The sequence below is a fragment of the Accipiter gentilis genome, chromosome 15 (assembly GCF_929443795.1).
Source record: "Accipiter gentilis chromosome 15, bAccGen1.1, whole genome shotgun sequence".
In the NCBI taxonomy this organism is placed as follows: domain Eukaryota; kingdom Metazoa; phylum Chordata; class Aves; order Accipitriformes; family Accipitridae; genus Astur; species Astur gentilis.
The window spans coordinates 31,131,416-31,416,144 of NC_064894.1; the positions used below are offsets into that span (position 1 = coordinate 31,131,416).

Here is a 284,729-nt window from a genome sequence, read left to right on the forward strand (position 1 = left end):
AACGCTTCAAATTTTATTTTTAAGAAAATTTCTCTTTGGATTGAAGGCCAAGCTTTAAGCTGACTTAAGCAGGTAATGCTGCCCAAACTTTGATTCACATCAGCCCTGGTTTTAGGCAACCAGCCTCGCTAGGCCATTGTTAGCACTTCAGTGATGGCTCAAACGAAGCTGCCTTACAAGCTGCCTTACACAGAAAGGATGCACATGGCACCCAGCCCCTCAGAGAAGTCATTTGAACCCACAGTTTAATTCTAAAAAGCCAAGACTGGGAACGCCCAACATGTCTGCCAGAGGGATAGCCTACCCTTTGCCCTCCCCTTCTCAGCTCAGGAGCAGGGTAAGTGAAACAAGTTGTGAGATGACATTTCACTTCACTATTTCCATGTGCCTGCACCTAACAAACACAATAAGACCCAAATGCATGCTTAAGGTCTCCAGGCACAACTGCAATGTAAATAATGAATTAGCATAACAATACCAATTACAGACAGTGCTTGAGGCTCTAGTCAGCTAATATGGCAAATGTGAATTTTTCATAAGATCATAACAATCCTGCCAGTCTATAACATCCTTTTTTCAGTTTTTTGCTGAAAAGGTATGAACATCTACAACTCATTTTCAATCATCATCACATTGTGAAGGAGTTTTTATTACCTCTAGTCAGGACTCATAAGAGTGGGAAACAACACTTACTCCTGCTCCAAGTATAAACAGTAATGACTTAAAATGCCTTCAGTTTCTGTCTTCAGAACTGTCTGATTCTCAATCAATTGGAGGATATCAGAACATATTTACTCTGAAGAATAACAGATGTTTTCATTTAAATTTAAACTCAGCATCAATCTCCCAGAGAGAAATGAGATAACACAGGCACTCTTTCAGTCTTTCAGATATGCCAAACTATCCCTGAACAAAATAGCTCAGAGCTGAGCCCTGGCTATACCCTGCCAGTTTAACTAAATCCATTTCACTGTGGGACTAGCAGCTGTGTGTAGGAAAGCCCTGAAATACCTTTTTTTTCTAAATCAGATGTTCCCAGACAGATGTAGTATTGCTCAATTGAGATCATGAATGAATTAATACGCTTTACCTGAGTGAAGCAACATTTGCTCAAATAACATCCTTCCACTAGCTTTCTCCTCTGTGTTCCGTTGCTCACGTGCCCTGCACCATGTGGGTGCACACACAGAAATCTGTCATCCCAGGCTTTGTCCATCTCCCGCTGTAGGGACAGCAGAAACTCCTCCTGCCATTGTGTACCTCACATTAGAGCTGGTCTGGGGATTTGCCCTATATTTAAGGAAGATGCCCCTGAGTCCTAGAATAGTCCAATTTCATATTCCCAAAGTACTGCAGTTGTGAATTTTGTAGCAAGGGCTATAAGACACAAAACCCTCTGAGTCCAGAAACTGCCAAGAAAGCTTACTTTCTTGGTTCTTATCTAGTAGTTTTCTATTTCACAGCACTTTGTGAAAGCACCCTGTAGTATCCCTACTGCCAGGGCAACAGGGGCATAAACTGCCAAAGACTACCTGGACAAGACTTTCTGCTCTAGGCTAAATTGCTAGCACAGAACAAACAAAAGCAGTGGCAGGCTGGAGGATGGGGAAGGTGTGGAAGCACAGAGACAAGGTCCGGGCATGGCATCACCTTAGCTGGCTGAGGAAGCAGCAAAACTTGGTGTGGAAAGTCAGGTTTTGCAGATCTATTTTCTGGGCTTTGCTCAACACTTGGCCCTGGGCATAACACTTCTTCCTCACTTTTCCTCCAGTTCACCTTGGTTCAACATGCAAACTCTTCGGGTCAGGGACAGTCTCTCCTGAAGGCCCCTACAAGCTAACCCAATGTTCCTCAAGGTGAGGAAAGCTGCTCCCCCCGCCCAGGTACTTGGCCAAGCCTTGGCTGAGTAAGCATCCTGACCAACCCAAGTGTCTTTGTCCAAAATAACAGAATCCAGAAGGTGCACTGGGACACTTCAGGCACTGGATTAATCACAAAACCACACTGTCGTTGTTGAAACCTGACAGGTTTCACCGAGAGCTGTATGAGTTTTGTGACTACTCCTCTTCCGATCGATCCAGTGCTGAGCTTAAGCCAGCATCCAACAAACTTCTCTCTCAGGCAAGGCCTTGCCTGGATTAAAGCTGGCAGCACACTGCTGATGTCCCCAGCCTGTTTCCTTCCTTGGGGGGCTGGCAGGTCCCCCGCAGCCCACTGCTTGGCTGTCCCTGCTCCCTGAGGCCCTTCCCCACAACAGCAGACTCAAAGCAGGCCTTCCGAGCACCGGGAGATACACCCAACCGAAGCAGCCGGACAGACAATGCAGAAAAGCACAAGGAGGACCCGGACACAATGTTTTTATCTTTGGACCCGCAGGAGCAGCAGCAGTGGGCAGCATGGCAGCCACCCAGCAAAAAGCAGTGTCCTCTGCTTCTCCTAAGCTTCTAGCACCTGGTAGAACCAACACAGAGCTCCTGGTCAAGCATGTGACTGCCCGGGCTTCCAGCTGTAGGATGTGCAAAGGGATATTCCCTGGGGTGGAGACAGACAGCAAGCAAGCTTGTGGGAGGCATGACCAGACTGATGAGCTGCTCTGCTTGGCGGCTGAGCCACAGGAGGAGGTGGGCAGACTGAGGAGTATTGGAGAGTCTGAGGGGGAGGTTGATCCATGGAGCTGTACTCTGCCATTGCTGGTGCATGCACACCAACTATGGAGGCAGGTCCAGGATCTGCTTCGTGCCAGGAGGAAGGCAGTGTCACAAGGGCCGAGGAGAGATGGAAGAAGATTACAGCATGGAGCAGTAAAAGAAACCCTTCCTTACCATCCAAGATACCCTTACAGAACAGGCATAAGGCCCTGGGCATGGTAGATGAAGTGCGTAATGAGATAGAGGAGGAACCTGCGCAAGCAGTCTCGCCAAGGTCAGAAAGACTAACCCCTCGTGCCAAGAAGAAACAATGGTGAGTTATGGTCACTGGTGATTCCCTCCTGTGTGGAATGGAAGCACCCATTTGCAGACTGGACCCTCTTTTCAGGGAAGCTTGCTGCCTCCCTGGGGTCTGAATTAGGGATGTCACCACAAGACTGAAGAGCTTAGTGCAACCTTCAGAATACTATCCATTCCTGCTGTTTCACATGGGTATTGATGATGTTGCAACAAAGTCTGAGGTTGATCAAAGGAGATTTCAGAATGCTAAAAAATTCAGAAGCACAGGTAGTGTTTTTCTCAATCCCCCCAGTAATGGGGGAGGCTGGCAGTAACAGGCAAGCCCAGGATATCAATATCTGGCTCAAGGACTGGTGCCTCTGCCAAAACTTTGGGGCTTTAAAACATGGGAGAGCCTTCGAGACACAAGGTATGCTGGAGCCTGAGGGGATCCTCCTGTCCCGACAGGCAAAAAGCATCTTTGGGCATAAGCTGGCAGGCCTGATCAAGGGAGCTTTAAACTAGAATCGATGGGGAAGGGGATACCAGCAGGATTGCAGTAGGTAAGCCGAGGGTTGGCATGGCGTTGCCTGAGGGTGGCAATGCTAGTGGGAACATTTACACTGCTCCTGGGAGCATGGAGGGCTCAGGAGCTTATCTGAAATGCTTATACACCAACGCACACAGTATGAGAAACAAACAGGATGAACTGGAAGCATTGGTCTGTTCCCAGAGCTATGATGTCATTGGTATTAGTGAGACTTGGTGGAATGAGTCCCACAATTGGAGTGCTGCTATGGAGGGCTGCAGGCTGTTCGGGAGCGATAGGCAGGGCAGGCAAGGTGGAGATGTTGCTCCATATGCAAGGGAGAGGTTTAATTGCACAGCCCTTATTTAGTGATGATGTGGTTGAGAGCCTCTGAGTGAGGATTAGGGGGATGGAAAACAAAGGAGATGATGTCGTGGGTGTCTATTACCGATACCCCAGCCAGGATATAAGCAATTAGGAGAAATTTCTGGATCAGTAGCCCTTGTCCTTATGGGAGATTTCAACTTCCCAGACATCAACTGGGAATATCATACTGCTGTGATGAGCAGGTCTTGGAAATCCTTGAAATTTGTGGGAGATGATAGATAACTTCTTGTTATCACACATACTCAGTGAGCCAACCAGAAAAGATGCCCTCCTAGACTTGCTATTTGTGAATAGAAAAGAACACATGGGGAATGTGATGGTAGGTGGCTGTTTTGGCCACAGCAATCATGAAATGGTTGAGTTTAAAGTTTTCACTATAATGAGAAAAAAAGGCCAGCAGAGTTGCTACCCTGGACTTCAGGAGAGTAAACTTTAAGCTATTTGGGGAGCTATTTAGCAGAGTACCCTGGGAATCTGCTTTTGAGGGCTTAGAAGTCCACGAGTGCTGGTCAGCTTTTAAGAACCACCTTTTAGAAGCACAGGAGCAGGCAATTCCACTATGTCATAAGTCAAGCAAGAGGGGCAGAAGACCAGCTTGGCTGAACAGGGAACTCCTTGTGGAGCTCAAGTGGAAAAATAAATTATATGATCTCTGGAAGCGAGGTCAGGCTTCACTGGAAGCTTAGAGCTGTGGTTCATACATGCAGGAAGAAGACACGAAAGGCCAAAGCTCAACTAAGAGTTGAAACTGGCCGGTGTTGTGTCAGATAACAAGAAGGGCTTTTTAAGCACATTAATAGCAAAAGGAGGTCTAAAGAAAACACTGGTCTGACACTTGATGAACATGGTCATCCGACTAAAAGGGTTGAAGAAAAAGTGGAGGCATTCAATGCATTTTTTTCCTCAGTCTGATAGACCTTGGGCTGCCCCGTCCCCTGAGATGGAGGACCATGAGTGTGGGAACAGTGACTTTCCATTTGTGAATGCTGAAATTGTAAGGGACCAGCTGTATCAAATGAATGTTCACAAGTCCATGGGGCCTGATGGGATTCATCCCAGAGTGCTGAAGGAGCAGGCGGGTGTTATGGCAGGACCCCTCTCGATCACCTACCAAAGGTCCTGGGAGTCTGGGGAGGTCCCCACTGACTGGAAGCCAGTGTTATTCCAATTTACAAGGACGACAAGAGGAAAGACCCGGGAGACTACACATCTGTTAGTCTAACCTCAGTTCCTGGAAAAATTACGGAGAAGATCATACTAGGTGCTATTGAAAGGTGTTTAAAGAACAATGCAATCCTCGGGCATGGTCAACACGGCTTCACAAAGGGAAAGTCCTGTCTGACCGATCTGATATCCTTCTGCGATAAGGTCACCTGCCCAGTGGGTGAAGGGAAGGCAGTGGATATAGCTTTTCTAGATTTTAGTAAGGCTTTTAACATTGTCCCTGTGAGGGCCCAAAGGACTTAACGTCTCAAACACTGCGGTGAGCTAAGATCTGCAAAATGGCACCCTCAGCGTGACAACGAACGCTGCCTAGCAATGAACCCAACCACAGGGTGGCAACAGGGGGCCGAGGGCGGGCTGGAGGGGGCGCGGTTCCCTGTTCTGATAGGCTGAGCCGAGCAGTTTGCCATATATGGCCAGAGGTCACGGAACAGTCACACCTGCTGCGAGCGGAGCGACTCCCCAAACAACCCCCAGGGCCACCCCCCCCTTTTCCGGAAGGTTCTGGAAGCACAAACCACACATGGCACCCAATTAGCCTAACGAGTTTGAGTGCCCGCCTGGAGGAGGGGCAAGGAGATGATAGAAGGGCACAAACTGACCGGAACTGGACCCCTTGGCTGACTGGACCAATGCTGGACCCAGGGCTGGTGAAATCTTTCTCTTTTTCTCTCAGTCTGGCTGTTACCTGCCTGTCCCTCATCCTGCATAAAGGGTGGATGTTTCCCTCCACATCAGCCAGCTGAAGGAAGTTTGGAGCCAAAGGCTCTAGGAAGCTGTTGCAGGGAATAAATTCCTGAAGCCATATCCCAGATATGCTTGTGTTTCCATTATTCATAATTTCATGAGACAAGATCGTGTAACTTAACAATGTATAAATAAATAGGACTTGCTCCTGGATTACTTTTATGAATACATATACCCGGCCTGAAATCACATGAGTCGCGGCTTATCCTATGGATCACAATAAGTGTCCATGTATCTAGCAAGAGCTTGTGACTCCTAGTCAGAGGTGTTTACCTGAGGCATACCTCTCCATTTATTCTCTTTGCCACCCTCCAGGCAGTGAGCAGGGATAATGTCACGCAGCTCAGGTGACCGGCAGCCAGGATGTAAACAGCTGGCTGAACGCCCTCACTCACAAAATGACTTGTCCAAACCATTTAGCAAATAAATTCATTCAGCAAACAAACAAGGCAGGTTCACTCCTGCAGGATGAACGTCAGCCCTTGGAAGGGACCACATTTGCCAGTGACACTATTTCTGAAGCCCACCACTCCAAAGCCTAGAGAATAAACTGACAATCTGCTACATGTTTAAGGTTGCCTGAACATTTTATTCCCCACTGTTGTCTCAACATCTCACTTGCTTTCAAAGTTTTGTATATACTTTGGGAAAAGCTGAAGGATATGGCTGGGAACTGCTGTGTCTCGGTTCAGTCGGTTTTTGCAAGTGTTCTCTGTGCAAACACCATTAAGAGCAGGTACTGAGGCCACACAGAGGTCCTACATTAGCAGCTTCCATTTCAGAGCAGGAAACCCAAGCTTACCCCGGTTGGGTGGCCCATACACACTTTTTTTCTTGCAGGAAACAAAACCAAAAACCACAACCACTCCAAAGCAAGCACAAGGAGCATCGGGCAGCTGGCAACCCTGAATCACCAGGGCTTTCTTTGTGCACAACAGGATTTGCAAGGACCACATAAATTTTTATTTCAGAAATACTGTGAGCAAGAGACCAATTTGCAACCTATTCTTCCTTTCATTTCACAAATAATTCCAGCTACTATTCTGCACAGCAACTGTGCAGTAATCTTGTCTTCCTTTTCCACTCTGAAATCCCTTGCAGCCTCTGCCTTTGGTTCCTGGTGCTCTGTAGCTGGGAGTGCTTTTGCATACACACAGTTTAGGCTAGGGATGGTCTCCATCACTAATGTAAATCTTTCTGGTTTCAGCATCTCTTCTTGACTATGCCTAGCTGTTGTTAGGAAGTGAATAGTCAAAATTTGGAGACAAGACTTTTCAGCAAGGTAAGCAAGTTGCTTTGCTACTGTGAGCTACTAGTTAGTTTGGCCCCATACTTCTACATTTCCAGTGGGCTTGGGAAATAACTAGTTTTGCATTCAAGGTGGAGTGCATCAGAGAGATGAGGAAGCACAGTTCCTGTTGCAATATACTGACTGCAGTAGGGGGTTTACTCTCATCAATGACAGCCTGGGTTTCTGTTACCACAGACTCCTCAAAACACTGGTGTGAAGAGGCATGTGAACATCTATGGGTCAGAGCAGAAAGACAGCATGTGCACTTTCAAGGGAAAGGGCACATAACATCTTCAGCGGCTTTGAAAATTTCTGTGACCCTACACATGGTATGAGGATTTGCAAGGAATTTGGGGACTGACATGGTCCTGAAAATCTTGTCAGTTCCACTGAGGGACTGGTTACATAATTCAGATAAATGCCAAGCTCCCTTCTCTGCATTTTCAGGATTAAATGTGTCTGTTCAGTCACAATCATTTTTTCTGTATTTTTCCTGCAAGCTAATTGTTTCAAGTAAAGAAATCACTTGCTATCAAAGCAAAAAATCTCATTTTACTCATGAAAATATTATTTCAATTTTCTATTTGCCAAACTTTTTCCTTTTTTATGGCTTTAGAATCTCCCCTGTTTGGGGAAAAAAAATATAAATAAATTCCCACAGCCCTAGAAGGAACAATGGTGACTTCCTAACTGCACTTAAGCATGCTAGGATAAGATGAAAACATTCATCAACAAAAATCACTCTTCTTGTGAGGTATGCTGGAAATACTCTGGTTTAGATTAAGTATCTGAGAGGACAATAAATGAATAACTGGTACAGCTTTATTGCAGTCACTGTGCAGTTACAGAAAGTATCACAGCTGCTTTTGCAAAACGAGAGTGCAAAGATATCTGTAAATGGCACATTCTGGACCGGTTTCAGCAGGAAAACTAACATTTCTGGTTTGCGGAGTCTCCCTGGGGTGCAACAGTGAAGGAAGGGCCTGTCCCAGATCGCTTTCCCACATGCCCCCTGCAATGTGTTCCCACAGCCATCATTACAGGGATGCACGTATCATGGTCCCGACTTGGAAACCCCTGCACATCGAGGAGCCAGCAATCCTCAGCTGGCCCTGGTGGGCACGGCTTGCGCTGAGCTGCACGCCCAGCGTGGCCTCCAGGATGTGCTGTGCATGGCCCTCAGCCGCGGGACAACCTTCACCAGCTCACGGTGATGGAGGAGCTTGCTGCTAGCTCCCACACAGTACCAGCAGCTGTGCACCTGTGTGGCCTTGCCCTTACCTAAAAGTGCAGCAAGAAGTTTTCATGGCAACATCCTTTCTGTTTGATGATTGAAATGATGCATGGAGTTGTTTTCTTTTAAGAAAATCATATAATAGCTCAAATGACTGAACTAGTAGAACCTCTCCATGGATGGGGTCTGCATGGCACACTATGCCCTCACCAGAGACCCTCTTAGTGCCACACAGCTAGGGGTTCCCAGAATCTGAAGGGACACAGCGTTGTCTCTACTATCTTCTCTTTTACAGTGCTAGCTCTAATAAACAGCATTTAAATTATACTTCACAGCATCTGAATGCCTTTCTTACTGAGATCATAACGAAGCAGCACCTCCTGGTGCATAACAACATGTCAGTCCATGCAGCTTCAGCATGTTCCTTATGGGTACATCAGGCTGCTGCAGTGCTGGCTAACTGCAAACTCAGCCCTGAGACCTCACTGACAAATCAACTCTCCTCCTAGAGAGGTGGTCTTCTACCTCCACACCTTCCATGCTATGGCAAAGCAAACTCCAAATTAATAGATAAAAATGATGTATTAAAAAAAAAGGTATGACTAATGTTTTCATGGATTTAAAAAAAAAAAAGTCTTTGGAAACCATAAGAAAGTTGCCCTGGCAACATTGTTTTCTATTCCTTTTTTCTCACTGTTTTCTTGTGTGCCTATTTCTCTAGCTTACGTTTCTGACAGTACACTGTACACACAACAAATGCAGCTCTTGAAAGGGAAGAAAATCAGCATTCAGCCAAATAAAGGTCTTTCTTCCCTCTCACACCATCAGGGTGGAATAGTCTCATCTATGATTAATACTAGTGAATTACAAAAAGGTACTGCAGAAATTTTCAAGATTGAAAAAACTTATTATTCAGAAAAAATGTTTTGAACAGCTTCTATAGGAAGGATGACCCAGATTATGTGGGAGGGGCAAGCACTGCTCTTTGCCTTTTTTCAACTGAATATGAGCCCCAAAGGAGCTATTACCTCCATGTAAATGCCAATTTTCATTTACCATACAGAAAGTAATGTAGCAGCTAGGAGGTCACTGGGATATAATTTAAGTTGGCAGTTTTGAGATCTCTTCCCTTTGGTCAAATCTCATTGAATTTGGCAAATGGATTCAAGAGCAAGTAGACAGGTGAACAGGAAAAAAATGGCATTATGTCCTCTTGCTCCCCTCACTGGAAACTATGCTAAAAATGTAAACCAGTGTTTAGAAAGGCCAATAACCCCTCCCCCAGATTTCTTGAACTTTCTGCGTATACAAAAGCAAAAATACATCTTAAATATGACTAGAGTACTTCTCAAATTAAAACCCAGTCTCTGCACAGTGCTGTCTTCTCCATGGCACCTCCTGGTGTGCAGTCTTCCATCTAATTCAAGATGAATATTTATGACCACAGCACTATATCATTATATTTACACAGGTGTTTTAGTTAAAAGTTCCATTTTGTCTCCATCTAAACAACTCTCTTAACTGTAGTTTTATAATCCATTCACCCTGTAAGGTGAGGTGCAGAGGAGCTGCAAGAGGACAGATCTCAGCATAACAAATGCTGAGTCCCTTCCACGACTTCAGCCAAACCACCTGGGCTTCACAATATGAAGACAAGCTATTTGCACAAAGCTTAGAGCTTCTTGGATGCGCTGTGCTAATATGTGACCTGGCAGCTGAAGCATCTGCCAGATTCATATCTTTCCAAGTCAGGAGATGGATTACCTTTAACAACTTCAATGCTTTATCCTTCTCCCCTTGATGTAGCCCACATCTATGAGTTCAAAAACATTTATTGCTCTCTGTAATTACCTACCAAGAGGCAACTGACAGTGTGTTGACATCATTTTGCCAGAATTAAATCCTTTAGATTTTCTGCAAAAGCATTTAAAACCTTAGTTATTGCTTAGAGATTAACCAGACTGCCAAATATCCCAGGGTTTCATATATATAAAACTCTATTTTATACAAAGTTTAAGGTGTTGAGTTTCTTTGCCTTGAAATTTTCCAATACCTTCATGTGACCTTGCCTCAGGGAAATAAAAAGAAATAGAAAGTTAATTCAAAACAGTCTCAGTCAGTGCAGATATGTTCATTTCCCTGCTTCCTTTAGCACTGACAGATCTGGCAAAGTTCTCCATAAGAGCAAATAGAGTCATCACAGGATCTCATTTGTAATGTATGGCTCCAGACTTACAGTAGTAGTTATCAGGAGCAGATCATCTGACTTTTTCTGTCCAAAGACAGAAAGCTTATTCTTTTATTGTAATGGACTTGACTATTACAGCAGCAAATTGCAGTCGTGATCTGGAGATGGACTGCTGGAGATCTCTAGCCCAACTCCCACTTGATACTAGCAATACCCTCTTGCATTACTTGGGTCCCACCGACTACTTGATGGGAAATTCCCCTTAAAGACATGCACAGCCCATACCGTCAGGTGAAACTCTTGACAACAATAAGGCCAACAGAAGAGCAATTTGCCTTCAAGAGAGGCAGGATTTTGCATATCATATGGCATATCCGTGACAGGTCAAACTAACAAGACTGTGACAGGACTTTGGTCAGACCAATAAGAAGAAAGAGATGGAGGGGCAATGGCCAGAGGGATGCAGGTCTAGTTGCACAACAGCAGACCTAGGACATGATGAATAGGAGGAAAAAGTGTGAAATGTGAGCTGTTAAGTAAAAAGTGATGCTGGAGAGGAAAAGTACATGGAGCCTGATGCCTGGTTTCACATCAGCATTGCTGTGTCTCACGCTCTGATAACCCCTGAGGGACACGCTTTAACAGCCTGTAACAGAGGACTTGCAACAACATATCACCCCCATTCTCCAGGCGATGCAGATGATAATCATCCTGGGAAATCGCTGTTGATCAGTAGCCCTCCCAGCACTCATTTCTCCTACTGGGGTATGGATGTCCCTTTCCCTGTACTAAGTGCTGTTGGGCTGGTGAGTTGCAAGAAAACTTGTGAACACACTCGAGTTCTCTACCTCACCATCCCTGCTGCTCAGATTAATTGGGACTTTTGGAATTGTTTGTTGTGAGAGTTTTGTTGTCCCTGCTTCACTGTTAGTGCTGCCTTCCTTACATGTTCAAATTACAACTCAAAAATCTTCCAGAATAGAAGGTATAAACACATGATTTGAGTGACAGTGGTGGGTTTGCTTTCAATTGGCATTCCTCACTACCCAAAAGTTGGCTAGGAGTTTACAGAGTGTCTTTGGTCTCCTTGGAGTCCATGTGTTTTATTTGCAAAATATCTGTGGATACTTCTGGTTGGCTTTGCAAAGCTCAGGTAGATGTGAATGACTCAGAAGCTATTCAGCCTGCTGAGGAACCCTGTGGGTCACAAATGAAACAGGCATAGTGGGACATCAGAAGTGCCTAGCTGGGCACAGTCAGGTATTAAGTGATTTGCACTGAAAAAATTGGGTTTCAGTTAAATGGTGTTTTTCAAAAAAAGGTCTGGTTTCCAGCTAAACATATCAAGTCTTCATCCAAAGCCAAAGTCCAGTATCTGAAAGCTAAATGGAGAGCCAAAAATTGGTAATAAAACATTAAGACTTAGTTTGGACAGGTTGTACTCTGACTTCATATTAAACCATCACCTTCTGAACCACAAGAGGAAGGCAATTTGAATGGCTTATGCCACCCAGGGTATAACAAATTGTTATGTTTTATAACTCCTCATCAGGTTTTTCTGCTTGAGCGGGGCATACAGTTCCAGTTGTATCCACTCAACAACCTTATGTGAGAAAGCAGTATCCTATGTGGTGAGGCTTTTCATATATTCAAAGGCATCCACATGATCTACCACGCACTTCTTTCCACCTTCTTCCTCTGAAGCACATTTTTTATGTCTCTGAAGGTATAGACACCTTTTCTGGTCCCATGCAACACAATCATGGCATTGCAAGACTTACTCGTCTTTTCCTCATCAGCAAATCAACTTTATCACCTGCCTTGTGGAGATCCCTTCTCTTTGCACTTTTACCTCAGGGTCTTTGGTGACTGCAATGTCAACAGTCTCAGAGGAATCTGAAAGGTACTGACTGACATGCAAGCACCTGCAGGACTGCCAAACCTGTGTGCTCACAAGCAGAACCAGAGTCTGAGTAGACCTGAGCATCCATCACACTGTCACGGATGTTTCCAGAATTAACAGAGGTGTTGGGAGACTTTCCCATAGAGGTTTCTGATCCTGTTCACCTTCAGGACTCATTAATTCTACTCCTTTAGGAATCAAATTACAACAGTGCCCAAAAGCACTGAAAAATCCCTGTCTATGCAACACCTTTTTTCCATTTCTCCACTGTTCCCAGGAGCAAAATATCAAACAGAGGCTGTGGAAATGGGATTGGGCTACTCACTTGAGGAACCAAAAGCCACAGTCATCTGAAGGCTGCCCTTTACAAATTGGAAGTTGTCATTGTGTGTTTCAAGTCAGCTCAGATCTGCTTCCCCTAAAGTGTGAACACCCATTCCAATTAATTTCCCAGCTTGTGCAGCAGATGAAAACTCTAAATTGAGGCAAATGACTCTTAGCTCTTTGTATTGGATGTCTTTGCAACTTGATGGACCATAGCAAGAACTGGAGTGACTGCAGAATATATATAGAACAAAAAATTAGATTTTACGTGATGGGATTTATTATTCAGTTTAGGTTGAAAATTATTTATTAGTCATGCGGTCATTTAGACACTTGCCCTCAGGAACTGGGATAACTTAGAGCCTCTTAAAAGTCACATTTACCTTTAGCTTAATACCACATGCTCTAATATCAGTGTTGCTCACTTTGCTATAAAAGCACCTTTCGTTATCCTTAACAGACAAGTACTGTTCCTCCTGCTAGGGGGGAGAACAGTCCCAGCATATGCAAGTAACATGTTGACACAAGAGACCTGGCAAGTGGTTCATCCAGCAGCCCATTACTGTAAAGGAGAAGGTGTTTCTTTGCGTCCACTGCCTCTGCAGCAGCATGAATTAGTCACAGCCCCTACCACCTATTAGAACAGTAAAAAACACTAGGACATTAAGGCAAAAGTTCCCATTGGATAGCACAACAGCTGCGGTAGATTAACCTCCAAGACCACATTTTCAACCTTTCTAGCAAAGTAGTTTAAATTTTGTACTTTCAAATACTTACAGCTCATTCTGTGAGAACAGGGCAAAAAGAGGGAAAAGGCCTGAATCAATAAGAAAAAAACTTTATTTTACAAAGTTTGAAACATATCCAGCTTAAATAAAAATCCAGGATCAATCGGTAAGTTTTACATCTGTTTTAAACCAGTATTAATGAAATTACTGACATTTTTCATTCACTGTCACAGAACTGACTTCAAATTTCACCAAGGAGCAACATCTAGTCTAGATCATTGGACCCTAAAACTGTGTTTTGTTAAATTTGAGACTTTGAGCTAAAACTTATTGTCAGTTTGGGGGCTGGCCTTTATGAGTAGGTTGCAGAAAAAGAACAAAAACTTCTGGAGGAGGCAACACTCACCACCCTATCCATAGGGCTGGCCAAGCAGCACATAGTTCAGAAAAGCATTGCAAGCCACACTTCAGCAGTCAGTGAAGAGGCAGAGGAGACTTCTAATAGCTACATGAAGCAATGAGCCACTCTCCTGCAAGATGGTGCAACAGGGAGCAACAATGGAAAGCTGCAGCCTGGCAGGTTCAGGCTGGGCATTCGGAGACACGTCTTCCCCAGCATCTGGGTCACCAGGGAGGTTGGATGGGGAGAATCTCCATCACTGGAGGTTTTGTTGCTGAGTCGTGACAAAGCTGCAGCCACGCTGATCTAGTGTTGGTGATAGGAGGTTAGGTTACTGATCTCCAGCAGTCCTTCCCACCAACACTGCTGGGAGTCTATAAAGCATGGCAAAAATGCCTTTCCTTAGCACCCCACACACCTTCCAGCAACCAGCAATTTCAACACATCCTGAGTCGCAGGATCTCTAGGTATACACTGCATCCTGAACAACATGAGGTAATCAGAGATGGCAAACTCAGGATAAACTGACTTACTCAAAATAACACTATAGAAAAAATCAGTTCAAAGAATAGAGAGGGCTGTTGGGAATTGGGAACAAGTTTCCAAAATTATTTTAAGCAATGAGATTTTGTGCTTCTTAAAGGCTTTTCTAAAAGAAGTCAATGCTTTGTTTAATTGGAAATAGGAAACCTACAAAGTTCACCCTTAAATATTTTTAAAAGCTTTGTAAATGGATTATCTGAGCACAGCAGGCCTCATACTTTTGGTAAGTGCAGGCTGATATAAGCCTCAGGGAACTTTTGAAGATAGTTCATTCAATAATTCATTCACTTCCCTCTAATACTGTCTTGAAGAAAAGTTAAACACTGTCTCTGGTTTAATAAGTGAATGAACACTCCAAATGTAGTTTCCTCAGAGGATTAATTCAATTTGCTATCTTCCTCAAAGTGACCCTTTACAAAGCAATACCAGGAAGAGGGCTCAGGAGCAAAGCACCACACATGCACCACTAGATAACTTATCACCAAACTAGCAATAGTCCTTTCTGAAATACAGATACTGAGTTTGAAATGCAGATATTACAGGTGGTGACACATTTTCATGTTTTGGCACAGTCTTTGAAGCTCTTTTCTAGAGCCAATAATTTGGTACAGGCAGCTTCCTACATAGGAGGGAAGCCTTTCAAAAAACTTTCATCAAGATTTTATTTTGGGAACTGCTTGAGTGATTCTAGGCAAAATTCAAGAGGATGATGTAGGCTGCAGGAACATACCAGTCTGAGGACAGGACACTCCATTGTGTTAAGTTTGCAAGCCCTAGTGGAACCCTGTGAAGAATACAGCAGAGGAAGGGCAAGCAGGAAATCATCCCAGGTCCCTGCACTGGGAAAGGGTGTGGTGTGCACATAGGAGCTGCGGAAGGGTATGTGCAAAGGACCTGCAAACTACCGTAAAAAAATAAGACTAATACTTAGTAGGTAACGTATTTCCACAGTAGTTCCCAAGAAGAGTGAGGAGAAAAGAATCCACAATACAAGCCTACTTCAAGCCCTTTGAAATGGCAGGAGGAAATAAATAAACCAATCCGGATTATTCAATAATTTGAAAGTCCTTTTTCCTTTACAGGGGACAAGCTCCAATTTTCAAGCAAATTAGGGAGGTGCTGATTTTTACACATCATGACTTGGCATCTGAATTTATTTGGGATTAGCTGTTCTGAAAAATTTGAGCTTTTGGTCATTTAATGGCTCTTCTCTTCAACTTCTGGTCATTTAATGATACTTCTCTTCAACTTCCTGAAGCGAGCAGAGAAGCCACACAGGAAAATAGAGGTGGCTGGTTTTCAGAGAAGGAGGAAACAGAGTAAGTGTGAAGGGTCCAAGGATGTGGCAGGAGGAATTTTTCCCTGATGTTTGGAGAATGCTGCTTTCTCATTCTCTGCATGGCTTTGAGGGCTCAGGCATGGCTCATCTTTCACTTCTGCACCCCAAACAGACCATTTCCAACCTCACACCGCTGACCAGACTTCAGCTAGTGCCTTTTACTGCACTGCTGTCCTCTTTTAGTCCCCCAGGCATCATGTTTTGGCTGGGCTCGAGCTGTTTCAAAAGCATGGTCCACTCCAAAGGCATCTGAGCCCTTTCCTGCACTTGAACATATTCAGAAAGAACTGCTGGTGTTTCAGGGTATATCCCGCCTTAAAATGAATTTACACATCTTGATTGTTAAGCTGGTATATGTGTACCCTTAGGCCTGGAAATCTACCCAGCCAGGCTGCACTCTCATGCCTTCACTCTCTACCTCCAAATGCTCTCCTGAGGAACTACTGGTCTCTTACTACTTTCTGCATAGCCCTGTGGCCTATGTAGATGGCCCAACACTGACTTCAGTGAATGCTCACTGCTTTTAATGCTTGGAGCACATCCTCTGTCTTTTGGTCCCACGTGAGACTTCCAATACTGTTGTATTTAGACACCATAATCTTACATTTTGCCCTCTTAAAAATAAGATTGGAAATGCTAAGAAGTAAATTAGACAGGCAAAGGTACTTCAGTGTGCTGGCAAGCTCCTACACCTGCTGAGGTAAGTCCATTAAAGCTCCTGAAGACATCAGTGTCACCAAAAAACTAGAACTTAGCTCAGCTTTCCTTCCTGTAGACAGTCTTCAAAACTATGGAGGCTTTGGGAGGATTTAGAAGGGAAAAGGCTGATAGAATAGTAAAGCAGCATGTTGTATGGCACACATCCTCTGAAATCTGCTCTCAGCATTTTACAGACCCCCTGTGCAACCTCCAACAGATACTAAGAACTGTTAAGAAATATTTGTGGCATGTTTGTGAATGAAGACTTTTGATGTCCAAGTCAAACTTTATGTAAGTGGATGTTTAGGTGTTCATTTCTTTTCCTGTGTTGGAAAGCCCAGAATTAATTCTCTCTTGGGACCAATTTTGATTTAGCTTTGACAACTCCATGATCAGATGTAGCTGATGATGACATGCAGCTGAGTAATGTTTGCTATTAAGGTTGGAATATTCTTTGTTTGCAAGATCTGTGGATCATTTGGAAGCAGGAGTGCTGCTATTTTCATTCCAGCCATGGATTCTGCACAATCCTCATGGCCAGAGGTCCATATTCCCTTTCACTGAAGAAGTGGGATTACAGGCATCATATCCAAGTTTATGATTTCCCCAGCCTAGAACTGAGCTGAACCTGGCTTTCTGAGACAGCTCTTCCCTTCTGCTTCACTCCTTCCACTATCCAAGACAACCAAAGGCATGAAAGTGTTTTTAGAAAAAAAAAGTCAACCCTAGCTTGAGAAGTTATTCAGAAAAATGTGCAGAATCATTGAGTAACTCAGCTTCAAGAGTCCCTAGCCCAACTCTCTGCTCAAAGCAGGGCAACTTCAAACCACATCAGGTTGATCATGCCCTTGTCCAGTCAAGTTTTGAAAATATCCAATGATTACTGTTTTCCTCTCTTCCTGCTTTTCCCTCTTGTTTTGTTTGAATGAAGCAATTTTGCAGGCAATTCCTCACTAATAGAGTGCAAGTAAGCAGAACAGGCAGTTAGTGGGTTCTTGTAATTCACAGCCATCTTACTAAACCTGTAAAAAGTGCTGATTCATTTGTAATTAGTCACATAGTACTCTCATTTCTTATATTATCAAAATGGATGTTTAAGAAAAAAGTGTCCAATCCAGTTTTCAGTAAAGTAATGGCAATATTCCAATATAATTCAACATGTGTCAGATGAGCTTCCAACACCAGAAAGCCAACATGGGTTAAAGAAATTCCTTAATAATTATTTTAATGCCACAGATCTTTTGCAATACACTAAGGAAAGCTCCAGGAAGTCCCAATGTCAGGCTATGGCACATCACTCTGGTGAGATGACACCATTTTCCTATTTGTAGTGTCGGTCCTTTCTAACACCTGAACTCAGAGAGGTGATCCAAGGACAATAGATTCCAGCACAGTTTGCTGGCATACCATTAATGAAAAACGCCATCATTAAAATAAATCAAATGGTTAGAGCTGTACCAACAAAAGCAAGACATCTGTTCATTAAGGCCACCTTCTCCTGACTCAGTCTCCAGTGCCAAATCCCAAATACACTGTCCTGCTGTGACTTTCCCTTTTTATCCCACTGGCAAGAGATAGAGCTTTCTCGTCTGAATCAAAAGAAAGTGAAACTTTAGTGTGAGTGGATACAATTTAGCCTCCTCTCCATTAGTATTAGTCCCTGTGCAGGAATTTCAGCCATGCTCAGACATTCAGTGATCAGCTGTAATCACAGAAAAGGCAGCTGTGGACACAGCGAATAATGAATCAGCAATTGTGATGGATGCTTCTAGAAATCTTGATGCATGGGGAAAGACAGCCTGTGTGAAGTGGTCCCCACCCTTGCTAGCTAGATGTCCCATCACCAGAAGACAGTGGGTACTACTGTGCTCTTTCTTCCAGCAGCCTAAAGATCCTTCTGCCAACAGAAAACTAGAAACTGATGCTGCCTTTTTTTGCAAACTTTTTTTTTCCCCTGGCACTTACAGTGAGTACAGTCAATGGACAAATCTACAGTGCTTGGCACCTTCAAAACTACCTGGCATGTCTTGCTGGAGTCAGGCAGACTTTTTGAGAGCCCAGTGTCTGGTAACAGAGTAAATTTTGGTGGCCCATGTTGCATCACCTTTTCCTGATGTACACATGAGTTTCTTGAGAACTTAAAATGAAAGAAGTACTTCTATTTCCCGAGTATGCCTCTGTCTTCTCTATCACTAATGCATGCTAGTTCAAATTCTGGAGCACTGCAGCTCCAAACACATCCAGATGCACTGAGATGGAAATCATATGAAATCTTCTTTCCATGATTTGGATAAAGGTATAATAATACGTACCAGCAAGAAAAATCTAGTAAGGTTACCAAAGGGCATGGATCTGGGAAATACTGCAGCTAGCTCACTAAAGATGTGTGCTTGTTGTTCAGAGACAGCAGCATGACAAAGCATCAGGTTAAATATAGTATTTGAGAGAGAAAAATCTTACAGTGACAAGAGTAAGAAATCCATGCCAGCAAAATACACTCATTAAACCCTACATGTGCATTGCCAGGGACAGGACACAGCATCTTCTGCCTCACACTGAGCCTTTCACCAGTCAATGGAAAGAAAACCTCCTTCGCTGAAGAAAGAGCATGGTTTTTGTCTTCCACTGGCAACCCAAGGCACCTTGCCCGCCGAGCACCGAGTTTCCTTCCAGCAGAGGGGAGTGCAGCCTCTACAGCCGGAGCTGTCAGAAACTCCAGGAGAAGGGAAGAGCCTGTAACGATGATTTCATCTTGTACAAATATCAGTAAAAAACACCACATTCCTTCTCATGTAACTCAGCACTGGAGGAAAAAGCAGTCTGAAGTTAGCAAACTTTCAGAGGTAGTGAAGTTTGGAAAGAAGCTGGTGATAAATGAGAAAATTGCTACAGATCAGTTCACTGCTTACAAAGATTTACAAAGAACTGGTCACATATTTCTCTTCTGCACTGGTTGTTTATAGCGCCAAGTGAATACTTGGAAAATGTGTTTGCAAACTTGTTTGCTGGGTCAGACCCACTGTTCAGCCTAACTCTGCCTGTTTTGCTTTTCTGTGAAGTATCTGCTCTCTACTCTTTTGCTCACACAAACTTGTAGTGAGAATTTTTTATCCATAATGGATTCACATTTTCCTCTAGATACTGCTAAGAGTGTTCCAGAACATTTTCACTTCCTCTAAAAAGATACTAGACAGCAAAATATACTTTAACTTCCAGCCTTTTGGTAGAAGCAGGTAAGCACATCTGTCACAGTACGGCCTTCTGAGAGAGTAAAAATCCACGTCAGTGTGGTTGAGGTCATTGCTAAAAGTTTTGCAGAACAAAAGCCAGACAAAAATGAGAGTGCCAGGCACAAAGACACACACTTGCACGATTTTTCTTGCAATTCTCATTTCAAAAATTGATTTTCAAAATGCATTTGCTTTAGTATCGAGCTATATTGTCTCGTTACTGCTCTTTCAAGATCACATTTGTCCATATCAATCACCATAATTGCTGTACTGTAAAGAAACTCTGATAGAATTATGTCTGCAAAGATTTCACAATTCAGTGCTAGAAAGAGCCTAGACCATTAACAAAGTGTAAGAGTAGTCTAAAATCCAAATGTGTCTGGGAGTAATTGCCTTTGCCCTTGGGTACATTTCATCTGTTAACTCCAATGGGGAACTGAGGAATCCTTTCCTCTGTGCCAATGAGATTGGGCTGTCATTTAAACAATCCTTTCTACCTACACACAGCATCATGCTTTGGTCCTGCCTTGTCCGTTTCCTGACCTGGGCTCAGCTCCCTGCTTCACAAGACTCTGTAAAGACTGAGTAAATTAGTTTGTTCCCAAGGGAATGCAGTGTCAGCAGATTTAGACACCAGCTGTGGTAACTTTAGTTTCATTTTGCTCTGGAGGACTGGCATCTGATCCAGTGCATAAACATGTTTGCCAGACTTGTTCACTAATGAAGATAAAAGGAATTGACAGCTCTCATAAGAAATATATGTCAGAAAAGCAAGGATGTTATTAATATGGAAAAGGTAGTAAAAGTAATAAGCCATATGGAACAGCTACCAGACAGAAATCAGAGTCCATCAACAGAAAAGCAGAAACAGCACAATTTGTTCCTCTGTCTCCAGGCGCAGGACTTGATAATAAATTATTGTACCATGAAGATAAGAGAAATTTAGATATCCCAAAAGTGTTTAACCTTTCTTATATCTAGAGCATATTTTAAGTTAAATTTCTAACACAGCTTATGGAAAGAGGCGCTATGAGTCTTGGCGTCTCTCCCAGTTCAAAGTACAAATAAAAAAGTCCCCAGAAATTAATCTGCAAGTCTGTCCATCCCTAAGTCACCACCTCCTGTGTGTATTAGATGGGTTTTGAAAGTTTTTAAATAAAACATTTCTTTCGTCCACAGGATTTTTGTCTTGTTCAGACCAGACAGATGAAGGTCTCTCATCTAGTCTAAAATTCAACATTCTGCATCATCCACAATTTTAGAGGCTACTTATCAAACAGCACAAAGCCAACTTTGCAGGCAAATTTGCTCATTTCCCCCAGCTCTAAAGCTTGTCATTACAGTCCTTAACCACACAAATGCAACCTGTTTTCACCACACCACTGCTAACCAAGGTGGTATTATTCCCATTTTATCAAATAGAAGCTATAATATGGATTCCACTCCAGCGAATGAAAGAGGCATTTCCTTTCAGGTTTACAGGGAGAAAAAAACATATTTGAAGTGGTACAGGCTCACCTAACCTCACCTCCACATGACTTGTCTCCTCTTATTTGATCTCTGTTTGTGATACTTTGATTCAGTCTCTTTTCTCAAGCCATCCTAGCCTCCTTCCCAACTAGCCCGGGTAAGCCAGTCTCTTCCTCTACCCATATGCCCTTTACCCAGCTCTCTCTCCTCACCTTCACCTCAAAGCCAGACCCCTCCTTTGCTTCCCACCCAAAATCCTCTCCCCATCCTTTCCCAGCCTATCCCCCTATCTCTCTCCCCAACTTGTGCAGTACAGTTTCCCTTTCTCTGGGGGTCTGCCAGGACTTTGTTACCCCTACCACCAATGCCCATGCTCACGTTCAGTAACAAGACATGCTACCTGCCACCCTAACCAACCGCTGCAGTATCTATCTTAATTATGTATTTGTTTCTCATTAGCCAGTACACAGCATACATGAGGAAAGGGGACGGTAAATAAAGACCCAGTCCACCAGCTGGCTTACCCCTAGCAGTCCTGGTTTTCCTGTTTCTCAGAGAACCAAGTCCACACATCTTCTGTCCTCCCTGGGATTGTCTTCTACATCCTGGGTCACAGGCATATTGCCTTCCCAGCAGCCCTGCTTACAGGAGCCAGGAATGGGGCAGGTGGCTACAGACATGAGGCAGGTGGCTACAGATGGTAGCGGAGCTGCTAAACTGCCCTGCCTGCACTACAAGGAGCAGCTCATTGCCAGGCCAAGGTTGGACAAATCACCACCACTGTCTGCCTTGTTCAAGAAACAGGGCTGAACTCTTCCCTGACAGAGCAATGCTGTGCTGCACAGAGACCAGTGAATATGATTACACATTCAGAATATGACAGGTAGCCTGGAGAAACTGAGACCAAATTCCTTAAACAACAAACAGTCAAGGACAGCCTTACAGCAGAAAGCGCTAAGCGATCTGATTTCACCTGCTGTCCATCCAAGGGATTAAAAGGGCAATTTCCTCCCTCAGAGGTACACAAGCCCCCATCTTTCAAAAGCCCTCCCCCAAACTTGGTGTCTCCCAGGCTGGAGAAGTTGCTGGAGTCCACAGTTGCAAACTCGACCTTCCTTTTGAAGCAGCTGGTGCTGGACAGTGAATGATACAGCAACTCCTATGTGGTTCATTTGTGAGCTCATCAGCCAGCTCCATCCTTCTCCCAATTTCCTCTTTAAACAGTCAACTAACTCACTTGATCTCTGTATGCATTCCTGGCTCATCTGCCACCCACCACAAAGAGCAGGGACACTCTGGGAGGCATCCCCAACGTATTCACCTGATGCTGAGCCATGGGAGTTTAGATTGTACCAAGAAATACCAACTTTTAAAACTTCTTAGGTTGAAGACTAGTAAATATACCAGGCAAAATTGTCCATGTCAGGCAAGGGGATAACATAAAAGCTGTTTTTTCTCTTCTCCACCAAACTGGCAGACAGCAAAAGCTCACCAGGTTTGCTTTGCAAGTGAGGCACTTCATAAAACAGATCAAAGCACTTCCTGAATCTCAGCAATAGTACGGATCATTTCTGAGTAACACATCCCATGGAGAGAGCTCTTTGCAGGGGCTGCACCAGCCAAAACAGGATTAGCAAGTGGTAGAAATAAAAAGAAGTATTCACACTTTCACTCTAGCAGTGAAAGCAATCACTGCTAGAGTAGCTCACAATGTGCAAAGTGCTTTCACTCCAGAAGATACCCAGACTCACGAAAAAATACACATGATGGGATCCCACACCACCAAAATGCCACCACTTTTGAAGACAAGCATTGAAACTGTTAAATCACATTTCACATTCTTGTTCCAAGTCATTCAGGGAAATGACTGCAAGACACCTTGTACTTGGGCTCCTGGGATGATGTAGAACAAAATAGAGTTTCTTGTCTCAAATATACTGCAAATATCTGACCGTCACCTTGTATGCTACATTGTCATTATCCTTTGGAGGAATTAAACTGGAGAGTCCAACGCAAACAAGGTTCCACCATGCTTATTTCTGTAAATCCATATAGTGACACAGCTCCTTTCTGAACAGCCAGAAAACTCAACGGCAGGAAGGAAAATACATAGGGAGAAAAGTTATTCTTCCAGCAGGTGTACAGACTAGGCATAGTCATTATACATCTGTCTGCACTTTGTGTGATCACATACTGTCAGGGACAAATTCGAGGGGAGACACCACACAGACACCTCCTCCTTGCCATATTTGCCCAGCATCTTAGCCCACAGTGTAGGCCATAGTAGCTATTATCGTGTTAAACAGCCTTTGATAGATCAACTCTGGAAGAGTTTTCTAATTTATTTTTTTTAAGCTTTCTCTCATTTAGATTTTTTGTCTGTTCAGCATCTTCTGGTAGGGAGCTCCACAACTTTGTTATGCAACAAAGGATCCATGCAAAAGGATCCTTCCTTCAGCCTGTTTAATATTGCTTTTAAAAAAATCTTTGAACATTTTTCAGTTATGAGAAGCAGCATCTACTGTTTCCCTGCTCTCACTCTTATTCATGAACATGGAGGACTTGATCACAGCCCTTTCAGTTGTTTTCTTTCCAGTCATACTTAAACTCTTCTTAAAGAGCGCTCACCCATACCTCGGTTCCCAGATCCCCTCTTCCTGTCCCTTCATTGCTCCCATGATATTCTCTGAGACTGCGTGCACAAAGCTTCATACCATGTGCAAGTCTGAGGCACATGTGGAGTTCATCCAGCAGGATAACAATGTTGTCTGCTCTTCTCTGGGTATCTTTCCTAATAATCACTCACATCCCATTTGCCTTTTTGACCATGCGGAGCTGTGAATCGATGTTTTCAGAGCACTATACACAATGCCTCACAAATCCTCAGATCCTCTTTGTAAATGGTACATGATAATTTAGAGACAAACAGCACATAAGCATATTGAAGGGGTCCCCCCACGCACAAATATAATTTTGCAATTAAATAACATGAATTTTATTTGCAAGACCATTCTGCAGCTCCTCAGTAAGTTTGATCCATCCAAAACAGGTCTGTATCAGCAGCAAGCTTGGCTATCTTCTCCTAGATCCCTTTCAAAGACATGCATGAGATTCCACAGGCAAGCTTTCCCCATGGAGAAAATAAGCATTTATTCCTCCTCTACCTTTTAAAACATTTATTAATATGCTTTCCTTCTGGCTTCATCACAACTCCATTTCTTATTGCCATGTCCCCACTAATTCTGTTCTTTATTATGATTTCTTAACTAATGTGCCTGCTGGATCTAGTCCTCTACAATACCCAGTGCCACCACCAAGTTTGCAGAACATTTCTGAGCTAAACTGAGGACTCTGCAGTCTTCAGAGATTTATTCACCAGACTAATGTAACTCCATCTAATTTTCCTCGCTCTTTACCAGATAGCAAGGATGCAAATTTAACAACCTGCCAATCGTTAACATCTTTCAGAACATTGCTTGAGTTACTAGTGTCTCTATTCCAATTTCCTTCTTAGGTAGGACATGAAAAATCTCATTAGTTTCATCAATGAAAGCTTCTGTCTCCTAGCATCTGCCCTTCCCCACCCCCACAGATAAGGGAAAATTTAAAAACCTCTCAAAAAGCCAACATTCTTAATTAAGGGGGGGAGGGGGAGGGGAAATCATACCATAAAAGTTAACAAGGGAACAGCAAATGAAGTGGCTGCACTGGAGAACATATGTTCATTCTGTAGAGACACCCCAGCTGACGCCAACAGCACACCGGCTGCTCCCCGTGCTTGTCATAGCACCAGTTGACTCATTTCCAGGCAGATAGGAAGCTTTAGCAGGATCACACTGCAGTTTAGCTCTGCAATGGAGTTGAAATTATTAAGAATCTGTCACTGCTTCCAGATACACTGGAAGCACAGACATAAAATTGCTTGGATGTTTTTAAACCAGAATCCTTATACTTTGGGCAACCTTAAGAGCTTAGACCACTAAGAATAACTATATGGGCTTGAAAAGACAAGTTTAAGCCAGAAGACCTTGCTACACTTTAAGCTAAGGCTAGAGTCTAGCTAAAAGCATAATTCCATTGCAAGAAGTGTAGGGTTTTATGCAGATTTTTTTATTGTCTTGCTAAATCCATGTCTGAAGATATCCCATCTTCTCATCTGCACTGGCAGACCTAATGCTGTAGAATAAAACATGCTATGCGGTCACTCAGGTTTCCAGGCAGACTAACCCATGGTCATAAACATGCTGCGCACCACAGGAGGTTTTTTGGTACCTAGCCTCTAACCCAATCTGAGTACATGGCACTGAATCAGGAGGCGTCCATAGGAGATGGATGGTCATCAGATAGATGTTACAATGGGCTGCAAATGGACCTGCTGCAGTTCTGGCACTGTATAGGTAGCCATAAATGCTAGAAATGGATAGACTCAGGAATCACATGCACTTTGTAGATGTGGTCAAACTCCTCACTAAGGCACCCACTGGACTAGACACACCACGGGTACCTTCCCACCAGCATATCCAGGAGTGTACCTGGACCAACCACCTCATGCTATACAAGAGGGCAGCCAATGGCCTCCACCCAACAGAACATCAAGAATTAAAACAGGCAACTAAACTCTGCAAAAAGGTGGCCTTAAAATGACTGAAGTTATCTAAAAGCCAGCTGTTCCAGCTTCTCTAGACAGGCCTCAGTATGTCACTGTACTTAACAAAGCATAAAAACCAGTTCTTTCCATTTTCCTTCTTTGGCGCACATCCATGCATCCTCAGCTGCTTGTGCTATTTTATGTCTTCCAAGTCAGGAGATGACACCAAGGAGGCTGTGGCACAGCAGCACTGTTAACCAGGGATAATTGTGGGGAGTGGACAGGCAGGGAGACAAATATCAAGCTGCAACTGCTTTTCTAGCAGAGAGCAGGGGTATCAGCAAAGATGTCATCTCTGCCAGCCAGGTTTTTCCAGACTGAACCAGTTTTTTTCAGAGTATAGCACAAAAACAAGGTTAGAAGAAGAAAAAAAAAAATAAATCTAAAACAGTTCTGAAGAAATGAATGCTCTCAGGAGGTATGGTGGGCCATTTCTAAACCAAGAGCTAACTTTTACAAAGAGCTTTTATTAATTGGCATCACCTTCATTAGTGGAAACAACATACTCAGGGGAAGGGAGGGCAGGACACTGGAATAAGAGCTCATCTAGATAAACCTCCAGGCTGCAGCTCTGATCTGTATGCACAGGCAGGCTTGCATACAGCAAGATATATGCCCATTTCTTCCTTCTGTGCTACATCAGCACCTACATTTGCAGCACAAGATCCCTGCCCCATAGCCCCCACCTTCTCTTGCCACACAGCAGACATGTAGTGTGGCAGCAAGCAAATACAGCTTTGGAAAGCACTATGTCTTTCCTTCACACCCCTGTGACATCCATTATAACACGCAGATGACCATGCAGGGATTGACAGGTCTAGAGACAATGCTTCCTCCTTCCAGGAAACTCATTGCTCCAAAAGCCCCAGTTAAAAGGTTTTTCAAGCGCTGTGAACAGGGCATGGATACTCATGGTCTACAGTAAAACAGAAACAGAAAGCCTGTTAGTATCAGGGAGGTCCAGGCATTTCTCTGAGACTTTTAGGCTCTTTTGGTGATGTCCCAGCCCCCTGCTCCATCCTGGGGATGATGCTTGGGGAGTGGAGCAACCCACAAATGAGAATAGGCATTGCCTGTGTAGGGATGGAATCTTGGTCTGGGGCTATACCACACTACTTCCCATGCAACTCCTTTGAGTTCATGCTTGATACACTATTTTTCGTGTGCTTGTGAGCCTGCCTCTGTCAGCTCCTTCCAGCTGTGGGTTATATGCATCTCTTTGGAGAGAAGGAGAACTTCCATGCCACTTAGCAAATGTTATTCCACTGTTCTTGCCATAGGAGGGAGGGGAAAATAATGCCTCTTACTGTCCTCTGCGCTCCTTCCCAAAATACAGCGGTCTAAAGCCCTCCTCAGGCAGAGGCTCAGCATGGAAATTTTAGCCCCAGAGGTGAATGTCTCAGAAAGTTATAGGGAAAAGAAAACAAAAGGGATTGAATAGAAACTGGTTTGTGACCTCAGTGCCAGTGGTTGCTACCAGAGCCCAGAGCAGGGATTGCTTGTGACAGGGTGAGATCAATCTTCCTTACACAACTCACAAAGATTAATCAAAGACCTTGGAAATTTTGATTTATAGATCATATATTCCTAACAAGCATGTATTTATTATTATACATAAGAAAACATCCATACAGAGGAGACATTGCTAAACTAGAGCTGTCAGATATTTATTTTTGCAGTCACTAGAAGTAATGTTATTTAACAATCCAAAGGCAGCCTTCAAAAGCAAGAAAAATAAGTTCCAAATTAGTTTAAATGAATGAATTCATAATAATCACTGCTAAAGTATCAAGTGATCAATCTCTGTCTCCACTGCCTTCCAGTCCTGAATATTAAACTAGCAGAAGACAAAACACAGTGCAAAGATTAGGATATCTGTCAGGGGGGTAAATCTGGGAGCCCACTCCCATGAAAGAAACGCTGGACTCTCTGCCTCTGCCCTGGGCCTGCTGGTGGGTAAGCGACAGTCATCAGTTCCAGAAAACTTTCTCTATCAAACCTTTGGATCTTGGAAATACAGAGGATCACAAAATCATTGAGGTGGGAAGGGACTGTGGTCAGGTTTGGATGAGGTTGCTCAGGGCCATGTCCAGCTGAGGCTTGAATGGCTCCAAGCATGGAGATCCAACAGCTTCCTGGGCTTCCACACCCATGTTTGATCACTCCCATGAGCAAAAAAGATTTCCTAGCATATCTTCTTATTTTCCTCTGGCTGCTGACATCATCCCTTTTTTTATGCCTCAAGAAAAGAGTGGGGATGTTGGGGCCAGTGCTGATATGGTGAAGGCCAGTGCTGAGCCTCACATGGTGAGGGTCTTCTGAGTATCATTACTGATTAGCAGTAGTGTGAAGATGAGAGTTGTCTCTGATGCCTGAGATGCTCCTGAAATGTCCTCTCTTGAACAATATCTTCCCACCCACAAATGCGTGGTTCATGGCAGGTGTGGGGAGCCACTTCTTCACCCAGCGCCAAGCAGGTCTTTCACTTCTGAGGGCCCAGAAGCCACCATTTAATCAACTCACAAAAAAAGAAATGGCTGGGGTAAGTTTCTGACAGTACCAAAGGAAGCAGCAGGCAAAATCAGCCCCCTTCCCCTTTCTGCCCTCCAACTGAGAGTGAAACAAACATTTTGGGCAGATAGTCTTGAGGAAGGGGGAAAAAAAAAAAAGGAAATGTAGCCATTGATAGAACGTGATGTGTAGGACTGCTGCTCTGTCAGGCTGGGGCTTGCTTTCAGACCCCTGAGAACATGCAGGAAATTATTAACAATTACCTAGTAATTATATTAATTACATATTAAATCTGTCCTGTGTTGTATGAACTGTATTAACAATATTAAGTGGCAATATGTGTGAAGTATAAGCAGCAATACCCAGCAGTAAGAAATTCTGCTTTCTCCTCTGCTTTCCTCACTCTTTCCAGAGAGGTGGTAAAGCAGAAACCCACTCATGGAGGCTGAAGCAACTCTCACTTCTCCTGAGTAAGGGTAGGAAAGCAGAGGCTTGGGATGCCCCAGAGCTGTGCACTCGCAGCTTTGTGGCCCCAGCATTGGCAGCGAGAGCCATTTCATGATTTTCAGTGGGAAGTGATACTTTAGGCTTTGCATTTCAGTTTTATAGGCCATGAAATACTTCTGAAATGCTTCACCCTTGACAGGCTTATGGACAAATAGATACCTTCCTTTAATATTGGTCACATTCATGCACAAATTACCTGATTCTAGTCACACTAACACTGATGTTATACCCTTGCATCACTCTCTGGATTTAAATATTTAGCTACTCCAGTTTGTACTATTGCAACAGGCGGGTGCAAAGAACTGCCCTTTTCCAGCCCCAATAGCTGTAGCTGCTGCCTCCAGCAAGGCTTACGCACATCCAGGAGAGATCAGAGTCTGAGGCGCAGAGCTGCCAGAGGGAAAAGAGACAACCCCATCCACTGGGAGACGTTTGCAGCTTCAAAAAGGAAAGCATTAATAGGGGCTATCAGTTTTGCCCTTTTCAAACATGTGCATGGTCTCATTGCGCTCAGTCACATGCCGCAAGTCACAAGCATGCCAAATTGGGACATTTTTTTGACTGAGGTAAAAGGTAGATGAACAAAGCTGGGAGGGTGTCACCTACTACCCATCCCTGAATGGAGTGGGGCATGAGACTGCTGGAGTGTGTGGTGAAGGGTCAGCAGGGCAGTGAGCAGGCCGGAGAGCTCAAGGGGATGAGGAGCAGGACTGTGTGGCATGCCCAACATGGCTGCTTTTCTATAGCAAGACACTCATGCCGACAAAGAGCTGAGAAGCATGGGCACCATGAACGGAGAGGGGCAGGCACTGTCTGAGGGGCTGTCAGAGTTGGAAGAAGGGCTCAGGCTGCCTTAGGAAAAGCCTTTCTTCCACTAAGGAGTCAATAACATGCATCTCTGGTGGTGGTAAGAAATCAGAAGAGCAAGGTCAATGGCGTAAATGCACATGACATCTCTTGTCTCAAGGGCATTCAGGTGTCACCCTGAGACTTCTCTCCCTACCCTGCAGGTGAGATACTGTCACAGAGCACATCTATGGACCATACAAGGTTGACAACACCAGGGAGAAACCCCAAATCTCTTCAACAGGCAGCATGGTCTGGAATGGTCTGGAATGAGGGGCACTGCAGCAAGCAGAGGACAGCTGCCAGTTCCTCCAGCACAAGCATGGGACGGGTTTTCTGTTTCTGGACTGTCTTCCTGCCGGGAGCCAAAGCTGCTTGCTGCAAGTATCTGGCGATATGACAGCATAAGAGGGAGACCACTGACAGACTGAGGAAGGTACCACTGGGAAAACGTAACATGTGAGGAACAGCTTTGCTGGGGCTCCCACCAAGGTGCCACCCCCTCTGACTGCGAGCATGCCTGGCTTTGTCAAGCTAGCATGGAGCTAGTGGATAATGGCGGCTATGCATCCAAATACATTTTCCCAGTGAAAACAATTTTGCTGAATTTAGACTCTTTAATTTTAGCAATACTCATCAGTGTCTCTTCATCCTGATTACAATGTTCGTCTCCAAAAGCACTGTTTCCACAGAAGTGCTGATTAATGTTATCACACCAACAAGCTGATGAACAGAAACGAAAACACTCCAGAGAAAAGTTGTCAAAATCCCATCACCCCAACATGACTGCAGAAGCAAAGGAGCCCCTGAGCCACACACCTCCTCCCACGGGACGGAAAACTCCTTCCTAATCCCAGAAGGCTAAAAAAGACCTCTGGGATTCCCAGAATGACGGACACCTTCAGGTTAAATTCTGTGACCAAGCTTTCTGCAGCTAAAGCATCACTTTTATCCTGGCAGCTCCACTGGCCTGTGTGGATCTGGTCATGGTTTCATGGCAGGAAAGAAACCAAAAGATGGGGTCTCCTGTCTATTCAGGACAAAGGAGTATCAGGCCATAAGAGAAGTGTAGAGCAGAGAAATTTCTGAAATTCGCAATATTCAACCATTCAAGGCTCCAAAATCCCCTCTGGCTGCAGAATGACTGGCAGAGCTGTGCAAGTGACATTCAGTCATGGCTGAACAAAACCTGTCCTTGGGTGCCTGCTCCTAGGTGATTTGCCATGACTGGAAGTGTGCAACTCCATTCTTTCTGCCTCTCTCTTCCCTTCATCCAGCATAAGATCGTGAACATTTTGAAACCTTCAACTGTTGCATTGCTACACTTCTGTCACGTTTGCTCATGTTTTCTGGGACAGATGAGGGGTTTTGCCATAGCAGTTGTTGCATATGCCACCTGCTTCACTGGTGAAAAAAAGAATTGCTTTTCCTAACTGCATTATAGCCATACCTAGGAACCCAGCAAAATAAGACCTTTCTGTTCTAAGAAGTCCCTCTGTACCTCCAGTTACAGACAGAACTTGCCCCCTAAATCCAAAGAGACACAACAGTTGAATTTATCATTTCTGTTTTGTACAGGAAGGAACCAGAACAGAGAAAGGCCGAATGAGACACCCAGTTTCTGCTTGTAAACCAAGCTTCCAGTTGCTAACGCACCTGGCCCAGGCATCTGTGGAGCAATGGGTTGGTTTTCATAGGTAATAGTCAGCACCACCAAAGAGTAATCCTCTCCCTGCACTGCCCTTGTGTGCTGGCTGTATAAAGCAACTGGATGGCAGGATTGGCAAAGACCTGAGGCTAAAAGCAAGGCATGGTTTATAGGCAGAGGCAGTGAGTTGGACTAAGCTAGGAATGCAGTAGGAAAAGCCACGCAAAAGAGAACTTTCCACTTTCACATCAACTGCAGGTTGAGAATGATTATTTTTTTTTTTAATTACCCAGATTCATACATTTTGAGAGAAAAGGGTGGTGTTTGGAAGGCAGGCAGGAGCATCAGAGAGGAAGAAGGTGAAGAAGTGGCTTAGACCCCAGTGGTGGTTAGGGAAGAAAAGAAAGTGTGGTGATTTTCTCTGGACCACCGAGGGGCAGCTGGAGAAAATTCCCATGCACTGTAAAACTAGCACCTCCTGTTTTCCAGCATCTGCTGCAGGTATGAATTTTTCCTCCCAAGCTCATGTTTTGATGGCATGTTTGGAGATCCCCCTTGATGACCAGGATGGGAAAATCAAAAGCAAAGGGGATGTTTGATGCAGAATTTTGCTTCACTGGGAACCAAGTGTGCTGTCCTTTACAGACTGTTTGTCTCTGTGCTATTGTACAGAGGTTTCTTGGCTTCCCTCGCATAGTTTCCATGGTGCGTTGGGTGCATTTAAAGCATATTGTGTTACATAAAGCAGCTCATTTTAACGTTGCATGAATTGTGCCATCGACTCCCTGCCCTCTGCTTCAGGCACACAGCAGCTATATGATATGTATGAGAGATGTGACTGCCACAATGAACTCTGTGCAGACTCATATGGCTTTTATCAAGCAAGTGACAATGCTATCGGTATTGGGCCTGATCCTGATCAGGTGTAAACTGCTGTAGCCACTCACACCAGGATGTTTCCAGGAAAACAAATAAATCAAGAAAAGAAGGCAGGAGGGTTATTTCTTTTCTTGGCAGCCAGCAGTTCCTTTTTTCCCCAGCTGTGGTTTTCAAGTTTTAGATGACAACCCAAATATTTTCACCGAAAACAAAACTTTCAGGGAAACCCTCTGTCTCTTTTACTTTATTTCCAAAGGCAAAACTTTCCCTCAACAAAATTGCAACCAGTGTTAAGACACCGCCTGCATCCTCTGCTTGCATCTACTGGCTGGGAATCTGGCCTGTTGAGACCTGAGGTTTCTAGCAGAGAATTTCAAAATCGTCATCTCTCTGATGTTTTAAATAAATGTCGGCAGCTGTCTGAGCCATACATCTATCCTAGCCAAAATATTGTTCATTCCAAGTGGATTTGCTCCATTATAAATTGTCTACAAATAATTTAAAAAGTGACAGTGTTTCTTAAATTATCTTATCAAGCTCTTTAAATATTGAAATGCATCAAATATTAATGCTTGGCAATTCAGGGTATCCTTAGTCCTGGTTACTGCAATATTCTAATCAGCATTAGAGCCATGTTCTGCCAGCCCCAGGATCTGAAGAGGTGATACTAGCTAAGGGAAGGGTCACGTCCACCGCCGCCATGTATGCACAGCTCCAGAGCTGTTCTTTGCAGGAGGGAAATGTGGCAGTCCAAAGAGCTAGGACAGTTTCAGCAGGAGCGAAGCAAAGGAGTTAGCAGGCACAAGCAGAGCCAGGACCAAACATACAACGATGCATGCACCATCTAAGCATGCTGCTGGTTGCATGCGTGATCTCCAAGTCCTGCAGTGCAGGTCCAAGGTGAGCTGATATCGGCAGACTCCTCCAATCACCACCACAGAAGCCCAGTGCTTGTGGGCTTTTCAGTCCCAGTCTGGCCATAGAGCCCTCAAGTGTCTCAAGTTACACGTAAATTGGAGCCTATGTGGCTGTTTCTGAATTTAGGAATATCACAGGAACTAGGATGCTGCAATCTTCATCTCTTCAGCCTCAGAGGTGGCTCTGTCAGAAGGCAGGAAAGAATGAGATGAAAAAAAGCACTGCATCTGGATTTTACATGTCAGAGATGGAGAAGCTACACCTGTAGAAACTTGAGTCCAAATGAACACAGCTAGTATCAGACCAGATCCTCCTTTGCTTCCAGCAGAAATCCCAGAACAAAATTTAAGTCTTCTCTTTTGGAAGCAAAGGAGAAGGTCTGATTTAGCTGACTGAAATATCTCTTTTGGAAATGTTGATATGCCATTTTGCATGCACATTCCCAGCCTGGTGTCCAGTGAAAGGGAGATGGGGAGATGTGGCAGGCTCCCTGACTTCTGTATTTACCACTCCCATCCAGGAACTAGGAATTTTCAGGACTTGTCCACCAGCATGTTGTCTGCATGGCAGATTGCCCCAAACTGCTTGCAGCCAGGCAGATAAATTGGCAGGGGACCTGAAAGAGGAGTTTGATGGATTCCCTCTTTCCTTACTCCTACCCCAACCCACCTCAGCCTACTGTGTGGTATTGGAGATTCAGTAAAATCAACATGTTCTCCTGGAACATTTCAACTTTGACTAATCAGGAGAGTTTCTGACAGAAAAATTTTCCACTGGAAAATTTCTGACCAGCACTAATTAACATTTTTTCTATTAGCTTTGTCCTGAAGGCACAGCAATTTATACCTTGGTGAAATAAACAATCACTTAATAATCACTAAGACTTGGACACTCCCCAGGTTTGAGATGTATTTGCTTACCCTAAACAGAAAGTCTTATTGACTTGCAAAGCTTTACATACCTAACACAAGTAAAGAATGTCTACCTGACTTTCTTGTGCTTTACCTGGGCACAGGCCCAACTGCATTTTAATCACTTTCCTTTAAAAAAGGGGTGAAATCGTGGATTTTCACTTGCAGTGCAGTAAAGATCAAGCAACATTGGAGACAAGCCATGTATGTGGAATGAGAGATGGACCGCACTCAGAGAGTTTGTAAGATAGTCACAAAAAAACAACAGGCAGACAGAAAATGACCCAGGTGCCCTAGGAGTTCAGATTTCCTTGCTGTTCCTCTGCCATATGACTATATCCTAACCTGAGTTTCTCACTGAATCACAGGATAATTTAGGTTGTAAGGGACCTCTGGAGGTCCAGCCCCTGCTCAAAGCTGGGCTGACTTCCACATTAGGTCAGGTTGCTCAGAGCTGCATCCAGCTTTTGTAGCATGTAATGCTACATAAATGCACCTGAGCAGCACATCTGAACATGTTGAAGACGTCAGCTGCAGTCTGCCCCTCCACCCTTTCTCCCCAGCAAGCCTTTATTTTGGAACCCTGCACAAGCCAAATGCAGAATAACGAGTCCCTGGCGGTCTTTGGGAAACGGCTGCGAATGCTGGGCATATGGTGCAGCTTTTGCTGCAGTGAGAATACAGCTACAGGGTCTCCCAGGAAAGCAGGCAGCTATATTTAAATCACTCTTGCGAAATTCACATTGATATTCATAAAAGACACTTCAGCACCTCTTTGGTGGCTTGGAACTGCAGCACGCAGCATGGGAAAGAGCACTAGCGGCTCTGAAGACCAAGGGCCCATTTTGTGTCGAGGCCACGGCATTTTTTCTTTTGCTTTAGGAAAATGTCTTTCCCCTTATCACCCACATGCCCGGATACAAACTTCACCTCTCCCAGCAGGGATGAATGGAAAAGCTCTCGATGGAAAATATGAGAAGCTCTTTGGCCATCCAGAGGGTGACAGACAGCAGCTGTGTAGAAGGGCAGATCAAAGCCAGAAAACAGCGTACCCTCTTGGCCTTGTGGCTACCAAAACTGCGAGTGCAGCATTATCGTGTTATTTGCAAAGCCACGCGTGGTTTTCTTCGGTTAGACACACCTGTGGTTTGCAGTGGTGTTCAACATTTCCTTCAAGAAAAGGAGGACACTTGCAGTGAATGGAAGCAACAGTCTTGCTTTCCTTAGCAAGACCCTAAGACTTTTTAGGAGCAATACATGGAAGCCAAGGGACCTGTGAAATACAAATACATTCACATGTCAGTGCCAAATCTTGTTTTGTTTTTTATGATGCTTTGTGGCAGCTTCATGTCCATATCTGGACAACCTAGTAAAGCATAGAAATAAAATCACATGAATAACCCCAATGAAGTCGAAAGTATTATTCAATATTTAAAATTAAGCAGGAATTTAATTGCTTTGCTGAATCATGTTCTTACACGTACTAGAGCATAGACCTGAGGTATGCCAGCATATGTCAGTATAGAGACTGACAGGCAACAGCGGCATATATTCCCCTTCAAGTACCCTCCTAGGATGGGCTTGGCTTCTGCTCTGGAAAGGCTGGAGAAACCCCAGGACAGCTTTCCAGAAGGGATTTTTCTCCTCGCATTACTTCCCACCACCCCAAATGACAGACACCCATCATTTGGCTGGCCTGCTAGAAACTGGAGAGTCCCCTTCAATACTTACTTGTCTCTTGCAAGTGATTCCTTTTGCAGCCTGTTTCGTGCTTCCATGGTCCTTCTGCTTGCTCTGGGATGCAGGGGTGTGCTCCCAGGGCAGCTGTCTTTGCTCTGGATGCCAGGTAGATGCTAGAGACCTCCCAGGATCCCCATCCACACACACAGACAACAGCTGGAGTCAAATATGCCATTTGAAGCAGTATCTCTAATTGGGCAATTTGTAACATAATAATGAAATAATGTAGTTTATCATTAATTGTAGAGGTGGAGCTGGTGAGCCCTTACAAAAACTTTTATTCTGCCAAGTGTTCAACAGATGTTTAGGAAAAATCTCAAACAGTCAAGGTCATTTGTGTGTGGGAATATACAAGGAATTTCCTTCTCCCGCAATAAATCCAAACCACCAAGTTTGATGATGACATTTTCAATGCAAGTAGCCTGAGTATGGACACCTACATTCAGCCTTAGATATCTAAGTGCCTGAATATGTCTTTCACCCATTTTCTTTCATCCAGGGAGCCCAGTCTGAAGCAATCGATTAGGTCCCTAATATCTTCTTTACTCCCAGTTGCCACTATAGCATACAATAATAATGACATATACTTAGTCTTGCCCTTTCACTGGAGACCTTAACATTCCCATTTGCACAGCAGAGAGAACAAAGGGCAGAGTTAAGGTTAATTATATGACTACTTTCCTGACCTGTGACACAGGGCTCCCTGTGCACTGTTTTGTTCTTTATCCGCCCCTTCTGAAACTGAAACCAAGGAAGAATGGAAGTTAGGAAGGAGAACAAGTAGTGATTTATTCATAAATACATCTGCAAGGAGCTTCTAAACTGCAGCTTCCACTCTTCAGTGTTTCAGGCATGTCCCACGGTGGCTACTGTAATATCAGAGGAATGCTTACTCCTGCTACTGCTGCTAATCTGGGAGTAGTCACGTGGCTCTTCTATAATCTCCCTCTCTCCAAAAATTTGACTCTTAACCTTCCCTCACTACAGACATGATGTATATTGCCTTGACATGCTTCCAAGTAGCAAACATGCAAAACCCTGACCTATAAGCAAAGCAAAGGAAAGAAAAGAAAAAAAAAAAAAAAGGTATTTCTAAGAATAAAATTATGTGAACCTGCAGGAAGTGGAGAAGAGAAATCTGCCTTGGTTATTTCTGTTTGCCCTCACCTAGGAATTACTTTGCAAAAAATAGCAAATGTTACTCTGTGGAGAAGGAAAAAAAGAAAAGGTGTTCTGAGGTGCAAATCAAAAAAAAGGGAGACAGCAGAAAAGATCATTATTTATTTATTTTCGCTCATTTATGTGTCAGATGAAGCTGAAAGCTGCCAGATAGCTTCTTTTCGACAGCTTGAAGTTACTGTTGGGAACAGATCCATGTATGGAAGCAAAAGCAGAAAAGCATAGATAAGCTGAGATCCAGCTATGCAAACCATCTTTAGAGACACTTAAAGGACAAGCACCCCAGCTCCTTCCTTTCTGGTAAATTTAGAGACACTATCATATGAGGGCTTTTTTCCATTCTGCTTTACCCACAACTGCTGAGACTCGCCTGGGGTAAGTGAAAAGCAATTCAAGCATTTCTTGAGAACACCTAGGTATTCAGTTAGACTGACATCCTGAGAAAAGCCGTAAATCTGGGGCTATGGGATGACTCCAATAGCTGGATAGCAGTTAAGCTCTCTGAGTAAGGAACATGACATATAACAGCTTTGCCGCTGGAGGGACAGAAACTTTCCAAGTGTCTGAAACAGGCAAAAGAAAAATGTTGGAATACAAGCATAAGCATTTTATCACTCATGAACTGGATTTACAGACTGACTGATGTTAGAGCTTCGGCGGACGGAGGGGCAGGAGGGATCAGTGGTGGTTTCCAGTGTCTGTGTCTTTTTGTGTTTCTATTTAGAAAAATTCATAAAAATAGTCAAGGGTTTTTTATTCTCTGGTCTGTCCTACTTTCGGTTTGAGAAACATGTCTCATTTGGGTTGAGCTGACTGGACATTAGGAAGAGTTTGTTGTAAACGACTGTTGTTTTTCTTGGCACTTGAAGGCAGTTTCTCAATGTTTCTCTGTAGATTTGAGGTTGATTACATCCTGTGCAAGGATTTTTGGTACAGTTTTAACTGCCATTACAGTGTTGTGAAAGTCAACCCCAGCGAAAACAGCTGTGTGCTATTGTGAATATTTCCAAAGCACTGAAGTAATAGCTCTCCTTCCAACTTGCACTGAAATGTGTTAGCCCTGTTAGCTGGGCACTGTCAAAAAAAGCAGAGTATACCTTTGGCAGAAAGGCTTTCTCCACAGAAATGTTTTGTTAAAAAGAACACAAAGAAAGCTTTTTGTAGCCTTGGCTTAAAATCTTGTTGGTTTGCAGTGGTACAGTTAAACATGATATTTTTTTTTAAATGCTACAGAATGACATTTGGGTAACAGTTCATGTGCTTTCAGGTGTTATAATACAGTATTCATACTCTCATTGCAAAGTGCTATGTAAAGCTTTCTCATTTTTCAGGTGGTTAATAGACTGGAAAAAATGTTAGAGCAGGTGAAGTGAAATTATACAGAAAGAACTGAAAATAATATCAGGAATATGACTGAAATTGTAGGAGATTTCCAGAGATATGAAGGATGATTGTAAAGGGAAATTACTAGACCACAAATGTCGTAAACATTCCCATTCAAGAATGAAAATGCTTTCCCTTGTCCTTACATAAGAAGAACCTAATGGAAAATGTTTGCTTGTAACTCCATAGTAGAGTCTGCAATCGAGAGGGCCCATAGGTATGGCCCTCATTTCCCCTTGTTTAGCTAGCATTCCCACCGATATTGCCACATTTCTCTTTTTTACACTCACTGAAATATAAATCTTCTCTTTGTCTGGTTTCTTCTCAAGTGCTGAAAAGAAAATACTCAAAATTAAGCTGCAGCTGAAATTTGTCTGTGCTAGGCAAACTTTGATTTTTTTTGACAGGTACCTTTTAAATCCATATAATCTGTCCATAGAAATGCTAGCACAGAAATTAATCTTTGTGTAATTGGGGTCAATAGATAGCTTTTTAATTGCTATTGAGTCATTAACAAATAAACCTTTTTGCTGTTATTGCTATGAAAAACACTTCTGCATTTCACACTCAGATTGCTTCTATTTTCTGTTGGATATGGTTCTGTTTTATAGGTTGCTGTGAGCCTGCTGATAGATAACAGCTTTTGCCCAATTTTTCCCTTTTTTTTCCCCATCTCTTTGAGGCTATGCACTTCCCTTTCTCCAGAGACAAAGACTAGCTGATGTACATGGTCTCTGAGCAAGGCATTACCCAGCTGTTGTCCTGGGCAGGTTGGGAAGAGGATGGAGCAGGATGGAGCTGGGACCTATTTAATCTGATCTTCCCACTTGGCCCAGGGCCTGAGGCAGAGTGGCCCAATAGACAAAGCCCTGGTAGCAGAGTCATCACTGGGTTCCCAGCCCCAGGGCAGACCGTCCTTTGCACCCCCTCCTTGCCTCCCTCTAGCAGAAGCATTTTCAGGCAGGCTGTGTTATCACTAATGTTTATAATTATTACTATCAGTGTACTAGCTATTATTAATATTTACTATTGATTAGTCATGGGTAATGCTAGTGTTTGTTTGGTCCCTTGTGCAAAGCTGACGGATCTCATTCGGAGACCCTAGACATGAATATAAATAGTCATATAAAGCATTAGCAATAGTATCACTAACGTGTCTTTTATAAGTGACTAGTCATTATGAGTGCTGCAGTCTCCGAGCATCCGCCACGAGGTCCTCCCACGCAGCGTTCTTTGCCAGAGTGCAGGGAGGAGAGGGGGAAGGGGGAGCTCTGCTCTTTCTCACAATCAGACAGAGCGAGGCTGCGAGCTGAGTCGGGGCAGCACGAAACCCAGGACTTGAGTAACAAGGGCAAAGCTGAGCTCAGTGCTTGTTCTCGCTAGCTGCGGACAAGGGTAAAGCTGCCCTCGCGCTGGTGGCACTTGGGTGTCTCATGCAAGGAGCCAAAGGCACGCAGGACTTCTAGGTGCACTTTGTGTTCCTAAATCTTAGTGGCTTTCAAAAAAACCCAACACACTTGGTTGTCAGACATCAGGTCTGAAGAAGGCTTTGCACCAGAGATCCACAACTGGTCTCTGAATTCAGATTTTCTTGTGAGAAGGGAAAGCTGTGTTTGTGGTTTGTAGTGTGCCCAAGAAGAGAGCATCCTCAAAACAAATCACACAGGGGAGAGCTACACCATGAATTCGCTCAGCGAGGATTTTGCAGACTGACTCTGGCTTGAAGTAAGCCCTTTGTATCTTCTCCTCCTCCAGACAACTTCAATATTTTTGTGGTGATTCCCAAAGGACGCAGTTTGGACACTATCTCTGTCTTTTCCCTAGTAAGTCAGAAGTTTGGAGCAGATTCTGGGGACACATTGACAGACTGATCCGCTTCTCTGGCCAGATACATTTTATTGCCTACGTTCTAGAGAAATGGGCTTCATGTGATGGCTTTGTCTGTTCCCAGCCTAGAAACCTGCAGATCCATTTGCCAATTCAAATCTGATTTGTCCAAGGAATTGAGGCCTGAAGAATATGATGTTCCAAAAAAATCTGAAAATGGGCAACTTGCTTCTTTAGTTTTCTTGCTCCCCAGACATGATCTTCCTATCCTTGTCTCTCCTCCTTCAAGGTAAGGGACAATGATCTATCTGGGGAGGGTTTCACCAGAGGACTCACAAAGACAGGCAGTTTTCTAGAGGGAATGGCATTTTAGGAAAAGTTTGTGTTTGCAGGCTGCAAGCACCACATGTAAATACTGCAGCACATACCACGGCACTCACTGCTTGCAGTCTCATGCGTAAGCAGCACAAGTATGTCCAGTATCTTCTATGTGCACGTGGCCATAATCCTTTTGAATAAGAGTAGAACTTCAGATGGGAGATGAAAATAGCCTGTGGTTTAGAGAAACTGTGCTGCCATTTTTGTTTCACTGTGTTAGATTCAGCCATCCAGCCTCACAAACTTTTTGCTCTTTATAAAAATGTTGTGTATAATAACTAACTGCAGAGCATGGAGAGATGAGTAAATAACCCTCAATAGCCTCAGCTGGTCTAAATCCAGCTGTCATTTTTTGGTCACTTACTTATAGACATGAACTACTCCTAAATTTCCGTCCCATGATACAAGCTGCCTTTAATGCCAAGCTGGAGTCTAGCTCTTATAAAATAGCTCTGGACGATACTAAGTTTTCAGGTATTCAGCATCTCACTAGCAAACTGCACCATGGTGTTGCTGAATTGTGCTCACATGGGAGGAAACCCAGTGCTGGGGTTTGCAGACAAGGCATTCAGCAAATGGAGAAAGCCTCTATAAATGCAGGAAAAAAATAACCTGAATTCAGAGTTGCATGACCCTGAGCTAAAAGGCTCCGTTTTAGAGGTGGCCAGGTTGTTTTCCCTAAGCGGTCAGCAAGATGTGCCAGCAGGCTGGCTAGGGACATGGCTGCAGAGATCTCCTGCTGTTCCAGTGTGCCTCAGACAGACTCCAGCCGTGAGCCTCGCTCTTCAGACCCACCATCTGCTGATCTGTGCTGCTATGGGAAGAGACAAAAACAGGACAGCTTTAAACAGTGGTGGTGTTTTCTGCCAATTTATAGGTAAAGCAGGCAATTTATGACTTGACATTCATTTTGGAGTTGATCCTTTAAGAAACTCAGCATTATTCTGGCAACACATGAGGGAAAAACATAGCAACGATGCAGTAAATCTGGAGGTCTTCAAAACTCAGTTTATTCTTATCTAGGGCTCCAACCGTCACTGTGATCTAATCATAAATGTATTCTTATTGCATGGGGTCACTGCAAGGCAAAGCTGAAGTTGTTTTGATTTCCATACTTCAACATATTTGGATTTCTTTTATATTTAATGCTGAACTTCCTCCTGAGTTTGGGATGTTTGTTTTTAGGATCTTTCCCAAATCCTTGGAATGCTGAACTCTGACGTTGCTAACATAAAATGCAGGTTTTGGTTTGTGGTATCTCTAGCTGAGCCTTTTCCAGAGGCATGAGGTGAAAAGAGGAGAGGAGAGGAGAGGAGAGGAGAGGAGAGGAGAGGAGAGGAGAGGAGAGGAGAGGAGAGGAGAGGAGAGGAGAGGAGAGGAGAGGAGGCATACATTTCACTCTGGAAAACTCTGCATCAGTTTACTTATGCAGAAAGTTGGGCCTAGGTAGAAGGAAGATACTCACAGAACTGGGATTCTGGAAAATGCCAGGATTTGGGTAAAGGTACAGTGGGAAAACATATGCCCCAGACTAGTCTGGGTTCTACTCAGCTTAACAATGACTAATGACCTGTCTGTAAATACCCAAAGAGGACAAACACTCAGGAACTTCTTCTGCCAAGGAGTGCTGTTTAGGTATAGATTTTCCCCTACCAGGCTGGGAGATTCAGTGCTTGGCTTGTTTTTCTCTCTGTGGGAATATACTATATTGAACAGTGTATAAAGCCTTTTTCCTACCCTCAGTCTGCCAGTGTTTTCAAGGCCCTCATCCCGTGTAGGATGAATTTCACCATAAGTTTTGTCCCTGGGATGTTTCCCAGGTTATCCCAAAGACCATGGCGTGCCCTGGAGGTTCCAGACTAATCCCGCATGAAACCATCACATACCATTTTCTCCTCTTCCAGAGAGTTGTCCTTCCTTTCATCAGAACATCAGATTGGCTTTTCTTTCCCTCTTATGCAAGCAAAAGCAGAAAACTAGAGGAAAATGTGAAAATGGAAGAATAACAAAACATGGAAAGTGCAGGAATGTGGCCTGCAAAACTATTGCTGCTTTTCTATCCCCCCAGCAAGGCTTCCTTGAGTCCCTGTTGGAAACTTCTGCACATGACATGTTCCTTTTTTGCTTTCTTCTCTACCTTGAGGTGTGTTGAACACCCTTCTGTTGCAACATGGCTAGAATGGGGTTGTGGTCTCCTCTTTGTCAGCTAGATGGGTCCCTGCAGACTGCCTGGACAGCAAAGGAGACAAATGGCATGCTGCCATCTGGGGCTACCTGTACAGCTCCAAGCCACTGGGAGATGCAATCTACCTGAAAACACTCCTCCAGGCAGCTAGGTCTCCCAGGCTACAGGGAGATCTCACCAAGATGCTGAGTTTTACCTGTAATGTTCAACAAGCCTAAGAAGCAAGGGACAGGACGTGAACTTAGTGGAGGTGATGGAGGAGCTTGGCCCGCAGTGATTTGGGCAGGGCTTCAGCGTGTCAGGCCTCAGGCAGAAGCCTGAAGAGTCCTGAAGCATCTGAGGGGACGTGCTCATCCACCTGAGGCAGCTCTGACCACTCTCAAGCTTTCTGAAGGGGCCTAGGGCTTGATGGACCAGTCTTACCTCTTGCCCTACAGCCTCTTCACCCTTCCAAAGCAACTTGCTTTGATGCCTGTTTCCACAAGTGGCAACCGTGCATCAAGGTTTAGGCTTTAGTGTGGGAATAGGAAGCCCATCTCTTTGAAACAGCCCCCTCCCATGCTGATTCCCAGCATCAGCAATTGCCATATCCGCACACTGGAACAAGGAAGCAAAACCAAGGTGACATCTGCTTTCCTAGCATCTAATTCTCAGCTCATTGCTTTTGCTGCAGTTTGGCAAGCATGATATTAGAAATGCCCCATGTTACCTTTTTGGCTTACAGAAAGGCTCCAAGCAGAGATCTTGTGCTTCTGCGCTAGATGCGGCAATAAACATTTGGATTTGCTGCTAGCGTGTTGAGACTGCCAACATGTACACAGTAAAAGTAAACCCTTCCTGTGGCCACAGACCACAACATGCTAGTGATCCGTGGTATTATCCTGTTATTTAGTGAGTCATTGTCGCTGCTGAGAAATACACACAGTCGAATAAGCTGCTAACAATAACACTGGATGTGAGAGACAAGTGTTTGTTTTACTCTGGTGTAACTTATTCCATATGGTCCTTTAAAGCATTTAAAATGTTAAGTCATTTTGGCCTGCCAACTATTATTTCAAGATGACCCCCTGGATTTAGCTTGCTTTTCAGAGCGTAGCTATTTGAAGCTGGGCTGTGAAAGCATCTCCTGTCCAGGATAAATGCCCAGTTCAGGAGCAAGACAGATGTTCTGGATTGCCCTATATTTAGCTGGATAAGCAGGTCTCCATTTTTATTGATTGTCCAGAACAGTGATGTTTGATGTTTACTGCTGCTCTGCTGCCTGCTGTGACACCTTTCAGATATAAGCCACACGTTATACCAATGTTCTGGCACAAGGCAGAAGCCATATCCTGACCAAGAAGCTAAAATAGGTTTAACTTCCAGCATTTACCTCCCATGTGTATTTTTCCAAGTTGCTCATCAGCAACTTGGAAAAATGTTTGTCGAAACCTTCTAGCAGGTTTTCCAAATCTTCCTGGTAGCGTTAATTGATGGACAAAATACTGCAAAAAGAGAGATATGCAGCTGTGAAAGGTGTCCTCGTTGCACTCTCTGGCTACAGTACTCAAAAGTTTAACACAAGGAACTCCAGCATCACAGTGGACCCTTATGTGATGTCCTGCACTTCTGTTTCTGCCGTGTTCTGAACTGGGCCTAGTCCACAGCACGGCTTGGAAAACAAATGCATTAAAAAGTTTCTCTCATTTTAAAATACTTTTTGCCACTAGTTGTGGAAAATAAGTGCTCCAAGAAGCATCTTTCTCAATAACTGAGAGATTTGCTTTTTGGCTTGAGTTGATTTGATCTGAAGCAAATTTCTGAGAACAAGAGTAACCGATACTTAGAGCATTTTAGAGCCTTGATGATAACCTCATCCTTCCCCTGAAGTGTGACATATCTCCAACTTAACCTAGACAAAAGTCTTAATCTTGAAGGTTCTGTGCTGTGAGTGTGTATGAGAATCTCTATGATCCTGTGGAGGAGAACAGTGTGTCCAGAACATGCACGTTTTATTATCAGAGAAAAGAAAATTTTGTACTGCCTGCCATTGAAAATCTGCGCAGGGGGCAATGATTTGTCTTTTCAGCTACCAATCATTGGGTAAGATTCAGGACAAATCATGAGTATTTTAAAAAAAATAGTTGGTCCCTTTCTAGGCACTTGAGAATCTCCATTATAAATCACCAAAGACCCACCTGAGGATCCATAATTCAGTGACAGTCCTTGCATTTTCAGAGGCTGGGGCAAGCCTGTCTAGGTGTGTGCCTTGCTTCATGTGTGCCTGGACAGTGTCTTAATGTGTTAAAATGCCTGAAGACGTACCCCCATGATAATGCACTAGAAAACTTTTGGCCCTTGACCCTTATTTCAGTGTTCTTACCTTAAAAATAACCAGGTAGACTATTTTTAAGCATGCTTTGATGCACAGACCTAGAGGAATGCTACAAAACAGGACAAGTTTGTAAGCATTACAAGCTGTGCCACTACTCATGTTTTCTAGACATTTTCTGTCCCTGTTGATAAAAACATACCCAATTTTAACAGTCTTCTCTTTGAAACAGACAGTCTGATTATCTTGAAACATGCCTTGATGTATGCAGCCTACGGAAAATTACAGAACAAGACAAGTATGAAGACTCTAACCTTAATAAAGCTGATGTTTTGCCAGCACAAACTCCCTGCCTTCATCCTGAGTTGCAGCTTCATTTCTTGTCTTCGAAGTGGATTTTATTTGACACGTGTCCTTTCTTTTGTGGCTGTGACTTGTGCAGAGACTTCACTTTAGCTACTCCTTTCCCCCCCAAAACCATCTACAGGAAGGGACTGTGGTGAGTCAGGTCCTTTGAAGAGCTGGAGGTACGCTGAATGTGGCAGATGCGCGTGGCCTGAGTGACTTCAGGTCACGCCACGTCCACACGTACCTCATTTGTCGCGTGGCTTCCTGTGTTAGTCCTCAGCCATTGAACTCTTATGGTGCTGATGTCTACTCTTAAGATCCTCTGTAGAGTCAGTCAGGAGAAATAGGGACTTGAACGACAGAGTCAGGCTCTCAAGGAAGGGAAGGGCGGTGTGGTTAGGTCATACCCTTCAGGGGTTTCCTTGCCAGTGGCAGGGAGACAACTCTCGTTAATCCCAAAGCACACCAAGTCCCTCCTGACCCTGAAGGCAAGCTGGACACAAGAAGGGTGGAAACAGCAGGTTTATTGTCCTGCTTCAAAGTGTCAGAATTAAGCGCAAGCTCACCAACAGCCCCCAATTAGTTCTGAGTATGTCACTTGCTTTACCTTATGTTCTGGTTTTGTCCCCTTTTTTCCTCCCAGGTTCTGCTTCTTTACCAAGTCTCTCTCCTCCCAGACAAGCCATCCATCTGTATTTACTTTTCCCTCGCTGGCCCCAGGTTTCCTGACTTTATACACTTATTTGGTACTCACGATACGGTTGCCTTGGTAATTTCTACCTCAGTCAGCAATTAAGCTAGTACCTTGCTTTTGTTATATGCAAGGTTTCTCTTCTCTACTATTTTTCATGCTGCTGTCTAGTTAGTGTAACTACTGGTCAGGGATGGTCAGCTGCATATACATTACTCCTCTTCTTATGATCTGCAGGTTCGGGTAGCTTCTCATACCCTTACTTCATGTTGTATCTTATATAGCCATAAGCCAGGGTTAACCAAAGACACTATTTTGTCACTGCTATGAGGAGTGCCCAGGTGTGTCCTTGTGCAGTTTCGCATTAGTGTCGCAGTTTGGTCAGGGCAGGCCACTTGTCTGCAAACCTCACCTTGCAGTTCACATTGGGACGGGCTCCGAGAAGGGCTAGGGCAAGGGATGGCCATGGCAGGACCAATGTTTCCAACACACGCCTTCCTGTACAGCCAGCTCCTGAGAGCGTTTGGGTAAGCTTCAAGGTTCCTATGGCTGAGCACGACAAACTAACAGAAGAGGTTGCTAAGTGAATTGAATGGCTATGAGACTGGAACAAACCTTGACAGGACAAAGCCCAGGTGGGATATATCACAGGCTTCAGAGCAGCTCTCTTCCCCAGTGTCCCACTGGCTAAATGGCTCATCTGCCCAGGAAATTGGCAACCAGCCTGGAACTAAGGTTGGTCTGCTCCCAGGTTGTGTGAGCTTGGATAGCATTGCTGCCTAGATCTGCTCTCTCCCAGCATGGCCTCATTTCCAGTGGTCTGACTGTTTTCCTACATCAAATCTTTGACCAAAGCCTGAAGGCAGGTTTTCTTTTCTTTCACCCTACTAACCACAACAGTGGTTTTCTTTTTATGATGTACTGAATGTCTCCTGATTGTTCATCTCTCAGATACATCTTCCTGATGAAATGATGTTGAGAGCTAGGTCACCTACTCCTGATCTGAACTCAGCAGAGGTTTGCTCGTCCTGATCTTAAAGCCTTTCCCATGACACAGACTTCTCCCTCTCTGCAGACAATTCAGCTGTCTATACCATTACTGTCATGGCTACAGAAAGTTTTTCCTCATGTCAAACTTCAGTCTCCCTGCCTGTAGTTTAACCTGCTGCCTGCTTATCTTTATCGACAGTAAGAGTGGGAAACATCTATTCTTTCAGATTTGCGAGGATATATGTCTTCTCTTGACTTGACAGTCTGCATTCCTGCAATGTTTCCTCTTGAATCGTGTCTTCTAGACCTCTCACTTCTCTTTTTTCTCCCTATTGGTGGCTCTGTAGCTGTTGCCTGCCTTCCTGATGCCACTGGTCATGTAAATACAGCTGTTAACTCTGGAGTCTACTGATGGCAAATAAAATGCCAGATACTGTTAACAGCCCTGGCACAAATACCAAAATATCACACTGGTGTCTTGAGGTGCAGGGGCCAGAATCTTTCTTAATGACTTAAGTGTACATGGAAGAGAGCTGAATGAAAGACGAAGGCCTGTATTCCCATCAACCCTGCTAAGACACTGGTCTATTAGACATACAGCTAATATGTCCACAACAGTGGACTGGTTCTACTGCCAGATCTCTGCTCTCTCCCCATACAGTCACGCTTTCCCAGCCCTGCCATTCCCTCCCTACCTGCCACCGCACCGTCTGCACTGCTAGAGCAGGAGGCACAGCAGCAGCCGGGGAACGCTTGAAGCCCGAAGTCCCTGCTCTGCGCCGTCTCCCTGATCTCCAGCCTACACACAGAGAAACACCACAGCAGCCCGTGTTCCCGGGCTGACGGCTACAGTCAGGAAATTGTCTCACCCGCTGAAGACATAGGAACACTTGCAGAAGAGCAGGAGTTCATCTGAATAAGCAGAAACGCAGAGGGAAGAAGTCAGAGCTTGCACAACCTGCATTAGGAAACATCTGCATGCATGCGCACACATGCATCCATGTCCCTCCTGCACATAGAAACACAGGGTTACAGCCTCAGAACCTGAACAGTTTTGCCAGAAGCTTCGCATAAGAGCAGAAGATTATTATAAGAGACTTGTGGATTTCTAACCACAAGGCAGGTGGTGGCAAAGGATGCTCTTCAATTGTTTTAAAGCATCATCACAATCCAGAAAGCTGTGCAAAATCCATTTAGCTCAGAGCAGCTTTTGAACAGACCATGTTTGAAATTCCAGGGGGGGAACAGACTGGCACGTGACAGCACGGGGAATTTGAAAGGAGAATCCGGTCTCACAAACGGTGCAGTTTCATTTCTCCAAAACCTCCAGAAAAAAACCCAAACTTATAACCATTCAGTAATCTGGAAGTTATATCTAGTTTTCTTACGTCTCTCTCTTTTTTCATTAAATTCTCTTCACACGCAGGGCTTCAATTACTATGTTGAGAAGACACAGCATTGGTTACTGCCTCCCTGCTGCTTGAGCGTGCAGCACAGAGAAGACAAGCATTTCTAGTCTATACATCTTCAGAAGTGCAAATAGAGCAAACTGTGCCAAAATAGCAAGATTTGTGTGTGCACCAGTGGGAGTCCCAGTCCATTGGACTCGCATCTAAGCTGTGGGGGGAGAAGTGAACCAGGATAAGAACCGTGCTGCTGCCTCAGCTGTTGCAGGGACAGAGTCAGCCAGGAGCAAGGGCACATGCCTTCTCCAAGGTGCCTTGGGGAAGACTGAGGAGCACAGAAATTCCCAGTGCCACGGGTCCTTGTGGTCTAAAATTGACTGCTGCGTGCTGATAACAGTGGACAGCATGTTCCTTGGCTCCGCTCGATCCCCGGGACTCAGGGGCTAATGTCTGGTGGAGATGGTCAGCACTGGAGGGACACCCAGCCAGGCAAGGACACTTGGAGGTGAAATGAGGCAGAGCTGAGACAGACGGTGGTAAAGTCAAAGCAGCAAGGAGGCAAGATTTCTGACTACTCTGCAAGGACAGCACAGATTAAAGCCCATTATAGGGAAGACAAGTTTCCCTTTAAGGGAATTCATTTCACATCTTCTTGCCTAATGGGCTTGGTTTTTGCAAGGTGTTCCAGCAGCTTTCTTGACCTGTAATATATAAATAAAATATAATTAAGGTGCTTTATGCAGCTGAGGTCAGTCACTTCTCACTTTTAATAAAAAAGTCTATTTTCCCTGGAATATCCAGCCTCACTCAGGGCTGGCAAACAGATGGTACAGAGGAGGCCAAATTACCTTCACAATCAGGGGCTGCAGCCGGAGTCATGCACTACATCCAATTCACCCTGTGTCTCGCGCTGACAGCAATGGGAACCTTGCACACAGATCAAATGAGGGATATGGCCTCATGTGAGACGGGAGCTGCTGAAGAAGGAGCACAGTCCTCAGTTTGCAGGACACGGCTCCCAGATATTGCCACATTATCATGGTATTTGCACTTTTCTCTTAAAGTCCCAGCTCCTGGAGTCATATGATTACATATTACTATTTCATCTCTCTTCTTGTTTTAGCTTACTTCTGATTACCAAGTAAATTGGAAAACGTCAAACCTCTAGGTTTCAAAAGCAGAAGGCAAATCCAGAGAACACATTTGTTACTTTTTAATTCTGGATTTGGGAGGATTTTATGGTTTTTTCCAGCCAAATTTTTTCCAGGCCAGGGCAACCTTGGGATGGTGGCGAAAAGGGCTGGAGCATCAAGTGGAGAGTGCCAGTGCCCGCTCAGTTGTAGTGCTGCCCCGGGGCCGGCACACTGCAGCTCCATGGCCCCTTGCAGGACCTTCATCTTGAGGCAGCGGAGTCCCAAGGCTATTGCTTTCACTGGGAAATGCATTTCAGTTGACATTGCATCTGCATTTTTAGTTCCTGTATTCTGCAGTTTTGTAGCAGGAAAACAAAGCTTCATTTTTTTGGTGGGAAAAGATGCTAAGGGACAGGCAGTTCAGCAAGGGACATCTGGTCCTTCATTTTCCAGTGACTCAGTCTAGGAACTGGTTTTTGCCTGTGAAATGGGGATGGGAGTGAAATGCTAGTATTAGCATGCTCTGCTGTTGAGACAAATGACAGCTGCCGGAAGGCTTTTGAATTTCTACTCCTTCAAGACGAGTAAGGAGACAGTTTGCACCTTGTACATCGCTTACATTAAGCCCAGATGCTGAAGTCATTCTGCGCACACAGTGAATTTTTCCTGTACATCCCTGATGACCAGAAAGCAGTTTTTCAAAAAGAGAAGTGAGATTCTGAAGCAGAATTTGAAGAGAGGAGCGTGTGGCTTGTTTTGCAGACTAGATATTTGCAAAATACATGCAGTTCTCCCCATTTCCAAGCTCCCTAAATTCATGCCCAGCCCCTATAACTGGTTCCTCTTTCAAGCCCCACGTGGCAGGTGGTTTCCAGTGCAAATGCTCTTTTGTGTCTGCCACACGCAAGCAGTGGTCTACAAAATTTGGCCAGTCAATGCTTCTTCCAGGAAAACTCACTCCCAAGCTGTTAAATGCTATGCTCATCAATTAGTGCTCCGGATTTGTTGTTTAAACCTGCATAAAACACAGTATAGAGCAAGTACTTGGGGAAAAGCTCGAAAGCAGCACAAGCATGGTTTCTCCAGTTACCTCTGCGGGCTCCCAAAGCATTGCAGTGAGAGCAAACCATACAATGCCAATTTTTCACGGGCGTGCCAAAACATCCCATTGAGCACTGCCTTCTCCCTGGGGTATAGTCATTACTCTCCGTTTTCCAGGCATAGGAGACACCTTCCACATCCAAGACCTCTGGCTGGCCAATGGACAACTGTCACATGCTCAGACCTCCCTGTGACCCTGGAAACAGCTAAGGACCTACTGCCTGGCGAGCTCAAAAAGAAGTGTACGATGTCCAGCACAGGGAACTGCCCTTCCTATTCCCTGCTGTGACCCACTCCATCTGCCACATTTCTGAATGTCTGATTTCTCCTCCTAACAGCAAAGGCAGATTTGAAGGTGACAGAGAAAGTGAATGCTCAAATTGCTGGAAACTATGTTTCTGAGCATCTTTTTTAGAAACACCACTCTCAGGGATCTCCAGGTCTCTGCCAAGAACATGCAGAGGAGAGCCAGAGAAGTGGGCGCATGCTCAGGTCTGCTGCAGTGAGGAGCAAAGACAGATGGATGGCAAGCCAGAGGTGACATCCCATCTGCTCCTGCAGGATCTCTCTGCCATCTCCTGTGGGACTCAAGGAAAACCATGACCAGAGACAACTAACCAGTGAGGACTCACTGGTTACACTCCAGCATTATCGGAACCCACAAAAGCTGGAGCAGAGACCAAAGCATCCCACTGAGGAGATGTTCCAGACAGGGCCAAGAAAGGGTGGTAGGACAGCTGCTCGGAGGTGAGCATGCTGTGGCTGAGCTGAAGGCTGACCTTGCCCTGACCACTTGTCTCTTTTAGAGCAAATATAAGGCTGGAATTTTTCAACCAAGAAATACTTGAGGGTTTGTGTCCCTCTCCTCTAAAAAGTGCAGGAGCTCATATGTCTGTTTTCCCGAGGCATTGAGCAGATAATTGGCCTGCACCATTCTGTCCTGTGCTCGAGCCTCCACAGTCCACTAACCCCAGCCTTTGCAGGAAGGAATTGTCTTTCTGCTCTGCATACGAAGACAATACCCAGAAACCTCCTCCACCAACTGTGCAAAGAGATGCAGGCTGCTGTTGGAGGGAGCTGTGGGTGTGCATGAATGAATGAATGAATGAACCATTCGTTAGCTTTGGCATGAGAACCTCCATGATTTTTAGACTACCAATTAGTGGTTGTAAGCACATTTGCAATGGTAGGTGTTCACTTGCATGACTGCAAAGAGAGACAAGGAAGGAAAGGTAGCCGGAGCAAGGGACCACCTCTCCCAGCACAGCCCAGGCTGCAATCACGATGAAGCGTGGATGTACCCCACACCATGACAAACTTGTTGTGTCAGGACATGAGCGGTCTTGTTGCATTTTTTTTCTGGAGCACTAGGCAGAACCAGGAGCATTTGCTCAGCTTGTCCAGCAGATTTCACAGCCCAGGTGGAGCTCTAAGCTGTAACAGCTACCACTTCAGCTAGCTTGGCTGAGAAAAAGCAGTGTGAACCGTAGCCACTGCAGTGTGGAGCAGTCCTAGCACACAGCATCTCCTCCCATCATTTGGGCTCACTCTTTCCCCTACTCCTCGCCATCCACTCTTTCTTTCAGAGCCCAACTCCGCCTTTCTCTTGGAGGCTGTAAATGATGAAGGTCTGAATGTGCCTGGAAAGGGGTGTGTGACGGAGTGGGAGACACCTTCTTCCAGCCTCATATCCCTCCTAACCAGTCCCTTTTCAAGCAGATGAAAGCCGCTCTCAGATGCAGGCGGGTTAATGCTGCATCTCTGCCTCACCTCTTCTGTCCCAGTGCCATTAAGGCTGGGTGATACAAAGGGTTCATTTGCATGGACTAATGAGCGGCACCACAAACACTGACAAACTCTCGTTTTCCTCAGCTCCCCTCAAATGTCACAGAAATCCCTCGGCTGAAGCAGCCTTTCCGAGGTCTCCGAAGGAGGCACTGGGAGAGAGGAACACGCGCTGCAAGCTGCAGAGAGAGGTGGGCTGGGAGGAGCTGGGGACGTGCCTGGCTCTACAGAGAGTGGATCCCCATTAGCAGAGTTAATGTCTTGGTGCTCCAGAGGAGTTGTGTACCATATTCAGCGAACGAGCTGGGAAGTAGGTCAGCAACATGACTGAGGGAAATGGGGAGCTTTAGGGAGAACTTCATGGCTGACAGCTAATTAAAATCTGAGTTCCGCTGCTTACTATTGCAATGATTAAATTTCAGTGTGCAGGGTGAAAAGCAACAGCAGGGATTGTGTTTGCTGCAACCATGCCAATTTTTTCTGCTCACACTATCCGTTTGCCATGCCAGCTTGTGCAGCGCCTTGCGTCCTGCAGCCACTGCCAAACCAAACGCCACTGACACACGTCCACTGCTCTGCTCGGGTCCTGGTCATAGCACGGCACTGTGCATGCTGTGCACATTCAGTTGTCCTCATTTTATACCAATGGCACTGCTGGGAGAATTGAGTCCCATCAAAGTACCACACATGGCCAGATGCAACCTTATCCCTCCTCTGAGGAGTTTTAAATGAAAAGAGGTGAGACAGACAATCAGAGTTAGCTACTGGACTTAAACCCATGTTTTTTCCGAAACCAAATTCTTATTTGGAAATACCTTTCATCTCATGTGTAGGCAATTAGCAAGTGAGACCAAATCTAAATAATATCAGTAACAGCTGCAACACTAATAACAAGTAGCTGGTTTGTTGGTTGGTCAGCTCATTACAACATTCTCTACAAAAGAGTTTTGTGACATTGTCTATGTCTTACACCTCATCTTGAACAGAGAAATTCAGTTTTCCATCTCTGCTGAAGGCCACGGTAATGCAAAAATCTTTTTAAAAAAAGGAAAGAAAGGAAGAAAAGCACAAATGAAATCCAAAGGTAAAATTCTGACTTGCTGTCTTGCCAGTGGTGACAACAATTACAGGCACAGCCAACAAGGTAAGAGGGAGAAGGTGTAAGAGGGTGCAGGAGCTGGAATAACGGCTCTGCTTCTGCGCGGTTCTTGTTGCGCCTGAGGATGGGGGTGTAGAGGGCTACTCAAGGTCGCTGGGTACTTGCAACTACCAGCGTGTAAGCTGTTAGCTTTGGTCCTACTTTAAGTTCCCAAAGCCCCAGAGTTTTGCCTGGAGGGGGGGGACAATGGGTTCATCTGCTCCTTGCTGGAGCCAGCACAGGGTGGAGGAGTCGTTCGGGCGTGGTGAAAGGGGAATTGCCCCCGGGAAGGACACTCGGGCAGCCCGAGGTGCAGCGAGTCCTTCTGTGCCGGGCTGCTGGCTCCCCCCAGGACCGCCCCGGCTCCCGTGACCCTCCCGTGGGGACAGGAGGCTCTGTGGGTTCGGGGGGTGACCAGGACAGAGCCAGATGGGGGGGCAGGTCCCAGGAGGGCCCTAGATGACCCCTTTGCCCGACCCCCCACCCCCCGGCCCCCGCTGTCCTCCGCAAACACCGCAACGCTGGTGATGGGAGGGGACCCCACCTGCGCCCAGGGCCCCCCCCGGGATGCTCCCGGCCGGGTTTGCCGTGGCAGGCTGCAGGGCGACCGGGGGGGCATGCGGCGGGCAGGGCTGGGGGCAGGGAGAGGATGGATTGGGGACTGTCCCGGGCAAAGGCAGGGCTCGGCCGGGGGCTGCCCCCGGCGGGGCGGGCAGGGCTGCCGGGGGTGGGTCCGCAACCAGCCCTGCCTTTCAAAGTCCCTCGCTCCGAGGAGGAAATCGGGAAATATTTCCAGCAGCAGCAGCAGGAGGAGGAGGAGGAGGAGGGCTGAAGCTGCCACCGCGGAGGAGGGACGGCGGGTTTCTCCCGGGATGCGGAGGGAGGGCAGGCTGCCTGCGGGGCGGGCCGGCTGAGCGCATCCCCGGGGCGCTGCGTGGAAGTGGAAGTGTGAGTGTGAGTGCGTGTGAGTGAGTGTGCGCGTATGTGTGTGCTCCCTCCCTCCATCCCTCCCTTCCTCCCTCCCTTCTCCCCCCTCCCTCCCGCCCGCCGCCGCCGCCGCGCCGCAGCCGCGCACCGGGGCTCCGCCGCCCGCCCCGCCGCGATGCCCCGCCGCTGCTGAGCCGGCCCCGGCGGCGCCCGCTCCTGCCCCCCCCCCCCCCCCGCCAGGTAGGACCGACAGCCACCGGCCCCCACCCCTGCCCGGCGCGGCGAGTCGTGTGTCCGTCCGTCCCCACCCCGACCGCGGGGGGGGGGGGGGGGGGGTCTGCGCTGGGGTCCCCAGAGCCGGGGGAGGATGGGGGAGGCGGGATGGGGGGCCCGGAGCCGTGCGGGAGCCGATGGGGCGGTGGGGGTAGGATGCTCTTCCCCCCCCCCCACAACCCCCCCACGCCGCGGTAATGCTTTTTTGCAACCCAGCCGCGGCACCTTTAGGCAGGCGATGGGGCTCGCCCCCCTCCCCCGCCGGCCAGTCGCGACATGTCGCGACGGGAGGCGCGGCTGCGGCGACGGGGGGTGGGGTGGGGGGATTGCCTCTCCCCCACCCCGAGGTTCGGGCATTGCCGAGCAGGTGGGGCCGGAGAAAACCGCTTCTCCCCCCCCCCCCCCGGGGGTTACGGGCATCTTCCCCCGTGCGCGGCGGCGGGGGTGCGGTGCCTCCGCCCGGCGGGGGTGGCCGTGCCTCCGGGCAGGGCTGCTTTTCCTCCAGCCCCGGGGATTTGTGCCTTGAAACGGTTCCCGAGGTGAGTGGTCAGAGGCACCTGCAGCCGCGACGAAATTCCCGTTTTTGCCTCGATCGGCGTGTGTTATTAAGGGCTGGCATTAAGCAGCGCTCATCACGTAGGCTTTGTCTAGGTGGAAGCATGGCTGGGGCTTTTCCGTCATCTCGAGTTTAATTCTTTAATCGTAGCCTTGTTGCTTCCCTTCCCACCAAGCCGTGCTAAGCAACCCCGGGCTCAGCTCTGTCTCCAGGGCGAAAGCAAACTGCCGAAACGTTGTAGAAATGCAGCAAGCGCTAGGGAGAACTGGAGTCTAAAAATGAAAGCTGTAGTAAAACCACAAGGTCACAGGCGTGTGGGTGCGAGTGTTTGATTTCAGGGTTCCTCTTTGCTTGTGCTTCGCAGGAAGCTGTTCCTCCAGTCCCAGATGTTGGAAATCCACGAGTCAGGCAATGGAAATGGGGCCCGAGAGAGGCTGGGGTTCTCTGTGTGCTCTCCTGACACCTGCCTAGGCATTCATGTGCTTTTTCTCACCACCACAAAGAGAAGAGGTGTGCTTTTATTTAGAAAAGGGAAGCTGGGACACTTGCATGTTGATGGGGTGAAGGCGGCAGGGAAAAAAAGAGCTGTGCTGTATGGCTTTGGCTGGGGCAGCGGACATCGCCAAAGAAAGGCATTTGCGTTCCCTTGGGTGCATCTGATAAATGTTTCTTTTTCCCCTTTTCCTTCCGATTGGTTTTTCAGTAGCAGCTTTGCCCCTTTTCCAGCAGAGGCATTTAGCCCAAATAGGGAAATAATCTAGCATTCCTAGAGCCATAACCTACCAGCCAAGCCATGAACCCCCACCACCGTCTCCCCAGGGAATTGGATGCATTGCCTGACTCCTCTCATACCCCACCAGCACCATTTCTCTGGAGGCATAAACAACTCCTAAGCCAGTGCTGGGGAGCTGTGTCGCTCAAAAATTCCTCTGTATCGGGGTTTGTGTTCAAGACGTTTGGGGAGATTGGATGTCCTCTTTACGCCTAGCATCCCTGAATGCCAACACCAAGTAGCACAGTTTTAAGCTGATGAAACTTTGCTTGCTTCTCTCTCCCCATCACTTTCACTAAGCTTTTTGCGATCTTTTGTCTGTGAATTGCTCCTGAGGCTTAAATATTCACTGTCCTGCAGCTGCCTAGGCTGCACCTAGTTTGCTCTTCTTGCACTGCTGTACACGGCACGGCATGAATTTGTCTCATGTCCTTGCTCTTGGGAGTCTCCACAGCACCTTGCATGATGCCATATAGGCACAGCCATTTCTCTGCCTTGTTTGGGCCTTTGGTAGGGTCCTGATCTGCTCAGGGCTGTCAGGCTTGCAGTTTTCTGGCAGTGCATCTAGAACAGAATTTAGTTTTCTGCTGTGTTTTTTGGGGGGGATACAGTCCTGCTGGCTTACCAGGGAAAATCCACCGATCTTCAGCATCCTAATGAAGCTCAGATAGTATAAAAAAGCCCAGTGTCCCCCAAGGCACGAGCATCACTGGACAACCAGCCAACAGGTTGGTCATAGACAACACAAATGGCTTGTGATGCTGGCTCTCCTTGCGACTGGTACAGTGAAGAACCTGGAGCTCTGTTCAAGCTCAGGGTGCCGTGATCTGCATGTGCTCCCAGTTCATGGACATCGGTGCCCACAGCTGTGTAAATCCTGGCTGCACTGAGGTCTGTTGCAGGGTGCTCAGGGTCCTGAGGGTGCTGTGCCGTCGGGACTCTGGCATCCAATATGGGCTGAGCTCACTGACCGGTCTTTCCCTTGCTGAGGGCGCGAGTGGTATCTCTCCAGCTATTTTCAGGAAGCTTGTAGGAACTTGGCTTTCTGTGCTATCTCTATCCCTCTGGTGATTTTAGCTGAAATGGGGGGGGGGGCGCAATGTGAACAGACAGACAGACATGGAAACTGTGATTTCATATGCCTGGCTTCCTAAGGAAACCTGGCTACAAATAGAAGTGAGATTTGCTGCTGCAAAGAGCTCCTGGGAAGACAGAGAAGGCGGGGGAGACTGGGGAGGAGGGAGGGGTGGTTAACCTCGCTTTTGAGATAAGCAGCCAAGGCCGGGCACACACCTGGGCTCAGACTCCCTTTCCTGAGATCTGGTGGTCTAAAAACTGGGCATCTGCTCGGCACTAGCGTTCAGCTCCCTCTAGAGTCAGCGGTGTGAGAGCTGTACCTCCGGACAGTAACTCCTCTGGGAGATGCTACCACCCTTTGCCGGTCAGGGCTAGGCACCTAGCTGATGGATGCAGCGTGCCAGGATGGGCCACTGGCCCGAAGGAACCTGCCCAGCTCCTATCTAGGACTGTGTTCAAATCACCTGGCTTCCACAACCTGCATTTGCCTCAGCCTTTCCCCACACACATTCCCAGGGACATCTCCCACCTCTTAGTCCCTGGATGGACACCGGGAGCTGGGCCTGGGGATTTGTCTCTGCTCCCTTGAAGCTTTCTGCTCCTTGACCCCAGGAGAGCATCGCACTGCGCAGGGGACCCACACGCAGCTAGAAACCCAGTGCAAAAATGGGCCAGGAGGGAAGAGCAGACACAGGCAGACAAAGAGGAAAGCAACAAGCCTGCTAATTCCTCTCTCCTGGCCCCTGCGGGGCATCTCTGGGCAGACACTTCCTCCCCAGGCTACCCAGGAGCCTCAGGCTTATTAGCAGTATTTATTCTCCCAGCACTCACGGGAGGTGCTCTTCCCATTTTACAGAGGGACACACAGAGCACATGGAGGTGAAGGGCTGCCCTCAGATCACAGGAGTCTGTCGGCAAGGCAGCTTCAAAGCCGGCTCATGGAGACTGGGCAGAGAGCCCCAGGCTTAAATCGGCGAGGGAGATCCACAGGCAGAGGAAGGCATTGACAGCCCAGGAGGAATAATGGGGAAGAGCCTGATGCTGCTTGATAAAGAAGAGACCAAAAGCAGGAGGTAGGGATAGAGAAACGGTCTGGAGACAGCAGCGAGTAGGAGGGCAGATGTAAAAAAAAAAAAATAAAATTAAAAAAAATACAACCCCAAAAGAAATATAGTATTTCTCCCTTGCTTCTCATTTCCTGGCATTTTCCTCACTGTGATCTTGAATCGTGGGGGAAAGGGATGACTTGCCACTTAGTCTCCATGCGTTAGAACGCAAGGCTGGAATCTCCCTGACAAACACTTCCAAGCTCCATCTCTACAAGCTGCCCCCAAATTCATCCAATCTGGCTGAAATTTTATATCGGGGGTGTTTTATTTTCTCTGTTTATCTGTTTATTTTGGAAAGTTGCTGGGGAGATTGTGGGAGGAGATTGGATGCTTCATTGAAGAGATAGGATACTTGGACAAATCAGTTGCAGACTGATAATTGTTCTAACTTTTTAATGTCCTTTACAGAAAACAGGGTGGCCTGATGTGTATTTTACTTGATTGGCTTCATGGAGGGCTTGTGCCTCTGACTATATTTGGAAAGGTTTTGATGGTTTTTTGTACTGATGCAATCAGGGTGCTGATGGCCTGGAAATCATTTTCCTGATGTGGAGATCTCGAGGTCACGGGCAGGGGATGCCAACAGGCTATGCCTCTTTTGGAGTGGCAGAGCTGGGTGGAAGGGAGAAGGAGCCGGGCAGAGCCAGAGGAGGGCTGTGAGCCAAGGGTTTTCCAAGCTGTGTTTAAAGTGCTGTCACGCTGTGCAGCCCTGAGTGGCAACACGGTATTTGGACGTAGTGGCTTCCCTCCACAGGTCTGGATGTACAGCCAGCGTGGCAGTTAGGGTCCTTCTGCTTTGATGGGTAAAAATCACAGCTGGCAGGAGCTACTTTTTACCAAAGCTGTGCCACGGGTCAACGTCAAGATCAGAAGCGAAGCCAGCGGCGCCTGTGGCTGCCTAGACAAATCTCCAACCACCCTGTACCTTGCAGGGCTGTGGCATCTGTTTTGTGTCCCTCAGCTGTAGGAAGCTGGACCTAGGCTCTTGGCTGATTTACTGATTGATGGTCAGAGACCAGACAATTTGGGCTTTTTTTTTTTTTTTTTCCCCCCCTACAGTCATGTCTTTTCCCACTACAGGCTTTGCTCAAGCTGCCCTGCTGTGAAGCAGATTGCTGCTTTCAATGAGGCACAGGTGTAGAGGTTTCAGCCTGGCCAGGAAGGGTCAGCAGGAGAGAAGAGGTTTGCTAGCCCTCCGGAGCTGGGGCAGTGGGTATGAGGAGTCCCACCCGGGGAGGCGAGGTGCGCAGCGCTTTCCCCCCGGGGAGGCTGGTTATTGCTTGCAGTAGCCTCTGAACTGCTGCTCTTCTGCAAGAGAAACTGGGAGAGGGGCGCTGTGACTTGCGAGACTTCAGGTCTGACCTTGGGGTAGGAGCATAAGGCACGCAACTTGAAACAGCCTTTTTTTCTGAGGAAGGTCAGGGGGATACACTCACTGGCTAGGAGAGCGTGTCCTCTCACTTGGGGCCTTTTTGGGGGTTGCTGTCTTTTCTCCAGGGATGCTGGCAGGGGAGCGAGTAGCTGGCTTGCTTTGAGGCTCTGTTTCTCTAGCTTGCACGCTCACTGTGCCTTGCAGTAGCTCGTAGCTGCTGCTTTGTCAAAGTTTTTGGCCCCTCTGGCTGAAGAGAGACCATCTTTCTCCTGCTGCTGACATCAGGAATTGGATGTTTGAGGGTTTAGAGCTGCCTTCCCTGTCCCCCTGCAGCACTGCACTCCCACTAGGCAAAAGCTCCTCTCTGTCTAGCTCTGACCACGGGATGGGGAAGGGGTGGCTGGGAATCCCCATGGTGTTGCAACATGCTCCTGGTTGTGCCCCCACCACATGCTGAAGAGCAGCTGCTCTGGTGTGAAGAGCAACTTTGTACTGCCACCCACCCAGGACCGGTCGCCCTGTGTGGAAACGGCGCTGCTCCCACCTCTGGCACACCAGTGACACGGTGTGGGGACCCCCTCTCCCATACAAGCTGGCAATAAATTCACAGTAATGATGTTTATTACAAGGCTGATGTCGCAGGGGGGTAGGCACTGTCAGATAGTGTCGGTGGTGGCTGTAACGGTGTGAACGTTGCTGTGTTACAGCTGGTCTGTGCAGATTTTCTGTCAAATGCTGGGGAAAAAAATTCCCCGTGGAAAGTGTCCCTCTCTCTTTGCGTGGCCACTCATTCCTTGTGAGCCCAGGCCATTTCCTTCCTTGCCCAATCCTTTTGCAATGAAAATGCCTGGGCTAGTGGTGTTTTTTTCAGTACTCTGAAAAAAAAAAAAAAAAAAGGTGCTACCAGCTCGTTGCAGATGGTCATAAACCTGCGTGTGATACAAAGGTATAGGAAAATAACAGGAAGGGTCTTAGAGTGGATATTTCAAGGGCGAAGTGCCCAAATGGAGATGGGACTTTGGGGAGGCTGCTGCAAAGGAAAAGCTGTGCTTTGTTGAAACGCAGAGCAGCTTTCGGGCTCGCTTTGCATGCAGCAACCAGCCAGCCTGAAGGAGCGTTGCTGCCAGGGAAAGGTCAGAGCAGAGTCTAAAAGGCTGCGTTCTCCCCATCTGGCAGCTCCTGAGCTGGGGGGCTGGAGCACGAGCTGGCAGCAGGAGCTCTCTCTGACCAGTTTGTAAAACCTAGAGCTCCTGTGTCCAGCGGGGAGGCAAACATCTCTGCAACCCTCCTAGCCCCACTGTGGGCAACAACTGCCCTCCTGGTGTTTCACAACACCAAGGGTTGGAATAAAGGCTGGACCAACGTCCCTTGGCCAGAAGCTGCATCTAAACTGCGCTTGCCTCGAAGGGACCACGCAGCCTCGTGCAGGCTTTCCTCCGTGACTGTGCAAAACCAACTGCTAGCACCCTGGGGGAGCTTGTCCGCAAAGGCGAGGGGCACAGCCGGGAATTCGGGTGATGACTCCTGGCTCTCCGGATGGGGAGCTCCAGCTCTACCTGAAAGCTCTCTGGCAGCCGGTTCCTGGGAGCTGAATCAGCTACCGCATTTGCTTTTATTGTTGATGGCCGGGATGGGAAATGCAATTGAGGCACCTTAATGAAAAGCTAACAAAGTTGGGTTTGGAGGGAAGGTTGGCATTCTGGTAGCCTTGCTTCTTGTTAGAGAATAATATGAATGATTTGTCTGGGAATATTCCTACCTCTGCGCCTACGGCACTGTGCTGACCACGGGCCGAGACCCTATGCAAATGCGGAGTAAGAGTGTCTCTGGGGACCAAGCTGTTTATTTTGGATTGTACAAATAAAGAAATGCTGCTAATTTTATAGCAGCGGCTTCTCAGAGATACTGTGTCAGGCTCTGATGGTGTGTGTGTGTGTGTGTAACCAGCATGTTGTGGCCAAGCATTTTCTAGCCCTCCATAATTCCTGAGTCTGGTGTTAATAACACTCATTGTGAGTTGGTTCAAGTGGGAAAGCTGGTGAGGGTACGTGAATCTTGCTCGATGACCGCACCACAAAATGCAGGAGAAAGTCCAACATAGAATTGGGGGATGCTACTGCTGCTCAAAGCGGGGTCCTGGCACATTGCCAAGGCCGGTGGGTTTTTATCCCAAAGTTCCAGCCTTTCCCCAGAAGTTTCTTATCTCCTGCCATCTGAGGGAAAAATGTTGTTTGTACATGGAGAGCTGGATGGGAAGGCCAGAAAGACGGATTGCTCAGATGCAAACCTCTAGGCCTTTTTTCCTACTGTTTAGCATAATATGGGACTTGATTTTTAAAAAAAACCAACAAACCAAAACCAACTTATATTGGAATGTTTGAAAGGGAAGAACATGGCAAATGAAGTCCAAGTGACTTATTAATCTGATTTAGTGTGTGTCTTTTTTTCTGGCAGAGGCTTCCAGTCTTCGAATCCTTTTAAGACTGTAGAGTTTGTCCAAAGTGTGATGGGACTCTCCCATTCTTTATGACCTAAATCAGTGACCCAAAGCATAATATTTTCTCTAGAACCATCTGTTTCCTCTTCTTGCCAAGGGGATTTCACAATGCCTGGTTGCTCTGAATAATTGTACATGTGCAAGGATATGACTTGCCACAGGGAGAAAATAACTGAACAAGGGCAGGTGGATGCTCTTGAGTTTTCTGTTGAAACTACTGCCCTTTAGAAAGAGAGGGTGAAAAACCGTGCAGCTGAGTAATATTTTATGCCCTGACCAAAATTTTTTTTAAGCCTACGTATTTAAAAAAAACCCCAAAACTACACTTAGGAGCTATCTGGGATAAACAGAGTTGATACCAAGTCAGTCTGTGTTTTGACAGCCCCTTTATCAAATATCTCCGAGACTTGGTTTGGAGCAGTGTGAAACACAGGGGTACAGATGTTGGGTGACTAATTCATGCTTTGGCTAAACTTCAATGACCATGAACACACATCTGTTTCAACTTAGCTGTCCGCCAAATGGCCTGCAACAAGGTACTCTACAAATACCATGTTTTCAATTTTTTACTTCAGGTTTGTAAGCGGTGGCTACAGCCAGCGTTCGGGGAAGCAGAAGGTACCCAGGGACTGTGATCAGGGGAGCAATGTTCAGGGCTTCTGACTCCAGCAGTAAGAGTTTTTTGTAGCATTAGCAGGATTTCCAATGCAAACAAGTCCTTTGTTTTAAATCTGTCTTCATACAGGAGACTTGCTTTTTCTTGTTCATCTTGTCTGTTCTTATCACCCAGCTCTCCGACTTGCTCACTTCCTGCCCTGTGTATCTTTTTTTTTTTTCTTAACTAGAAAATTGGGGGGGGGGGGGGGGGGGGAGGAGGCAGACCAACAGCTCCTGGTGAGGAAATGCCATTTATATAAAACTGTCTTGACAAATTCTCAGTATTATTCTTTCAGCCCAATAATCCTACTACAGCATCCTTAAATAAAAGCAAATGGAGGAGAGGGCTTTGATCCATCATTACAATGTCTTTTTGCGGAACAGATCCCATAATGTGGGTGCAGGATGGTACCCATTGCTTCCTCCAGCTGGTTCTTCGCTTGCGCACAGCCCTGTCCCTGCATGATATGCCCCTGCCCTAATGAGGAGAGGTCATTTCTGTGTCGTGGGGGATAAGGACATGGGTGGTGGTGACCAGGTGCTTTTCCTCAAGGAGGTGTTGGCATGTCCCCGTTTTGGAGGGTCCAGGAACACCTGCCTGGCCCGAGTTTTGCAGTCAGCAATGCAGCATGTGGAGCCTGCTGCGTGGCTGGAGAGTCAGCCTGGTTCCCAGCGGTGCTGTGAAACAAGCCCTCTTTCAGGAGGAAGAGGGAAAGTGTGCTTAGCCATCCTGCGTGGGTCACGCCATGGCTGGCCCCAGGTGGCAGCTGGGATGCTGTCACTGGACGCAGCCTTTAGCACGGACGGGTTGGTCAGTGTGTCCCCACACGTGCAGCCGTGCAGTTGTCAGACCTGGCAAAGTGTTCGCTGGAGACCAGGCAGATGGCAAATGGTAGGGTGAGACCTGCCAGGCGTTGGGGAGGCTGGACTTTGGGAGGCGCTGACTGGATCTCCTTCTTGTGTCCCATCTCTGATACGGGCCTGGGAATGCCATCCTTCTCTTGCAAGTCAAAACCTTTTGTGGCTGGACCCATTGGGGTTTTTTTCTTTCTGGAGTGTTGTTTTCTTATGAACAAAACCAGTTCAGCCTTTTGTATTCTCCAGTGCAGTAAAGGTATTGACGTACTCATTTTCCTCTCTTCATAGAAACATTTTTAAGTACCGTGTGATTAAATTAACTTGGAATGGAGAAGCATAGTATGGCAAAGGCTCTCCTTGAGGAGAAAATATAGCTTTAATAACTAGGAATCTGGCTTTTATTGGCTAGTAAAATTGAGAATGTAACACTGAGCATGCTCAGGTTTTTGCACTAAGCATCTCTATGTACTTAAAGGCATCTGTTCTGTCGGTTTATGCACTGTTAACTAACTGAAAACCTCTTTAACAGCTCCTCTACACTGCTGGAAAATACTGAGGCAGGATAAGGGCAAGTACTGCTGTCATGCCTGATGACTGATGTTGTAAATGGAGTGAGAAAGGCCCTTGAAGGGGAAGCCGTCAAAGCTGACCTAGTGGGAAAAGAGCGCAGGGACAGGTTTCCTCTCGAAGCATGCCAAGAGAGCCAGGCTTGGATGCATATGGGGCGCTTTCCAGTTCTGGGAAGGTGCAAAGGGATGCACTGTGGAAGGAATGGCTCCAAAATCATTAATTAAAGACTGCCCTTCTGGTGCACCTTATGACCAAGTTACTGTTAAGAATAAGGCTTTGCCAGGGCTTGAGCTCACTTCATGCAGATTTCTGATGTGGAGTAGACGCTTGGGAGGACTGTGAGCAAGAAAAGGTTGTGAAATATGTAGTTTACAGTGATTAAAACCAGCAACTATAAAAATATTTTCTAAAAATAATAGGGGAATAGCAGATTTCCCTGTCCTCTCCTGCTCTTACCCTGTGAGTGAGTGAGTGTACTGTAATTTTGAAATGGGAAACACTTCTGCCAGCTGAGAAGTAGATTGATGGACTTAAATTAGATGAGAAACAAGAAAATGCAATTGAACAAATAGGCTTTCAGCGAACAGAAAGTGGCATTAAACACCATAGTAGCTAAAGGGGGGTAGGTGCTAGCCCACTGCTAGCCCACATGAATCTGTCCCTGTTCAGATAACTCAACTAGATGATTTGTACATGGAAAACTGCAGTAATCATAACACAAATGGTCTTATTAGGCAGGTGTTCTTAAGTAATGGAGTAACTTGATTACATGTTTGGGAAAGATGGGAAATAAACAGGGTGTAGAGGAAAATCTGTTATCTCTGGTCAGCCTCACTTAATGCATCTTTCCTTTTGTCTCTGCAGGCTGAGGACGTTTGGGACCTGTTCGGTGGAAGCGGCCATGTCGCAAGCAACTCACCCACCCACCTTCCCAGTGAGCTTCCAACTTCTGAGCATTTTGCTGATGTTGCTCTTCCATGCAGATGGCATACATGGGGAGAGCCCCAGTGAACTGCCTGTGAATGACACCGAGGAGTGCACTGGCTCATATATCTGCAAAAAGGGTGTGATTTTACCAATATGGGAACCCCAAGACCCCTCATTCGGTGACAAAATTGCTCGGGCAACAGTGTATTTTGTAGCGATGGTGTACATGTTCCTGGGAGTATCTATCATAGCTGACCGCTTCATGTCCTCCATTGAAGTCATTACATCCCAAGAGCGGGAAATAACCATCAAGAAGCCCAACGGCGAGACCAGCAAAACCACGGTGAGGATCTGGAATGAGACCGTTTCCAACCTCACACTGATGGCCTTGGGCTCGTCTGCCCCCGAGATCCTCCTGTCTGTTATTGAAGTGTGTGGCCATGGCTTCACGGCAGGGGACTTGGGGCCAAGCACAATTGTGGGGAGTGCTGCATTTAACATGTTTGTCATCATTGCGATCTGTGTTTACGTTGTTCCAGACGGAGAGATAAGGAAGATCAAGCACTTGAGAGTGTTTTTTGTTACAGCGGCATGGAGCATCTTTGCTTACACTTGGCTTTACATTATTTTATCTGTGTCTTCTCCTGGCATTGTGGAGGTTTGGGAAGGCTTGCTCACCTTCTTCTTCTTCCCCATCTGTGTGGTGTTTGCCTGGATAGCTGACAGGAGGCTTTTATTTTACAAGTACGTCTACAAGAAATACCGAGCTGGCAAGCAGAGAGGCATGATCATTGAGCATGAGGGTGACCGGCCCTCCTCCAAAGCTGATATTGAGATGGACGGAAAGGTTGCTAATTCTCATGTGGAGAACTTTTTGGATGGGACACTGGTGTTGGAGGTGGATGAGAAAGACCAGGATGATGAGGAAGCCAGGAGGGAAATGGCTCGGATTCTGAAGGAGCTGAAACAAAAGCACCCCGACAAGGAAATTGAACAGCTTATAGAGCTGGCCAACTACCAGGTCCTGAGCCAGCAGCAGAAGAGCAGGGCCTTTTACCGCATTCAGGCCACTCGGCTCATGACAGGAGCTGGCAACATCTTGAAGAGACATGCTGCAGACCAGGCCCGTAAAGCTGTCAGCATGCATGAGGTCAACAGTGAGGTGGCAGAAAATGATCCCATCAGCAAACTCTACTTTGAGCAGGGTACCTACCAGTGTCTGGAGAACTGTGGCACTGTCGCCCTGACCATCATTCGCCGGGGAGGCGACTTGACCAACACGGTGTACGTTGACTTCCGGACAGAGGATGGGACGGCCAATGCCGGCTCTGACTATGAGTTCACTGAAGGGACAGTGGTCTTCAAGCCTGGAGAGACCCAGAAGGAAATCCGTGTTGGCATAATTGATGATGACATATTTGAGGAGGATGAGAACTTCCTGGTCCATCTCAGCAACATCCGCGTGAGCACTGAGGCCTCAGATGAGGGCATTCTTGAGGCCAGTCGTGTCTCAACACTTGCCTGCCTGGGATCACCATCTACTGCCACCGTCACCATCTTTGACGATGACCACGCTGGCATCTTCACCTTTGAGGAGCCAGTAACACATGTCAGTGAAAGTGTGGGGACCATGGAAGTGAAAGTGTTGCGAACCTCTGGTGCGCGAGGAAATGTTATTGTGCCCTACAAAACCATTGAAGGCTCAGCCAAAGGTGGAGGAGAGGACTTTGAAGACACCTGCGGGGAGCTGGAGTTCCAGAACGATGAGATAGTGTAAGTGAAGGTTTTATTTGTTACTTACAGTCTCTGGTTCTCCTGAAATTAAATGCACGTGGCTCCCAGAGCTGCACCGGAGGTGTTTGGGTGCCAGTGCATCGCCATAAGCCATGAATGGCCTTACGTGCTTTGGGGAGCCTGAAATGCTGTGTTCCTGCCTTGCTAACAGACCAGAGGGTGATGCCTGCTCCGGGGCACTCTACCCTTCCAGCAGCAGGGTAGTGGGACTGGTTTGTGAGCCCAGCCTCCTGCGCCCTACCCATGCACTGAGCAGATCTCTATAGCCTCGGTACTACAGCGGAGCAGAGAACAAAACCGAGCTGGCTGTTACCGCCCAGTCACAAGGACCTGTCATGCGAAGGGCCTAAACTGAGTGTATGAATTGTGGTACCTACTTCCCCTTGCCTGTTGAGGGTCAGGTCATCCAGGATTGGGCCACAGCCTGTTCCACTGATGCTCTGTTCAGGGCTTTGGTGAAGGTCACTTCACCTCCTCCTCTTCTAAAGGCTGCAGGCCTAGGTCATTGTCCAATGCATGGCCTGAAAAAGAACTGTCATGCAGAGAAGCCTCATGGTTAGGATGCAACTGCAGCCACATTTGGCCACTTGCAAATAAAAAAGAGGCTGAAAGCTGTTGGACGCTACTCCTGACTTGCTAGGTGGATGGTGCAAAAACTATTAGCGCCGTAGCCTTGTTTATTACATTATGAAGAATATAAATTAGCCCAGTAAATCATGGTTGAAAACATCTATCCTTGGGTAGGTCATGAAGACATTTCCTTGCCCAGTTGGGGCTCTGGGACGAGCAAGGGTTGGGAGTTGCGTTGTTCCGGCCTCAGGCTCTTGCTGCAGTGAAGTCTGTGTCTGTAGATCAGTCCTGGCCAACAACAGAACCTGTAGCACAAAACCACTGTGTAGAACCTGGAGCAGTCACTGATAAAGGGCACTGCTGTGTCAAGGGAGAGCTAAATGTTGGCTTGAGTGTTGCATACCGTACAAGTGGTCTCTTAGGAGCTGAGAAGGACCCACGATGAGTGCCGAGAGCGGGCCTTATTTTCTGTCTGTTACTTGTATCAGCTCTGTGTGCATAAGGAGAATGAGGCAAATAGGGGAATCATAAAAGTTCTTGAAGTAGGGCGAAAGAAAAAAGTGATTTGTAGTTCTCAGGCATATGAGACCAGTTGGGGTTTTGACTTCTCAGGAATAACTAAGCAAGAACTTCATAGCTCCAGCAGCCTGGAGGCCAGAACATGCATGTTGTTCACACAAGGGTTGAGAGCACGTGATATGCCATTGTTCATGGCTCCTGAATGATAACTGTAGCAGAGAGGAATGCAGTTATTCGATTTTTTTTATTATTATTATTTTTTCTCATTTGGGGGAGAAGCAGGGAGTTGTCTGCAGAGATGCAATGAACTAGGCTATAAGGATATCCCCCGAAGGCTCTTTACTTTTTAACCAGGTCACTCAGCACTAGCAAAACTGGGCTACTGGCAGGAAAACTTTGATGTTTGATCTCAGTTCCCCTGGGATGTGACATGTTTACATGGCAGGCCAAACACGTGGCCACAGGCTCTGTGCTCAGAGGGCCTTCAGCTTCCCCCTTGTCTTGGATCCGTCACTCTGGCCAGGATCTCTGTGCTGTCCTTCATCAAGGACAGGTAGCATCACCCACGTCTGCGCTGTGATGGTCTTGGTGCTCGGTCGGTCTGTGATGTGGGGTTTTGCAGCAGGACAGCAGTGCCTCCTCCCCGCTCTGCTGTGCCCACCGCCTTTCCTCCACCAAGCTGTTGACCGCTGACTTTTGCCAACAGCCCAGTAACCAAGAGGTGTGCTGGAAACGGGCTGACCGCATCCTGTCAGAGCTGCTGCCTGGCCTCCCCGGACCATGCTGGTGTGCTCTCCCCTGGCAGCAAGCATTCTCCTTCCTTCTCTTACTGGCTGTCAGCATGTGCACAGCAAGCAAGAAACGGGGGGAAAACAGATTTCTTCGAAATCCAACTGTGTTTTTTCTGTGCAGATGCCAGGACATTGCTATCATATCTCTATTGCCTTTAAACTATTTCTCCCTGGAATCACAAGGAGGGACTGTACATGGGAAGCACCACTTTAGGAGTTCACAGCCTGGTACAAATGAGGGCTTGGGGAGTGGGGTGGGAGGAGGTGGCAACTGCAGGGCCTTATGTTGACCAAGGGGCTTGCTCCATTCAGGTGGGAGAGGACATGCACGTACCTTATTTTTCTGGGAGAAGGGTGAAACTGATTGTAGAAATTGCAGTCTATTCACGTGTCTGAAAGGCAGTAGGTATTCATCTAAAACTTAGCTGCTACTGTCCACGTTCAGGTGTTGGATGGTATAATCTGACTTGCAGAAAATTTCCTGCAGGTCCATTTTTGCCTGGGCACAAGTTTAGGACCGCCCTATAGCACAAAGGCGGTGTGGTCCTGAAGCTGAGGTGCTGCTTACAGGCATCCTCCCTTGGAAGAATTTGCTCTCTTGGGAATAAAGAAGATGTGCTAGCACATTGTGTGGGTTATAGAGCTAAAGCCTATTTGCCATGTCACTGCTTGTTAGTGCTGTGCTTCAGCTAAATCACAGCTATGTAGAATGGTGCAATTCCCCAGCACGTTTGATTCAATAAAGTTCTAAAACTCCAGGTTTTCCCATGCTCTGGTGGCCAAGAGATGGCTTTGCTGCCCTTTCTAAGGGTCTTTAGTGCCTCTTCAGCTCTACCATTCTAGGCTGTATCAATTAGCTTGGTAAAACTGAGTAAGATGTGTTTTTCTGTGGCACTAACAACAAAGGTAGGGCAGTGCAGGGGGACACAAGGATGAAAGAAAACTGCATACAAGCCTCTATTATTAGAGGGCTGGCTTGCTGGTAAGTCCCAGTAAAATTAGAAAGCACTGGGAGGGCCCTGATCTTCTGGAGACCTTCCTCCAGTTCCCAAAAGGCCCAATTACGTAACATGTTGTTTGTTTGCAGCGTCCAGAGAGACTTTCCCATTTTGCAATCTGTTGATGTCCCCTTTCCCAGAGCACACAAAATATCTGTGTAACTGCTGAAGTCATGCCTCTCCTGTGCATTTAAACAAGGACCTCATTCTGATGCTACCAAAAAAGACGTATAATGGAGAAGAAGCTGGTCCTCCTGTGGAAAATTTTATCCCAGCACTGCCTGGTGGCCTCTTGGAGTGATGCTTTTCTGCTCCCTGCTCCTGAAGCACAGCTTCTGTGTTCAATGGGTGCATGCTGGCAAGTGAAAGAAACAGCATTTGAATGTGTTTTGCAAAGGGTTTAGCTGGGTTTGTATGATAGATTGGTCCAAGCTGTGTGGGAAAGCTAAAGATGCCTGACTTGGGTCTCAGCAAGGTCAGTCTCAGTGATACTGCACAGGTACCCGGGGCTCTGAGACACTGGTGTAGGAGAAGGTGCTATGATTTAAAGTGTAAGAGAGAGCCTTCCCTCTGCGACCATCCTCAACAAGGTGATTCCAGCCTTGTCTTGCATCTCCATTAATGATTAAAGCTTTCTCTCGATGAGAACATGAAGATGATGTGTAGTTGCAGGCTCTTCCTGCCCACCCATCTACCACAGCTATTGTGATCATAGAAGAGGTCACTGGTTCATGTAGCCAGTGTATTTTTATCTCCTGACTGAATGCCAAATAATTCAAAAGAAGTCCAGCCTCCTATCTTAGAGGAGGAAGCAATCCTTCCCCCAGCTGATGCGATCTCTTCTCCTTGCTGTCTTGAAACATCAGCAGGGGCACTGCTTCCAGATGTGACTGCAAAGCTATATGAAAACTGTGTGTTCGTTCATGTTCAAAAACTAGTAGTTTTTCTGGAGGTAACACTGCAACTAGAGATCTATTACAATCTGCATTTCAAATGTCTGCACCCACATCCCCCAAAAGAAAATTTTTTACTGCATTAATAAGTCAGTGAGGAAGATGGTACACACAATTATATGGATAACTGATTAAACTGGTACTTCACCTATGCCATTACACCTGTAAATGCATGGAGAATCTTATGTCAATAGATCTGGCTGTTCATATGTGTAGTTGAGCTGTTTTTATAAAAGGTGTCTACTGCAGGTTTAGGAAGTGGCACTCTTGGCCCATTGGATTTGACTTGTCCAAGCCAGCTTTGGCATTTCTCTGGAAGCATAAATCTAGGAGCCAAATGCTAACAGTGACACAAACATCAGCTAAATCCTCTGATTTTTTAGGGAAAGTGACCCTAGAGACCACATAACCTCCTTTCCAAGAGCCCTTTAAAACTGTCAATGTCAATAAATACAGATTGTGGCAGGGGGGAACAAAGTGGTACTGCTTTTTTAAGTTCCCCTTTTCTTTTCCAAAAGAAGTTGGGTAAGGTATTTCTAAAGAAACAGCAAAAATAAAATCCTGACTCAGCCCTGGGACCTCTCTAGCTCAGTTTTGCATCCATGGCCTGCAGCTTCAGGGAAGAAAATGAAACCTCCAGCGTGTTCAGCCTTGCAGTAGGACGCAGTCGAAGAGCAGAGTTATCTCATAGGGCAGAGATACCGCTGTAAACCAGGCTGAAGGTGAAGCAAACAAACATTCCCCTTTTCATGTTTCATCATTGAACACATTATCTCTCTCTTTGTCCGTCCCACTTGGTTTGTGTGTGTCAGGGTGCCTCTCCTCCCTCACGAGCCCTGGCTTGTGCAGGGTTAATGTCTGGAGGCACAGTGTGAGATATCAAAACAGACCAAACAAAGATTAAACTCTTATTCGGCCTGCTTCCAGCGCCCAGCTTGGGTTTTAGAGCATGTTTTCCCCTTGCCACTGGCAGTCTCGCCTGGCCCAGCAGGACCTGCCAGCAGTTCAAAATACGGCCACCAGGATCTGGGTCTTGAGTCCTTGGCCGGAGCACCCAGTGCCCTGGGTCCATCTCACGGGAGGTGGCCCTGGCCGTGGCCCACAGCAGGGATCTGAGTACATGTGTTGCAGCGGGCTGCGGCATGGCATGGGGGCCTCTTTCCCTTTCCAGGGGAGTTCTGGGGAGGAGAAGTTCCCTGGGCCTGAAAGGTGTCATTGCTTTGGGTCTTGAAAGCCAAAAGCTGGTCGTCCCCTCTTCAGGGAGGGAAGATATAGCTATAACAGGGTGAGCTGTCTTTTCTTTTTCTCCTCTTCATTCACACGATGTGTAGTCTTTCCTGAACGCTCCTAAAAAGTTAGCCTTAATATCTCCTAGCTATGTGCATCTCTTAAACTGCTGTGTTCGTCTCATTTGCACTGGACAACCCCTGTATCTCTGTTAGGGGGCAGCAAGGAAATAAGGCCATGTGGTGTTCACAGACCTTCCCCTTTCTCCTGTGCCCAAATGCCTACAGGTTCTTGCCTTTATCCTGTGCATACAGACTGGGCAGCATACAGATTGACACAGACATGGTGGGTACTGAAAAAATCATTCCCAAGTGCCACGTCAAGTCTCAAGCCGGCAAAGCATGTACTGGCAACTGTGTCTCTAAGTGTCCTATGGCCTGATCTGGTCCTCTCCTCCCCAGAGTAAGACCAGTGGGTGTGCTTCTGTGGCATGTCATCACGGTGGCGTGGGACTAGTCCTGCCCGTCGCTTGCTTGGGAAGAGTCAGCACTGGATGCAGTCTGTGCCCTTTGCCCAAATAAGTCATGAAATCTAGGAACTTGATTTGATGATGTCCCCTGTGGAGCGGATTAGGCGGTGAGGTTGTGTTATTGGACGAAGCAAGTTGTGCCAGCACATCACTGGGGGGAGTGGGGGGAGAAGGGTGAGGACAAGCTCTCACTGAAGAACTGACATGGGTTTTTGTCCTTGAAAAACCAATGTTTCCTTATTTGTAATGAGCTGTTGTTAGCAATTTACTGCTGCCAGCTGCATCTCTGTGGTTGATTAAGGGAGCTTGGTTCTTAAATATGTAATAACTCTCTGAAAGCCATTGAGAGGCAGTTATTAGCTTCATCAGGGCCTGTGTACACATCCGCTGTGCTCCTTTATGAAAAGGCTACCTATTAAATGCATTGTAGTAATTTATAAAACACAGGATCTAGGCTTGTTTTAAGAAATTAAAGCAGCAAACCTAGTGAAGCTTGTTGGCGCAGGAAAGAGTTATCTTGGACTGAAGCGCTGCTCTGCAGCTCCTTGCTGGTGAGACAAGAGTGGGGGTTAGGAGAAGCCCTGTCCCCCTTTGCAGAATCTCTTCTTTCCCTGGCATGTGCTTGAGCACTGCTGGCAGCAGCATTAACACCACCACCATTGAGGATACGCAGGTCTTGTCAAGAGAGCAGGGATCCATCCCTCTCTCTCCTATGCACATGGGATCCTTTACTTGTGGCAAACCCTTGAGCAGGGAGAGGTAAATAGTTGGTACGCAGGACACCAATGCAAGTGCTGAGTTCAAGTTGTGCATCTGCCTTGGGAATAGGCTCCTTTCCTCTGATACTCTGCCCCCAGGTTTGACCTCGGTGGATGGCACTCGGTAGTTTTCTTCTAGCAGCAGGGCTGCATTTGTGGGCTTAAAACGGGAATGACAGAACAAAAAGCAGACAGCTGACCACAGCCAGCATCCAAGCATCTGTGCAGATGGGCAGAGAAACATCTGCTCTCATCCAAAGCCAAACTGAGAGAAGAAGCTGGACCTGGCAGACAACTGGCTGAGTCAGAAACAGACCCTCCCCGGGGGCAGAGGCTGAGCCCAGAGACATCATCCCGCACGCTGCAGGCGGATGGAGTGCTATCAGCCGGCTGTCTGCCGGCAGTGGGGAGATGTGATGTCTCTCTCCCCATGGCAGGCAGGTGTACCAGAGGCGATGCACCGTCTTCCATGTCTGGGTCTGCCTTGTGTGTGTCCCTGCCGGCTTTGCTCACCCCAGGGACAAAAATTGCACGTTCACTAGCAAAGACGTGCATCGCTGCTGTGCAAGGGGGAAGACACTGATGCTACTCCTTGTCTCTGCTCCTTCTTCTGTTCTCCAGCACCGTAGGATAACCGTGTTAGCTGAACCTTCACAGGCTGGTCTTGCTGAACCACCTGTATTTCTACAGTACTCTCAGATCAGGAGCTTTGATTAAAAGTTAGTCTTTCACAGCCACAGCGTTTGTGATGGCCAGGTGCATGGCCTAGCTGCACTGGTGCTAGGGGGCACGTTCTCTGCTTTGCAGTCTCGGGCATGGTTGGAGTTAAGGTCGGCCCTCTCCAAGTCATAAATGCCATTTAGCCTTAGGACATCTCGGGAGATATCAAAAACTCTACTAATAATGTTTCTGACACTGACATCGGAGGCGTTGCGCTGGTTTCCAAGAATGGCAATGCTGGATCCTGGGTGACAACAAATAATAATGGCATTCTCTGTTTTAAAAATATCTTAGCGTAAGAGAGAAAATATTCCCACTGCTGTGCAAGTAAGAGGGTGACCAGCGTGTGCCTCCTCCATCCAGTCCCTATATGGTTCCATTTCCATAGTGTCTGGACTCCTTCCTACACAATCAAAGTAATAATAAAATGTGTCTGGCAATGAGAAACAAAGCAATGATGAAGAACAGGGGCACAGACTGGATCCCCGTGAATGGGGTGCTGGAAAGAGAGAGATGGAGCCAATGGCATACACCTGCCCCATCAGAGCAAAGTCCTTTCCAGGGGAAGGTCCTCTGAGTGCATGTGCTCTCAGATGGCTGAGGACGGGGATGGAGATGGTCTGAGTGGAGTCCTGTGCAGAGATACTACCTTTGGCTTTTTCCGGAGGTGGTATTGGTGTCAGGAAGCTTCTTTGCTCTTTGAAGTGCTTGAGTTATCCCTCTGGTTATTTGCTCTTGTTGCAATGCTGGTGTGCGATAGTAACACACTGCGCTATTTTGGGGCCACGCGACGTGGCTCTAAATTAACCACAGGCCCACTATGCCCTGAGGAGAGCCTTGTCCCAGAGGCCAGATGCACTGCCACCAGGTGACAAGGCTGTTGTCTCGCTGGCTGGGACATAAGAAGGACATGAAGTTTCCTGCTGGGTCCAGAAAAAAACAAAAAACCAGGACTGATTTGCTCTGAGTTCTTTTCCAAACTCTTGCTGGCTTCCAGGAGAACAAAATCACTATGTGCTGGGCCTTTGCAAACAATTTGGAGTGGGAATATATTGAGCCATTAAAGCGCCCATCAGCCCCTCGGGCTGCCCAGGCAGCCCCTCAGCTTTGCAGGGCTGATGGCTCCCGTCCCTGCGCTGCGCTCGCGGCCTTGGCTCTGCCGTCCTTGCACCCAAGACTTTACCCGGGCAGCTGGAACACTCCTCTCGCCCATGTCGTGACAGATGACGTATCCTGGCGTGCCTTTAGATACAGGCAAGAGGCATGCCTGTCCAGAGGCTGCAGCCGTAGTGCTCCGAGTGTCCTCAGCTGCAGCCCTCCTTTCCCTCTCGGCAATGCCATTGCGCAGCCCGGGCTCGGCTGTCCTAATGCTGCACAGCTCTTGCATGAATACGCAGCCCTGTCACAGCCTATGAGGCCGAAAAACAAAGTCTGTTCTTCAGGGAGTCTGGAATAAATGGAGCTGAGAGCTGCGACGAGCAGGGGAGAGATGCACCGGTTTCATTGAGAACAGGCGGCTGGATCTGAGATGAAACCTGTTGCTTTGGCTCAAGCAGGTGAGGAGCAGGTTTTACCTGGCACCAGAGTCTGCACAGGGCTTTGTATTTGCTTAGTTCGGTAGATTTGCATTCACACTTTAGGTTTGGTTATTGAAATTTATGTTCCTCCTTAGCGACTGGATACGTGATGGGACCTAGAGGGATAAGCTGTCACTCCTACATAGGGTAAAAATAAAATAAACAAAGTTAGCATTAATGCCCCAGCCACAAATGATCCTACCACAGGGGAAAGGGAGGGAAGTGTAACAGGAGATTTACCTGACTCACGAGCTCTCCAGTGACCTGGAACTCAGAAAGAATCATGCAAAAACCTGAAAATGCGTCAGTTTAATAGGGAGGATCATAACAGAGCAGCGTGGGAGTGTTGGGTCAGAGTCAGGCCAAGCATGAACTGGACGAGAATTAGAGGGGAAGGAGATGCCCTGTCCATGCCTTAGCAATGCAGAGGGAGAGGGGGAAGAGAGCTGAACAACAGATTCCACCAAGAAGCAGGTCCCTCTGTGGATGTCTGTGTTCATGAGGCCTGCAGGTATAGGACAGAGCTGATGTAACCTACCTGTCTGCAGATTGAAATCTAACCTCGTGTTGTTAGGGGAATGCCTGAGGGGCTCTTCGAGCTGCTAGGTTTTCTGGGCGATGAGTGAGATCTGCAGGCAAGCTCAGGAGCTGCCTTCAAAAGCAGCTCAGCCAGATTAGGTCTGCTTCTGTACCTAAAACAGCCTAGAATAAATCAACACGTTATTGGTAAGTACCTCAAAGATAACAAGGAGATGAATAACAGCCAGCATATATTTGTCAAGAACAAATCTTATCAAGGCAACCTAATTTCCTTTTATGCCATCCTTTTGGGTAAGGGAGAAGCAGTGGCTGTCATATCATTGAGCTTCAGAAGGGCCTTTAATGTCGCCTTGTTCGGTACTGTTGTAAGGAAGCACTGGTTAAATGGGCCACTGGGGTGACGGGGTCAAACCTGTCTGCAAAGAGAAACATGACGCTGGATCGGGTGAAAAGGTGTTCAGCAGGTGCTCGTCCTGAACTGGAGCTTGTTGGGCATGGAAAAGAGAAGTCTGGTGTTTAAACTTGCAGATAGAAAGAGTGGAGAGGCTGGAAGCATTATCAAGGGTAGGATGGGGATTTACAGAGAAATAGCCTGAGCAGAAGCACGACACTGTAAAGTGCTTGTGCAAGAATAGTCACAAGCACAAATTCAAGTGGGAGGGAACAACTGAGTCAGGGGGTGCCATTGTGGTCCAGCAGCCAAATCTGAGCTCACAACGTCATGCTCTTGCAATGAATGAGACAGACGTCATCCTGAAGATATTCACGAGGAGTGCAGCCATCTTTACATGCTCTCTGCCCTGCTGTGCTCACCTCTGAGCGCTTAACTCCAGAAGAAGTTGGGAGGAGTCCAACAGAAAGCGTAGAAAATGACTGGTGGTCTGAGAAATGTGACCCAAGGTGTGAGAGACTGTGAGAATTGGGGCCGTTTAATTTAGGACACAGGCGTAGGGAAGGTCTAAGCCTTGAGCTGTATAAAGGACAATAAGATACTCTCTGTGTCTGCAGGGTCTTGAGGAAGCAACAGGGGCAATTCAGATCAGACAGGAGGGCAAATTTCCTCCTAGTACAGATGGGTCCAGTCAGGAGTAGCTTGGGGGAATGGGTGACCTCTGTCAACAGCAGAGGACAGCTTAGAGATACTGTTAAAAAATTTACTGAAGATTTCAGGTGTACTGTCTCTTTTAGGACAGGATTGGGTCAGGTGAGGTCTTGGGAACTCTTCCTCTCCTGTTGTTATGTGCTACCCAGGCAAAAGCACTCATCATGTGAGTTGCGCTTCAGTCAGGTGGCCTCTGTCCTGCATTGTCTTCTGCCACAAGTGCGTGAAAGGGTAACATGCAAAAGCAACCTACAGATGGAGCAGAAAGACCAAATGCGTGCATACACATGCAACCTTCAGAGCTTCCCTGTGGCCACCCAATCTGGGCTCTTTGCTCCCAACGGATATCTGGGACAGGGCCAGTGCTCGCCTGCCGTCTGTCTCCTTTGCTAATAATTAGATGCAATCCAAGCTTCCCTGCAGGAGTGCCCTGTCCCCATGGGGAAGAAGCAAGGCTGCACAGATTAAGGAAGCTAATTAGAGGGGAAGAGAACATTGGTACTGAAGCCCCAACAGTAAACTTTGAAATCTAGATAAGAGAGCAGTATTTAATTATATACAATTAAAACACTGCATCTCAGCCCCCTGAGAACTGGCAGTCTTGGAAAGCCCTCACAAAGGTGCTAATGAACAGATCTGAAGGCAGCGGTGGGCTAGGGGCTATGCTTATTAAACTTCACCTGGGAAACACATCTGAAGAGAAGAGCCAGGAAAATTCCCGTGGACCACGGGTCCCTTATTTCTGTGTGCTGTCCTTCCTCTTCCAGAGCAGGTAATGGGAACCCAAAGCTCTGGCACTGAAAGGGGGATGCTCTGCTCTCCCATGCAGCTGGGCACAGACCATTGCAGACACCTATGCAAGGAGAGGCTATCCTGAAAACGTAGGGGAAGTTGGAAAGGGTTGTAAATACTTAGCCTGAGAAAGAGAAACAGTCTTCATGCCCTTCTCTCCCAATGCACAGGAGACAAAGCTCCTGCCCCTGTGCCTGCCAGCCAGGGACCTCCTGGTATCTCCAGGGAGCACCATGCTGATGTTCCCCTTTGCTCCACAATCCTGCAAAGTTATCTTAGGTTATTTTCCCACAAGCTTGCTCTAGCTACTAAAGCAGCTACTTGCCCTCCCACCTCCTTTGCCACAGCACATATATAGCCCCTGACTTCTGATCCTTTAGCCTGCCCTCTCCAAGCCAGGAGGGCAGTTTGATTTCCCCGTAAAGTGCCTGCCTTGTGTTCAAGCATTCACTGTTGCACTCTGTGCCAGCTGAGCCAGCAAGCTTTGTGGACTGCAGTGGTAGCTTATATCCCATAGCTGCTTCTGGGTGTTAATGTATTAAAACCACGATGAGGGAAAGCTTGGATGGATTCATATCATCTGGCAGAGTAAAACTGCAGAACCAGCCTGAAGTTTTCCAAAATACCTCTTCCTCAGCAACTTCAAACCCTTAAGGAAGGCTTTAGCTCAGCCTTGGGTGCCAAAGGAGTTGGTGCCTGTTTAATTTTTAAATATAAAGTGCCAGAGGGCTTCTACCTCCTGAAGGCAGTAACTTTGAAAAGTACAAACAACAGGCTAGAGCTCCTTTTAGTGCATCCTTGTCTCCTGGTATTCCTCTTTTGCCTGGTCTTTGCCCCCACTTTCTTTTAGGTCCATACACAGAACCCATGAGTTGCATCTGTGATGTTGTCATGAACAGCTTCCCTGGTGATTCAGCTGCTTAAAGTGTTACAAGACCTGAAAGTGATGCCAATGCCATTGAGGTTCATTTTATTTGTCTGAGCCTTTCTGGTGATGTTTTCCTCTGCCGTGCCAAGAGCTAAAGCCTCAGGGGGTTCTTCACTCATTGTGTTTTAGGCGAAAATTAAATTTCTTGTTGAATCCCAGAGCTCCAAGAGTTGGGGTTTTAAGAAAAATGCTGACTAGTATCTAGAGTGCCCTGTCTGGCCCTTGGTGTGCCAGGGGAGAATTTGCCGTGCTTTGGGAAGAAAATTGCCCTCTTTTGTCAGTCCTGCAGAGTTGGAAGGGAAGGTGGGAGGCTTAAGTTACTTCTCAATTCAAGTCTTCCTAGACCTACTATGAATGAGCATGTTGGTCTCTTGCAAATATACAAACAAACAGATTTCTACAAAGCACTTGCTAATGAACCAAGCCGGCAGCTTGTCCTTTCAGTGATTTGTGGGGAGTCAGTAAAAGACTCAACCTGGGGAGCTCATTAAACTGCTAAAGTAGTGCATTTCTAGTGGAGATGCTGGGAAAGCGTTAGCTGCTGGCTAAGATGCAGGGGGGAGAGGCTTGGCAGCGCTGGAAGGAAACCTGTGAGAGGAGTCGTCTGCCACCTCCGTGGGCGCGAGCACGGGGTTGCCTTGCAATGGGGCCATGTAGGTGGGGCACAAGAGGTGCTGATTTCCACCCCCAGTCGCTGTAATCCCATGGCTGGGCTATAGCACGGTGGTATCGTGCTGGGGTCTTGGGTCTCAGATGTGAAGTGGAGAAGAGGAGAGCAGAGTCCAGCACCAGTGAGAAGGGAGAGCCACAGCAGCCTACTCGGACACTTAGCCATGCGCATGGTGTAAAAAAGAGACCTTCTGGAAAATACAGTCAGACCCTCAGGGTTTAAAAACCAGGCACTTAATCGTATACATCAAAGGGAGCATGGCACCGCTCAGCCACTGCTCTGCTTCATGGACACAGCACGTTTGTTGCCTTCAGCTATTGCACAGCTCAGCTACAAAGCTAATTTGCACCACTGCCCTTTCCCCTTGGTGTGAGTAGATGGACTTACTCATGCAGCAACTATAGCCATCTCCAAAAGGGATGCATATACCTCAAGGTATCTGTATACCTAAGGGTCACATATGCCTATGCCTCAACAATTAGAGTAGGTGAAAGACCAGAGAAGTGTGTGTACGGGGATGAGGCGGGATAAGGTAAAAGAGAGGTGAATGCATGATAAAAATTGGAAAAGGAGGGGTGGAAGGAAAATGAAAGAGGGGCCAAAATTACAATGGTTCATATGAGTGCTTTCTCTTGGCTGCTGGTGAGCACTTCCAGAGCTACAACATGCTCAGGGTCATGTTCAGAGGCCCCTAGTCCCATCAAAGCTTAGAGCAAGGTTGGGCTGCTCAAGTTTGCACCAGCTGGTTGGAAAAAGCTGTTTGGCTCTTGCTACAGCATGAGTTTGACATCCATGTCTTAAATGCATTGAGCTGATAATTGCACAAGTTTCAGCTTCAGTGTGCTTGTAGGGAGAGCCCTGGCTTGGCAGTAGGCAGCCAAGGTAAAAGCAATGAGGAAAAGAGAGTTCTTCTGGCCTTGCCAAAAAAGACCTCTGTGCAAGGCAAAGAAAGAACTAAATTGATCTGAATTTTCTTGCTATTGGTCAGCATTTTGGTGCCAAGGTAGTCACACTCTTTGTGGATGGGTACACACCTGTGAGAGAGGGAAGGAAAAAAGTTAACATGAAGAGCTCCATATTTAATATTGTGTTAATCCCTTCCCTCCCAGCTAGAGTGGCAGTTTAAAATTCCTTTGCTGGACATGAGGGAAAATGTACTAATCTGTGTGAACATTATTTAATTAGGGAAGAAAGCTTTACCTTTAAGGAAAGTTGCAACTGAATAAATTGGTTTGAAGGTCTGAAGAAATTAATTGATGTTTGGGGCTGTGGGGAGGTTTTTTATTTATTGCTTCACAGAAAATTCAAGTCGCATTTTGAACCAAACTTTCCTTCATTAACTCTGGAAACTTAAACGGGATGGATTTCAGGCCAAGTGTTTTGAAAACCCCTGCTAACAGCAACTGTGGCGGAAGGTGAAGCAACAACACGTCATCTCAATTTCTCTGTGAAAGCCAGTACTTTGAAAAGGTATATATCAAGTCAGGCAACTTGTGCAACAGCTCTTTGCAAGTAGGGATTTGCTGCTAGCACCCTAGTTACATGATGGAAAATCCTGCAAGGGAGCAGGTGGGAGTCACAAGGCTACATGTCAGCTTTGGACCTGGAGCTCGGCATGATGGTGATCTCCACCAGCAACCATGGGGAGTGGGGCTTAGTGCCTGCCCTCCAGTCCTTGCTGGGGTACAGCACCCTTTGATTTGTGGCATGAGTTTTATTCATTTATTTCTTTTTGTGCTTAAGCACATGTACTAATTAGAGGAGAACTGGTGAGTTCTGCTAACGCATTTGAACACGGGTAGCTTTAGGCTTGCATTTGGGTCATTAAAAATTAAGTAAAACAATGTTCTCTTTGCACCAGTTATTGTGAGCAGGGGCCTTGATTTGGCAGCAGTTATCTCCCCAACACCACCGCATTAATGACTTCTAGCGCAGAAAGAACAGTGTGTCATTAATGCAATAGGGTGGTGTGAAGCTATGTATGAAAAGGAGAGGCTGAGGCAGACTAGTTTGTGATGAGCTTGTAAGAAACCTGGGACTAACTGGCTGAGTTTAAACCCTCGGGAGGCTGGAAGCCAAAACATTTGCTGACCCATGAGGGGAAGCTCTTCCCACATGGACATCGTCCCGAGGATGGGGGCATGCTGCAGGGTGAGCAAAGTGGGTCTGGAGACGCGCCAGCACAAGCATTGCTCTCTCCTGCTCCTCCCTTGGTTTCTCCATCAGTCCCATTACAAAACAGGTCATGCAGCCCCAGCGCTTACAGGTGAGGGGGAACCAGCAGAAGGAATTCTCTTCAGATTTTGCCAGGAGAGGCTGGTTTGGGTTTGTGTGGTGGGGTTTGGCAGCGGGGAAGGGTCCGCAGGGCCGGCTCCTGGGAGAAGCTGCTGGAAGCTGCCCCGGCTCGGAGCTGGCCCTGCCGCTGGCCCAGGCCGAGCCCCTCAGCGACGGCGGTAGCGCCTCTGGGAGAAGAGATTTCTGAAGGGGAACGCCCCGTGAGGGAGTCGGGGGAGTGGGACGTGAGAGGAACCCCTCTGCGGATCCCGAGGTCAGGGAAGGAGGAGGAGCGGGGGAGGAGGGGATGCCCCCGCAGCCCACGGGGAGGCGGCAGGCTGTCCCCCCAAGCCCGTGGAGGGGAGCGAGGGAGCAGATGTCCACCTGCAGCCCGGGGAGAGAGGAGCCCATGCCGGAGCAGGGGGATGACCCCCAAGATGGCCGCCACTCCGTGGGAGAGCCCGCACTGGAGCAGTCTGTGCCTGAAGGTCTGCAGCCCGTGGAAAGGACCCACGGTGGAGCAGTTCGTGAAGAACTGTCTCACATGGGAGGGACCCCACGGTGGAGCAGGGGAAGAGTGCGGAGTCCTCCTCCCCCTGAGGAGGAAGGAGCGGCAGAGACAAGGTGGGATGAGCGGACCCCAAGCCCCATTCCCCATCCCCCTGCACCACTTGGGGGGAGAAGGTGGAGAAAAACGGGAGTGGAGTTAAGCCCAGGGATAAGAGAGGGGTGGAGGAAGGTGTTTTGATGTTTGGTTTTACTTCTCATTATCTTTGTTTTCTATTTGTTTGGTAGTAAATTAAATTGATTTTGTTTCTTCCCCAAGTTGAGCCTGTTTTTTGCCCACGACCATAACTGGTGAGTTATCCCTCCCTGTCCTTGTCTCAGCCCACAAGCTTTTCATTAAATTTACTCCTCCTCATCCCACCGAGGGGGAGGAGTGGGTGAGCGGTCGCCGGGTGTTTAGTTGCTGGCTGGGCTTAAACCCTGACAGAGGCAAAACCCAGGAGGGTGAGGGTAAAACCTTTCCAGGAAAACCCAGCTCATATCTCCTGAGGATCTTCTCTGCCTACTGGTGTGTCCAAGCAGCCTGGGTGACCTTGACATTCCAGTGAGGTTTTCTTCATTGCTCTGTGGGGTCTCTCTGCTGTCTGTAGGCAGATTTTGGTCAAGATGGAGGCCATCCCTTTTTAAACGTAAATGATAGGCTGTAGAGAAAGGCTTCATCTCAAAGCTGGTCTAAACTACAATGACAACATAGCTATGTATGTCAAAGCTGTGAGAGATGGCCTGTAAAGGTCATTTGGCTTACCTCTCTGTGTGACAGAGGTTGTACAAGGTTGTTGGTTGTCATTCCTACAACAGCTGGAACTGGGAAAATGTTAGATTGAGGGGTTTTTCCCAGAAGTACCTCACTGCATTTTCTCCTCTCAGTGAAAATGAGGAAAATTGGAAGCTCCACAGAAGCGTACCTGTTTTTCATTTAAAAAGCTGGAGGAGGAGAAGGCTTGTTTTTTAGAGAAGACACCTGGGACAAAACAAAATGTCACCCTTGCCTACTTCAGTCCTCAATGACAGAAATCCACATCACGACACTAACACTGAGTGACCTGCAGAGACTTACTGTGCTGGGAAGGCCCTGGGCCATGATCCTGCTGTAGGGGTGCAGTCACATCAGTGAAGGTTCGGTTGTGAGGGAGGTGGAGGTTTGCTTGCATGCTGTGACAGTGGAAATGGCTCATATCTCTTGAGCTGCAGAACAAAATTACCTTCAATTTCTTCTTCTGTTGCTCTGTGCCCTGTAGCAGCACTCTCCAAAGGTGGTTGCGATGCAGGCATAAATAAAATTGAGCACACACTGGGACTACACATACCTGGAGCCATAATGGAAACCTTAATCAGTTAAATCAGAGCTTTTATTATCTAATTTCTCATTGTCAGCCAGTTTCTCACATCTCTGTAGATAACTGATGTGGTGGAGAATAGTTCTTGTCTTCTAGAAGCTGGCTGCCTTTTGAAATGCTCCCATCAGAGATGTGTTTTTCAGGCTTGTACTTCTTCCTTCTCATTATCTTGTCAATGGGAGCTTTCTTTGCACTGACTCCATGGAATGGAGGAGGGAGAATGCATTGGCGGGGAACGCGAGGCCGTTTTGTCTTTGCCCTGTGGATATGGGCACTGAGGCCTCGGGAGCAGCTCCCGCCAGGTGAAGGGAGAATAATTCCCTTTTCTGCCAGAAGAGTTGCAAGGGTGGCTGCAGCCTGGTAGAGGGAAGCCAGCTCAGCCACAGCTGTGGCTGAAAATGCCTTGAAGCAGGAGGGTTAATCATCTGGCCACTGCTTCTTTTGGTAGGCTCCACAGCTGCTCTTTCGGCAAAGGAGCTCTTTTCAAATCTCAAAGCTACCAGCTGCAGACAAAGGCAGCACATTTTTAAAGTCTAGAGGAGTATAAAAGACTGCAGATAAACCTGAAGAGTTTTCCTCAGTAGCTAAACCCCTGGGTTATATCTGTTGAAATTGCTGAGAGAAGATTCAACAAATATTTGTAACAGTCAGATTTCTACCGAGGATGCTGCACGCCCATCTCAAAGAGCGCATACAGCTCTTGCCTGTCAGCTAGGGAGTGTAATTGGGTGGGTTGCAACTGCATGAGTCTCCATGCAAATATTGCTGCTCTGTTTTGGGGTTTGGTCCTTTTCCTTTCCAACCTTGTGGCTGGGCACATCTAGCAGATGTACCTTCCTTTTCAGGTCTGTCCTTCCACATTTCATGTTTGTGAGCACCTCGTGCTGGGTTGTGGCACACAGGCAGGCAGCAATGCAGACCGGTGGTCGGAGGTAACCAGGCTTCTGAGGCACGCAGAATGAAGATTGATAGCAAAGTGGCTCTGGAGCACATAAGGGAGCTGGGAAGGGTCCGCAGGCATCCATCCAGGTCTCTCCTCACCACACCTAGTCCTCCTCTGGGGTTGGAAAACCCCTTCTTCTCCCAGAGAACTCTTGTCTTTCCTCATATTGTCCCTGTTTCCACCACAGCCTCCCCTCTATCCCACCACTCCAGTTTCCTCTGCTTGTCTTCTGAGTGTCATGGGCTCCGTGGAATAAGACTTGTACCCTGCCTCAAACCAGGCGGGCCTGGGTCATCCTGCCCCAAAGCGCGCTGTGGGCACCTACACAGGCATAATTCTGCTCCTGGTTTGGCCTCACAGGCTCCCTGCAGGGACAACTGATGTCCGGTGGGCTTACTCCTCAGGTGTCAAAAATCAATAAATTAGCTGTGTTTTACTGGGATCTAAACCAGGATGCCTCAGTGCCCTTTGGGCACGTGCCCCAGGCTGCACCGGCATGGGTGGTGGTGCATGTGCGTACTGCCTGGCGCTGCCTGCAGGGTCACCTCCTACTGCGAATGCGCCGGCGCCAGTTACATCAGCCGAGTGTGCGCTGTGATGCAGCCCACATAATAACTACCAGCAAAAGCTATTGGGGTTTGTATTTCAAACCGCAGCTCTCAAGCCTGCGTCTTCTTACTTGCCATCACTGCAAAGAGGTTTGTTGGGTCCGATGGTTGTTTTCACCCTGCGAAGTCACCATTTGCAGTGGTGTAGCTAGCTGGCGTTACTGCTGCTTTGGCACTGCCTGAGACCAAAATTTGGTTGGTTGGCGGTTTTGTGACCATGCCCTGCTGAGATACAGCATGAGTTACAGCAAGAGAAACAGAAGAGGGTTTGTAGTTAAATGGCAATGGTTCTCATGTTTTTGTTACCACATATGGCAGGGACATATGCAGAAATTAATTTGCTGCTGTTTGCCTAGTAACAATAAGCAGGTTGAGACAGTATGTTAGATCTCACAAAAGGAAACATTACTTTTCTTTCATAATCTCTATTTTTCTAATTCAGATGTTCACTGTTGTTTTCTTGAAACTGAGTTGCAAGTAATGAATTGAGGGTGGGTGGGAAGGCATTCAACTGCAATGAAAAAGAAACAGGCTACCCCAGAGGCACATGGGCTCATCTGCCTGTCAGACTGCTTTATGAGATGTCCTGTGCAGAGGCTGATCTCCTGATGAGGACCAAGCATTGTGAGCTCCGGCTCAAGGCTTATGTGTGTTGGCGAATTCACTTGACTGGTTTGCGATTAATGTTACGGGTGAGCTGTTCAAAGCCTACATGCAGCAGACTGAGAGCAGGAATGCCAGCTCTTTGCTTTTGAACATGAGACCATCTCCATGATGGAGTGCATGTGCACAGCAGTGTCTTGGAGAGAGAAAGCACATAGTATCACAGGGCCAAAGTCATTGATTCTTCAGGGACTATGAACCCGTTCTTCCCCCCCAAGGGAAACCTGCAATGCCGGTTTTCAAGCCTGTGTGTCTGTGAGCGTACATCCCTGCTCTGTGTCTTACCTAAAAGGCAACATCCCTGCCTTCCCAACCACACAGCAAAGCCAGAAATAGCGACTCTTCCAGCATTACAGTAAACCTGAAAGCTGGGAGGTAGGCAACAGTTTGCAAGCCGAAGGGGAAGGGAGGACAGTGTTGACATCTGCGGTGTTAGGTTAGCAAACACTCAGCTAAAAGCAGAGGAGGGCGACAAGAAAACACCGCTGTCCCAGCCAGGCTCCAGTTTGTTAATCCCTAAGTAGTGAAGGAGGACCTTGTGCCAGGTCGTGTGCCCCGCGCTGGGGGCACAGGCACCCCTGTGCTGTTGCTCGTGGATGGGGGGCCGGGCAGCTGCGGAAACATGGGTGACACATGAAGCACCTCTCTGAGTAAAGTTCTGCAGCTCGGTTCAGGCTGCTGCAGAAGGACACGTGGGGGATTCTTAAAAAAATAGGAAATTTTAGTGGAAAATGTGGACTTTTGTTATCAAAAGAACTTTTTTGCAAAGGCAAAGTCACTACTAGCGTCTGAAGCAAAGCGTTTCAATGCCTTGTTATTTTCTAGATCCATTTGCAGGCAGGAGTTGTTTTTGTCTCATTTCTGCAAGCCTGAATACCAGGAAACACCATTCCCCTGTTCGCCAGTGAGTGTCTCAGGAAGTGCCCTGCCTCTGCTTGGCGGTGCTTTACTTCAAGAGTGCAGTGGGACACCCCATGACTTTGCTATAGTTAATAGCGCTTTATAACTCAGAACTGCGGCCGCAGGCACGCGAGGCCGGCGGACATCTCTGTGCGTTTGCAGCATGTTGCTCCCTGTCATACACGTAGCTGTGAGCGTGGCATGCTGAGACATCCTGGGGAGAGCAGAGCTCTTAATGCAACAGTGTGAAAATCATACTTCAAAGCTGATTGACGATACGGGCTTGTTAGTTTTGTGGAGGGTAATGGATCTCATTGGTGCCGCGTGTACGAGGGTTGCTTGGGACTTTGCATCTTTTTCTCCCCCGTGTAGTTCTTTGACCATATATAGCCAAGGTATCAACTTACAGGCCTGGGGATTTCAGCTTTCTGTTTAGATTTTAGATGAAAGGCTGCAGTTGGAAGTGATTGTTATAAATAATTCCTGCTATCTGCTAGCAGGCTGACTTCAGTCCCTCCTAAAGAGCTCCCCATAATGATCCCTTCTAACAGCAGCCATGAAAACTCTGCTCCCGCCAAAGGCCCCCGAACGGAGCGTGCCCCATGGCGGGGATGAGGCTGCGCCAGGCGTCATCGGGCTCGCTCGGGCCGAAGCCGAAGCCGCAGCCACAGGCGAGGGCAGGGCACCGCCGCAGAGCACACTGCGGTGCTGCCGGCCTCTGCAGCCGGTGCCACAGCCGTCACTTCGCTGGGGGACCGCTGCCTGGGCAATGCAAATGTACCATGTCACGCCCTCCGGCAGTGCGTACGAGCCAAAGAAAGCATGTGCGAAGACCGTCGGGGAGGTTTTCAGGCTCTCTGCGAGCACAGAAAGAGGGGAGGCTGCTGGTGCCTTTGCAGGCTCCAACCTGGGTGGCTGCTTTCCCTGTCCTGGCCAGGGGCTGCTGGCCAGAGTCTGGGTGAGGGGCTGGTGGAGTGGCCGGGGCTGGGCCAGTTTGCAGGAGCAGATTAACCTCCTTTGGCCTGTCCTGAGGCTTGCAAAGGAGATGGAGGGCCGCCTGCATCCCTCTGTGGTATCTCCTGGTGTGGCCACAGGGGGGATGGGAGGTGGGGCTGGGCGCTCTCTGCGCCGCGGGAATCAAGGGATTCACCGGGCTCTGCTCTCCGTTGGCCGCCAGCAAAGAGCTCCCCGTGTCTGGGAGGGAATGGGGACGAAGCACCCTCCCGTCTCACTGCGAGTGCTGCCAGCGGAGGGCACAGGCTGGACATCCTTGGAGGAAACATTCTGCCATTTCCATTTAAGAAAAAGTGATGAATGCAGTGAGTGCTTGGGGGCCATCGTCACTCACCTAGAGAAGCCCTAGGACTGGAGTCTGGGCAGCTGCTTTCAGTCCCGTAGTTGACTGACCAGGTTTTTCCTCCAAACGCTCAGAGTAACAGGGAGGATGAGGGCCGTCACCCTGCCCAGGACTCTTCCTTTTAAATATTCCCTTTTCTCTCTCCCTCTTCTATGTTTTAAAATCTCTTCACATATCAAAAACCCCACATCAAACCAGACAGAGCTGCTGCTCTGTGCAGAAGAGCTAAAAAAAAAATTGCAGCAAGACCAGTTGGAAAACCTGACTCCCAGGGCCTCTGGAAATTTGTGCCACAGAAATGCTGCACTGTTGTGCAATTTAGTGCCTCTGAAGAAGAATAAATCTGCTTTCAAAAAAATCCATCTGCATATTGCATATATTTATAGTTAGCCGCAAGCCTTTCCAGTGAGAACTTTTAGAATTTATTTTAAATTAAAGTGACTAGCGTGACATACCAGTACTTAGCCTTTTAACAAAAACATTTTAGTCGTATAAATACAGTTGCTATTATTAAACTCTAGGGAAAGCCAGCAAGCTGCTCCAAATAACATCCCTCTGGTTTGCCTGTCTGAGCTCTTCTGTTGATACCCAGGACTGAGGCATTTGAACACCTTGTTGGAGGCCAGGTGTTCATTTTATTTTCTGCTTCCTTGATGGCTGTTGAAGCTTGTTTTAAACTTTGTTTCCACTTTCTCTTCTTTTTTCCCTCTCCCCCTCCATTATGTTATTCCTTATACCTTTTTTCTTTTTCCTTTAGGTCTTTTTCACCTTTTTCCTCCCTTTCTCTCATCACCCAAGGAAGCCCACTTCCCAGTGGTACTTTCTGGCCGCCTCTCCAAAGGCAGCCAGAAACCTGTCTGATAAATCAGTTGCTGGTACAAATTGCCCTCTGGGTTAGAAGAGAGTAGGGGTATTTCTGCGCATGGAAAAATGCCTGTAGATGTGATTTTAGGAAATCTCTGTCCTTTTATCCTATCTGTGTCCTGGCACCTTTCATAAGTGCCAAGCAGGAGCGAATTTTGCTGCTCCAGAGTAAATAACACCAAACACAGTGCTGGCAGAGCTGGGGACAGGTTTCAAGCTGCGCTCAGCATGATGCAGGGAGGACCCCCTTTTTGGGGACCTCCCCTCCAAAGAGCTGTCTAGAGGTTAAAAGACAGGCACCCCATGACTGGGGTCAATCCCATCTCCTCCACGTTGGTCTTCACCCCGTTCATTTCCAAACGAGAGCAGAGCAGCTCTTCCTCGTGCAGCCTTTAAGCCTGTGTGGCTGCTAAGAGAAGGAGGAGGCAATAAATCACTTCAGCCAAAAGCATGGGCCCATCCAGTCACTTAATTAACAAGGGGCTTTCTCCTTATTTGTAACCTCCTTTCAAAGCAAATGAGTATGACTGGTAATGAAAGGAAACATATGTAATAGTTTAAAAATAGATGTCTCAGGGCAGCGAGGAAAATCTTTGTCTTGCTGTGTGTGGCTGGAGACAGCATCCAGCATCTCCCATTTGCCTGAGACTCTGTGAATGGGAACCTGCATGTGTGGGGGCTGCTGCCCCGAAAGCGTTTCTTTCGGCTCCTGTTCTCCAGCACAGGCATCGTGCAGGGAAAACCACCCTGCTCCTGCTTGTGTTCCCATGCTCATACAGCAGTGGCCCTTTGGGATTTATCCTGCCCAGCCTCGCTCTCCTAGCTATGTAATCATCCTGCCTGCACTGGGAATCCCACTGCTTGCCAGTCCTCTTGGCACGTGCAGGATGCTTTGTACACAGTGTGTTGTCAGCTGCCCTTGGGTGGTTTAACCACAGTGTGGGTTCCCAAGAACACCCAGGTCGGACGGGTAGCCCCTGCTTTGGCTCTGCTGTCCTTCACCTCCTCTGCAGCCCACAGCTGTGCCTCTACCTGTCACCGTGCAGGCCACATGCTTTTTTCCCCAGTCCCCAACCTCTGTGGCATTCTCCCTCCTGTGCACCACCTCTCCACTCACTCTCCCCTAGCACCCACAGCAGCTTATTGGTTCTCGTGACAGAGCAATATTTCCACATCCAGGGACCAAAAGCCGTGCCCTGCCATGCCAGCACCTGATAACACCACATCCTGCCCAAAGGACTTTGCAGACTTTGTACACGCCTAGAAAAAAAACATAAATCTTGCCCTTGCAGGTGGGAAATGGAGGCACAGGGGGTCTGGGACCAGCCCGTGGGAACCTCCTGGTGTCCGTCATTGCTCCAGCTCCCCTGCCAGCTTGTGGGCTTTGGGGTGAGCTTTCTGCAATTCAGCAACCCACAGGTGGGATGGAGTCTGCTGGGAGGAGAAAACAGCAACCGTGTCTTGCCCACAGCTGTCTCCTGCCAGCTTCAATCGCCAGGCAGCTCTTGAGGGAAACCAATGGACCTTCGCGGGTTTTCTAATATGATCTAGCTATTGCTGGACTGAAAGGCTGGATTCAGCTCTCCACACTGCACTCCAAACCTGAAGTAGAAGCTCATGGGTTTGGGCATGGTTTGTCTGAAATAATTCATTGAGTTTTTTTCATCTTGCTTGTCACCTGCTTCCTAGTCATTCTGTCTCCTAATGTGCATTATAAGGACAAAACCAGGACAGCTGCTCACAGCTTGGAGGTCCTGAGCCATGTACCCAGGAGACACGGGGCTTTCCAAAAACCTGTAAGCATTGATTTGCTGATCCACACAAGGGCACATCTGTATCAGGCAGCATATTGGACAGCAGAAACACTGGGTGTAATTGGCCAAAACAGTGTGGGTCCCTGGTGTCCCCTTGCAAAGCCAGGATTTTCTGTCTATGACACATGCTGGAAGTAGGAAAGTTTAAGATTTTTAGGATTTATCTTTCTCTCCAGCACGGGACGTTGAGAGGTATCAGGAGACTTCTCTGAACATAATTTCTGTTTGCTTTGTCCTTATTCCAGGTTTTCCTTTCTTTTTTTTTCCATCTCTTAATTCAGACAGTTTAAAAGACTGTAAGTATTATGCTTCAGAATTAAAAGCAGACAAACTCACTTGGTTATGCCCTGCAAATAGCCAGAAGTTTGCAATTGTGGGGCAGCGATTCCCTCTGTCCCCGTCTGAGCTGGTCACTCCAGCACCTCTCACCCGTCCTAACCCAAGATGCTGGTTTCCACCAGCTTGGCTGTGCCCACGGCAGGATCTCCCCCCAGGCAGGCGGTTGCACTTCCCTTCTCACCATAAGAAACGGGGCCTGGCAATGCTACTGCCAGGATGATTAGAGCAGTTCTGAATGTAAACCAGAAAAAAAGTAAACACTCAAGCAAGTATGGGGAGAAAAAAAATTAATTTAATCCCTGTGACAGTCACTTTATTGTTGTTTTTTTAGCCCTGGAGGTTTTCTAGCCCTGGAGGTTTTCTGATGGATCAAGAGATAAAAAAAGTCTTTCTGCCGTATCTGTAGATTCTGGTAATCGCCCAAGTAATTGCATTGGTTGTAAACCATGTGGTAATAAGCATGTGTACAGCTGTGATGCAAAAAGCAGAGCTAATCTGGCTGAGGGTGCCAAGCAATATGCAGTGCAGAAGTAATGGTTATTAATAGTATGTGTTGACTTAGGCTGATAATGCCCCAGAGCTTCGTTCTCCCTATCTCACCAGCAATAAATGGAGACTTGGTGCGGAAGACAAATACCTTGTAACTAGGAAACTGCCTGCCCCTGGACTTCAGGGGTAGCATGACCTAAGAGACAGCAGTTCACCGGGATGGAGGCTTTGGGGTGTATCAACTTGGGCGGCGGGAAACCAAAATTTCCCTTCAGGGGATGGTGTCCTGCGTCTTACAGTTTTCTTTGCACAAAGAATTATGGAACTGTGGATGTAATAAATGTAGACACAATGCGCTGTGTGGGCAAGAGCAATGCAGGTTGCGTATGGGGAGGGCTCTTGTCTGAGTTAATTATTCCCAGAACCAAAAATAATTAGTGCTGAGCCCTATTTTTGGAAGCAAATGCAAGATGAGCTAGAGAAATATTAAATAGGAAAAATTATTATATAGTCTGAAGGGTAGAGCTGGTTGAAGAGGGGGGAAAGAAATTTAACTGAAAAAATACAAAACCTCACAGTGTTGAAATAAGAAAATGCTAGATTAATCCAGGAAAAATCCCTAAACCAACGCAAAACCTGGAATCTTCACCTTTTTTGCTTTCTGGCTCTTATTCCGTCTTTCCAAACAGGACTATAGGTGACTGTCAAGTCACAGGGAGGTTTGGGGAAGAAATTCTTTCTTTCTCTCTTAAACTTCTCTCCTTTCCTATACTCCATCTTTTCCAGAATTCCTTGGGTTTATGGGAAGAAATCTCTGATATGGCAAATGAAGAGTAAAACAATGGATGTGGTAACTTTGTAGCATTTCAGAATTTCATCAAGTTTAGAAAGTCTGTTTAGCAAAAAAAAGTGAGAGCGCGGTTTTTCTTTTTTTCCCCTCCATTTTTTGACAGTTTTGAAAAATCAATGGAACACTGAAAGGAAAGTCAAAGAAATGGTTAGGAAACAGCAACAGTGAGGACTTAAAGAAGCAGCAGGGAAATAGGTATTTCCTATTATATAATAATAATTAAAAAATTAGGAATAAAAGAAATGTAATAATAATAATAAAGATAATATTATAAAAAGTACGCAGGGGAAATGTGGTATTCAAACATTTTGTTTGGAGGCTAGAGAGGGCTTGAAATTTTCAGAAAATAATTACAAGATAAGTTTTGTGAGGGAAAAAAAATTCTTAATGAGACATTTTTGGACAGCTGTGAGAGTAAATATTATTCCTCTGAAGAGAATTGTGGACATTTAGAGGAAATAAAGAATTTTGCCTTAAGCCAGAGCAGCAAGTGGCCTCTACTCAAATGCAGTGATTTACTCTGCCTTGTTTAAGGGTCTGAGATCCCTTGTATTCAAAAGGAAAACTGGGAAAAACTCCCACCATAAGGGCAATTAGTACTTCAGAGACGAAATTTAGAGCCAAAACTGTCACAAGCAAAGGTATTTCTGATTGTAGGGCACTACTACTCGTATCATGTGAGCTGGTATTACAGTTGATAAAACAAGCAGCTAAAATGTGAGCTATAGTATTTAGAAAACTGGTCTTATTGCACAAAGTGGTGATTTTAAGAGGTTGTGCCAAACACCAGGATGCAACTTAACATCATCAGAGCTCAGGAAATATCAGCTGCAACTCAGGGCCACTGGCATCTTCTTTAGTGAAAGCTTTCATAAGGATTTCTCTAGCTATCCACCTTGGCCTGCATATGGCCTCTGAGAGGCGCTTTTTTTGCAGCCGAGAGCTGTTTCTCATGAGCTTTCTCTTCTTCTCCAAGAGTGGGAAAGCTGCAAACATGTTGATAGGAGTCAAAATGTCAATGAAGAGCTTTCCCCCGATGGAAGGGGAAATGGGGTCTCCGCACAGCCGTGGGAGACTCCAGCCCCGTCTGCCTTTTTCCAGGTTCATACTTCCTTGCAGCCTCTTTCCTTGCATACTTCCTTGCAGGATTGTCCCTCTCCACCCACCAAATACTTACTTTGATCTAGGTTATATTGCTTAGGAGACTCGGGTCTCCTTTGACCCCAGTATTAGTTTGTTATCAACTGCAATGTCCCACCTTGTCTTGGGACTGGAGCGTGCTCCCCATATTGTAGGGTGGAACTCCTCATAGCCATAACCTGGTTAGGTTGGGATGAAGAGTTTACAAGAAGCTTTCCCCACCTAGGGGAAGCTAGCTATAGCGTAGTCCTTGTACTTTGTTCTGCGTGTTGCCAGGGTAGGGACTGATCCGAACATCTTGTCACCTCCTTTCACTCAGAGAATAACTGCTTAGGATACTTCTGTAGATGCCCCAGGCCAGACTGGCCTCTCCGTCCTCGCTCACTCAGCTGTACCCACGGTGTCCATGGCACGGCAGCAAGTTGTGTAAGTGGCCCTCTGGCTCATGCTGGCCCAGCGCCGCACCACAGCAATGCCTGCAGACACACTGGTTACGCTGGAGAGAACAGCCTTGTCTTCCTCGCTTGGACTTGAGAGAAGAGAAATGTCCTTGCTGAGGCATTTCCAGGGTGGGAAACTAGGAGGGCATCACATTTGCACTCTCCTCCCAGGCTTAGCTCAGAGCACATGGAAGTGCTGACACAGAGTGATACGCAAGAGATAAATGGGACCCTCACCTTCCTCCTGACTCGTCCAGGGTATCTGTGTGTATCTCCCACCACTACAGGAACTGTTTTCATTGCAAGACTGGGGGAACAGAGACCTTGGCAGCTGGGATCTCCCAAACCTTTCCTGTACAAGATGGAGAACACAACCGCAGACCCAGCACAAATGCCATGGGGCCTCTTCCCTTTTGGATAATTAACAAGAACTGACTAAAAACCTGCGCCTGGGAGTGCAGCACTAAGTAGCTAGAACCGCAGTAATAATAGTGGGAGGAAGTGATTTTTTTGTTACTTCGACTTGAGAAGAAGCCTCTCGGATCACAATACACGTGCCCATGGACAATGAAACTAAAGGATCATTTGGGGACCTAGTGAACAAGTGCACTTTTCTGAGAAACTTTCATATCTGAGGATAGGTGATTGGTCAAGTATCCATGGACTTCTGTCATGAGACACCTTAGGAAGAGATATCATTGTTTTCTTAGAGTTGAAAACAACCAAAATTGCTTTTGTTGCCGAGTAAGTGGTTTGGATCTCATTTTCCCACTGCATATTGTACTTTGCAGACTAAAAAAGACATGAGAAATAGAAGTGACTGATTTTTCCATTCCTTACGCTGCCTCCACGTGGGTTGATTGCTCAGGGGATTTCAAGGCAGACTGAAACACAGACAAATGCTGGCTTCATGTACGCTCTTAAATATTGCTGTGTTTTGAATTTTATTAGAAACTTGGCAGACTTTTGCTTGAGCTCTAACTTCCTTTTCTGCCTTCAGTTTATCAGCTGCCATAATTTTAGATGCACAATCACAGTGTGCAACCATATAGCCCAGCACGCATGAGCAAGGGGAACCCTCTAAGAACATGTCTGGTTAAAGTACTTGTCGTATTAGTAGCTGGCAGCCAGGGCAAATTAGACCCAAATTGGTACATTGCACAAGTGAGGAAACCCACCCTCTGGCATGCCTTGTGCTATCAATCCTGCTGTGCTTGGATAGAAAGCTTAACTGCCCACGAAAAGGCCAGGATCTTCTCTCAGTCATATTCTCGGAGTTCTGCCCAAAGACACCTTGGGTGTATATATACTCAAGGGCATATATATTCAAGGGAAAGGATGTGATAAATCTGTACATCTGTCAGAAAGTAAATACAGCCTTGTGATCTTTCTGAGCTGACTGCAGCTCTAAATCCTGCTGATGAGGCAGCCATAATTCCCTGTGCAAGGCACCGAAGACAGATGCGCAAATCCTAGTTTAGCATGGAAAGTAGGTGTTTTTCCATTGCTCCAAAGAAGTCTTTGACTTGTGAAATCAGTGCCCTTTATTTGGGTTTGCTGCAGTATGTCCTGTTCAGGGTCCAAAATGCAGGGTGGTGGATGCTGCTGGATCTGGCCATGAACACCTTTGAATTGGCTGATAGGTCTCACAAACCCTTGGGGATGTGGAAGACACGAGCAAATTGGGGAGAAGAGATGGATGCAAAACCATTGTGGAAGGAAATCAACCCCTTTGGAGAAGCACCAGCCCTCAACACTTTGGTGACCTAAAGGCAGGAGACAAAAAAGCTGATTGATAACTGATGAAGCTATTAATGTGACAGGTTGGTTTCTTGAGCATGGTCCAGACCACAGCATGTTTGAGAGTCATTAGCAGCTTGCCACCTGCAAGGGAGATAGTCGTGGTCTCCATCAGTGCAAGAGGGAGAAACTCCCTGTTTGATTTTTGCTTCCAACACAAACAGATCCCATGCCGGCTGGTGTGCAGACTCTCCACTGGTGAGGGGTTGAGATGAGCCTCTGAAACGACTTGATTCTCTGTGGGAAAGATAGCTTTGAGCACCCTAATTTCTGGTGCTGGAAATTGTCCTTGTCTTGTATTTCCTCCAGCAGAGCAAGCCCTGCTGCCTGTTGAGTATGACTCAAGGAAGTGCTGAAGACGAGGGTATGTCTCTGACCGGTGGGAGATGTTGTACTGAGCATCCCATATCCTATTTTGGAGAGGTCCCGCAAGCTGGAAGGAATGCTGGTTATGGTAGCAAAAGCTCGTTTCTTCTGCAGGAGTGAAATGGGGGTCTTAAGGGGAGCAAAAATCTGTCCTACATCAACCCTCAGCTCGTGAGGGCTGTAATGTCTCAAGCGATCAGCCTGGAGTAACCACCTTGGGACTCGTTTGCATCCATGAGAACAGGGGGTCCTGCTGATCTCAGGTCCATGCCAGCACCAGCCTCTCAGTCAGGGCGAAGCCTTATGGGGGGACAGTGTGGATTTGCTTTGGTTGGGCAGTTTCTGTGTTGGGCAGAAGTCTCTGCTGGAGCCTGATTTATCCATGGGTCCCTGTGCCATACCTGAAGCAGCAAGTCAGAGGGCCCCACCTGTATCCTCCTGTCCCCTGATCCTGATGGCAGGACATCTGGAGAGAAGAGAAATATGTTTGCCTGCTCTTTTCTTAGCCTGTGGATGCCAGTACAAAAGGAGATCACCTCAATGGTGGGGGACAGAGTTGTGCTTCAGGGCTCTGCAGCACAGACCTGCCTCAGGGAAAGCAAGGGCTTTGCCTGGTGTGGCTGCCACGGCTCTCTGGGGCGGTAGTTTTGTCGCACCACAGAGGAAGCACCAGGGAAATTAGCCAGGCTTCCAATTAGTCCATCAAAACACCCATGTTGCCCAGTCTCAAGGCAGGTGGAACAATAACAAAGATGAAGTGGGGAAAGGAAATCTGTACCCAGAGTGGTTTTAATAAGTGAAATTGAAAATAAATCACTGCAGACATGGTGGCTCACGCCAGCTCTCATTCATGCTCATTCCCTCACTCTGCTTTCCTTTCCCCCTGCTAATTGCTCTGCCGCAACGCATTATTATCCTGGTTTATTACCCAGCTGGTGGAAGCTGGGATAGTCTCCGAACCTGCCTTGGAGAGGAGTCACACTGGAACAAACCAGCCAACATCTTAGCCTGGGAGAATAAATTAGGAAATAAAGAGAACTGGAGAGCCTGACATGTTTGATGTTTGACGGTGCAGGATTAGGCGTACCTAACTGAGCAAACAGCAGAGCCCGCAGCGCTCTGACATACTCTCATGCCCCTGCCTCCCTGTGACCGCCTTGAAGCTGAAAGCCCACTGTCATGGTGCCAAGAGGCAGCCCCCCAGAAAGGGGGTCTCTGTGGCCTGCCCCTCCCTCCCTTCATTCCTGAGAAATTAAAGCAAGTTCTGGGAAAGCAGCCGGGCGCTGGAGACCTTGGGAGATGTGGCTCAGAATAGAAACACTCTCCCTCGCCACAGCCCTCTTGGAAGCCATCTTTCAGCCAGAAAGGGTTTGTTCCCCTCGCCGTACTGACAAGCCACCATCTGTAGAGCAGGAGAAAGCAGGGTTTGCACACTTCCCTGGACAGTTTGGGAGTTCTCAGGTGAAGGGGAACTGTTTGCGCTTTGTTGTTCGCCCTTAGAGATGTGGGTCTTTTCATTTTGAAGCAGATGGATAAAGGCAGCAAAGCGCAGATGTCTCGTGGTCATGAGTTCGGAGGGAAGACTGGACTGTGCTGTTATTTTGCCGTGCCTTGGGAAGCCAGACTGGTCCCTAGGTATGGCTCAGTGTGCTCCCAGTCTCACACCCCGCCAGCCTTGCTGACGCAACCATGCTTGGAAATGTCAGCTACGGCACAAGCTCTGCTCGGTCCTCTCCCGCACCCCACGCTCCAGCAGCACCAGACAGCCGGCAGACCTGCAACCAGCCAGGAGCAATGGCAGCCCGGGGTTTAAGAAAATAAAAACCAGCATTAACTATTTGATTGCTGTGGGGTTTTTTAAGTTATCTTTTTACCGCAGGCTCCCAGGCACTTCTGTCCTCCTTCATAACAAACTCTTCTCCTCCAGCAACTAGGTGATTCCTAGGGTGCAGTTATATGGCTTTTTGTGGCACGGTGAAAAGCAACCTTTTGAGGCTTAAAATCAGCTCTGGGTAATTCCAAACCATCTAGAGCAAGAGGTGCAGGAATGGCAGGGCTGCCTTGAAACATCATGGTATGGAGACCTCCACTTTGGGGCTGCTGGTGAAATCTGCAGCCGAAAGCCTGCCGGCTGCTGCCGAGCGTGAGCCAAGCGAGCTTGTGGGGGCTGAAGAAGGTTGTCTGTGCTCTATCACGCAGCATAGTGCTACGTGAGAGACAGATGAGTTTTGGGGAATGGCTCTCCTTTGGGTGAGCTGGGACCTGCCGTCCCCATGCCTGAGGCATACCTGAGATGCCAAAGCCCAGCTGGGGGCTGTCGCAGGCGGTGGCAGCAGTCCCACCGCACAGAGGGACACAGAGCGGAGGGAAGCCGGGGAGATGCAAGGCAGCGATCCAAAGCATTCTGAAGACATTGCCTCCTGATGTCTTTCCATTTGACGTGAACCCATGTCACCTGGGAAGAGCCCAGGAGCGCATTGTCGCTGGATAACAGCTAGCAGGACTCACCTCGTGGGGAGCGCGGGGATGAGCTGGCTTGTGCTCGGCTGCCCCCCCGCCGCAAGCCCCAGGCTCCTCCAGCTGGGCAGCTCAGCTGGCTGGCAGAGCCCACGGCTGGGGACAGGAGCTGCTCGCCCACCCATCATGCAAGGGGGAAAGGAAGGGTGTCCTTGGGCCCCCGCGCAGCACAGCCTGGGCTGCGCTAGGGAGCGAGCCACGCTTGTATCCCAAAGTCAGCACCCTCCAGGAATGCCCCAGCTCCCTTGGCAAGATCGACGCATCTGCATGTTTTGCTGCAAATGCAATTAATTAATTAAGGTTGCTTCGATGAGCAACATTTTGGGGTGGTTACCCTCCAAATGCTTGGAATCTCTGCCTGACTCTGAAATCACAGATGCCATTTCTCGTAGGGGTTCATCTTCCCCCTTGGTTCTCTTGTAGCCAGACTGCAGGAATCTGCTGCTCTCCGGACAGGACCTTCACAATACGCTGTCTCTGTGCCAGCAGAGAAATAGGGCTATCGGCGCTGAGGTCCCAGAGGCCTGTCAGTCCCTGGGGAATGAATGCACACAGCTCACTATTGGTATGACCGTACAAGTGCTCTGCAAGGAGCCAAGTGCCTTTTGGCCACATCAGCCTCGCTGTGCGTTTGCAGATGAATCTGCAAGGAAGCACATGCCTGAGATGTAATGTGTCCCACACACGCATGCTCCATGTGCAGCAGAAGGTTTCCTTGCTGCAAGTAGCGGAAACGCTTCGAAGATGGTGACCCAAATCCCTCAGGAGAATAAGGAAAGTTCTTTATTGGCTTGTCCATGTCTCCGCGTGATTCACACAATTCAAAGCAGAGAGTATGTTACTCTGGGACCCTTCATGAGAAGCCAGAATGGAGACAGCCTGGGGAAAATTCCTGGGAGATTAGGGAAGCTGAAGCAGTAGGATCCCCCTGGGCAGACAGCCAGGGAGGCTCTGCTGAGGAAGCGGGACTGATGCGTTGGAGGTGGTGGCTGGATGGGGTCAGAGAAGTGGGTGCTCGTAGCTTCTGCACCTGACAGTATGCAGGTTCACCATGGGTCCCCCTTGCAGATATTTTGTTCCTGAATTTCAACAGCATTGCACAGGGCAGAAATCAGTGCAGCTTTATAAGGTGTAAGTAAGTCAGTGCCTCTGGCCAAATCTGGTTTTGAATTTGGGAATAGCTATCAGCCAGCACGGCCCACTTCTCGAACTTCTCACAGCTGCGTGTCCATTCAGGGCTTTGCACATCTGTGCATATCAAGTACTCCCCAATTATAGAGATCAGGCATGCAAAATCACTCATCTCTTTCAGGAGTAAGTGAAAAATTTGCCTTGTGTTGCCTGGTTTTAGCAGCTATTCTCACCCTTTTATGTGAAGCCCCTGAGATGTGAGGAGCAGGGATGGTTCCTTGCACACTGCAGATGGGCTGCTGCATAAGGACAGAAATGAAATTATTCGTCTTGTGTGTAATCCAGAGGCTCAGCTGAGTTACTCATCAAGCCCTTTATAAACTACTTTGTAGACTGCTGCTGCTGCTTATTACTTATGATATCTTACATTATCTGATGAGTTACAGTGTTTTGCCTGCTGCTTCTTGGGCACTTTTTAGCATGGTGGGATTTGGATAGGGAATTTTCCCCAGCTATCTGTCTGTGTTTTGGGGCTAAGCACATATGTGTTGGTCATGAGGAGGTGCAGGCTCTGTCTGAGCTGCAGGGTGTTTGGGTGCAATAGGATTGTACATGTATTTTCTGGAGCTGTGATTTCCATTTTCTCATTAACAAATACAAGTCTGTGCAGGAATGAAAAGCACTGAAGTGCTGGAGAAGAGTCTGATGGAAGCTACATGGGAGAAACTTTGATATGAAAGTGTCAAACTTTGGCTCATCACGGTGTGGTGAGGATAAGGGTATCATCTGAAAGTCTCTTACGCTGTGTGCTGGCTGTTGCTGCTAATTTTTTCTCTTTAGAACTTGCCAGAAACTGCTCAGTGCAAGGGGAAAATATCACAGCTGCTTTCTTTAAAACATCATGCCTCCTAAAGTGCTCATGTGTCTGGGAGGCAGACAGCGAGGTACTCTGAATGCATCGACACGAAACCCCCTCGAAGCCATCACGATCATCAATATCACAGCCATCTCAGTGGCACACTGGGAGACAAGCCTTGCTGGTGGCATAATCCAGGAGCCCGCTCATTGCTTCGGAAGATGACTCCTGCTATCAGCATCTCCAAAATAAAGCACTTGGGAGTTTCAAGGGTATGGGGGGTGCAGCCTGCCTGCCTGGCCCTGAGCCGCGGCGTGTTTTTGGACATGGCAGGGCTGGGTTTGGGGACGCCAGGTGCAGCCGGCAGTCCCAGAAGAAAGCTGCTGCAGGAGGAAGGGGCCGTCCCGTGCTCCCCCGAGGATGGCCAGCAGACAACAATGTTAGCTGACCCCCACATTTATTGTAGGCTGCTACAAATTTAGCCAGTCTGAACTATTAACCGGTTAAGAGAAGCACGCTTTCTTCTTTCAAAGAAGCATTGCCTGGGGTTTGGTCTAAGGCTTTTGCAGGTACTTTTAGCTTTACCGTCTCTTGTATTTAACTGGCAACCTGGCTCTATTGTGTAACCACTTGAAATGAGAGGGATTTCCAAAGAGATCCGCAGCTTTTCCCCACTGTCTCCAGCAAGAAACCCTCCAGCCTCACAGTCCCGTCCCCCCGTGCTCATGTCCAGCGCCCCTGGAGAAACCCCCCTGCGCTCACACCCCAGATTGCCGAGCTCCCAGTCTAGCCTCGCTCCTCCCTTTTCTTCTTCGATGTACAGCATTGTCCTGTTTCGAAATGGTTTATTTTTCCCCTTGTGTACTTCGCCTTGCCAGAAATCAGAAAATACCATGGGCAGGACAACTCCCCTGCAGCATAGCTCAGGAGGGAAGGCGCAGAGGGAAACCACGCTGTGAGCAGACCTGGTTTGCAGGACGAGGTTGGGGGAAGACCCCCAGCCACGGCGCTGGCCAGGGACAGCGTGGCCCAGCCTGGCCGCGGCCCCAGGCTCCGCTGCATCGCCATGACCTACATACACCCGTGCTGCCGGTGGATGTATTCCCAGACTTTTAAAGAGTTTGTTCCTCTTGGCCTTGCCGGAAGGAGCAAGGGAGGTTTTTTGGGGCCAGGCTCGGCGTGTCTGCCTTGGAAGAGCTCTTTAGCATGCACTTTTTACTGTGTAAATAATAAATAGTACGTTTAATATTAAACAGCCTGTGCACTTACCAGACCTTACTGCGCATGTGAAACCTGGCAAATGAAGGACATGAAGGTAGTTTGTCTTTAAAGCCATGCAGGATTTCTAATGTGACACCTTCCTTTTTTTGGGGGGGGGGGGGCAAGGTTTTCTCCCTTGCTCTTCCCCTGTTCCTCCAGCTGCATGGCAGTGCATCCCCTCCCATGCTGAGCACGGTCCTTGACCCATCCTGCAGTTCCTCTGCCCCGGCCATCCTGCCCCTTGCACCATGGCCACCCACATCTCCTCATCCCTCTGCAGTGAAACCTCAGCTGCCTACATGGGCACGGCTCGGTGCACATCCCCAGGAGGACCATGGACATGGGGGTGGAGAAAACGTGAGGGATTCACTTGTAGTGAAACAGCAGAAATGTGTGTGCAGAGCTTGGTGGAGCTGCGACAAGATTGCTTTCTGGCAGGGAACTCAGCAGGATGCATAGCAAGGATGATGGAGCAAGTGGAAATTAGGCATTTGGGGAGGAAGGACTGTCAGTACAGTGGGTGACGTCTGCCTGGTTAGCTCACAGACTCCCAGGGAGATGCTGGAAACCCCGTCACAGGAGTAATTTAAAACCCAGCTGTACTCAGCCCTAGGGAGAGATCCTGCATCGGCAGCAGGGAGTTTGTGTGTACATGCATGGATGCATACATAGGTGAGCTGGTGGACAGCAGTACGATGCAGCTGGTTTCTCTGTCTCTGATTTCTATGATTCAATGACCATTGGTCATTTTGGAGAGCTAATCACATTACTCCACAGTTTCATATATGAATAAGGAGCAGGCACGATCTCTGGGGATCTGACACACTGCAAAGCAGGCATCTGTCTGTGAGAGCGTTATTGCATTAGCTAAGCATTCCTGTTTGTATTGATACATGGTCTGCTCTTGCGTTGCCACTGACAAGCAAAGGCTGCGTGGAGTAACACGCAGCAGTGAAGAGGTGAGGTTGGGCAGCCTGATTAGATTTTGTTATTTGTTTGTATAAGATACATGAGAGGCAGAGGGAGGGAAAAAAATCCAGATGAAGATGAAAAATGATGCTGCAGATAAAGGCTAGCGGTGAATATACAGAGCTGGCCTTTAATTCAGTCTTCATAATCTGAAAGCAACACACACGCTCACATACGTAAAGCCAAGGCTGCACATAATGGATTTTGAGAAAATGAGCCCTGGCCTCCCTCCTCCCAGCTTTACTTTTTAGAGAATGCCTTTCCTTCATTTTGGAAATGATTGCATTATCTCAAACTGCTTGTAAATCTTGTTAGCCAAGTAATATAGTTTGGACTAAATGTCTGTTCCTACATGGGCCTCAGGGGAATATGGAAAATAACTAACACAGCCCTGTTGCAAACTCCCACCAGCTCTGCGAAGGAGACTCCTTTCTTCTGATTAACCTCAGTTCCTTTCTCTGGTGAGGCAGAGAGAGAAGCAGCAAGGTTAATGAAAATTAGGTCTATTAAAGCCAGTGTTATTTTCTAGTTGTGTGTACAGCCTTGCCACAATCTGAACTCATCACCAAATGCAGAATTAATCAAACTGGAGTGCAGGCACTTAGGTTCTCCATGTGCATATGTCTGTGTGTGTGCGCGCGCATGCGTGCACGTGTGTATGCACTAAGGTGCCTGCACCGGATACATTTGCAATTGGAAGGAGCAGAGAAACAGGGACAAGATGTTAATTTTCCTATTTATTATTTATGTAGTTGAGACTTTACACCCAGCAAAGCTCGTGGAGCTGTGACTGATGAGTTAATTGGACACCACACTGGCATCTCTGGAAGAAGCTGCAGAAACCTGGGGACAGAAATAGTAGCTGGGGCTGTAGGAGACCATGTCCAATGTGTGTTGATGCACTTAGGGATGCAAAGCCATAGCTCCTGCTCCAAAGGGAAGGGTCTTGTGGTTTTTGGTTTTATTTCCCAAAGGACTCCAGTGTAGGGTTAGAGCTTGTGTAAGGATCAAGATACCTTATTTTTAAATCTGTCTGGTCCCTGGCTTTGGGGGAATTGCTGGGGATGTGCCAGAGACAGGGCCAGCTGCACTTCTGCACATCCCAGCTGAGTGTCTTAGACTCTCAGCTCTGCCACCTTCCTCCTATCCGCCCCCTTCCCCTGCTTTTCTGACAGGGTTTTATGGGATGGGGAGGACCCTGCAGCCTCCAGTCGCTATGATTTCTCTGCCCATTCTTAGATGCGTGACTGTCCAACTCGCCTCCTCTTATCTGTGTCTGCGTGCCTCCTCACCGTCCTTGCAAAACCCAGAGCCCTCTTTCTTCCTCGGCAGTGTTCCAGCTCTGCGTTTCCCTTTTCCATGAACCATGCCCAGTCTCTCTCCTCGGATCCTTCACAGACCATGGGGGGTCCCCAGGCCCCGCTGACTAACATGGGGATGTGTTGCATCTGTTCTCCCTGCCCCGGTGCAGTGGTGAAACCAGGTCTTGGTCAGGCATGATTCCCCTCGCCACTATACCTTGCCGCTATATCTCCCCCCTGCCATACCAGGGGGGCTGTTTGTCTCACAGGGGCAATGAGAGGTGGGTGAAAGGGCTTGGAGGCTTTCTCACTGCCCCTTGGTGAAACAGTCCTGATGGGGGGTGAGGAAGGAAACTACCCAGCCCTTCTTTAGTAGTGTTTGGCAGCTGCTTTGGGGCTGAAGACCTCTAAACATTTTCCATGACATACCTCTGGGAAAAAAATCACAAACTTAAATTGTCTGAAAGCCAGTTTAAGCCTATTGATGGCAACCAGGATGAAGAGAGTCCTCCAGGAAGAAATCAAGGATGTGCAAGTGCTCCCTTCCCTCCAGACATTGCCCACCTGCATTGGGGAGCCTGGGCTTTGGCACTGGAAGAGCAGTGGTTTGCTAGGACCAGGAGCCATTCACCTTCCCCTCCAGCTCCGGCATCCTTAAGTTTATTGTTTTCAGCAACACTGAAAAGCCCTTTGCCAGGGTAAATGGCTGTGAGCACTGTCCCACCTGGCTGCCCCACGCCTGCCCGTGGGAGCTGTGGATGGCGAGGATGAGCAGAAGGAAACACATGCACTGGGGCTTTCAGGCTCAGGCATGGTAAGCTAAGCTATTTGTAAAGGTGAGCAATGTCAGGCAGGTGGTACCCCCTGCACCAGTGCAGGAAGGTACCACACGCTCATGCTATCACCTTTCACGGGTCCCCTGCGAGATGGTCCCTAAACTGGTTGCATGGGACCATGGTGTAACTGTGATGGGTGACTGTGCTGGTTCTCCCACAAACAAACCACCTCGCAGAGAGCCAGGGTGCAAATCTCCTCGATCTGATGAACCATGCTGCCTTCGAAAACAAAACAGCAGCTGAAAACTGTGCATAGATCTTATCACTCCACTCTTCTCTGAGTATAAAGAGGCCAAAGGGAGATCTGCAATGGAGATTTCCTGGGGGCATGTGTGCTCGAACAGTCCCAGGAGAAGGCTGGCTTTTACACGTCACTCATCTTTTTGCATCACACCATAGCAAACAGAAGAACACCACAAATGGTGGCCCACCGGGGTTACCAAGGTCAGGGCAGGGGCTGGGAACAGCATTACGGTCTTTTTCCCCTTGGTGGGACCATTGAAAGGGAGCTAGTAATCAAGTCTAGTGATCTGCAGACCTCTGTGCACCCCTTCTTCTGCTGCAGGCATCGCCCAAGCCCTGGCTGCACTTTTTCAGTACCAGGCAAAACTCAAATTCTGTTTCTGTTGCTGGGAAGTCCCAAGCCAGCTACAGTCACTGTTGTTCTTGCTGCAGAGCACACCTGGGACTTTGCAGCAAGGAGGTAGTGTGGCCTGGTGGCCAGAGCCCACTGAGCACCAACAGACTTAGTCCTGTGCTCAGTCCAGGTGCCGAGCTACAGCAGGACCTTGGCAGAGTCGTTGTTGTTTCTGCAATGCTGCTCCTCGCCTGTCTGCCATCCCAGGCACGCTCCTTATGAAGGCTGTCAATGCTTCTGTGCCACAAGAGAAAAATATCAATGTATCCCAGGGCACGTGAAGCTAAAAAATGAAGCTATTTCACTGTGCAAACATCCCCCCACTATGGCGAGTGGTTTGCTTGGGCTTGGTCTGTGGATCCTGCCTCACAGCAGCCAGGAACTGGAGTTTCATTCCCACCACAAAGCTGAGCCCGCCATGGGGAGATCTCATCTCTTTCTGTATCCCCACCACTGACAAACTGCTTGCGTTTCCCCAAGGAGAGTCACTTTCTGACTCTGAGCAACACCATCAGGGTCCCAGCAAGGAGAGAGGAAAAAGCCTTTTGCTCCCTGCAGCAGAGCGGTCCTTCCAGGGTAACCCCGATGGAGAAAGGCATCACAGGCATTTAACTGGGTGGTCAGCTTCAGGCTCTGAACCTGTCGGAGTAGGGTGTGAGCAGGTTTAGGGAGCATTTTCCCATAGGAAAGGCCAGGAGGACGTGACCTCTGGAAGCGCACCCTGGGCTGCCTACTTGCCCTCTGCATCTTGCAGTAAGTAATTTAATTTCCAAACCCATCTCTTGCAACCAAAGTGCGCAGCTGTGAAGCACAAGGTTGAGAGGAGCCAAGCTAAGGAGGGAGGATGAGAAATAAGGCTGCTGTAGGATAAAAACAGCTGATGGATGAAATCCTATCCACTGGGACCCTGGGGAAACCCTCCTCAGGGGGTTATGCTGAGTGTTATATGGTCCAGAGAAAAGGGAGTTAAATTACTCCCCTTATCCAGTAAATTCAACCCTTTTTTCCATTTGCAGACATAGCAAATTTTTTTTGTTCATCTCACTTACTTGCATGCCTTTACACATGTTTCAATAACCATCTGGATTCCTCAGGCTCCTCTTAGCACAAATTACACTGTTGGCCATTCAGGTTAGATCAGTCTCTCCCAAACAAGCAGAAGGGTGCCTCCCTATCCTGCATCCATTCTGCCAGGTGAGCTTTCCAGTCCTCAGACGGTCTTCAGCCTTTATGAGGCCATCCAACAACCATGCTGAAAAGTGGGCATGGGAGTTGGAAGATATTGCAGTAATGGTCTCACAAGTGCTGGGCTGTCATGTCCCAGACTCCCTGCCATAAGCCAGCATCTCCCTTTCTATGCACCCGGCTCAGGACACACAGCGGCGTGGTGGGAAAGCTGCACCATTTCCAGGGTCACTGCTTTGGGGCTACGAACCTACCTCCAGCACCTTTGGACTGCTGCTTTATTCCTAGCTGTTTGACCTGGACTGAATGAGAAAGCATATTGTTGATAAAAACACGGGGGCTTGCATGCTTTTTTCTAAACCTTCATTTAAAGTAACTGTATTTTCCACCTAAACTGATTCTGTCTTTAATCATACTAATTTTCTGACCTCAAAAACACTTCGTCAGTTAGTGCCACAATTTGGCATGCTCTATGTGAGAATATAAAAATCCTTTTGTTTCTTTTAAATCCATTGCTTTTTAATTTCACCAAGAAATCACTTGTTCTCGTGTCAAGGAAGGATAAATGAGAAGTGTCAGGCAGACCTTTTATATATTGCTTTATCTTTAAGCTAAACAAATCCACTGTGTGCAGCCTGGCTTACTATGGAAATCTCTGCACCCCTTTATCAGTTGTCACCCTGTTACTTGATGTTCTCCCTTTCTGAAGTGGAATGACAGAAACCACGTATGTGCCATCGCAGCAGATTTACTGAATGTCGTCGTGCTGGTTTGATACTATTTTTTTCCAATCTACTGTTTGTGTGTCCAAGGGTTTCTTTTGTTTTCTTGATGTCAGAGCGGAGTTCTTCACCAGGCTGACTGCTGCAAAGTCCTTTTCACAAGCAGTTACAGCTGATTTACAATGTAGGGCATGTAGGAGTAGTTTGGGGGTTTTCCCATCAATGTGTGCGTTGCTTTGCATTAATTTCTTCAGACTTCATTTTCCCACTCCCTCACCCTTCTTGGGTGCTTTGAAGATTCCCACAGTTCTCTCTGAGCTTGAGTCAAATATGCATATACATATATGTATACATATATGGAGGGATGGCGGCGGGAGGGGGTGGCTTTTTTCTCAGACTGTTAAAGAATTTACAAAGCCCTGTACTCCTCTCATGCAACTGTATGGCACCCTGCTGGTGAGCTTGTTCTCTTGAAAATTGACCATTTATTCTTCCTCCTTGTTTTTCACTTCTGAGCTATTTTCAAAGCTGTGACCCCTCTCAGATCTCTTAACTATTGATCACTGGCTTTCATTGCCATCCTTTCGTGAGGCCTGGACCAGGTTGAAGCCATCTGAACTACACATGAGATAGTGCTGTACGGAGTGCTCTTAGATGCTTATCCTCAAATTTCCTGCTCTGACATCAGACGCCTCCGGTTGATAGCTCACTCTCTCTCCAAATTTAATCTGGTTACTGCACAAAGCCACTTCGTACACTGAAAAAAAAAGTTGGACATTTTTATGCCACATGTGAGCTGGGGGCAGGAGAGGAAGCCAAAATGTCGAAGGCCTGTTATTGCTCTGCCAGCAAACTAATGAGGCTGAGCAGATCCAGGGCTCAGAGCTGCACCACCTCACGTGCCCACTCCACAGAGCAGCTGCCCCACTTGATGCACCGAAACCCAAATAAGCAAGCGCGCAATCAGATCTAATTTCCCTCCAGCAACCCACCCAGGAGCAAACAGCCAGCTCCTCCTGGGGTGTAAATCACCACTGCCTGCTGAAGCCGATGAAGCTGTCCATGGAGGGTCTGGGCCAGACTCTCTGTTTTGCAGGTGGGCCATGAAGTGATACCACCCCTGCAGATCCAGACAGCCTCCGTCAGCAGAGGAGGGTGGACAGCATCTTTGGGAATCCTTAAGGAGGCCAGGAACAACACAAGCAAGTTTTATGTAAAGCAGTGGGGATGTCTGGCCACTCTTTGTCCTGAAATAAGATAAATGGTAGCCCCTTTGGTGAACATGGTGAGGGCTGCTGCATCGCTGGCTTTGCATTGTAGCCTTTCAGCTTTAGACCCACCTTGACAGGAGCCAGATTCCTTCAATTTATGAAGTTTAAAAAAAAAAATTATAAGCTAATTTCATGTTCAGTGAGTCCCTTTGTGAAGGATTACCCGATGATAAGCCAAGGGAGGAGTGTTTTGCTCTAGTGAGGTCTGGTGTCTCATTCAGCACAAGGAGCTGCTCTCTTAATAGCTTTATACATAAAATTCTGGTTCATCATGCTGGGAAAAAGGGAGTGTATCACGCATGCTGTTACTGAGCCGTTGTGAAACAATGTTAAATAATATAGAAGGGAAAACACAAAACAGACTATGAGGGTTTTTTTATCCTAGAACAGCATTGCAATGTCATAGAATCACAGAATGGTTTGGGTTGGAAAGGACCTTAAAGACCATCTAGTTCCAACCCCCCTGCCATGGGTAGGGACACCTTCCACCAGACCAGGTTGCTCAAAGCTCCATCCAACTTGGCCTTGGATACTGCCAGGGATGGGACATCCACAACTTCTCTGGGCAACCTGTTCCAGTGCCTCACCACCCTCACAGTGAAGAACTTCTTCCTTACGTCTAATCCAGATCTACTCTCTTTCAGTTTAAAGCCATAACTCTTTGTCCTATCACTACGCGCCCTTGTAAAAAGTCCCTCTCCAGCTTTGCTGTAGGCCCCCTTTAGGTACTGGAAGGCTGCTGTAAGGTCTCCCCAGAGTCTTCTCTTCTCCAGGCTGAACAACCCCAACTCTCTCAGCCTGTCTTCACAGGAGAGGTGTTCCAGCCCTCTGATCATCTTCGTGGCCCTCCTCTGGACTTGCTCCAACAAGTCCATGTCCTTCTTATGTTGGGGACCCCGGAGCTGAACACAGTACTGCAGGTGGTGTCTCATGAGAGCAGAGTAGAGGGAGAGAATCACCTCCCCTGACCTGCTGGTTACGCTTCTTTTGATGCAGCCCAGGATACAGTTGGCTTTCCAGGCTGTAAGCACACATTGCCAAGTCGTGTTGAGCTTCTCATCAACCAACAGTTCCAAGTCCTTCTCCTCAGGGCTGCTCTCAATCCACTCATTGCCCAGTCTGTATTTGTGCTTTGGGATTGCCCCAACCCATGTGCAGGACCTTGCATGTGGCCTTGAACTTCATGAGGTTCACACAACCCCACCTCTCAAGCCTGCCAAGGTCCCTCTGGATGGCATCCCTTCCCTCCAGCATGTTGATCACACCACACAGCTTGGTGTCATCGGCAAACTTGCTGAGGGTGCACTCAATCCCACTGTCCATGTCCCTGAGAAAGACATACAGCGCCAGTCCCAACACCGACCCCTGAGGTACATCACTTGTCACTGGTCTCCACTTGGACATTGAGCTGTTGACTGCAGCTCTTTGTGTATGACCATCCAGCCAATTCCTTATCCACTGAGTGGTCCATCTGTCAATCCATGTCTCTCCAATTTAGAGACGAGGATGTCATGCAGGACAGTGTCAAATGCTCTGCACAAGTGCAGGTAGATGACATCAGTAGCTTTTCCCTTATCCACCAATGCTGTAACCCCATTGTAGAAGGTCACAAAATTTGTCAGACATGATCTGCCCTTAATGAAGCCATGTTGGCTGTCAGCAATCATCTCTCTGTTTTCCATGTGCCTTAGCATAGTTTCCAGGAGGATCTGCTCCATGATCTTGCCAGGCACAGAGGTGAGACTGACTGGCCTGTAGTTCCACAGATCTTCCTTTTTTCCCAAAAAGGGAAAAATGGGGGTTATGTTTCCCCTTTTCCAGTCAGTGGGAACTTCCCTGGACTGCCACGACTTCTCAAATATGATGGATAGTGGCTTAGCCACTTCATCTGCCAGTTCCCTCAGGACTCACAGATGCATCTCATCAGGTCCCATGGACTTGTGTACCTTCAGGTTCCTCAGATGGTCTCGAACCTGATGTTCTCCTATGGAGGGCAATTCTTCATTCTCCCAGTCCTTCCCTTTGCCTTCTGTGTCTTGGGCGGTGTGGCTGGACCACTTGTCAGTGAAGACTGAGGCAAAAAAAGTCGTTGAGTACCTCAGCTTTCTCCATGTCCCAGGTAACCAGGTCTCCCATCTCATTCTGGAGAGAGCCCACATTTTCCCTAGTTTTCCTTTTGTCGCTGACATACCTATAGAAGCTTTTCTTGTTGCCCTTGACATCCCTGGCCAGATTTAATTCTGTCAGGGCTTTAGCTTTCCTAACCTGATCCCTTGCTGCTCAGACAATTTTTCTGTATTCCTCCCAGGCTACCTGTCCTTGCTTCCACCCTCTGTAGGCTTCCTTTTTGTGCCTGAGTTTGTCCAGGAGCTCCTTGTTCATCCACGCAGGCTTACTGGCATTTTTGCCTGATTTCCTCTTTGTTGGGATGCATCACTGCTCCTGAGCTTGGAGGAGGTAACCCTTGAATATTAACCAGCTTTCTTGGGCTCCTCTTCCCTCCAGGGCTGTATCCCATGGTACTTTACCAAGCAGACCCCTGAAGAGGCCAAAGTCTGCTCTCCTGAAGTGCAGGGTAGTGAGATTGCTGTGCACCCTCCTCGCTGCCCTAAGGATCTTCAACTCCACCATTTCATGGTCACTGCAGCCAAGGCTGTCCTTGAGCTTCTCGTTCCCCACCAGCCCCTCCTTGTTGGTGAGGACAAGGTCCAGCATAGCAAGTCTCCTCATTGCTCCTCTATCACTTGGAGAAGGAATTTGTCATCAACGCAGTCCAGGAACCTCCTGGATTGCTTATGCCCTGCTGTGTTGTCCCTCCAACAGATACCAGGGTGGCTGAAGTCCCCCATGAGGACCAGGGCTTGTGAACGTGAGGCTGCTCCTATCTGTTTATAGAGGGCCTCTTCTACTTGGTCTTCCTGGTCAAGTGACCTGTAGCAGACCCCCACTATAATGTCACCTGTCCCTGCCCTCCCTTTAATCCTGACCCATAAGCTCTTGGTCAACTCCTCATCCATCCCCAGGCAGAGCTCCATGAACTCCAGCTGGTCATTGACATAAAGTGTGACACCCCCTCCTCATCTCCCCTGCCTGTCCTTCCTAAAGAGCCTGTCTCCTTCCATTCCAACACTCCAGTCATAGAAGCCATCCCACCGCATCTTCGTGATGCCAATAAGATCATAGCCCTGCAGGCATGCGCACGTCTCTAACTCCTCTTGTTTATTCCCCATGCTACCTGTGTTTGCATAGAGGCATTTAAGTTGGGCCCTCAATGAAGCCAACTTACTGGCTGGAGGGGCTGGAATTCCTTTGTGCTGCTCTTTGGGTGCTCTCCTGCTGACCTGTGATCCCTCTCCAGGCTCTGGGCATCTATTCCTGGCACTGGCATCAAACTGGTAGGAGTGGGATGGATTGAGGTTCCCCTTCCCCAGCATCTTTAGTTTAAAACCCTCTTCACCAGTTTGGCAAGCCTATGACCAAAGATGCTCTTCCCCTTCTCTGACAGATGAACCCCCCTCCTCTGACAGATGGACCCCATCAGCCCCCAGTAGACCAGCATTCTCAAAATGAGTCCCATGGTCTAAGTAGCCGAACCCCTGGCTGTGGGACAAGTCCTGTAACCATTTCTTGATTCGCCAAATTTGACAGGCCCTTTGACCAGGAGGATTGATGAAAAAACTACCTGCACTCTAGAGTCCCTTACCACTGCTCCCAGGGCTCTGTAATCCTTCTGGATACTCCTCAGACTGCTCCCGGCTGTATTACTGGTGCCCATGTTAAACAACAGCAGCGGATAGTAAGTCGGTGGACTGTACGAGGCTTGGTGGTCTCTTGGTGACATCCCTGATACAAGTCCCCGGTAAGCAGCACACCTCTCTAGAAACTGCGTCGGGTGGGCAGATGGGTGCCTCCATACCTCTCAGAAGAGTTGCTGACTACTATCACCCATCGCCTTTTCTTAGTTGTGCTGGTTGTTACACGGGGAGCAGATCGGGCTGCCTCACTCAGCTCCAGCGTGTGTGTTTGGGGGTGGAATTCAGTATTCTCACACATTTCAATAAAGTCATGTTTCCCTTCAAACTGGGAAACCAGTCCCAACAAAAAAGCACTAGGTACTCCACGAACCATTCGCTTTGTGCGCAGAAATGCCAACAGCAACCTAAAGTGAGCCGTCCTAGTCAAGATGCGTATTGAAATAATATAGGACATGGCCAGTGCAGGCTGCAGACGAATGAAGTCTGGGGACAGCTCTGCATGTCATTTGCTCCTGCTCCAAGCACCCTCCAGCCCTGCCTGCCAGAGCTGTATTTGCTTTCGCTATTGGGTGCAGGCGGCTTTCCACTACTCCTACAGGTCCCTGTCTCAGCCAGAAAGCAAAAACCCTCCTGTGGCTCCTGTTCTGCATTTCTCTTATGGGTACCAATGCCATGCTGCTTTGTAGGACCATGGGGATTTTGCCTTTGAGAGGTGACTAAGGACTCCTGGATTAGGTCCAAAGTGTATATAAACCCTCTCTATCAGGGCAAAACCCTGAGGCTGTGTTTTTCAGGGGACAGTGGAGTCAGTGCTGGTTTATAATACTAGTATGTGGTCTGGTTCTTTGTGTTCTTCTTGCTGATTTGGGAGCTGAACTAATTTAAGAGTTTAAATGGCTTTGAAGCCCAGCTTTTCATGGGTTGCCATCAAAATATAGATACATGCATGGATACACATTATTCTAATGGCTGCCTTGAGTGCTTATGGTTGTGTTAGAGTCCTGAGCAGGGGGAATCAATTAAACTTGGCCAACATCACTAGGTGAATTTACCGAGGTCCGTTCATTTTTTCATCATCCTGCCAACTTTTCCAGCTGGGAAAGTGATGAAAGGCCACGTCTGCTCCCACAGTACTAGGAGAATAAGGAGAAATATGGTTGTTCCTAAAGGGGTGTCTCACAAGGCTGCTGTTCCAATGAGGTTTAGGCAAAAGCGAGTCCTGGTAGAGGATGTGATAGCCCTGATATATCGTGTGAAAATCAGGGTGCAAAATCCAACTCACGGTGAAGGGTCCTTCTCCTGCATGATGCTGTGCCTCCTGCATGTCCGCACCTCCATGGGAGAGTTAACACCCCCACCTCTTCGCCGAAGTACTGTTAACAGCTCTGCAAAACTGTTCAGAAACTTCAGCTGTCCTCGGGAGTCCTGGCCTGACCACATCAGGGAGCAAGACCACGTCAGGGAGCAAGACCACGTCCCTGACCCATACTTGACTTTTCTTTTACTGTTAGCGGGGCAGTGGGGTTGCTAATACCAACATTAACACTTGGAAGTCTCCTGTGGTTTAAGATCTGAGACCTGTGGTCTGAATTGTACTAAAATGAATGGCAGATTAAACGGGAGAACTTGGACGAGATCCTGATGCAACTGTGTTTGTGTGTGTGCGCATGCGAAAAACAAGTAAAAAACCCATTTGGGTATGATTCACCCAAATATTGGGTGGAGGAATCATTTTCCACCAGGGAGATAATTGCTAATTACGTAAGTGTGAAGCAATTTGATTTGCAAAGTTTTGTCCTTTGCAGCCTAAGAAACCTAATTTGCAGGAGCTGAGGTTATGGGTATTTAGGCAATGGAGGTATTGTCGTTTCTGTAAGAGCTCTGAGTTTAAGTTTTCAGGAAAGCTGCTGCCCTTTAAAATAACTTCGCTTTATTTATTAGCTCAAAACTTTCCCAGAGCGAATGACAAATAAAGCCTGTGGTATTTTTCCAGGACTTATTTTGAGATAAAAGCTATCTGGTATAAAGGGTTCCTCTGGCAGCTGGACAAGAAGACCATAAATCAGCGTCGAGGAGCAGGGAGAGCTGCCTGACGGATGCGGGATGCGCTAGAGGGTTTCTCCACTCAGGAGGAACCAGGGTGAGAGCTGCTCAGGCCAACATGGTGCAGAGGTGAAGGTAGCTCCCTCCCACCTTTGGTGCCATCAGGAGTGGTGTGGGGCATGCCCTGGCTCCAGCCCTCCACCCACGGGGAATTTCTCCCTGCTGCGCCACCATGACTTGGTGAAGAGAAGAAAATGGAGGGGGCAGCAGTGTGGGGAAAAAACCTCCCTCCTCTGCTCCCCCATCCCCTCTGTGATGGCTACAGCATCAGCAGACCATCAGCCTGGCCACGGGGCCACAGCACGGTGGCACATCCCCGTTCCGTAGTGGTGGCAGGAGGGGGCTGGGGGCTGGTAAAGATGATGCCAGCATGCCATCACAAAACACGGTATGGCTGGACATGGTGGCAGCAGGAGGATCTTGGTTACTCCAGTCCATGGAGCTGCTAATTAAGAATAACGAGCTCAAGAACACAACGGCTTTCTGTGTGCCTCTATAGAGAAAACATCCTCCCCTCTATAGAGAAATCATCCTGCCCTTATGAGTCCTTTAGTCCTCACAGCTGGCATGTAGCCCAAGCCCCTTTAATTTCTCCAGACAGCACTGAGAGGTCCTGGGGTGCCTCCCGGCAGGTTTTGTTCAGGAAGGGAGAGATGGAGAGGGCTTGGGTTGCAAGAGCCGAGGGAAGACAAATGAATCATTAGAAGCGAGGTAAGAACCTAAAAGCCTCCACCAAATGCCCTCATTAATGTTGATTTGATTGTTTATGCCACTTGACAGGGATGAAACCAGAGGCAGATGCAACAACTAAATAGTCGGTCACTGCAGCACCCTGCCTGCAGTGCCTGGCCTTTGCTGGAGACCTCCCTTGCACGTCCAGACACAAGGTTATGTGTTTGGGAGAGCAATTCGGCTTTCCCCTCGGGAGCTGGCTGCTGGAGGCCAGGCAGGGCGTGTGGCCACCCAAAGATCTGGGGTCAGACGCCATGCGTGGTTTCTCGCAGAAAAGGAGAGCTGGGGTAGCACAGCTCAGGGGCAGCCGCGTTCGGCAGAGGAGGCGGCAAGCTCAGCCGCTGCCATCCCACCTAGCTGGGGTCCTCCTGCTGACAGCCAGCAGCTGGGGGAATTGCGGGTGCCCCAAAAAGGCTCCAGGCTGGCACCTGGAGGCACTTGCCTGCTGCCCATCCCGTGCCCTGCAGGCTTTTTGCTGGCAGCTAAAGAGAGGACATTGAAGCGGGAGCTTTTAAAACACTAGGGAGAACATTAGGAGAAGAGGACCGAAAACCAAGCTCCTCATCCTTGCTGCTTACCCCAGGGTGGAGGTGGTCGTGCTCCGGAGCCAGCAGTCGCGGGCAGTGGGGAGCAGGTTTTGGGCAGCCTGGTGGGAAGGGGCTGAGGGGGGACGTCTCCCACACCAAGGACTCAAGCATGCCATCCCCGTGGGGTCCCCACCAGCTCCCAGCAGGTAGCAGCAGCTCCCTGTATCGCAGAGAGCTGGTAAAGATCGCGAGGCATGCAAATACCATGGCAGAGGTGATGAATGCAGACAATTTCAGGCAGATTACGTTTGCTAGATAAGCTGTCAGTACCTAGAAAACACACTGCAGGACAGCCACTGTGCAGCAGGAGAAGACCTTTCCTTCTCCCACTGCTCCCAAGGAGGCAGCTGCGGGTCTTCCAGCCCCACTTAATACAAGCAGCTGATTCAGGTGCAGTTGGGCACCCAGAGCAGTGGTTTTCAGGGCATACTGATCCAAGCCTGGAGCCACTCCAGCGTGGAGCAACGCTCTGCCTTGCTTCGGTGCTTTGTGGTTGAAATCAGAGAATTGAAAGCCAGGCCACCAGCTCAGCCATGGGCAGCTCACCAGAGGGATGTGTCTGAGGGTGCATTAGGAGGGAGCTCTGAGCATGTTGAGGTCTGTCCTGACCCCTGCAGAAGACAAGCATTGGCTGCCTCATGTCTCCTCTCTGTATAAGAGCACTGCTCCACCTCGCAGCAGCATGCGATAAAAACAACAGACAGTTTTTAGCGACAGGCCTGGGTAAGCACCAAGGAGCGATGTGCTGGGCTCTTTCCAGCGGCATACAGGCTTTGCTTGGTGTTCGTGCTGCTCTGAAACCTCACCGGTGCCCGGCACAGCCAGATTGAACACCTTGACAGAGGTCAGGTGCCGGTGCAAGCCTGTGGGTCTGGGTGCTCCCACCCACCCGCTGGCAGCCGGGCAGGGGATCCCTGCCTCCTCCCTCTGTGTTATCCCAGCCCTAGGGTCTGGTTTTCTGCAGAGACCCTGCGGGACAGTCACCACCCTGGCCAAGCCACCGCTGTGACATGCGGCGGGCATCCTCCGCAAAGCCCAGTGTGCAGAGGGCTTGCGAGCATCGCTGCCACCTGCACAGGTACCATTGGCGAGGCCAGAGGGGATCAGGTGCTGAAAGCTGGGGAGGTCTCAGAGGAGCTAAGGGGCCCTTTTTTGGCATAGGTCTTCAGCATGTCCTGCATCTTGTTAGTGGCAGGCTGAACGCTGGCGAACCATATCACCATCCAAGCCAAGCCCATCCCTGGTAGCATTGTGAGTGAGTGAGAGTATAATTTCTGTTAGGTCTTTCCACTTCTTAACAGCCTTGGATGGATGGCCTGGCTGCTGAATTAGCCATTTTCTTGCAGAGCCTCGGGATAACTGCAGTTAGCTGCACGTGGATTTTACCCCCTGCAAGCACTTGCCTGTTTCTTTGGCTTCAAGGACTGAGCTGCTGGCATTTCTGATAGCATTGTTCTCTCCTATGTGCTTCCTCCCGTGTTTGGAGCAGGCCACGTTTCCCAGGGATAAAAGGCCAGAGCTAAACCAGGCTGAACTCAGAGCTGCTGTGTTTGTGAAGTGCAGCCGATCTGGATTTAGATCAGCTCAGCTCACAGCACAAAAATAGACAAAATTTTTCAAGGCATCCTTTAAATGTTAGCAGCTCTTTAAAAGGCAGCTCTTTCAGTCTGTCTTCCTAACTTTGTCCCTAAAACACTGCTTGTCGCACAGAATGGGCCCCATTTTCTCTCAGACCCGCAGCTGAGGTCTGCAGCTTTGCTGGCATTTGGAGCTGTCGCTGTGGTAGGGTCTCGTGTGGTTTTGTCACCTTCCTGCGTGAGCGTAATGGTCTCACTGGGAATGCAGGGCCCGGGGACATTTCTGCTGTTGTTTGAGAAGAGGAGCCCTCTGCTCAGGGAGATCCTTTGCTCCAGCAAGGCAAGGGGGTCGCTTTCTTGTCTTCAGATGCATGGGACTCCAGTCTCATCTGGAGATTTGAGAAAGTGTCATTTGCTTCCCCCAGCAAATATCTTCCTGGGAGCTGGCTATGCGCACTGCTGAGCACATTGTAGCTGCAGCCCGCCATGGCGAGGAGCTGCAGGAGACAGAAACTTTCCCCAGGAGCCGGCTTTCACAGCTTGTTGCAAGAGTATCGACTCAGACAGCCCTGGTGCTGCAAGAAGCCTCCGGGGTCAGCGTACACCTGAATGAGACGGCTGGTTTAGTGGCAATGGAAGGCTCTTCCATTGGCCGTGGGATCTGCTAGTACCCAGTTCACGCTTCCAGTTTTTCCTCTGCAAATGTGTAGGGTGAACCTTGGTTATATTTGAAGAAAAATGTAGCTTTTCCCATAGCCCCCAGGCTGGAGGAGACCAGACCTTTGGGATAGCATCAGCCAGCACAGCACAGATCCCTGCAAACAAACTCTGGCTGCAGCACCGCGCGTTAGAAATGAGGCCCTGGGCATCCTGGACATCATCCCATGCTGAGCACCATTGCTTTTGGCTTGTGAGGGACCATGGATGACCTCTAAGGGGGTCTGTGAAAATCACTCCACAAGGCCAGGAAGTTTGAATCCGTTACCCTCATGGTCAAAAAGTTGTTTGAAGCTTCTTCCTTGGAGGAAAAGAGAAAACGTGCAACCAGCTGCTAATACTGCACGAGAGGCCATCAGCAGGTCCAAGTGCCTTAAAGCTTTGTCATCCTGCACTGGAGGGATCAACATATTTTGTTGACCAGCCCCTGATGCAAATACAGATATAAGATCCCTTATGTTAATGCCATGCCAGCCCTGATCAGTAGATGCCTGGATATCGATGGTGAGAGGTGATCACCATGAATTAACAGCAGCTGCTGTTTAAAGGTCCTTCTCTGCCTGGACTCGGCTGGCCCTGGGCGCACTTGCAGTTACGGTGATGAGAAGCTCCAGGCTCAGCGCCATGGTTTGTGCCTTGTTTCCCTCATTGCTGAGGCATCACCTGCTCCATTTTTCTTTCTTTCCTTTTTTTCTTTCTTTTTTTTCATTCTTGCCCTGTGCATTTTTAATCACAGCTCAGGGCAGCTGCAGCATCCTGGCTTATTGCAGTTACATGCCTGTGTATCGTCCACACTTGCTCTTCTCACAGCTGAAGATTTTCAAAATAAAAAAATCCCTCCCTTGCAAGCACCACACAGATGAAATATGCATTCCTTGGTAAAATATTAAAACAAATCTCTTCCACACAGGCACAGCCCATGAAGATGCCTTTAAAACACACAGGGAGGCACGGATGCAATATTTACAATCTTGAGCAAGGCAATTTATAATCTGCCTGAGCTCCCTGACGCTACTTGAGCAGTTTTTTCTGGAGTGTATCAGAACAAATTAATCAACATTTTCCTTCCTAACTATATGCAAATAGACTTCTAAAATTTCTGGCTGTAGGTTGTAGCACTAATTGCTCACTGGGCTCATCCAAGCGGCTTGGATTTGATAAGCAAGAGAAAGCACCCAACACTTCAGTGAATTCCTAATGCAAACTGACCAGCCCATTTCCCCTTCTGCAATTATTAAAGGTCAGCACAAAGAAAACCAAGGAGGCAGAGGGATCTGGTCGCCTTTTGCTTTGGTGCTGGGTTCTTGTTTCTCTTCCTTGGACTGTGGTGGGGGGAAGGAACAGGAGTGAACTGCCCCATCTTCTGCTTGTACCCTTGTGTGTCCGCCCTGGGCACAGTGCTGGCCAGAGACCAGTCACTGCTGGGAGCCCTGTCCACAGGGGCTGGTGAGGGGTCTCTTACACCACTGCTTTCTGCTCTCTGCTCATTTGTACTGCCACAAATTTTCTTGTTTAAAGAGGTATCCATGCAGTGTCTTAAAGACACCGCTCCACTTGCTCATGAACTCAACTACCACATGCTGAACCGTTTCTCATGTCAAAACACAGCTCCATGCACCTGCCAAAAGAATGACTTTTGTTGTTGTTATTAAAAAGAAAAAAAAAAACACACCAGAAAAACGAACCAAAAAACCACAGGATAATAAAAACTGTCCAAAAAAAAAGTCAAATTCTACTGCCAGGCTGTACCAGAGCTTTGTAGATCCCCTCTTGCCACAGCACTAGCTTGCTGCTTGCCTTAACTCTGACCCCTTGGGTATTTCACCTCTGTGTCCCCTGTAACCACTAGTGCTGAAACTCCAGCGGTGCAGCAGGGACTGGACCAAGGTTGTGGCTTTTCCTGGTGGGGTGGTTTGGAAAGGCTTTCTCCTAGCCCCTGCCACTGCTCGGGTTCATGTGGCTTCCCAGGGATTTCCTGCATGTTTCCTGCTGAAGCCGAGCAACACTTTTACTGTTGCAATGAGTTTCCATGCATGTCTGTGTGACAGCTGCAGTTGGGAGAAATACAGAAGAGGGGTGAGAGAGGAGGAGAAGTCTCCCTGGGGAAGCCAGAAGCATTTCTGTGCATTCCTTGTGCTGCCTCGTGTCACAGGGTACCTGTGACCCATGCTTGTACATGGGCTTTGTATGTTGGTGGCCCGCAGTCTCAAAATACCTTCGCCAACACCAGCTAAGCATTACTGTGGGTGTGCTGAAATGGTTTAGCATTGGGAATTTACTGTTTTCTGCAATCATGTTACAGGAAACCCAAAACTGTTTGCATGTTCTAGGAATCTGGTTGCTAAACTTTAAGATGTGTCGTGTATCCTACTGGCTCGCTCTGACCAGGTGGAGCTGGTGAGCTCTGACATCTCATCTGGAGACCCAGAAATGCACAAAGCTATGGGGAGGCAACTCTCTTACAAACCAAGTCTGAAGCCAGAGCAGACCTGGAGCATGACTGTCACATCAGACCAGCACTTCTGCAGGCAGAGAGGGACTGAGATTGCCCTGGAGCAGGTCACACCACCTGCACACCCCTCTGGGACCAGAGGTTACAGAAGTCCTGGTGTAACTGTAAAGCTTTCGGCACAAAGCAAGCTGCTTTACAGAGGTTCAGAGGCCACTGATCACTGCTGGAGAAAAATCATCTCCTGCACACACAGCGTCCTCCAGCAGGAACTGCTGAGCCCTTTGCACCAAACACGTGGAGTTGATTTTCTGTTTGCCACCATAATTAAGACAGGTCCCAGTGCGGGGCTCAGGAGCAAGGTTGTCCTGAGCAGCTCAGTTGTGTGTCTGGTAGCCAGAAGGAGAAGCTGGACCAGGGCATCTTTGCAGCGCTTCTGGCAGGTCTGCTCTCCCCAGTCTCCTGAGGGACTCTCCCAGCAGAGCTGAGTTTCTCTGGTGGTACACTGGGGAAGTCTGACCAAGGCTAAGGCTAAGATCTCAAAATGGAGGTGGGTGCTGTGCTGATGGTTGAGAGGTGGAGCTGGGCTGCTGCGCTGGCCGTGCCAATGCTGCACAGGGGCAGCGATGTGGCAGCGTCCCCGCTGCGGGAACAGCAGCACCCAGCCAACACGGGCAGGTGGAGCATTTCCAGTCATGGCACTGGGGCTTTGGGGGTTTTGCGGCTCTCCTTTTGGCCACTGGCATCTTGTAGGACCTGGTTGGGTGGCCCAGCCCTGGGCTTAGGTTGTGAGCGTTCATCACCAGAGTTCAAGATGCTCCAGCCCAATGGTAGAAGACCTGTGTGCAGCTGAGCATTGGGAGAGGTTATTGCTGTGTGGATGAGACAGCGTGGAAGCAGATGAAGGTCTCATGAATGGCGTCAGTGTGACTGGGGCAAACTGGTGAGGATGAATGTCTGGTCCCCAGAGAAGCTTGACAGAAAAGCTGCATGTGGTAAATCCCTGCTCCACAGCCTCTCCCACGCCTATCATGCTCTTACCATCCAGTTACACATTTGGTAGCATTTCTTGCAGATAAGGCTTCTGGGTGCTCCAGCAAATGATCCTGCAGCATGTGAACTGGGCCTACACAGCCTGCAGACCTCAGTGCCGATTCTGGAAAGTGAAGGGTGAGCAGAGAGCTGCGTTAGAGCAGAAGAGACCTGCCAGACCTTGGGCAGCAGCCCGGTACACAGAAGGGACAGGAGGAATAAATGTGTGATGGCTGAGGAGTGGGGTGCAGCCAGCTTGTAGCCTCACAAGAGGGTGTAGGAAGGGCTTCCCAGCATCGTTGCATTTTAGGTTTCATTGCCTTTCCCAGAGCCGTCACTGGCAGCATTCTCCCTTTTACCCTCGACTCAGGAAGCCCCACTTTGGAAGGTGCTGATGAGGGCTGTGAAGTACAGTGTCCAAGGACCTTGTGCCAAACAACCCAGGGGGGGTAACAAAAGCCCGTCCTCCCCATCCAGCAGTGGCAGCAGAGGCTGACATTTCTGCTTGCCTGGCCAGCAGTTTCAGCGCTGGCTTCAGGAGGACTGGGATTTCTCTGGCTGCCCCTGGAGCATGAAGATGGTACAGCAAAAAGTCCTAAGCACTTGCCCATGATGCTGCTGGCACACTGGGAATAGCAGGGATAGGTGTCTGGCACTCCCTGCATGGGCAGAACGAGCAGAGACACGGCTTGGGGGATGCTGAGACTCCTGAGAGCTCCTGAGCGGTGTTGGGAGGACAAGAGGCATTGCCGTGCCTCTGTAGAGCCAGCTGTGGCATTACAGCTGTTAGCAGAGGGATTTCAGAAACATTGAGTAATGCATCAATGTGATACTACCCGCCGAAACCCATCTCCCTGCACTTGGTACTTCCAGGATCGCTGTGCCAGGCACCCAGGCTCCGTGATGATTGGGAAAACCAAGAGGGTGAGAGATTCAGTGAATTATTTATCCATTATTCATTTTCCTGATGTGCATATAATGCTGTGAAGCAAGTGAGCAAGCGCAAAATTAAAAACCAAAATGATGGATGCTGCCTTATGAAGGGCTCTTCATCCCACTCTTGAGATTCATTCAGCTTTAAATATTGATGGTGGATCGCCTGTTGGCAAACAAATATTGTGTAAATCTATCCGTCTCAGCTCACTGCCACAGTTCAGGAGGTAGAGGGTTTGTGCAGTTGCAGCCACATGGGCTGAGACCTGTGGTCTGTGCTGCCAGGGGTAGAAGGGGGGCTCAGAGTCCCTCTAATTACCTCCTGAAGCGAGCAATTAATCTGTGCTTGAGTACTTTCCTACCTGGCAATACAGCATCAGCTAGCTGCAGTCTTTAATATGCTGATCCTTACGACATCCCTAAGAAGCATGGCAATCTCAGCAGGGACTGCAGCAGGTCCTGTAATCACAGGGCTGTTGTTACGTCTGTGTTACTGCTTGGGTAACTGGTGGCTCCAGTTGCTATTACTTTACTTCAAAACCTGCCAGGCGCATATTAGTATGGAGGATTAGTTTAAAAAAAATGCAAATCAACAGATCCCTGCTGAGAAAGACGATGTGATGCCAGAGGAGCCTGGGGAGTCGCTGGGTTGAGGGTCTAGTGCAGTAAGAAGCAGCTTCCCAAGTCCAGGCTGGGCTGCACGCAACCAGCACGGTCTCTCCCCTACTGCACTCAGTCTTTCCAAACACACAGATCTGTAAGACCCCAAATTTCCCAGGCGGATCCCACCTCTGGCCCCCCAAGCCACCTCACACCTGCAACAGGAACTGGATCCCCAAAACCAGCTGCAAGCCCAGCAGACCAAGAGGGGTTGCCTGCACGAGGATAGATTTGGGGCTGTCCCAGGTGAACCCCAAAGCTATGGATCTGCATTTTTTCTCCCCCAGCTTCCTCCTGGCCTTTTGCTGGGCCAGCCCAAGGTCCTCACAGGGGTCATTCCTGAAATGAGATGGGTGGGTGCTCGGCTCAGCAGGCAGCGGGGTCCATTGCATGTGCCAGCCCAAACTTTTAATCCACAGCACGGAGTCAAGAAGCAGAGGTGTTTACAGGCTCGCTTCTCCCTGTGCAGACCTGGCAGTGTGTGAGCTGGCTCGTTGTCCCCAGCTCCTTTAGAACCAGCTGTGGTCTTCTTATCCCCTGATGCACAGTGGTAGCTCTGGCCACAGTCTTTCTACTGTGTCAGTCTTACCACCGTGTTTCACACCATCTTCTTCCCTCCCTTTCCCAGCCATCAGGAATTTGGGGAGGGACGGGGGGTTGTGCACGAAGGGCTGGGGTTTGCCTGCTCCTCGGCAGTCTGGAGGCACCCTCAGGACCAAGGTGGCAGATGGACGGCCTGGGGGAGCAGCCAGCAAAAGGCATGCTGAAAACATCTCTGTTGGCTCTCCTGAGCCATAGGCATGTGGCGAGGTGCCTCTCTGGAGACACTGTCCTTGCACGACTCCAGAGCTAATTTCACTGTGTGCTGCAACGTGACTCCCACGTGGCGTGCTCCCACGTGGGCATGCTTCTGCCCCCTTTTGCCTGCTCCTGCCCGCTCCGGGAACACTGTGCAGGTGGCTTGGTGTGTTGCAGGGTTTTCAGGACGGCAATAAATAGCAGGTTTTCATTCTGGCAGCATTCGGAGGGACAAAGCAGCATGGCTTTAGGGTAAAGGCTTAAAGGATATGTGAGCCTGAGAAACAAATGCCATCAATCACTCTATTCCTTGCTCTGTGGAAGAAAGACCTGATATTCTTTTCACATTTGAAAGGCCCAAGACAAGTATCTTAAACATGGAGCATGGCCAGTCCAATTACTTCTCTTGGTCCCATGCCCAGGGTTTATTCCATGAAACATCTCGGTGACAAATGTTCTCACTGCGAGAAACTTTCTAGTACTTTTTTTTCCATTTCTTGATGCTGTACAAACTTTTGCCAGAGGCTGCCCAGAACCAAGGTGTAATTCTGATCCATCCAGACCTCTGCAAAGTGCAGCTGGAAAATATCTCAGCAAGGTGATAATCGCTACAGCCTTGAGAAACAGCTTTGTATAAATGAACCCAGTGGTTTCTTTTTTGGGAATAAACTTCCCTTGGAGATATTATGTCCTTTTCCTCCTTTAATCTTTTCCCTGGGATTTCCATATCAGTGCCCTAAAACCCAAGCAGACTGTAACGCTCATTTTCAGTCTGTTTCAGGCACGGATTAGTTGCAGATACTCAGCTGTCTTGCTCTAACTAGCCATATCATACTGTTAAACTAAACAACTGCCAACCTGAGGACATGAAAGCATGGCTGGATAATGATTCTACCAAAAAGAAAAAGAAAAGAAAAGGCAATTCAGGTCTAGACCTTCGCCTTGCAGAAATCGGTGTCTCTCCGTTGAGCGTGACAGACTTGGCCATTTTATGCCAGCAGAGAGCTGCTGTGTGTTATTGCTTGCATGCATAATGCTTACATGAATGTTGCAAGAGGATCAGAGAAAGATGTGAGCTGCAATCTGGGGAAGTTAAACTCTGGTCTGTACTGTGCTTCTAGGCTGAGAGCAGGTACATGGGCATCTGGATCACAGCTTGTAAACGGGGAAGAAACTGGGAGACAGCGATGCATTTTGAAGGGGCAAGAAGCATGGTAGTGCCAGACCCCCAGGCATGGTGAGCAGCGCCAGACTGAGAGGAGCAGCTCACAGAGCTTGCTGGCGGCTCAGTCCAGGCTCTACCTTGTGTCTCGACGTCGGGGCTTATTATTCAATGCAGGACTCCATGCAGACCAGTTGCCAGCTCTGACTGCTTAGCCAAATTAATAGTGCCGAGCAGGAACACGACGTACTGGCAAGCTTCCCTGGGACCAGGCAGATGGTGGCTGCCCCCCATGGGAGCCAGCGAAGGGGTGGGTTCCCCTCTCGCAGGCAGAGCTCAGCCCCGATGCTCTTGCTCTCTCACATCTCTGGGAGCCCCAGCGTCCCTTAAACTCCACTCAGGGGTCTTTTTGATTTGGGAGGAATTAGGGAGAGGCAGGCTGCACAGATGTGCACCCCCCTGTTCCCCCACCGCCGGTGCTGGGTGGCCCGAGCCCCCCGACCGTGGCTGTCCCCTGCACGTATCTTGGGGCTTTCTCACCCCCATCAGTGCCCTCCAGATATTTCCAAGCGCTGATGGCACAGCAAGCAGCAAAGCACCCTTTTTTTGTAATTCCTGCAGTAGTTACTCTCTGTGCCTAGTCCAGCGCAAACCCAGAGTTTGCAGCCAGTGGCTCAACCACATACCGCTTCCCTTTGGAATGGGCGCTGGGGCCTGGGCAGCATGCAGCAAAGAAATGGCACTGCATGCAGAAAATCAGCAATATCTGGGACAAAGCAAGCACTTGAAGAGGCCTATGCAGCGTGCAGACCGGCTGCTGCGTAACGGTGTTACATACCAGCAGGCTATTTGTCACTCCTTTCTCTTTTATTTCCCCAGTGAAACCCCATGTGTTACCTGCACAGTTTTTCCTGCTGTAGCTGCTGGATCTTGACAAATCCATCACTCGCCATGCCTCTCTTGAGATCTTACTACAAAGTCTGGTGTCTTGGCCATCCAAAGGCGCAGACAAAATGGGAATTAGCATTTTGAAGCAGCCTAAAAGCCCCAGGGTTTGCATACAGACAAGGGTTCGCGAGCTGCGCCTGCCACACTCGAGGCACCGCTGGCAGGTACCAAAGCTGAGCCCTGGCTTCCCTGCTCTGCTCAGCCTGGCTGCCCACTCCCGTGTTTTTCCCCACGTGCAGCCAAGGGCCAGCAGGACTTGTGAGTACCCCTCTGACACCACACTTTGGCATGCTTGTCTTTACAAGCCACAAACTTGCAGTTATTTCTTTGCTTGCTGGGGGGAAAGGCTGCCTACGGCTCTGGTCCCCAGTGTTTCACAAAGACTTGATTCACAGAAAGTTCATTCTGGGATCCCACAAAGCTTCAGACTTGCGGGAGACTGCTGGGAGCTCTGTTTGGTCGTTAAAACATTTGTGGTGTCACCGCGGCTTCCACTACCACCACCATAGAAAAGAGAAGGTGAACAGTATCCTCTACAGCCCATGGTGCAGCATGGAAATCTCCTCAAACTGCACTCAATAACTGAAATTCAAAGCATGATGTTAAATTTTTTTAACAAAACACTGTCATTATCCTAAATATAAGAATGTTTGATTCCAAACCATTTTTCATAGTAATATTAGACAAAAGCAGCTTGTTCTAAACATGTCACTTTCAACAAAACCAGCATCGTTATGGCTGAAAAGAAATACTTTGAGAATAAATCTCTATGCCAGCACTAGTGATAAGTCTTTCATTTCATGCTCTAATTGAACATTGGTTTTACAACTTAAAAGCAATCATCCTAAATTGCCTTCTGCTAATGTTAATGCTTCAGACAAAGGGTAACAGCCAGATTATAGGTTCGTATATTATTCAGGCAAATCTGGGTTCTTCATACATCACTTTTTAAAAGAAAATTAATTTTTCCATGTGTCAAGAATGAAAATAGTAATAATGGATGATGTACTTACATCATCCTGTATTGCTGAGATTGGCAAGAACATCGTCTCTGAACAAAGTGAGTCGTAGCCAGCGTGCACACCCTCGTGCCAAGCCAGGCGGGTAGATGGGCAACCTCAAAAATTCCGCTGCCTGTGACTCAAACCTGTGCTTCTTCCAGGGGAGAGACTAGATCTCACCCCCTGCACTGATAAGCAACAACCCCTTCACCTGTCCAATAGATGTCATCTATTTAAATTCCTCACCTGGTAGGTGGCTTTGTGGATTGGCAACAACTCGCGCCCCCCCCCCCCCCCCCCCCCCCAAACTGAGCTGAGTTTTGCTGGGTGCTCTTCCCTGGGAGCACTGAGCTGAGCAGTCCCCAAGGCTCCCCTCTCCCCCTGCCCACCTCCCATCTCATGCACACTGCGTCTCCCAGGCCCTATAGAAAACACGCTGGCTTCCTATAGGCAGCAACTGCCCACCTGCCTGCATGCCCCCATCTGTGGTGGCCTCGGGTGGGCAGCAGAGCTGAGTGGGAAGGCTGCAAGGGGCTGCTCCATCACACCAGCAGTGCGGTGCCAGATGTCTGTGTCGGTGCTTTGCTTGAGCCAAGTCACCCAGCAGGGTCCATGCGGGGCTGACGCTGACCCCGGACAGATGTCGGCCACGGTAGTAAAAGTTTGGCGTTGGAGGCAGGGTCTTCCTATGGGAAGTAGGAAAAAGCTCAAACCGTAGGCATCAACTGAAGCTGCAGTGTCAGGGCTGGACCTGCCTTTGATGCATCTGGATTGTCCCCTGGATGGGAATCACGGATGACTTTCACATTTTCCTCCTGCTTCCTCCCAGAACCTCTCATTTCCCAGCCTGGCTCCCTCCCAGGGACAATGGTGGGTTTGCACGGCAGCCCTGGTGCCGCTGCAACCCCCTGCACGCTCCCTGCTTTTTTGGCTGTGCCATGGGAATCCCGCTCTTTCCCAGACGTCATGCTGGGAGCAGAGTATTTTTAGCTCTGGGTGCCGGGGCCGGGTGCGGTGGCGGGGCCCTCGGCTCCCCGAGCGCTGCCTGTTCCCACCACGTCTGCTGCTCTCCATTTGCGAGCTGCCTCCACAGTACTTGGCATGAACAGTGCCATCGTCTGCTCGCTCAGCGGCTTCATTAATTCACACCTTGTTCCCTCTTTCAGGAGAAAATAACCTTCTTCGAGGTTATGTCTGCCTGTCTCGCTTGCCCCTGCCATGCTGACCCTCTGGTCCAGCCTAGCAGTTTCAGGGTTTCACTGGCACCTAAATTGTTGGGGGATGTCTTTTGCATCAGCTGGAGCAAGTCTGTGCTTGTCGTGAGCTCGGGTGGCGAGGTGGGATCACACCTGGATCCAGCCATCACATCAGCGGTGCCGAATTGCCCCTCGGCTTTCCTCATGCCCTGGAGGGGCTCCCACGCTTTACACGCTGCTCTGGATCTCATGCGGGAGGCGGGTGGCCCTGGTAACGCTGGTGAGAAATAAAGGTCCCCCCAAGCTGCTGAGGGAATGGATGTAGCAGGCGATGGAGGGCACCACATTCAAACTGTGCTGTCCCAGCACTGCTTCAGCCCAAGGGCTCCTTCCTTTCTTCCTTCCCAGATGTGGAAACAGCTGCCCAACAGATTGATGTCTCCTCGGGCAGAGGCAGAGTGGAAGGTCCTGTGATCTGCAGAAGCATTACCCAGTAAAAATAGCAACCCAGTTAAAAAATAGCTGCAGCTGGGAGCTGTGCGTGGCATTGGGGAGCACAGCCCCAACAGGGGAGGCGTCCCCCTGGGCAGAGGCTGTGACGTGATGAGCAGGCTCTTGCAGGACGGAGCGGTCCTTGCCCTTGGTGGGAGCAAAGGGCACACGCAGCTCTCCCGTCCTTTCATTGCAGGAGCTGAGGCTCCAGAGAGAGCTGAGAGGGAATGCGTCACAGCTCAGCGCTTGCTTCTTGACATGAAGATGGTTGGACAAGCGGAGAGTGAAGAGCAGCTGCAGCCCCGGGGAGCGCACTGTACACAAGGATGAGCTTGGCAAAAGATTTCACCTTGCTTACAGAGGGGCAGCTGATACCAACAGGGCTGAAGTGGTCAAGCAAGAAATCCAGAGCCCGTTTAGGCTCCGAAAGCCAAATTGCAACTGGTCATGCTGCTATCCACATCCCATACTTAATCCAAGGAAGCTGTCAGCATAAAATTTGCAGCAACATCTAGAGTCTTATGCAGCACTTCTGGCTCAGAGGTCCCCAGGTGTTTCACTAAGCCCAACCAGTATCATGCTGTCATAGAGGCAGGGGAAACTGAGGCACCGAAAGATTGAGACAGAGGTGATGTGCGCTCAATCAGACCACATGGCTGAGTTTTCCGGCACGTGGCTCGCAGCCTGAATGCTGCCGTGTGGCCCTGAGCAGCACTTTGTACAGACAGCGAAACACTCAGGTTTTATCTGCTTTATGTTATTTACTCTGCAGTGTCAGTCTCCTGTTAAAAGTGGTACAGTCTGAAAACGCCTCTTGTTAATAGCTTGTTATCAGGACTGGTGCCGCTATGTACAAGCGTTATCTCCTTGATCCCATCTGTCTCAGGAAATGTGGTTGAGAGGAGAGCGAGGATGGAGCTCGGTGGCTGCAGGAGCCCGGGAGAGAGACCTGGACACCCCACAGTTACACCATGACCGTCTCTAATTCATCTCTGCTCAGCAGAGCACTTAGAAATGTCACCGGGGAGCTGCAGTGGCCATGATTGATCGCGTCTGTGCTGCACGCCGACGGAGGAGAGCAACTTCAGCAAGAGGAGACCTTGGCTCCTGAGCTTCCCCTTGAAGTGCGGGAATGAATTATGCAAACTAATCCGTCCCTTGGCTCCTCTGACAGCCGCTGCCATCCTGACACCTCCTGCCTTTATCTCTTTCTTTATCTCCGAGCAGTTTTAGAGCCGCTGAGGCAACGCGGTCCTTTTGTCTGGAGTCCACGTGTGTCTCGGGATGCCTGTGGAGGTCGGGGCGACTCATCACCTGCTGTAGGATATTGTCTCAGACATGAAGAGAAATTGCTAAGCCAGCCTTGGCCAGAGCCTGGTGGACCGCTGGGCTGCCCCTGAGCTCTTAAAAGAGAGGAGAGAATCATAACCCATGTTAAAATAGAATCGATTTCTTCTGGCAGATGGCAGAGTTTCAAACGTTGCTGTGCACCGATGGCATAGCCAGCCTCACCGTGCTTCTCCAGCCGGCCGCAGACACGAAGCTGCGGTGGGGCCGGGGTTAGGGGTGCCAGCCCCCGCCAGTGCTGCCCGTGGCACGGTCAGCTCCCACCCAGGGCAGCAGCTCGTTGCTCCCCAGTACAATCCCCACACTGGCTGTCTGGGAGGCTGGTGAGAACTGCCACTCTTCTTTTGGCTCAACTGGTAGTTATTTAAGGGCTTCTATGCTTAGTGGAGGCTGGGGACAGGTTATTAAGCTCCTTGCCTGGACTGATCGTGTCTTCAGCGGATAGGGAGAAAGAAGCAGGGCAATGGAGAAAGGCATCTGCACGAAGGTGTTTGGACAGGCTACAGTGTCCATGCCCCGCTGTTGAGGGGATTTGATCCTTGCTTGTCCAAGCTAAGCACATATCCCCTCCCACCGATGGCTGCTGCTGTGCTGCATGCCGTGATGACTTGCTGGGATTCTGGTCCTTCAGAGAGCTGGAAGCTGAGGCAGACAGAAACGAGGGCCGAGATGAGCCAAACGGGAGCGGGAGGGAGAGGTGGAAGGAGAAGGTGGGCACAGGACCCCCGCCGGCACTGGTACCTCGGTCGGCCCTTTGCTGCATCCCTGCTGCTGTGCCCCTCGCCCTGGCGCGATGTGCCCAAGCCACCAGCTGCCAGCACGGCGCGGGAGGCAGGGGAGGCTGCCATTTCCCCCGCTGCCCTCCTGCCCTGCTGAAAACCACATTTTAGTTAAAAGTGAATTGGCAAATAGCCTGTCTCATTCTGATTCAAAAAGCTCCCAGACTGGAGAACCGCAGTGAAGGTGGCTGTTTTAATCTGTCACTTGCTGGCAGGTGGCGAGGGTGCTGACCCCGAGACAGGGAGGTCATAAGCTTTGGGGGATTAAAATAGGAAACATTTTTTTGTTCCAGGTGTTGGGGAAAACAAAACCAAAATAAAACCCGACCTTCTAAAATCTCACAGAAATGGCTCCTTTTGCTGCCTGTAGGGCAGAAGGAATATCTCCTTTCTCCTGCTCTTTGTCTGCCTTGGAGGGGAGAACAGGGGCAGGCAGGGCCTGGCTTTTATGCCAGGATTGTCTGTCAGCCAGAAAATGGGTTTTAGTTAGGGCTACATCTTAAAAGTGCTGCTGAGGTCCCAGTGATGGCAGCTGAGTGTGGAAATGATTTAAAATGAATGTTTCACACATGCTCTCTCAGGAGCCGTCAAGGTGCATGCGTTGGCCCTGTTCCTGTGTGGTCAAAATGATTTATGCAGGCTGTGCCATTACATTTGGCTGCTGGAGATGTAGTACGTGAACACTGAACTTCAGATGTATGATCACATGCGTTTCTGCAGAGTTACAGTTATATGAACAATCTTTGCTTTCCTGCCCATAGGCACTTCTGTGCACATGTAGCGCTCTGCACACACGTCTCCTCGGTGCAATGCAGCTACTGCCAAGCCAGGGAGAATATGGTGTGAAATTATAAGGGCACTCGCTTGAGGCAAGACAGCACTTGAGAAGGCCGTGGGGTCAGGGGCGATGCTGAGTCTCTGTACGGTCACACCACCCTACTGCCGGGTGCCTCTTTTGCAATCAAAGCATTAAATACCCACAAACCGCTCGTGCTGGGAATTTGCCAGCAAGTCGATGTTAACAAGTTGATCCTGCAGAAGAGCTGCTGAGGTGGGTTTGGGTCGTCATTCTTCAGAGCAGCTCATTTAGGTCTTGCATTTTTGAGATGCAGAGTTTTAATTTCTCCCTGCACATCAGCTCTCCGGAGTGCCAAGTCTTCGGCACATGAGATAATGAAATCCCATATGATTAGCATTTGTGGTTTGCCACTGTTTGCAGAAGAAAATAATAGCTAGCTTAAATACCTATTAGTCAGCCATAGCTCTGCATGTCTGCACTGTACATTTAGAAAGTAGATGCAATTTAGCAGGCCAGGGGATTTTTTTGAAAGAATCTTTTAAAAGGATGGGAAATTTGATATGGCTCGGCAGTTCTCACCGATTAAAAAGCCAGTGTTCAAACCCATTTCTAAAGTGCTAGTAGGAAGCAGAAATGTTTCCTGGGGGAGTTTAGAGCCCAGCTGAACACAGGCTTCAGGAAACAGATGCAAAATGCTGTGTGTGGTTTTGTAGTACGTTTTTTTCTAAGGCTACTTTTGTGTCACTGTCCTGGGCAGGTTGGTTAAAAACTCACCCTGTTTGCGAGGATCTCTTTCCTTCTCAGCATTGTTTCATGCTACTTTACAGATGAAAGCATCTCCCCCTGAGCTAGGGAGCCCTGCAGCTATTCTATTCCCTGTGCCCACTGGATTTCTGGCAGTTGCTTTTTGAAGGCTTTGGGGAGGAGGCATGAAATAACCGCAGGGAGCTGGGGACCCTCGTCCCTGGCTTTGCCAAGGGCGAAATCCCAGCAAGGTGGGCCAGACACCGGTGCTGTGTCCATCAGAGCAGCCGGTGCTGTGTCCATCAGAGCAGCCGTGTCCCACAGCCTGCCTGGCCCATGAGCCCAAAATCCCCAGCCAAGTGTAAGCTGGGGGTGGGTAGGTTGGTGGGGAAGGTGAATCCAGAGAAGAGGGAAGAACATGTTTATTGGCATTGTCTCATTTCACACTGTTAAGCTGCTTCCTCCACCATTTCACTGTCTGCAAGGGCCTTCCGAGGGATTTCTGGGTGCTGGTCCCAAACCCTTGTGGAGGGAAGGCTGGGGAGACGCAGCTGTTTTTTCCAGACTTGTGCTTGTGTTATAGCCAGACAGGAAAATAGGAAAGCAGCATATGAGAGTGGATCAGAGATGTCAGCATGGGACCAGGGTCCAGCCAGGGCTCGCGGGTTTCCTTGCTCAGGCCATACCGCAAAGGCAGGGCTCAGAGGGGCCGGATTCAGCCGGGGATGCCAGCAGGTTCGGGTAGAGAGCACTGGCTGCAACAGGCTGAACAAGCGCTGCTGCCTTTGCACAGGGAGCATCCTCAATGGGTCGCCACCCTGGACCACGTGCGGGGCTCACAGCACAGCTTTTGCCACCAGGATTTTTCATTTCTTTGCAGCAGCAGAGCAGGGAAAGACTTATTCTGTTGCAAACCAGGGCGTTCAACCCACCGTCCACTGCAAGCACACTGGAGTGCCTGCATCAGCCCAGAAATATCCTAGAGAAGTGAGACCCTGCTCCTTAAGCCCTTTCTTGCAGGAAGAGATGGTGTGGGTTGCTTCGCTGCTGATAAAATTCCACCCTAAGAGGCAGAAGGGAGCTGGGCAGATATTCCGGCTGCAGGAGCTGAAGCCCCCTCACAGCCTTTCCTGCTGTCCGGGGGAGCTGGCAGAGATGGACAAGCACCTCCTTGTGCTCCTCATCCTTGCCCAAAGCAGCAGCGCAGCATACAGGGCTCTGGGGCTGGGCTGGGTTGCAAACTGGGGTGAATCTGCTTTCAGATTGCTTATCCCATCTAGCACTGGTCTGGATAGGAATGGATGCCCTTGCTACTCAGATCTAGGAAAAGTTGTGATTAATGGGTACTGATCAGAGGAGAAGGCAGATCTGTGGGCACAAATCTATGCGTGAGTTTTAAAGAAGTATGTTCCCTAAAAGGGGAACAGTGTGAATAATCAGGCTTTGAGACAAATGCTACTCAGCATCACATTTTGCCCCTGAGTCTCCAGACAGAGTGTTTAATCTCTGGAATTAAATATTTCCCTGGTGAGAAGTTAGACAACTTCAAGAGGCTCCTGTTTGAAAAATTAAGCTTGGTGTACATTGGTTTTAGATCTCTCTGACTGTGTGGAGTTCAGTCTGTCCAGAAGCTGGCCAGCCTCCGGACCTTTGAGCAAAACAAAAACATTAATTTCTTCCCTGCTTTATTAAGAGACGAACAGAGAAGCATGTATTAATCAAAGGCTACCAAAGATAGCTTTCAATCAGATATAAAGGCACAGAGTTTTCCGTATGAGAGCCACGAGACAAATATTTTCTCACTGTGAAATATTTTATCAAAGATTAGATCTCAGATGTTCATTATCTGGAAAAGTATCTCCTACAAGCTGCATCTTCTTTTTGGTAGTCCCTGGGGTTACATAGCATTGAATACAGGAGCTAAGCCATAGAAGAATGGATTTATGGAGATGCGAGTTGGACGTTTGACAACTGTAGGTTCAGGCAGTTGATTAATCAATAACTGGTATCCATCCCAGTTTTTCATTGCACTAGTGATATCTAGTTTAAAGCAGTCTCAGATGGATTAACCTTTTATTCTGTGCCTGGGCTTGCTTCTGAGAGTCTGGAAAGTGTGCCAGATGATGTGTGTGCACATGCACACATCTATACAGAGATATCCTACAACTGTGAATTTCTGACCAGACTTCAGGAGAGTGTATCTGTGCTTTCCCAAATGCTGTGTGCCCTTATACGCATAGAAATGTGTGTGATACTCACTGCAGCAAAATAAGCTGAATCAGGTCACAAAGAAGCTTCACAAAGAAGCAAAAAGAAAAACTGTACTTTGCTAATAAAAAAAATAAATTCTTTTAAAACAACAAAAAAAGAGATATTAGGAAGGAAGAGATTTATTTCTTCCTCTTAGGAATAAGAGTTCTGGTATTACAGTACTTATTTTGGAAATTTCATGACAGTGATTTCATCCTTTGTAGCCACTTGTGGCTCAGTACATTTTTACCATGGTTGCCAAGTAACAATCACTAAGCATTTTTGTCTAGATCAGTAAAGGGGAGTGGAGGGAATGGATAAAATCTATTTTCAGAGGCATAATCATTGGTGGCTCTTTGTAGGTTAACGGTTAAGTTCACTCAGCAGCGACACTGTTTTGTTGAAGGCCTTGGGATTTACAAACAGGAAAATAGAAAGCAAAGAGACTAAAGAGGGGGGGTTTTATTATTATTATTATTATTATTATTATTACTCTTTCAGAGTGGAGTGGCTTATGAGTGATTAAGGAGGCATTAACTATGTGGGACGTCAAGTCCCGCATGCAACAGGCGCATTATAATCCCCTCCTCGGGGCCGGGCTGTGGCATGCTCATTTCCCCCCGGTTTCACTGTGCCAAAACCCCCCAGCTCCACAGACCCTACTCTAGCCTCATTTCGCTCATGGGGCAGCTGACAGCTGATGCAGGCAGAGAAAAGGTTTCCCTTGCTGCAAAAAAGGATGGAGCAATGGGGCGAAAATAGGAAGGAAAGACAGGTGATCTGGAGCAGCAGAGGCTGCGGCGTGGTCTCCGCTGCACGGCAGCATGTCTCTAGCCTACACTGCTGTGGATTTTGGATTTTCCCTGCCAGCCAGCCTGGCCTGCCCCTGTGCCACCAGCACCGCCGCCTCCCCTGCCCAACAGACAGGGCGTTTTCGCACTGATAACCTGAGTTTTTCTCAGGAAAGCCAACACATCTCGAGGTCCTCCAACTCTTCCGCCAGCACATCTCAAGGTCACTTTCATCTTTCCAAAGATACCACGCCACGGATGCAGAATGCAGGCGCGCTTGGAGAAAACAAGTTGCATGCATCTTCCAGAGAGCAGTCCTCTACATGTCCCCATGCACTGTCCCTTGTTCCCAGAGAAATAACTCCCACTGATTCCCAACAGCTCCTCTACCCTTGGTATCCTTGCCTGAAGATGTTTCCACTGCCACGGTGACGTTGCGCATTCCCCAAAGCCAGGGCTGTGCCTCAGGGGAGGGCTGGGGCAGAGCGTGGGGGCAACCGCATCTCCCAGCGTGTGTTTTTGGGCATTCCCCGATATTGCAGCCTAGCGGGAGATGAGGGCTAGGGATGAGTACTGCCTCTGCCCGAGGCTGGACTCCAGGAACGTCCCCGGGCTCGGCTGCACTGTGGCACTTTCATCGCACTGGTGGGACTGGCGCGACCGCACAACTCCCTTTCCCTTCCCTCCCAAGAAGGAAAAGATGACCCTGGGAAGTGGGCCAGGCATTAATTACAGTTGATAATCCTTGCCGTGGCAGGTCGGCACGTGGGAAGTACCTGGCTCCTTGAGAGAGGGAAGGGGCAGCAATGGTTCCCACTAGGCATGCACTCAGAGCAAATGCACTTAAGCAAGAGGAGCAGCCGGGCGCACTGCCAGGAGCCCTCTGCGACCGGCCGGGGTTTGTCTTGGCGGATCAAGACTCGGGGATGAGCCAAGGAGGCGGCTCTCGCTGCTGACTCCAGTGTAATTCAGCATCTCTCCCGGGACGGGTGTCAGGGCTGCCCCATGGCCCGCGCTGCTGGGGAGGGAAGGATGGAGGCAGCGGGAGGAGAAGTGCCAGGGAGCAGGGGTAGGTGAGACCCCCAGCTCCTGGGGCTCGAGGGTGAACACGCTGGGGAAGGGTGCGCGTCCAACGGGGCTACTCTGCCTTTGGGGCTTTCTGTTGAACGATACCTGGCAAGTGGCACTGCTCCCTGCGTGGATTGTGGGGAATCAGAAAGGGGAAATAAACAGATGTCCTAATTGAAGGGATGGGTGTAAGATGACTGATCCTGCACGCTCAGGGGGGGAAAATGCACACCCACGGGTGCAGCAGACTGCCCACGGGTCTGGCAGGAGAGAGGCAGCACCCTTGGGGCAGGATCGCGGTGCCAGGACAGGGACGGCAGCCTCAGCGCGGCCGCTTGTGAGGTTAAACAAAGAGCCGGCCGGCACGAGTGCGTTTCACAGGGAGAAGGTGCGAGGAGGGACTTGGGAACAACAGGCAAGGGACAGAGCACTGCTGTGCCTGCCACCAGCAGCACATTTCCCACCGGTTTCACAGGGGCACGGCAATTTCTGCCTGGTCTCCCCAAACCTCCTGCGTACAGTTCGCTATCCTCCCACAGAAAAGCCGGGTTGTTAGCAGAAAGCAGGCAGAGATGGCTACTCGGGGAGGAAAAAGGGATTTGCAACGTCTTTTTGCAGGTTCCTTGGAGATGGCGAGTGTGGAGGGGATCCATCTCACACACGTTCTCCCCACGACAGATGACCCCACGCAGGAAGGAGAGGGTTCTGTTTAATTGTGCAATGTGAGATTGCTGTTTCGTAATGCTGAACAGGCTGAAAGCCGAGCAGGGCCAGACTAAAATGTGCCAGAGCAGAAATGCTGGCGCTTTCCCACCCAAGCCCTCCCCCTCATAAAACAGCAGTATTTTTAGAGGGTTGGTCATCTCATGGAGTTCGTTTCGTGATGTCTGCCGGATGGGGTTTCTGAGTCCATCTGCGGTTAGCTGGAGTGATGGAAGGGGGATGGAGTCGGGCCTCGTCTGCACGGAAACCGCGAGGAGTGGGGCAACGCCAGTGGGAATCTCACAGTTTGCCTTTGACGTGGGGAAAGGCATTTGAGTTTTGTTATTTGAGCCAGAAGGCCAAACAGCTTTTGTGATCTGCTGGTCCGTTGGACAGGTGTGTGTTCAAATGGGGAGGTAAAGATATCTTGGTTTAGGACAGTGAGGTTGCTTTTATACAACCAGCGAGAGCTTCAGCCGTGTCGGCAAGGATCTGATAAGGGTGTTTGTAGGGGCACTGTGACCTTCGTGTTACGAACAGAGGAAGTAAGATTTGAAATGAATTGGCATTTAACCAATAGCATAAGGTACACTAAATGGATCCTAGGCCATAAAGCAATGCATAATTTTAAATAAAAATGGAAACTACGTATTTTGGGTCATAAAGAGCATATTTGAGAAACAGGTCTGTGGTGATCTCCCCTCCTTCAGCGTCTTGTTCCTCCAGGGGAAGGAGGTTTTGAGGATGGGAGAGGTAACAGAGCCAGTCCGGCCTCGAGCATCAGCGGCGGCATTCTCACTTGGGCTACCAAACCCCACCAGAGCTGGCGGCAGGCAATGCCACCGCTGCCAGGCTGAGCCGGAGCCAGAGCTGAGCTTCTCTGCTTGCAGCTGCCCTCCCCGCTGTTGCTTGTGGACGGCCTGCTGGTGATCACAGTCCTCAGCAAGGCAAGACCAGATGTGTCCACGGGTGAGGTGTGGGCTGTGTGTTACTGCGGACTGGGGAATTAAAGCAAGCAGCTTCCTGGAAACTGTGATGCAGATAAGGCTTAACGCTCACATCTGCACCACAGGGCCCCATCTGTGTTCCAGGAAATATTTACCTTTAATAATTTTTCATCTTATACCTTCTGACCAAAAAAAAAAAAAAAAAAAAAAAAAAAAGGAGAAAAAATAAATCCCCGCTGAATTGTAATGGAAAAAAAACTTTCTCATTCCACTTATAAAGTCCAGCAGTTAGAAAGGAGAGCTCCCAGTCCAGCAGGATTTGTAGCTCACATTGAAGAGGTTTGGGGTGGGGTTGGGTGTGTTTTTTTCAAGTAGATTTTGACTTCCAGATCCAAACTTCATTGTCCTCTTCTGGTGGTCTGAGATTTGGGAAACAATAGAGCCAGACCACTAATAATTGCCTACACTTTTAAAGGCCCCGTCTTCCTCTGAGAATCACAAGTGGGGGGGAAAAAACATGTGACTTGTTTTTCAGAGCTTTGTCTGAGTGCATTTCGTGGAGCAGGAGAGATAAGGAGTCCTGCAGGACCTCCATTTTTAAGCCTGAGCTCAGTGCTGGGTTTCACACCTCCATATCAGCAAGTTTCTGCCTGTGTAGTGCCTCACCTATCTAGGAAAAGACACATGGCATTTCTGCACAGAGTGCCGGCACTCAGCCCTGGAAGTGTTGAGAGAAAGGCAGCTGGGGCCATATCTGTTTGGCTTTGACCCAGCAGGACATCACTTTTCCACCATGCTCCAAGCAGATCTGAACATCCTGATGCACAAGCAGCCCTCCCCGTGCCACCAGCCAGCTGGGACATTTCAGCTGGCACCTACCAAGGCTGCTTGATCATATCCAACACGGCTAAGCCGTTTCTGCCTCACGACCAGTTTGGCCCCATCTGGTCTCCCTTCCCTAAAGCTGCTGAGTGATTTTGGTGCATGAGCCCAAACAGGTATTGCTTCCAGAGATGTGTTTTGTCAGTGGCAAAACGAACCTGCGAGGCAGCGCATGTACCTGTTTGTTAGATTAGCAAAGCACCCGAGGCTCAGAGGAGATAACCGTGTGCATGTTCAGGTGGTTTTGCTGGGAAGCATCCCACTGAGCCTGGTAGCCGGATTGCTCTGAGACAGCTTCTGGGGAACATGGTCCACCAGTGTTTGGAGACACCCACTCATTCACGTGGATTGAAATAAAGCCCGAAGCGGGCATGACGTGGAAAGAGGTGGAAGATCAGTACCACGGGGATGTTGGAGATGAGTAACGGATACAGGGATGCTTGTGTCAAATCAGTTTCTGAGTCGAATCATGCTGAAAGTGTTCACAGGCAGAGGGTGTAGGGCAGCACATGGTCAGACTGGTTTTGGAAGCTAAAAATAGCAGCAGAGCGGAGTCAGTCCTTGGTTAATCTGGGTTTGTTAAGGCCAGACATCCAGATCCAGTTCAGTACTTTCATTAAAAAGGCTGTATTTACAGAGCTGCTGAACTGGCCTGTTGCCCACTGGGGTGACACTGGCCACTGGGCACTGGGCCAGTTTGACTGGGTTACTTCAGTATCCTCCTCCAAACGCTGCGCTGAAATGTTGGCCTGGTTCATTCTCCTGAGACCTCATACAGTGGGTCATGAGCAGAGCTGGGATTTCTCTGCTGAATATCTCAGCCCCAGGCTCATGAACATCCACTTCTGTCCTCAGGAAACCCAGTCACACCAGAGTTGCCCAGAAATTTCCTTTCGGTCAGAACTTCCCATCTTCTGTCTTGACCCATCAACAAACCTTTAAAAGGTGAATTGAACAGGTCTGCCTGGTTTTGAGAGATTCAGGAAGGAAAACCAGCCATTCTGCATGTGCTGGCATGAATGAGGCTCGGTTTGTGATTTGGCTGATTGATGAGACTTGGTTTGCCCATGGCTGACTGATGTCTCAAGTGAATCAGGTGGACACTGGAGTAGCTCAACCCTGTATTAGACACCCGAAAACTCACACAGGAGTGAGACATCAGGCATGACCCTGCTGCGGAAAAAGCTGCATGTGGAGTTTGCACGTGGTTAGCAGCAGAAAGCCTGCTGGCAGGCCATAACTTTCTAATGTCTATTAAGCACACTATGCCAAAATGCATTTTTGAACATGGCTAAAAATGTCCAAACGGTCATGAACTTTCCAAGGAGAGGGAGGGGACGGAGGCAGGGCAGGGAACTGAGTGTGCATTGGTGATCCTGTAAGCCTCACCCTCCCAGCAAGCAGACTACAGTCTCCCCTGGGACACCCCGCGGTCCCCCTCGGCAGCAGTGCCGTTCCTGGAGCATCGTCTCCTCTGAGGGTGCAGGGGCAGAGCCGTGCTGGTGAGAGGGGCTGCGTGTCTGAGATCACCCGGCATCGGTGAAAGCCATCTCTCCCGACTGTGCCCCAACTCCCACTACCATAGCAGAAAGGAGATTTTTCCCACAGTGCCAAGCAACAGGAAGAGAGGTAAGAAGTTCTTTCTGGTAAGAAAACTTTTAAAATGCTTATCCGAAAAGTAGCTGGCTTTGTAAGGGGCAGGTGCGTCACTCTGGCAGCCTCTGCAGTTTGACAGGCAGGCCCAGCTACCCCCTGGAATCGCTGCATTTCACCGCCCATTTGGTGACGGGCACCTGCCTTTCTCCTCCTCAAGTAGCTCTCTATGGCCGTGGTTCCGTTTTCCATGTCTGTCCAAGGGCACAGCACTTTGTGAGCTGCTCAGGTTTTCATATGGCATCTTTTGAAAGCCACATGAAGATTTTGGAAAGATCTTGAAGGGCAACGCGAAGACGGGAAAACCGATGGGTCAGGAGGAGAAGCTGCTGGTGCTCCTGCAGAGCCCACTGCTGGTCAACTGCCCAGCCCCAGGTGTGAAAGCAGGTTTCTCCACAATGTTTGGCTTCCCAATAGCCTGAAAATATCTGTCCCCTGGAGATACGTTTCTGTCCAGTGATGGAAGGTGTTGCTGAGAGCAAGTCGATCAGTTTTGGCAGGGCTGAGATGAGTCCTGTGCCTCAGTGCCTCCAGCCTCTGCTTGCGGGCGTGAGCTTTGGGCTGCTGGTATATAATTGACAGTAACAACTGCGTGAGTAGCTCAGGGCGTCACACCGCTTTCCTAGAAGAAATCATTGCTGCCAGGGAGAGGGAACCAGAGGAGAGCAGACGGGCAGGACAGGGCAGGGTGTCCTGATGGCCGCGGGCTGGCGGCTTGGCTTGCCTGGGAAAAGCCCAGGACATCTGAGCAGCCATTTACATCACTTCTGATGCCGTGACAGGAGGTCACCGGCTCCAAACTGCAAGGGAGATTACTTTGTTTGCCCACAGTCAGCTGATTAAAACGGTATTTTCCGCACATTTGTGCAGTGATTAGTGATGAAATGCAAATCATATGCAAATTGGTGCAAATGGCTGGTGTGCACAGCCAGCTCCAAAGTCAGGCACTTTCATTTCCTCTGAGGCATTTGGGTCTTTTAGTATCCACATGGAGGAACAGGACGAATCCACTTGTGATCTGAGCACACAGCTGAAGCAAACGGCGCGGAGAGAGTGGGAAAAATCAACCGTCGCCTGGATGCACTTACGGAGCGGCATCTGTTTTGGTTGCATCGATACATGGAATCCAGCTTATGTGAAGATCTTTATTAAATAAACAGCTACAAACCACACAAACAAGCCTTCCACATACCTCAGTTCGCAGCCTTGTTTCTCTTGTTTACCAGGGCCTGGCTGGAGTCCTCTTTGTGGAGTAGCCTGTCACATTGCAAATCAAAATGCCATAATGGTTGCTGGATATAGTAACAAAATATGTGTCTCTAAGTGTCAGATTTGGAACAAGGATCTAAAAACACAATGAAAGCAACAAAAGAAATTCCCAAACCCTTGCCACAAAGAATAATGGCAAATATTTATACATATATATGCATGCATATTTCTAACTTGGCTTCTGTTCTTCTTTGGCTTGCAGACCCAGAGCATTGCTTCAGCCTGAAATTCAGTGAGGCCGCGTTTCCTCACTTCCAGGCAGCTTTGTGGGGGTGGCAGGGCCAAGATAAATAAATAAATAAGGACTCGCAGAGTGAAATATTATATTTAATAAGGCTGACGAGTCCTCCTGAAACCCAGTTGTGAAAACTTTAAAAAGTGTCTGTTTCCTGTAGCTATCAACATCCTAGAAAAAGGGAAGCCCGACGGGCTGGTCAAATTTTTCCCAATGGCTGCAGTAACTTTTGCAGCTGGTCTTGATTTGCCTGGATATTGCTCATTTTCCTAGTGCTCTTAACAGCCTTGGAATGGAAATCCTGGCTCCCCTGGCACTGGGTGCATCCCCATGGGGTGCTAGCAGGTGAAGGGTGCCAGCCCAAAAATTATTCATCTCGATTAGCTCTTGGCTTCCCCTGCAGTTTGAGGAAATGAGACTGAATTCATGAATAATAGAGTGAATACAGGAGGTCTAATAAAGGACAAAATTCACGCGAATACAACTCCTCTCACGTCAGCAAACAGGTTTGTGCTGCTTGCGGCACTACCCTCCCTCCTTGACACACTACATTTACACGGTTTGTGTGTGCCCACTGGCTGGAAAACAAATCCTTACCTGTGGCTGACTGATGATGGCAAACAGGCGCAGCAGAAGGGAAGCAGCGGTGCTCTGGACTTTAGAAGGCAAAACCAACACAAGCCAGCATCGAGGCTGTGAGTGTCTGAGGCTGCAGCAGCACTGGCTGCGTGCCTCCAGGCTGTGCATGTGTGTGTGTGCATGCCAGTGCCTATTAAATATACATGGCCCTGCTATTTGTGGGACACCATATGTGTACCAGGGAAGCAACCGGGCTGATGTGTGACTTGCTGTGCCTCTTAGGAAACGCAGAGGAATCGGTGCCGGTACCTAGATCTTGCATGAATTGGACATAAATCTGTATTATCTTCAGCTTTCAAACCAGCTTCCCTCTGATGTTTTTTGTGGCACAGCTGTTTCAGTTGGGAAACAACAGCGTTTTCTGGCCCCAGGAAAAGCTGTGGTGTTCCCTCATGCCAGACCATGCTGTCTAGCCCACAGACATGGTACAGGGTCCTTTTTGCTCTTGAGCTGGAGATCATTTTTGTTCGCTGCTTTTCTGGCAGGGTCCATCGCACGTAAATTGTCATCCACTTGGAATACACCTAGGGCGTTTTTATCTGGGTTTCTGGGAGCTTGGAAGCACACTTTTCTGCCTGTTTGCTAGGATTTTGACATGAAGCTGTTTATTGAAGGTGTAGAAATGGAAATCTCATCTTCACAAGTCACCCTGGAATTTTCCTCCTCCGAAGATCAGTGAAAGCAATCATTAATGTGGGGCATCATTTATAGCTCTGTGCAGAATAATCCTACAGGCCCTCTGGCAGCAATGAATTGGAAATAATAAAGACCATTACTAGAGGGTTCTTTTTTTAAAAAAAAAAAAGTGTGTTCTTTGATACATTGTGTAGCTCTCAGAAAAGGAGGCAGCAAATTAAAAATCTCTCAGCAAATGCATGCAGCACCGTTCCAAATTCCTAAGACTTTTTTGTTTTGTTTTTTTCTTTTTCCATGCCCTGACATCTTCCCTGACTAGTGCCAATAAAATTAGAGACTTTTGCTAATGTGCTCTGCAAAGGTCCCTTTTGGGAAACGGCAACCGTAAACAAATGTTCACCTCTGCAGACAGCTCCTGAGTACAAGGCTGCAGCAGCTGCTCCCGGGCACCTCGGCTCGGCCAAAATCACAGCCCCGTGCCCATTGAGTTGGGACTCACCCTGGCTGCCATCCTGTGAGCGCTTCTGGAGGCTCATTCACTGCTTGCTGCCTAGATTTTCCCCATTCATTTTGCAATGCAGTCAAAACATGCTGAAAACTGCAGAGGGGGCAGATGTGACTTTATTGCATGGCCTCACAGCCCTTCGTTCCAGATTTGGTCTGGATCCCCACACGTTTTGCTGCTCATGGTGGTACCATCAGCTGAGTCTTTGGGACTGTGCTGCCATGGATGTTCTTTGTTCTTCTTACAGCTTCTGGCCGGGCAGGCTCAGGCTGAAGCCTGCAGGCACGTGGCCAGAAACCCTGACCATGCTTAAGACCTGCTACAGCTATTGTGGTTAGGGTTTGAATTAATCTTAAACACCTAAATAGCTTTAAAAGTGTGAGCTCTGCTGAGAAAATAGGACTGCAATTATGTGTGGCTACTAGAGGATCCCTACCTGGCTGTAATAAATAAACATGCTTACAGTCAGTTTGGCATCCAGATATTCGGTCAGAAATTAGGTATCACGATGAGATGGTGTGAATTGGTGCGATGAATGACAGCAGTGGGGGCTGCATCACGGAGTGTTTGGAAGGGTACCTCAGCCTGCTGGAAACAGGCTCTTTGAATGGAGTCTCCTGCTGAGATTTCATTCTCTTCTTCGAAAGCACTAACATCCCCGCGACAGCACCTATTCCCATGCTTGAACGAAAAGCTGATGAGTTTCAGAGGGGAAGAGGGGCAGGACACAAAAGGCAGCCTTTATTTCCTGGCTGGTTGTTTTGGTCAATTTGTTTTCCTCTTACTACACTTTGCTACAGTTTCCTTGAATCCTGACAGACAGTGTCTTTGGAACACTTCTTAAAAGCACCTTTTTTTTCTTCACGCTGTAATTACCATCACCAGCATGGCATCCTGGAGCCAAAGGCACTTAATGCTAGCTTTGTTTCTCTCTGTCTTTCTTCCCCTCCCGAGCTCTGTCCTGGGTGGGCTCTCCGGGCAGCCTTGTTCCCTCGGCCTCCCTCCTGCCCTCCTTGCACTCAACAGCTCCTAAACCCTCCCTGGGGTTCCCACCAGGCCCATCCGAGCACGGTACGGAGGAGTGTTTCTATCTCTTTGTGCTTTAAATGCTTCTAAGTCTTCTGGTTTTAAATTGCCCTTCCCAGGAGGAGCAGGTTTTTTCCATAGCGTCACTCCATCTGCAGCCAGCCAACGCAATGAGCAGGTTGGAGCGTGGTCCTACCAAGCCAAGCGCTTTGGCCCAGAGTTAAACTCCAGCCATGTGCCTCTGGCTTTCCCCAGCAGCCCTGGCTCACTATGTCGAGCTCAGGATCAAGACAGCTGAAAAAGGAGAATCGTCCCTTGCAGATCCCAGGCGGAGTACAAGGGAGCAGGTGTAGGTGCCCCAGCAAGCTTCATCGCTTTCCTAGCGCAAGCTGATGAAGGAGGGCTACCAAAATTACTGCGGGGAGTCATCCTCGCAGCAAGCAGGAGTCCATGTGCTCGGAGATATTCATAGCTGAGAGGCCAACAGTAAGGGGGAGCCGGGGGGGGGGGGGGGGGGGGGGGGGTGGGCACGGATTTGGGGTTTCCCCAGGCTCTGCGGCTGTGCCCCTGCCGCGGGCACCCAGGCCAGCCAGCTTCCCCGTCACGGCCAGAGCTCCCAGCTCCCAAGCGGCTCCCAGGCACAGGGAAAGCCCTGCTGAGGGCACAGCCTGTGCAAAGGCAGGTTTGGCACTGGGAGAGGATGGAGCGTTTCCAGAGCAGATGAAATCTTCCAAGACCTTGAGCTGCCAGTTCGAAGAAAGCCTACGCATTTTGCAAGTCTTTAGAGTCTTAGAACTTGGTCTAATTTAAGCAAATTTTTATGGGATTGGCACATCCTAAGCACTGGAGAGATCCTTCTGCTAAGTTTCATCCTCTGCAGCAAAGCATAAGGAAAAAAGAATTGCTCAATATCGTGTTTGGGAAAAAAATGTTTTGCATGGGCAAAGCAGCACAATTTTTTTCCCTAAGCTGAGTCTTCAGTGGCAAAGATGGTGGGGCTTTTCATAACTCCCTCAGCAGTGGCCACTCCACATGGAAAGTTTCAGACTGAATGGCTGAAGTCTGGCAAAGTATCAAGCAACTGAAAGAGACTCTAAACCAGTGCAAAGTCATGGGCAAGTTTAACGACAGACGCTTTGACATGCTTTGCCTTTAACTCAAAGTCCTGAGGGCATCAGGCATCCGGATGAACATGCGTAAGATATGAGAATCAGCTGGAGAAACAGCGTCTGGGAACTTTTCCCTCTTGTTGTCTTAACTAAGGATTGCAGAGAGATGGAAACCAGCTCCTGGGCTCTGGGGTTTGTGTGGGAATCACTGCTTCCATGTAACATCAGCAGTTTCCAGCATAACAGCAATGCACAGCTGGACCTGGGGCAGCCCCTGATGTGGGGTGTGCAACCTGTGGGGCTTAAGAGGGCCCTATCTTTGGAAACCATCTGGTGGGCTTTGGCTTCTGACCTTTGACTGTCACAGGAGCAAATCCAGCATGTGTGTGTCCACAGAGCTCTGCAGTAGGATTTTCCATCTGGCACTGGAGCTGCTGGGCTGGCTACAAAAGGGAGTCATTTTTAGCCCCACATATAGCTGGATTTAGTTTGCGCCCACAGGGAGGTCTCCTCGGATGGCCTGAACACACAAAGACAGGTCTAGACTGAGGGCACCAAATTCTGCGTCCTGCTGCCACAATTGCCATAAATGGGGCTGACACATGGCGGAGGCCTCTGTGGGCAAGGACTTTTCTGTATTGCCATTTTTAAATGCTCCTTGCCATTTTCACCCGGGTGCATGTTAACTGAAATGTGGACTTTTTCCCCCAAGAAGAGGGGAAGAGCTGCTGCCCAAGATCGAGCCCATCGCAGGGACCCTGCCCAGCTTGTAAGGCAGCAAGCTGTCACAAAGCACTCGAGTGCTCTTCCACATTCCCGTTTCCCTGGGCCACTCAGTTCCTCTTATTTTAGCTTTGTTTAAACAATCTCCTTGGTAACTGGAGACAGAAGCAGAATTTTTTCATCCTCCTCGTAGGGTTGGTTTCCTGCCTATCTCAGCACTGGGAGGGATACTTAGCAAATATGCATTTGCTTTTGTGCTCTCACCACAACCCCATGTATCACTGGGGATTTCAGGAGACCTGGTATCTCTTTCAACGAGTTTTTATACACAGAGTTTCAGTTGAGAGGGCCATATTTCACAGTTTAATTTATTTGGCAGTAAACAGACGGTGTGTCAGTCATGCAGTGAGAACGGTGGCTCTTGAAATTGCCCACGTGCTCCCAACCTCCAGTGTGTCCAGCAGCAGGGAAACCCCACTGGAGCGGCCCTTGTCAGGATGCTCCAGCTGCCAGAGTGGCAAAACCCTTCAGCAGGGATGGGGAATGGCTCCTTGCTGCAGCAGCACCCTCCACCCGGGTACCACAGCCCTGCACATCTTCGAGCGCCTGCTTCTGCCAGGACACAGCAGCCTGAGGACATTAGCATCCTCTGGTCTTCTCAGGGCTGTTTCAGAAAGGTCCTTGCAAGGCGATGGGCATTAATCACTGGCAGCAACTAAAGACCTGGAGGTGTTTGAAAAGGCAGGGAAAAAATCCCATCTCAGCTGACATGCTTTTTTCCTTTGCTCTGGAGAGGCAACTCATTGGAAAGGAAGGGGGAAAGAAAAAAATAAAATGAAAACAACTCCCAAACTTTCTGAAGGCTTGGCTGTGTTTCCAGCCAGGGGAGGTAAAATCAGCTCCTGCGTTTACTTCCTCTTTCTGAAAACAAGTGGTGTCCAGAGACACAAATTTCAGAGGCAGACCAGCTTTCCCCATTGCTCTGCCGTGTTCGGAGCCAAGCCGTGGGGCCAAGTTTGTCCCCTCCCTGCAGAATCTTGCTGGGCTCAGGGCGGAGAGGAACCCGCTGTTGGCACTCAACCCCAGCACACACTCTTTCTTGGCCAGAGCCGTCCCCAAAAGATGGAAACAGCAGTGTGAAAACACCGAGCAGCACCTTTAGCGCAGAACTTAGAGCGGACATTCTGGGTCATTTGTTAACTTGATGCTCCAGACATTGTCACTGTTTAAGGCAGCATTGCCACAGCAGCAGCCCCTCTCTGGGGGTGGCTGGGGAGTACTTTGCGGAGCCCGTTCAGAGTTTGCTGGCCTCATCCCTGGGTAGCTCTGGATCGCCTCCCTTGCAGGGCTTGCCTTGTGGCACAGCGACGGCATTGCATGGCACTGGGGTGTAGCTCACAGCTTGGAATATGGTCTTCAGAAATGAGCATCCCTGATGCTTCAAGCTTGTATAATGACAGTATTTCATATGCTGGTACCCAAAGGCTTCATGTCTTTTATACAGTTAGGTAACCCCCAATACTGGTCCAGCATGGGTGACTTTCCAAAGGGAGTCTGGACAGGAGTGAGCTCTGCAGCCAGCCATTTAAATTGCTAAAATGTGAGCATTGCACTTGAACTTCCCTTGACAGAAGATTACTTACAACTTCTTCTAATAAAAGTTCGGTGTGACACTTAGCGACAAGCTCATAAAAGATCAAAAGGTTTTTCCGGAGTCCATTAGCATCAGCAGGGCCCCCGCAGGGAGAGCAGGTAGGATGTTTGCTGTGTGCTGCGCCTGCAAAGGCAGATGTCATTTTGTTCAGCACTTTGACTGCAACGTGTGTGCATGTGTGTGTGCATGCACACGTGTTTTGCTAAGTCGGCACAGAAGCTGTTGAGAGCAGCAGGGCACGGCCGGTGTGAGCAGCACAGCTCAAAATGGTTCAGTCACAGGTACTTTCCGAGTCTTGAAGTCAGTCGCTTGCATCATTAGGCAAAGGATGATAAACGTGCTTATTTCTGCAACACCATCAGGAGGCCTTGGTCCTACATTTGGGTCACCACTCCAAGAGTTTTGGGGCAGTGCCTTGAGAAGAGGGGGCTGATTTTTGGGGCCAGCCAGCAAATAACAGGAGTCAGATGCGTCCCTGACGGAGCATGAAGTTAAAATGAAACTGGATACTGCTCCTGAAAGGGAACCTGCACATTCGATATTGATGTTTGCCCTTTGAATTTCTGCGGCATGCCCTCTGCTGTCACTGAACATCCCCTCATCCTCTCCTGCTTTTCCCACGTACAGCTGCTTTTCCACCAGCAAAGCAACCTGTCAGCAGCCCTGGCACAGTGGCAGGGCACAATCAAGACGCCTTGGCCAGTGTCTTCCCAAACAACATTCTCCCTTGCCCTGAAACCCCAGCAAGTGAGATTTGAAATGTACCTTCCCTGGGAGGGAAGCGCTGGTATGAGTGATACAAAATCTTGCCGCAGTGGCGGTGTTGGAGCAGCTGATGCACAACAGAATTATTTTGAACTTCCTTGAATCCCGATTTCTGATGCTGAAGCCATGCTATTAGACAAGGACCTGTTATTTTGCATGGTCCCCACTGCTTTGTTTAGTCAGCTTTAACTTAGCTTTGCTAAATGATTAACAGGGCTGCAGAAATGTACTCTCTGCTGGCAGTTGCTTGTGGAAATTAATTTTGGGGAGTGCCAAAGCCATTTCAATAAGAGCGATATCTCTGGTTTGAGGAGCATTGTCATGGCAACTATGCCAGGTGCACACAGGGAAGAGGAACTTGTATTTATTTGAAAGGCTAGAGCAATTATTGTCATAAGGGAGGACCTGGCTGTAAAGAAAAGCCGCATGCGTATTTGGGCACGTAGAGAAGCAAGAAGCTCTTGTATGAGTTTCCAGTTGCTTTCCTTGGGGGAAACGTGTATGAGGACAATGGGGGAGAGGGATGGGGGGTTGACCCAGAGTTCCTCTCCCACCCGAACTCCTTCGCGATTTTATTCCTCACCATGTTTGTTTTCCATTTCAAGTTTTCCAGCGGGGATTTCAAATCCAGCCTTGACCCCTTCTCAGCTCAGCATACGCCTCTTCCCTGCCACGCGCCACCCCCACATCACCCAGGTCCCAGGTGAACCAGGGCAAATCTTGCCAACGGAGCACGATGAAACATTGGAGCCGAGTGTCTGTCCCCTTCGTTACCCACCCGCATTACCCACAGACCTGACTGACCAGCCAGGCACAAGGAGAAAAATCCCAGAAAGGCAGAATGGGGGGAAATGCCAGGTTTTGACTCTGAACCCTGGAGGCTTAGAAATGGGATTTGCAGGATTTTTTTACTGAGCAAGGATGTTGGGCTGGGCTCAGCCCTGGGCAGTCAACCCTTTGCCTGCAGCACAGGCTGAATTTTTAGGGACTAATGGCAGTTTTTAGCTGGCATGGGCAGGGTTGTGCAAAGCTAGGGGAGGTTATTTCTGCTCTGTCAGCTTTCCCAGATGCCTTAAGCAATTGATGTTGGGGGTGGTTTTGATCAAATTCACATCAAATGTGTTTTCCCTCCTAGCCATTGTCACTTGTATTGCACCATTAGTGCATGCTGTCCTTGGTGATCCAGATACTGATCTAGATGGAGTCTCTCCTGTTTGGTCCCCCAGTGATTCTGCCTCCAGCAGGCACTCTGGGAGCTATAAGGACTGTGGATGACCATTACTAGACAAGCATGGCAGTGGGATTGGGGAAGAACAGTAAAACACTGTTTGACCTGGTGTTACTGCATCCAGAGCCACAGGAAGGGGGAGGTCACACCTTCAGCTGTCCTGGGACAGTGAAACATTTAAGCATGACCATGGGCTCAGGCCCTGTTTTGGGGCAGATCAAGAGAGTGCCATGTATCTTTGAGTAGCTGGCCCCTTGCAAGATGTGACATTGGCAGTTGAATGAAGAATTGCATTAGACAGAGTGCAAAATTCACAGTCAGATCAGAGCAAACCTCAAGGATTCCCCAGGAAAGCATTTCTGGTCTGACAAATCCTGCCCAATATGGTCTTCCCAATAGGAGAGTCAAGCAGCATTCAGTTTAGCATGTGAAGTCATCTTACCTGGCAATCGTCGCTCCTGAAAAGTGTTTTCTGAGGCACTGAGCATCAGCTGTGCCTCAGAAGCTATTTGAGCAGCAACAGCTCTCAGTCCTCCTGTCTCTGCAAACCACCTCTCACATCTTGTATCTCCACAAGGCCAGGGAAGAGCAGGCTGACGCCTTTTCCAGGATTTTCCTGGTAGTGATGCTCTGGAGCAGGCCAGTGTTATGTATTTGAGCTGTATGTTGCCATTTAAATTCAATGCATCCTGAGGCCAGGGGAGCAGTTGGTTTATGCAGCCGTGGAAATGACAACACAGCCCTGTGGTCTTACAAAGATTGATTCAGCAAGCCTGGGAGAAAGACGTGGAGGGCAACCAAGAAAATAAGAGCAGCCAGATGAATTTTGGCTCCAGAGGTGGGGGGAGGATAGAGGGACCGGTTCCCCCTCCCTTTGTTTGCAGGGCCCAGGCTGGTGTGCTCAGTCATGGGTTTGGTAGGCATTGGATGGGGCAGCCCCACGCAGACCTGGGCTCCTGGACCAGCAAAGCAAGCTGACACATCAGATCAGCTCACATCCACACTTCCCAAAGCATGCGTCAGGCTTAGCTTCAGGCAGGTTTTCCTTTGCCCTCCATGTCATGTTTGCAGCATGATGCAGGCAAAATTGTCATTAAGTACAGACATTTCATGTCAGCAAGGCTTGGTTCAGCAAAGGACCCGCATGGGTGATTCATGGGACATCTTACAAAGACGGGATCCCATCAGCAGGGACAGAAACCCTAATGAACCCTCTCCTCTGTCAGAGACCACTGTGTAACAGCTAAAATCATGTGTGACACAAGGTCGTTCACATAATCTGGCCCATTTCTGTGCATCTTCTGTCCCTCAGGAAGGTGTGTTCCTGCACTGGCTGAGCCAGCATTGCATTGACCTCTCGTGTGTCCCCTGCCAGACACGTCCCCTGTGGCTGGGACGAACACCTCCACCGCAGACCCGGGTGTCTTTCTGCACGTGAGGCTGTCACCTCCTCACCATCACGTGCAATTTTGTTGTCAACTGGTGGAAGAAAAGCCTGATCTGCTCCTTTTCCATCCAGCAGCAAGACAACTTCCCTCCTCAAGTAGCTGTCAGAAATTTGAGCAATGAAGCTGCTAATTACATAAAAGCACTCACTGGTGCCCTGGTCGGAGGAGTTGTGTGCTGCAGGGAGCGGCTACATGTCTTTGCATCTCGAACAGCACAGACAGGGCCTCGAGCCCCTGCAGCCTCCAGGGAGGCTCGCCAAGCAGATAAGGACAGCTAGGGAGATGGAGAGCAAAGCGTAGTGAAGGCAGGGACGGGGAGAGAAGGAGCTGCCTTGGTCTTGGCGGTTGGCTCCAGCCCCCCGTGCTCTGGGGTCTGGTTCAGACTCCTCGCTGTGGCCACAGATGTTAGCCATCTCAAAGACATCAAACTTTCACCTTCCTTTTCTCTAAAACCCTCTGCTGAAAACCAAGCCCTTCTAAACCAACTCTGGTGTCCTTTGGGAACTTCCTTAGCTCCTAAGTAAAAGGGTGGAAAGAATGTTAAATCCACAAGAGATCTTCACTATTAACTCTTTGAGACAAGCACATACTAGTAAGGCCGCTGGTTCTGGTGGTGCCCAGCCCCGATGATAATTTGGGAGCTTTCTCCCCTCCAGCACCTGATCCCCTACAGCAGCCCACTTGCCCCTCTGCACAGGCACTGCCCAGCGCTTACATGAGCTGCGCAGGACAGGGAGTCTCCCAAACCACATGCCTGTCTCTCGTGGCAAGCTTTAACTTCAGCTAATTAAGTCACTGGCTGACAAGCAGATGTATGAGAAATCAAAGTGACAGCTTTCTGCGGGAGTCTGAGAACACGTACTGGAATGGGCAGCACCAACGGATGTGGCTTTGAAAGGTCACTTCCAGAATGTGCGTCCCTTGCGGCTATTCTCTCGCCGGGATCGCTGACCCTCTGGGTGGGGAGTGCTTGGCTGTTGGGGGGTCAGGGCTGAGGCAACAGGACTCCACTCCCCACTGCCTACCCTGGATGTTGCAACTATGCATCTGCAGTTGAAAGTCCTCCAAGCTATTCATGTCATTCTCCTGGGTGATCAGTGGAAGCTGGATGGGTGACAAGCTGCATAAGCGCATTGTTCCCTCTGTTCATTCAGGAATAAGTGTCTGGCTGTCCAGGCAATAACAGCATGCCATGTTCTCATGGGCAAGCTAGTTACTGATGGCTACAGCAGTTGGTTGGTTGTGTGTTTAGAGATGATCATTTTCCTGGCCCACTGGAGACACCATTACTGGCTACGTGCACTACTTCTTAGCTATTCCAGCCCCAGATCATTGGTAATCTGGGCACAATGATGCTTTCTTAGTTGCGAGATCTCTGATCTAGGTGCACAGCAGTGTTGAGGTGGGCAACATCTCTAGATTGGAAGGTTTCTGGATTAGAAGGTCTCTGGTCCAACCTCTTCTTAGAGGGCCAATATCAAAGCTAAAGCAAGTTGCTCAGGCAAGCTTTGAACATCTCCAAGGATGGAGGTAGCTGACCTCATTCTCTCACTCGGAAAAAAAAAAAAAAAGAAAAAGAAAAGAAAGCAGGTTTTAAAAGGCATGACTACAGTTCTGAAGGAGAGCTAAGAGATACGTTGTGCAGCAATGAAAACCACTTTTCACCATGCTGAATCTGAGCAGCAGCTCTGCTCCTGGAGATATGGCCCTATTGCGAAGCACCGTGCAGGATGTCCCATCCCTCACCATGTCCTGCCTGGATCTCTCTGGAGCTGATTGCTGATACCCTGGGAACAAGCTCCCTTGGTCCTTGCAGTTCTGGTCACTTGTCTGAGTCATGAGAGGGTTTTCTGCCGTTTCACGTAACTAAGCAGTACAGTGTAGATTAGGAATGGCAGGATTTTTGCGAGTATATTGAGGATTTCCACTGATGCACCGTGACTGTGCAGATATTCAGGTTTGAAATGAATGCAAAGGTCCAAGTAGGTTGTCACCAGTCATTCCTGGTGCCATCCGATCCCACAAGAGAGAAAAGGCTAGTGGACGTAGGAGAGCCGGGAGTCCCAGCTCCTTACACCTCTGCCCAGCACTGCGCCCATCTTCTCATGTGGCCTTGGTCAGAAAAATACTTGTAGACAAATATTCCCCTGCTTGTCTCTGTTCTGCTCCTGTCACCCTGTGCTAGACTCTGCTAGCTCATTACATATGTACCTGCCCCTGCACATGCATGAGATTGCTCACGGGGTGCCTTCCCCAGCTGGCATTTTTCTCTAAGCATTAGCTCTCTTCTTGCCCTGTCTTTGCCATTGTACAAAGCCAGTTTGGTTGCCCATTGACAGGGGACATTCGACCCTGTCCTGCCAGTGCCATGTCCCTGCCAGGGTCACCTGCAGGCAGGTGTCTGGGTGCTCTCTCTTGCCCGTGCCAGAGATGTGCCCAGAACATGCAGGTGGGCTGCCACACTTGTGCCAAGTACATATCACCTCCTAAGAGCAGCTGTTTGCTGTCCGTGACACTGAGCTGGTATTAGCAATCACATAGCTCTCCCTGGCACATGGGATACCACTAATGCCAAAAGCTTACTCAGGCTCAAAGGGAAACGGGAGAAATCTGCAGAGCATAGCTAAATACATAGAAAGCTGGTCTGGTTAGGAAACTCCTGAGACACAAATACCTGGGGCCTGGGAGAGTATCAGTTGGAAATACTGTCCATATGCCCGTCCTGCTCTGGTATCCTCCTACTCCAAGGTGCTCTTGGCAGTTGTCAGGAGAAGAGGCTGTGCTGGATGGCCATTGGGTCCGATCAGGTATAGCAGTTTCTCCCTTGGGGCACCATCCTTAGAGCATCACCAGCCAAGAGGACTTTTCCATGGGCTATTGTAACTAAGGTTTGTGTGGGAATGCTCTGTTAAAAGACTTTTACAGTTTGAATGAAATAGCATGGTTTGAAATGAAAACTAAATCCTGATGGAGACCATTGGGCTTGGAGCAAGGGCAGAGATTTGTACGCTGTGGTCACAAACATACCATCCTTCTTTTTTTGCTGCTGGGTGTCAGCAAGAGGAGAAGAGCTGGAGCTGCAATTCTGCAAGACTTGTTTTATTCTTTGACTTCTGGTACATAGAAATGAAACTCATTCCCTCAGCAATTGCCTTGGGTACAGACTCCGGGAAGAGCAATTTCTGGCACAGAAATGCAGGCTGTTGGATGCACCATGGATACCATCAGCCGTCAGGCTAGAGCAGGGCTCTTTAGCTCAACACCAATGGAATGAAAACCCCAGCAGCAGCAGTGCTTTCCTCCAAACTTGCCCTGTGGTGGCACTGGGGCTCCCTGCAGCAGGTAGGGAGGAAGGCAGGAGATGTGCCAAGCCTGATGGTTTAGGGCAACACAGAGCCCCGTTCAGCAGAAGGACCTCTAGCCCCAGGCACCCAAATGTGTTGGAGAGATGCTCCAGAAATTGCTCTTTCCCACCTGCAGTGTGACCGAGGGACAAGGCAGGAAAAAAATATATTCCAGTTTTTTCAAGGGCTGTGGTGTTGCACAGTCATGGGATCTTGAGTGTTTGGCTTAAATACTCAGCTTCTGGGAATGTTAGATTGTGGCAGAAACACCACTTCCATCCCCAAAGCAAAGCTGATTCTAGACCTTAGTGAGGATTTGAGGGACAGCTTGGAAGCACCATCTAGATGGACCCCAGATTCACACGAGGTGAAGAAAATGCGTAATGGTTTAGAGGCTGATTTAATCTTCTGTTTTAATCTTATGGTTTTTTCCCTCTGCCTCATGGATTTGGGACTCCTGGTTTCTGGCCCTGCAGTGAGTCAGCAGTGGGGGTTTCAGGGTGCTATACAGTGTCCCTTTTGTTTTCTGTTTACACGAGCACTATCATGTCTTGTGCTGAAAGAGCCCCTGAGCCACAGGAGAGAGAGACTTGAAATGCAAATTACAGCACGTACTTGTGCTGTCGGGACTCTGGATCTCGGCATACTTCATCCCGCTGTGTCCAGCTAGGGAAACCAAGGGGTGGATGTCTCAGCAGCCCGCATCGCTCCGTGAGCCTTAGCAAGCTGTCCTGGCTCCGACAGGCGCTCCTGGTCTGCCTCATTTGCTCCATGTCTTGTAACGCAAGAACATCAGCCTCACACAGCAACACGTGCCTCTGAAAAAGAGGGCTGCGGGCAGCGGGCTTGCAAAACTGGACACTGAATGTAGCAGGAGCACCTAAAACACGGGCTGCAATCCACAGCCTGCACAGGCAGCCCCAAGCTAGCTCGATGCTGCTCACATCGTCACAGCCTGCACTACCCAGCAAATCTCTGCCTGGGAGAGGAGCGAGAAGCAGAGACCATGTCAGAGGGTCCAGCAAGAGCAGGGTGTCATCGGTGCGTGTCCTAGATTACTGTAGAACGCAGTCCTTCCTCTAGCGCAGGATAAATGGTGCAGTTGCCTGATCGTCCTGTCCTCATTCTCCACTGATCAAACCCTGCCGCAAGACCCCGTGCACGCAGGACCCTGCGGAGGGGCTTTGCAGCAGGCAAAAGGCAGCATGGTGGAGATCAGGTATGCTCTAAGAATAGCCTGTGTTATTTTCACATACTTGCTGTTTCTCAAACAGGTGTGATCTCAAACACCATTAGGAGGTAATCCTTTTCTCCAGGATTGCAGTCTCATTCCAGGGACAAATTTGCCTTAGCAATTCTTGCTGATTGGAGATTCATCCAGAGAGCGGGCTTGCCATTTGTTCCTCCCACCCTTTCTCCCAACAACCTTGTACAGCAGAAACAAGCAGCAGTGCACGTCTACCCGACACAGAGCACTCGCTCACACCCTAGAAAGATCACTTGGAAAACTGCATAATAGCAGCACCTGCTGGCAGTGGCACTTTAAGCCTCGAGGCCACATTATTGAAGGAATTCCTATTGGTTTGGGGTCTAAGCATTAGGAAGAGCTTTTTTAATTGGCACCCAGGTTTCTTTTTGTGAGAGAGAATTATTCCGTGGGGCTTTGAGGAATGCCACATGCGGCAAGCTGGAGCACACCCATAGGAAGTTTACGGCTTGATACCTCTGCTGCCCTCAGAATTGATGAAGACAGCTTTTTAAATTAACTTTCCTGAGAAAGGCTTTTTTTTTTCATACAGGGGGGCAGGGTGCAGTGTACATTTTAATGGGAGTTGTCAGGAAAATTATTGATTTTGTTAGTAGTGTTTTTGAAATTGTGCCATTCCGTTAATTCTGTCAGGTCCTCTTTGATAGCTTGGCTAAAAGCATTTTTGCATCCTTCATTAGTTTTTTAATACACGATAATTTCCCCTAACTCATCAATGCAAAGCAAGATCAGCTGCATGCTTAGTAACCATTTTTGCTATGTACAAACCTATTGCAGCAATAATTATAAACAGAACAAATTATTACAGATATTCATTATAAAATACAATTACACTGAGCCATACTGCGTTGTTACACTTTTCACAGCCATCACTTGCTCTTGAGTAAATGGTTTCATTATAAGCATGAAGGGCAAACTTAATACACTTCTGACTCATAGCAAACAGCACAAGAAATCATCCTGGCTGTTCCTCCAAGTGCTTGGCGGTGTTTGCTCTGAATGAGAATAAAATGTCGACTCTGCTGCCAAATACTTGTCAGCTTAACAGAGGGGTTCTGGGTGGCAGTACAGACATGCAAGGAGGGGAGAAAGCCAGAAATTATGGCAGCATGGCCTGAATTTGACTCTCCTAGAGTGTGGCTTTCTTCCATGTTTATGGGTTTGCAGTGCTAAGACCTGCCAGGAACAGCAGATCTTTCTTGATCGTATACTGGAGCAGCCTCGGGGCTGCTCCATCTTGTGCTGGCTGCGTGTGGAAAGCGCAGAGCAGCCAGGGATGGGACACGAGGTGTTTCTTCAAAGGACGGGACAGAGAGGCTTGGGCAGGGGGAGAGCGACTGGGAAGCTTGTTTAAGCAAGAGCATTCACAGAAGGACAGTGCCGTCAAGCATGGGGAAAAAGCAAACCCAGACAGGAGATCGGCAGCAAGCAGGGGGCTGCAGACAGTCACTGCATTGCCTTTTTATTTCTTGTTATTGCCTTCTTATTTCTTGACCTGGCAGCAATGCCACATGTGCATAACAGTGAGCAGGGCACTCCGGGCAGGAGCAGGGGCTGCTGGATTTCTGCCCCCCCATCTTGTCTTTGCAAGGGCTTTGCACTGTAGGAAAGACCATAATAGTCCCCATCCCCCCCCAATGCACTAGCGCCTTGTACCCCAGGGGTTTGGTCACCTTCTGGTGAGCAGCTTTCAGCTGGGTGTTTCTCAGCTACTTACATGAAACCCTGAAAAGAGCTGGGAAGCTTCTTCCGTGCTAATTTTTTCCCCTGGTGAAGGAATTCATTCACTCAATTTTCACTCTACTGGGTGCCTCAAGAAACAAATCTCTCTGCTGGTGGCCACAGCCTCCTGCAAGGCTTTTGCTCTTTGTGGTGCATGCTTTGTGGCTGTGCTCTGAGCAGGGGCTGTGCCCTTGGACCTGCCCTGCTGATGCCGCAAGGGGTAAATTCGGCAATCCCGGGTGTCATGGTTTAACCCTAGCCAGTAACTAAGCACCACACAGCCGCTGACTCATTTCCCCCCCACCCAGTGGGATGGGGGAAAGAATCAGGAAAAAAAGTAAAACTTGTGGGTTGAGATAAGAACGGTTTAATAGAACAGAAAACAAGAAACTGATAATGATGACACTAATAAAATGACAATAGTAATAATAAAAGGATTGGAATATACAAGTGATGCACAACGTAATTGCTCACCACGCGCCGACCGACGCCCAGTTAGTCCCCAGGCGGCGATTCCCCCCAGCCCCACTGCCCCCAGTTTATATACTGGGCATGATGTCACACGGTATGGAATACCCCTTTGGCCAGTTTGGGTCAGCCGTCCAGGCTGTGTCCCCTTCCCAACTTCTTGTGCCCCTCCAGCCTTCTTGCTGGCTGGGCATGAGAAGCTGAAAATCCTTGACTTTTAGTATAAACACTACTTAGCAACAACTGAAAACATCCATGTGCTATCAACATTCTTCTCATCCTGAACTCAAAAACATAGCGCTATACCAGCTACTAGGAAGAAAATTAACCCTATCCCAGCTGAAACCAGGACACTGAGCCATGTGAGAAAAAGACTTGCTGCAGAACTCTCAAACAGGAGAGAACCAAACCTTCAGAGCTTGGGGAAGGATGTGCTGGTTGCAAAGGAAAATAAAAATGTCAGATCTCACCATGAGTGAAGCTTTCCTTCACCCTGCCCTAACCAGAAAGACTGTCTTTCCTTTACGTTCCCTCCACGGAAAAAGTCCTAACTCCAGCATCCCTTTTGAACTTCTAAATTGGAGCCTCCAAAGCCCAAACTGAGCAGCTGATCATGATGTTGAGCACGGATCTGCTGTGCCTGGCGAGACAGAGCCTCCTCCGTGCACAGGGGCTGGTTTAAGCAGCGCATCGTGCTTTCAGGGGCTTGGTCCGTGCTGTTTCCCAGTGCTTGTGTCGCCGGGAGCCTGTGCGCGGTGTGTGCAAGCTGTCAGGGGGCTGTTCTGTACCCTGGGCTTTTGGAAAGGGAAGGGATGTGTCTCGCTGCCCCCAGGCCAAGGCATCTCTGGAGGAGGCTGATCCAGGCTGCGTCATGTCCAGCCGTGGCCTCTGGCCATGCCGGGGAGGATGGTACCCTGTGAGCTGCTGGTGCTCTGACCCCATGGTCCGTGCTCATCCTGAGGCAGGCTCGGCCCATCGGCTCCTGCCCTTCGCTTTCAGCTGTGCTGCCCCTCCAGGCTGTGCTACCAAACCCACTGTTTTCTGTCCGCAGCCCCCTTTTCCTGCCATTTCCACCCTCCTTTTCCTGTCCCTGTCTCGCCTCCTCCCTTTTCCCCCCTTACTCTTCAATCTCTATTTCTTCTTCTCTGTTCCAGCAAAACGATATCAATCAAGGTGATAGATGATGAGGAGTATGAGAAAAACAAGACCTTCTACCTAGAGATCGGGGAGCCCCGGCTTGTGGAGATGAGTGAGAAGAAAGGTGGGGGACGTGCTCCGGGGCTGAGCCCAGCCTGTGTGTCCCTGTCTGGCTCACTCATGTCTGGCACCTGCAACACCACGCTCACATCCCCAACGCCTATGGAAAAGGGCAGGAGCGAGGACACTTCCCATCCCTCCCGAACTCCGCCTTTCCCCAGCCCGCTGAGGTCCAACGCCAGCTGGGCGGTGGGGATGCTCCTGCCCTTCCCCATACGCCCCAGGAGGGATGTGCAGCCGCTTCCCCCCACCCGACCATCTCCGGCACCACGGCACCTGGGCGGACGTGAACTGCATGCGTGTGTGATGCCAATCATGTGTTTGCCTTTGTCTTGTGTTCCCACAGGAAATTCATTACCCTTAGAGTACTTGACCGTGAGGAGTATGAGAAAGAGTGCAGTTTCTTCCTTGTGCTTGGGGACCCGGTGTGGCTACGACGAGGAGTGAAAGGTGTGAGAGTAAAACCAGACCAGCTCTTGAGACGCTGCCGTCCGCTTTCTCTGTGTCTCCCTACTCTCACACTCCTTTCTCCTCGCACTTTGGCTCCCGGCCGTTTTGCCCTCCCTCCTTCGAAGCTTGGCCACTGCACCTTTTTGCTCTGTTTTCTTTCCTCTTTCATTTGGGGAGGACTCGTGTCTCACTCACGAGGGCCCCCTGGGAGCAAGGCACGCTCCCAGGAGGGCTCTGGAGCACCCACGCAGGGGACGATGAGCATCGCCAGCCCCCAGAGACATTTTGGGAGCGCTGCCCTGCCGCGTCGCAGCTAGACCTTCATTTAATTGAGTAGAAAATTCAGTCTCGAGAAGAAAAAAGGCAACGCTGCATCATTTCTATCAGAAGATAAAATAGCCTTCACTTGAAATAAAATGCATGGCCAGAGCAGTAATTTTAGCCTTTTTAGACTGGCACTAGTCTCTGAAAATAGCTGAGAATCACGGCACCAGCAGGTAATACTGTAAGATGCAATCAGTCTAGGAGAAATCAGGTTATGCTCAAATAAAGTTTCATGGCTCTGCAGTGGATAATAGCTTCTCATAGGAATAATAAAAACAATTTCCTCTTTCATCACATTTCTAAACCAACTGCAAACCTTCCCAAAAAGACAGAGTTCACTTATTTTTCCATGCATCTGTTTCTGCTAGGAAATTAAGTGAAAATTAATGGCAACAGCTAATTCTGCGCAGTATTGGTGGCTGAGCAAGAAGCAGTTTTAGAGTTACTTAAGGTAATTAGTTGCCCTACAAGAGACCCTTATTAAACCCTTTGTAAAAAGTTGGCAGCAGCCAAGGTCTGTCTGCCTTGGAGCTGCTTTCTCATTTCTGGGACATAAGCTCTCCCTTCAGCACGCATGGGGTTGTAATACATTATTTGTTCAGGACAGAGAGGGCCCCCAGCGGTCCCCATGCTGAGTGGGGACATGCTGCTGCATTTCAGGCTAAAAACGCAGCCGGCAGCGATGCCACGTTCCCCTTCAGCACTGGTGCTGTCTAGGTTGGCTGCATCGTCCCCTGCCTCAGGTTTCCTGCTGGTTTATGTGACTAGCTAGCAGAAGCAAGGCTAAAAATTCAGACACGCTGGCATGGCCCAGGCTCTGCAGGTGGGGTTTGTATCATTAAATGCTGCCAGTGGCATCTATGGAGAATAGCCAGTGTTGCCAAGGATAAAGTGACACATGGACAACTCATCTCGGCGGCTCCGGATTTGCCCAGCTTCACAGGGACCAGCGTGGGCTCAGGCTTGTGAGCCTGGCAAGAGCAAACACACTTTCCAGGCCCCAGTTTTGAGAATCGTGGTACCCGCTCATGAGATCACAGCTGAAATTTTTAATTAAAAATAGAAGGAAAAGGAAAGAAAGTTCGTCATCCTCCTGGTCACAAAGATAACTGAGGAAACCCGGGGGAAGCTCAGCTTTGCGAACTCACTAGCTGGAAGGCAAGTCAAGATTTTAAAGGATGCTAGTTGCTGCTTTGGCCATGCAATGGTTTTTGTACTTGGTTTTGTATGAAAGGCAGCAAGGCAGGGCGAGCTGTGTGCTCGGTACCCTGGAGACAAGAGCATCTCTGAAATGTCACCCTTAGGCCATGTAGCGGTGGTGAGGTCCACACCTCAGAGGCCAGAGACCCACCAGTGCCCTAAGGGAGAGGCTTTTTCTTCTGTTTTGGAGACCTAAAAAGTTGAGCGACAAGATCCTTGAGCCAAGCCTTGCCACAGACTTTTCTTCTCTCATTATATATGCCAGAAGCACACCTGCCTGGTTGAGCTATTGCTCCCCAGTAGGCAGCTGGAGGAGGTCAAAGCCAGTAGCCGCTGCACATGGGACATCTTGTGTTCTCCCCCAGGGCAGAACTGCCTCTGAGACCAATGGAAGATCTTGCACATACAATTCAAAGGGGAAAAATGAATTTTTGGAGTGTGCCTTTTAATCACATATCCACCCCATGTTTGCAATAGTTTTTATTTTAAATCCACAATCCCATGCAACATTTCTGTTCCTTTATTTTTAGTGCCTTTCTCTCAACACTAATGGTATCCTGCAGCTTTACAGATCTGAAATCTCTGCCCTGGGATCTGGAGTCTTTCTGTGGATATCCCTTTTGATTTCATTATTCATTTACTTTTCTTCTTCTGTGTTTGTCTCTGTCTGTCTCCTTCACAGCCCTGTTGTTGAATGAGCTTGGTAAGCGCGCATTTGTTTTTCTTTTCCATTTTTCCAGTTTGTCTGCGTATTTTCGGAGACAATTAATTTTGCTTGACGTTTTTCTTTGTTCACAACATTCTCTTTTAGGGTGGTCGGCACTATTTAAGTAAGCTCAGGTATCTAATGCCACATCTTTCCTTGGAGTAAAGCCCCAAAGTCACTAAAGTTAATGAGCAGTAACCTGCTGTGGCGAGGAGCATTTTTTGGGAGTGGAGTTGTTACAGCCATAATAAACCCGCCGACACCCCGAGCTCAAACCTGCGCCATGCAAATTAACCCATAGCCTTTTACACTGGCATGGCAGAAACAGGATTGCCTGGTGACTTAGGGATGCTTGTGGCTGGACAGGAAAGTTGGCCGGTCCTTTCTGAAGAGACGATGCAAACTTTGCCTCCAGTCTTGGGGAGATTTAGAGCCCACCCAGCCCCTGAATTTCTTTGCTGGCCATCCCCAGCACAGGGCGGCCAGGGAGGGAAGCAAAGCTGCCCTCAGTCCCCGCAACACCCCCAGACCCAGGGCAGGCTCGCACTGGTTTTGCCCACTCCGCAGCATATATTGGGTACTTGGGGGTGGCAGCTTACAGGTGTGGGTTGAAAAGCCTGTGTTCAGGTCTCCCTGCACTACCCCTGGGGCGTGTGTCGGGAAGCAGCCCCCCATGTCCGCAGTCCCTGGCCATGGGGCAGGGAAGGACCACTACGTCCCTGCGGGATGCAGGGTGTCCGTGTTGCTGTGCCGATGCTAATCCTCTCTCTCTCTCTCTCTCTCTCTCATTTTTGGTTTCATCTAGGTGGCTTCACCATCACAGGTATGGATTTCTGCTCTCCCCGCCCCCCCCCCCCCCCCTTCCCTCCTTTTAATGGCCATACGCTCACCCCGCTTTTTCCTCTTGGTTTCCTCTTTGATTTTTTTCTGTCCTGGAGGGAAACTCTGGAAGGGTAAGAAGGCACCGTGCTGCGGCCCCATGTCCCCAGCCAGTCACACTAACGCCCTGTCCTCTCACAGAGTGCTCTGCCTGCTGCACACACCTAACCCCCACCTCGGGGGGGGGGGGGGGGGGGTCAGCCGTCACCCCTGAAGCAACAGGCAGCCCCCCCCCCCCCCCCCATCTCTTGGAGCAGGGGCCTTTCTCCACTTGGTCCAGCCTTCCCCTCCCCGCACAGGAGGTGTGCACGGGGCTCTGCATGGCACGGGGAGCTTGTCCTCGCAGCCCGTGGTTTGCTCGTCCTTCACCCATCACTAGGCTGAGCGCTGCAGGGGGAGAAGGTCCCGGGTCCCGCACGTTGCAAAGCAGCCCCTCGGGAGCCCTGGAAACAATAATTCAGACTAAGGATGCTCTGGCCGTGAGGCCGGTCCCTTGGACCAGCAGGAGAAGGGCTTTCCCACGGCGTGGTGCCACCCGTGCAGACAAGGGGCAGCCGGCAAGGGACCAACGCTAACCACGTGTGAAGTAGGAGTAGAGCTTACTAACCGCACAGCGGCGGTTTGCACGGGGCATACGGTCCCTCCTGCTGATCTCCTACTGATCGCTTTGATAGGCAAACCTGTCTTCAGGAAGGTCCAGGCTAGAGATCATCCTCTTCCTTGCACCGTGGTCACCATCCGAGGTACCGGGAGCGTGACGCACGAGGGCCGCGGTGGTCTAACACGGACTGACTGGGGTGTTTGACTACTGACAGTTTAACTCATGTCTCCAGTGAATCCAGCCCTTTTTAGCGCTGATGCCCCGCTCCTCCCTGGGGTGGGCTGGAAGGGAGCTCAGCGGGGGTCTGCAGTGACAAAAGCCATGCTGCCAGGGGTCCCCGTGCCCCAAAGGTTGCATGGATGCCAGTGGCAGTGCAGACCTGCTCCGTTGCTCTGCAGCCCCTCCGCTGCCTCCTCTCACAGGGTTTGGGGCCCGGCCGTGCCCTGTGGATGGCACCTCGCACCTGTATGGCTCCAGCCCCACCATCACAGCAGGAGTTTCATGCTGTCCGGCTGCCGGCCACTTCCCCAAGGTAAAGGCCTGCTTGGAAGGAGGCAGAGCCAAGATTTCATACCCATCTCAGCCCTGGGGCTGCTGGCAGCTCTTTTTGGTTGTAACAGGCTGATAGAAATGTCCTGGCCATGCACCAGTGCAGACCTGGAGACCTGGGAAACAGTGTAGCCCCAGGGATAACCTGTCCCCTCCCAGCATCCCTGTAGGAGAGGCAGCGGGTACCAGGCGATAAGCTGTTTCCCAGCCCTGAAGGTGAACTGGACTCCTTTTGAGGTTGGACGAGTTGCAGACCTCTTGCAAGCATTTCCCAGCAAAACTACCTTGTCTATTGCTCCATGACCTCCTCCTTCTCAGCTGCTCTGTCACTCATGCTCCCACCCAGAGACTTCCTGACCTCCCCCTCTGATGGGAAGCCAGCTCCAGAGAGTGACTGGCCGGTCCTGGCTCACCCACGGGCTCTTTGCTTTGCAGAGGAGGATGAAGAAAAGCAGCCACTGACCAGCAAGGAGGAGGAAGAGCGTCGAATCGCCGAGTTGGGGCGCCCGGTCCTGGGAGAGCACACCAAGCTCGAAGTCATCATTGAGGAATCCTACGAGTTCAAGGTACTGTCCGCGTCCCCTGTCCTTGCTTTTCTTCCCCTCCAGCTGGGGACCCTCCTTTTGCATTTGCACGGCATTGGCAAGCACGCGTTGATGGTATTGCAGCAAAGTCAGGCAGCTCCTGGCATCACAAGGCCTCAGAGCAGGAGCGAGGGACGCTTTGAAAGGTAGCTGAGCCAAGGCATGATGAAAGGGTGAGGGCCACCCCAGTAAGATGGCTGTGGGTTAAAATGCACTCCGCATCCTCATTAGCCTGGCCATTAGCCCACAGCCATGGTCCTTGGGGGATGATCCCAGTCTTCCTGTCCCACTCACAGACTCTTTGTGGTTATTATTATACAAGCACATCAGTCTGGTGAGCCTAAGAGTTGACAGGGCTCCAAAATGCTGCAGGTTGCTTTAAAATGTAACCTTGTCCTCACAGTGGTGTGCTACACCCAGGTCCTACTTACAGGCGGTCTTGAGTGAGCCCCGAGCCTGGGACTCCCAGCGCAAAGGGCTGATACCCTAAATGCAAGTAACGGCTGTGAAGCTAAGCTGCATGAATGCGTGTGCCAGACCAAGAGCTGAAAACTGGCCATTGCATTACCTTTTCCATTTTTCTGCAGTATAAAAAATAACAGACCGCCTTCACTGTGTTGCAGCGGTGGCTGCCTCCCCCCCTTGGTTTCCCTGCCCACCGTCAGTGTGTGCCTGAGGCATCCCAGCGGGAGGGCAGCCCTCAGGCTGCCTGCCCAGGAACATTGCCTACAGCATTGCTGCCACAGCACCTTCCCTGCTGGCACTGAGCTCCAGCTCCTGAGCGGCACAGGGAGGTGGAGCCCAGCTCCACAAATGGGCCTTGATCAAGTCCCAGAGAGTGCTTTGAAGCAGTCCAGTAAAAATTCTTCCCAAGGCGTTGGGAAGGACAGGAGCTGTGGCACCTCAGCGCTATTTGCTGTTAAACCTCCACAGAGATGGTGCAAACTCCCATCATGAGCAGGTTTCAAAAGGTCTTTTTGAGCAGCAGCAAGGGGAATTGCAAGTACTTACATTTGCTTTCACTGCTGGGGCTCTTGACCTGAGCTTAAAATCTGCTAAGCTCTTTCCATAAGTGCATGGCTGTAAGCACTAGGGCCAGTGGGTTTTAGCCCAGCGTCTCCAGCCCGATAGCCCCTAATTCTCTCCTCTGCATCTCCATCCACAGAACACGGTGGACAAGCTCATTAAGAAGACAAACCTGGCCCTGGTGGTTGGCACAAACAGCTGGAGGGAGCAGTTTATTGAGGCTATTACTGTCAGCGCAGGTGAGTTTGGACCACAGCTCCAGTTGAATTACCATCAGCCTCGGTCGTGTCTTGGCTTGGCTGTATCAGTAATACAGACTGTAGTGGAGCAGCAGGAGGCAAAACGAGTGGCAGAGTTATTTACAGGGCCTGCATAAATAAGACAGCTGATTAAACCCTTTTGTGAGAGCACCTTGTCTGATGTGTAGGAAACCTCCTGCATTAAGTGTGTCTCTAGCACCCGGCAGAGAAACACCCTGGCTGTTACCAGATGGCAGAGGGGAAAAGTCATTTCAGTGAGAGGGATCTGGGAGGTGAACAGTGTGTTAAATTCCGAGTGGCATAAATGACGCTGGAGCGAAGCAGCAGTGCTCCCCATCCCTGGTGCTCCCTGTCCTGCTGCGGTGAGGACAATGCAGTAGCGAGGGTGCTAAGCCCTGAAGACGGCCGCTGAGCCACCCTCTCTGTGGGCCAAAATTTGTCCCTTGACCCCCTGCTTTCAGGAGCTCCTGCTGCTCCAGACAGCTGTGGCTGGAGGTATTTAATGGCTCAGCACCCCAAGAGCTGTAGCAGCACATGATATCTGTGGTCATATCAGATCATATCTGATCATATCCTTCTTCTCTTGGACAATTGCCTTTCCCTCACAAATGCCCTGTTCTACTGTTTTCACAGGCACCAGTGCCACGTTTACCAGTATGCCCAGTATAGGATACATCAGCATTGCCACATCTGTGGAAGGTTAAAGAAAGGTGGTCTCCTCCAGATGTGGTTCTAACAGCTGGAGACACTATAACTCACTGCCTGAATGTTACCACCTCACAGCCCAGCAGCTTGGGCTGTGTGTGTGCAGGCATTAGGGCAAAATCAACCAGCTTAAATTAAGTCACTGGGGAAGGCAATTTGAGCTCATCTGGCTAATTGTGCATTGAAATGCATGGGGGAACATTCACACTTCCTACCTGGAGCTCTGCTGTACAGGGTAATCTCTGCCCAGCACAAAGTAATTAAAAGTGATTGCCATACCATTTATTCTCTGCCTCTGAAAATGAGGATAGGACATTGTGCAGCAGCTATCTCCTCAAACTGTGATCCCTCCTCTTGTAGCATAGTTATTCTTAGAGCCTCCAGCCAAGAGCCTTCCATTATTTTGGATACAGCATGAACATATCATGCAAGACAATCCTTGCTGCAGGTTTTGTAGCTAATACGACTAAACTAATCTATGCCAGAATCAATTATTAAATTGCATCCCATATTAAAGCAAAGATAATCACTGGTACTTGGATCCCATCTCTGTGACACAGGTAAAGACTGCAGTTATGTGAAAGTCCCATTGCCACCGTGTCTTGAATATACAGCCACCATCAGTGCTAACAGGATGATTAACAAACATTTAATAAACATGGCATATTTTGGTGGACAGGAGCTGTCCCTTGCAGATGGGGAACAGCAATTTGTCTCTGAGCTCTGGACCTACTTTTTTGCCAGGATTTAGCTCCTCAACCTTTGTGCCAGGCAAGTTAAAATGCCTCAAACACTGGAGTTTGGGTTTGAGTTTTCCCCTGCAGCCCACCATGGAGCGCAGGTGAAAGTCACACACTGGCACTTCAAAATGGAACATCCCAGCTGAGAAAAGACACACTAAAAGCCCACTTCCCACCCAGTGAGCAACTGGCAGCAGTGTTGGCAGGGATGCTGAGCGATGGAGCAGCAGGAGGTCAGGTCTGTGGAAGGGCAGTGCAGGTGTAGGCAAGACTGTGCCATGCCGTGCCGTGCCATCCTGCGCTGTCCGCAGGGCTGAGCTGAAGCCTCTCACCCATAGCTGCCTTTGGGGTGCACCCAACAGCCCATAAAGTTTCTTCCACGGCAAAAACAACCTGGGGTTTGTGAGCCTGTTCCTGAATGCACCCCTGGGTCACCATCTGACCTCACTCTGCGTTTCAAGTCACCTTCACAGGATCTGGTCAGTTCTTCAAAAGAGAGATGTTATTGCCGCTTAATAAAATGATAGACAGATCTGGATGAGTGTTATGACAGTGGCACTCATGTTCACTTTTCAGTCTGTTTTATCGTCTCCATAAAGGTTTAGATCCATGACAGTACTGCTGCCATGCAGCTTGGGAGAGAAAATACCTGCTGCAAAATTACAGTGTGAGCACAGCACAGCGTATCCTGCCAGTACCAGCCTTTGTGCAACGAGCAAAACAATGAGGCTAGCATAGGCTTCCCAGGTTAAAAAACTATTCCTTATCTTCACAACAATGCACAGGAATAGGGTATTTATATCTCCCAAAATAATAACACCATGCCACAGATTAGCTACTGTTTCTGCCATAGTGAGTTTGAAGCTTTAAAGCCAAGCAACGCAGAATTTTCCATCAAGTTTTTGTAGAGATATGAAGTTTCCCACTGCCTCTATCGTATGTTTGGTCTTGATCTGCAAAGGTGCTTTGAAGACAAACGACGTGTGCAAAGTTGCACCCCAACAGGGTGCCGGGTAGGACTTTTCCCTGGTCCTTCATGGCTTTATTTAGCCAAATATTGAAAACCTCCAAAGATGATGTTCATCAGCCAGGGTATGTGTCCCAGGGCTGCACCACCCTCCTGAAGGAGATGTTTCTCCTGATGTTACTACCCAAGGTGCAGTCTGTGGCCGTTGCCCCTTGTATCACTTGTCAGTGCAGAGCCGAGTTTCACTCCATCCTCTCTGTACATGCCCTCCAAGCCACTGTAGGCTGTTGCTTGGTCCCCTCCAACCTCCTCTCCTCCTGATTCACCAAGCCATCTCCTTCCACCTCTCCCCATAGGCAACATCCTCCAGGCTCCAATCATCTTGGTGGCCCCACTGAATCCCCTCCAGCTTCACCCCCGTCCTCACGTGGGATGCCATACCCCCTCTGTACAGACAGATACCTGCATTAGAAGCCCCCTCCTGCCGCCCTCTCCCCTGCAGCCACGTCTCTGCTGAGAGCCCCAAGGATGCCAGCAGAGTGCAAGGATTACCTGTACCGGAGCTGGGCCAAACCAAGAGCAGGTTGGCTCCCCTAACAGGTTACCACATCTCTGGAGGGTGATCACAATCTGGATGATCCCTGCGCCTTTTCCTTTTCTTGCTCCCATGTACCGTGCGCTCTCTGCGGGACCACAAAGGGGAATAGCAAAGAGGTGAAACTTCAGCGCGCAGGGTTTGGCACCACTTTCCCAGGAAGGATGCCATGTCTTGATCCCGCAATTGGCTTTTCGTCACCACCTTTGCGATGAGGCAGAAAGCGATTGTTGTTATCAGCAGCAACAAAGCAAGCAGCTCACCAGCAGCTTCCCCCAGTAACTCTGTTGTCACGGCACAAAGCCACCATTCGAACACAGGGTTAATTGATACCCACGTATTGGTACACAGCATACAGCAAGGCCATTTTATTCTCCCTGTAGGAGGCTTTATAAATTTTGTTATTCAGTCAAACACCCACATTGTGGAGGAAGATGTGAAAGGAGGAATGTTCACCCTGGCCAGCAGTGGGGCAGAAAAAACCAGCACGGTCTCATTCAAATGCTTTACGCCAGCCTGATCAGTACTGTGGCTGCTGGGAGAAGCAGCTTTTCCCAGGCACAGAGCCATCATCCCTCTAAACCCAGTGTCTGGCGAGGTGGGACCTCGTCCCCTCACCCACTGTGGTGGAGCAGAGCAGAGGCTCAGGTCTCACTGGGTGCTTTTGGCTACTCTGGGACTTGGCCCCTTTTTTCTGCCATCCCAAGGTGTCCTCCAGAGAAGGAGAGCCAGGCTCATTCGTGCCGTCTGACGGGGATGGACTGCATGTTGCATCCTCCCATTGGTAAGGAGCTTCTTCCAACAGCCGTGCAGGGAGATCTGGTGGTCCACATCCTTGGAGGGGAAAAAAATGCATCAAAGGCAATGACAAATCACCAACCCGAGTGCAAGGAATGTCTTTAACACAACTTGCAATGGCCTTGGAATCCCCGACGTCTGTGACTTAGAAACCCATCCTTGTTCCTTGAGGGCAGCAGGAAGGCTCCCACGGATTTCATTGGGAAGCGTCACCTCCCCTTCATGCCCAGGGGTGGTTCCAGCATGAGCAGGAGGAGTTTTTGACCACTGTGTCAGGCTGGGGGAGCTCCACATTTGCCATGCAGCCTGCCCAGAGGACAGGCTGGCCGGCAGGCTCATGAGATGCCACATCTGAGCTGCTGGAGGTCACCAGCCCCAAGGGGCTCACTGGCCCGGTCAACCCCACACAATGGGGTCTCCCTGGAGGCTGGATGCCAAGTGGCTTTGGGGAGACAGGTGAGGTGTTGACACCTGGAGCAGGGAAGGGAGAAACAGAGACACCTGCCTGGATCCCCATGGTTCTGCTGGGACCGACAAGGTGAAGATGTGCTGGGCCAGTGCCAGGGGAAAGGGCCGAGGAACCAGGGGAGGGGGCTGGGATGGTCCGACGTCTGCTGAGCTCTTTCCCTGTGACCCACAGGAGAGCTTCTGGGCACGAGCCAGCCTGCACATCCAGGGGGCATGGCTGTGGGTGTGTAACTCCCTGAGAGCGTCTGGGGGCATGCAGCAGCTGGCACTCGGGGTCCGAGAACCCCCGGGACATCGGGCAGGATGGACATGAGGACTCACATCCCCAACTCCTCATCTGTGCTGGAGACCCAGGTCTTGCAAGTGCCGCAGGGGCCACAGCCCTGAGCAGCGGTGTGCTGCGCGGGGCTGAGCACTCAGCACAGCACCAGGAGAGCCCGGGTCCAACCCACACAATGTGCCTGGTGAGCAGAGATGGGGCCAGGACTGCTGGCAGTCTCAAGCTGGGAGAATGACCCCTGCAAGGCATTAACAACAGATTGGGGAGAAGTGGAGCGCTGACCTGGATCAGGGACAGAAAACAAAGAGAAGAAGGAAAGTGCATTTTTGCTGTGACAAATGATGCCCCATTGCTGGCTCATGACCTGCGGTGCTTGACAGTTACCTGGAAGGTGTGCAAATGGGAAAATGTTTTCTTGTGCAGGGAAAACCCACTGACCTGGGTCAGACCAGACTGAAAGGAATGGGCAGCCAGAGCTCGTAGGGAGGTGTGTGAAGGGGCAGGGAAATACAACAGGGAAGGACAGTCAGCAGTGATGGACCAGGGAGGTTTTAGAGCAGGTATTCTTTATGGCTGGACCCCAATTTGTAGAAAAGGTGAAGCGCCAGAGCTAGCAGCTCAGCAGCCACACAAACCAGCCGTCTTTCCAGAGAGCTAGAGGCAATCACAGGCACTTGTGAAAAGCGGCTCAAAAAGGGCTTCCTTAGGGGAGTCTCCATGAGGCACGTGTTGCTCTTGGTGGGTTTGCCCGTCCCAGTTGGCTCCAGCCAGTGTGAGGCCGGTTGTTTCCCACGTCTTCTGGGGAAAGGGCTCCCGAGCAGGGGCTGGGTCCCAGAAAGCATCTGGTGGTTCAACTCAGGCAGAGGTGCTGGCACGAGGCTCTGCAATTTCTGAAGTGCAGGTTGGTTTTCGAAACTAATGCCTTGGAGGGTCTCTGTGGCGTGGAAAGGGGCCAGGAAAGGCCATCAAGCCCCTCTGATGATCACCCAGAAAATAAGACATTTGGAAGTCAAGGCCTTCTAGGGCCCAAATCATGAGAGACGGCATTTGGGGGGATGCCGTAGGTACAGGAGCTTTGCCCGACCTCCCTCAGGATGGGCGAGTCTAATCAGGCACTGGTGGTTTTCTCCAGGGGAAGATGACGATGACGATGAATGTGGGGAGGAGAAGCTGCCCTCCTGCTTCGACTACGTGATGCACTTTCTGACTGTCTTCTGGAAGGTCCTTTTTGCCTTCGTGCCCCCGACAGACTACTGGAATGGCTGGGCTTGCTTTGTTGTCTCCATCCTCATGATTGGCCTCCTGACAGCTTTCATCGGTGACCTGGCATCCCACTTCGGCTGCACCATTGGCTTGAAGGACTCGGTCACCGCAGTCGTGTTTGTCGCACTGGGGACGTCAGTGCCAGGTAAGGAAAACAGCAGGATTTGTTGTAAAGGTCCATCTCTGCCCAGTCTGGGTTTGGGTTTGGGCTGGGAAAGCTGGGCACAGTGTGGTCCTTGGCTGTGCTCTGCAGGACCCCCAAGGACAGATATGAGGTAAATGTGGAAGTTGGTTTTCAGTCTCAGGTGGGCAGGGAGGATCAAACCAGGATGTGGATTCAGTCCACAAAATTATTTCAAGGACCTTGCCCTTGCAAAGACTGTGAAGTGTCTATTTCTGTGGACAGCCTCCACGGCATCCACTCTCAGAGTAGGAAATTGGTCTTTGATTAAAATGCTGCCTGTGTTGCCAGTCTTGTACTTTCTGAGCATCTGCTCCTTTAACCTTGCCTCCCGTTAGGTGGTAGTCCATACTCAGGGTGCATCATCCCCCACAGACACCTTTGTGTGAGACCAGGGTCAGATTTGGTTCAGATGGATCAAGGTGAGGTTGCTGAGCCGGGGAACCTGCTCGAAATGCAACTTGTGAAGGCCCTAGAAGGCCCCGGCCCCACAACTGTTTGGAGACGTGTCTCTGATCGAATGGTCACCCAGCCTCAGAAGACAGCAGAGACTGAGGGCTGACCAGGGAGAGAAAAAAGCATGAGTTTCCATACCTACATACCACTTTGTCCTCCCAATGCACATTGACTTGCTGCAACCCAGCCAACTTGCTGCAACCAGCTCAGCAAAGGGCCCCTCTTAGGGATGAACCAGTGCACTGAAGAGGATGGTCCCAGTGACACGGTTTCTCTGGGAAGTCCCATGTCAGCTTGTGTGAGAGGGCCTGTGCCTTTCTCTCACCTTATTCCATGTGCTGTGCTGGCCAGGCAGAGCCTGGTTCCCAGAGAAGGGGCTCTACCCCAACTCAACCACGCCTCACGTCGGTCACACCTTCCCTCGCCACCCCCAGGCTTCCAGTGATCAGCACTCAGGTGCTTGAAGATCTTGAAATTGTCCTAAGGCTATCAGATCCCAAAAAGAAGCAGCAGAACCAAAAGAAAGAATAGATTAGGGCCAGGAACAGAAGAAGTAGCATTTTTTAGACCTCTGGCACTAGAGCTTTTAGGCGCAAGGTTTGCAGGGCTGTCTCACACCCTTGACAGTGAAAATCTTCCCTCCTGCTTTTGTCAACAAAGGGTAGCATTTAAGAAGTTCTTTTTAGGGTACATTTGGCTACTCTTGTTTGAACTAGCAGATGCTCCCAGACTGTGTTGTGTTAGCTGGGTGCTAGTTGGTTTCCTCCACACCTGCCTTCCAGGAGGCAGGCAGACAGGCATCAGACAAACGTGCAGTGAAAACAAGACTGATGGGGACCTTCCCTGCATTAAAAGCACCGCTCAAGCTTGCAGAAGTGTGCGTGGTTGTTTCCGCACACTCTGCATGGCGCTGTCAGTGTGCCCCATCCCTCCTCCCACGGTGGCAGCTGGAGAGCCACAGAGGCATCAGCATTGCCCCACAACCCTGTTACTGCACCGTGACCAAGGCTGAGATCAGGGTGAAATGCCTTTTCCTTCCCTCAGCAGTCAGATGCACTTCCATGGGAGCTTTTCTAAAAAAATAAAGCAGCCTTTTGATTTGTTTGCTGCAAATGGCCCCCCTTGCTGTGCTTATAGGTGCCCAGCCCCTCCCGTTACATGAAACTGGGTCTTCGTGCCAGGCTGAGCTTCACCGTCTCACCTTGGAGTCCCACTGGGAAGGAGCGTAAAGGAAACTCTGTAGAATTAATAAACATTAAATCTGACCTCACCATTTTCTTTTTCTGAGCCACACTCTGCTGCCTGTACCCAAGGTGATCTGGGAGTGCAGATGAGTTAAGGATTCATCTTCTCACTGTTAGCTGAGAGTGCTCACCTGGACAAAACCCAGATGCTAATCCCCCCCATCCTGCTCAGAGAGCAGATCCAGAGTGGGTTTGGATGTAAAATCAGGACTTCCCTGTGGTGCAGAGCAGTGTCATGCTGGGCTACTTGACACAAGATCTGCCATGTAAAAGGCCAGCTGAGCTTTATCACAGCAATTTTGCCACTGGTATTAAAGTTGGTGGAGTACCTGGGCAAGCATACACCCACCTGCATGGTTTTTCTCCCTAAGGGGTGAAAGATGACCACTTGTTTACCAAAGTGTCAGGGTCTGCACAAGGCACTGGACTTTAGTGAGGCAAAAGGTTTTGGAAAGACATCATTAAAGCAAACACAGAAACACAAATACAAAACTTCAGGTGACCTGGAGGACAGATACAAACCATTGTGGCTCCCACAAAGCTTTTCCAACCTTTTCTGTTCTTTTACAGGTCAACACATTAGTGGATGTGGGAGAAGGGGCCAACACCGTGTAGTACTGGGAAGTGTTGTCTCTTGCTTGAAGCACTGTGGGGCATCTGGGGCCATACTGGGGAAAGCCCCATATTTCTGGACATTGAGATTTCCCTCCTGGGCATTTCTGGACCCTGACTGTCACTCTGGCTCTGGCCAGACATGCCCTTCCTTGGGAGTGCCCATAGACAGGGCTGTACCCTGTCCCCTTACCCACTGTCTTCATTCCCCAAGTGATGCCTTGACACTTGTCCCCAAGCTGCCTGCTGCTGTCCCTCCTTACCTGGCTGTTTCCCAAGGGTTTCTCTCTGCCTTCCCTTTCCAGACACGTTTGCCAGCAAAGTAGCAGCGACGCAGGACCAGTATGCGGATGCCTCCATCGGGAACGTCACCGGGAGCAATGCCGTGAACGTTTTCCTGGGTATCGGGGTGGCCTGGTCGATCGCAGCCATCTACCACGCAGCACACGGACAAGCCTTCCAAGTCTCGCCTGGCACCCTGGCCTTCTCCGTCACCCTCTTCACCATTTTTGCTTTTATCAGTGTGGGCGTGCTGCTCTACCGGCGGAGACCCGAGATTGGAGGTGAGCTGGGCGGGCCGCGGACTTCCAAGCTGCTCACTTCCTCACTCTTTATCCTCCTCTGGCTCTTGTACATATTCTTCTCATCTCTGGAAGCCTACTGCCACATAAAGGGCTTCTAAAGGGACAATCAGAGATAGTAAATATATATATATCTATATGTATCTATATAGAGCGATATATAGGTATAGATATAGATATAACGCTGTGTATAATGAACAGAGAAAGAATAAAAGAGATTTGCCATGTTCACACACCTGCTGATGGAAAGCGGCTTTGGAGCATCCTTTGAACTAGGCAGGACCCCAAAGCCAGCAGGACTCCTCCCCGGGCAGCGGCCCCGGCCAGGAGCCCAGCGGCAGGGCCCTCTCTGCAACTCTACCAACAAGAGCAGCTGGTAGGCACCGAGCCCTTTCCCATCGCTCTCTCCCACCCGCCGACCCCCCCGGGAGGATGGATGCGAAGGCGACCGGGGCATGTTGGTACAGGGAAAGCCAGAGTAGCTGGTGAGAAACAGAGCAGTGGGTGAGGGACGGAGAGGAAAGCGAGGGTCCTGATCTCCAACCACCATCCACCTGCCTTCGCCACTCAGGAACGTCCCCTCTGGCCCTGTTGGAGAGAAGCGAGAGACCGGACTGAAGACAAGGGGAAATTGTGGGAGCTTTCTAAGGATAGAACACAAACCGTTTTCGTCATTGATTTGGGGTTGGGTTTGGTTTTTTTTTGTTTTGTTTTGGCGTGTGTACAACTAGCATTTCCCCCTCACATGCCCCTCACCTTTCCCCCTCCGTGCTTTGGGGATGCGCAGCTGCAACCTCGTGTCCAGTGTCCTAAGCCAAGGCTGCGCGGAGTGGCAGGGGCCTTCCTCCCGCCTCATCTGCCTCCTCGGGCATGCTGTCGTGGTATTTGTAACATTTGCATGAATGAAACGAACCCTATCTGTATATAGCATCCTATAGCGATAGTCCTTCCAGCCATGTGGGTTGAGCATTACAGATACAAGTGTTTTCTTTTCACTGGGTTTTATTTATTTTGTTTAGTTTAGTTTCGCCATAGGTTTTTGTTCGTTCATCTGTTTCCTCTTAGCACGGGTAAAAGGAGGGAAAGCCGTCCCCATTTATCACTCCGCGCGTGGGTCCATGAGAAGCAATAACAGCCACACAGATGTAGGTTTTCAGGGGAGGAAAACCCATACCCCAGCGACTGCAGGCTCCATCCCACTGCGCGGCTGGGGTGCCCCCGACAGCGGCCATTCCAGGACATGGCTGAAGCTGGTGTGAAGGCCTCCACCATCCGCAGGAGGTTTTACACAAGGACCCAGGGAGCCTGAGCGGGATGAGCAGCGTCCGAGCCCAAAGCGGGGGTGAGCATGGCTGGGCCCCAGCACCTTGCCTGCCTATGCCTTTATAGCCAGTGGCTGCCTCAGAACCCTGATATTTCCCGTCTCCCCAGAGGTCTAGTGACAGCCCCTGTTTCTGAGCGTTAAGCCATCAGGATCAGTCCCCGAAGCTGGTCCTTTCCCACAGCCATTTGGAGGCAGAATAATTCAGCAGAAGGGCTGAAGGGCCATAACGAGATCTCCCACGCTGCTGAGGGTGACCGGGAAGCATCCCCCAAGGAAGAAGGCCACATTTTGCACTGTCTGAACCTGAAATCAATGGAAAGGATGAGACAGGGAGGTGTAACTCAGCATCACCCCCCGACTCCAGAAGTGGGGGCTGGGGTAACGAGCCCAGCCCAGGGTGTAGAGCCCCCTTGGTTGCAGCACAGGGCTGACGTTGTGCGCTGGTGTTGAGAGATGTCTTCTTACCCTATGCCCTTCACCAGGCTTCCTGGTGGCCCAGCCAGGCAAACGCCCAGCCTGCACGTCCACTGGTGATCTCTTCCCACCCAGCTGAAAACCACGTCTGATGCTTGCACCATAACCGATTGGCTGGGGGTATTTGTACTCATTTTGAACAATCTGTGGAAATTTTTGTAACCTGTTGTAAGATTTTCTCTAGGAATATGAAGTTGTGGGTTGTTTTTTTTTTTTTCTTCTTCTTCTCAAGCCTCTTCTCACTTTTGATGGGTTTGGGGGTTTTCTTTTTGTTTCTCATTATTTTGAGGGAAGAATCAAACACAGGCGCAGGTTGTTCAGGTTTATGATTACCATTATGTACAATGATTTCATTTTCATCTGTTTGGCTTCATTGATTTTTCTTTGTGTGTATTGCCCACCACTATAGGCAGTGAGTCCACTAATTGTGATGATCCTTATCAATGCTACACAATGCACAGACAAATAAAGTTTGTAATGATTCCTGATGGATCCAGTAGTGCTCCTGCATATTCTCTATGGAACACCCTTCCTTTCCCTCCCATTGTCTCCCTTTCTGTTGTACCCATCTCTTCTTTACTCATTGGTTTGCCTTCGCTGTGCTTCTGCCACTGACGGGGGGGCAACGGTGCCTCCGCACGCCCGCTCTTGCCCCATCTCATGGTTTTCTTCCTCCTCCATCTCCATCACGCCTCGGGCTTGGTGTGCCGCGGTACAGCCGGGGCTCGCAGCCTGCCCAGCTCTCAGGGGGATGCAGGAAACCACCCAAGGACAAAGCGGCAGTGCAATCCTTCTGGGGCCAGGACCCGCTCCTGTGCTGGGTCCCCCATCATTGCTAGCTTGCCCTAGGCTTGGGGAGAGCTGTGCATATGCCCCCAAGGTACTCAGCAGCTCTTTCTGCTTGTGTCCTCTAGCTACGTAGAACGGCTCCTGGCTCTCATTCCAACCTCACAGTGACCTGCTCTAGGTTAAGCCACTAGCTAATGATAAGTAGGAATGCAGCAAACCGGGAGCTCAGGCTGCTCTGGGCAGCTGCCTGCCCGTGCTCCAGTCCAGGTGCCGTGGGCCGTTTGTGACCCCCATGGCTGGACAGATCTCGGGCAGCACTGAGGAGGAGAAATGTCTCTACCTGCCCAGGGATGTTGCTCCTCCCTGTGTTTCATCCAGCATCTGTTGAGCTGCTGTCCCCTAATAACCGCAACGGCCCCCACACCCCCGCAATGCTTCCAAGGTCCTGCTCTGACAGCTGAACTCAAACACCAGCTCTGGAGACAGTGTGTGTCTTCATCTGCTGGGGCTTTCCCCACTCCTCCCAGTCAGGCTCCTGCCCACGCTCCTGCCCATCGGCTGTGCGGGAGCAGGATGGGGCCGCACGGCCGGTCAGACTGGCACCGACAGCAGCGGCTGACTTGCGAGCTCCAGGCTAGAAACGTGGCACCGAGCAAAAAAAGAGAGAGGGTAGGAGGTAGCCGATTTTGTTGCAGCATGGCGGTGTCTGTAGAGGCCCAGAGGCAGTAAAATTCCCATCTGCTGATGTGAGGAGATGTGTGGCAGAGCAGGTAGCTAACACACCCTGGCAGCCAGAGGATTTAACATGATCTCTGGGCTGCTCTCACCCAAACCTGGCCCTTCCCCACACACTGTGATGCTTTTTGCCAGCTGTGCTGCCGGCCCCACTCTCCCTGCAGGTGCTTGGCACCCTCCAGGATGAGTGCGGGTCAAGCTTCAATGCTCGTCGAGCCCCAGGCGAACGCAGCCGGTCACGTCCGTGTGCTTTTCCCAGGCAGTGAATGATGAAAGCAAAGCAGCTCTCCTGACCCAGTAATTACATCTACTGGAAGGTGATGTTGGTATTTTGCTCTCATCATTTGCTTCTTCAGAATGAATTGCAGTCGCTGAAGTCATTAACAAGTTGAACGGGACTCGTGTAGCAGCTCGGTTTAACAGGCAGTAAATAACTCTTCTGTTCACAAAGCTTTCCGAAGGGAATGATGGAGCATTGCTTGCTTAGGACGAGGCCTAAATCACACAGTAAACACCAGCCTTGTTTATGCAATTATTCTCTGTCAGCTTCGTGCTTTCTGGCATCTTTAACGGGCGGATGCAAAGCATGATGTGTATCATCCGCCCAGTCGCTCACGGTGGAGCCACGGCCGAGCAGTCAGCCTTTCACCTCTCTGGCTGCCGCCTCGCCGTGCCAAGGGGAAGGACCGCTGCACCGAGCCCCGGCCGCCCGCCTGTGTTCGCAAGGGTGCAACGCCGGCTCTGCCGCACCAACCTCGTCTTTAAATCAAACCCTCCAAAGGCAAAAGCAAACTGCCCTCCTCTGCGAGACGCCCGTGCCTGGCAGCACACCGCCAGGGGACAGCAGGAGGGAGCGCGGCCCCCGGCGCAGGCACGTCTTGCCCCTGCCCATCCCGTGGGTCTGATGCCCGCGCTCTCCCATCTCCTCCTCATCCCTGCCAGCCTCCCCACCTCCCTCGCAAGGGAAGGGCATCGAGCATCTCTGATAAAGCCCTGGGCTCAGGGAGGTTGCCAGAAACCACACTTCAAACCCTCAGCCTCCGTCCATCCTCCTGCCCCGGATTCTTGTCACCCCCTCTCACCGCCCCGCTAGCCAAAGGCAAACCTTTCCATGGAAAAGGATGCAGCACGGTGCGAAGGACTTTCAGAGCCAGACGTCCGAGTAACTCGGACGCTATCCGCCGCTATCAAGTCCCACAGATGCTCCAACTCCACACACAGGCCACTGCAAAGCGCTTGGGGACAAACAGAAGGAGCGCACAGAGCAGTGACAGCCCTGAGCATCTTGGCAAAACCATATCCCCAGCTCTTCGGGGGCCAACAGGAGTGGAGGCAAATCCCAGCCACTACCTGAATGCACGGAAAAGGCGCAAAAGAGTCGGGGACTGTGCAGGTCCCTGGTGCCAGCGGGAGCCACAAACCTGCAGCATCTTACGGCTGAGCCTGCCCGAACTGCTGCCGCCCGCCTGCACCCCTGCCAGGGCAGCAGGGGAACCGCTCGCTCCAGAGGTGCAGAGGATCCCTCGTCTCCAAACAATGCGCCCGCCCATGTGCCACCCATTTCCAGGCTGCCTGCGACGGCTCTGGGGTGAGGGGACGCTGCAGGAGTCATTGGTGCATATTTCTCCCAGCTTTCGTTGCTTCCTTAAAGGACAAAAGGGAAACGGAGGCTTTAAGCCCTTTCTGGTCATGAGTCTGGATGCAGTCTACAAACTCACCATGCTATTTCTGCTGTGGGAGGGGAAAACCAGAGCCCGTGTGTTATCGTTACAGCTATTTTTAAATGCTTGGGTAAGAATCAAGTGCAACAGTATTGGCAGTCATATAGGTACCTAAGGAGGAGGTTCAGCTGCATTCCCGGAGGGGCAGGGCTGGGCATAGCCAGAAAGTGACAGACAGAGAGAAAAGAGGGAAGACTTAACGCCGGAGGGTGTTATTCTGGGAGAAACCCCTGCCTTATTTTTCTGGAGGCTTTGGCACCCAGGCCCATCTGGGGAAGCATGTTTGCAGAGCACCAGGAACCTCTCTGAGCGTGCGATGACCAACCACACACATGCATACACATGCACAGCACAGCTGCAAAAAAGCCTGTTTGTCTTGTAAAAAATTGACTTGTGCAGGAAAGCATCCAGAGGCATCTGTATTCTTGCAAAAAGCACCGAGGGAAAACAAATACAGTGGGATTCCTCACCTTTCAAGGACTTGAGCCTTCCTCCTTTTGGAATTAGAGGTGCCGAGAGCCTCTCACCAGCCAGCAACATCCTTCACGCAGGGGGAAGGGATGCTGCAAAGGAAAGGGGCCCGTCTGGCCAAGCAGAAGCTGTTATCAGCAAAGATAGCCAGGAGATTACTCTTACTGGCAGGATTTGCTCTCTATGGCACATCCCTGAGAGCATCCAAGGGGTCTCCGCAGGGTCTTGCTGTCTCTCTGGAGCATCTTGAGAACAGCCAGAGATGTCTCTGAGTACCCAGTGCCCCCAGGGTGGCCTGTCGCTCTCTCCTGCAGGCCCTGCACCCTCCCTTGGCTCCTTCCCACCCTCCCAAAGCGCATGCCAGCTTGGGGCTCCCCTCTCTAGAAGTGTGAAGGAGGGCACTGGACTGCACGTGGTTCCCAAATCGGGTGCTGTGGAGTGCCGCTGGGTGGCGGAGCTGGGTGCTGCTGGTGGGATGTCCAACATCAGAGGGCATGGGGAAGGGATAAGTGCCACAGGGTCCCAGCCAGACCTGGAAACCCCATTATAGGCACTGCCACAGCATGTCCCCCTGCTGCAGCTGCCGTGGCTACAGACATGCGTCTCGAATTCTGCACAGCTATAGCACAGCCTCTAGCTTTTTCAGCTGGCTATAGGCACCAACCCCAGGCAGTATTTTCATCTATTTGATTCAAAACAGCCCTTGATCTGTTGTACTACACAACAACAGCTCTCCACCCCTCCCAGCACACACACTACCACCAACAACCCCCACAGCGTGTAGTTCCAGGTAGTGGTGGGAAGGAGCATTAGCAATGCACCAGGAGCATATGCTACCTGATGTAGGGGTCCTCCAGCATCCATCCTGAGCCAGCTCAAGGCCCCAAAATGGCCATCTGCGCACGGTGATAGTCCAGTCTGGGGCTTGTTCTGGGCTGGTCCCCCCCTGTGGAGCCTCTTCACATGCCCTCCTTGCAGAGGAGCCTCCTGCTCTCTCACTGCACCGAACAGCAGCGCTTGTTAGCTCAGGCTTGGTGTCTGTGTCTCAGGGCAAAGATTAACCACTCCAAAAGATGTCCTGGACTTGAGACCCTGCAAGCAAAGGACTATGCAAGTTTCCACGCAGCAGAGGCGAACTTCAGCGTGCTGAGCCCCTCCTGCTCCTCACCCAGGCACCGTTACAGCCACCACCCACAGGCACCATTTTCATTGTGCTGCTGTCCTTCACTCATGAGTTTTTGGAAGATTAAACATTTCTGCTGAATTTCCACCGCTATCAAGTCCCACAGATGCTCCAACTCCACACACACCCCCCAACCCTGCCTCTACGCTCCCAGAGCAGACGAATCACTTTAACTGGGGGTTCAAGGTCCACCTCAACTCCTTTCTTTCAAAATGGAGCCTGTTCTTGGTGCTCTAAATATTCTAAAACTTATCTACCTGCCTACAAAAGTTTCCTGCCCTCGCCTAAAATGGGTAACGTTTAAGTAAAGCGAGTTGCAATGGCTTGGGGTGCTTATTCCCATTTAGATCTCCTAAACCTTTGCAGGACATGGAGGACTCTCTCCCTGCGCCTCCTATCTCTTTACTGAGGTTGGATTTATTTCTTCTCCTTCATTTCTAACTCAGAAGAGTCCCTTATAGATGACAGCAAGGCGAGACCCATGTGGAGAGCAGCCTTGCTCTGTTTTCTTGATGAAAATTGCCATGGCGGTCCGTGGCACTGTCATCACCAGGAGCATGTGCCCCTCTGCCCCAGCCCATAGCCCCTGGCAGGCTCTTCCCTTACAGAAATGTTAATTTCTGGCACATGAGCTTCTTTGCAGAGATAATTAGAAATGTGGAGAGTTGCTGAGTCACTGTAAAATTGCTGCACTAGCAACAGGATAGATTGGAACCTGGTGGTTCAAATGTAGCCCAGGTTGCCATCAGGCTTATTTGCAAGCGTTAATGAAACCTTTTGCAAACTAGTGGCTTTGTGACTCCCAGGGATGTAAGGAGGCGCACGAGCAGATTTCCTCTTGCTCGGTGTAATGCTGAGATGGGTCCCTTGCCCCCTGCTTTCAGCTATGGCCCTGTGCATTGCCCTGGTCTTGTCTTGCAATAAGAGCTGTGATTAGATGCCCCTTGACTGAACTCCCCCTGTACAGACGAAAATGAACCGATGCCTGTTGTGTGTTCATTTGTTTGCCCCATGTTGCTGCTTTTGTCTTCCAAGCTCTTGAAAAAACGTGCTCACGCAGTGAGCCATGCAGGACACCTGCTTGTCTTGCTCTTAATCAGGAAACATGCACTACTTCTAGCAGCTCTAGAGAGTAAAAGATTGCGATAATATCTTTTACATTATAGTCACTATGTTAGCAAGAAAGAAAACATTATTTATTTTTTCCCTGACAACTTAACTTCTGACAACACTTGTCCAGCTTCTTTTTTTCCATAATGCATTAAGCATTAGGGGGCACTGCTCTACAAATAACCCAGCTTTCAAGACTACCTGTTGAGGACATTGTTCAGCAATCCAGCAAAACAGTTTTATTTGTGGATGGAGGGGAGAAGCACATGCATACTGGTAAAAGCCACAAAATGCTGAGTTTGACAGAGTGCAGCCCTCTGTATCCCGGGTCTCTGTGCCGAAGAGACGTGGCGTGAGGTTGTAAAATCAAAACCGTGACTTCCTGAAGACCACTCAGCAGTGGCGGGCATCTTTATACCTACCACTGTCCCTAGGATATCCGCCGAGGTCTCTGGTACACCTGGTGCTCACCCGGTGCAAACGTCACCATTAATCAAGCGAGAAGAGGACATGGAGGACACCACGTGCTACCTTCCCCCTACCCCAACAAAAAAGCCTGTGGGATATTCCCAGCAAGAAGCAGTCAGACTGCCAGGGAGCAAAGCTGTTGCCAGGAGACCTCACAGGTCTCAAAGGCAGCAGGTTCCCAGTGGGACTCTCTCTGCGCTGCTCCATCACTGCCGCAGCAGGCAGAGCTAAAGGAGAGGCCAGGCTTGTTCACGCGAGCGTCAGCTTTGATTTCGGCCAGAGAGCCTGCAGGGAGAGGCCATAATATGCTGAAGAAGAGGGAAATGAGAAGGGAATTAGTAAAAAAAAACGATAGTAGCAGTAATTTAGTTCCATTACTAATTTTCCGCTGTAATTAAGTGGTCCGGTTACCTCGGTGCTTGAGTGACCACTCCAGTTATCAAAAGCCATTTCCGCACACTTGAAACGCAGGGAAAGCAACCGCTCAGCTTTCTAGAGTAGAAAACAGGCTGCTGCTATGAGCTCAGAGAGGGCACAGAAACACATCTGTCTTGGCAGAGATGCAATTCAAACCAGCAGCTTCTTCCACTGGTCCCACTCAGGAGAGGAGGGACGCTCAGGCAGGGAGCTGGCAGCTGCCTGCACAGCCGGTCCCAGGGATGCTGGATGCTCCCCATGGATGAGGCAGCCGGGGCCCCCTGTAGCGGCAGGACGCAGGACAGAAAGAGCTCTAAATGGCTCACCAGTCCTAAAAACAGAGGGGAACAGCTAGCGGTTAGATGCACCCCATCAGGCACAGCAGGCGTGCAGTGCTGGGGCACAGGTAACACGCCTGACGGGCACCCTGTGCCAGGGCAGCAGCTGGGGACGGCACTGCCAAGGCAAGGTTGTCCTCTGGTCTTTCTGACGCACTGGAGCACATCCTTGACGTGCTCCAAAACGACAGCTCACGCTTTCCTGCTCTCCTCTGACAGCAGACCCCCCTGCTCACCGTCCTGGGAGTACCCTGGGGGAGGCAGGCGGCGGGGGGGAGGCTGCGACCACCCTGACGCACCCAAAGCACCGGTCAACGCGGCCACCCGCCACGGTCACCCCGCACGTCCCGTGTCACCCGTCATCCTGTGCATCCTACCCCTCACGGCCGCAGGGCACTCTAGGGCAGACAGACGTCTTGTGCAAACCTTGACCAAGAGGGAGAGAGAGAGAAAGAGACCTCTGAGAGCCCGACGCACCACCCGGTCACCCCACCAGGGACAGGGCAGGCAGACCCCAGCTGGGCAGAGCCAAATTTTTCCAAAGCGGGGCCGAAAGGAGAGTTTGCAGAAGACCTGGCTTGCCTGGAGGCAGGAACCAGAGCACGGGTCATCGATTCAACCCCACCTTCCCTCTGCCGCCTGCGCCGAGCCTGGCGCCGGGAGCCGGCGCTGTCCTGGCAGCGCGAAGCCCCTGTGCCGGTGGGTCAAAGCTGAGGGTCGCCCCCAGGCTCAGCAGCTGAAGCCTCCCGATCTCTCTGTCTCTCTCATGGTTCCTCCTAAGTTCAATGGCACAATGCAGCTACACTATTTGAAAAGCCATAATATTTGTTGGTACGACTCTTTTATTACCGTCGATTTATATATATTTGTTGATAAAAGAGGTCATCTTGGGAGACACTTGTAGTCTACTGGGAAATAATTATCTGATGCTGTATATGCTGTACATGCTGTATAAACAAAGCAAAATATTTAAATCTAAATGTTCAGTGGACTCGGTGGCATGTGCTGGGCGGGGGGGGGGGGGGGTTGGAGGTTGGGATGGGGCAAGACCCGTCCATGGGCCACCACGGCTCAGGCTCGGGGTCCCCGGCAGAGTCCTGGTCAAAGCCTGCGGCAGGGTCTGGCCACGCTGCAAGGGCAAAGCCTGCAGCCCACGCAAAGGCGAAAGGAGGCGATTTCGCAAGGGAAAGCGGCCGCACTTCATCTCCCTCCTGGGGGGTGAAGCACAGGACCGGGTACGGCTTGCTTTGTCAGAAACTCTCAGCGCAGCAAGCCCGGCGTCACCCACCCGCTTCCCTCTTCTCCTGCCCAGGGTGGAAACCCTTCGGGCACCCCCCAGCGTGACATGTCTAAGCCTTACGGTCAGAGAGAGACGATTCCCAGCGGGGAGATGTCCGGCGGTGGCAGAGACTGGCTCTGAGCATCTGGCTCCTCCGACTCGTTTCCATGCTAACCCCGTGCAACGGCACCAGCCGCCCTCCCCAGCGCGTTTTACAACAGCGACGAGCTGTGATTTTCCGACCTGACGCGTGCTGTTAGAAAACCTGTTTCATATTTTCCGTGGTATCGATCTACAACTTTTGAAATCATTGGAGACAGTTGTGGTAGCCTAAAAATTGTGCTGAGCTCATATATTTTTATATTTGTGGTGTTTTCCTATTAATAGAGAGTAGTGAACCAGTAACCCTATTAGCTGAAAGTGAACTATTCAAAATAAATATACGACTGCAGAAAATATTTGTAAAAATAATTTATTTAAAATATTCTGCCAAAGATAGCTCTCTAATGATCTGTAAAATGTTGTTTCTCTCTTTTTGCTCTGAATGTCATTGTGAAAGCACCTTTCTCCCCACTATCTTTTGAAGATTTGCTTTTTTGTATCTTTAAGGGCAAAGAAATACGCCAATGATTTTTTTTTAACGGAGCAGTAAAATAGAGTAGTAGGGAGGCACAAGACAACTTTATAAAGGTGATAAATGGGATCCAGTAACCATCACACTGAGAATCCAGTTTCTCCTGTAGTTCCTCGTGCGGACAGATGGGTTTTGAACCCCGGGCCAGTTCTGTAGCAGGAAGGTCCCAGCTGCGGCTGCTGTCGCTGCTGTGTAGCTCACTTGAAGGAGAGAAATCTCTCCACCATCCATTTGCAGTCTCGGGGCATTTGCACCCCCTCACGGGTAACTTCTGCCTCTTCATTATTTAAGAGCGCAATACCTTTATTAGCCCTCAACAGGCCCTGTGGCACACGGGTAACCTGTGCTCAGGGCTTTGAGGGGCTTCGGCCCCAGGAGGTCTGGCCCCCTCCAAAGCCATTCCCACCACGTGCTCGCTGCCAGCAGCAGCCCCGACCCAGCGGCAGAAGTAATCCCACTGACGCCCGGATCCGTCCCCTTCCCCGCGTGGGGACAGGGGCAGGGGAGACCCAGCCATCGCGGGACGCGGTACCTCAGCCAGAGGATCTGTCCCTGCAGGTCTGTGGTTAAACAGGAGGATGTGCAGCTCTTTACCAGGAAGAAGCTGCCCAGATTAGTCTGTTCAGAAATTGCAATTTTATTTTTTTTTTCATAGGGGAAAAATCTTATCTCACTTCTTCATTTCTTCCTTTTGAAAGTACTTTTCAATGCTAGGAAAAGCCTTCATTATCTTCTGCCATCCCCAAGTCTGTTGCAGTGGAAATACATCCTCAGCCACCTCTGTTAAGCTCCACCGTATCAGAGAGATTTTTGGCTCAGGTTTTTTTTTTTTTTTTCACTTCCGAGCAGATTCAGTTTCTTAAATTCCTTGGTCATAAAGGTCCAGAGGAATTAATTGATAATAAGGAAATGAGGGCCCTGTTACAGTGAACCGGTTTCCACGTGCAAGTCAACTTCTAACTCACCACCAGTCAGGCACATGTGTAAGTGCTTTACTGGACAGGCACCCAGAAACGGAGACATGAAAAGCAGTTTCCAAGCTGTGGGGTGCGTACGGGTGTGACGGGAGCACCGCCGTCCATCAGGTGCAGGTGTCACGCCACAGCACGGTAAAGCACAATCTGCAGCCGTGGGAACCACGTGCCGGTGAATTTTTGTTCCTCTGTACAACGAGCTCTCTGAATCTGGGGTTACGCAGCTGCTGCATCACAAGGAAATGCGAGGGAGACGGGGAAGACAATTGTGAGAAGAATTGGGTTTCTGATCACTGTGCATTTTGTTAATTAGTGAATTCAAATAGTTTTATTTTTACCAAAAACAGATAATCTTTATTCCAGTAAAGACAACTGTTGACTTAAGATATATATATATAAATATATATATATATATAATTTGAATGGTTTATATCCTGTTGCTCTAACTACATAAAATGGAAACATGTTGCAAGTTATGTCATTCCAATGTACAAAATAAATGACTTTTTTCCCTGCATGCTGCCTGGGTATGTTGTGATTTGAATTAAGAGTTATATTTGAATTGCCTTATTCAAGAGGTTGTATGTTACCTAACTGGAGAATGACCTGGCACTGTTCATCACATTACATGTGTACTTGATGCTGTGTTACGTCAAATTCAGATGAGTTGTCTGTCATCTATGTATTTTGTGGGAGACCTTTTATCTTGTTAAACTGTGATATGTAAACCTCTCATTGCCTGAAATAGTCAGAGTTGTATAAATCAGTGTCTTCAGCTGTTTTCCTAATTTTATCACATTTCCTAACACAAAATATAGATGTTTGTAAATTCTTCATTCATTTTGTCTATTTTTATGTATGAGGCTTTTTTAATCTGGCAAAGGAGTAAGATAAGGCAGCTTCCCCCGAATTTTTCAATCAAGGCTCAGTTACATTTCTATCCCTCAGCAAGATGCCACCACCGATTTTCAGCAGCTACAATTGGCATTAGGGACGTATGTTTATTGCTGTTATCTTTTCTGGTTCAGATGGGCCATTATCACTGCAGAACACAATGATTAATGACAAGCCACACGTGATGCTTCTGTAGTGACAGCCCACTGGGGACCAGGCGCTTTACAGTGGTTTCTTTGGGCCCCACGCCACTGCTGTGGCGCAGGTTGAGTGGGAAGGGAGTGGGTAGACGTCCCTGCCACAGCCAGCCGCGAGGAGAGAGGGGAGACATGCTGCTTGCTAATCCCAGCTCCGGGGCACTTTTTCTCCTTACATGAGACACCCCGAGACTGTGCCATCTGCCCTCCTTGCGTGACAGCCCGGCCGTAAAACTGCACCTCGTCCGTTCATTAACCCCACGGCTGCAGCACGCCCCTGAAGACCGACATCCCGTCCTGACGCTGCGTCGTGCAGCATCGCCCACGACGGCTGCTGCTACAGCGTCTGCTGGAGCCGTGCGTGGGGGTTTTTCCCCAGCTTTGGTTTCCAGCCATGGGATCACTTTACTCCCCGGCTGGCTAACAGCAACGTGCTCCCCAGCTAGACACCAGTATACCAGGTCAGATCCTTTGGAAAACATGCCACGCCGTTGAAGGAAGCAGTACAAGGTAGGCACAAATCTGTTCGGTAGTGGCACAAGGACAAGAGGTGACCCAATACCCCCCGCAGTGGGGTTCACTGGCTCTGCCATGTCACCCCTCTTGCCCCCCCCCCCCCCCCCCGACACAACTGTTGCCGAAGGCTGCAGCATCGTGAGGCCAAGAGACAGGTCTGTTTGGGGAACAGACCCCCAGAAGCCCATCTCTGGCTCTCAGCTGACGGGGGTATTTCTGGGCATTTTCCCTCTGTGCCTAAAATGCCAAATAAAACAGTTGTTGAAAGCGTTAAAACACTCTTGCCAGAGCCAGCCACGGTCCCAGCTCAGTTGTACAGGTGCCATCATCCTAACCAGAAGCAGCATAAATGTTTCAGGCATACAAAACCACACCGAGGTGTCTCAATCGTGGTGTGCTCCCCCCACTCCTCCATTTTTTGACTGTCACTGCATAACTGTGCCGCATGAAACGCTGGTCATTTTTTATATCTAGTAACCATAGAAACACATGGTCAGGGATGTAAATTCCTGGAACAGGACAAGCTGTGGTCCTGGGTTATTGATTCCCTTTCCAGGGCTTCAAGTGCTATAAAATTTCCTGTTCCATCCAGAAAAACACCTCCCAGTTTTCTCTGTTCCTCCCTTTAGTTTTGGCAAGCTTCAGGTTTGAAGGATGCTGCGGGCGAAAGGGAGATGCACCGGGAAGGGCTGGGGTAGCACAGGAAGGAGATTGTCAGAGAGACGGCTCTGTGCAGCACCCCAGAGAAGACCAAAAAGACGAATGGTGAAACCAGTTTTGCTATAGGCACCCACTTTTTTTTTTTTTGAAGCATGGGGTAAAAATGCTAATTTTTGCCTTATCCACTCAGGGGGTCTTGGCGTGACCCCAGAAGTGTCTGTGGTCATGCCCCATTCCCTGCCCTCACTGCTGCTGCAGGGAGGCACCGTCTGGAAGCCACAGGCTCAGCCCCGGCCGGCAGGAGAGGAAAGGACCCCACGGCTTTCAGTGGGCTCCTCGCAGCGTCCTGATGCTGGACCCCCCTTACCTTGGTTCCCCTCACTTTAACCTGCCCTGTCCTCCGCTGGCACAGCTCGCGGTGCCCTGCTGGGGCTTGTACAGCCCCAGGCGTGCAAGGGGACATCCCAGGGCGTGCAAGAGGACATCCTCAGGTGTGCAAGCGGTGTCCCGGGGTGTGCAAGAGGGCACCCTTGGGTGTGCAAGAGGGCATCCGGGGGTGTGCAAGGGAATGTCCTCAGGTGTGCAAGGGGACGTCCCGGGGCATGCAAAGGACATCCCGGGGCGTGCAAGAGGACATCCTCAGGTGTGCAAGGGATGTCCTGGGGTGTGCAAGAGGGCACCCTTGGGTGTGCAAAGGGACGTCCTCAGGTGTGCAAGGGGACATCCCGGGGCATGCAAAGGACATCCTCGGGGACAGGGATGGGTACGGCGCTTGTCCGCAGCAGATCTGCCCTCACTCGGGGGTAGCCCTGCTCCGAGCCAAGGCTGGGCTGGGGCCTTCCAGTTGCTGCTCCTGTCACTCCTGGCCCAGAGAGCCACCTTGGGCCAGGAGGCCAAAAAGAAAAGGTCAGAAACAGGAAAAGTGAAATCTCGAAACAAGCCTCAAGAACTGGACGAGGAGAGGGGACGAGTTGGGCTTGTCCTGCCCCGGCGCAGGGTTGGCGCTTCCCTCCGCCCAGTCCCGCAGCGGTCTCCACCCCGGGGCCGGGGGGGCTGCTCTGGCTCTGCCACCCCCGGTTTGCAACCCTCACCTGCGGGAGACACCCCCCAAAAAAAAACCCAACCCCGCACCGGCTGCGGCAATAGCGGCGCCGAAACCCGCCACAACTCAGTGCACGTAATGGCGGCGGGCGGGACCGGCGGGAAGCGCGGCCCCGCCCCCTCCCTCCCATTGGCTGCCGAGCGGCGGCGTTTCCCGCGCCCGCGCGCGGCGTGGCGGGACGGTATGGCGGGGGAGCGCGCGGCCGGTCTGGTGCGGGAGTTGCACCGCGCCGGCGGCGGGAACCTGCCGCCATTCCGGGTGAGCGGGGACGGACCGGACCGGGACGGGATGGGCCCGGCCCCGGCTCGCTCTGACTGACCGTGTCCGGTGTTGCAGGCGGAGGGGCTGCGGCAGGCGCTGGAGGAGATGCGGGCGCTCTACGAGCGGAACCAGGCGGACGTGTGAGTGTCGCGCCCGGTACCGGGCCCGCAGAGCCCGTGCAGCTCTCCCCCACCCTCCTCCTCCTCCTCTTCCTCCTCCAGGTCCGAAGCGAAGTCGGGACGGACCGACCTGATTTTCCTCATCCGGTTTCGCCACTGCTGCCTGCTCCGAAACCAGCGCTGCGTCCTGGCCTACCTGTGAGCGGGGCGGGGGGTGCCGCGGCCCGGAGGGGTCACGGAGCGTGGGTTCATCGGCGCAGCCTCAAAAGAGGGGAGGGGGGGGTTGTCCCCGAGCACTGGGTGTTGGGGCTCTGGAGGCGGGGGGGAGCGGTTCCTCCGCGGGGTGCAGCTGCGGGGCCGGTTCCCTTTGTGCTCAGTCCCGGTACCACCAAACGCCGGCACAAAGGGAAGCCCCGTTTCCTCCTGCTCTTAAAAGTTTTAATCACTGGGTAGGCCAAAAATCACATCCGTTGAAGGCAGGCGGATGGAACGACCCAAGTTTTTACGCTCTCTGTTGAGGGCAGACTGGGGCATCAGCATCACCCAGGGATGGTGCCGGCACTCGCCTCAGCAAAGACGCTGGCTTTACCCCTTGTTTCTTCCCCCAGGTACGACCGGTTGCTGCGGATCCGAGCACTAAGGTGGGAGTATGGCAGCGTCCTGCCAAACACCATCCAGTTTCACATGTCAGCTGAGGAAGTGAGTCGGCCTTGTCTTAAACTGTTCCCGTTTCCGCTTACTCGTCCTGATGGATTATGTATTTAGCAGAATCAAAATAGGGTGGACTTCTCTTCCCCCACTATAAACATGACGCTTAACGTGCCTTTCTGTAAATACTGATTTGTTTATTCATTGTCTGGGGGTACAATCCCAAATGGATACTGAGTGCAGGTAATGCTCGGCACTTTGAAGGATCAGGTGGTCTTCACTAGATCAGTCTTGCAGCCGGCAGAACTAGGTCTTCACATGCCACTCTCAAATCCCATCTCTACACCAACGTAGAGAACTGCTAATGTTAGCAGCATGTGTTCCACCCTGAATCCAGTTTGCTCTGCCTCTGGGGCAGTTTTTCCCTTTAGAAGAGCTTGTGTTCACCTTTGGCTGGCATGAACACACTTGGGAACGGTGGTCTGACAGCACAAATACGCTAGATCTCACTCATCGGGGACCTGTCTTTCAGCATTAGCTGTTTGGCTTTGCCTGAGGGATCGCTGTTAATGTCCGCAGGTGGAGTGGTTCAATCGGTACAAAAAGTCTCTGGCTACCTACATGAGGTCAGTAGGAGGAGAGGAGGGGCTGGACCTTACACAGGACATAAAACCTCCTAAAAGCCTGTACATCGAAGTAAGTGCAAGATCAGTGGTTTCTGTCTGTGGTCTGTGAACAAACATTTTGCCCAACCATCTTTTTTTAGAGAAATTCACCCCCGTTCCAGGCCAGAAGGTCATTAAGCAAAGCCTTCGAGAGCATCAAAGCTTCCACAAGCTTCTACATTTTACTCTTTACACTCTGCCTGCCAGTGGTTTACTCCCTCTTATACTGAGGGCTCAAAGTATGTTGAAAGATGGCATTTCTAGTTCACAGGGTATTGGTGTGGTGGTGCGAGTGGTCCAAATCCCAGTGGAAAGTTTTTGCAGCATTGATCAACTAGAAACCTTGCTGCCATGTTAAGGACTGTTAACTAGTTTTCTTTGTTGTTATTTTAAATGGACCCTGATAGAAGAGACTATAAATCTTTTTACACAATCGATACAACAAAGCAAGAGCATGTGAGAAATCGGAGTCAGTAGCTGAAGTGCTCTGTTCTGATGTTCTCTTCGAAAGAACATGTAGCAACAATCAACTTGCTCCTTAAGACAGTTTCACTGTTAACGGATTGCCATTTTCTGGTATGTGTGTGGGGAGGTTCTCCAGGAAATGCTGCTGCTGTTCCCCAGACACCGTCTCTTGTATTGCTCTTCCTCTAGCCTCTGTGGAGGGCTGGGCTGGTCGCTGGTGCTTCTTGCTCCAGGCAGAGGCAGGAAGAGAATGTCTGGTGGAGTCCACAGATCATGGGATCAGTCCAGTTCTGCATTTCCAGGTCTGCTCTGTATTGAGGCTCCAGCAGGCGGGTAGGAATGTGTCCATACTCACGGTTCTGGGGCACGTGTTGTAAGCCAGCAGTGACATCTAGTGTTTTCTATGGGAGATCTTGCGATCTGAGAGCTGGATTTCTGTTTTGCAGGTGCGGTGTTTAAGAGACTATGGAGAATTTGAGATCGATGATGGTACCACCGTCCTGTTGAAGAAGAATAGCCAGGTACCCATGACAAGAGAGTGCGGTCCATTCTCTTCCTTCCCTTTCACTCTCATGACATCCCCTGCTTATCCCAGCTTCACAGCACGTCTCAGTTCCTGCGCACATGGCTCCTTGCACGTGCTGCAAGCTGTCTGCATGGCCCAGGACTGCAGTTCAGCTCTGCCTGATCTGGTACCACAATGCAGCAGGCATACAGCACCACAGAGCTGGTTGTGTGCGGCAACAAATCCAGCCTGCCTGGGTTTGAAGGAAGGTTTGTTTGTGTTTCTGTGCAGCACTTTTTACCCCGCTGGAAATGCGAGCAGTTAATCAGACAAGGAGTCCTCGAGCACATTCTGTCTTAAGCGTGCAGGACAGGAGGGACAACCCTTGCTTGGTGGCCTGCCCACAACACAGAATGAACTCTGGTGCGTGCAGGACTTCAGACAGCTCAGCATTTCTGCAGTGCCACTCCTCTCACTGGCCTTTGATACCCGACATGAAGATGAGCCCTGAGTTTATAAAGTATGCAGACCACATTGGCCAGATTTTCATGACCAAAGGGTGCATACTGGTAATGTAGCGATCCTGGGAAGCCAGCATAGTGGGGGGTGGGGGTGGGCAGGGGAGCAGTGGTGTTATCCAAGCTCCACAGCTACAAGCAGGTTATTTGTGTTTGGAGCAGTTCTTTGTTCATGCTGGGCATGTGGGAGTAAGACAGCAACTGGCTAAGCTCTGGAAGCCAGGAGAGCTCCATGGTTGCAAAATAAAGAACTGCTTCAGCCTTCAATTTAGTGTTTTTCAAGAGGTAATGCTGTGTTTGTTAAATACTCTGACCTGTCTCTCTGGCCCAACCTACCTTGACCCTGCAGGGTGATGCTCAACTGGTTATTTAGGTGTCTCAGTGGAGCTACTGCTCCAAGTGTCAGAGGAGGCTGCACAAGCTTCTTTCTAGGATTAGACATGAAGCTTTGTCTCTCATCAGAAGCCTATAAATGTTCCTTAAGGTGCTGAGTGAATGAGCACTGCAGTCTGGGTCATGGGTCTGGCCAAGGTTTATCCCAGCATGCTTGGGCTGTGCCTCTGTCCCTCTAGGAAGAGTCTCCGTCCCCAGAGCACTGGTCTGGCAGGTCCCAGGGACAGGAAAGGGAGCAGAGGGTTTTAAGGATTCCAGTTAGCACAAAACCAGAGCAAGGCTGAAGAGCTGCTCTCCCTGTCTGGTCTTCCTAATGTTGCTGCTCACTCAAGTAGCAGCTGAGAGGTAACACTTCTAAAACATAAGCCCTAGGTAAGACTAGAGGTTTGCCTAGCCCACATCTGACAGGAGCCAAAAAGCAAATACTTAGGGAAGAATACAGGAACAGGATAAATGCCTGCAGTGTTACTGCACTGCTCTCCCAGCCCCAGCCAAGGAACCTCCCTGAGCTAGCCTGCACCCTCTGTGGTGCTTCCCTCCTTGTAATAGCCCAGCTTCCCTCACGGCTCTTGTAATCAGGGCTGCCCCCAAGGCAAAGAAAGAAAGGAGTCTCAGCTGTCATCCATCTGGGCAGAAAAAGCACACCTAGACCAAGGTGGCCACCTCAGTCACAGCCTCCAGCCATCCCCTGGCACTGTCCCAGGGCAGGGGAACCCCTCGACCCTGGCGGGCTGGGACTTGAAGGCAGTGGCTGAGTTTCAGCTCACAGCCAATTTATTCCCTTTTGTTCTTGAACCAACAACAGCTTGAGCTACTTTTAAGCCCCCTTCTTTGTATTGACTTTGTCCAGCCTCTGCTTTGCTACCCTGATCCATCAGGCCTGTCTAGTCTTTCTTGTACAGTAGTCTCCATAGCCCCCAAAATTCTATAAGTCCTTTCACAGCTAGTGGCAACCACAGCCCCCATGTAAATACGCTCTGCTCTGCACAGAGCAAGGCAGGGGCACCGTGACAATGATGCATCCTCCATGCAGAGGGTAACACCCTGGGCAGATCAATAAATTTGGTATTTGCTGATGTGAATGCCTGGCTGTGGCCTTTTAGACAACTTATTTTGGCAAGAGCAGTACTCACTGCCAGTGTGTGAAGGCCAACAAGATGGCAAGCTGTCAAGGAAGGCAACATGACACAGTTCACTTACCACATCTTCTTTGAAGAAGTGCAGTGCTGAGTAGGGGTCACCAACCCTGCCCCAAGCCTTGGAGGCTCAAAGTGAAAGGGTTCTTCCCCCAGCCCCTCTGTCCTGCTCAGCACAGAGGCAACAATCCAACAGGACGTTGGTTTGGATCCTAAGCTCAGGCTTTAGGAGGGTTAGAATCTCCTAGAGCCCAAGCGGAGCTGTAGGGAATAAAAGTTCAGCAACAGTTGGGGGAAGCTACTGAAATACAGAGCAGACCGGAGATGGCAGGAGGTGCTGTAATACTGCAAACATTTTAATGCCACAACACAGCTTTCCTGCTTAGAGTGAGCCAGGTGCAAGAACCTGCAAGCCCTCCTGCCCTGGCTTTCCAGCTGTAACAGCATGGCCCCAACAGCAACCCTCCACAGAGAGGGAGCATCCGTACCGCCACCAAACACGCTGCCAGAGTGCAGGCAGCTCCTGTGGGATGGCTACCCTGAGACAGACCTGACTTACAACAGCATACTCGGCCACCAAAAAAGGCACCAAAGTTGGTGTGTTCAGCAGGAAAATTCAGCTACCACAGGACCAATTTCCTTAAAGGAGTGTCTGGTTTCTCCATTTTCTACTTTCTACCCAGGAAAATCCTGGCAAGACCAGGGAGGACAAGGCTGATTTCCCAACCCAGCCACACCTACCCTTCTGCATCTGACAAACCCCAGCCAGGACCAGGGGCAGGGCTACCACACTGGGTGCCCCATCACCCACTCAGAGATGCTGGCGTGATTTTTCCAATAAGCTGCTTCAGAGCTGAGGTTTGCTCCTCCAACAGCTGGTTCTTCTCCTCAGTGCTCTTCTGCTTCAGCTCAGCCACCTGTAGGGCCATTGCAAACCCCCTGTTCTCCTCACGGAGGTCTTCAATCAGCAGTTTGTTCCTGGAGATTTGGGCCTACAGCAGGGACAGGAAGCTTAAAGTTCAGCATTCCCACGCAGGGGTCCCAGCCAGGCAGGGACACACAGCACTAACCCCTCTTGCACTCACCTGGGCATCTTTGAGTTGAGCCGCCCTCTCTGCCAGCACAGCTTCCGCACTTCTCAGATTGTGTTCCAGCCCCTCTGCCTGCTCCACAGCTGCCTGCAGCAGACGCTCGTGTTCCTCCTGCAACGGGCAACAAAGCCCAGCGTTGTGTTGTCCCAGAACTCACCTGGTCCCTGGCAATCCTGGGCCATGCATTTCCCCAAGGCCCCGCTCACAGACCTTCACACTCCCTGAAGGAGAGCGTGGGCGGATCAGCGGAGGTGGTACAGGATGCAAAGAGTAGTGAGACAAGTGTCTAGAGCAGTACAACCTTCCCTAGGTCAGCACCAACGGGTCTTAAGACAAGGCACAGATTTCCCAGCAATGTTTTCTATAAAAACTAGCCAATGGCCTCCCCTCTCTCAGCTGCATCCAGAAAATGCCATGGAGAGACATAGTTTCCTTGGATGCAGTTTTTGTGTCTGCTCATTTTAATTCCTCAGGCTATAATTTGCTCCATCCTTCCCCAGGTTAGTTCCAACTGAATCACAGTGTCCTGAAAACAATGACAAACTCACAAAAACCCAAAACCTTGTTGCCCAGTCCCCTAGAGATAAAACCACCCCACTCAGTGCAGGCTACATCTCCACGTAGAGGGCTCAAACTTTTTTTCCCCAGCCTCAGCCAACACAGAGCGTCTCCCTGGATAATTCCTGCTCCTCTAGGCACAAGGTATCTGGTCTGGGGCAGGTGGATTAGAGTGGGGAGGGCTCCTGTTTGAGTGCAGGGCAGTGGCTGGGTTCATGAGGAATGAAAATTGCAGCTGAATTTGAAGATCAAGTGCATTTTTCCATGTGGGGTCTTGATATATAGCATCTTCCACCAAAACCTCTGGTGGCTTTGAACACAGCTGCCTTCCCAGCTGGCAGTGTTCCCTCCCCGGTACCCTTGACTGAGTTTCTGCAATTCCCTGCTTACCTGGATCCTGACCAGCTGCCTGCATGTCTGCTCAGCCTGCCGGTGGAGGTTTTCCTGGAGCTGCTGAGCCTTGCACTGTTCCTCTCTCAAGCTGGTTTGCAGCTGCTCAAACTGTTTCTTTGGCACCACATTGTTCATCTGGGCCTTGGCCTGCTGCAACTGCAGAGCATGCCGAGTCTGGGCCAGGCTCAGGTTTGCTTTGGCTTCTAAGAGCTGTAACACAGAAAGGCCAATAGCTGGTTAAACCCTTGTGCCAGCAATGGGACAGGCCCAGGGTGTGCTGCAGATGAGGGGAGAGGTTAGGAAGCACCCTCAGTCCCAGCCTCAGCTCTCACAGCAGCAACGGCCACTGCAGAGCAGCAGGACCATGGGAGTGGTGCTTGCTGGGCAGCCTACAAAGCTGGGGATGAATAGCACCTAGAGCTGCAGGAGGAGAAACGGGGACCTCTTGCCGAGAGATGCTCCCCTTGCTGAGCAGCGAGGAGCAGGAGTTGCTGGAGGAATCCTCTGGGAGGGAGTCCTAGCACCAAGAGCTGCAATGGCAGGAGGCAGAGGGTCTGCTCACCTGGGTTTGATCTTAGATACATCCCAGGCAAGCTGGGCTTCAATCCCTGCCTGTACTACATCTCTGCTTTCTGCTACCAGCAAAGGGCTAGTTCTTGGAAGCAGGTCTGGTCCAGCTTTTCCCTAGGGCGACCTAGGGGTGGCTGGCATAGGCAAGCTGTACTCTGGAAAGCCAGTCCCCCGACTCTGTCCCCAGGGTAGAAGGCAGGAGAGGGATATTAACATTTGGAGGTTTCTCACCTTGGCTTTCCTCTATCCTAGTGGTCCTTGTTCCCCTGCTCCGATAACCTCATTTCCCTCCCCTCAGACATGGCCTGCCCAGCCCCTGTCATCCCTGCCTAGCTCCTACCTGATCCTGCCACTCCTGTAGCTCCCTCTGTCAGCTGAGCCATGGGGAACCACAGCTCCTAGCACTCCTGTGTGAGCCACCTCCACTCAGCCTCCATCTCTGTCCAGCCAGCCTGCACAGGACAAGGACAGAGGGGCCACTGCAGGGGCAGCTGCAAACAAAGACCTGTCCCAAGCTGCACCTGAACTGGCTTCAGACATGTCTGAGCTGGAGGGCGAGTCCTTTGTCCCCCGCAGAGAGGAAGAGGACAGTCTTTTCTGCCTGGGGAAGGCGTCCAATACAGCCCCAAGCAAGGCAATACCAACATCACAGGGACCACTCAGCAGCCTGCCACCAACTGAATGACGCCCACCTTCTCCTGTGAGGCCCTGAGCTGCTGTTGGAGCAGCTCTGTCTCCATCCAACACGCTGCATGCTGCTGGTGGTGCTGCAGCCTTGCAGCCATCTCTGCTCCTCGTAGCTGTTCAGCCTCCGCAAGCCTCTGGCTCTGCAGCTGGACAGTGCCAGGGCCAGCACCATGACTGGCCTTGCGCTCAGCAAGTTCACAGCCCAGCTGATGCATCTTGACATTCAGGTGGGAGACATCCCCCTTGCTCTTCTCACTCTGGAAAAGGTTGAGAAAAAAGCCAATTGGTGGGAAGAGAGGCAACAGAGACTGAACCTGTCCCACACTGTCCCTGCTAGATTCCCACTCAGGAACACGGCTGTTGCTGCAGGGCCTTGCAGGCACTAAGGACAAGTGCCCTCATTTCCCAGCCTGAACAAAGCCTGGTGGCCGAGTTCAAGTGCAGCATTCCTGGGTAAGAAAACCTGCACAGATGATAGCCCTGGAGGAGGTCACTGGTGGCAGGGGGGGCAACTGTACAGATGTGTAACAGAAATACTAAGATTGGTAAGAATACAGTATGAATGGAAATGTGTCCATGTGCATGTGTGAAAGTACCAGACAAAAGAGCAGAGTAAGGGCTACAAGAGCAGCCTGCATCGACCCTAAAGGGCACCATCCCCCAGATATTGCTCCTAGGACACTATCCCCAGCAGTAATGCTGAGCAAGGTACAGTTTCTGGCCCGTGCTCTGACCAGGCCACAGCACAGATAACATGTCCGCAGAAAGCCTCCATCTAACAGCAGGGCAGCAACACACTCCATATCCTATTCCTCTGCTAGCCTCCCAGGAAAATGGGCAACCAACATAGCTTTCCTCCAAAGAAGGAAAAGCAGATAATGGGCAGCAGGTTTGTGGCTGAAGGTTAATGGAAGCTGAAGCCAGCAAGGGCCAGCAAAGGCCACCCTGCTGTGGCTGCTGGTCCTGAAGAGTACAGAAGACGTCAAAAAAATAGGTTATGGTTCCCCATAAGGAATCCCAGAAACAGGGTGAGGAACTAAAAACCTGCAACCCTCGTCCATGTTGCACACAAGCAATCCTGGCCAGGCCTTGGTGCACACATGTCTAAGGGCTTGTGAGCATGTGGGTTTGAAACTGGGTGTGAACAAAATCTCTGGGAGAAAGAGTGTAAGTAGGTAAAGTCAACCTCATTAGAGATTTTGTAGTAACACCTTCTCTTCTGTAAGACCTGCACTAGCTTTTGTCACATAAATTTTCCCTACTTGACAAGCTGTAAAACAAAGCTGGTTCTTCAAAGCAAGACTGGGTTTGACTGTTTGAAACAAATATTCCCATTCTCCTCTATAAGCACGTGCCGTCTTTGTCCTCCTAAATCCTTCAGCCAAGAGCCTGTCAGTGTTAACGGCTTCTTACCGATGCTGTTAACTCTATTTCAGCCAGCTCCTCCACGTTCTCTCTGCCCAGCTTGCTCACGTTCTTCCTGTCGGGGAGAGGGATATGATCAGCTTCAGGCCAGAGAGAAGCAAACCACGGCCCCCCAGAGAATGGCCCCATTTTGGGGAGCCACACATCTGGTTTTAGCCTGCAACAGGAAGCAAAGCCAGACCAAAACGGATATGGTCCTGAATTGATTCAGGAATGGTTCAGGTGTCTCTGCCCCAAGAGGTGACTCAGCCTAGCCCAGGGTAGACAGCTGGGGACATCCAAAGTCCTGCAACCTTGTCAGAAGCCTAAAAATCAGGGGATGAAGAACAGTGGGAGAGCCAGCTTAGCAGACTCTTGGGACCATCTGCACTGGAAACATGTCTCTGCTTGGATTTATGGCTCAGTGGGTGACCCTAGCACCTATCTGAAGCTTCCCAAGGCAGCAGCAGGCCACTGGCCAAAAAGGTTAGTGTAGTGAAAAAGCCCATCCTTTCCTGCCCCAGCACACCCATCCCCACAGCTTTCCACAAACCCAGCTCTGGACCCTGTGTTCTGGCCTGCCCAAGCCTTTGGCTGGCCAAACCTGTCCCAGCACTGGCTGCTTTTGCGTGGAGCAAAGGGTGCGAGTGTGCTGGCTTGCTCAGAAATGAGAAAACAAAAGGCAGGTTGAGCCAGCTGAAATCTGGTAAATGCACCTGAGTGGCTGTTCCTTTTACAAGCATTAGCTATCCACCCATTTGCCAGCCTCCCACAGCTGGCTCCTCTCTTACACATCATGGTTGCTGCCCCTCTCCTTTGCTAGCCTCAGCTCTTGCTGGAGTCTCCCAAGTTGACTTTTCAGCAAGCTGTTCTCCTCCAGCAGCTGGCAGAGCTCTCCCCTGCAGGGAGAGACAGCAGAGTGAGAAAACCACGCAAAAGCCCAGTTTGGTCTTGGTGTTCTACGCTGGCTCCTTGCTCTATTGTCATTTGGTTTGCAAGAACAGCAAGAACTAAAGAAATCTGAGAAACAACCATCCAATAACTCATGCAAAACATGTGGGGACAATCAAGAGACATTGGTAGAGAAGGAGCAGGTCTTCAAGGGAAGGGAAATAAAGGGGAATAAGGACAAATAGCATCAGACCCTGAATTGTGTGGCTTCCAGCTAGCTAAAATTATTTTGAGGGCCTGCCAAGGCATGGAAACAAAGTGATTTGGCTCAAGACATGCTGAGACTTCATTACAGGATAAGCAGGTGGTGGTCCCAACCCCTCAACTGCAATAGAGCCATGTCTGGAGAAGTCAGCTTGCTTGTGAGACATCTGTGATTTTACAGTGCTGGACACAATAGCTATGACCCCAAATCCAAGTAGCCTCTCTGCCTCATTATCCTTCCACTCCTACTGGTACTCCCAGTCTCCCATGAGGCCACGAATACAGGCACTTGTAGGAAGGAAGCTTAGTCCTGTGTTAAACGGACAGTCCTAGCCAATAGCCAATAGCTGAACCCCAGGTCCATACAGGACCCAAATTCTTCAGGGGAGAGCTCAAGGGAACAGACTGTCCATCTTGGCAGGGAGGACAGCATTGCAGTTTGTGGCACTGCATGTGGGAGGCAGAGTAGCTGAGTGGGGAAGTTCTTCCTCTCTTCCCCAAGCAAGCAAGACGACTAGTGCATGGGCTGTGTGGCATTTGCTCCCCCTGCTTGGCAGGACGCTCCTCACAGCAGCTGCTTTCTGAGTCAGTTCTACATCAGGATTCACATGCTGTGCTTCTTGTAGCATCTCCAACACCCACATACAGCTGTACAAGGCAGAGGAGACAAGTGCATAGTCAGCCAGAGCCACGTGAGCACATCCCAGCGCTGACCACACTTCCATGGTTAGTAAAAGACATGCAGGGGACAGCAAGACAGAACACAGCTGCTGTTAAAGAGCATCAAGAGAGAACATAGCTGCTGTTAGAGTGTCTTGGACCATCATGTTGTTAAGCAGCCTTTTGTTTCACAAGGCATCTGCTTTTTTTTTGCAGCAGCAGCACTGTGTTAGTTCTGCAAACTAGTTTGCACTCAAACCTGCCACTCTTTTGAGCGCTGGGTTCATTTTCCAGCCAGTGCATGACATCTTTGAGCTGCATCCACTCCAGTTTCACCCTGTTTCTTTCCCTTTCCAGCCCCACTTTGACAGCCTGAATGTCATGTTTCCGCCTATGCTGCTGTGCCACTCTGTCTCCCAGGGCATTTTTTTCCTCTTCTTGCCCTCCAGATCAAGTCTGTCTACGTCCTGACATGCTGCTGTGTCTGCTGTGTAAAGGCAGACATTTAACTTTACTCTCTCTGCCTCCTTCCCAAGCACATCCCCTTGTCTATCGAGACTTAATTTCTCCTTGACAAATTCTTTCAGCTTTGGCTTGAGCTTCTAGATTGAGCAGGCCATTCACTGCAACAGACATCTGCACTGGTCCATCCATCATACAATTTTTCAGTTCTTCTCTGTTCCTTCAGTGCTGAGGTTGCAACAGGAGATTCTGATCTACCTGCTCATCTGAGTTTTGGGGACCTGCTCCTTTCCCCCAGAGGGCAGCTCTCCAGACACCTTGTCCCTTCCAACACCAGAGCCCTCAGCCCTATGATCTCTGCATTATTCCCATTTCATCCTTGTGCTTTTTCTCTCTTTTTCTTCTCAACAGACAGCATCTCACACATCTTGACTTGTTCCTCATTAACCTTCTCCTCCAACTTTAGCTGCCCCTTCTTCCACAGAGAGACCATGTCCTTTTCCTTCCGCTTCCACTGATGCCTCTCCTGGGCATGCTGGTCTTGAAGGTGTCCCCTTGAAGCCTTTATCATTGGGAAATCATCTCCTCTCACACCAATGTTGCTGCAACAAAGCCTTACAGCTGTCCTCATGCTAATATACACTCCATGACAGCTCTTGATTATGCTCAACCTCTGCATCTTTCCTAAAGATAAAAAACATTTTGCTGACCTGGGCTTGATAACACAGCTTGAAAAGCTCAGCCAGCCTCAGAATGTACTTTTGCTGGAGAAGCAATGTGGTTTTCTTTAAGTTGCAAAGTCAAGGCAATTCCTTGAACGTTACAGAAAGCTCCCACACCACCTTGCACTGCTCAAAACTCATCCATCAGATGTTTTCCAACAACTCTGAAAGCTCCCCACTACAGCCAGGCCCTCTCACCATCCACCAGAGAGGGTAGTAACACAGCTCAAATGCCTTGTATTCCTGTTACCTGGGCTCGTTCCCCATCTCCGCCACAGACTTCAGCCAAGTCGCATCCTTTCTCCCACACTCACTCTATATCTCAGCTCTTCAGCCCTGAAACGGGGATAATGACCTAGCAAAATCCCCTGCTTGCATATTGCCGAAGAGGACTTTGCTCCTGAAGGGAGGCACAGCAGGGAAGAGGCAAGAGGAAAGTCTGGGGGCAGTGGTGGGGTCTGCTGGCAAGCAGGAGGGGGTAGGCATGGACAGGCCACAGTTTCCTGTCCAATTCCTCTCCAGTCTCCTCTACAAGGCCATTCTTGGCCTCTGGGGAAGTTGCAGAACTGGCACCACAAGCACAGGAAGGGAAGATGACAAGCCAGTCTGTTTTGGCTATATAGAGAAATTCAAGCCATTTTTTGCTGCTTTTCAGACAGCAGGTTGTGATGATCTAGCAAGTAGAGGCAGGTTTGCTGAAGGACCAAGAAAGAGAGAGATAACAAGAAAACTCTGATGAAAGCTCTTATTTCTCTCACTGTTTTGAGATACACTCTTTGCTGGGCACTGCCTCTGACACAAGCTTGTAGGACATGCAGGGAAACTTCAAGTCCTGAAATAAAAGCACTCATGTAAGGGGAGTTTAGATGTCTTACTTCAAACAGCTGCAGCCCTGCAATACTGCCCAGATTTTCTTCCAAATTAAAACAGCTCTCCAGCCTCGTGAGAAATCAGCCCAGCCTACTCTGGTATGAGCAGGGCATGCACCCCTAGTCTCCCACTTAGCCCCACAAAGAGAATGGTGCCAGACCTCAGTCTCTCTCTGTCCCTGCGCTGCATCCTCAGCTCTTCTCCCTCCCGGTCCAGCTGCTGCCCTGGATGGTAAATGTCTTCGGTGTGCTGTTGTCCCACCCTGGCCTGCTCCACCTCAAACCTCTCTTCCAGGTCCAGGCTCCACACACATTTTTGCTCTTTCAGGCTATCAATCACAGCCCAGTACTTTGCAACTGTTTCTTCCAGGTCTCTTTTCTGATCTTCCATCTTGTGCATCTCAGCCTTGAAGCTTTCCTCACTGTCCTTCCTCTCTTTCTCAAAGTTTTTCCTCATTAACTCGATTTCCTCCTCGTAATAGTTTATCTGTTGGGAGGAGACAGGATTTGGATATTAGGACCATGCTCCCAAGAGCTCCCCTCTCCTCCAATAGCCCTGACTCAGATCAATCTGTTGGTCTCTCTCAACAGGGGACACTCTTCAGGCAGTTCTGTTCCCTACTGAACTTAAGGCAATAATCAGTCTCACGCAGCAGCCTCTAACAAGCAGGTATCAGTAGGTCCCAGCTCTTCCCAGCAAGCAGTGTGGTTCTCCCTTTTCTCCTTGTTTGCAAGGGATACCAGAGAGGAGAAGGGAGAGGCCAGGGCATCATCTGCCACTGCTCTTCATATCCTTCCTCCACCCCGCAGAGTGGTCCCTTGTCCAAGATGTGGTGGTGAGTAGCTACTGCTCCCTATTACTCCCCTGTAAATACTAGAAACTCCAGGATTTGAAGAGCACAAAGGCAGGACTGTGAAGCAGGCAGAAGATCTGCAAGCAGCTTTGTGCTCCTTGAACTGTTCATCACCTGTGTGGATTTACTCTTGCAGTGCTGCAATGGAAACCCAGCAAGCATCCCCAACCTCTCAGTTCAACAGCAAAAGGAGTGAAGGTGGAAACTGAGACCTCTCACAGGAGCACTTACTGTTGTCTAAAGGGAGGGCTGGGCTCACACTGTCACCTTAGGGCAAGCAGGTTAAAAGTGTGCTGCGAGCCCAGGGAGACAGGGCTCTGATAACCCCCCGCCATGCCCTCAGGAGACACCTGGCTGCTTCTCCTCTTGATCCTGTCACTGGTTTTACTGCAACAGCAGCACTGAGTAGAGTTAATCTCTGGTTCCCCATAAGGGGCAAGACCCACACAAACATTTTGCAAGGTGACAGAGATTTCCACAAAGCCTTTGCCAGCCAGCAAGGGCTCCAAACCTTCCTACCAGCTAAGATGGGCTGGGGAAGCACATGCAATTAAGTCAGCAGAGAGATGAGGTACCACTCTGCTCCCCAGCCTGAACTCTCCAGCAGCCCTCCTGGCATAGATGCCCCATCAGCCATGCTGTAGCAGGGTGCTTACCAAGTTGTGCCAAGAGGTCAGGACATCTCCTCCCACACCTCTCACCTTGGTTTCCAGCTGCACCTTCAGGTCCCGCAGCTGCTCTTGGAGCTGCTCCATTGAGAGTGATGTCTCTGTGCACGGACAAGTGGAAACCAGAGGGCTGGGAGAGCGGCACACTGACAGAGAGAAGCCCTGTGAGGACAGGCCTACAAGACAGGACAGGCCTGGCTGTCCTGATCAGGCTGGCTGTAGCTTCGTCCAGTCAAGTCTACACAACCCCAAAAGATGGAGAACCCCCATCTATCTGGCAACCAGTCCCACGGCTGCATCACCCCTCTGGGCCAGGAGTTCTTCCCTCATGCTCAACCTGAATCTCCCAATCCACAGTCTGGGGCTACTTCCTCTTTATTACATTGTTTCCTCAACATCCTCAACAGTGAAAATCTGCCTGTTCACTCCCACTTACCTAGACCACAGGTTACCATCACCAGCTTTTGAGCTGGAATAGCCTTCTTCCCTCCGTCTCCCTCCTCCTCACCACCCATCACCCCCTTCTTCCCTCCCATGGCTGCCCAGTACCAGAACTGGCAGCAGCAGCTCAGACACAACAAGCCAGCCCACGCGCCCATGGAAACTCCAATCCGCAGGGAACCTTGCTCTTGCTGAGAAGATGGGAGAGGCACCAAACCATCCTGTATTTTACCTCCTGCTGGCAGCCCTCTCTCAGCCCTGCTCTCCCGTAGCTGGAGACGCAGCCTTTCCAGCTCCCTTTGTAGCACTCCATTCTGGTCCCACAGCACCTGAAGCAGAGACTGATCATGACTCAGCTACGAAAATCCCCAGGGCTGGGGGGGGCCGAGTGCCCACGGCTCCCAGCAGCCATGTGTACTCAGGGTCTCTTGCAGCATGAAGAGCAGCTTCCCCCTCACCAGCACAGTCAGAGAATAAAGGCAGGAGGTTTTCTTCCTTCCCAAACAGACAGAGATGAGAGATTTTGGAAGAGCCAGAGAAGAAATGCAAGCCCAGATTACCGCGACCACCATCACTGGACACTGTAAAGCACAAAGAGCCACAAGCAATTCCCCCTGCATGCAAAAGCACACAATACCAGGGGGTTTTGCAGCCGTCTTGGAGGGTTGGTCCTCCCGAGACCCCTCCTGACCTAAACACAACCATTGCTAGCAACCAACACACAAGAAACACTGTAATCTCAGTACGATCCCTCACACAGCCCAGAGGTTTGCATGTACATCCTCAAGACATTCCTGTGGGCATCTGGGCTAGCCAACAAGCACTACTGCATGCAGACAAGGCAACAGCGGGATTTACAATGAAGTAAATCCCACAGGGCTCTGGAAGGAAACATTTCCAGGTTGCAGAAGGAATAAAGCAAGGCAAGAAGGTGCTGATCCCATGCGAAGGACAGCAAGAGGCAAGCCCTGCTGCCTGCTTAGCACAGACACCCTCAGAGGCCAACACAGGAATTTATCCCATCTCAGTGCCAACATCAGCCTGCAGCAAGGAGTCCCACCACTGAACACCATGCTAGAAACCACCACACCAGTGCAATAAGCCACTTCCACGCAGGTGTCTGGAGCTGGGCAACTGCTTGTTTCACTTCACATGCTCCATCTCATACCGGAAGCAACACTGTACAAGGCATCCTGCCTCCCTCCAGACTGTCCACTTTGAGCAGACACCAAATTATATCGCATGTGCTGATACCCAGGAAACTGATGGGCTGCAAGAGACTAAGAACTAGGATACTTCCAAAGATCGCAATTAATAAATATAATTGAGCAGATGTAGACAAATGCAAACCCCATTTGTTTAATCTCCATTCTAAAGAGGAGAGCAGAGAAGGGGAGGTCTGGCAGCATTCAACAAGGGTAAAGGATGAACCCGAGGGGGTGCCCTCCCAGGGGCAGATAAAGGCTAAAGGCTGAACCTCTCCATCCATCAACATTCTCATGGACAACTCTGGGGCTGCTCAATGGGAGGAAAAATTGCAGCACTGAGAATCTTCAACCCTCTGGTGCCACCTGGAGCAATGCTGCGCTGGATAGTGCTCCAGCATGTTTGCCTTTAATTACAGCTTCAAGAGCCTGCTGCATCCATGAAACAGCTTTGCTGGAAATGCAGATTTCACCCCCTTGCTAGGGGGATTTTATAAGTCACCATCTCTACTCAGCGGTGTTCCCCACTCACACATAGCACTTGGGAACAAATGGCCAATGCAATAAGCACTGGACTCAGGAGCCAATGCACAGAGCACCCAGCAAGTCACAACATGCAAGATACATGAGTCACTTAAAAACGACAGAAGGGAAACGGAGGCTGTGCTCACATCCCAGAAAGCCCAAAGCTCTGGGCAGGAGCACAGCACCCTGCAGGAGGTACAACATGCACAACAGCAATGCCTGGACCACACACACATCAGGTACCTGGACAGGCTCACCTTGACTCTCTAGCAGAGTCCAGCAGCAACAAGTTTTGCAGGCGTTAATTAAAGTGGGGGTAAGAAGGAGGAAGGGAAAAACAAAAAGATAGAAGAATTTAGCTGATAGCATGCTTTCCAAAAAAGGAGAAAAGCTTTCTCCTTGCATTCAAAAAGAAATGCAACAGAGCCAAGGGTGGTCTGTCCTTATACACAGAGCTACATGGTTCCCAAACAAAATAGCCCACGCCTACAGGGTGGCAGGAATGGAGGAATTTACAACCCACCCCTACTCCCCCCTGCCAGTATCCCAGCAAGGGAACCAACCCATGGAGGGCTGCAGGAGCAAGGAGACAGGCTGCTTTACTGGGAGCACAGCTGTGTCCTGCCTCCTGCCAAAGGACTGTGAGCAAGGCAAGAGGGATCCCCCCTCTGCACCCTGATCAGGGCTGCCTCCTTCCTCTCCCCCAGGCCAAAGTGCCCAATAGATGTGCCAATGAGAGCTGTACTTTCACGACAGCATTGCTGGAGAGCTGCCCACCCCTACCTGGCACTGCCGCTCGTATTCCAGGACAATCTCGGCAAAGCACTCACTCTGGTTCAGGAGCTCTGGACTGTGGGGCTCCACCTGGCCCAGCTGCACAAGCACAGGGAAACACTTCTCATCAAGGAAATTATCACATCTCCAAATGGAGAGCCAAAAGCTCTACTAAATCACTGGAGACATGGTGCTACACCCATAGATTCAATGGAAGGGTTCCTATTGACACCTGTGGGATAGGTCAGATGCAGAAAGAGAAGAAAAAACATTTTTCTTCATGCACGAGAGACACCAAACTATGGGCGGGCTAGCTTTCCCAAACTGGCTGACAAGATCACAGACTCATTTCTTTCCCCAGATCCATTTTACCACATGCCTCGCTGGAGTGGAAGACACGAAAACTAACCCTTTACTTCAATACTTGTGAAAAAGAAGGCTTTTCTTTTCTGGAAACCAAACTCTAAAGTTCTCACTTGAAGGCTGCAGGTTTGTAGAATTTTCTACAACTGCAAACTTTCCTCATCTTTTTTTTTTTCCAAACTTGAAAAGGCTTAAATTAAAAGCCAATATTTTTTCTTTTCAGGTTGTCATTAATGTGCAGGAGAGTTCAAAGAGTGGGAGACCATAACAACTGACGCAAAATATGCAAGATTTCATAGAAAAGGATCAATCTTTTGATGAGTTCCTGAAAAGTTCTTATTTAACTGCAACAGAGGAAGGCTACCTTGTCCTTCACAACGCAGTTGAGTTCTTTCTGCAGCTCCAACACCAGCTTCTCAGAGGCCACCAGTTTCTCAGCCATCTCCGTGACCTTGTTTTGCAACTGTGTGTTCTCCTGCAGACAAAAGGGAGAAGATTCTCTTGATGTTGCAGGTCCTCACATCGCAGGATGGGTTCATCAGCCACGGGCCTTCAGCAGCAAGCTGTAAAACAACTGGCACATCAGCATGCCAAACACAGCACAGGTGCCAGAAGACCCCGCTTTGGACAGCACATTGCTGATACACACCACATGGGCTGGGGTTTGGCTCGTCTCTCCAACGGACAGGCTTAGGAGTGCATTTTGCAGAATAAGAGCTAGTCAGCCCCCGAGGCTCATCTCTACCTCTGCTTCACAAAACTATGGTTTCCCTCACAGCCAATAAAGGCAGCAAGTCCTGAGCTATCTCCATCTGTACTTCTACACTGAACAGCACTGGGAAAATCCCAGGCGCACAGACACCATCGTCTCTGCTTTTGGCATGGTCCCTGGCACAACTTTAGCCTCAGTCATCAGGTGTTCAGGTGTTACCAAGGGCCAAACCACTCCCAACAGACAATGTGGGTCTTTAATAATGTCACGGCAAGGGAACAAACTGTATTTAATTCAATAGTATGGATGTGGCTGATGATTTTTCTGCATAAAACTCCTGTCCTTCCCAGCAAGACCAACACACACCATCCATCTTTGTCACCACGTCTGCTTTGCCTCCTCTGAAGAAGTGAAGATGTTTCACCCAGGGCAGTTTTACTTACCTTCATTACGTGGTTCAGTCTCCCTTGCAGGCTGGCCTCTTTGCCCTGGAGGAACTGTGTATCAGCCTCCAGCTTCGCTCGGTGACTGATTGCTTGCTGCAAAAGCAGCTCTTTTGCCTCTATTTCTGCCTGAAAATCCCTGAGGGGAAAAAGCAACATGTTTGGGGCACGCGGAGCATGTTCTCAGATGGCCACAAGGTCCACACACCCCCTCTCACCATGCACAAAGCAGGAGATGAGAGCTTGGTTAGGGAGACGCTGGGACCATAGTGGGGTGAGGGGGCCTCAGAGGCTTCTCTGCCACTGACACAATGGCAAAACAAGTGGGAGATTCATAAAGGGGGACTGGGACGGGAGGCAGATACTGTGGGCACCCACAGGAAACCCATTTTCCCTGCCCCACCAAAAGGACCCCTCCTACTTGAGCTTGCTCTGGGTGTGCTTGAGAGCGACGTACTGCTCATCCAACTCCCTGCCAAGCTGCAGGCAGTGACCCTCCACTTTCTCCAAGTCCAGCCTCGCCTTGTCCCTCTCCCTGGCGATCTGCCTCACCTGGATCCTGCAGGCACAGCGAGCAGTGCAATAAGAGACATCTCACGCACCCCACAGAAGGGCCGTCCTTACAGGGACCAGCACCCTTACCTGAGGCACTGCAGTTTGTATCCATAGGAGGCAACGGCCGTATGCTGAAGCCCACTCCTGGGGACCATGAGTGTGTTGTCCAAAGCTGTGGGCAACTCTGCCAGGCTCACCTGCACCCCTGTGCTGCTACTCAGCCTCTGCAAAGACAGCACATACTGAAATCACTTTCTCCCTCTTCTAACAGCACCAACAGGAATTCCGTTGTTACACCATCTGACCACCCTCCAGTCTTTCAGAGATCCCCCCACATCTCACAGATAGGCCTAGATCACATCCACCCCAGATTTTCCCTAGCCCTGGGGTGGCCAAACCCTGCCACCCCATCATGAACCTGACTGCACCCCGGACAGCTACTTGCTGAAAGGCTTTGCTGCTCACTACACCCACCACCACCAGTCAAAGCAGCACTAGAGACCTTGAGGATCTCCTCTAAGTTCTTCCAGGGCTCAAATCGCAATAATAAATTCAGGTTTGGCAAATCGATTGCTGTTGCTGATGCTGGAGAAGAGATGTGGGCCCACACAGCTTGGCTGGATGGATGGACTGCTTCCCTGCGCACTCTGATGCTGAGGAAAAAAGCAGCGAAGGCATGTCAGTGGGGCAAAATTGGCAGAGAAAAACTGACAGCATTCGATACTGAAAAGAAACTCCAGGGACCCCATCAATATTGGAGAATGTTCTAAAAACAACCCCAAGCTGCCAGGAAAGAGATGTCCTGCACTGCCCTTAAGGCAGCCACAAGGAGCATGTTGGCAGGCACAGATGCATACACTTTGGTCTCCCTGCTAACCCATGAAAACTCAGTATCCACAGAAAGACCAACATGGAAAGTTATATAGCACCAGAGGGTCTTGTGAAAACTGTCAGATGGAGACTGCAAGCCAACATTTTGTTTGATCTAGAAGCTAAAATTGGGTTGAGGTCAGCTTCAAAGGTGAAGAGATTCAGCCAAGCTGAACCAAAAAGCAGAACCCAGAAAGCTGATACAGAACTGGTAACATCTCCAAGAGCACCAATTTCATACCAAGTTTGGAAGAAGCCTATCTTCAGAGAACTGTTACCTCAAAGTCTTAAGCCAAAAGAACCTGAAACAATTCTTTTTTTCTTTTTTGAAGCCATTTTGCTAAGGATCCTGGATGGAGCTGTCCTGGCTGTCAGGGTAATCAGCAATTCACTTCCACCTTAGTGCATTAAAGCGCAGTTACTTCAAAAGCATTTGCAGATGCCTTGCCAGTCCTTGAAATTAAAACCACTAAGGCGAAACAAGTATTTTACATCAAACAAAGAAAATGCGGATGACGCTGGCTCCATGCACTAAAAAAGGGACAACCTGAGTTGCAAGAGGTGCAGAGATGTCAGCACTTCTGAAGCCAGTGTCAGAATTGGGGTGATCTTTCCCCTCTGCTAGGATGTGCATCCCTCTCCCTCCAGTAAAAAGCTGAGGCTCAACAGTCCTCTGTTGTTCTGTATTACCATGCCACTCCACCTGCAGAGGGTTTGCTCCTACTCAGGCAGCTCCCAGGGGAGCCTTTCAGTCACCATGCAGTGGCTGAAGTCCAGACCATACCCAAAAACTGACAGACAAGTGGAAAACTCTCCCCAGGTCACTACCCTCAGATGCCCAACTAATGTGTATTAAATCACTCCCTTGTGAAACAAAACATCTTGGCCCGAATTGTTCTCAGTAGAACTCATTCTTTAGCCTCCTTTCTTGTGGGGAAACAGACAAACCTTTCAAAGTGTGACAGCTGGATTTGTGTCTGGATTCCCCACAAGACGTTGTAGAAACACCAAACAAAAATGAACTGTCCTGTGTAGGGAACTGGCAATGACTTATGGTTCCTTATCCAAAGTTAAGGCAATGACCTCCAAGGAGCTGCAGATCAAAGCCATCAACCAGGATCCTTTTTACAAAGAAAGCTTTCTGCCTTTCAACTCGCCCCATGAATTGCTGACTCTTAGCTGCTTGAGAGATGTTGACGTACCTTAGAAAAAGGTGGTCATGTGGCTGAACAAGCCAAACTGCAACTCCTCAAAGCTCATCCTTCCATCTCCACCCTTTACCAGTTTAGTGAATAAATCTTTGAGTTCCTAAAAAATGAGTACAAGAGAAGAGGAACTCACCAGCTGCAGGAACACAGCTTCAAGCATCCAAATAGCTTCTTAAAATAAATCTCATCTTTTTTACAGTGCAAATGGAACACAGTTAAAAAACTCTTTTTTTTGAAATTAACGCTGCTCTATTTCCATGCACACACAAAGAAACAAACTCCTCTCCACAAAGTCTGAAATGTGAGCCCCAGTAGTGGGTGCAGACGGGTATAAAAACCACTTGAATCCTGCTTCAGTTTTGGGAGAGAAGGGGGATTAAGGCCCCATGCCTACCTGGGACCCTGAAGAGGTACAGTCACCCTGTAATTTCATTTTGGCAATGGCAGGCTATTCACAGAGACACACAGCAAAAGGACAAAATACAACAGGAACAAGCTGGAACAAGGGAAAAATCGACTGGCCATAAGGAGAAAATTCTTCCTCCTGAGTGCACTGCAGCTCTGGGACAGACCCAGTGAAGCTGTGGGTCTCCATCCTGGGAGATACTCAAACCTAGACTGGACGAGCCTTGAGCAACTTGGTCTAGCTTGAAAGTCAGCCCTGCTGTGAGCAGGACTAACCCAGATGCCTCCAGAGTTCCCTTCCCACCTAACCCTGCTGTGGTCAGACACTACAGACCAGCTCCTCTCCAAGGGAAGCCATGTGTGTTCCCAAGGAAATGCAGCTGTGCTGGGGTACGTCAGCTCAGGACCAGTGCCTGAGGTCTAGGGGACGCAAAGCTTACTTTTGACAGTCACTTCCTTTGACTCTACAGATTCACTGCCCAGAACTTGCTGCCCATTCCTCCCTGAACAAGCCGTCTCCCACATTTTCCCTGCTCACCTCCTTCCTCAGCTCCTTCAGCCAAACACTGGCTGAGGAAAGCCTTGCCTCCTGCACCTACCTCCTCTGGAAGGGCCCGGACTTGAGCCTCAGCCGTGTCCAAGGAAGGGCTGGGCACCCGTCAGGAGCAGCAGGCTAGGTCAGGCTTCCAGATGAAAACACAGCACGCATCAGCAATCCTAAAAACAGCCTCCCCACAACTACTTGTGAAACAAGACTGTGAGGACCAAGCCCCCTTTATCTGTATTCTTCCCTGGAAGGACAATGGAAGAGCACAGCCAATGTCACTGACACAAGAATAACGGGGACCAGGCAGCATGACTCCCATCACAAACTCAATCCAGGTGTGTTAGCACCATGCCACCCTCAAGCATTCCCCCACAAATCCCTGAGGATCTGTACCATGTCCTCTCCTGATGGCTTGCCAATATATTACACATAGGGAGGAGGAAGAGCATCATACCTTGTGCCTCCAACACTGCGTTCACAAAAGCCATATCACTTTCAGCCTCTTTTGTTTGCCTTCAGGTTCTGTAGTTACAAAAATGAGGAAAGAGCATCAGTCACAGTCTGCCCCAGGGCAGGGGTCACACACCCCAAACCTGCTGGCTCCACTCGAACATGCAGCTCCAGACACACCTGCTTACAACCAGAATGGGAAAAACCCATGCACAGCACAGCCTGACTCACACAGGCACACTCAAACACGCTGGGACTGGAAATGTTTGTGGTTTTGTAACAACTTCATTTTACCATGTCAAACATTTCAGCTCAGTTCTCAGAAGAGTGCCCTGCCAAGCAGGAGAGAGCCTTTTCCCACAAAAGTTTAAGGGTTTGTTCACAGATCAGCCAAGTATCCCAGGTATCCATGGCGGGAAGAGGGTTAAATCTGCCCTCTGTTCAGGGATGAAAAAAAATCATTGGAGGAAGACAAAAAGGGGGAAAGATGGAAGATGCAAATCCTGCTGAAATCCCAGACAGGAATGGAGGATAAGGGGGTGCAGCATGCCCACACCCAAACCCTCTGCCCCAACAGCAAACCCAGAGATCCAGCTCTGTGAAAACTGGATCCCAGCTGCTTGCACGACATGGACAGAGAAATGGAAAGGGCATCAGCTGAAGAAAGGCAGAGCAAAGCATGGGTCCTTCTCCTCTGGTGTCTGTTGAGAACCTCTAAATCTTGTTCAACTGCCTTGTCTGAGCTCAGACATGCAAACCAACCCTCATTGGACACCCCTGGGCTTGCAGAAGAGGCGATGCAGGGCTGACAGCCAGCTCTTCCTCCCCCTGCAAATTGCCTGGGGTGTTCCCGAGCCTGGACTCTCGGCTTTTACGTGGGCATGACAGGTCGTACACACAGACACCAGCACGTACGGTTTTCCAAGGGGGAACACGTCACCACGCAACCAGAGACTGGGGCCCATCCACCTCATCCCCAAGCAGTATGTTAAGCAGGAAACCGAACCCGCGCTCCCCAGGAGTAACCTCCACCTCCCTTTTCAAGGTGTTTTAAGACGGATCTGCAGCCTCGCACGAGGCGACAAGGCCACGCAGGCGGCGGCGGTAGCCAGCCCCCAGCGCACTCAGCAGAGACGCAGCTCTCTGCAGGCCGCAGGCCGTGCCTCAGCTGGCACTGATGCTCCCCACACGCTTGAGCAGGCCCTCGAGGCGCAGGGAGGGGAAAGGCTGTGGGGACCGTGCCGTGCCGTGCCGTGCCGACATCAGCCCAAGGGCCTGCGGCGACCAAAGCCCGGCCCGCACCGGCCCCACCGCCCCCTGCCCTCACTCACCCCGCCGCCGCGCATGCGCAGGCGCACGCCCCTCCCACCGCCCCCCCTTCTGCGCAGGCGCACCCTGCTTCCTCCCGGCAGCCCGCATCCCCGCGCATGCGCACGCCGCCTCCGCCTTCCCGCCCACGCCCCCTGCGCATGCGCACAGGCGGCGCGGCGGTCTCTGGGTGCGCGGCGGAGCCATCGGCGGCCGGAGTGGGAAGGTCTCAGTCATGTCGGGGTCGGCGGGATCAGGCGGGACGGCCGGCTCGGCGCGGAAGCGGCTGATGAAGGAGGAGGACATGACGAAGGTGGAGTTCGAGACGAGCGAGGAGGTGGACGTGACGCCCACCTTCGACACCATGGGCCTGCGGGAGGACCTGCTGCGCGGCATCTACGCCTACGGTGGGCGGCGGGGCGGCGGCGAGGGGGAGAGGGGAGGGGAGAAGGGACGGGGACCGGGACCGGGACGAGTCGTCCTCGGTGGCGGTGGCCGGATGTGGGGCGGCGCGCCTGCGCGGTTCCGGGGCTGCCCCGCCGCTCCTGACGGGAACAACGGTAACGGTACCGGCCGCCTCCGCAGGTTTCGAGAAGCCCTCGGCCATCCAGCAGCGAGCCATCAAGCAGATCATCAAGGGGAGAGACGTGATCGCCCAGTAAGTGGGGCTGCCGGGCCGGGGGCGAGGGCCCGGCCTGCCCGCGGTGGGGGCGGGTGGCGGGGGGGGGGGGGGGGCTGTGTCCTGAGGGCGTTGCGGGCCCTGGAGGAGGCGGGGATGTCGGCCACGGTCGCCGCCTTGAAGCTGGAAGGGAGCTCCGTCCCCCGTGGTCGTGGGCCGCTGCGTGGCAGGGTCAGGGAAGTCTCATCACAGGGTGAAATGGGCTAACTTGCACACAGACGGTGATCCTAGCAGTTGTTAATATCAACTTTTATTAGGCTTAGGTATGTCACTGTAATAAAGATTCAGCCAAGATATTGTGTGTTCTCAGTGAACAGGGCTCTGAGGCTCTTGGGAATGTTTTCCAGCAAAGCCAGACACAATTGCAATCTCAATCAAGGGAAAAAGTAAGCAGACAAAAATTTGTTACGACTCTAAAGACAAAGAAGGATGTGCACCCCACTGGAAAAAAAATCCTTTCTAGGTCGCTAGTGGGAATTGCTAGCCTTCCAAATTGTTTTGGCTTATCTACCATTTACTTTAAAAGAAAAAAAAAATTATCTGTGACAAATTGCAGGAAATTAAAATGCTGGTCTGATAAGGAGTAAACACACTAGAGCTGGAGACCCTGCAAAGGAGTGCTCTATCCCTGATATTGCAGTCCTCAAAGCTGCCTGTCTGCAGATCACACTGTGATTGTGACAAAACTTTGTCAGATACGCTGTTGGCAATATTGACTCCTTTGCAATGAAGGAGTGACAAAGAGCAGAGAGATGGAATATCTTGAAATTGCCTGTATTGTTTGTCCAGACATCCAGAGTGTTCACCAAACATCTGTTCCTCAGGTCACAGTCAGGAACAGGGAAGACAGCAACATTCTCCATCTCTGTTCTGCAGTGCCTGGATATACAGGTAATTTCATAGCACATGCTAAAAATGATTTTTAACTAAATTGGTAGAGTCTTGAATAAGCGAAGTTTTACATTGAAATCTTTTAATTATGGGCAGTGACCGTCAGACAGATTTCTGACTGAAGATTTCACCAGACTCTACTCTCTAACAATTTAACTGTTAAACCTACCCTGGCAAAATAAGTTCAGATAAAGTCTTGTAATTATAAAGTGGGCTTTAACAGCTGCCCTTTTTCACATATTAGAGGGCTAAACTAATCTCTTGGCAGGCAGAATTGTCCTCAAGCAGCCCTAATGGCACGAGCAACCTGTCTGAACAGCTGGCATACATTGCACAGAATCAAACCTAGATTTTTGACGGACAAATGTTTGCTTTTGTTCTAGTCAGGGGTATTGTGTCCGTCCAATTGTTTTTTTAAGGATAACTTGAATCTGTAGATGCTGTTGAATAAAATGATGATTTTTCTGTGGGCCAGTACCCTCTTAAAGCTTAGATTGTTATTCACCTGTCACTGCTTGGTGACATAAAAATAAATGTTGCATGTTCTAAATGAAAAGCTCAGCTTTTTGCTTCATGTCTGCGAAACTGCTCCTAATATTTTTCAGACATGACACTTTAAAACATTATCTTGGAATCCTTGTGCAACACAAGGTTTTTATCTGAACTGAACACACAAAATTGAAGTGCCTTAAATTTGCTTCTCTTCATTTGCAAGGAAAGTACACACTTTTATAATTGTTTCCAGAAATTGGGTTGGAATTAAAAATGAGCTATCGAAGAACTGCTTGTGTGTTGTCTTGTCAAAAGTAACAATTAAGAGGCTGTTACTGTGTAAATGTTCTGTGTGAGAGCAGCTTTCTAGGTGTACTGACCCTTGCAAACACTAGGTTTTAGCACAAAATTCTATGAATAATCCTTCCACTGTGACATTTCAGAGTACTGTTGCTTGGATATCTGCCCTGTGATTAACTGCCATGTGATCACCTGTTTTAATCAGGTTCGCGAGACCCAGGCATTGATCTTGGCACCAACTCGGGAGCTGGCTGTACAGATTCAGAAGGTAGGAGCATTTAAACCACTGTCTGTAAAGCACTCACAAGGCCTGGGGCTGATTCTCAGGTGTTCCTCAGCAGAGCTTAAAGCACAGCTTCTGCTTTTTTTTCTGTTTGTGAAAGGAATAAGAAATTCTGATAAAGGGCTGTTTTGCTTATCTGCACTGTATCTGTTCTTGCTTACATGACCAGATTGGTTAGCAGTCTAAGGTTTTACACAGTCCTAAGTGAATTTTTAAGGACAGCATTTTTAAAGCGGTTGTGATCCCTGGGGAACTGAGTTTCCAGTGTTTGAAAGCCTGCTGTCAAGGAGGTTTTGGTAACAGACATTAAAAAATCCCTCTAACTGCTTGTGCTTACATCTCTAAAAAAACAAAAAAAAAAAACCCCACCATATGGCTCTGCAGACCTGCATCTCTTCACAAATACAAACTTCATGAGAGCTCAGTTAATTAAGCCATTCCTTTGTACCAACACAGGGTCTTCTTGCTCTGGGAGACTACATGAATGTCCAGTGTCATGCCTGCATCGGAGGGACCAACGTGGGCGAAGATATCCGAAAACTGGATTACGGGCAGCATGTTGTTGCTGGCACTCCAGGCCGTGTGTTTGGTAAGGAGATGTGGGGGGCTACATCACCTCCAGCTTCGGACCTGAGTTGAGCCATGGGAAGCTCCTGCAACTTTTGTGCACTTAGATTTGAAATAGCATGAAAATTATGTTTATCGTGACATCATTAATGTAACATTAATGTAAAGTATAACAAGGTAACAACTTACTGTAGTAATATTTGGAAAAGACTAGAGAGAAATCAGTGGAGATTGTATTTGGATTTTCTCTGTTTATATTTTGCTTTTCATAGTTGGAAGTGTTTTTTTATACAGTGGCATGGGAACAAAGAGTATTTTTTTAAGGAGAAAATGTTACAACGTGTTTTCTGTGTACTGGCCCTCGCTCTGTCTTTGTTAAATCAGGTGCGCTTGCAGCTGGTACTTTCTAGTTTCATGGCATGAAGATTTTTATATTTACTACTCATGGTAGTTACCACAGTGATAGTGTTAGTCTTCAAGCTCACATCTTCTGGATCTCTGAGAAACAGGCAGCACTTTTACGCAAGCACCTGTCAGTGGGAGAACATAGAGCTACTCCCCACAAGCAAAAAAAAAAAAAAAAAAAAGTGAGCTGCTGTCAAGCTGGGCTGGCTTTGACCAGCACACTAGTAGCAAATACTTTTCTATCACAGTATTAAAGGATTACACAAAGCCAAGTGCTCTTTCAAACAGGATGTGGATTTGCCCGGTCTGTTGATGTAGCATTTTGCGTTTCTCACATCCAGCTGCAGTTACTATGGGAGACTGGGTCACCTGTCCTGTGCAGTTAGCAAATAGCACCCCACAGCTCAGACTCTCAGAGCTTCCCTGCAGTCAATGCTCCCTTAGCCAGGCTGCAGAGATGTCCCCCTAGGTTGCAGAGCGCTGTGGCCCTTGGATGTGCCTTCCATCACCAAACACCAGTCTCTGTTGGCAACAGGGGAATTGCCTGTCCCTCCTCCACCAAAATGCCCTGACAGCGGCTGGGAGCAGTGTAGGCTCACTTGCTTTCAGAGCCTTTTCATCTTACAAAGTGAAATCTTACAGATATGATTCGTCGTCGAAGTTTAAGGACTCGTGCCATCAAAATGCTGGTTTTGGATGAAGCAGATGAAATGCTCAATAAAGGTAAAACATTTGTCTCCCTTTTATTTCCTTTTTCCTCACTTCTTTGAGATTCCAGGGTGTCCAAGCTGGCAGTCCTGCTGCTAAAAACAATTGTTTTTTGCCAAAGTTAAATGATTATAGTCATGTTATAGGCTGTAACAGGTTAAACTGCTTAATGTACCTTGTCTGATTTAGTTGTAGCATCCTTTTCAGTAGTTATAAATTCTTGAGCACTGCGTTTTATACTTTACTGTGTACCATGGCCACACTGCAGTGGGTTTGGGAAAATGAGGAAGAGATGAGCTATGTGTGACACTGAGTTAGATTCACTCATTAATGTTCATGTCATAGCATAGGCCAAATACTGGATTTCAGATCAAACTGTGAAAGAGCAGGATATTTGGGAGAAAAATGTGCTAACTGTTCTGTGCTACTTGATTTGCTTTTCAGGTTTTAAGGAGCAGATTTATGATGTGTACAGATACTTGCCTCCAGCTACACAGGTGGTTCTGATCAGTGCCACTTTGCCTCATGAAATCCTGGAGATGACCAACAAATTCATGACAGACCCCATTCGCATCTTGGTGAAACGGTGAGTGGGTTTCCTTGAAAAGAACAGGAGCTCTTTGAGTTGGTCTAGCCCTGGGCAGTTCACAGTATTAACCAATTTAAACACGCAGAATCTTTCTCACGTTCCTTCTCACCCTTGCAGTTTGTCTAGGTGTTTGCAGACATCCTCGTGTCCCATTTTCTAGCAGAGGCCAACTCGTCTCTCTGACTTTTTCCTTAGACAGTTCTGTTTCTGTTCACTGCTGCTCAGCCTGACTGCGCCTCCGCCCCGCTCCCTCATCCTCCCCACATATAGCAGTCTCTTTTGGAAATCCATCTTCCACACCTACCCAATTCTTGTGCTCCTCCAGAGGATTGTTGTACATCTCCTCCATTAATTTGCTGTTACATAGCAAGCCAGAAAAGCCTTTAGCTGACTGACGCTGAATGCCCTTGGAGGTGCAGTTTATGTCGAGTGATGTCACAGGTCCTCACGCACTGGAACTCAGCAGGAGTCAGGAGGAGTAAGTGTAGGCAGCCTGACAGCAGGAGCCTCCCTCTTGCCTGATTTCTTACACTGCCCCATTTTCCTTTCTTGAGTCTTTCTTGTCAAGAAGCTTGAATGTAAAAACGATGAGAATAGAAATGTTTCCCTTTGAAGCTGGCTACCTAGTGCAGAGGGGGTGCCCCAGTTCTAGTCTCTGTTGCATGGGTCATGTTCGAGGCCCTTCCTAGAGCAAACTTCTCCAGGGACTTTCTAGAACAACTTGGACTTGCACATAGACCCAGCAGCACACAAGGCAGCGGTGTGATCTCCGCTGAAGCACACCCAGCCCTTCTAACTGCATTGTATACGTTCACCTGTTTGTAGTGTGGTATCGCTGTTGTTCTTCCCTACAGTGATGAGCTGACCCTTGAAGGAATCAAGCAGTTTTTCGTGGCTGTGGAGAGGGAAGAATGGAAGTTTGACACCTTGTGCGATCTCTATGACACGCTCACAATCACCCAGGCTGTCATCTTCTGTAACACCAAGAGAAAGGTACAGCAGCCATCACATGGGCATGGTACTTTCTGAGAGTGGCTCGGAGGAGAATGCTAGGACAAATCCAGTTAAAAGGTCTGGCTGTTTCCCCATTTGGGAATAGTTTAGTAAGAACAGAGGTTAAACATTTGTCTTTGGGATGTGCCTGGCTTAAACAACTGGTTATAGGCAGACCCGATAGACTTGGCAGGAATTGCCTTTTTAGAGAAGTAGAGCTGATTAGGTAAGAATGTGCTTCTTACTCTAATTGCTTATAATCCCTGAAACAAAACCACATGTTCTGAGTGAATGCCCTTAACGCCTTTCCTTTCAGGGCTTGTGGAGCCCTGTGTCCTACAGCTGATGTCTTGTAAGGATTATTTACTTCCTTTAGCTCCAGAATGCTTGTTAAAGTGTCTCTCAGTCCTTACCAGCATGTGCCTCTGCAAACATTCTCTAAGCGCAACTAGTGCATTTGGCTGTCCTGAGCAAAGAACTAACCCAGACTGCTTGGCTGTATGCACAGGTAGACTGGCTCACAGAGAAGATGAGAGAAGCCAACTTCACAGTTTCATCCATGCATGGGGACATGCCGCAAAAGGAGAGAGAGTCCATCATGAAAGAGTTCAGATCTGGCGCAAGGTAAGTGCCTTAAATGGTGTGGCTTACAGCATTGCTACCTCAGGGCAGGATTTCTTCTAGTGGCTGAAGGGAACAGGTCTCAGAAACCCCCATACCTCTCCTCTCTGAAGGCCTTGTTAGGCTTAAACTAGGAAGAGCTCCGATTCGCATCTATCCCCCTGCAGTGCCGCAGGGTTGGCAGATTGCCACTTTGCAAGGAGGGATGCTCAGACTTCTAGGCATAGTATTAGACTGTTTTATTTTGCTGAAGGGGTTGGGAGCTGATGCATTCAAAGTCAAGAAAAATACTTGGGCTCTGTCCTCTGTATTTTAAACTCTTAGAAGCGTCATATTTTTTCTGAAAGATGAAAGCTGTCTTAGTACTACCTGTCTTCATAGAAGTTTAGTGATGCTGCATGGGACAGCTTTCCTTGCAGCAAAAGTGTGGATGCTGCCAGTGTGCTGTGGGCAGGGAGGAGCACAGAATAGCAGGGGATGCCCTGTGCTGGGGACTACAACTTCTCAGCTCTCACACCCACCTCAGCTGGGTGGAATAGCCGTAACCGTCCCCTTCTCTTTGCAGCCGAGTCCTTATTTCAACAGATGTTTGGGCTAGAGGTCTGGATGTGCCTCAGGTGTCCCTGATCATTAACTACGACTTACCCAACAACAGAGAACTCTACATACACAGGTAAGATCGGCCTTTGTGTAGGGGGTGTGGGTGGATTACCCTTCCCCAAGATGGCTCCATTCTCTCCTTTCTTCTGCCTCCACAGAATTGGCCGGTCAGGCAGATACGGCCGAAAAGGTGTAGCAATCAACTTTGTGAAGAATGATGACATCCGCATCCTGCGAGACATCGAGCAGTACTATTCCACCCAGATAGATGAGATGCCCATGAATGGTGAGTGCAGGCCAGCCCCAGCGAGGCTGCTGCCATCCTCCAGTTGGGAACTGGTGTGCTGCACCTGAAAGAGAAATGCCAGATGTTTTGTTTTGCCACGTGCCTCATTCCCAAGGCCGACCTATCTTTTCTTCCCCTGGGGAAGAACCTAGGAGCAGCAGTAGGTGCGCTGTACCACGGCGCTGTGGCTCTTAGCACACTCAGTGCATACTTACCTTCTCTCATTTTTCTCTCTTTTCAGTTGCTGATCTTATCTGAAGGTCTGTGTTTACCAGAGAGTTGTACTCGTACTGTTTGGTAGCCTCCATAATTCTGTTTTGGACCCACATCCTTTTATCATATTGCTGGTCATATGTTCTCGAGTTGAGCTGCACTTCGGAACTTGTGTAAATAATGTCTTTTCTCCCACCCATGTTTTTCAATAAAAAAAAAAGGAAGTTTTACCATAACCTGTGCTTAATTACTTTAACCCAATATAGTAACAGGCAGGAAGTTTTGAGATACTGCCATACTTGGCTGGCACAACCAAAAAAAACATTGGACACTCAGCATATCTAGGTTCATAAAACACAGGTCTTCCTGTTCTCTACCCTTCCATTATCACTGTGCAATGCTACCTGATGTACTTTTTAGTTCCCTTAACTTGACTCTAAGGATCGCCATCTACAGGAGAAATCTGTGGCCTGGCCCTAGCCTGCTCTAAGAAAATTGAGTTATAAGATAGCCAGAAAAGAAATTTCCTGTTGTTTATGCCTTTCTGGAGCCAGCAATCGCATCACTTGTTGCTCCTGATGAGTATTTCCCCTCCCAGGGACTTGAGCAGGTACTTGGAAGGGTGAGTGCTTCTTTGTATTTCTCCAGCTGGCATCAAGTTATTCTCATCAGCATTTCCTGCAGTAACAGAAAGAGCAAGTATCTTTTATGTTATTGCCTTTGCCCCTTTCTGATGCTGTAGCTTGTTATATCTTCCCAGTCATCTCCCTTCATCCGTCTCCCCACAGCACTATGCTGTACTTTTCCAGCTGTAGCACCTTCCCTGTAACTTTCCTGCTGAGCTCTGCTGTATCCTTACTGAGGCACGAGTTGGTCAGAGCTATGCTGCTGGTGGGGGGTAAGATACCATGTTTTACCATACGCTTTTTCTGTTAAATTGGTTTCTGCTTGCTCAAGGAGGATGGGGAAGCAAGGCCTTAGGATGGCACCAGTTTGCACAGAACTGGAACAGCTCCTGGAGCTCCTTTCCCGAGTCAGTCATGGAATAGCCCTGGGTAGAGTGAGTGTCTTACCTCCTTTATGCCCCCATGTATTGCACTAGTGAAGTTCTTCTGTTCTCTTGTACCTGCTCTGTGCACGATCCCGATGTTCTTAACAGTACATAGGCAAGAGTTGAGAAGTGCTAAACTTATTTACTAAGGATGCTAATTGTAAGGGGTTGCCCAATAGAGGTGAGGCTGCTACCACTTCATGCCCCCACATGCAGCCAGCAGCAAGGCTGAACCAGCCTCCCCAGTGGGCACATGCCACCTGTACAGGTCAAATGGCACTACTGCCCTGGTCCTGTCCCTCTCCAGCTGACCAGGATGAAGGTCTGTTATCAGGAAATAGACATGCACCCACAAGCTGTGGCTCCCTCCAGTAACTGGGCAAGGAGGCTCAGTTCATCCAGTTGCTGGCCTCTGGACCACCAGTCTGCTCCAGTTGCTGGCACATGGACATGGCCCCCAGCCCACTCCAGGTGCCGGTTCAGCCTACCCTCACACGCATCCACTGTGGGTGCCCTTGGTAACTGGCCCTTGGAGCCTTTTCTGCATCTGGTTGCTTCCCACAGAGGGAGGCACACGTGTGCGCACACACACCCCTACCAAACCGGTCTCAGCTGAGCCCCAGACCCTCCAGCAGTTAGCCTGGACCTCCTGGTCCCTCCAGTTGCCTCCTGCAGAAACACACATACCCAGCCCAGACTTAGGGCTGCTTCAACACCCAGCTTGCAGGCCAAGTCTGGCTTGATACTCATATACCGAAACTCACTCACAGATGCTGGCACTTGCTTTCCACTCGCTCCAGTCTGCTGGCGCTCCGAACATACAGCCTGTGACCCAAGGTCCCATGCCAGTTGCTGGTGCTTGGACACACCTACACACAGAATGGAATCCCTCCTGCTCCCAGGAAGGGGCTGAGAAAGGGAGTTAATGGAGAAAACGGCCCAGACAATAACACTCACCACATGACCAGCCCCTTTTAAGCCCCTAATCGTTTGTTTCCCACACTAGCTCCTCCCAAAAGTCACCTTGGCCCCTCCCTTTTCCTACCTTTGATCCCTCCCTCCCACAAAGTTGGAGGGTTTTTCCATTAATTCTGCACCTTCTTGGCACAGCACCCTGTTTCAGTCCTCCACTAGAAGGACAGAGCCTGCATAAAGCCTTCCAGCTTCACTGTCCCCATCCTGGACAGCAGGGCATGGCACAGCCTCAGATCGGACTTGTACCTTCCCAGAGAACACAAGAAGCAAAGGCAAGCATGGCCCTCTTAAGACCCCTAATGACTCTAGTCTTTTGACTAACAAAGAGATTCATCACCAAAGCATTAGATTGTTTAAATAACAGTATTTAATCTGTACAGTTTGAGAGAAGATATCATAAAATGCAACATTCCTACCTCATTTTCAGCATCATTCACCTGGAGCTGAGCCCTCCTCTCCAGAGGGCAGGTAACCACCACTCCCCGGCAGTTCTTTATGGTACAAAAGTCACAGTGCAATTGCTTTAGTCCTAGACAGGTGATTTCCCTCACTCGAAGAGAGGGGAGACTGATGAAGCTCAAATGTTGATGGAAATTGTTACCATTTAGGAATGCAAAAAAACCCAGCTATTGCACACAGTCATTTCCAGCTGAAACTACAGCAGTTATTTAGCTGCCTTTACACTCCACACATCTGAAAATGCCTTAGTTGATACTGATTTAGTCAAGAGTGAAAACAGAGCTGGTACCAAGATTTCAGAATGATACAGTTGTTGGAGGGCAGAAGCTGACAAGCAACTCCACAAGTCAAGAAGCGTGCTTTAGAATACCAGAGTTTTCATATACAGGGAGGCGATATGAGCTAGACAGATGTCATCTTTCAGAGACAAGCATGAGAGGAACATCAGCTTCAATAGAAAGCTATGAAGTACAATAGACAATCTGTTCATATAATTGTCAGGATAAGTATTTGACATAGTTTATGTAGTAGAATACATACTCGAACATCTTCTAAAAATAAGCACGAATTTCATTTCATATATACACAACTGATTTTAATCATGTACTGAAAATAAATTACAGGAAATAACTTTAAAATGCAACAGAAGACAAGTTTCACAACAAACATTCCCACTGATTTTCCCAAGGGGGTGAGAGATTGCAGTGCTCAAGGCAGGTAAATATCACAAATATATCAAAAAACTTCAAATTATTGATGCATTCACACATTTACATGAGCCACAAACATTCCTTTACAGGGACTGCACTTAGCTACCACAGAACCAGGTTTTGCCATAAACTACAAAACTTTGATACAAAATTGTATTTATATATTTATATTTCATGTACATGCCCTATCTGTGATTTCTTAAAAAATAAAAACTAAACACACTGTACAGACAATCCTAACTCATTGCTTGGTAGCTGTAGGCAACATTTTTGGATGGAATTTCTCCCCCAGTAGAATTAATGGCAATATTATATACATGAAGGCTAAACTGCAGAAAAAGACAGCTCAGTTCTGATATGCACCTCCCTCAGGACCAGGTCTGCAAGTTCAAGGCAAGACACCATATGCTCCGACCCACTGCCTCCCCTACAAGTCAGTTCTGCCATCGGCGGCGTGCGGAACCAATACATGCATTTGTGTAACACTGGTATAAAAGGCAATAAAGCAAGATACATATTATAATGTAGTGGCTCTAATGGCTTCACCGACTTGATACACTCCAGTCACAGAAACACTCCTTACAGGTGGCATGGGGATGGTGTGGAGCTGGCTATATTTGGTGAGAGCACACCTTATGTGGGTCTGATTGTTGTACTTCCCTGAAATTACCTCCTGCAGAGGACAGATTCCCACTGTAAGCCAGAGACTGCATCAACTCAAACACTGGGGGGAAGATCCCAACCCCCCCCACCCCCAAACGCACACATACACAGTTCACCAGGACTATACGTAAAACAGACACCCGCCCTCCCACCCCCAGCCGTCTCCATGGCACCAGTTTGTCTTAGAAGCAGAGCACTGACAAACTTATTCTTCCCAGGTGATGGCAGCAATCTGTGAAGCCAGTCACACTAAACTACTTCTACAGTTGATTGTAAACTTTGGTTTATTTTTATATTTATTTTTTATTATTGAGTTCTCATGGTACAGCAAGCATGTCTAGGATGAGAGGGCAGAGTTGAAGAGGAGATGAACTGTCAGTCTGTCTTTAGTCTGGCATGGTGAGACACCTGCTCGGTCAGGCCTGCTTTGATAGAGTTTTTTACAGACTGCCTCATATGATCCTCCATCAAATTATCACTCATGGGCTTCAACACCTGTGGAATGAGAAATGTGCAAAAGAAACAAAAAAAAAAATGAGGTAACCAAGGAAAATAAAATATAAAAACATACAAAGAGATGAGACTTGAAATAATGAAAAAGCTTAGAATGCTGAAGTCTGACACAAACTGGCATGAACTGAAAGAGAAATGAGTTTTGCTGCTACAGTAATGAGGTTAAATCAGTCACATGCTATGGACACAAGTGAGATCCCTCCTATACAGCAGTATTTCACTGAATTCAAACCACTTTACAGTTCCTAGAAGATGGATGTGCAATTCCATACCCTATATGCAGCATCAGTCTGGTATGGTTACAGCATTTATGCAGACCGGCCCAGACGGTCCAGCTTATTGTCCTATATGTGTAAGTGTGAACACTTCAGATACAGAAAAAAAGTTAAAAATACTGGCTAGTTTTTCTTCTTGTTATTGTTGGATGAGAGTCGCTGTCGCGGCACTGATGTAAGAGCACGGCGAATCGTTCGGCGTCTAAGGACTTCAAAGAGTTTGGAAAACACCTAAAACACGAATTGAGCTGTTAGGAAAAGTGGCTCTTAGAAGGCAGCAGAAAAAGTCAATCAAGTTTAGAAAAAGAAACTGATTGCCAGTAACTTCTCACCTTCCTGGGATTCCTCTGAAGCAAGAAGGGAAAAGAAAGGCAGAGATTCAGAAAAATCAGTTGTCACAAGAACATGGTATATAATCAGAGTGACTCAGACAGGACCTGGACATGCTTTGCATATTATTGGTGACGTGCAACTGTAATGCCACCACCAGCAAGCAGTTTTGGAGACCCCCTTCCTCTAGCCCACAAAAGGGAAGCTCCTGCTAGCATAAGCTAAGTTCTCCCCCTTCCAGGGTAAGTCAGCAGTCATCAAGCCTTATGTGCTCTAAGTATCTGACAGCAGCAGCTGCACTCGGTGAGAACCACACATAGAACTGACACCTTCCACTTTTCTTGCAGTGCTCCTCAGTCCCAAGCTCCAAAGCAAGAAGCTATGGTGGTACAGCAAGAGCCTCAATTTTAATCACTAGTTAGGGGTGTAACTCAAAATTTAGTACCTTGATGCTCAATTCCCTCCTACTATTAGAAATCCACTTTTTTCCACTCCAGTGGAACTCAACCTTACCTGGTTGCTCAGACAGGTCTAGTGTACCACTGCCTACGATGAGCCTTGAACAGAGTAATTTTTCAGATGTAGAAGAGACCCTCTGCGTAGAAAGCTCCAGTTATTTGCTTGTACCTTGTAGGACCCATTTTAATGTCATCCTAGGTAAGTTCAGTGAGCCCTTTATTTCTAGTAACAACAGCACCAAAGTGTTTCCCTTCTGTTGACACTGGACATAGCTACTCACAAAGCTCCAAACACTACTTGTAAGAGTTGGTCAGGAATTCTCTACATTGGTTTTACTGGCACAGCTGTGTCAACTGGATTCAGGCAGCAAAATCTCTGTACAGGTTTTCTCCTCCAGCTTTGGTACTCTTACACTCGTGTTGTCTTTTCTTTCAGGAATTTGTCTGTCAAGCATTTCTTGCAACAGCAGTTGCACCAACTGAAGTTGTCACAGACAACACAAGTCTTCCTGAAGGAAGACACTTGCTGCGCATCCTCTTGTAGCAGTTGCTGCAAGTCAGTCTGGTTGTTGCAAGTCACCACCCAGTTCTCTCTGAGGTCTAATTAGCCCTCCAGTGTCACACCATCAGGTGAGGTGAGAGAGGGCAGCAGTGTTTGACATTCCCCATTTCTTGCACCACCTGAGATTTTATCCACCACCTCCACAGGGCAAGTTTATCACTTTAAACATCCCTTTAAAAGCAGAATTCCTTGCTCTGAAAAAGTAACAGGATTTTTAAAGAGTCCCTCCACTCTTTACTCTCCAAGCTGCTTTAAGTAACACTTTTTTGCTAATACCCTAAGCTTGTTTAACATTCTTTGTGTGTGGCATCTCTTACTGAACAGAGCAGTCACACTTCTGAGCCGATTTTTCCCTTTGGCAGCACAAGCATTCTCCATTAGGTCTAGAACCAGCTTTTCACTTGCAGCACTGAACAGAAACCATTTGATATGTCTGGTCAAGAAAGATTTTTGCATTAAAAACGGATACCAACCTGTTCCCATATAGCTTCAGCAATCTGATCAATGGCTGTTCCAACTTCTCTGAATTCCCCAGAGTACTTAACATATGCCCAAGTACAAAACGATATAAGAGCCATCCCCAGCACGAGATTACACAGGGTAGCTATGGAGTTCATACCAAGGAACCCAGTCAGTCCTGAGGTTATATACATGGCAAACATGACTGCAAATAGAGTGGCAGGGGTACGAGCAGCATAAAAGATGTTTTTGCCATCGTTGTGCTTCACAAAGTTTGCATAGATCTCGTCGATTTCCACTTCAAGCTGTTCCTGGTAGCGCCGACAGAACTCCTCCCCTCCCATCTTCTTCACTGAGCGGAACTGCCTGACAGCTGACTCTCTGAAATCCTGGTGCTTCCGCTCGAGGTCCGACGGGGCAATGTAAGGCTTATCTCCCCCACAAACCTGTTAGAGCAATCAGAGATGAGGTCATCACACCGAGTATCTTCCACTGTACAGAAAGAAAACCTGCTCCTCACTGTCCTCCCTCTCAAGCCAGCATCAGACTACCTCCTGCAGCTTTCTTGGCTCTGTAAGCTCTAGAGTCCTGTCTCAGCGAAGCAGCTAAAGGTACTTTGCATCATGGCACAGCAAAAGCCTTATCTCTCTGATCATGTACAGAGCTATAGCACACGACTGAACTCATACTTTCAACTGATTCCTTTGGGCAAGCCCAGAAGGACAAGACATCAGCCACATGCACATTCCTGTTATGAAAAGGTGAAATAAAAGAACACCAGGAAGCAGAGAAAGCTTTGCTTGAGGAAGGTTAAGGACAACTCTGAAGGCCTCAAGCCCTCCCCTCAGCTTTTTACTCCTGGTCACCTATCTCAGTGAGAGGGTTAGTGCAGAATTTGGAGAAACAGGGTAAATTTTGCCCATTTAGCAAGTTTATTCCTGTTTGTTGCTGCCACTAGCAGGCTCCATGGAACTTACCAGGTGATATGAATTACCAAAAACTAGCTGCTGACATCTGTAGCCTGCTCTTCCCTAGACTATCCTCTAGGCTTGATTCTGATCAACTTGTGAGAGTACGTTTCTGCTGAAGGAACCATGAGACCATGGGCTCAAATGGATACCCATGATGTGGACACCACCATCTTCCTCTTCCTGAATCAGCATGGGTATGAAAATGGTTAAGAATCCAAGGACTTCTACTCTCTAAGACTGATTTCTGACCTCTTGAGGACTATGATTAGAGATAACCTAGGCCATCAGAGACATACATATGGCAGATCAGCTCCAACTCCTCCAGACCCTCACAGTCAGACTATGCCTAAAAACTGAAGATTCTTTCCACGTGATGTCAAACAGCCTTCCCTCTCCTGCCTCAAAGTAGTCTTATCACAGTGCTTGTCATCTCACGTCTTGAGTGCAGCAACAACTTTAACTTTCTCCTGCTGCTATCCCTTCAGCAGGACACACAGAAGATCACTTTCTCAGAGTACAGCATCCCCTTTCTGCCTCACAAGATGCATGGCTTCACTGGCTAGCTTCTTCAAGGCAAGCCTCACCATCAAGATCCTCGCACCCCCACCCTGCCCCTTGCTCAAGTTAACAAGCACCTTTCTGCTTCAACCATCTTGAAGTCCTCCACATCTGGCAAAACTCCGTGGAAAATGGCTACTAGTCTCATCCTCCAAGACGGTCTTTTCACATTGCCCAGAGAGTGTTAAACACCAGGAGCTGCTGATGCATCAAGACTATGACACAAATAACTGCCACTGTTTTCTTATAGTCTGTGTGACTGCACCTGTTGTTCCTTACATTTAAGGTCATTAGGGGGGCAGTATTTTGGTTATGCAGACTCAGCAAAGGAGGGCTTTGGTTCATGAGGAGAACTCAGAAGCTACAGTAAGAGCTATCTTTACATAATCCAGTCTTAAATCCAAAGAATTCCCACTTCTGTTCCTAAAAATAGAAATTTCAGAGCTGTGTCACATTAAGAACATCATCTGAGACATCTGGATAAAAAATAATTCAAGACATTTGTGTGTATCTCTACAATGATATAAAAATATACAGTACAAGGGAACATTACTATGGAAACAAAGTCTGTTTAAGAACATCTGTTCCTGTTTATTCTTTGCCCCAGGTAAGACACCTTACAACTACAGTATCTCAACAGCCATTGAAGATTCAAGGTAGGAAGGCAGACTTGGCATTTATTATAAACAACCCATTTACTATTTCAAGAGATTTTCCAAAATGTAAACAAATGAAGGAATCCCTCTATACCAGAAGAGCATTCTCAAAACAGCCTGCTAACAACTGGAACTGGCTAGTCTGCCACTAGCATTAGGTCTTACTCTAATTTCAAAATGGAAAGCTACTTCAGCAATTAAGACCAAAATTAGCCTAGTTAATGTGGAGCTATGTTTGTAGCATGTTATCGCACCTACTGGTCTCTTCCAGTTGTAGAGTTTCACAGTAAGCACACTCCCGTTAAGCTTTACGACACACATAACTGTTTTCATAATTTCCTATGATAAAGCCTTCATACTTAAACATAGTGTTATGTAAGTCCATCCAGGCATTCAGCTTGGAGTGGTGTAAGTCACTATCTTCAAGAGAAGAACAAGTAGGAAGTTACATATACAGCTTTTTCAGACAAGATAATTCTTGTATTTCAAGTGGTTTTTTTTTAAAAAAAAACTTTAGAATAATTTTAAACCTTGCATTTTACAGCTAATGAGTGACCACAATTCAGAAGCATGAGACTATAATACTAGACTTCTACCCTTGCAAGACCCTGGCCCACAAATGTCTCCTCAGCTGTTTGCCCGTTTCATGTCACAGGATTTTAAGTTGTCTGTCAAGAGCAGCAGGGGGAACTAACAGGTGGTATCTTACAAACTTGACCATTCCCATACCTCCCCAGCAATTTCTGTCTCAAAGAATCCTGGCTTTGCTGCATCAGACATCTAACCTCAGAACAGAGTGCAGAAAACACATGAGTACTGGCCATAAGCTACTTTTCTTCATTAAAATGCTCACAACCAACACTGAGTACAACATTAGAACTGAAGGCCTGTATTTGCATGTAGGCAGTTAGAGAAAGTTGTGTCATCATACCTGCTCCATGCCTTTACTGTACAAGTCTTTTGCTCCTGCCACAGCAGCCAGATTGTTCGCCTCAGCTGTTGCCTAGAAAACATTGAGCACCATGTATCATCACGGCATTACCAGCTACTTACATACATACATACACTGCCCAACATACCCCCACAACCTCCAAAGCTTCAGATGGCCAGGAAAATGCCCCACAAAAAAAAGTGAAGTTAGTGATATACTTTAAAACAGATCACTGACTAGGAGACCATTTTCTTCAGCCGTCTAGTACAGCTGTAGACAAACTCTCACATGCTCGTACAGGATTTTCATCATGAGCAATCTCTTCTGAATGCTCTGTTGTTAATAAGCAAACAAGGATGACGAAACTATTAAATATTAATCCTGATACATCACTACTTGTGAGGGAAAAAAGCAAGCTGGTATTATTTCTGCATTATGTATGTGCAGTTTTGGTGTCAGAATTTGTAAGAATTTAAGATTACTTTCAACCTGTGTCACGTCAGGGACAGTTATTCTAGCTAATGCTGCAAGATGTTATCTTGTGTATCTCCCAGCCACATTTATGGCATGCTAAACAGAGGAAATGATAGCAGCCTTTGTTTCATTGTGATGAGTTTTCTGAACTCCCCCAGAAGTCTAAAGATTTGATTTCTTGAAGGATGAGAAAACACCCAAAACAGTCATGTCTTAATGAAGCAACACAAGAAGCTTAAAAAAAAAAAAAAACCCCAAGTCTTACAAACACAAAATGGTTAAAACTGACCCCAAAGCCCCACACTTCAGTGAAAGCTCTTCATCCCAAACAATTCAAGGGTTCAACACACAGCTTTATACAAGTAGTTTGTGTTCAGATCGCTTTAAAGCTGATTACATCCTCTTTGGATCAACCCAGAAAAGAAACCTCAATGCAGTTATCCAATCTAACAAACCCACATAGAGTAGCCTAACACTGCAATACAGTGGCGATAGCTGCATTGCTATAAGCCTTCTCCATTTTATCTGCTGCATCTGATGCTAAAAGCTCTCTGAATACAGTCTGAAAGGTACTGACAAAATAGCAAGTTAAAGGAAACACATGCTTAGAAATTGAAGCAGCTAAAAAAACCCCACCCAACCAGATATACCCCTGCTCCATTCAGTAGATGGAACTGGGGGGAGACACAAATGTGTACCCAGACTACACAGTTCAGATGGCTTTCAAAGGACACAGCTTCAAGAACTACATCTCTGTGTGGGAGCTTCAGACCCGCAGCAGTCATGATCTTCAACTGCAAAGAACTTACAAGTACACATCATCTATCAGATTATTTGAAAGAAAAATAAAATACCTGCAGCATAGACTTTGGATGAGGTAGCTCCTCTCCTTGATAGATTTTAATATAAGCCTAAATGGGAGAAAGAAAGAAAAAAGGTTTCTTTTTCCTAAACATTTACAACTAAGGAGAAGGAGAAAAGAGGGACAATATAAAGACAGAGCTCATAGATTATTTCTTTGCAATAATGCTACTCAATTAAGCAAATTTCTTCATATAAGTCTGACATTCTCAGTTATCCCTAGTGCTTTAATCCTTTTATTTTCCTGTGCATTTGAGGCTGGGGCCTAGCAGGGTAGCAGAGCACCCTGAGGACACATGGCCACTACCTCCAAAAGTGACAGGCTTGACAGCAGGTTTCTGCTCCCTTAAATACATAAGGATGTCTTGGCTAGGCAGGGAATCTTCACCCAAAACAAAAGAGTGAAGATGACTCTCACACAGCCTTTCTGGCAAGAGGTATGTCCAAACACAGTGGGAGGATATTAAAAAAAAAAAGGCAGATCAAAGCACTAATGTAGACAGAGCTGAGCTGCTAAAACATTTCTGGAAGCCAAGCAGGCCACATCCCACCAATCCTCAGGTGTCCTTTCTTTCACCAGGGTTTCAGAAGGCTGGAAGAGAACATGTCCTTCATGTCATCTTCTCTGGCCCACATGATGGCCTGTGGCACAGCTCTTTTGGACAGATTAATGGAGGGGGCATAGCAGGCAGCAGTAGCCATTTCAGTGCGTTGGACAAGCTGCGCAATTTAGACCAACAAGGCCACTCTCAGCCCCTTGGACGCTGGGCAGTGATTCTTCTTCATGCTATTACTGCTCTCCCTCCCAGCTTGTCTACAAGACTCTGCCCTGAGGATTTTTCTCTATAAAGGAGAAGAGGACAAGGTTACCAGGGTCCCTATATAGCTAATGCTCTAGGTTGTAGGACAACCTACAAAAATGTATAGAGTTATACAGGACTCTGTTCCCTTGACACCCTCCTTGCTTCTGTAGCTATTTCCTCCAAGTAAAAGCCCTCCAGTTTCCAACTCGGACTTCACGATCTCAGCTTTAGATGCAGTCCCAAGGGAGCAGTCCTCCTTAGTTACATAACCACAGTGTTTCCGCAGCACCCTGCATGACTGCTCCCAGACTGGATGTGGGATATGAATCAGGCAGCTTTTCAATCGAGGAGGTTTTACATCCAGTTTTTAGGGTGCAGTCCTTTCTAAACTGCTGTTGAATGCACAACTCCCTACACTGTAGAGGATCAGGTCTTATTAGAGAAGACAGTGGAACAAAAAGCAGCATGCAACCATGTAAATACAGACTGAACATACGAGCTCCAGAGTGCTAATTTTATGCATCTCCTATCACGTCTTTCCTTTAGGAAATGTTACTTCATTTTACAAGAGTTAAAGAGTTCTGGTCTCAGATTCCTCCCTTGCACAGCTTCTTTCTTAACATCAGCCCAACTCTGTTCTACCTTCAACATGCATACTCAAAAGTAGTAATGCAAAATTAATGTCTTTAGGAATGAGTGCCACTTTCTCCTACCAAGCCAAGTAAGTCATTCCAATTAAAAAAAAAAAAAAAAATTACCCGCACCAGATCAATTCCTGGTGTTGTAGGAATTATGTTATCACATTTCGGCTGCTGTCACCATGATACTAACACAGCTCAAGAGTCTAACAGCTGTAAGTATCATACACAAATATTTCAGAACATACAGTGGTGCTGCACATGCAAGTGTTTAGAAAGCATCTTCCTTGTATGTTAAAAATCCAGAGGGGAGTATCTGAAATTTTCACTGCATACCTAGCAGTTTAAGAGCTGGTTTTCTATCGGTACAATCTACATGAGACCCTTTTTTAAAAAACAAAGGCAACATATCCAGACAAACTAGGATTTCAAAGTAGGAAAAAAATCTCTAATACAGCTTGAAGTATTTCAGCACATTTACAAAGAAAAAAGAAAAAGAAAAAAGAAAAAAAACCCCACACAGCACAATTCTGCCAATAGTAGCTTGCCAAGAGCTATAATGTTAGGAAGTTGTGTGCCAGTTCTGGAAAGTCAGAGTAATGAAATGAAAATATAAGTGAGCTGATCAGTGAGCAGCAGCCTAGATATCTTATCTTCTCTGGGAACAACATGTCCTAAAATTAGAATACTTTCTTTTAAGCCATTAACAGAAATAATTAGTATGAGTTTGCTTACCTTGAAGTATTCTACAAGATCTCTACAGGTCACCTTGGATCCACTAATCTCTTTTTCTACCAAGTTTTCAGGGGCAAGCAGTAATGGTACCAAATTCCGCAGTTCTTTCTTAAAATCCTCATCTATATCTAGTAAAATTCAATCAATTTCAGAAAAAAAGAAAAAAGTGGTTAGATCTCTTTTCAATCTTACATTTTCTAAAGGAACACTGATAATCCCTGACCCTTCAAAATCCATAGCGTCACAACTTTTTACGCATTTTTAAGATATTTAAAGGCTTAAATACATACTATAGCTTTAGTAAATTCTATCTACTCTTTAATCTTAACTTCAGACAGAGAGAACAAGGTTCCATAGTCCTTGTAATATTTAAAGTGCATTTCTCCAAAAACACCAACATCTTACACAATAATCCCACAAGTCTGCGCCCTCGGCACAGCAGTGGCTGGCACCTCACTACTGCAAACCCACTTTTTTAGCCTTTGCCATTCTGATACATTCTGGGGGACAAGCAGCAATTGAAGGAATCCTGACTGCCTCTCATTCTGCAGTAGCAGAAGCCTGTAGCTTTTATTTTAAAGACATTCTAGTTCTGACCTTTAGTTTAGCAAGTTCTTAGAGAAAAGCCTTTCAATTTTAAGAAAGTAAAGTCTTTAATTTTTTGAATTCTCCTCTCTGGAATCCTTATTTATCTTTAGAATCCTTATTTAATCACCTTTAAGTATGTCTCAAGTTATCAGATTACAATCAACAGCTAGACACAAAGATATCCATTCCCTCTGACTGCTTAACTCCTCTACCTTTAAACTACTGAAAAGAACACAAAATGCACATTTCTAGATTCTGTAGTTTCACCTTTTAGCCCTACATTTTTCCAATCAAGCATTTCAAGAGCCAACCATTTCAGTGTTTAACTCCCATTATAAAAGAAAATAAACTCAGCGATCTGAATCAAGAAATACACAATGGAAAGCTTCCTACCATTCAACCTCCCATCAAAATTTGGATTTGTTGCAACTTTAAGACCAGGGTGGGGCAACAGGAAACAGCCAAGATTACTGAAACATGAGTGAATATGCTTCCTTACATTCTGTAGCTCTTCATGTTGGTTTTGCTTTACCTGAAGAAAAAAAACCAAAAAGCAGTAAGAACTGCTAACAGTTTTGCAGTACTGCAATTAAGATTAAATATTGGCTTAAAAGCAGTAAGAGCACATTCCTGCACCTAAAAATGTCAAGTTCTAAACATCAGAACTCCACACAAGTGGGAACATCACAAACGTATTTTATTAGCACAAAGAGTTAGCTCATCATGCATCATTATCTTGGTGGTAAGTTGTCATTTAAGTTAGAAGACCACACTAAGACTACTGGAGATAACTTACCTGCAATCTTTTCTCTAGGAACTTTTTTCCTCCTTCCAAGCCATATGCATGTTCATAAGGATAACTCCAATCTCTAATTAAGAACATGAGTGTCTGTAACAGGAAGAACAACAGCAGCAAATGGCTTGCATCATTCACAGTAAAAAACTGTCACGTGTGATTATTTTAAGTAAAAAAAATCTCTAAGCTTGGCTGCTCTAAATGAAGTAGCCTTGTAGTTTTGTGGTGCGCTTGAAGCAATTGCTTGTTTAAAAACAAGCCAACCAACCCACATACCAAACCCACAAAGGCAACTCACTCATCTGAAAGGAAGTACCCAAGTGTCTCAAAAAGATAGCTTCCCTGTTCCGTGGGGTTTCCTTTTGCTATCCCACAGGGATTATTACACTGTCCTCTCTCCTATTAGCTGAAGATAGAAAACAAACCTTGACATTACTCTTATATCAGATGAGGTGCTTTACAAAGAATGAATCTAGCTTGGGCAAATGACAAGAACATTGAGGACTTGCGTTTGCAAGCTGAATATTCTAGAGACACAAGAGTCTTAAAACTCACCACTAACAGCAGTCGACTAGTACCCTTATAGGTTAAAGGGGATACTTCAGTACAGAAGAGATCTCTGTCTTTGCCGCCACTAAATAGAAGAAGCCTCAAACCCTTCTCTGGCCTAGCAAACAGTCTCGAGATGCTAGCAGTTTTGACGTTTTTAATGCTGAAGCCAATAAAGCTTCAAGTAAATGAAACGCAACATGGCCCTCCTCAATGCTATTTCTTAGAGGCCACATGACCTTTACTCAGAACCACGTGCCACCAGCAAAGACCAACCATATCTCAAAAAGTAATGAGTAAGAAGGCAGGACGAAACTTTTCTCCTCAACGTCTGCAAGTCACTTTACACTTTCACTCCTTTTATGCCTTACAACTCAGGCACAAAGCTGTACTTGCCCAAAACATGAACCTCTTCAGCATTTTCCCATTGTGTTTTTGCTAAGAAATGTGGTGACAGGGAAGAAAAATCAGCCTTGTAAAGAACAGGCTAGCTTCAGCCTGCTAATTTCTCTTCATAAATTATCCTGAGCTCACTATCTACACATTCAATTGCTTAAAATCCATTTAACATATATAGTTACCTGAAACGGCTTTTGGTAAATTTCTTCCATAGCTAGTCTTCCATATTCTGTAAACAACTGATAGAAAGAAGAGTGTAAGGGTGCCACACATAAAACACATTTTTCTACTGTAAAATATTCTACTATGTCACTAGAATATAAAGTATTCCATCTTAAATCTTATTATGCGTTGAGAATGGCCAATACACCTAAAGAACAAGTACACCAATCCTCAGTAAAATTCAGGAAGGCGGTATGATTTCGCAGTGCCATTCCATAACTGTCAACACACCGCAGCTCTAAGTGGGTGGCCTGTGGGCTATTCTCAGAGGAAAGCTGGCTGTGTCTCTCAGCAAGCCAGTTTCCAACACTTCTTTCCTAGGCTAAGGAGGTAAGCCTGTCTAACATTTGCCCCTTACTTCCCACAAAAGATTTATTCCTGGAAGTCTCAAGGAACTTGGCTAGAGCCAATGTATCAGACATTTAAATACAAGCCAAGTTCAGCAGCTTCCCAGATATCTACTTCAGCCCGTGACCTCAACCGATAATTGTTCTTTCCTGCCAGTATAAAGGCAAGTGTCACCTGTCTTCCTCTCATTGCTTTCACCATCTTTAATACCAGCAGCAGCATTCTTCACTGGACTGAGTGGGTCAGACAACCCATGAGAACATGAATTATGGACTGTGCTAGCCGTTTCAGCAGAGGTCAATACTGCCAGGTGTTGATCAATGCTAGCCCCCTTACAGATTTTGGAGGTTGAGAGGAAGGAAGCACACCAGTATCCTCTAGTACCAGGCAACTGTTCTTCTGCATTAAAACTAACTCCTGGAACATCTCAGATAAATTGACTAAAAGGACAGTTCCCCCTGTGTTGATCACAAGAGCACCTGAGACCTTACAAGATTAATTTAACACAAATTAAATTCCAGGCCCTTGTCACTGAGGAAAAGCAGCTCTGAAGTGACCAACTACCCATATGAGTCTGGCTCCTTTGATCCTAACTGCCTACCCCATCCACTTCCCTACTACATGGAAAAGGCAGCCAGAGACTAACAGTATTTCAGAACAACAAAAAAATTCCTGTTATAACAGAAATTCAGAATTTCCTTCCCTCAGCTTACAATTCCTTGCCCCAACTTTAAATGCATAGGTGTCCCCCTACCTACTGCTTATATCTATCACTCTTCTTTTCCCTTCCTGCCCTCAAATCTCACTCTCCAGTATAACAGAAAGGGATCGCTCCATTCAGATTGCACTGAGGCTGTCAAAGGACCAAAGTCATGAGGAAGGCCTGGCTTGCAAATAATTAGCTAAGGCTTGTTTAAAAAAAAACCTGGTTGGGTTTTTTTGGGGTGGTGGGGAGTGTTGGCCCAGTGATACAACTCTGTTAACTGAGAACAGCATCACAAGGCTATGTTTAGTTAGTGCTCTTCTACTTCCAGTATTGGCAGCCAATCTCTTGCAGCACTGACCAAGACAGAATTCCTTTCAATCAGAAGACACGTAAAACAGTTTTAAGCTGTGACAAGGTCATGGCCTGAGCACAGGCAGGCATTTGTTGATACACAAGCTAGCCTTTAAAGCTACAGGTTTTAACTTAAGGAGATAAGGTTCTTGCACCATTCACATGAAGCCAGAATTCAGTGGCCTTTGACCACAATGTTCCATTAGAGGATGAAAACCTCCACAGTAAAGACAGGACAACTCCTTCCTGCTTTTGTTTCTAAGCAGAAATAAAATTCTGTAGAAGTTTCTCAGTTGAAAAACTAGAGAATGCTTCTGGGTAGAAGATAACTCTTTCTGCCCTGACCCAATCTCCCACCTTTCTTTAGAAACTGGTTATGAAAAACCATCCATCTTCCTATTTTAGCAAAAAAGGAGAAACATTGAAATTTTCTTATTAAGTACTTCCATAAGTCATTTTCCTTTCTCATCCTTTCAGGAATTTCACAACTTACCATACAGAGAACAGACTTTAGAAAGATAAGGTTTAGCCAGATTAGAAGCCTGTACTATTTTACCTCTGCACTGGCACAGTAGAAGCATCACAGCATCATGGAGTTGATGCAAATAATGTTGTTATAGGCAGTACTAATTTTAGCATCAGATCAGCTTCAGTGTTTTATAGGAAGTAGCAGGCAGCTCCCAAATCACAGTTACATTAGTAGTAACTTCAAGAACAATGCGAAGACTATCACTTCAGAGGCAGTTTAATATAAATTCAGCATATTCTTACCTGCAAATGTTGAAGGTCATCTTCCTGAATATTCTGTGACAAGTTGTATACCTGCAAAAGACAGTAAAAGAATTACAGTGTAACATCAAACCATTATCTTACATTCAAGTAGTCTCTTTAAATTATCCTGAGCATTTTTAACCCCTCAGGAGAAGTCTAACTACCCAAAAGTCAGCAACTAGAAAGGTGTCACAGAATGCATCTCAAAAGTCACTTCCTTATACAAAGTGCTAGGGACAAAACCACTGCTGACTACCCTAACCCTTCTTAGAACAGCTTCTTTCCAGGGAAGCAAGCCATAAAGGAACCAGAAAAGACTGCCGAATGCTTCAAATAACCACATCAGTGTGAGACAGGAGTATTAAGAAGGGCACGTCTGTTTGCCATCCTCAAGTCCAAGTGCTCTAGGATTCAGTGATCCAGCAGCTGCATATCCAACACAGAAATGACTGGGTACTTAGTTCACCAGGTTTTTTTGCTTTCTAATCTTCCCAGAGATATCCGATTTTATCCAGGAAGCTTGTGACTGTTTCAGTAGCACAAATACTGAACAGCAGTAAACAAAAAGACGCATCAATAACCCACAACTTATCCTAACCACAGGAACAAAACAAACAAAGCCAAACAAACAAAAAAACACCAAAAACCACCCCACAGGGCAGAAGTAGTGTTCTACATAATCCTGTTACTTTCATGTTGTAGCATGTCTGAAGAAGGTCACTTGTCATCCCTCAAAAACCTGCTCACTTCTGGCACGTTTAAGGCACAAGCTTAAAAGTAGTTTTGGGTGTAGCACAAGAGAATCATCAGAAGTTTAACAGTAGCAGAAATTGTAAGTTTAGCTGATCACAGTGTAATTCCACACTAAACTATCTAAAGTCTTAAAAAAAGATTCTGTGACACATCTGTACAGAAGCAGTTGCCACTTTGACATTTTTTGGGGGGATTCCCCAGTTCAGTCAGCAATTTAACTCAGCTTGGCCTTGGATAACCTTGATTCCACAGAGAAACTTACATAGTATACTATACTGAAAATAAGATGGTGAGTACTTTTTTTTTTTAATTAAGAATGACAGCTTAAATGATAGTTGGAGAAAGATATACAGGTGTATTTTCAAAGTGTGGATACACAGATATCCTTTGCATGTTCAGGACAGAGGGTTCCTATAGCTGCTATTATTTGCCAGTATGGGTATTCTCACCTGGACAGAACTCGTCATGGTGCTCAGAGCAAAAACCGTTGCACAGTCTTTGATAGTGGATTGGCTATCAAAGGCACCTTGGGTATCCATGAGTAGTACAGCAACCTAGAGAGTTTTAAAGAGCAGTAATAGTTAACCAAATTAACACTTTCAAACTCCTGGCCATTGAGATAAACTCTATTTCAAGTAGTGCAAGTCTTTGCCCCTATACCTACTTATTAGTGAGTCAGCTGCCTGTGCACATGCCTATACACACCTACAGCTGAGTAAGCAACAACTAGAGGGCCATGTCATCAGCCTTAAGTCCTTGGCCTACACTAGTTAGTTACCCTCTCCCACAGAAATAGCCTCCCTCAGCCCAGTGAGGGTACAGTGCAGAGTAACAGACAGCTCTTATTCACTGGAAGAACTTCAGTCTTAGCTGACAATCCAGCATAGTTCATTAGAGCTGAGTGAGATGGTTACTTCTAAAAACATATCTATCTTAAAATAATCATTTTCAGAAGAAAACAAGATAATTGATACTGACTGTCTGCTGGAATGACAAGGAATGAAGTGATCTTAATGATAAAAGTTAATCCATCCCAATTCCCATCTTTGAGTTCTACTACAATTCCCTTCTCTTTCAGTTAGAAATGACTGATACGCAAGAACAAGCGAGTGATTTGTCCCCAGAGCACAAACAGATCCTCACAACTTAACTTTTTTTAGCCAGAGAACTGTTTGGTTACGTATGAAATTTGATGAAGCTTCCCGAACGCCCCTAAGCCACTATCTGTTTAAGATCAGTGTCCCATATTAATTGGCATCAGATGTTTCCTTTGCAAATGCAAAGGGTATGAAAGTTAAATAACCAAGAGCTGATGGTTCAGGAGAACATGAATAGCTCAAGATACACCACTAGTACTGTGGAGCAAATATTTAACAACGTTAACACTTTGTTTCAGCATGAAGATAAACACCTACAACCAAACTTTGTAGTTAAACTGACTTAGAGTTTAAAAATATGCATCAGCTTTGTTTAGAATAGGGTAGTGCCTTTTATCCCACCGTTGGACTTAGTCCTTTTTTATGGATTACCTGTTAAACTATATGAAAGAACCAGCTTCCAGACACTGAAGGTGTTTCCAGTACTTATAACCGTGCATTACATTTCACTAGAACACAGCTACAAGCTAGAACACATTCTCACCTCTCAAAAAACAGTGTTTGTTACAGAGCAGTTCTTATCACAGCATTTGTCTATATATGGTATTTACAGCCATTACAGTTTTACAACATCCACAGAATAACCTACCCATCAGCCTGGACAGAGCAGACTTTGCCAAAACAAAGTACTCTCAGAATTGGACTATTGTTGGAGATGGAATCTTATAACCCAGCAGGAAAATTCATACTTGCACTGATATAAGGTTTCCAAATACATTACACAGCTACTGAATGCAAAGGAAAGCAACTGATGTTTGAACTGCCTCCATGAAACCCATGGCATTAAAAGTATACACACAGAGGCAAAAATCCTTACATACACCTATTTAATTCAAGCACTTACCTTTGTTCCATTGGGTTTATCAATTACAAACACTTCACTCCAAATCTGAATGCCAGTAGTTTCCCGTTCACATCCACCTCTCCATGTAAACCCAGTCAATGGCTCAGTGTTTCCACCTATCCAGCAAGGAGAAGTCTACAAAACAAGAGGAGAAACTTATTCAAAACCAAGGAGGAGATTTTTTTTTTTTAACATGCTGTCTTAGCAGACTTCCACACTGTTCTCTCATTTTCCTCAGAGCCGACTGACAGCACTACACAAACTATTAAAACACAGTGCTAGTCTTCTGTGTTTCAAGGATCATCCACAAAGAAATGTTGTTCAAGTCTACTGTATTTCAGCAGTTGCACAACTCTTCAGCCACTGAAGAGCATATATGCATAGCTTTCAAGTCTCAAGTGCTCAGAGCTAATGAGCACAGCTCAGTTTTTCCATTGATTCCCCTTTGCACTCATGCTCTTCTCTCACAGTTGAGAGAACTCAACTCAAACACTGTTGTAAATAGCATGTATTTTAACTACAGGAACAGCTAAACCTCTGCAAGGAACAAAAAAAAACAACCTTACTTCGACTTAATCCTCTCCCTTCCTCCACACAAACAGGTCAACTGCTGAAACTAGCTAAGCATCTAAGCTCCTGCACTAACAGAGGCCAGCACAAGACTCCCAATGCCAGCTTGCAGAAGCCAAATAGGCAAGGACCAGAAGATCTACAATCTATACTTGTCACAGTTACAAAGTACTTTTTCCTAAGTGATTAGAACTCAAGAGAAAAGGTCATGTTGAGAGTTTGATACATGTCAATCACCCCATCCATATTAAAATTTTATTGGCACATGCTCGCTTTGGGAAAGGTTATCAGAGGGTCAAGTACAGTTCACAGCTAACATTTCTGGCTGATCGTACTGTAACAAGGTTGTTGGTCCTCAAGGACAGGCAACATACAGAGCAGTGGCTCATGCAGAAGAATCCAGCCATTAAATGAGCATATTTAACCCAGAAATGTACTTTATGTACTGGGCAAGTAAGGAGCATGAACAGGCACCCTGAGGAAGTTTCACTGTGGTATGTTTATATACACTGAAATCCTACAAGAGAGAAGTGGTAGCCAAACAATAGCTTAACTGATAAGGGGGCTTAGAGAAAAACCATAATTTCACAGGCTAGAACACAGCATGCTGGCAGAACAGAAAGAGATATTTAATGAATTTGCCTCTGACTGGTCAGAGAAGATTACCAGCCAGGAAAGTGTGCTCTTTGAGAAGGTCAAAGGGGAGACTTCTCAATTCACTAGGCTATGGTCTCTACCTCGCCGACTCTGCACTGGCAGTTTTCAGAAAAGAGGTCTTCACATCTCAGAAAACAGCATGAGCACCCAGGGGCTGTACAAAATAGAAATACTTACTACAAATAAGTGAAACTGCTTATTTCTAAAAGGGGGTGGGGAAAAACGCTGCACACATTCCTCATACCCAGCAGCATGCAGAGCAAACCATACCAAGAGGCAGTCAAGCAGTTCTACACCAGCATTCTCCCAAATGCTAAGTGCACACCATTCAGCTCCATTTGGGTCAGACACAGCAAAAGTAAATGAGACAAGCAGATAAAAATTCAAGAAATGAACACAGGTATCCAAGTGAAGAGAACACCACCTCTTTACAGGTAGGTTGTTTGGGGTGTTTTTTTTTTCTTTTGTTTGTTTGTTTCTTTTTTTGGTTTGTTGGTGAGTTTTGTTTGGTTTTTTTTTTTATCATGCACATACACCTCTACCAGAGAGACTAAGCAAAACCTGAACAGCTTTCCCCTGGAATTTTTTTATCCCAGAAGATACTTATGCATCCACCGACCACTCTAGAAATCAAAGCTCCAGGCCTACTTTGGGCTTCTGTACACTCCAGAATACAGTCTTGCAATGCTGAATCATATTTCACAGGTATATATCAATGAACTGTAGCTTTTCATTTTTTCAAAATAATCTGTTACATTATTCAACAATATGTTCCATTTGTCATTGATACAAGAATACTTTTTCCCAGTTTGGTCCAGAAATTAGCCTTATTTGTAGCAATTCAGACCAAAACTACACAAGCTGTTGACAAGTTCCTCAATGAGCGCTAGATATGACCACATTAGATTTCATATGTGATTCATGTCACCAGAGACTTTGGTGTCTTAACAGGTACAACTTCAGCTGAAGCTACTTCACCTTGTGGGTGATGCACTTAAGCCTGTCTCTGGCTGACCTTTACATCAGTCCAAAGCACTCCTAGCCTGTTACCTCTGTCTCTCCTTAGTTAAAACTCAGTATTTTAACAGTCTCCATCCATCAAGTTGGCTTGAAAGATATTCAAAAGATGGGAGGAGAAAAAAAAGACTTTGTTCCTACATGAAGTCAAGCTAGAAGTTGCCCTACAATTTTGTATCAGTCACCTAAAAGATAACCTCTCTAAATATATTCCACACTAAGGAAAGGACCAATGTAGCTTTATTTGCGTAGTGTCATTGGTATGCAGTGCACCTTGCAGATTAATACAAGCTAAGAAGGTCATACCCCTGTAAAAAAAAAACTTTTCAATCTGAATTTACTGGTGCTACTGCACCCAACTCTTAATAAGGCTTAAAGCACAACAAAGATCACAGGATCCTTGCAGCAGCTTGCCGAGTACACAACTGCTGCTGTTTTGTGGCAGATTATTCTATTCCATTTCAAATGAGCAACCATAACACTAAGTATCAGTGCTTGAAATGAGATGCCCACCTCCCTGAAGTTAGTGACCAACCTCAGCCATGTCAAAATCCTACCTGTGACTTCAGCTGGCACAAGTGAGATTTTTAGAACGGTAACTTTTCACGTGACCTCCAGCTCTTGGTTTAAGACAAGAAAATGGGTTTCTGAAGTATCTTGGCAAGTTTTTCATCATGCACGTTAATATCCACAGTGGAGGATATCCCAAAATTGCCTGATTAGCACACGAACTGAATGCTAATGCTTTAGTGTTTTGTGTAGGATCCAATACTTAGTTCACAGAAAAAACAGACTTGTAATTACACCTGACTGAAGATGGAACAATCAGACTAAAAAGTACTATAAAACCATAGCAAGGCCTTCCCTCCTGTACTGAAATTTGTATAAGCACAGAGGATACAATTTAACTTGATACAATTCAGCAGTGCTCAAAAAAGGAGACATTGCACTTATCTTCTCTCATCCCCAACTCCCATCAATCAGTTTGCAGCCGCTCTGACGCTCATCAACTCTTTCCCTTAAGCCAGTTTACATCACTGCGCTGGCAGGAAAACAGTTCAGCGAAGTACAGTCTTCTGATGCATCACTGAGTTGGATCAACCCAACTACGGGTCTGCAAGCATTACAACTTCAGAATGCAAATGCCTGGCCAGAACCGGCACATGGAGAGCGAGACCTCTCTGCTTTTGGTAAGAGATAGCCGTTACAGTAGATGGCCAAGTTTGCCTTCATCTTCAGTTTAAGTGAAACAAATGGTATTTTGAAGGACACATACAGAAAACTGAAAAAAGCAACTGCACAATAAAAGAAACAGAGGCATGATATTACACAAGGCTGAAACAGTGTTTCAATCCATTTTGCTTCATGAACTTTTGTTTTACTTCACAATCTGAAAGTTAAGAGCATTTGCTTAAAGCCCACCCCTTCTATTTTCAAAAAGAACTAGCACTACCTCTACCCAGCCACCATCTAGCTCAGACTGCCAATACTTCTTGGGAGTTCAGGTTTTTTGTTTGGGGTTTTTTTTGTTTGTTTTTAAAATAAACAGGACATTAGAGAGGGTTTATATACACACACAGAAGGCCACCCACTAAACAGTTATATCAGTGAAACATTTATTTCTCCCTAATTTAAAAGAGTCTTAAGAAGTTGGGAGCACCATCTTGCTACTCTGTATTCCTCCTACCATATCCTCAGTGTCTCTCTTACAGAGCTGGCAAATCAGCGAGAGGAATTCAATAGCAGGCACTACTGGGAGTGAGAAAAAGGAAGTCTTCATCTGCCAACTACCAGCAGCTTCTTTGCAATATTCCCGTATTTCCTGTAACTGCAGGGTTCATCTTGATTTCTCCTCAAGCCAGCTAGCACAAAGGTAAAATAGATGCAGTCATGGTTAGTTTCTGCTACTGTGAATTCCAACTCCGAAGAACAGTGACAAAAAAAGGAATCAGTTCTGCGTTTTTAAGAGCTTCAAAAAGCAACAAAATACTGAATTGTCAATATTCACTATGCAGATCAAAAGAAACAAACCACAACCTGTGACAGGCAGATATTTATGTTCACAGGAAGCCCTACCCTGCCTTCTCTGTATCAGCCAAGAGTTCGAAGTATAAAAAGGATTTTAAAAGTTCCTGGATTATGTTCAGAGACACATTCCAAGCAGTAAACAGGAGACTTTCTCCCTTTTGCCATACCTCAGATTTAAGCAGATATAGTCCTCCAGTAACTATCCGATAAGACTCTTCTTTCTGCAACAATGGGTAAGCTATTGCTACAATATGATTTCAGGAGATCAAGTCAAAGCAAGATCCCTCCAAGCCACCACCTGGATAAGCCCTTCCCCAAAGCTCAACTAGAAGGCCACCATGCTCCCTCATTCAAGTTCTTCTCATGCCCACTTAAATCAGAACACCAATAAGTTCCCTTGGTAACTGCAGGAAAATTTATATTGAAAAACTGTCACTTGAATACACTTCTTCACAGAGCAGAAACAAGAGTAGCTGGCTTCCCCACCCCCCAGTAAGAAAAATTTGACCTGCTACATTTGTGCTCAAGTCAACAAATACAATGGTAAATGACTAAAATACCAAACTACTTCTCTCCTGCAGGGAAAATCCAAATTACTCACCCTGTTATACATGTATCTAAGCATGAAGTCCAGCAGAAAAGATTTTCCTTTGCGGAAAGCTCCTGCTACAGACACAACTACTATGTTAAGATCTTTGATGTGTTCCTGAAGCAAGATTTTCTCCAATGCTTCTTCATCTAATTCAAAGTTATGGTCATCTTCATGAGCAAGAACAATCTGTATGGGGCGCGGCTTATCCAAATCCACCTCGTCATCCGAGTCTGGCAGGGCATCTGAGTCTGGCAGGGCATCCTCCTCCTCTTCTTCCTCATAATGCTTACCTGCAAATTGACAGGTTACAACATATTAGTAAGTCAGAGCTTAGGGCACCAGACATTTCTTTGAAGTGAAGCTTTGAGCTGGGCTTTCATTCCCAGCAGCAAGAGTGATGTTTTTCAGAACGCACATGTGCAGACAGCGAGATCAACAGCAGTTCCCTGTCCCTTTTCATCAGCTTTGCATATAGTCTCCATTTCAGATCTTCAGCATTCTCCATGTTTTAAGAAATCACAAAAGAAAACTGGTTTTCAGCATCAAAAACCCCTTTTAAAGGCTTAAGTACAACTTCCCTTAAAACTCAAGGGCCTTTTATCTGGAAAAAATTAATTAGTTTAAAATAAGCTCCAAAGAGGACCAAAAAAGGCCATTTTTAGATCACCTTATATTTGGGAGGTGGAGGGAAAAAAAAAAAATCAGTTTTGCTTGCCAACATGTACAAGCAAGACCACTGATCTAGTATGTAACCCCAGGATTACATACATCAGCAGATGACCAAGTTCCTCTCTAATTCCAACACATTACACCTGTCTCAATTCTCAGTAAAGCACAGACTTCAGACTGCCTATTCACTGCTTGCAAGAGGATAAACTCCTGAGCATGTGCAAGGCCTAACACTTCTGGGATAAGAGAAACAAAACATATTGAAGTAGTTTCTGGCTTCATACTCTTCCTATTACTGTTATTAAATCTTGCTTAATAATGTAAGTAGCAACTCTTTCAAAAAGAGTTAAGAGAATGTTTTATACACTATTTAAGAATCAATACTCTTTCAGGATCAACCAGTAGCTGAAAGAACTATAACTCAGATGAGACTGAAGTTACTAGCGAATGATAAATTGAGGCAACACAGCCCCTCAGACATACAGCACAATAGTACCAATATCCGATTTTCCTGACTTCAGGAATTCAGGAGTTACTGAGTTAGAGGCCTAGAAGAAAACCAAATGAACTGACCTGTCCAAGATGAAGTCTCCTCTCTTGTTCATGTACTCCAACACTGAAGTTTGTCCCACAGCAGAAATGAACTCTACCACTGGCCTGATTCCACTTTTTCTATCAAGCATCTGGAAGTGCTTTTGCACTTACGGAATTGCCTCCAACTCCAGGTTTACATTTTGCCATATTGTCAGAACCCCACATGCACAAACCTCATTGAGGCACCTTCCAAACAGTTACTTATCTGGGAACATCACTGTATGAATTTAAGTACGTTGGACTGCTAGTCATGCTTGCACTTCCAAGTGTTGCTTTAATGAAGGCAAAGCAGCAGCCACCTCCAGTTACTTGATGCATTGCATGCAGGTATGTTACATGGCCCCCATGCCTCCTGTGGAAGCAGCCCAGAAGCAGTGTTCTCTTGCAGGATGTGTCATGAGGCACCATGGAACACACTACAGTTTAATTCATTCGTGGTAGAGACCGTGCCAATACCCACAGGATCTGCCAAGTCATTCCTGCCAGACTTTGCATCCTAGATACCATCCTTAGCAAAAGACTTACGAACAGTGCTCCAAAGCACTCTGTTTTGCGGATGTAATGAGACATTTGAGTTACTACCGTGAATTTGAAAAACTGGTAACCTGGTGACCCTGGAGTTTTCCAGCAGCTGTCTCTCTAGCCAGTTCTGACATTTCACTTCATTGCAAACCAAAGAGGACATTTCCATTTCCAAGCATCGAATCTGTGCTGCCTGAAAGGCCAGTGGCACTAAATCTTAAAAAAAATTGGTTTTACTATATTAAGCTAGTATAGTTTGAACAGGAAGTAAACTTCAGTGCTTAAATTCTAAGCAGCTAGAACTAAACTCCAACATTATCCAAGCAGCTGTGCAAAACAGTCCCTAGCATCACCCTAACTCAAACTGGTTGACAAAGCAGGCCAAAAAATTCAACCGCACCAGCAGGCCTGACAGTTGGAAGGAGGAACTTGAAAAAGAAAAGCTGTCAACAGTACACCAAACTGTACAAACTACATTGACACAATGTTGATTGCCATTTCAGAAGAAAAACTCCCACCTTTGGCCTAAAGCTCTTGTATTCCCAGAAATGAAACAAGCCCTCTTTTTTTAAAGAGTTTACAAAACGGGTTTTGCCCCATATAGGTAGCATCCTTTGTAGGCCAGAAAACTTGGGAGGATAGCCCAGGTGAGGTAGGAAGATTTTCACAGTTAGAAAGAAAGCCTTCAGCATCACAGCCTAGAAATATATAGGCAATAATTCTATTGATAAAAGCATTAAGATTCAATAGCTCCAAGAAAAGACGCCTGTGTTTTAGCAAGCCGATATTCACACAATGTATCAAAGCCTCTGCTTCTACATATTCCCCAGGCAAGAAGTTTAACTTCATTACTTAAAACAGCCTTACATTCTTTTATTTAACTGCATATTTGACTTCAGCTGCAGTAAAGTATCAGTTTTGTAAACTAAGGTAGATTGTAAAAATTGTCTGAAGCAACATCTGCAACGTCTCTTCATTCACTTGGAGCCTGACATTAACCATCTTTTCCTACCTGAAAGTCATCAGAACCTTAGCAGACCTCAAAGCACAAGCTGTAGCAGCATCCTTCTGCCAGTCCAGAGCATAGTCACCCAATGCCTCTTCAAGCCAAGCAGCTTTCCAAACAAACGAGTGGTCTTTTATCGTTAGTTATTTCTAAACAAGCAGATCCTCTCTATCACAAGTAGATAGCGCTATCAAGAGCTTACACACAATATGCCCGTTAAAAGCTCACAACATCTTGTTAATAGTATTCTGCACCCCTGGAGCTCACTCAGCTCAGAGGGGACAGGAGAGAAGATTCATCTTAGGCCCTACTCAATTCCTGCTGCATTTCACTTACCCGCAGGAACTGCAAAGTCAAGTCCAGAGCATCAAGTTGGACTTTTTGTCTGTTTTGGGTCAGGTTGGTTTGTTGGGGTTTTTTGTGGGGTTTTTGTTTATTTGCTTTTTGTTTTGTTGTTGGTTTTGGGGTTTTTTTTTTACTATCCAGCCTGCTATATCTGAAAGCTCCCAACCTACCTACAGAAAAGACCATCATTGCCATGAATCAAGCACTTAAGATGGTGGAGAGCTACAGTGTTGACAGCTGTAAAGGAAACTTGATCCATCCAGAAGAGCTGGTTTGATAACTTCATGCTCAAGTTGCTGAGAACACCCTTCCCTTCAAGGGATTGTGAACTAGTTAGCAATTACCAGGACAGACGTTGCACAAGTTAAGCATGTTAACTGTAGAACAAGTGCTACTGCTCGTCCCAGCAGCGTAATCAGCATATGCTAACCTGTCACATGTGCGTAGGCAGATATCACAACCTTTTTGGTCCTTCATACAACCTTCTGGCTGCTTACCCGGTTACTCTGGCTAGTCAATGTTGCAGGCAGCACTGGAGTACTTTGGAAGCCTTTCTAGAAGGCTTCGGCATCCTGGGCAGAAGGATCACGTTCCACTTCCAAGAACTACTTTCAGAGCAGTCTCTCAAAAAAATTGCCAGGACAAAAAGTCCCACTTCACAGTTCAGTTTTCTGCAAAAGCTGCAGAAGCATTGTAGTAAGTTATGCAAGTAGTTCATAAAATAAGCGTGCTGATAGCACTGTCAAGTCAAGTCAGGCCAGGAGTTAATGAAATTCAGAACATGAAGCCTTACTCCTTAATTGTCCCCACCCCTCCCTTTATTCACCTGCCCCAGCATGGTCATAGTGTACTACTTGAAACTCCGAATGTAAGTGGATTTGTCCTAAATCCCAGTCTGAGGACCAGAAACTGCTCTAGGTTCTTGTAATAGTCCAGTCCCAGCAAATCAAGTGCAGGAACAGATGAGGACTAACTTCAGAACAGGTGGGGTTCACAGAATGACTACCCCTACACTCACGTGTTTCTAGCCAACTGGACAGTAATTTGGACTTGCAAAGCTCATGGCAGCCTCCCTATATAGGTCTCCATGACAACACATTCAGTACTGCTACAGAGGCAACCAAAGCAATAGACTTTCGTTGGTTTGGGGTTTTTTTGTTGTTTGAATTTTATCCTGTCTCTTAATACTTCGAGAAGTCCAGTTCCATCCCAGTAATGAGGTTACAGACCCAGCACATCCACCCCATATATTCAAACTCAGAGAGCAGTTGTTTCAGAAGCACAGCTGATAGCTCCTTGCACTGCATGCAGAACAGCCAGGGAATGCTGCCTCCTGCCTGAGTACTAAAGACAGGCTGGTAGATTCATCCAACTCGCTCACAGAGCTGGTCTCAACACGTGCACAGAAGAGTGGACCTCAGGCTTTTAGTACATACAGAAAAGCTCTCATCTGTCAAAGCATATGGCACTAGAGCTTGTAGTGCAGTGTTGCAGGCCCAGAAAGCCATAGCTACATTTTTCTTTTTTCAAGATGGTCATCTGACCTTTGAAGCTTCTCTACTACTGAACTAACATACTCAGACTACGCCTATATCTACCACTCTGGCTGGAGCTGATGCAAAAAGATCAACCAGACTTGCTCCTGAGTTCTGCCATCCATTCAGGCCTATTACTATGACTGTTCGCTCACCAGTCCCTACACCATTTTGGCTTCTTCCAACCCAAGTCTTCATTCAATTAGAGCACGTGAGCTAACGCGCAGTTCTGACTGTGCATAATCACTTCCTAACTCTGGTCAAACAGGCTAGGGGATACGAGAGAAGCAATACTGTACAGCAAGACACAGAAGCAGAATTGAATGGAAGCAAATATAGCCAAGAGAAGGTACTACCATCCAGTTTCCTTATAAGCTCTTCACTCCACTCAGCAACAACTACAGCAGAACTACTATTGACACTCATCAGCTAAGTATCCAGAACAAACACCATTTGTTGAAATGCTAAGCCAGATTTTGAGAAGAGTAGCGTCTTGTGTATGTACAGACAATATTTCAACTGAACAAACTCAACTAAACTACCTGTTTCCTAAAGTATACAGTGAAATGAAAAGCTAATTCCTGCTTCCCCTAAGTACACAGCTAGCAGCTGATAACCTATTTGTCCTGTAGTGTTAACAACATGGGAGTGAGAACAGTCAGCTCAACCTGCATGCTATGAAAATAAGAGACAGCCTGCTTTAGTTGCAAGTTCCTCCCTTTAAGCACATTAATTGAAATAAAGTACCAACATAACTACCTTTAAGTTTCAATCCAAATACAGCTTGAGCTCATTAAACACATTATTCACATTCTTTCACAACAAAAAAAGTGCACACTAATTGCTGAACTCAGTTGGTTTTAGATGCATTATAGGTTTTTGATCAACAAGCACTGAATGACAACTAGTAATTGCTTCTCTGGACAGCGGGTTAGACACAGACAACTGCACACAGATGCAGCACAACGTTAAATTTAAATCCCATTTGCTTTTTAGTGGCTTAAGACTTCGATTATGAACAAAGTCTAAAGAAGTCACTTTCATTAGTGTAGATAGCTCTCATCAATACTCCTTCCATTTGCTCTGTCACAAGGAGTTACAAAGACTTCACTCTGTACATCTTCAAGCTGGTAGTCTTAGTATCTTGTTTGTATAGAAACCTGCACTTTACTAGAAGTTCAACTTTAAATTAAAACTTCCACTACACCTGGATACTTCAGCTCTCAGCATCCCTGAACACTTTTTCCTGGTGTTCTACAGACACCACACATCTGTGTCCATGCAAAAGTGATCTTAAATCTCCCACTCGTAGCTCAATACAGATGCATGATAGGTTCCCACACACACCTGAATGGTAAAGCAAGCTAAGTGAGCTACACCAACCTCAAACCATCTGGCTTGAAATCTTGTTCTACCTCCACAGCCTGAGGGAGTTCACAGCTTGAATCAAAAGCTTAAAATAAGTTATCATGAGGAAACTGCTGCACCACATTTAAATGTAATGCATTCTCTCAAGAGTTTCACCTAGGAAAATTTCCTTAGAGAGAAAGGAGACAAACTGTTTAAATGTTTCTTGTTTTGGTGTAGTGAACTGAGGAGAGTGTAGGCATGTGCTAACTGAGTTCCAGAGCGTAGAAAAAAAAATAGGTTAACCTTCAAACCTTATTTGGACAAGGTAAAAAATCTGGCACACCTACTAGAAAAAAAAAAATCACTAGATTTAAGTCACAAAATTGTCCTCCCCCTTCTCCAGCAGTCCTACTCCATGCAGTAAACTCACGGCAAGATCCACATGAAAGCTAGGGACTGCCACAGACCTTAATGCATCACTGCCTTCCTATTGCTGACTAGCAAATACTGCCAAGTAGCTCATTTTAAGGCCAGAAATAATTAAATGTTTTCAATATTTCAGCTATAAATAGGACTGATGAGCTAAGTTCCAAAGACTTGTTTGGATATCCAATAAGACTGACAGAGGAGATGGGGAGGGGGGAAGACGCATTTAACTCTCTCTGCTCCTTCAGGGCAATGGGATGTTAAGGGACAGATCTAGAACTGTTACATAAACTGTGAGCAGAAGCGAGTAGTACCCAAAGCTACAGTTCTGCCAAGGAAGGGGAAAAAGAAGATATTCTGATGACCTAGATACCTATGAAGCACCATAACTAACCAAACAATAGGCCTGTCTACTCCTAAGTGCTTTAAATTGCTTCTCTGTTGAATGGTCTGCATGCATGCAGGAGCAGACAGCTCTCCCATAGCTATGCAAAATACTGATAAGCTAGCATTCTGCATTCTCCATTTAAGGGGACAGAAAAGCTAGAGGGAGACTTCATTGTAATGAAGAGATGCAGCAAAAAAGTCAACCCTCAAATTCAGCTATGTTCAGCAAATGCATACAAGTCAGAGAACACCAATAAGCAGAGGCTTAGACAGAAGCAGCACAAACCCTGACACAACCTACTAAGTAACAAAAAAAAAAAATTATATATGTAAAAGGATTGCTTTTCTGAAAGCACATCATGAACTTAGTAAGAAAGATGTTTCTCCATAGCTACAAGAAAAAACTTGGAGGGTAGGGATAGCGACAAAGCATGCTTCTCATCCTTCTTCCACTCTGCCTAAAAACCACAGCTATTATTAGCACAGTCACTGAAGGACCTAACAGGATCTCTACCCACAGTAAGGTTTACCAGTACTTTTCCAGCCCCCTCAAAGAATGCTGCTTTAGAACACTAAGGCAGATGAAAGCACTAAAAGGCCTCTTTCTCACCTTTTCTCCCCTTTCTTACCTGCCCCCCACGTTCTTGAGAATGGGAATGAGAACCCACCAGATCTGACAATGCCCTAGCTCACCATGGACTCTGGAAACAGCAAGTGAAAGCTCTTTGTGAACACTGAAGGCTAACTGGATTCTTACAGGCCACACAGATTTAAATTAGGCAAACTTCTGCTTGTATTTCAGAGTGGTTTTATTTAAGGTTGTTGCTCACCCAGGAAGATTCAGTCAGTATTTTCTAATTGGTTTAGGCCATAACTACATTTTATGTACCTTGCACGTATTCCTCATGTCAGCAGCTGACAATTTAAACAACGATCAGCTAACCCAAACCAAGATTTTGATCAAGAAGGATAGGGTGAAAAGAGTAAGGCGAGACATGCCAACTGCAATCACCCCATGTTTGATCTTTAGATTAGCAGCAAGAATAGGTTTAGTCACCCAGCTGCATCTCTACCACAGCCACAGAGGTGCTCAGCAGCAAGCAAAGCAAGTGCTCACTTTTGCTGTATAGGGAGGTATGCCGAAGGGCCAGTTTTCATACTCATTTCCAGGATAAACAAGCTGTCAGTCAGGAACACCAACAGGTTTAAGGAAACAGAGCAAGCCAAAGAGGCTTTAATTTTTGCTTTTTGATCAAACCACACTTCTAACAATCTGAAGCTTCTAAGCAAAAATGATCTTTCAGCCCAATATCCAGTTTACACTCAGCTTCCCAACCTCCCTTTAAGTTCCCATAGCAAAGAGAGCCTCCCATCCAGCCTTTTCCAGCACTGAACTCTGTAATTCTGTTTCAATAAAGAGTTCTACATTTCATTTCAAGAAATAACAAGCAGGACACACAGAGAGACTGGGTTTGCCTTAAGAAACTGCCTTCTCTAGATGAAGTAGCTAGCAAAACTGATACAGTAACTACATTCAGACACCTTCATGGGGCATTTAAATTCCTCCTTCCTCTCCCTTCTCAACTGTTCTTAACCTGGTAGTGTCACTAACACACCCACCAGATGAACGGGAAGTGTTTCTGGGGGAAACGCAACATGTGCCAACACAATTAATGCCCAGATCAAGAATGTAAATCAAAACATGAAAAAAGCCCCACACAAGTCACATTTCAGGAGAACTGAAACCAGCAAAACAGATCTCATTTTGCATGTGTTCACTTTATCTCCACTGGAGGAAGAGATTTTTCTCACACAGCAAAAGCAGTTTTCATCACAGTCCCTGCTGCTAAGCAGGTAGAGAAAGAGGCCTGGGCTGCCATATCACTTTCCCTGCAATTAACCCATAATAAATGATACAGCACCTAACCAGATTCATATACTTCAGAGCCCTGCACCTACTCTCCACAATTCCTGAGCCTCTGCCAGGCATCATTGCTGTTGCTACACAGAAGTCCCTTGCTAAGGCAACAGCTCAAAGTACATTTATTCTGCCAACAGGACAGCACCAGTAACTGCCTCCTCCTCTCCCCTGTTGCCTCTTCAAGCCCATTTCAGTAGCACAGCTGAGTCTTAACCACCCACTCACACAAGGACTCTCCCACTCTTTCCCATTTCCAGCACCACACAGTACCACACTGCCTTCCCTGCTAATTTTGCCACATACCCAACACTGCCAAGAGTCAAGTCAGCTAAACAAACCAAACCAGCAGAAAAAGCAATCCAATATGAACAGTTTTCTACAAACTGTATCACCTCATTAAGAGTCCCATGAGCACTAGAGCTGAAGACAAACAAAAAGCAGAGCTACGCAGCTTCATCTGCAGGGCATACGGTCAGTTCAGCTGTGCTGTTGAACACTGCAGGCACTACACTACTCGGGGTTGGCACCACTGTCCTAGGTCCAGGAACCAACTTATCTTGAACAAACACACACAAGGTGATGTGCTGTGCACTCTACAGCCCCTGAAACACCTGCATCAGCACAACTGAGGGGGAGGCACAAGCTGCTTGACTGGGCGCAGGCGCCAAAGGAAAAGTTCAGCTTTGTGACTATAACCTAGTTAGGCTGGAAAACTTCTCCAGACTCTCAGAACTCACAAGTACAGTTAAGAAGTGTGTTCATGTGGACACTGACTTAGTGATATGTGATAACACTGCAAAGATGGGTAGACAACTGGGCTGTAACTGGATCGGACTGTGTGTTGCCAAGGATTTGTCTAGATGTGAAAGAGTTCAGATTTAGGCTGGGCTAGCCAAAACATTTGTTAACCTTCACTTAACAACAAGGTTTCCTTCCTTTGCAAATGGAGGTTAACACTTGTTTCAGTTTTGTCAATAACATAGGCTAGGATGCTTTAACTGGTGAGAAGACCTTGAGCTTGGCATAGTCCTTCCTGCACTAGAGGAGCATTCCCTTGAACGTTCCTACTGATTATAATGTACGTGCTAAGAGTTGTCTCTACTAAAGAGCAGATTAGAAGAATTTTGATTTCAAAAATCACCAGTCACGTCGTCACAAGGATGCTGTAAAACACTTACACTTTAGTAGCTCAGTTCCATGCAACAAGCGCCTTCATATCAGTTCAAAGGGCTCGAGACTTACCTTCTTACCTAAGCTTCTTTAACATCATTCATGACACTTGTTACCAAGAAACCTCAGCCACTGCTAGCAAAACAAGAGTCTTAACAACAGGAGCATTCTTGGTTTTTAAATGGCATTTTCCTGGGACAGCAAATGCCATTGTTTTGTGTACATACGCTAATGACTGCTGGCCAGTCAAGCAGTGAATATAGCATTGAGGGGAAAAAGAAGAGAGTAATCCCAGAGGTAAGGCAAGCCACACCATCCTCCCGAAAGTAACAAACACAGAAGGGGAGTTGGTTACTACTTTTCTTTACATCAAGTGCTCGGACTAGCCTGAATACATCTAGCTAATCTAACTGCTTTTCTATAGGACAGGACAACATACCATATGTCGATACCACAAATGGTTTAATATGTATCTTTCACTTGGGTGGAGAAGGAAGAAGGAAATACAACTGTCTGAAAACTGTGTGTTTAACATCCCCCTCCAAACAACAGTTTAGCCTTTGTAGATCATATTTATTGTCCTCATGCAGTGGATCCATGAGATCTTTCCTTACAGCATAGAGAGGACAAACACTGGGGAGAGAAGCCTAGGTTTAAAGATGAACCCAGATATAGATAGCAGTGTGCTGCTCTTTAAAGCTTACAAAAGCTTAATCTAGTCAGTTCTAATGCACTACAGAAATAAGTCAACAACAGCTTAGACTACAGAACAGCTCAGTTTGATTAATGAAACAGTGATACGTCTGCAACTCAAAGTACTTGGACTGAGACTCTAAGAATAACATTCAGTCTATCACAAGCCAACTTCCAACCTCTTTCAAAAGCACCAGATTGCATTTTAAGGGTCTCCTCAAACAAGCAGGATTCCTAGTAGCATCTGAAGGTTCCAGAAGTATTTAATCACATCTGCTAAGTGTTCATAAAAGACAGCGTGTTTGTTTTTCCATTTAAAAAATTAAGCTTAATAGCAGAAGTTGCATTTCTTAATGCTCCTACCACCATTATTTTATTTTGAAAGAATTTTTTTTGCCTTTTAAATCTGAGCAAAACACATGCTAAGTTTTCAGTTCTACAGTACTGTTAGCTCTAGAAAATAACCCAGTTCTGTGCCCCAGTCCCCATAAGCATTACTTACTGCACTTTTCCAAACAATTTCTGTACTAAGTCTGACATACTAGCATTTAGAAAGATTTCCTTTTAAGTATTTTGTACTGCATTCCCTCCTTTATCCCCACGACAAGCTTAAGACTTTGTTGCTTGGAAGATAAGTGACACCTGCCTTGAGGGCAGCTTTAAAGCCATGTTTAGAATCACACTGCTGTCATTAACAAGAACAATTCCTTAGTATTAGTTCAGAATTACAAAGTATTTAAGAAATTATTTCTCTTAAAAGCAAGATAACTTCTTGTTTTAAGAAAGTGATTTGGCTGTATCAAGAACCTTGACCTAATCTTCTACAGCAGTCATTTTCACTACTATTCTATGTCTAAGCAACACGTTAAAGGAAGCCAAGCTTCTGCCTCCATGCCTAGCAGTTCATGCACTTCAAGTGACTGTTCCTCCCCTGAAATCAGTACTGTGACTACTTCCATATTAGGCAGAGGATTGACAGATGGTACTTTTCATTTCCCAGTTGTTTAAGGTTTCCCAAGTAGATCACACTACACAGACCAAAATAAATGAACAGCCGTAAGTAAAAGCCAGAAGACCCTTTCTTATATTTACCTGAGGAGCTGAAACTGCAGAAGGGGTTGAGGAGGGGAGGGGAATAAGACATAGCATGCAAGTTTGCAGGCAGTAGTATAATAGGATTGAGCTTACAGAGAAGTTAAAATAACTGCAGTTATTCTTTCACTCAGCAGTACCACCCTGTTTGAGAAGATAAGAGGTGAGAACAAGTTTTCCAAGTACGCATGACATACAAGAAGTAGTCATAATGTGTCAGTACGAGCAGTTGACACATGTTCTCCAACAGATTTCTATGATTTCCAATCCAAGTAAAAAAAAAACCAACAACAACAACAAAAAAAAACCAAACAAACAACCTTGTTGTCCTGGAATCATTACACAACACATTGCTCAAAATATACTTCAAATATTTTACTGAGACCAACAAGAACTTGTAAATTCAACATGACTATCTCTAAGGAAATGGTGAAGAAAATGAAAAAATGTATTATGATTTGACACTAGCTACAGATCGGAACCTGATTCTGATCTCACTTGAGCAACAACTGCATAAGAGTAAATTAAGTTCTACTCTTAAATACCAATTTACTGGAAATTACATTCCACACTCCATGTCTGTAACCTGTACAACCTTTTATTAGTTCAAGTCTTCAACTCCACTGCCTTCCAGATTTTGGCTTCCATTCCAGTCTTTTAAGAGAAACCTGCCAAGACTTGCAGTAGCACACAAACCCCACCTTGCCATGTAGAAATCACTGGTACGTAGGGCTGAAAACGCAATCGGTCATTTGCTCACTGCCTGCACTGAAAATAAAGCTGGAAATACATCTAGAACAAGAAAAAAAAAATTAGATGAGACATCTTCCCTCCTGGCAAAAGCATATCAGAATATCCCTCACAACATACACAAGCTGTAAGTAGAGGCCCAGTAACCAAGTTGTAAGCTGAGTCCTTTCCCAAAAGGCACTTTGTGCAGTCTTACAGCTTTGACAGATCTCTTATCTATTCCTCCAGGGTACAGAAGAGCAGGGTGATTCTTTTAAAAGAAGCTGGTCTTTCATAAATCATTTCTGCAGAGGCCCAAATGGACTTCTCTTTCACATTAGATTTGATTTCCTGTTAGCCCTGCTCATTAATTCATCAAGCTGGCATCAATCAGGAATTTCCATATCCAGCTTACCTGCATTCACTCAGGTAACTTTTCTCAGACTGCCTTGGATGATATATGGCTCAGTGATGCCATCTTTGGTATCAAACATTCTGCTTGAAGTTTTTCCAACCTTAAAGAGAAGCCAGCTACTAGCCATTATAAAATCAGCATAGCTATTTGTACTGTTTAGTTAACAGGAAAGGGAGAAGAGACTTATTTAGCTTCACAGATCATATTGAGCACAAAGATCTATTCTCACAATAGAATGAGATACAAACTAGTCTTGTTACCTCAAGGAGAAATGTCCCCATGAAGCAGCTGGAATTCTCAGTGATAGACTCCAGGCAAACTAACTAGAGAGCTTTAGAATATCTAAGTGTATGAACAACCTGCTATGGAGGTAATTCATTAAGTGAATTTACCAGCTATGGCACTATAATGATGTATGTACACTCCTTTCCAAACAGGGAGGGTAAGCTCCTTGCTTTGCTGCAGTGAGAACTCCAGTTAAACACCAACAGGCAGTTACTTGCCTAGCATTAATTTATACCCTAGATCATCTCCCAGTAACTCGTTTGTACAGCTACAGAATACAATGGGTGTTACCTTCACGTCTTAGGAGATAAATTCAGTCAAATAAGAATTAACAGTGGGGGAGGAAAGACAGATCTTCAAATTCCTCAGATTTCATTCCACGTTTCTTAAATGGGCAGAAGATCAACTTCTGAATTTAAATGCCTTCTGAGTTCCTCCGCTTCTTATATTCCATGCGTTTCAAAAAAGCATGCTTAGCAAGCACATAAAATCTTGCTATCAGAAATGAACACTATACAAAATATATTATTTTTTTTCAAAAATAAAGAGAAGTTAAAGGTCAGACAAGTTGCTGCTCTCACAACATTAGTCCCTATTACATAATAATTTGCTGCTAGAAATTACTTGATTATAATCCTTGTCCTAACAGACATCAGTCATTTCATGTCAGTCATTTCTTTGCAGCTAACTGAAATAGCAAGCATCAATCTGAGCAATGTTTTCACATATATTTCAAACTTGCTCATCTGTTTGCTCTGGCATTTCAGATACAAATCCCAACCCCGCAAATAGTATTCCTGTAAATCAAATCAACTCCCTACACAGCACTATGACCTCAAAATCACCTATAGGATAAGATAATGTTCTTCATGTCAAGAACAACCTTCCAAAAACAAGGAAAGCTACTTCCATCTTTCCTCCAGGACATCTTAAGAAGTTCAAGTTGCTGAAAATGTTTTGAGAAAGAGACCCAGTTGTTCTTCAGTAAGAGTAAAGTCTTAAGAACCAATGTATGTAAGTACTTCTGAAAACTTCCAGTCGTTTACAAATGACAAATACAGCAGGCCTGCCTATGCAGAAGCTTAGAAAATATTTTTGTGCCTTGCCCACCTGAAGTAGTCAAGATTAAAGACAAAACCTTAAAATACTAATGATTGGTATAGTAAGTTTGAGAAGTTAATGCAGGATTTAGCAGGAAGCTGGAAAACTGCACTCAAACTGGCAGCCTGTGGATCACATTGTAGGCACAGCATGCAGCAACAGTAAAAACAAGGAAAAAAAATCAGCCTGATTTTAAAGTTTAAAACTTCCCATTCAAAGACTGCCATGCCAGGATATCAAAAATCATCCCCATGACAGGGCCTGTTCATGACTGCAGTGCAGTAACAAGCAACTTCAAACTTCACCTTACATAGAAAAGTTAGATTTTGAACCTTGGCAGTTTTCCTTATGAATGTCCTTGGAACAGTTAGAAACTTTTACAGACTGTGCTAAGATGTACAACAGACTACTAACAACCGGCACAAAGTTAAAACTATTTTTATCATAATGCTGAAGTGAAACCTGCGATCCAGCTTGCACTGGAGACTAACACCGCTGCAGTTCACTACCAAAACAAGAACAACACAGAACTTAATCTACCTGCATTTCTATCCGTGTATTACATCTGGTTTTTGCAGCTGGGCAAAACTCAAAAGTCAGAGAAGATGTGATAAGTGCTCTTCTACTACATTGGGGGAAAATCCCCACCCCTCCTCCCCTCCAACAGACCCGCTCTTATCCAGTCTAGCCAGCTTGAGGCAGCGTCCCTATTCTTATTAGGACAAGAAGAGAAAACAATCCCTCATCCATCACAAGTATTTTGCTCCAGTCAGTAGTAGTTTATTAGTACAGTCAGTAAGCAAACATTAATCACTGATATTTAACCAAAACACAGGGACTGCACAAGGTACCTGAGAAGTATCAGCACTCCTGCAAGACCTGGCTCAAGCATTCCTGTCCATCCAAGATGAAGAGCAGCTGCTTGGCCTCCTAAACTAGGAAAGACTGTTGTTATTTAAAGGAATGCTTTTATGATAGTTCAATTAAAACTGTTCTGTGCTAGAACTGTTTCAGAAATGTCTTTGAGTTGCAGGCAGGTAAACGGGAAAAGAAAGTAATAGAGCCTTCCTCAACCCCACTCCCTGCTTCCAAAAGAATTCTAGTTGAAACACCGCAGAACTACTGCTATTATTTGAGGAGGAACTGTAACATCATTAGTGACTTTAGGGTAAGCTAGAATGTAATAGCTGTTAAGCAACACTTAGTAATGGTACAGGAGGAGTTATAGGCCTTTCCTGTTAATTTCTCTTCTTGTAACTATTCCAATCTACCACTCCACTTTATTTCATTGCGCAGAAAGCTCTGCTGCAGGCAGGCACAGATCATCCATAGCTGTACATGCAGACCCTATCAGTTAAGTCATCCCATGCTTAAAGTACACAAGCAACTTAACAGTGACATGTACCATCATTAGTGGTGGAAGCAGGAGCAGCTACCTCACAGGCCATTTATTACAGGTGTGCTGGCACTTTTATGACCCTAAGACAGTTATGCAATACTCTGATACTTTAAGATTATTAAAATCCATAGTGATGAAAACACAGAGAACTGTCAAAGAAAATTCAGCAGTGCTGGTGGGGGAGAAACCAGTACTCACACAGTAAAGCAGTATTGTATCCTCAATTCAATCTCTGGACTCTATAAATTATTAAAATTGCAATGCTGCCAAACACAATCAAACATTTCCACATGCTCAGAAGCACTGCCTTTTCCTCCCTATAAAAAGAGTCAGCGGAGTAGCCACTCCGCACCTGCCAGTTTATAGCCCGGTTAGATTTCCCAGTCTCTAGCCGGCTTGCAAATGAGGCAGTTGAAACCAATAGCGGCACATGGCATCTGCTAGATTTTGTTTAATTGTGCCCAGTCCAATCCTTCTGCTTTCAAATTAAGTGAGAGTTATACAACAAAGACGTTAAAATAGTTCAGTGTTCTAATGCAGTGCTAAAAACCTCACACGATTCAACTTCGCATCCAAGTCAGTACAGTCCTCGCAAGCCCCAGGTCCACCCTCACGCGGAGCATGGCAGGGAGAGGGTTACAAGCTCTCAGCTTTTAAGCTATTCTTGAGAATAAAAACACATTAAAGAAAACATACTGCGCATACTCCAGCACAGCCGAGGCTCACCACCGAGCCACAGCCATGTCCCGTCACCACCAGAGGATAGATCGCAGGCAGGAACAGCGCTGACGGTGGAGCGCACCGGCTCCGGGGGTGTGGGGGAATCAGCCGCCTCCTTCCCCGCGCTGCCCGCTGCTGCCCCCTCCGCAGGTGGACGCGGCTCCGAGGAAGCAGGCGCCCTCCGGGCTGCCTCACCCCGGCCCCGGCGGCGTGCCAGCCCGGCGCCCCGCGGCCCCAGCCGCACGCCGGCCCGCGGCCCCCCGCGGTGTACGCACCGGCGGGGAGTAAAGGGCATCGGCCCCCGCCCCTCGCCGACGGCCGCCCCCGCTCCGGTACGGGCCGCCGTCCGCACAGCGGGAGGCCCCCGGCCGCGCAAGGGGGAGCGGGGTGACCCCGCGCGGGACCGAGTGGCGGGGCCGCCGAGCCGGCTTCCCCCGGCCGCCCCTCGAGAGCGGGGCGGCGGGGCGGGCGGCCGCCCTCGCCATTTTGGGGGGGGGGGGGGAGAGACAGCGGGGCCTCCCCCGGCGCCGCCCGCCGACAACTCCAGCCGCCCAGCCCCGCGCCTCCCGCGGGCAGCCCCGCCGCCGCCGGCCCGCCGCCGCCCGCCCAGGGCGCGGAGGGAGGGTTGGAGGTAGCGGCGGGGGGGGGGGGGGGGGGGGGGGGGGGGCGAACCGCCTTACCTGCCGGGTCGGGCCGTTGGCGGGCCGGACCCGCGCGCCGCGCCGCGTCCCTTTCCGCCATCTTGTCCGGGTTTAAAATTAACTCGCCGTGACGTCAGAGCTCCGCCGCGAGACCTTTATCGCCCGCCGGCGGCAGCGCGCGGGCAGGGCGGGTCCTAGCGCCCCCGGCTGCCCGCCCAGGGAGGGGGAGGAGCGGCGCACGCGCGGCCCGCCCCCCCGCCTCCTCAATCCCAGGGCGGCGCATGCGCCGTCGCTCTCGGCCCGCGCCCCCCTCCCCGCCCGGTGGTGGAGCGATGGGGGCCGCGGGCCCGGGGAAAGGAGACGGGAGTCCCCCTGCACCGGGAGGGAGCCTCCCCTCCGCCTGATGGGATCGGCGAAGCCCCAGGCGGCGGAGGGAGCGGGAGAGACACGCAAACACATAGAGAGACACACCCCCCCCCCTCACGGCCCTGCGCCCCGCCGTCGAGTAAAACGCGGAGGGCGCAGGGCTCTAGCGCTGTTGGGGGGCAGGGACGTCGAGGGGCTTGGAGAGCAGCGGAGTGTTTCGGGCAAAGGGATGAAAGGTGGCGTGGCGGGTGAGGAGGCCCTGAGGGCTGCGGGAAACGCCTCAGGGCGAGCATCCCTCAGGGATCCCTCACTCCTCATCGGCCCGCCGCTCCCAGTCATCGGCCCGCCGCTCCCAGCGCAGCTCGCTTGGGTAGAAAACGCAGCCTGCCGCCTGCATGCCACCAGGCCCATCCCTGAAGGCTCCCTGATGGCATCCAGCTCTATCTGCGCCACACCGCTGTCCAGCCAGGCCCTCACTTCTCTTTTCCACCTCTGTTGGGCCACGAGGACAGCCAGGAAAGCGACCCAAGCGCTCTGTGTTTCTAGCAGTAACGCCAGCTCCTTGCTCTTGAGGTCTCGCTCACTGTGGCACTGCTGCTGCTTTTGGGCTGGAAACACACAAAAGGATGGCTGTAAATCAGAACACGCCACACATGTCCCCAAGGGACCAAACATTCCTGCTGTTACTGGGTTTTGCAAGAGTCTTGTTCCTCTAAACCCAAACTGACCTTCCTGCGTCCTTTTAAAAGGCCAACTGTTAAAGCTAGCTGCCTTTACTGCACAAAGGTTTTAGGTCTGTGAGGCTTCCTATTGCTAAAGGTCACATAAACCTTCACAATCAAGTTGATCGGTGTGACCTTGTCAAAACAACATATTTGTCTGATAAATAGGCATGTGAAGCGGGCAACAGCTTTGCAAAAAGCCACCTCACCGTGGTAATGCTCTCTGTAGAAACCATTTTTCTCAAAGTCTTGAGCTATGCTAACTTAGTTGGTCCTGGAGCTGCAACTTTTTGAGTGACAGCAATCTAAAAAACAAGCAGAGTTTGGCTCTGTCTAAACAGAGGTGGAGGGAAAGCTCGGAAGAGATCTTGAAAGCAAAAACCAACAGGCTGTCGTGGCACTTGGAAATGCTTTAGAAACCTTCTCGAAACCCCACTTTCGGTCCTTTACTACTGAGGTAGCACAGAAGGGTCTTCCTGACATTGGGGTCCATTAAACTTGGTGCTGTGCTTACAGTGGCAGTCCTTGCCTCGGAGAGTTTAATGTCTAAAACACATCAAAAAGACATTAAAATGTCTAAAAGGTGCTGTAACCACAGCAAGTGAGAACTGCAGAGGGATGCAATGATCAAACTAATATATATTCAATTCTAGTTATGCCACTTGGAATAATAAAATATGCAATGCTGTAAAACTGTCAAGAGCTTTATTATTCTAGATTTACATCAGCATAAATGGAAGCAGGATTCAACCCTTTTGTGCAGAAGTCTTGGTATGCATGCTAGGAAAAAACATTGCCATTGGCCTTTTGTAGTTTAACACCCTCTACTTATTTGGGGAAAATGGGTGTGCCGTTGCCTGTCCTAATCTCATCCCAAGTAAGTCAAGAGGAAAACCTTTCCTGACATCAGAAAGAAGGCAGAGCACACTCTGCATACAGAGGTATTTCAGAGATGCAAAGGAAAATACATTGAAGTAAAACACATCAAAAGCTAGAAACACTGTTAACTGACAGACTTAAGCTTCAGCAGCTCAGTAAGAAAACTAAACTGGGAAAAAAAACCACGATACTAAAGAAGTTTTCCAGTTCTGTTGTTAGTAAACAGGCTTGGTTTCTGATCAAGTCTGGAACAGTTTACGCGGAGAAGTTTGAAATAGCGCATATACAGACAGATAGATTTCTGCTCCGTGCAACAGGATTTGCTGCTGCTGTAATGTGAGAACAGAAGTCAAGAACTTGGAGGTCAGAAAGCTCAACTTTAATTCTGTCCTTTCACATTTGCAGGAAGGAAGGAGACATTTTCTGAGCTGAGGATTTTACTGTCAACATGTCATCCGCTGGCTGCAAAAGGCCCCATCTCCACTACGCTCCCAGCTCCATGCCACTTTCCTCTGAGCCAGGCTATGCAAGGAGTTAGCACTGAAACTGCTTAAGCTAGCCGTGGATTTGGCCTGAAGGGAGCGTGGGAGCAACTGCACAAACCACTGGCAGGCTGTGGTGGAAAGGGACCACGGGAGCAGAAGGACATGTCTAACTCGCAAATGCAGGTTGGGCCAGTAGTCCCCCCAGCCAGCAAATGCACAGTTTTGCGCTACAGACAGCATCTTCTCCTGGATTTGGACATGCTGGTTTAAAAAACTGCTGTCCCAAGCTTGTCCCCAGCCCACGATGGGCCAGTCAACACAACCAGTGTCATCAGCGCAATGAGCCAGCTCTGCCCAAGGCAAAGGCTGCTCAGCCACCCTGCTGGGTAAATTGTCCCCTCCCACAGCTGGAAGGGAAACGGATCCACTACAACGTCTCCTGGCCTTCAGGCAGCATGCACGCCACAGGAGACAGAACAGTTCCAGACCCATGCAGGCAGAGTCACCCACTGGACACTAGAAGAGGCCGGATCAGACTCAGGTTCTTTATGCCCTTCTGTATAAAATGCTTTTCTATCCCTGTCAGCTAAACTGTGCAATGCTGCTGGCTTTGTTTATGGTGACCTGCATGATGACAAATCTGTAAGCCAAATACCCACCTGAAGCATGCTGAACACCACTCCTGGCCTGGGGAGCAGAGTAACACCCCATCCTGAAGGGCTGAGGGTCCTGGGATGAGCTGGAAAGGTCTCTGTTGATGGTACCACACTTACCAACGTCTTTCCTCATCTGCTTCAGGCTGCAGAGTCCAAGCTAGCGACAAGGCGTCAGTCTTCTCTCCAGGCTACGCAGCACTGCAGGCAGCTGGGAGCTGAGGACAAGCAGCCATGAGATAAAGGTGGTTCTCCTGGCAGCCCCCACCGTCCGCAGCAATAAGGTGCCTCCAAACCCTTGACTGCCGTCCCTAGGGCCACCCAGGGCTTCTCAAGAGAGAAGACTGGGGAGGCGGGCAGGGGTGCAGCCCTGCAGTGGTGAACCAGCACTGGCACTGGGAACAGCCAGGGCAGACGGTGGTCAGCTGCCCTCCCACCAGACACCACCAAGGGAGCTGCATCACTCGGGCAAGACTGAGATTTCCAAACAGCCTCCCACTGGGAAATCTGCCTGGATCTCCGGCTTGCTCCCAGAGGCAAACACGTGCCCTCCAAGAGTTTGGAAAAGCCCTGCAAGGCACCTTGTCTCACTTTTCTCTGAGAAGCACCCAGGCTGCGGCACCACGGTCCTACTCGTAGGCTTCACCTACTCACGGCTTCCCACCTCCTCCAGTTGGAGCCCTCCTCCCCTCTGCACAGTGCCAGCAGGGACTGGAGGCTGTGCTGCCCACCGAGCCCCTGCCCTCTCTGCGCTGGATCCTCCTGTTGACTCCCTCTTCCCGTCACCAATCCCTGCACCCTGCCCACATGCAGAAACACGCTGCTTAGTCCTGCCCAGGCTGGCCGGTGTTTGCCTCACCACCTCTGCGAGGATCTCAGCTCCATAAAGAGGCAAGCTTGGTTTCATATGCATTTTTTCTGATGTTCACCATTCCCCAAGAGCACCTCCCTTAGATTCAGGGGTGCCTTCACCTGTCACAAAGGTGATCTAAAAGTTGCCGTGTGTCACTAGAGAGTGCCCAGCGCAACCCCAAGCTTGTAGCTACCTGCGTGTCTTTGCACGACCTGGGGCTTACCCAAGCAAAGCCAAGGTGGGACTCAGCATGGATCCAAACCTGGTTCTCCTGCAGGCTTCCCAGTAGAGAGCTCTCAGGAAGCAGAGAGGCTGTTGGGAGCAGAAAGCAAATTGGGAAGGAGGGAAAAAAACAATTTACTAAATCTCCTGAACCTGCAGCTGTCCCACATGCTGAGAGGACATGCCTTCTTAGCTGGCAGCAGCACATGTGCTCAAAAGACAGAGAGCAGCCCCTTGCATTCCACTCATTTTTAGCAAGCCGAGTGGGAGACCCGTCCCATTCTGCCCTGGTGATGACTCAAGAGCCGCTCTTCTGGGGAGGAGGGATGAAATAACATGGAATTTTAGCTGCTGTCAGAGTAGCTCAGAGCATGTTGCTAGGCACCAGCTGCAGGAATTGCCCGCAGGTGCCTTCACGGGAAGGGTTGGGCTAGTTTACCGGGCTCTCCCACTGCAGCCCGGTGCCAAATACCTTTGAAAGGGGCATAATCCATTCTCAGCCTGAAGCAGCTATTGCACAATCTCCCCAGCACTAAGGTTTTAAATCGAGGGGCTGTGGTGCAGTCCAGGGAGGGGCAATGGGCAGACTCCGGAGACCCCCATGCCTGCACGGTACGTGTTAGTGGGGTTCTCTGGGGTGGTGGTATGCAGCCTTCCCATAGAGGTGGCAGTCTCCCCCGTCCTGCCCTGTCTTCCCTTATCAGGGTGATCAAAGCCTTCGAAGGATTAAATGGCTAAGTGGTTTTCTTCTGCTCCTGGGAATGAAGCTCTATAGCCAGCTGAAGCTTTCATGTGCAAGCATTTGCTCAAACGGACTCCTATGATTTGGGCCTGTGCGATTTCCATGTCACTGTTATGCAAGAGCACAACAAGATGAGACTGCTTTTAAAGCCTGGGCTAGATACTGACTCCTGTGGAGGCTGCAGTGCTGCTGAGAGTGCCAATACACCTGCAAACCCCAGGGCTGCCCCACTGCAGAGATGGCTCTGTCTACACCCAGCATGCTGCCTCCAGCCTCACCCAGAGAATGTGTCTGCCTACCCGCTGCCTGCTCTGCAGTGCATTTTGACCTGCCTCTCTAAAAATGAGACCAGCTCTGCTACTGGGGAGTATGCGCACATATGTTAAATGCCAGGATGGTGAAATGCATTTCCACACAGGCTTTAAACTGCTTTTTCTCACCTGACCTGGGCATCTCTAAGCACCTCTGGTGTTCAGGTCCCCTTGGTGGCATTTCCTGATGGCTCCTTAGGCCATCAAGGCCACCACAGAGAAAGAACCTTTCCACAGCCCCAGACTCTAGTTCACAAACCTCTTGTCCTAGAAAAAGAGGAACTGCTCCAGCTGTCACTGTGATGCCCCTCAAATGTCTTGCAGAGATAATCACACCACCCCGTGAACCATACAGCCTCCTCCAAGGCACAGAGCTGTGTCTGCTTTGCTGGTACAAACAGCAAGGCACTTGGCTCAAGGAAGGAGTCCCCAGTGGTGCCAACGTGATCGCTGATACCATGCTTCAGCCCGCACTACTAGTGCTTTTTCTGCATGGTGCAGCATGCAAAGATCAGGTTACCAGAGACAATTTGGGATGAGAGAATGTACTCCACCTTCACAGAGCCATCAGTGTCATTTCAGAGTCTCACTAGGAAAAATGCTGTGTAGATGTTTTATTCTTTAATGTAATAAAATAAGACTGATTGCTTAGTGTGCTGAGGGTATTTGCTAGGGAACACTCCTATCAGCACGGACTGTAGCTTTTAGAAAAGAATATTTATCCTTGCAGCTTAACCGATCTTTCACATCACAAGCCAACTCCTCTTTTATGGGGGAGCATAGTGTGTGATGTTCCCACTGTGTGATACTGATTTGAGTGAAGCAGTGCAGCTTTACACCTGGGGAGGGTATTTTGCATTAAGCCCTGTGCAGGCAGACGTGGCTCCTGGTTGCGTGTGGGGTTGAGTATGATTGCCCTGGCGTACAAAGGGTGCTAATTACACAGCAGAGTTTATTTGCATCCTTTGCAGCTACATGACTCTGGCTCTGCTGGGCGAGATTTACAGGTCCTCACAAGGAGGCAGGTGGTTTCTTCCCAGGGTTTCGCATGGTTTCTTCCCATGCAAGTCCAGACTAGCTGCATAGAGATGAGTTTAAAAGAGGGGTTCTGCTGTGAATTTCCACAGCACCAGAGAAGCTGAGTTGCAGCTCTTATTGTCCCTTCCTGGAAGGCAAACCCCATCCAACACAGGGTCCCACACACACCCTTGGATGAGGCTGCATCAGCCCGTCGCTCCATCAGGACGGGTTTGGATGCAATTTAGCCACGTGGTCACAGCTCAGGAGAAGTTTGGACAAGCATGGGCTGCCTTGCCAAGGACTTGGGTACCTAGAAGACATGGTAGCTGTCGGCAGGAGCTGGAGTGAGACCCAGTGACAGCAGCCACAGGTCAGATGGGGACCTGAGCTTCTCCCAACAGCGCTGTGGGCTTACGAGAGGGTGCCTGGGGCAGCAGCACCCTCCAGGGCTGGGATAACTGCTACGCTCTGCTCTGAACCAGGCCTGGAGCTGGGGCACAATCCTTAATACACTGATGAAACTGGATCCAATCTCTGGCATCTAATCAACAGCTTAGGGCTGAGTCTAGACATGAAGGACCGGACCAGTTCTGCCATCTGTGTTTCCAGGTTCAGTCTGGCCTCTGGGCCAAGCTACGGACACAAAGCAGAATGTGCCATTTAATCTGACTGGATTAATGTGTGAATTTAATTAGATTTAATCTACTCTCAATAAAATCTAGAACACACTGTAGAAAAACAGCATTTAATCTTTCTCCAAGCCTCTTTGTATGTGTCTGAGCAGGGGGCCTGCAACATAGCCGTGGGCAATCACAATGAAAGAAGAAGCTAAGTTTTAGCAGCACCCAGAGTATGGGGCTGAGATCAATGTCCTGTTGTCTTCAGATTTATGCTCATCTGATTCAGAGGTTCTCCTGCCCCATACCTCTCTGTGTGACAGAGGAGAGCATGGGGAAGGCAGAGGAATGTGGGGAAGGCATGGTCACGGGGACTGGTACCCACCAGCTCCTGCGCTTGCTCAAGAGGCAGCAGGGCTTGTGTCCAGGGGGTCCCCACGTTCATCTCGGTGCTCTCAGGAACTGCAGAGGGCTGTGCTGCTCCACAGGAATTTCAGCAACTGCAGGTCTCCCCTTGCTGAGCTGAGAAATGCACTCCCGTGGGCCAGGCGAGCGTGTCAAAATAAAGGTGGCCAGTCCAATGCCACCAAAGCAAAATGCACGTGTCCTTTGGGAAAAGCACAGTGCTAGGTTGCTGCTGGGGACTGCTCATCGAGAGCATGGCTGGGTCCTCCAGGAAGACTGTACAATGGGTTCAGGTGCTGTCCTGTACACTAGCTCCATGTCAGCTTGCTCTGTGTGCCCAAAAAGCACAGTATTGCACCAGTTTTGATCACATTTAGGTAGTTTGACAAAAGAAGGCTCCAGTGGCTCATCACAAGGAAAAACATAACATTATTTGGAAATATTAATCAGGGGGATATCAGCTATTGTGTGCAGCTCAAGTAGCATTAACTTGCGAGAAAGAGAGAAATAGTGAGGGAAGGAGAGGAAGAAGGCGTTTTACTCCTTTCCTGATTCTGCCTGCCCTGGATAAATGCAGCCTGGCTGTAGCAGAGGGCTGGACGGTTAACTGCCCAAACCAAAGGCAAATTCATTTGAGATCCAGGGATTAAGATACAATCATTTGATCTCAGATTAAACAGTGGATGAGCACCACAAAGGATAGCTTAAAACATTTGGAAAGGTGTTAAGGAAAATCAAGCAGGATTAAACAACAAAATAGCTGCATTAAGCTAAAATGCTGCCCTGGATCATAGGAAGCCGGGGCACTGAAGAGCCTGCCGGCAGGGACAGTCGAGCACGCTCAGTGCCACGGCTCTGCAGTGTTTGGAGGGGTTGAGCGATTGACTGTATGGGAAGAGCAGGGCAGCTTGCTGTCTGGGGCAGGTGAGCTGTGATCCAGCAGGGCCAATGTCCCACCCCAGCCCCACCAGTCCCATTCAGGGCTCTCTGGGGATGGCACAAGGGCGGCTCAGCGTCCCCGCTGACCCAGAGCAACCTTGGGGATGGAGCAGAAGGGACCGCAGGGAGACCCAGCTCATGACTCCCGCCAGCTTTGCGAGCAGCATTTCGGGAGGGGAGCAGAGGAGCACCAGGGCTGCCACGTGGCTGTCACTCTGGATAAGGGATGTTTGGAGGGTGCATGAGACGCTTCACATCATCCCAGGCCTCTGGTGCTCCTGCACTGGTGCTGGCCTCCAGCTGCCGGGCTGGTTCTTGGCATGGCCCCACTGCTTGCAGTACCCTGACCTCTGCGCGGAAAGACGCAGAGCAAAACAGAAGCCCAGAGCATCTTTCCTCCACCACCACAGGGCCACGCTGGTGCCCTGCTCTGCCAGCGCAGGATTCGGGGGGGGACAAAACACAATCGAGGGATAACTTGAGCTGCCTCAGTGCCAACCAGCTGTCCCCCCGCGTTTCCATTTCTCACCCACCCTCTGAGTTGAAAACAACAGGAACTCGCCCTGCCCCGCACCAGTTTGTTGCTCGTATTAACTGCACGCCCTCACCCTGAGGGGAGCATGGCCACCCGCCAAAAACCCTTATTAGGAAGAAATTATCCAGCAGAAATAGGCTAGCTAGCTGCAAGTACGTGCTTGAGGACGGCAACCCCAGGCTCAGGCTCTGAGCACAGCATGGCTTCTTCCCAGCCTTGCTTTGGGAGCTTTTGGGAACTTTCCCCGCCGGTGTGGTTTCTTTTCCTGGACTTGGCCTGTATTTCCTAGGACAAATCATCCAGCTCCCTCGAGCGACTGCTCATTTGCAGCCAGCATGGATCATTGCTAGCCATTCCCACAGGTTTCCCGATGTCCTCCACATGCCCGTTTTGGCTACTTTGTTCTGCAGCACCTTCGAAATCGTTAATACAGTGCTGTTAAATGGGTGTCAGTCCTAGATGGGCAGCACCACCTGAAATCAGTGCCTGGGGACTGTGGCACTGGCCCAACCCCTACATGTTGGTAGCCGCTGCTTGGGGGCTCCACAGCTCAGCCCCAGCGTTTGCTCCACCGCAGCTTTACGAAATGCAGAGAGCAGCCATGAGGCTGGGGGACACAGAGCTGTGCTGGGTGGATGCCGGGTCTCGATTGGGTCTGGGCAAGATGCAGCGGGAGCTGACGGCCATCAGCTGGCAGAGACCCAGTGTCCCAGCAACAGACACGGGTCCCTGCTTGCACCCATCAAGCCACAGTGTCCCACAGATAAACACCAGCCTTTTCTCACAGTGGCCAAAGCCACCTCCCCACTGCAAACATTGGGCCACCGGCTTTACAAATGGGTTGTGCCCTTGCGAGGCTGGTGCCTCCATCACCAAAAAGCACTTTGCAATGAGGAACCCCAAGGCTGGGAAGGGTCCGAGCGTGGGACTGCCCGAAAGCATGTAACTGCTTTTCCTTCTTCTTCTTCTTTTCCAAGGGACAGCGGTCCTGCAAACCACAGCCTGTTTTCCAGGCAGCCCCACTGCCAGCCGCAGCCACCTGGCAGGCGCAGTGACCCCGAGTGATTATTTAACAGCGGATTGTATAACAGAGCGGGGCAGACGTTACATTTCTGTCCCTGACCTCAGCCCTGGGACTTCTCCCACCCAGAAAACTTCCAGTCTAATCTTTCAGGCCTTGAGGGAGCAGCCTTGGGCATCTGACACCATCCTTCAGAGATGAGCGATCAGTGGGGACCAGGTAGCTCTGGGCAGGAAAGGGTGGCCCAATACATCCCAGTCCCACAGAGGGGAGAAGAGGAGGGAGCCTAATGCCCCACCAAGGGCTCAGGTGTGGAGCCCAGACCCTGCTGAAATGGCCAGGCTGACCCTGCAAAGCCCCCCCTGCTCCCTGGTATCCATCTAAATAAAGCACTACACTTGCCTCTCCATGTCAGGACGAGCTGTGCCGGCAAGGCGAAGATGGATGAGCTGGCCTTGGGCAGGGCAAGCCAGCTCCAACAGCTCCGCCGGGGTCCAGCCACGCTGCCACTGGGGTCTGGGAGCAGCTGAGCCCCTCGGACCTGCCCCAGCAGGGGTGGGCAGTGCCCGGGAGGCAGGGGAGAGGTGCCTGCTGCTCTGGGGACCCCCACATAGTCTGGGGCTCGGGGCACATCAGCCTTGTGCTGGTGATGTCCCCAAACTGCGTTGCTCCCAGGAGGTTGCTCCTTCATGTGGCAGAGGAGGCAGTTCGGGGCAGTGCCCTCAGCAGGCAGAAGGATGCTGCAATGTTGCAAGGAGACAAGCATGGACAGGCCTTGCTTGTCACTGCTGGGCACTTGCCAGCTGGTTCAGACCCATCTTGTTCAGAAATCAATCAAAAACAGGTTCTCCTGAAGCCTTATTCCAGCAGATGCAACAAGGAGCTTGTTTCTGAGCTTGACTGCAGCCTGCCCTGGCTCTAAGCATCCCCTATCAGCAGGTCTGTGAACAGCCCCTCCAGGATGAGCACGGATCTGCTGGGAAGCTGGAGAGGACCCAGCAGGGCCATGAGGCTGGTTGAGGTCAGGAGACATTGCCTACAGGGAGCGGTGGAGATGGCTGGCTTGGTTAGTTGGGAAGGAGAGGAGGTTGGGGTGATTTAGCAGAAGTCTACAGTGACTTGGAGGGCAGATACAGGAAGGATGGAGCCAAAGTCTTTCCAGAAGGTCAAGACAATAGAACATGAAGCAAGAGGCAGAGATTGCAGCCCAGCTGGTTCAAGTAGGGCATTGGGAAAAACTCCTTACCCCAAAGAGTGGTGCAGCCCTGGGACATGTACCCAGAGAGGAGGGGTCTCCATGCTTAGAAGTTTTTCAGCCTTAGCTCTGCAGAGCCCCAGCTGTTCTGACCTGGCATTGGCAACAGTCCTGCTCCAAGGGTTGGCTGGATCAGAGACCTCCACAGGCCCCTTCCCACCAGCACTTTCATGAGTTCATGATAAATTGGGCAGCAGTTCTACACCAAACAGAGTTGAAATCAGCCTCCTGCCTTCACCTATACATGCCAACTTAGATCAAACACTGCTCTTGTGCAACTTACAAAGATATACCTGCTCATGGATGCAGCAGTCTGTAGAGGATTTTGCAGCAGTCTGAGCTCAGGAGCATGCAGTTTACCAACAGCCACAGCAAAAATAGGTTCAAAGGGCAAGATCAGGAAATCCAGTATTTAAAATCTGTGACTCTTTCCACAGCTGGGCCGGGGAGCAAGCTGCTGCAGTGTGATAAAGTCTAGCTATTAACCAGGAGGATAAAAAGGTGTGATGCTCTGAGGAGCAGGGTGCTGCATTACTCAGCCTGAGGTCTGCGCTGGGATGTGACAGGCAGTGAGCACAGGGATGCTCCTGCAATGCCCAGCGAGCAGCACAGAAGGATGCTGAGTCCGTGAGCTGCCACTGTGCCTGACCCCTCTGCACCCTGCAGCAGCAACCAGCTATCAGAGCTTACCTGAAACCACGTCTTACTGATTTCTTTAGCAGGGAAGAGAAGAATAAAAGTAAGATTAAATGTTATTTTTAATAGGTCATATAAACAATTAGCTCCAAAGCTACCTTATATATAGGTGGCACAAGCTGTCAGTGCTTTCACTGAGAGGTGAGCTGGGCCTTTAATGCAGAAAACATTTTGGCTGTTTCAAAGGCAAACTGCTCTCCCCTTGGGCGAGTCAAATCTCAGCTGGAGGAAGCAGCTTTGGCTTCCTAGGAATATTTTGATTTTGCAAAGCTAGTCTGCTTCATTTACAGGCAACAGGGAATTGCTTCAGGGCTGGTCCTTGGATCTTGGAAGCCCCATGTGCACGCCTGGTGCTCTGCAGCACAAAGCAGGCTTGGGCTCTATCCTGGTGTGCTGCTGCTGGCGGTGGGCTGGGGGCTGCTCAGCCTTCCTGGGGTGTGAGAGCTCTGCTCCAGCTGGGCAGCAAGATCTCTGGCTCAGATCAGCTTCTGAAAGAGCCAAGCTAAGCAAGGACACAGTTTGAATGCGGTAACGCTATAGGAACGCGCTCGCTGTGGCTGAAGCTGCCATGGCTATGCCTGGTTTCGCTGCAAGCAAGTGAGCCAGTGCTGCAGCACCCAACAATGCTCCTGGGGCCTGCAGTGCTCCTGTTGGCAGGGACAGCCCCTGCCTGGCCATCACCCCCTCCGGTGCGATGCCAGAGATGCCTTCACACTTTGCCCCATAGCAAACCAGAGCTGGCAGCAAACCCCCAAGGGAGACAGCGTGGGGTCACACTGCAAGCGTGGGGTCACACTGCAAGCGCAGGAAGCTGCGGGTTAGGGATTGCAGCATGCTCACCATATGGCAGGGTATTTAACAGCTCTGGGCAAAGGGTTCGCCCAAGGAGTGTGTCCAGGTGCAAGTGCTCCTTTATCACTATTTATATGGCGGTGTTTATCAGGCTGCTCCTCCAGCTATCTGTGAGCAGGAGTTTCTACCCTGCTCAAAGGGCAGGAGCTCACAATTGCTTTTGCCACCTGATCTCACTGATCCAGCAACGCTTTAACCCTTAAGGACAACCTGCCACCACGCTGCGTGGCAGGGAGCGTTCACCGAGTCACAAGTATCGGAGGTGTCCTGGCACAGAAAAGGTTGAGACCCCAGTCCCTGCGTCACAGCCAGGCCAGCAGGCAGGACAAGTGTCACAGTGTTCACTGCCTGGCACGACTGCCTGGGGTGCGGGGATGCTGGCAGCTGCCCTGTGCTTCCAGTTTACTCCTCTCCCCAGCCAGACAGCGGGAGCAGTCCCGGAGCACTTGGGCAGCTTGTGCAAGAGACCCGGGGCAAAGGGCTCCCATGGCCCGGAGGCAGAGGGTTGCTATAAATGCCAAACCAAGACGGGCTCTTCTTCTCCCCTGAGAGTTACAAAACCCATGGCCAAGGTTATCTGTAACCAAAGTTAAACATTGAAGAGACTGTGACCTCTGGCTCTAGGCTGACCCTTGGAAAACACGTGCTCTGGCCTGAAAGAAGGGAGCACGGACAAGAGGAAAACCAAAAAAGAGCAAATCCAGAAGGAAAGCAGAGCAGGAGCAAGCCCCAGCTGAAGTAAAGGAGGGAGGGCAAAGGAACAGCTTTCTAACATGCTCAATTATTCACTGCACTACGCAGCTGCTGTATGACCAATGCACCATTCCTGTTCTGAAACCCTGTTTAAAGCCAATTTTTGTTACATGTAACGAGGATGGAAAAAAAAAGGTGGAAATTTCCCCAAAATAACCAACATGGCTTATTTGTTATCAAAACAACTATTTTCTTTTGGGTATAAGCAATCTGGCTCCACATCTGAAGCTGGCCCTGTTCTTTGCCAGGAGGGAAGATAACACTAGGGAATCCAGAGAACAGCCTGAGCTTGACAGCACACAGCTGGCAGGACCAAGCCTTTGCCAGGCTCCTGCTCTGGCCCAAGGCAGTCTCCACCAGTGTTAATGCTTCTCCCTCACTCACATCTTCCTTCTGCAGCCCATCATTATGATACAGGCCTACTTCCTCCTTGAAAAAAGCCACCGGAGAGCTCATCGGTCAGGCAGGCTTGCTGCTCCCTGCATGGGGGTGAGCTCCAGACGGAGCCCACAGGGCACGGCTCAGGAGCTGGACGATCTGACAGCCGGCGCAGGAGCCAGGGAGGCAGACACAACTCCACCTCTACCGTTATTTCCCAGGTGCCTCCACTGTGGTAAGTGGGAGAGGGAGAGCCTGGAGGAAAACCAGGAGGAAAAGGAATGGGGCCCAAGCCCACAGCCTCCAGGTAAACCCGCAGGCTCTCTGTGTCCCTTTTGTGAGCTCTTTGAGGCAGACATCATGCTCCACGGGGGACCCTGATCTCTTCTCGGCTCCACTTGTGCCACTGTGACAGCCAGTTTTCTCATGCCTCTCACCGCACCTCTTTGCATTTATTTAACAAATACTCCTCAGAGGTCCCAGACCACTGTAGGCACTGCTCACGCCGTTGGTTGTTGGATCCTCTTTCACCCTCTCCCCAGTGGAAGCAATCACATTTGTCTTGCGAGCCCTGTTCTTCCTAAGCCAGGCTGCCATTTATCCGTTATTATTGAAGTATGAAGGGCATTTTTGCATGTTTGGAAGCACATCAGCTCCCTCAAGGAAGAAGAATGAAATATCCCTCCTTGCCTGATAGATAAAACTGCTTACACAAGTGAAATCAAATCCAGGTTTCTGGGTTATCCAGTCAAGCTCTTTTGCAATGCTGCTCTAAGGAGGGGGGCTGCAGAGATGTCTTAGCTCGCGCCCCAGAGCTGGCAAGACTGCAGGAGAGATTCAGACATTGAGTTTTCCACCTTGGACATTTCTGGGTAACCCAGAGAGGATTCCCAAGGCAAGGATGGGTTTCCGCAGAAACCACCTTACACACTGCCCTCTCCAAAGCACAGCTGTGTTCAGCAACACACGTGCTTGCTGCCCTTGGCACGCTCTACGCCGTCTCTATCCTCACTCACAGATTGTCCCCCATGAGCTGGAGCGGCCATCCTGGTGAATAAGAGACTCCAAACTCAAGCACCTGGGAGTCCTTTCGCACACCTAGTTTTGTACATCCCTTCTGACGATACAGCACGGATGCTGCAGGAGAGCATCCCCTGATCTCAAACAGCCTACAAGCACAAACCAAAAGCAGCGTAAAACCTATTTAAGACAGCGTTTGGGCGAGATTTCACCGTCCCCAACTCAGCAGCCAGCCTTGGGCTGCAGACTCCTGCCCCCGGGTGAAGTGCCAGGACGAAGGCAACTCACACGGTCCCTGGCGCCGAACTCGGAGCAAAGGGACCTGGATTTCTTGCTGCCACCTGCTGTCCCCTGCCAGCAGGGCAGCCCCTGCTCCACTCTCCCTGCCAGCGCTGCCCAGGGAGCCCCCAGCCCGGAGCTGGGGAGAAAACGGCAGGACCCATTGCCCCCCCCCCCAGCCCCTGCCCTCTGTGAAGCATCAGAGGGACCCAAAGCCTGGCTTGTCCACCCAGAGAAACAAAAGCGGTGGCTTCTGGGTCCCAATTCTCCTGGTCACACGCCGCAAAAGTACGGCAGATCGAGTCGTCCCCGATTTTCTACCCGGCGTGAGGAAGCCTGCTGACTCCCCCCTGCCGCAAGCTGTGGCTGTTTGCTCCCACCGGGACCCCACAGGTTGTTTTGCACATCTTCCATCCGCAGCCCAAGAGGGGCTGGAGCACAAGCCAGGAGCCATCCCAGGCAAAAACCCCCAAGGGCAAACGGGAAAGGCCGTACAAAGCTCAGCGTCCACCGCAGCATGAGCCGAGGTGAGGTGAGATTGGCACAAAGGTAGCGGGAGCCAAAAGAGGCATTTTGTTTGCAATTCCTTGAGCAACAGAGGCTGAGGAGATGCAGCATGTGCACAGTTGGGAAGAGATGGGGAGTGGGTAACACAGAAGGATCCACACGGCCACTACAAGAGCAGTCCGAGCAACACAGAGACAGCAACTTTATTACTAGGCTAGAATTGTCCTTCTGATGCATTTCTAAGGGCATGAAGATGGGACTTGGCCTTATTTGCTCTGCAGCTTTTTCTAGGAGAAAATTTAGCTTGTTACAACAGCAGTGGGGTATTCACGGACGCTCAGGAAAGTTAAACTCAAGTTGGTGTTTTGACAGGATTTGCCAAGGGGCATCGCACCCCCCTCATGCATGCCTTTTCAGAGCTCGAGTGGCCTGTGTTTGACTTTGCGTCCTTCAGTCTGGAATTGTGCCCACAAAGGGGCTTAATGCAGTTTCACTAATCCACTTTATAGCAGCGCTTTTACGTAATTCAGATTAACCTCATGCTATCCCCTGTGCAGAAAAGGTCCTGTTTTACACTGGTGTAAATGGCAGCTAGGCCAGCCTTGGTCAGGTGCAGTGCAGCGGAGGATCACACTGCAGACAGCCAGTAAAGACAAACACATCCAAATCATTTGCCAGGCCTCAGAGGACACCGGAGACGGGAAGTAATTCAGAGACAGCATCCAGGTACACACACAGGTGGATGCTTACCAAGGACTGGTCCTTGCAGGCTGAAGTCATTGTCCACCATTTGCCTGACAATCTCCAGGTCAGACTGTCTTCATTTCAGTGAATTCCACCCCAATACCAGTCAAGCCCATGCTGAGCGCTTCCGAATGCAATGCTCTCCTTGCTCCTTCAGTGCCACATGAACACACCAGCAAGACAGTATCAGCATTCGCCTCGCAGCAAGCGGCCCTCAGCCCTGGGAAGCAGTGGCCCACCTTTGCTGCTAGTCAGGACAGGCCCAGGAGGGAGCTTCCTCCCTGCGAACTCAGCCCACCATGGGGAGAGAGGGAAGGTGAGAGCTACGGCCACAGAGGAGATAATTAAAAAAATAAATAGAAACTACGCCAGCTACTTTGAGACAGTAAGTTACCTGCTTCAATTCACAGACTAAGTTGCAGAGTGGGTGCCAGGAAGCATTTCAGATGATCAGGTGTCTGGTCCAGAGAGGCAAATCATTCAAAATGCTGCAGAAGCCAGACAAGAGCAGAGCTGCAGGGGCTTGGTCCTGAACAAGACCCATTCAGGACCCTGCCCATTCCTCCACGGCAGCCTTTTGTGTTTCAGATAAACAGGGCAACCCAGGATTGCATCAGCTGTGCTGTGCCTGACACAAAGGGAATTTGGGACTACACATCATCTAAATCCATTTTTGCATCGTCTTTATTAAATATTGTATCATTTATTTATAGGCAGAACCAGAGGCTCTGAAAGGAACCAGGAAAGGGAGGAGAGGCAGAAGTCTGTTGAGAAAGGTCTGTACAGAAGTAGTTGAAAGATGCCTTTGCGGCAACAGCTGCCCTGTCCTTCGCTGTCCTCACCTCCTCTCTCTCACCAGATTCCTGGCCGAAACCAGAATCTCCTGGCCCCACGCAGCCCAGCAGGCAAAACCCACACGCAGGCAAGTTATTCACACAGCCTCAGTTCCACGCAATGCAACAGCCAGTTCCACTGACATTCCCTTGCGAAGTGCAGACTTGTGTGAGGACGGGGGCAGGCATGCTGGCTGTGCCTGTGAGGACCAACACAATCACCGAGGTCATGCAAGCTGCATGGGCACGTGGCAGGGGCAAGGTGTCCCCTTCTCACCACTTTGCTAGTAAACCAGGAAGAACTGGCAAGGAAACAACAGGGAAGTCAAGGATCCTGGGCCTCATGCATTCATCGTGTGCAAGCCAGGTGCCCAGAGCTACCTTGTACCAAGCCCAAAGCTACCTAAATAGCATTAAAAAAATGCCATTTTACAGCAATCAATCTAGTAGACACCTGTCTATAAAAACTCAACCAGCCCTGCTCTGAAAGCTTCTCTGCTTTTCAGGCCACCAGCACAGACATTTTGGTTGTCCTGTACTGCTGGCACGACCAGGAGCCAAAGGTGCGTTTGTGTTTCTCTTGCTCCTTTGGTCAGCTCCCTGTTAACAGAGCAGATAAGAACAGTATCTCCCAGCTGAGCACTGCATCAGCCTCTCCACCCACCATTTCCTCAGATCTCAGCAGTGAAACTTGGTCTGTACTTGGAAAGGACACAAAGCAAAATGCACTGGTTATCAGTTTGGTCTGTGTTGCACAGCCCTAGCTACAAAGCTCATTCAGGGTTATTGGCAGTGTGTTTTGCAAGAGGTAAAAAGACTCCTCACTGAGCTGCAGGGACAAGCATCGACAACTTTCTGAGCTGCTAGCAAAACTAGGAGCTCCGGGTAATTTGTTTTTAGGGCTTCGCTGTGCCAGGGCAGACTTCCATCCTCCTTGGTTCAGGAGCTAACCTCCCAGCTGGCAGACCTAAGCTCAAACCTCATACACGACTCAAAGCAGGCACAGAAGAGGATGACACTGTTGGGAACACTGATCTTCACGGTCTTTAATAGGAACCAGGCCAAGACACAGTACGGACAGTCACACAATGACTGGGGAAATGGGGAATATCAGCACCTCAAGAGGAGTACAAGACAGAAGCAGCATAGGTGCTTGGAAAATGGCTTAAGAGCAGCTTCACATGCAAAGTGACTGCTTCTAAAGAGGTTCAAAGACTAGCCCCTCTCGAACACTGGTCAGCTATGAGCAGCTTACTGGAGGTAGGTCTCCTGCCAAGGCTATTGGGATGGCAGCATGCTACAAGAAAGCAGCAACTGTTCCCTTGGAACACAAAGGCTGACACCACACACATACCATAGATGAACTCATGCCATCAGGGTTTCTGAACTGCTCTGTCCTCGGTATGAAAGGAGGTTTATCCTTAGCCAGGCATTCTCCGGAAAGGTCTGCAGAGTTCCTGGAAAGCTGAGTCTGTTTTCAGCAATAAGAAATGGAGGTTGTGCTGGCAGTCATAGGACAGGAGCTTACCACTCATTCCTTTGTGCCAGTCTAAAAGAGTAAGATTAGCTTCTGTTGTCCCTGCACCCCCGAATATCCCTGCTCTATTTCTTAGGATGTTTCAGAACGTGCAGAAAACAGACAGATGAACAAGCTTTGTTTGGAAGCTTTGGGAGATAAAAAAACTGGAAGAGCTCCA

The 284,729-nt window shown here is 48.5% G+C and overlaps 5 protein-coding genes across 27 annotated transcripts; 3 read left to right on the top strand and 2 right to left on the bottom strand.

Moving 5' to 3' along the window:
* The first annotated feature begins 54,447 nt into the window (after positions 1-54,447).
* On the top strand, positions 54,448-178,283 carry SLC8A1 (solute carrier family 8 member A1). 3 transcript variants are annotated; one of them, XM_049818235.1, is made up of 8 exons: positions 54,448-54,793; positions 65,165-66,994; positions 160,422-160,528; positions 164,010-164,027; positions 165,669-165,799; positions 166,983-167,082; positions 172,789-173,064; positions 175,718-178,283. In XM_049818235.1, exons 2-8 carry the CDS (start codon positions 65,196-65,198, stop codon positions 176,092-176,094), a joined length of 2,808 nt encoding a protein of 935 aa, XP_049674192.1. In that variant the 5' UTR covers positions 54,448-54,793; positions 65,165-65,195; the 3' UTR covers positions 176,095-178,283. The 3 variants fall into 3 exon arrangements, with proteins under 3 accessions (XP_049674192.1, XP_049674193.1, XP_049674194.1); XM_049818236.1 differs by lacking the exon at positions 160,422-160,528 and adding an exon at positions 160,871-160,974; XM_049818237.1 differs by lacking the exons at positions 160,422-160,528; positions 164,010-164,027 and adding an exon at positions 160,871-160,974.
* Positions 178,284-191,449: 13,166 nt separating this feature from the next.
* Positions 191,450-206,052, top strand: LOC126046029 (DNA replication complex GINS protein PSF1-like). Of its 5 annotated transcripts, none has more exons than XM_049817828.1 (7): positions 191,450-191,537; positions 191,616-191,680; positions 191,762-191,857; positions 192,268-192,358; positions 192,887-193,003; positions 193,884-193,958; positions 205,152-206,052. In XM_049817828.1, the coding sequence occupies exons 1-7, from the start codon at positions 191,463-191,465 to the stop codon at positions 205,197-205,199; spliced, it is 567 nt and encodes a 188-aa protein (XP_049673785.1). In that variant the 5' UTR covers positions 191,450-191,462; the 3' UTR covers positions 205,200-206,052. The 5 variants fall into 5 exon arrangements, with proteins under 5 accessions (XP_049673785.1, XP_049673784.1, XP_049673783.1 ...); XM_049817827.1 differs by lacking the exon at positions 205,152-206,052 and adding an exon at positions 194,234-194,727; XM_049817826.1 differs by lacking the exon at positions 205,152-206,052 and having other exon boundaries at positions 193,884-194,727.
* Positions 194,826-215,943, bottom strand: LOC126046028 (ninein-like protein). 14 transcript variants are annotated; one of them, XM_049817814.1, is made up of 19 exons: positions 215,912-215,943; positions 214,585-214,652; positions 213,173-213,278; positions 211,575-211,753; positions 211,188-211,324; positions 210,967-211,104; positions 210,546-210,684; positions 209,755-209,865; positions 209,037-209,126; positions 206,756-206,852; positions 206,071-206,258; positions 204,722-205,047; positions 201,484-201,591; positions 200,702-200,768; positions 199,294-199,545; positions 198,029-198,241; positions 197,075-197,191; positions 196,801-196,981; positions 194,826-196,250 (listed from the first exon to the last, which is right to left on the bottom strand). In XM_049817814.1, exons 5-19 carry the CDS (start codon positions 211,253-211,255, stop codon positions 196,234-196,236), a joined length of 2,112 nt encoding a protein of 703 aa, XP_049673771.1. In that variant the 5' UTR covers positions 211,256-211,324; positions 211,575-211,753; positions 213,173-213,278; positions 214,585-214,652; positions 215,912-215,943; the 3' UTR covers positions 194,826-196,233. The 14 variants fall into 14 exon arrangements, with proteins under 14 accessions (XP_049673771.1, XP_049673770.1, XP_049673772.1 ...); XM_049817813.1 differs by lacking the exon at positions 215,912-215,943 and adding an exon at positions 215,496-215,901; XM_049817815.1 differs by lacking the exon at positions 215,912-215,943 and adding an exon at positions 215,818-215,887.
* Positions 215,944-216,033: 90 nt separating this feature from the next.
* Positions 216,034-223,751, top strand: EIF4A3 (eukaryotic translation initiation factor 4A3). The gene is made up of 12 exons (XM_049817691.1): positions 216,034-216,295; positions 216,474-216,546; positions 217,392-217,458; positions 218,456-218,518; positions 218,990-219,122; positions 220,148-220,228; positions 220,658-220,799; positions 221,657-221,795; positions 222,304-222,419; positions 222,982-223,089; positions 223,175-223,302; positions 223,544-223,751. The coding sequence occupies exons 1-12, from the start codon at positions 216,124-216,126 to the stop codon at positions 223,558-223,560; spliced, it is 1,239 nt and encodes a 412-aa protein (XP_049673648.1). The 5' UTR covers positions 216,034-216,123; the 3' UTR covers positions 223,561-223,751.
* Positions 223,752-225,847: 2,096 nt separating this feature from the next.
* Positions 225,848-269,264, bottom strand: ATL2 (atlastin GTPase 2). Of its 4 annotated transcripts, XR_007508181.1 has the most exons (15): positions 269,057-269,264; positions 248,955-249,235; positions 244,082-244,216; positions 242,530-242,634; positions 241,328-241,378; positions 239,112-239,168; positions 237,982-238,074; positions 237,579-237,717; positions 236,598-236,725; positions 234,415-234,471; positions 233,087-233,158; positions 229,985-230,416; positions 228,494-228,508; positions 228,159-228,392; positions 227,756-227,868 (listed from the first exon to the last, which is right to left on the bottom strand). XR_007508181.1 is itself a non-coding variant. In XM_049817687.1 (14 exons), exons 1-14 carry the CDS (start codon positions 269,184-269,186, stop codon positions 227,749-227,751), a joined length of 1,815 nt encoding a protein of 604 aa, XP_049673644.1. In that variant the 5' UTR covers positions 269,187-269,262; the 3' UTR covers positions 225,848-227,748. The 4 variants fall into 4 exon arrangements, 3 of the variants coding, with proteins under 3 accessions (XP_049673644.1, XP_049673646.1, XP_049673645.1); XM_049817687.1 differs by lacking the exon at positions 228,159-228,392 and having other exon boundaries at positions 225,848-227,868; positions 269,057-269,262; XM_049817689.1 differs by lacking the exons at positions 228,159-228,392; positions 269,057-269,264 and adding an exon at positions 265,985-266,111 and having other exon boundaries at positions 225,858-227,868.
* Positions 269,265-284,729: the final 15,465 nt, after the last annotated feature.

Coding starts and splice junctions, on each gene's coding strand:
- SLC8A1 (XM_049818235.1), top strand. CDS start 65,196: ATGTCGCAAGCAACTCACCCACCCACCTTCCCAGTGAGCTTCCAACTT. Junction 66,995..160,421: donor TTCCAGAACGATGAGATAGT/GTAAGTGAAGGT, acceptor TCTCTGTTCCAG/CAAAACGATATCAATCAAGG. Junction 167,083..172,788: donor GGCTATTACTGTCAGCGCAG/GTGAGTTTGGAC, acceptor GGTTTTCTCCAG/GGGAAGATGACGATGACGAT.
- LOC126046029 (XM_049817826.1), top strand. CDS start 191,463: ATGGCGGGGGAGCGCGCGGCCGGTCTGGTGCGGGAGTTGCACCGCGCC. Junction 191,858..192,267: donor CGCTGCGTCCTGGCCTACCT/GTGAGCGGGGCG, acceptor TTCTTCCCCCAG/GTACGACCGGTTGCTGCGGA. Junction 192,359..192,886: donor TTCACATGTCAGCTGAGGAA/GTGAGTCGGCCT, acceptor TAATGTCCGCAG/GTGGAGTGGTTCAATCGGTA.
- LOC126046028 (XM_049817814.1), bottom strand. CDS start 211,255: ATGGTCCCCAGGAGTGGGCTTCAGCATACGGCCGTTGCCTCCTATGGA. Junction 199,546..200,701: donor AAATAGAGTTAACAGCATCG/GTAAGAAGCCGT, acceptor AACCTTTTCCAG/AGTGAGAAGAGCAAGGGGGA. Junction 198,242..199,293: donor TCAGGGCCTCACAGGAGAAG/GTGGGCGTCATT, acceptor TCTGTGTTACAG/CTCTTAGAAGCCAAAGCAAA.
- EIF4A3 (XM_049817691.1), top strand. CDS start 216,124: ATGTCGGGGTCGGCGGGATCAGGCGGGACGGCCGGCTCGGCGCGGAAG. Junction 220,229..220,657: donor AGATGAAATGCTCAATAAAG/GTAAAACATTTG, acceptor TTTGCTTTTCAG/GTTTTAAGGAGCAGATTTAT. Junction 220,800..221,656: donor ATTCGCATCTTGGTGAAACG/GTGAGTGGGTTT, acceptor TCTTCCCTACAG/TGATGAGCTGACCCTTGAAG.
- ATL2 (XM_049817687.1), bottom strand. CDS start 269,186: ATGAGGAAAGACGTTGGTAAGTGTGGTACCATCAACAGAGACCTTTCC. Junction 241,379..242,529: donor CCATGACGAGTTCTGTCCAG/GTGAGAATACCC, acceptor TGTCTTTTGCAG/GTATACAACTTGTCACAGAA. Junction 230,417..233,086: donor ACAGTAAAGGCATGGAGCAG/GTATGATGACAC, acceptor TTGCTCTAACAG/GTTTGTGGGGGAGATAAGCC.